The sequence below is a fragment of the Motacilla alba genome, chromosome 1 (genome assembly GCF_015832195.1).
Source record: "Motacilla alba alba isolate MOTALB_02 chromosome 1, Motacilla_alba_V1.0_pri, whole genome shotgun sequence".
In the NCBI taxonomy this organism is placed as follows: Eukaryota; Metazoa; Chordata; class Aves; order Passeriformes; family Motacillidae; genus Motacilla; species Motacilla alba.
This window is the reverse complement of record NC_052016.1, coordinates 103,674,968-103,963,325: the sequence shown is the minus strand read 5'-3', so window position 1 is coordinate 103,963,325 and position 288,358 is coordinate 103,674,968. Positions and strand designations below refer to the sequence as shown.

The following is a 288,358-nucleotide window of genomic DNA, read 5'->3' as shown; positions in this document are numbered from 1 at the left end:
GAATTTAATTCTTTTTACAATCTGAAACAAGTTACTTATGCTACTTTAACAGGTGGGTTGGGAGGTTGACGTTTCCTTAGTCAGTGCTATCCCACATTGTCTCAATGGGATACAAATGGGAAAAGGTCAAGGAAAATCCAGTTGTAGAATAGCAGGTTATGCCTAGGAGAGAGAGGAGGCTGAAAGCAAGGACACTGTTGCATTTGCTGTCACTGTATCATTTCTAGCCAGGTCAAGGAAAAAAATCTTGCTTTCTACCTTGATAAAGCGTTAGTAATAGGTCAGGAGTCAGCTGCTTCCTTTATCAGCACAGGGAGCTTAAATGTCAACGATTAAATGTTTCCATGGAGATCCCCTGAGCTTCACTAATGTGGGCACATTATTTACACCCACGCTGCTGGAGAAATGAGAATGACAGCACATCTTGTTGCACCCCAGCATATCTGAAGCAAATGCTGCAGCTGGAATCTGAAACAGCATCTCAGAGCCCCACCTCAGGGATGTGACAGACACCTGCTCATCTGATTTTGGCTCTTTTTGGAAAGAAGCAGCCAGCAGCACTTTTAATGTTGCATTCTGGAGACATTACTCCAGTGCAGAGGGATTGTCACAGATGCTCAGTAGTAAAAAATGAATCCTTGCAGGAGGCTGCAGTAGGTAGTACATCAGCTCTGTGACCTACATAGGCTGAACACACTTTAGTTGTTAATTTATTTCATCTAGGGAAAGAGCAGATAAATTCACAATCAGAGGAGTGGAGGAATATCTTGTTTATTCCAAATTGGTTCAGCCTGGTTCAAGCTGATTGTCTTGCATGGGAGTCACTCCAGAGTGACTTTCTCCATTAGTATTAATAACTGATGTGTGAAAATTACTGATGTTATTTCGATGAATATTTCATCCACCATTTAAATAAACTAATTTTCATTCCTTTTCACAAGCATGCAAGTTAGGATATGGCTGTAAGTGAATTTTGATGTCGTGTACACATTTATATAGCATGTTCCTGAATATTTATTTTCCTGCTGTGGTGATGTAGAAAGGATATTTTTAGGCAAAACCGAATGAAGTGCCACAGGACTTGCTACAGCACTTTCTGCAGCCTGAGCAACTGCATGAATATTTTGCTGCCAAAATATTTTGTCAAATCAAATATTCTGATGTATGGTAGCCTAATAGACTGCACAACTGTATATTTTAAGGCAGTACAGGCAGGTTAAATGAATGATGAGCAATTACAACCTATACAGTTTTTCATTAAAGGAAGCTTCAGAGTGAAATCTCTCCTGAGACACTGATGTCCAGATGCAGTAGGTTTTTCCGTGGATTTTCCCTTTTTCCTCAAGAGATTTAAAAACCATTGGAGACACAATTGGCAAATACGTGTGACAGAAACATCTGAAATGTCCATCAAGTCAAATCAGATATGCCATGAGCAGCTAAGATTCTCATCTCCTCCACTACCACTGTCTCTCACATAAAATGGATCAGCCCCAGGGCCACACAGCCTTCTCCCAGTCCCTGAAAGTGTTGGCTTAAACCAAATCTGTTGTTGGCTTTGCTGTGGATGCAGCAGGAACAAGATTAATAGCTTTTCCCTTCCTTCCCAGACACCCCAAGCCCTAGAGGAAACAGAAATTTCAGTTTTGGAGAGAGATGGTAGGGATTTCTAGCTGGGTGTAGGCAGGGCTAGAAGATGGAGCAGGAGCTCTTAGAGCCCTGGAAGCTGGCAGGGTTGTGTGTTTCCTGTGTGCTGGATGCTCAGCAAGGCTCCAGTGTGCTGAGAGTTTTCCCTTGGTTAGAGCAGAGTCTGAGTCTAGACCTGTGCCTTTACCAAACAGCTGGGCTGTAGCCATGCTTTTGCAATAGTATTCCTGGAAGTACCACTCTGCCTGACAGCATTTCTGGGAAGGAAGAACAGCACCAGTAACTCTGATTTAGTGTACAGCTTAAATGAAATCCTTCCTGGAAGTGTGGCTGATGCGTAGGAAGATGAAAAGATCCTCCTTGTATAAAATCTGTTAAAGCAATTTGTTTACCATTTTAGAAAGGTAAAACACTGCTACTGAAGACAGTCTTCTGAATGTGTAAGGACCACATGGAAAATGCATTAAAAAACAGAGTTGGATTGATTATTACTGATCCTGCTTCAAATGAACTGTGCTTTGAATAAATTCAAGACAGGAAAATTAAGTAGGTTCATAGTGAATTTAAGAAGAAAATTCTTCTGTTATCTTCTATTAGTGATGCTAATGAACTCACTAGCTACAAAGTGGATTTTTGATCTGGGTACCCTTTATAATGCTGAACTTGAAATAAATCCATCTTATTAAACATTAAAAAATGCAGCAATGGAATCTCTACCTATTTTTAATAGAAAACTGAGCTGACTCCTTCTTGTCAGCAGTCTTATTCTGGTTCAGGCTAGGAAAAACAAATGACCCCAGTTTCAAGGCTGTCAATGGAGGTGCCTCTCTTAACCTAGAAATTAGTGGGCCATTACCATCAAGTATAAGAGGATTGCTCTTATCCATTACCACATAAACTCCCAAGTGTCCACAGACAGGTGACTAACTGAATGAGTGAGAATCCAGAGAGTCTGTCAGACTTCAGCTTGGGTCATAGAAATCTTGTTCAGTACATTGGGGAAATCTAGAGCGTTGCTTTTTTAGTTCTTCAGAGGGCCTTGGCCCTTTTCACCTCAGCTGGCTCTGACACAGCTGATCAGGCAGCTCACACACATGTGGTGATGGGATCTGCAGAAACCCAGGGTGGTACAAAGAAACACTTAAAGTAACTGCAATCAACTCACCTTTGTATGCTGGTTGGAGCTCAGTCATGTCATATGCAAAGACCGCACATGGGCTCCATTCAGAATTAGTTAAGGTCTAATTGGGTAATTATCTAATGGCTAATAAGCAGTGATGCTTCATGTACTCCAAAGAACCTGTCAGACCTATTGCATCCCCAGAAGGAGGAGTATGGAGTGGGAGAAAACACACAAAGGACATCTCTTTCCACAGGATCCCTGCTTTGTTCCCCAACCCCTGAACTTACATGCGCATCTTTGTATTTTAGTCATGACCATCAGTGGTATGCAGGACACATTCTTCCTAACCTGTATAAAGATTAAAGACAAAACATGAGGTGCAGCAAGAAACAAATATAGAGAAATGTGGCTAATCAAGCTGAGGCATAGGGACCAAATTCCAAGGCTCTGACCACTTCCCAGGGTGCAAGGTCCATTTGCTGCTTCTTCCTGCCTTCAGGGCAGTGGTTAAACACTGTCCAAGAGAGACCTTTGGAGGACTCATTTTCCTGAAGATCACTTCACTCACTCCCAGAGAAATGGGCTACCTAGCATGCAGCACAATTTCCTCAAAAGTCATTTTTCACTAAGGTTGAGGATTGGTACTGTTATTTTGACTCTATTCCCACTTTGAAAGGACAAATCTATATAATAAGCAGTTTGAGAAGCATGTCTGATACTCAGTTTAAATCTAGACATCCAACAGAGAAAAATACTGCCATATATGCCTTGCAAAAGAACATTCCAGTCTATTTTTAAGAACATAGAAGGATATAATCTGTGTTTTTTTCTTCTACAAAGAAAAAGTAGAACACAAAGAAAGTAACTTTCACATGACTCTGGCTTTAACATCTTTTGTTTCTCCATGTTCTTCACACTGCTGCTCACTTTTTCTGCAAGTTTCATGTACACTTTTAGAAACCCATAGGAATTGTTTCAAACTTTCAGTACAATATTTTATATCATATTTTTCTTTCTATTGTACTGGTGTCAATATGGCAGGTTTTATTACTGTGCCATGTTGCATCCTGAGCTGTGAAGAACAGTCTACTTGCTTTAGATCTTTAATGTGGAAAGGAAGATGGTAATTATTGATCCTTGCCAGAAGACACATGAAAATCTGACACTTCAAATAAACTGAGAACTTTTACAAAATGAGTGCTGAATTCCAGCTAGTCTTGAGACAGGGAAAAATCATTAGTTTATCTAGTTCAGGAATGTGACTGCAGCAGTAGCTAGTATCTGGCAGAGATAGTTAGCAGAGAGAAAATATTCTTTCCTACTTTCTTGTTTTAACTGTGTCTTTTCTTCCTTACACATTAAATGTAATTTAGTTTAGATAAAGCCTTTTTTCTATATTACCTTTTTTTTTTTAATATGTGGGGCAATATTTTTTATATGGGTCTGGGAAGGAAATAGGTTGATGTTATGTTGAAAAGTTTACAGAGCAATTACAGAATTATTATAAATGCATGCACATACAGAAACAATATTGAAAGTTCTTTGCTACTGCTACAAAGCACAGTACTGAATTTTCTGTCTGTGGAAACACAGAAAAAAATAATACTACTTAATTGAATTCTGTGAGTTAAAGTAAGTATTCTCCTTGATTTGAATAAGAGTTGGTTTTTTGTTCTGCATTAAAACAAAATCTGTCCTGATTTTTTTGCCTATTTATCTCATGGGCAAACATGACATAAAACAATGATAAGTAGCATTATTTTTGGCTGCAGCCTGCTTTTCAGAGTAGGTGGAATGACACAACACAAGACCATTGATAAAGATGAAACTCCTGTTCTTTAGACTTCTCCAATTCAAGACCTTCCTGATCAAATCTTTCACTTACAGAAAAAAGAACTAGGCAGGCAATGCACCTGAGGCTTCTATCCAGTAGCACAAATACCTTGATCTTGCTTCCCTTTTCCACTTGACTACATGTTATTTCTGTGTGCTCTCACACTGAGCACCACTACTCCTGCTACTGCCTTTTGTAGCAGGCTGTGCAGGAGAGCTGTGCTGATGCTCAGAGGTGCCATGAGCTAGGACAGATCCCTAGGGCTAGCCTGGGGCTTTGGAATGGCTTAGAAATGCAAGACAGACCATAAGAGGCTGAACCAGCCAGTCTGTAACGCCCTGTGGAAATAAATTAATGTCTAGTAACAAGCTCTCTTGTTTTATTACCAGTGCTTCTGTACAGGAAGAGGCAAAGAGGGTATTTGCTTTAATTCTGTGAAAAAAATGCATCATCTCTTTGCCTAGTTTATTTTCTTTGTAATTCATCCATGCAGATGTGTGCAGATATATCCCCATTACTGGCTGGAAGGGACAGAGGCGTGTGAGGGTGATGCTGTGAATGGAGCTTGTATCTTAGAGAAGACACATGGGCCTGAATGCATGTCATATATTCATACAAGCCTTTTGATGACCCTGAATTTATTACAGATAAGTAGGACCAGGGTCCCTGAAGTGTTCTGTAGAAACACTTACTCTTTCCATTCCAGCAAGTTACTGAGTGTTGTTTATGAATATCAGGAACAGAATTCAACAGTGACTGACTGTCACAAGAAGAGCTCTTGCTGTAATGTCAGTGCTGCAATGCTCCTAGTGAACCTGATGTGGAAGGTAAGGTGTTTATGGGAGGAAATTCTCATTCCCTCTATTTTCCTCATCCAGAAATGCAAGACTTGATACACTTTGTACAACAGAAAACATTCTCCAAACAAACCTCACAGCAGCTTGGAATCACTCTTTACCATTTGTTTGTTAATGTTTTATTACAAAGGTCACACCCTTGCCTAAAGTTTACTTTGAAATGTTTTCTAGAAGGGAAGCAAAATACATCTGGCTTGAGGCAGTCAATTTTAACATGACTAACATCATAATATATTTAATAACCTTCTAATCTATGTAGCAACCTAGATATGCTCAGAAGTTTTATCACTGAAAAAAAAACCTGCAGTAAATAATTCCCTTTCTCTCTCTCACTATATCTTTCTATTTTAATAGTAATTAATATTAGGTTGTAAATTAAATTGTTGGTTTGTTTCTTTTTTTTTTTTTTTTTTTTTTTTGGTTATTCTTCTGTGCCCAAGGCATAATTATACAGGCAAAATTCTCAATCTATTCTCAATCTGTCATTCAGGAATGATTAAAGATCTCTTCTTTAGGGACTTCTGTCTTCTGTTAGGGACTTGTAAATATTGATTTTTATAAGACACATAAAGTCTTCTGCCATGACATATGAATAACCATGCAGCTTTTGTTTGTTTAATACACTGTTTGACTCCAAACACATTGTTTACCCTAAAAAACCCCCACCAAAACCCCCGTATCTTAGTCAGGTTTGCACATGCTGATTTTGACTTTTCAGCATCTCTTTTTTTTACACCCATCTGTAGTAAGGCAAAACTCTGTAACAGCAAGGCAGACAAAAATTTGGACATCCAACATTTGTACAGAGGTTAAGACCATGGCTGAAAGCACTATTTCATCAGGGATTGGCTTAGCATGTGCTTTCTTTAACTTTTTTTAACACAACCCTCCCTGCCAAGGTTTGATATTGTTGAATGCGGCCATTAGGCTGCCTGTTGTTTGTTGCAATGCTGTTGGAGTTTCATTCTTAGCAATGTGCACAGAATTGGCACAATTAACACTTGCAAACCAAAACTATGCAGTTGGGCACGCTGTGCCTGAAGTGGTTCATTTCTGGGTCTAAAATGGTCACTGTGGTTTTGCATTGGAGCTTCCTTGGGTCTCAGAAACCTAAACAGCAAACCATACAAAGAAGTTGTTTCTGCTCAGTGCAACGATTGTCAGCTCTTTGGACTCGTGCTCAAGTCTGTTAGAGTTGTTCCAACAGGAATGCATTTGACAGCAAATTTTCCCTGAAGTTATGGGAATTTATAAACTGTGTTGATTTAATCAGATATTTTCTTGTGGAAAGAAATTGAGAAAAAACCATGTATGATCAGAATGGAGATATTAATTAATTAATTTATTTCTTTATTTAGAGAAAGATAGATATTGTTCAATTTACATTTTTTTTAAAAATTGTCCCAATTAGAGTTAACAGCGTTTGGCTGAGGTAACTATAGCTCTTGCATCTCTCTCTGCTCTGTGCCTCAAAACATTTGCATGCACCTGAAAGAAAGTATTATTCCTGAATTTATTTCTCATTTTTAGGCCCATGTGCCCACTACATTGTGCTAATGTTGCTTCTGTTTTTTAAAAATCATGTTACAGCAGGAGATTAACAAGTGTACTGAATATGATATTGCAACTAAATAAAATTCCATCTTTAATTTTACTTTAATTTCCTGATTTCTTCTGAAAGGTTTGGCCCACTGTACTCCTTATAAGCAATGCTTTTGTCATGTGTCTCCATGAGTATTTCCTAAAGCAAACAGAACACTCACTGACTTGCAATATAGATATGACTTTATTTAGTACTGTTACCAGTAGTTTTCCTCACAATTTTTTGCTTCTGAGCAACATTAATGTTCAACTTTGTAGCAAGGCAATTGGATTTCTCACACAATACAACTTGTTAAAATCAGTCTTTTTGCACTGAAGTGCTGAAGTGTAATTTTCCATCTTAGTACTTTCTGTGTAGTAGCATTTAATCACTGCTTTGTTTAAACAATTTGGGCCTATGCATCTGAAAAATTGCTGCACTACTTACCCAGCTTCTGGGAACTCTGACCTCAGCAGCGTCTCTTGCTTTCTTTGATTCTTTTCTTTCCTTTTCTCTCTGAATTTACACAAACACAAGTAAGAACCAAGACCCTGAATCACCAAGTGGAGGCTCCTGCAATTAGAAGCAATCAGACTGTGCCCTGAAGGAGCTGCCAGTCTGTGCCCTCAGAGCCACCACACACCTGCTGCTCTCTGAGACAGGGACTGCAGTACTCAACAGGCTCACAATGCTGTTGAAGGCATGCTGTCATTATTTGGCTTTTTTAAAAAAATAATTTAGCTCTTGTGCCCATTCATAGACATTTTCTTGTCAGATTTCCAGTGTTATTAGGTTCATGTATTCACTGGTAGTTTAAATGAAGGCAATGGCATTTCTGAAGTTTAAGCCTATGTACTTTTGCTTGATTATGTACTTAATTTTCTTTTGTCTATGTAATTTAAATTTGTTTGGGATTTAGTTTTTGTTGGTTTGGTTTGGTTTGGCTTTTTTCCCTTTTCCACAGGGCCAGAACTCTCTGTAGTTGGTGCATTCACCAGTGTCCTGCTGTCTGTTTGGCATGCTACCTGTTGTTTGTCCTGCTACCTGTTTGTGTGCTGCTGTGTCTCTGCATCTGGTGCTTCTGAGCTTTCCAAATAATTTCATTTCTTGCCATTTATTTCTTCTATTTATTCATTTCTTGCTGCATTAATATCCTCCATGCACAGTCTCATTCTTCAGTTCCTGCTTGTTTCTCTGATAGATTACAATATGATTGTTTTAATTTGTGTTTAATATCTATCACAGTTATGTTTAGCAGTTCAGAATGCCTTATTTCAAGGCAGAAGTAATGCAGAAGATATGAATACAAATTTACCACTAGGGGTTGAGCACTGACATAGAGCAGTACCTAACCTTGCTCTTTTATCAGGATTTTACCACCATATCTGCACATCTGCCCTTTTAATATACTTTTCTGCTTCTCTGAAGTATTTCTTTTGCATATTAACTTCTTGACTTCCATTAAAAAAATAATTTATTGTGTGCTGCAGATGAAGACTAATGTGAAAAAAAATATTAATGTGACATGTTTTAGAAAGAATGAAACATTATTTTCTGTGCAATTACAAATATGAGTTAGGAACAAATAACCTGCTGGCTCTATTCATGACTTCCAGTGGCGTGAATCCACAAAAAGCTTAGCATCATGGCTATAAGTAAGGAAGACCTGATATTTTAAGGATAAAGGCCAGGAAAGTGACACAATTAGAGGCCCTTGTCTCTGTTTCTTTGAACCAATATTTACATTCTCTGTAATTATTGTTTACTTGTGACGAGTCAGAAGCCATTAAGACTAAGCAGGAGGCTTATTTCTGCTATGTACACTCATAAAATTATGTTCAATAAAATTGCTTCTGTTTTTTCAGTTATACAGGCATGAAATCAATGATCAATGATTTCTTAATCCATCAATACAGTTTTATTTTCAAAGTCACTCCTTCAGCCTAGACTTCCTATTAGTTTTCTAATGTGATTCCTTAAGAATAAAATATTATTAGCTGCACATCAATATTTATGTGGAAATATGCCTATATTCTGCCAGAGATAGGCATGAATTTTCCATTCAAACTGGTTTTGAAGTTTCCTTTAGTTCATGCCTCCTAACTTTACCTACCCAGAGAAGCTGAATTATGTAAAATTTAAAGCATCTTTGGGTTGGCATGACTAAAGCCCAAAAAATCCATTGCAGGTGGGGAGTTCATGATGAAAAGACCTGTGGCATAGTGAAATTTCTGAAGTCTGTCTGCATGCTCCAAATTACTGAAGTCATTGACTGTCATAGTATAAAAAAATTCGGAGAGTCTACCTCTGCTATTTACAGAGGACAGGCCATTTCAACTGGACAGTCAAAATTTTGTTTCTGTGAGACATATCTGCTTTCTGTGATTATAAACACACAGCTGTGATGCTACGTGTCTATGAGGAGCTCACTTGGCCACCTGATCAGTTCTTAATTTTAAATCCCTTGTAACACTTTTAAGTGAGGAGTTAGGTTCGTGAACATTTTGACTTCTGCTTTTGGCCTTTGTGAGGTGCACTGAATCCTCAAATTACATGGATTAGACACAGCCTCTAATTCTTTTTGCAAGGCAACATTGCATTTAGACCTATGAATGGCTGGGATACACTGGGTATCCCCCAGGGCAGGTGGTTTCTAAGCTCATTCCACTCAGGGCATACCAAAATGCATAGTGCCCCTGTCCAGCTTGCACAGTTGGGTTGTTCTGTACAACTCTGCTGTGATGATGAGAAGTAGCAAAGGCAGGGCCCCAGAAATAACCAAAATTTATCTGATTCCAGTTCAAGTTATGTGGTCTTGCAAACAGCCTTGCAGTAATGACGAGATTAGAAAGGGCCATGGAAGGTCTGCTTCAGATGCTACAGTCCAAAAGCCATTTGCCACTAATGTTTGGTAAAATAAAGACCTATAATAAAGCCTGAAAGCCAGACAATGTGCCTTGAGAGGAAAGTAGGAGAAGCTGACAGTTTAGTTCCTGGAGTGAAATTTTTAAAAGGAACAATTCTGAAAGACAAAATCCAAACCTGTTTCTTAGAAAGTGAGGGATGACAATATTAATATCAATAATCCAGAAAAATATCAATCATCAACATATCAAAAATATAAAAAAAATCAATATAAAATTGAAATTTAGATTAAAATTAATAGTGGCCCTACAAGTGTGACCTAGGACAAAACCAATAATCTTTTCTCTTAAAGGTATATTTTGTAATAAACTTACACCAGAGCAGGAATGGAATAACCAAACCTGCCACTTGAGATCTGAATGTCCCCAGAAACTTCTCTATTCCCTGCTTAAATCTTATTCCTAGCTGTGGAAAATACTTGTCTGCATTGAAGAATTGAAAGCCCCAGCCCGAAAGGCCAAACTGAGTGCCTAATGCACTCCTGTTAAAGTATCAAACTCCAGTCTTTACCTATGTGACAGCCTGCCTTGTTCTCCTTCTGCTATGGTTATTGTTGATTGACACTTTTCCTTTTATAAAATACCTTTCTCTTGATTACCCCAGCACACCTAAAAGCTGTTTAATTACAGACTCCTTCCTCCAAGCTGTGCCTGTTTCTTCTTCTTCCTTGTCCAACTGGACATCAAAGTTCTCTGCTTTCCTGGTGCAGGATCTCCCAAAGCAGCAGTACAATGTTTCCTGCCCTTGCTCTCACCCTCTATCCCGATTTTCTTCCCCCTTAGCTGTGGGCAAACCCTGACTCTCCTGTTGCCTGTGACAGTCCTCCAGTCATAGGAGCTCCACATGCTGTGGGTGACACAGACAGCCACAGAAGTTGTCCCTGCAGCCAAGATGCAAACCTGCTCATGTGTGCTGAGGTTGCACCTGGGAGAGGACTAGAGAGATGCACCAAGCATAAGGCACAGAAATAACAACTTTGCCTGGATTCAGTTATTGCATTTTCACTCCCTCCTGCTAGTGGGGACATTGCAGCTGGCCACCGCTCTCTGTCTGGTTGGGAATCAGAAGGATTTGGAAGTTTTCCAGGGATAGGTTTCAGTGAGTTGTCTGCCCATGATCTCTTCGTGTCCCTCCCCCTTACTCAATTGTATATGAGAACTAAGCTTAGAGGTTTAGAGAGGTGATTTTCATCTTAAATGAATGGATTAAAAAAAAAATCATTTATATTTACCAGTAAATGTGATGCAGAGATGCTGTGAACTATAAACTGTCATGTCATGCATAAAAGGAATGTTAATGTTGAACTAAAATTCTAGCTGTGCTCATAAGCCTCATAAATCACAGCCATAAATAGACCTCAGTTCGTGCCATGGGGAAAGACTCTGCATATTCATAAGGTTCTCATTTCATATCTTGCCACTAGAATAAGCCTTGAAAGGATAAGTAGTTTGCATCCAGTGAATCAGTGACAAGGTAATGGCATTAAACAAAATACTGCAGTGTGATAAACAACTGGAATCTGCAGATCATCTATATTGTCCTTGTGTATGAATTCAAAGCCATTTATTCAAATGTCACTTTGATTAATAACACTAGTTGCCCTTGATAAGATGTCATTTTCTTGAGTGTATCTGGAGGCTAAATATATTATGATATTTAGAAAACAAGAAAATTTTTTTTCTTATTTCTTACAGATTTTGTAATTATGATTCATTGCTTCAATGGCATCATAGAGGAAATGATGCATTATAAAAATAAAATCCTTTTTCTGAAGCTCTTATAACTTAAATTCCCCCAAATTATGTCTTAATAAATATCCATTTATGCATGATTTTTTAAAAATAAATGGTAAATCTTCTGATAAAATAGTTAGAACAATCACATTAATCATATTTATAAAGTGCATTTATTATTTAATTTAGGCAGAAAAGCTGATGGAACTGACATAAAAATTAAACTAACATTTCATTTCACCATGTCAGAGCATCCTCTTTTGTTGACATTTAATGAGGAAAAATCCCTTTAAAACACATTTTCTTTTAAATATCTAGGAGAAGGGAATGAAACTTTTAAAAATGGGCAAAATAATGATGGGGAAACAAATTTTAGCTCAGGTTGAAGGAGATGAAGCGGGAAACTTCATGTGTAAAAAAGAGTATGTGTATATTTTGTTTTTATTTTTCTATACAAAAACAGACAGAGCTAATATTCAAGCAGTTAAATGGGAAGAGCAAATATTGATAATCAGTTTAGCTATATAAAAATTGAAAGGGAAACAAATGTCAGTTGCCTGTAGTTCTAAAAAAATTTGCTTGGAGGCAAAACACACTTTTGAAGCCCTTTCTGGTTACACTTTTATATGCAACATAGTGATGTGGTTGAATATCTCAGGAGAACTCCTGAACATTTATTTGAATTCTGCAGTGGAATCAATTCAACCGTATCAAAGCTGAGTTGAAGTGTATTAATGAGTAAGTGTGAGGAAATTGCTGTTTTATCACTCCTTGAATTGCAATGCTCTACAGCCACACAGCGGATAAAGTTCTTCAGGAATATTGCTTACCTGCATATACTGTTTTATTGCAAAAATTGTTACAAAAAGGTATTTTCTCACTCCATTCCTTTTGTGGCATATTGTATATTATTAGCTTTATTTCCTTCTTTGATGGCAGGGTTTCCACTGATGCCTATTTCTGTGGGTTTTGAAGAGCAAACACGTAATGGATGTTTACCTTCTGATAAGGGGAGAGGAAATGAGGTCACCCACCTGCCACGTCATTTACAGGCTGGGTCTTAACCTCAGTGACTTAACCTCATGACTTGAAGTTCAGTCAGTCTGGGTGAACTCATGCACTTTTTCACTGAGGGCACAATCTGAATTGCTGAAAGCTTACGGCAGACTGAAAAACCTTTACTGCAAGCAGAAGAGTAGAAGATGGCAGAAATCCAACACGAACCCAAGATTTTTGCCTGTGGGTTCCCAGCAGAGGCAGCTAGGAAGACAAAAAATTTAATTGGGTAATTGGGCCCATTTACATTTATATAATTAAAAGTAAGATCACAATTACTATGGTGCAAGTCCTTTGAGGAATCAACATTCATTTTTACTTGATTCATTTATTCTAACTGGGCCTCCAAGAAGCCTCAGATATGAGGTTCTATTTCCAAGTACAAGGAGGGAAAAATTAGAAATCCGGACCAATAAACCCAATACGTACACGGATTACTGAAAAATATTGAAATATAGACTTTAATATTCTAAGACATGTTGAGTCTTAGAATTCATGTTGTGAGTTGTCTAATACATGTAATGGAAAATTTATTTTGTGTCTTCAAAACAAATAACTCCCTATCTCCTTCTATTAAGGTAAAGGTTCTGAATGTATTATTCTCATTGTGACTCTGAAATAAGCTTTTTTTTATAATACACTGAGATACTGCATCAGTATTCCTGCTAGCTTCAAAAAAATCACTGCATGCTATTTTTCTTTGAAAGGTAGAAATGTCTAGTACAGAAAGTGCAGCAGACATATTTAAAAGAAAAAAAACAAAAGGCAGAAAACGAGCCATACTAACTTGGGATAAACTTGCTCAAACACATCAGGAATGACCCATCATAAGACTGAGTTGGGCATTTGCAGCTGGAACAGACTCATGTAATAACTGATGGATCCTCTCTTTGCCATTTGGACCCAGGTAGGTGAGAAACTAAGGTTCAGAATTTTTGGGGTCCAGTTACAATGGTACAAATGATGGCCTGTGTTTAATCTCTTTCCCGCTGCAAGTTTGCTCCATTGATAAACTGAGATGAGGCTGGCATGCTTGACAGAAGTGCTGTGCTGGTTGGTGTCTGTGGAGCGTCTGTGCCCCTCAGCAATGAGGAGCAGGAGCAGTTCCATGAGAACAAATGCCTTTCCTGCAGCTCTGATTCAAGCTACAATAGTAAAACATTGCACCAGAATACTGGCATGAGGATAGATTATCTGAGGATTAATGTGTGATTGGAGACTAGAATTAGGGGCTCTGCCATGAGTGTGTAGAAAATGTCTAAGGGAGTTTCCTATCTTGAAGGTAGGAAGAGAGAGAATGAGAAAGAAATGGAGAGAAAAGAAATGCAAAAGACCTGGACTCTCTCTAAGCACAAAAACACCCAGAGCAAGGCAGAGTTAAGGTCAATGAAATTCTTTTACCAAATTCTGTACTGCTGTTTGACAGAATGTGTTAGAAGACTTACTCTATTCTTGGATTTAATAGGAAAGTAAATCCAGCCAACAAGCTCTTCTAAAGAAAAATAATTACATAATTCTGGTTTAAGTCTTTTTTGAGTACAGGCTACCAGTAATTCTAATTATATTTCATGGTTTCTTGCCACTTGACAGGGATTGCTCTACTTTTGAAGCTCAACCTAGACTTGAGTTGTGACTGAAATAAAAATGATTTCTTAAACTGCTGTCATTAAAAACAGACCTAAATCAGTCACGAGGAAAATAACATAATTTTAAAGTACTATCAATGAAAGCCTCAGGCATCCAGGGGAATGAGCACTTTTCCACACTTGACCTACACTCTGGTTTCACACTTCTCGCTGGCAGTACTTAAAGATCAGAGATTAACAAGGAATTTGAATAGAAATGGCTAAATTGACTCAAGTGGAGCAAGGAAGTATTCACACTTCCCTCCTCAAGCTCCATACATATCTGAAGATGATGTGGCATCCCTCTGTCTCAGCTGCTTCAGTAGTTTGGATATGCCAGCAGGTTTTTTTCAGCCCAGAAAGAAAACAGGAACTACTGACAAATTTTACATGGAAATGTTATTAACTTGTTCTGTGCTGCCTTTTTTAAGGGTTTCTGGCTTATTCAAATATACATTTCCATTTTTAAGACTGCCAGCTTCTGAGTATTGAGACACGAGCACAGACAGAAACTGTGCACTATCAGTTCCAGACAGAAAGCAGAAATCATTTGGAATGGTTAATATTTTTAATAGAAAACATGAGAAAAGAAAAATAAGTCTTATAATTCCTAGGTCATAAGAAAATGATGCTATCTTTGAAAAATGTTTCCTGATAATACCAAGTGAGTTGGTGACAATTTAACATGTGCTGCTGTCACAAATGGCCAGTTTTGACCTGGCCTGCTAATCTTCTTCAAGATTTATCAGTATTAAGAAATGTGTCTATATTGAACACACCAATATTGTAATTAGTAATGCTCCCCTCTTTGAGTTTTTCACTTGTGTAGTTTTCCATCTTAGTCTGCTCATATCTTTCACCTTACCTCAGCAGTTTGCAATTGGATGATTTCTGAGTAGATCACCATACTAAGCAACACCAAGAGAACAGCTGTTGTGAGGACAACTTGTGTTAACATTTAACTCACAGAGAGTACCTACAGCTCTGATCAAAAAAAGATCAAAAGGCACCCCCACACAATGAAAGTCAATAATCTGTCACAACCAGATAGCCCAATGTATTATAATTTCTGTCAGATCAGTCTGCTGCAAGACTGTTATAATAGAAAATAGCCCGGAGATTTGATTCACTGAGATTTTAAGATGTAGCCTTAGAATTCCCTAGGAACTCTCTTTGCATTCTCTGCATTTTCCTTGTGGCACTATTTTTTGTGTTGTTACACCAAAGTTCTTCATAGGGCTCCCAAAAAAAATGCTAGCAGTGATAAAATCTTGGTTCCAGAATGAACAAATGTATTTTTTCGTGCAAGGAAGAGTAATGCTTTACAACCAGAGGATTAAAAATGTAAAGCAACTTTATGATTAGTCTGCTGTATATGCTATTCAACAACTTCCTGAGGAGTTAAGGAATTTTTTTTTTTGTACAAATTGAAAAACAGATTGTAGAATTGCAATACAATGCTTTGGGCAATGAGGAGATCAATTAAAAGGTTAAGGCATGCATGGAAAACCAGGTCAGTAGATAGTATCAAATGAAATATGAAAATCTGTTATAAGTAAAAGAGATTCCAAGGAAGGAAAGTTCTGAATTTTCCTCTTAGTATATAAAGATCTATTAGGCATATTAAGCATTGGATGAAGCACTTTACTCCAAAAGCAATAAAAGTTTAGTATTATCTTATACTACTATTTTGATTTGGGGCCATTTTTAACATAAAAAGGTCTATACATATATCTGTCTCTGTCTCTCTTTGTACATATTCTAAATAAGAAAAATGTATGGTTTAAAAAGTACCATTAATAATTTTTTTACAAGACTTTCATGCTTTATATGGACAATGCAAGTTATCAATTGAAGAGTTACTGTACATTCTCCTGCAGGGATCAGAAATATCCATTTAATCATTATTATTCCCTAGAATGATTATTTGGGCTTTTCCCAGATGTAAGGAACCAGTCAAGAAGTTTTCCTGGACTGGAGGCAGGATGGAGGAAGGAAATACCAGAAGAGATTGTCTCTTGAGAAAGCAATATTACTGTGAGGGCTTCCAAAGGCATGCTGTTAAACTTTACCTGTATTGTTTCTGGATTGTTGTTATTATTATAAGGCATATGCTAAATCAGAGTTTAAGACACCAGCTTCTCAAAATTCCTGATATTTTCCTAATAGAATAAATAGCCCTTGTGCCTGGAAGCACCTTGAACTGGCTGATGATGACTAGTACTCACCCATCCTCTAATGGTCGTGACTTGCAATGGAAAAATCTTTAGAGGTCAGCATTCCCAAATCCAATTCCAAGCTGATTTCGGACATCACAGACCTTTTAATTCAATTTAATTGGTTGTGGTTTGGGATTTTCTTGTTGTTGATTGGTTGGTTTGTTTGTTGTGTGAGGCTTGATTTGCTCAGGCAAAGCTCTGTGAGTTTTATCAGAGTTAGGTCATTTCAGACTCATCCAGAATCTGGTAGGTTTCATGTTTGAATTGTTTTTGCTGGAAAATTTGTTTTGAATTTTTGTTTTTCTAGAAAACTAGAAACAGTTAACTTTATAATCTCAGATAAATCAGCTGTCACTTTGAAAAAGGACCTCACTAGTAGTCCAATGAGAAATGACAAAGACTCAAAATCTTGGGGCAAAATAATTTGCTGAAGAACTCCAGTTCCTTCAGAAACTAAGGGAGCTTGTGCATATCTGGTATTTCTTATCTCTTATGAATAAATCAAGAGCATCTTGAATGCTGTTTGGTCTGTTAGTAATTTGCATGGATTCGGAAAATAATACATAGTCAGCTAGCCAAAAGGAATGTCTGAGCTACTTCTGATTTTCATCTTGCAGTGCTTAATACAATCTTTCATAATATGGGCAGAAGAGAGGAATGTTTAAATTATATTGCTAAGAAATTATCTAATTTCCATGGACAGATTCCTTTTCATTTGCCCAAAGGCAAACAGAGCTGACACGTGTTCCTTATTCCAAAAGGAATTGAAGCACTAACCTTAGTGAATCCAAACAAGTTCACTGCATGCAAGGATATCTTATACGATGTTTTTTTCAAAATGAAAATTGCACCAGAAGCAAGGCAATGGCTTAGGAAGAGAAGGCTTTGTCTAATCAGAGCCTTGTGTTTGCCTGTAGGAAATAATACATTCCTTAATACATCTCCACACTATAGGATAAAGAGTTGTTTTATATGTTATAAATGTGGAGCTTTTCAGCATATTTGTACCCATTAATTTGATTTCATTTGAAGATTTGATTGCAAACTTTGCCTTATCTCTAGAGTGGAACCTTAGAAAGCCTTTTGTGGGACAACTTTCCAAAAATGCTGGACATTTTTCTACTGCAAGACTGAACCTTCTGTGCAGGAGAACTGACCTGACTATGAACTGCAGTATAGAAGCTGGTTTCCCTATCATCTTGCTCTTTTGTTGCTATAATGGGGAAGCATCTATGGAAATCAGTGAAGAAACTCACATGAAGTCACCATGGAAGATTTGTTGGTGACTTTGTGACATAAAGGTGTTAATCCAAATTTCCAGGGACGAGATGAGGGGGGAAGGCTCAAGCAAAAGGACAAAGAGTGAATGATAAGGAATATAAAGATCCCACAGAAGAGAGAGAAGTGCCAGAAGAAAAAAACATGAAGCAGGAGAAATCAAAACAGATTTCCAGGTTATTATGTTAGGAATATAAGTAAGAAGAGATTGATTAAAATGCTTATTTGCTAGTAATCTATCAAAGTGCTCCCTGCAAAAGTTTGGAAACACTGTGTTACAGATACAAAAAGTTTTAATGAGACAGCTGCTTTTCCCCTACGTTTAAATTTTTGATTTTGTAAGCAGGATTTTGTATGCAACTGCCTATTACCTAATAAAGCCACTGTTTTAGATACTGGAATTGATGATTAGCAATTTTTGAGCTTTTTGGCTAACACACGCTTTATTTATATTACACTATTGCTGAGAGAGCTGTACCCAATTTTACTAGGTGGCAAACATAAACATAACCATTCTTAAAAAAAACCCTATAATTTTTCTAGCCAGCACAGAGAGATTGTAGGACACAGAAAATTACAATATTTTACTTAGGGACGACAGACTTAATAGAAAATTGGGGGTAGGATTCATTTTTGTCTATTTACAGACATGCTTTAAATGACTAATCTGTCTTGTCTTTGTAGGTAGTGGAGAGAAGGTAGAAATTATCTGATCTATTTTTGAGTACTGTTGCAAAGTGTAATGATCAGTACTCTAGAGGAGCCCATTTCTGTGTCATCTGTAGCTGATACTGAGACAAGTAGCTCAGATGAGACTTTTATCTTTTTTTGAAAAAAAAAAATTAAAAATAAGATGTCAGAAAGCATTTGTTTACCACAATCAGTGCTTTTTAGATGACTTCTGTATGAAGCAGTTTATTTTTCTGGCCAGTGTATCTGTAGAAGACCTTGTTATTATTATTATTTGCATTCCTTGCCAATTTATGTAACGTTGTCATGGATGGTATGTGCATTGCTATATAGAATGTCATACACATGAGATACACTGAGCTCTTGAGATAGGTTATTCTGGGATCTCTCACAATTTAGTTTTCCGTATCAAATGTTATTTTTGCAGAACATGAGAAAATTTTTTAAACTTGAGAAAAAAAATCAAAACACTCCAGTAAGAGAGATTCCTTGTGTGCTGTATCTTGCTTAGTGCAAGGAGTGAACACATTCTCAAATGCAGAACTGCAGAAAAGATAAGTGAACTGAGCCACTGGCTGTGGGAGGCAGCTGAATGTCTCTAGAGAGCAATTCCCCCTGGACAAGGGTACTCATTCTAGCCAGACATGATTTATCAGTATGAATACTGGATGAGATAAAAACAATAGAGGCTGCATTAGAGGCAGCCTTTTAAGAGTTTTCATCCTTTCAACTAATTTCTCACTTGCCTCATAACCATTCCTTCGTATTTGTACTTTCCACCGACAAATTGCTGTTACCTTACTTAGTACTCTTCTTTTCCTTCTCCATCTATCCTCAGAAGTACTACTTTTAAAAAGTCAGCTGGATTTATATCATGAGGAATTTACCACAGTTAGAAGCCCAGTGCAGAAGCCATTGGAGTGTGTTACAGGAATCACAGTGTTGCTGGTTGAGCTGAGGGTAGCTTTGTTCAGCCTGTGCCATTTTTTGAGAGCTTACTGTAGTAAATAATTTTTTTTCAGGAAAAAGAGTACATGCTACCTTTCTGAAAACAGAATCACTCCTTTTCTTTTTCAAATTCTTCTCCCTAGTTAGGCTTTGCTAGAGCACTCTCTCTAATTTAAAAGCTATGGTGACACGAGTGACACAGGGTTTCTGGTTCAGCAGGGATATTTACTTATTTATTTTAAGTTTTAAGGGTTAACTTAATAATGACTCAATTTACTGTGATTATTTAGTCTGGTACAGCACAAGGTCTGTCTCCATACTTTGCATATGGCAATGCATCTCTCTCTACAAACAGCAACTGATTTCACAAGACACTTGCAGAAATATTTTCAACAGTGCACATCTAATTCAAAGGCCTTACACAAAAAGGAAGGGAGGCATGATAGATACTTCAATGAATCAAGGGATGTTCCCACATGAGAATCAATTTTCACATTATTTATGTCTCTTTTTAGCAGTGAACATTTAACAGTGTGGACCAAGCAATGAATTCTTTGGTATATGCTCCTTGTTGTGACCGCAAGGCAATATCAGAGCAAAATTTTTCCATAAAATTTTTCCTGGAAAGTACTTATCATATTTAACAGTATCCATTTAACAAGACATTAACAAGAGCTTCAGCTGTCCCCAGCTGCTTATGCTGTGTATTTTTTTCAGGGCTGACAATCTTGCAGTTGCTCTCCAAAACAACAGCAAATGCCATCAGAAATATGAGATCTCCTATAGAGATGAAAACAACATCACACCTCTGTGACCTTGACAAGGTTAGGGCAAGGTTTAACTTCAGATCATTCTTTGGCACTTCAGAATCCTGTTTTCTACTAATAATATGGTTTGTGACATCCCTGTTGTCAGCCCTGCTCACATGGTTGGGTCCTTCAAGTTTCAAATAAAAAAGTTCTCCTGAAAGAGGTGCTGCTTTCCTTTTCTGCCTTTGCATTTACTGGGGAGGCATCATACAGCTAAAGCAAACACTGCTGCTGCCAGATCACTGCAATGCTTTCTGAAACAAATGGAGGAGCAGACAACCCACTATTATTCTGAGCACCAGTGACCTGGTGTAAATGACACTGTGGTTCAAGTGATGCCTGGTACTCCCAGAAGCCCTGCAAAAGGGCAGAACATCAAGCAAGTAATAAAACAGGTGTTTATTACTGATAAGTACTTACAGACTGGTGACACTGCCACACCTGAGCCTTGTCCAGAGGTTAACCTGGAAGAAGGGGATCTTGTCCAGCAGATACCATTTATGTACTGAAAAGAAGCTGACAACTTTGTCCTCCTCTGACTGAAAGTATTTTTTTTTCTTATTGAGATCATAAGTTGAAGAGATTAATCTTGAAGTAAATCTGGGCTCTGAGATACATCAGTACTAAACTGGAGTAGCCTCAGAATGTAGAGATATTAGAAATAGAATAAAGAACAAAGTAGCTGCAGACAAAATAGTAGTAACTAGCTTTAAGAAGAGGAGGGAAAGAAGGGGATAAAATGTGGCCCATCTGTGCCTGTTTCCCACTGTGCTTCTCCTCCATCTGCAGATCCAGAGCTGGGAGGTGAAGAACAAATCATGCTTGATGAAGCTAAGTTCAAATTTGACAATCAAGAGATTCTGTTTGCTTGTCAATAAGACTGGCAGCTAATGTTGATGGAGCCTGTTTGGGCATAATTTGAAAGCTGCGAATTCTAATTTCACCAGCCCAGGTTATAGCTTTGAAACTAACACTAACTCATGCACTAACTAAATCATGTGTCACCATGGTGAGTGGGTCCTTAAGAACATACAGTCACCCACAGTTTCATTTGCTCATACAAAAAATCACAGCCAACATCCCACAGCCCCACTATATTCAGGTCTACATTAGACAAAAAATTACATGAAGTCCTGCTGGCGCCTGTAGAAATACACAGTTGTCATGACTGTGGGAGTTTTGCAGACATTTAAAGGAAATGCAAAGTAATGTCAAAATTGGCAGTAAGTTAATTGCTTGCTTAAGAAGGTTCTTTTCATTCTTGCCAATGCCTAAATACTCAATGGCAGCAAATCTCTCTGTTTCAGGGCCCTCCTAGTTTTATGTTTTTGCTCTTAGACAACCAGTGCATTGTAAATCCATGTCTTACCTGACGTGTTTACCCACCTCAGTTGTTTTTAAAAATATACTGCACGTGCAGTGTTAAATCTCTTGTTCTTGAGAAACATAGTATCTGTGCTGTTTGTGAAAGACATTTAAAATGGATAGAATTCCTCGTTTTCTGAGTTAGCATGTATCAAATGTGCTGAATCAATCTTTATTGTACTGTCACAAAACAGGAGATTTTATTTAGATCTTGAAGAGAGTGATCTTTGCTCTGGGTAAAGGTAGTCTCTAGGTAAAGACAGCTTACAAAACAAGAATGAATTTTTGTTAAATTCACCTGTGGGCATACTTAGTATGTTAATACGAGCCAGATAAAACTGGTCAGTCTGGGCTGATGTTTCTTCAGGGATTGTAGCGATTTGGCCAAACTGATTCATTTATGGCAAATTCATTTATCACCTCATGATGCTGCATGACAGACTCTCTTTCCAGGAAAAGGCAACCGCATAATTTTTGTGGTCTTTTGGTTTAGCTGCTTTTAGCAAATGATAAGGACTTTGTGTGTCATAAACTAGCAAGAGTTACCTTTAATTTGAATTAGTATGCAAAGCATGTCCCTAGGTGAATTAAGTATGTAAATACACATAATTTATAGCACACAAATATATAAATAATATATAAATATATAAATATATAAATATATAAATATTAAGCATATATATATATTTAAATTTTCACACTGGACAATTAAGCTAACAAAGACTAATATTGTATGAGTGGGTTGGTTAATAAAACAGCTATACATTTATTGCATATATGCCACAGGAAATACATATGTGCAGAATAGAAAGGGATATGAGTTCTTGCTCTGAAGGTAACTCCCCAAAGGTACACCAAACCAAGGATCTTGAGCTTGATTCTCTAAATGTTAGTGAAAAATGGCAATAACCTCTATTGTAACTTTCGATATACAGAGTTTATTGTGCTTTACCCATTCCCATGAGAATGATTTAGCCAGCTGTCTCCCGTGTACCTATTTCCCCTCATCAGCTTGGCAATGGGCTGTACAAACTAGCCCCCTTACAAAAATAATCTTCAGTATCTTCTGCAAAAATCTCCACTGTATTTTATTTCAGAGGCCCAGGAAATCAGTCTGTACCATAGATTAGTTCGAAGAAATAGCAGTTAGGAAAAGCAAACAGCTTGGAAAGTAACCATTTTTGTTACTGGAGCTCTTGAAAGACAGTAAACATGAAACTTACAGATATCAGTTTCACAGGGTCTCTTTTCAGAGGAAAACTGTGTGATAAACAGTGTTTTTTTGAAAAGGGAGAATTTTCTTGATTTGAATTATTCATTTTCACTCTTGACCATTATTCCTATGCTGGTTCCTGATAGAGCATATCATATCAAATAATAATATGGTATCATAGCAACATAAAGGAAAGCAGTCTCACAGATTCTGAAGATGCTGATATCATTGCATTTAGCTATTGCAAAACAATTATTGAGCTGGCATCTTCAAATAGCTTTATTTTCTGGTTAAAAAAGTGGTGCTACTATCTGATATGACATTGTGCCTCTAAGCTGCTTCAGGCTTCTTTTAAAGTCGCTCTGAAAGTCAATTCTTTTACTGCTAAACAACTTTGTCATGGCCTTGGCTCTTTAACTAGCTGTGCTGGAAAATATTTTTCTTTCATTTTAATGTCAACCACCAACCCAGAGCTGTCATTGCAATAACATTGAAAAAGACTGTGTACTAGCTAACATCCCCTGCTGTGCAGTCTCTTTTTTCATGGAGTGGATGGGAAAACAGCTATTTCAAAAAACAACTCACTGAGTTGCGTAACATTAACTAGGGCCATAATAAAAGGTACTTAAACAATATTTTTTTATATTTTCAAGTGTTTTAAAGCTTGTCTTCCTGACCTGAAACACTACAGTGTTAGAGCTGGTTGAGAAAATAAAAGAGAAAGTCTCAGATGTAAATAAATTTACTTCTTTCAAGAAGCTGCAAAAAATACCAGAAGTTCAAGCTGTGTAGTTAATTTTTCCTGCAGAGTACCTTCAAGCACGTTCACATTCTCAATTTTTAGTAAACTGACAGCTATGGAAATAAAATTCTGCACTCTTTTGAGAATATAGCCCTTCCTTCCAAACAGTCCTCAGAAAATGACAGTGAGGTATAGATGCCACCAAATTCACGCCCTGGAAACGGGACGTGCTTTTTACAAGGCATCTACCAGAACTCCAGGACATTTGCAAGCAATTTTGCCACTGTCATTTTGGGTTTGTTTTTTTTTGAAATGTGTGCTTTCCCTCCCATCAGAGGCTGCCTTCGCGGCTCATGCGGTGCCTCGCAGCCCCATCTAGCGGGGAAGGGCGCTCCGGGCTGGAGCGAGGGCGCGGAGCGGCCCCGGCACGGCGCGGCTGGAGCGGGCTGTGCCTGCCCGGAGCAGCTCTGGCCCGGCTTCAGCTGGGGCACACTTAATGCCTTCTCAGTACCTGCCACAGCGCTCTGTTTCGGATTCAGAACGCAAATGGTGTCGATAGCTCGCCGATGTTTTGGGTTTTTTTGCTAAATCACGTTTTTCCTAAGCGAGGGCTATTTTCTTCCTTGTCCCATGCTCTGCCAGCGAGGAGGTAGGCAAAAAAAACCCCAAAAAAACAACAACTGGGGGGAAGCATAGCTGGGAGAGATGACCTGAACTAACCAAGGGGTATTCCACACCACAGAACATCATGCCCTGCATATAAACTGGGGGAATTGCCTGAAAGTTTGGCTTATCTGGGTTTGGGAAAAGGGCTCTGCCAGAAGGTGGTGAGCAATTGCAATTGGTGTGCATCACTTGTTGGGTTTTTTCCCCTTTTTATTATCATAATTACTGTTTACCATTATGCTGTATTTTACTTAATTTTCAATTATGTCACTGGTCTTATCTCAACATACTGGTTTTACTTCAATGCTCCTCCTCATTCCACTGAAGTGGGGGGGAAAGAAAGGAGGGGTCAGGTGAGTGGCTGTGTGGTGTTTCATCTCCAGCTGGACTTAAAACCATTGCAGATTCTGATTCCAGTAGCTCATCATTAAACTGTTTCCAACACTAAAGAGAAAAAATAGGACTTGTTCTGCATTTTCTGCATGTGATTGCGTTAATTACAGGATACCAAGTTGATGAAGCATCCAGGCCATCCAAGGGATGAAGCACCTCTCCTATGAGGAAAGGCTGAGAGAACTGAGTTTGTCCAGCCTAGGAAAGAGAAGGCTTTGGAGTCACCCACTTCTGTCCTTTTAGTACCTGAAGGGAACCTATAAGAGACATAAAGAAAGATTATTTACAAGGACATGTAGTGATAGGACAAGGGGAATGGCTTCACACTGAAAGAGAGATTGTTTAAACTAGATGTTAGGAAGAAATTCTTTACTGTGAGAGTGGTGAAGCACTAGAATGGGTCGTCCAGAGAAGCTGTGGATGCCCCATCTCTGCAAGTATTCAAGGCCAGGCTGGATGTTGCTCTGACCAACCTGATCTAGTGGGAGGTGTCCCTGTCCATGGCAGGGGGGCTGGAACGACACTGTCTTTAGGACCATTCCAACCCAAAGCATTCTATGGTTATACTTTATGACACAGAATTTGTTATTTAGTGTTTGATTATCAGAAACTGCACACCTTGAACTCTGGCTACATAAAATGGGCTAAGATGTAAAGAGAAATATGATGGAGATAATGCTTAATAATTTGTTATTTTACAGTGAAAATTTTATTTAAAAGACTATATGTGTCCATGAACACTTCTTTGGAGCCAACTAATCTGATACTGTCTAGATGAGAAAATACATTGCAACATTATGAAAAGATGAAACTTGAAAGGCAAATTCAAATATTCAAAAAATCGTTTATCTGGAGATTGGGAAACACAAGTGCAGAGGTCTATCTGCAGCTACAGGGAAGAAGGTCTTACATGAGATCAAGAACAGCCTTCAAAGTGCTCCTTGACCCGATGTGTATAATAATACTCTTGAAATCTGTTTAATGCCTGAGACAATCATCCCCTGAAAAATTCTCCTCATGAGTGGACTTGCATTATTCCTTATGTTTGCACCAGTCTGAGGAGGAAAGAACAGCAGTCCTGGATTAACAGCCAATATTGAATCAAACCTAATGGCCTGCAATTTTCCAAATTTGTACAAGAACTGCTCGTCTTGTGAGCTCACCTGCTGCTTTCCTAGCCACATCTTCCCTTTAGCCTGCAGCTGTGAAACATCCCTTGACGCCATGCCCAGTGCTTAAGGACACCCACGGGGCCAGTGAGGAAGGGGCTCTGTGCAGCGAGAACTTTCCAGGGCCAGCAGCTGGCAAGGTGGGACTTGGAGCCTCTCCACTTAGTGCTGCCCCCCTCCACACTCCAGCCAGCTAAAGCAAAACCAAAACAGGGACTCCAGAAATTACACAGCCAAGCAGTTACTCTGGATGGAGAAGCAGAATGATCCCCCCCACCAAGGAATTCTGAGGCACCCAGGTGTCATGGTACACCTTGCCAGGGCTGGACACATCCCACAAGTCCACACAAAGCTCCTGGCCACTATTGGCACTGCCTGCTGGCTGTCTATTCATGCAGAGAGGTTTTACCTGCAGAATGCAGGCCAGGCAGGTGGCCTCTGGGTTCTGTCATTTTTACTTTCTTTTGGGAGGAAAAAATTTCAGAGCAGCTTCAGGACTTTTCTACAAATTACCGTAGCAAAGTAACTTCTGAGGAGATTAGAAACTGGTCATACACCTGAAGAGGTAAATAAGGAGGACATGAGTTCCATGGATTTGTATCTATGGCTAGGGAATGCTGGTGTTGGCTTTTTTGAAAACCACTTTTCAAAGAACTGAATTCAAGATAAAGCCCAGCTTGCTTTTCTCTTTCTTTCATAGGGACAGTTAATTGCACATTAATGAAAGTACTGCATACCTTAAACTCAACATTAGTTATGAGTGCAATTCCTACAGTCTTCATGGCACCAAGTTGCAAAAGGAGGTACAGTGTTTTTTCAGGTCATATTGCAAACCAAGGCTCCTGTGGGATATTCTCTGTACTTTTCAGACAAGACATTTCTTAGTAATATGGTAAACCTCTTATATTCACCTGGATCCATGTCAGAAAACCAGCCCCTTCCCCTCTGACTTCAGTGGAGACAGTACCACACTGACACTTCCACATTACCAAGAACAGTGAATAAGTGCACCAACATGGAAGCTTGATAACAATTTTACACATTCTCATCTCCAGTACTTTCCTAAATGTTTATTGACTCTTGGAAAACTTCCATTCTGTCTTTACTCTTCCCCTCTCAATGAATTTTCTCTGTAAATAAGAGGTTGCTAGACTATCCTGAGCCAGTTTCTGTGCTTAAACAAAATTATTACTTTGAATTTTGATTGTAAAGATTCTGACAGAATAAGAACTATTAACCCTAGCCATAAAGACATATGCACTGAAGGACTAGATTTAGCAAATCCAAACACTAAAAGGAAAGCATTTATACCAGATACATCAATTAAAACCCAGGTATTCTTTAGCTTGATGCTTCCTGCTGTCAGCTTAAGAGTAACAGCAAAATTATTTGTGAATTTGGGTTCTTTTAATCCAGATGAAATTAAAGACTTTTGAGGAAGCATATAAAAAAGAAATAACTTTTTTTTTCTCTTTGTGTAAAGAGACAGGTATGTGACTTCTGTATCAAGTATTGTCAAGAGTAAAACACGTTTAGAATTTAAATTACTTCTGTATTCAATATTGATAAATCTAATTTGCAGTATTTCTGTTCCTTCTTTAACCTAGAGACAGTATTAATATTCATGACATTGCTTTTGGTAGTGTGCAAGAAATTCCACAAGTCAAATTCACTCAACCCATATTATTTGGAATATAGAATATTTACCTTTTCCATAATACCTTTAATTTTGTCAACACCAAAAGCAGATCATGACTTTGTTTTAATGCTGCTAAAAATATTGTCAAGCTGTTTTGACATTCAGCAGAATGCTATTCTTGTTCCCACCCCTTAAGAAAATAACAGAAGACCTTCAACCAAGCACAAAAATAAATAGAGTTGTTCTGTCCTGGCAAGCAAATTTTTGGCATTTTGTAAATTACCTGCTTTATTTCTGTGGTGATAATGGTATACAGAGAGGATAGAAGCTGCATTCCTTGTGACTTACTGCAAGTGCTCCTGGACAAAATTAGGGGTTTTATTAGTCACATTTTTCAGCTGTTACTGAAATATTTTTCAAAATAGTTCTGTCAAAAAAGATCTAGACTATTTGCTCAATTATTAGGTAAATGGTTTGCTATGTTCCCTCTCTGCTCACTGTCACTGTGGATAGCTTAGCAAATGGTGATGCACTCTTTGGTCCAAACCTCATTGTACTGAGCCTGCTCCAGATGCCATAAATACATCCTGTTGGGATGTTTTATTTCTCTCACATCCCTGCAGGCAGCCCAGACTGGAATGGATTTATGTATTTTTATTTTGAGACTGTTTTTGCTGGAAGGCCTACCAAAAAAACCCCAGGCTTTGCATTTTGAGTGAGCTGAAGTTGCACAGTATGGACACCTTAATTTAGCTATGAGTTGATTTATGCTCAAAAATATCTGAAGTGGTCTCCCTTCAATACCCTTCAGATTCTGAGATATCTTCGCTCATTTTCTTGTCCAGTTCCAGATGAGAATAGCTTGGATAAGTATCAGCCTTAGATTTTTTGCTATGAACTTTTGATTACCTTTTTTAATGGAGAGTTAGAACTCTTCATTAGACTGAGGCTGCATGGAAAGTATTCTCAGAGCATTTACTGTAGCTAAAGGTGCTGATTCTGAACAAAATAATTATCTCTGTAAAAATCCATTTGAAAAGTGTATCCATTAAAAAACCCCAAAAACAACCAACCAAACCACACTTGATTTATTTACTGCAAGGATTTTTTAAAAATACAATATTCTCATTAAAATATTTCTATCACATCTCCTAGGAAGTACCTCTATCTTCCAGCTAAGTAGAGTGTATAGAGATCCCCCTGAATGGACTGAGATATTCAGATATATCAATCAAAAAAACAAAAAAAAAAAGCAGCAGCAAGTAGAGCACTGGTAGTACTACAGGAGGGTACAAGATAAGCACATGATTCTCTGCTTTTCTAGCATGCTTCATAACTGAGTCAGCAGAGGACATCTAAATTATCCTCAAACACTGTTAAAGCCAGTTAAATTGAGTACGGTCACGTGCATCTGCAAAACACTGCTTCAGATACTAACCAGATGAAAGTCAGCATTTGCTTCAGCTCTCATTAAAAACATATAAGCTGAAAGAAAGTACTACTGCAGAGAAGAAGAAATTTAAACAATTTCTGATTCTTCAAATCAAGGTGATCACCTTAGAAATACCTATATGTGATGTTCTTAGAGTGTATAGGAGTGTAAAAGAGACATTTAACTCTTTTATTTCTTATTCCTAGTGTCCTGGTTTTGTGGGATAGAGATTTTCTTTTCTTTCTTTCTAGTAACTGTTACAGTACAATGTTGATAACACACCAATGCTTTACTTGTTGCTAAGCAGAGCTTACCCTAAGTAAAGACATTTCAGTTTCCCATGATCTGCCAGTGGATAGGTGTACAAGAAGCCAGGAGGAAGAAGGGCCAGGACAGCTGACACAAACTGGACCAAGGGTTACTCCACACCATAGAACATCATGCCCAGTTATAAACAGGGAGGAGCTGGCTGGGAGCTGCCTTTCATGGCTCAGGGATAGGCTGGATATTGGTCAGCAGGGGCAGAGCAATTGGATTGTACATCACTTGTTTTTCTGTGTTTTATTCCTCTCTCTCTCTTTTTGTTGTCTCCTCTTTATTTATTATTATTAACATTATTATTACCACAGGGTTTTATTTAGAGGTGTGTGAGCAAGTGGCTCCGTGGTATTTAGCTCTCAGCTGGGGTTAGACCACAATGCCTGGTTACACAGTGAATATCTCAATGACTCTCCATATACGAACTCAGCCTCTAGGATTTTATTTTGCTGTGCGATAACACAGGCAGCACAGCCCGATACATATATTAAGGAAATGTGGAGAAGACTCTATTTTCTTAAGAGGAATGTTATAATGTCTCTCTCTCTTGCAGGAAAGTAACCTTGAACATCTCCAAGTGGTTCTTTGAACTACAGCAAGACGAGGAAAGAGACTGGTGTTAAAGAGGTAACACTGGTTTGACCCCAAGACATGGGTGGAAGTATGGAACAAACTTGAGATTGTCAAATAAATAGTTCTGTTCATGAGCCCATAATTTATTTTGGGATATCAGATGTTATGACATCCTCCACTTTAATTTTACTACTGTCCTTTGCAACCTTCTGAACAAACTGTCAGCCTGTCATTTGTTCCATGTATTCTCAAGTCTAATACTGTTAATGTTTTGTATGGGCAATTTTTTTACTATTTAAAAATATATAGTAGCCTTACAAATTTGGGTATTTCTTTCTAAATTTCTGCTTAAAACTGTTTCTCTGCAAGTCTGCTCAACTTATCAGGGCAAGTGAGACTGATGTATATGATAACTAATTCAAATGTTGCTTTTATATGATGTTGACAACATTGTGCCAGCTCCTATATACATACTATTTCATAATAAATATAAAGGTATTGCACACAAACAAATTAAATTACTTTGCTCCTGAATGCATCACAGCAATATCAGTTATTTGATGTGTCGTAGTTTCTAATGTGTTATAGGTGGAAACAGTCAAAAAAGCTAAAAGGTATTAAGCACTCCCTTCAGGCAGGTGTAGGACTTGAGCTGTTCTTAAAGTGGGACTTAAGACCCACAAGATAAGTTTAGAGGGAGATGCCATGCACATGGCTCTGGGGGTGGATGGCCCAGCAGAACTGGGTTTTGTGTGACTCCAGGACAAAACCCAGACTGGCTGCATTCATCACCCTGTCATCCTGTCATCCATGGTCTCCTTCAGCCTGTCTTGTCCATAGGGGAATAAGATCAAGACTCTCAGTGCAAAGGTGCCTGTTGCAAATGTGTGTTTCTGTGCAGGGTTTTGCTTTATTCCATAATGCACATGCACCATGTGTTTGTGGATAAATGGTCCGAGGGACTGATGCAGCCTTAAGGCTAGAAGACAGAGTTTATTAGCAAAGACATTTGATTACAGGTAAGCCTAAAATGAGTATCTGGTAGCCACTTCAGCAACTGCCAGCATACATGCTTTTCCCAAAGTGACTAGATTGTAAAACGTGCTTTTAAATTTTCCTTTTCCTTTAAATTCAAGTGGCCTGTGTTTACTGTGTTTTTTGCAGCCCAAAACCTGGTTTGGCTAACCTTGTGAAAGAATAACAAAACACCAGAGGTTAAAGTCATGTCAGTTTTCCACCAATGTAACTTGGGCCAGAATTTCACCCTGGAATATAAAACAATTAATCACATATCACACAGCAGCAAAAAGCTGTTAGGAAACCCAGACTGTCTGACTTGTGATCTATCCACTTGCGTGGCCACACTTCTGCATTTTGGCACCCTGAACCAGAAGAGACTCCAGACTGAAGCAGCAGTGCAGCACAGGAAGATTTTACAACAGCTCCATAAATAGATCATTAAGAAACATGTCTGTCTTAGTCAAGAAGGAGCTTAAGCCCTTGTTTTCAGTCCATAAGGTAAAATTTGGAGAATCCTGGATTAGACAGATGTCTCTGAGAATGAGAGGGTGAAAGGAAATGGGTCACAGATGCCAATGCAGAGTTTGTGAGGAGTGCAGAACACCAGGATTTCAGAGACAGATCTGCAAATGATGGAGTTCTCCCAGTCCAGCTCTTACATAATTGCAGGCATAGAGAAAGGATGAGGAAAGCCACAGAGATGGGATTAGAAGGAGCAGGAAGGAGCACCCAGGCAGACTGAATCAGCGGGGCTTGAGCCACATATTAATAGGCAGAAATGGATTTTGATGTGCAATCAGAAGCATGGCAGCAGAACACCTCGAAAGCAAGGCTAGGAAGTTGAAATGAGGAACACCTGTAGCTGGGCCAGGCTCAGGTCTCAGTGCTTTATTCTGAGCTCAAGTCATGACAAACAAGAACCCTTTCATGGCATTCAGGACTGTGATATACATCCTTACTTTGTTGCTTCATTATGCAGCTGTGTAAAGATAATTGAGAGAACTAAGCCAGATTTTTCATCAACAAGCAATAAAACATGATAAATATGTTACATGGAATGGCAAATGTTAGAATTAATAAGCTGAAATGTTGACGAATTACTGTTTATATACTTGACATGTAATAATTGCTTCATCTATCATCTGAATCTGGAAAACTTAAATAGCAGGCATTTATAATTAATTTTCTCCCCTTGCAAACTGCAATTCATTCCACACTCAAAGGAGTCAGCGTTAATTTCTTTTCTATCAGCCACAGGCCATAAGTTAATGCATTAAAAAAAGTCAGAACATTTAAAATAACAGTCTAATTAAATTATATCCTCTACTGTTGGAGAAAAACACATGATTCTTCAGGAGATAATCAGTCATCACAGTAAACACCATTTAGTTCTTCTCACAAATCTGCATCTACCCACTGGCAATCTCGGACTGTCAAGATGAAGAATTCACTTTACTGAACAGATGAAGGATATTGACTTCAGCCTCATTAGCAACTTCAAATGAGAATGACAATGGGAGTTCATTAAATAATAATATTTCTCCATATACTAAGTTTTCTTCATCATGCAGAAGAATATGCTTTTCACAGCAGATGACAAAGCCCATATTTCTGATTCATTCTTCTTGATCATCTAGATAATGCCCTTTCCTGAGGGTCTTTCCTATTTGAGGAGCAAGGGCTGCTACTGCCTAACTGAAACCAGGAAGGCAGGTGGTGCCCACCTCAGCTCAGAACTCTGGAAGTGCCTTGCTCCAGGCTGGATCCACCCAAGTCTTTAGGAAGATCTGGGGATTTCTGTGAGGACCACATCAGTTGAAGTGCCTGCGCAGAAAGTGCTCTTCACAAAGAGAAGTTGCTGTCCTATGGAGTGGAGTGGCAGAGTGCCAATAAAGACCTGTGGGCTTTTACTCATCCAGCTACTCTAGTTAAAGAATATTCAGCTAGGTATAAGAGATCCACTCAATGTATACAGCTGGGAACAACTGTCAGAGAAAGGCTGGACTAGCTACTTTTACACAACAAAATGATCTCAGGTCTCCCACAAATAGCTAGTCCTTTCCCTATGCATAGTGTGTGGTGCCTGTGAAAATAACTGACGTAGCTATGCCAAAGCTTATTTTATTACAGAATTGTTACAGCCAAAAAAAAAAAAAAATTAAGGTTTAGGGTTTTTTTTTTCAGCTGGTAGACATTCTCACACCATAAATTTCATTAAGTTCTGGCAAGAGATTGAGTACTTCATGCTAAAAAAATTCCCTCAGTATAACCTATTTACTTTTAATCATGTTTTTCCATCTAAGTACTAGCAAGAATCTTGAAATACTAAGGATAAAGATATTTTGCAAACTGAAAATAATGAACGCTTCCTTGTGTACAGCCACAACCAATTAGTTCCCAGTTCTGTGTTAAGAATGTCTTCTCAAGTATTTTTAATTTTAAGATCTTCAGGCCAAAAGAGCATGTGACTTCTCTTACGGCTCCCTACCCTAATTAGTAACTTAATTCCACATACAGAGAACTAAGTAGAATTGACAGACTATAGCTTCTCCTGCATTCTTGCAATTCTCTTTTTCACAAGATACCATGGAGGTCAGGAGCTTTAGAAAAGGGTAGAAACCCATCTCTTTCAAGATGCATTCCAGCACCTTTCTCATGCAAACTTGGCAGGTCATTAATTTCTGCAGGTTGTTCCAAAGTTCTCCTTTGGCATTTAAACTTTCAAGACAGTACTCCAATTCTTGCTGTCTACAGGAAAAGGCATAACAATCTTCAGCAAGCTGCACTGCAGATGTATGTAATCCATGAAGTCCTGGCTCTTGCTCCCACAACTGTTTTGGCATTTTTTTCCATTGAAAATCATGGGAAACAATCTGCAGCAGCCTCTCAGAGGGCTTCACTGCTCCCTCTTCCCAGCAGAGTGCCTTTTCCAGCGGGCACTTTGATCAGACTCCTTTGGTGCTCCCTTGCCCTACCCAGCAGGGCAGTGGAGAGAGGATGGCAATTCTTTGCAGCACTTAGGATGCTCATTTGGGACACAAATAATGAGCAAGTAATGAGCACTTGAGCTCATTTGGCTTACCTCAAATCAAGTTAAGACACTTAGTCTAAAGGTGAGTGACAGCAACTCCTCTTAGCAAGACTACAGGAAAAAGAGTAAACCAGGGAGAATCTAAATCCCAGACATCATTTTAGGTATGATATCTGATTTGACTTAAGCACCTTCTTTCATCCTTGGCCTAGCTCTAGGGTTAAATGAGAGACACTAAGCTAACATTTCTTTGTAGCAGAGATGCTGTCTTCCTTCCCTGCCTCACTCCCTCAGCAGACTGGCCATCAGCCTCAGCTGCAACTCTGGCCCCTGGAACTGAGCACCTAACAGGAATGTGGTGCTCAGCACTGGCACATCCTTGTCCTTTTGCCAATCATATCAGGAATCACCAAAAGTTGTGTTAAGGAATCAACATAACTTGGATTCACTAAGCCTGAACACATTTTATGCAGTAGAAGAGAAAGTCAATCCAAATCCCCTTCTCATGACAAAACCACTGGTTCCACACAAAGAGATGTTCTGATCAAGCAGTTGACTGGACATCCTTATTGCAATGTCAATGGAATATCAGGGATCTTTGCCCAGTTTCTTCAGAGGAACAAAACCAAAAAAATTGAAGCAACTGAAGCAATGGACAAGGAGTTTCTCTTGTGTTATACAGAAGATGAAACTATCAAGTAAACTTCAATTAGACTTTGTAATTCAGATACATTAGCAAGAATAATTTTTAACAAATTGCAACAGCATTATAATTACATTACAATCACACTAATTGTATCGTAGTTAATGTGCCTGTACTATAATGTGCTTTTGTTTTCTTTCCTTTAACCCAAATAATCAGGTGAACTAATTACAATGAATTACTTGAGATATATGAAAGCTGCTCTTTTTTTGGCAAAGTCTAGCCATGTTCATCATCTCAGCTAATTGCAACTTGTCCTGTTCACTGCAGAAGGTGATCTTTGGAATCTTCCAATAAGCAGCATGAAAAATGATGCAAATGATGAAAAGTAATTTTGGAAATAGAGAAACATTTTAAAGCCTTGGAAGGTAGGAGAGGCTGTTATCACAATGTGGTATAAAATCACATTCATTAATGAAGATCCAGTTCCAAGTTTTTGTTCTACTCTAGTTAGAGCAAGTACCTGAATTTACATTTCCTTATTAATTCAAAGATAATTTAAATAAATATTCTTACTGGGATTTTTTAGGTTATTAAAGATTACTGTGAAAGGTTTTCAATATTGGACCAAAAAAATTCTTACACAAATTGAGGCCTATATTTAAGGAAAAAAAAAAAATCATTGCATCAAAACAGTTCTATTTTGTCAAAAGGTAGCTTTTCCAGACTAAAAAAATCCCCAAAAAACAAACCCCAAACCAAACAAATCAACCAACCAGTATTATTGCTACATCAATGTTCCCACACTGAAGACCAACATATTTTAGACATCCTGTTTAAAACCCTCTCCTCTCCTCTCCTCTCCTCTCCTCTCCTCTCCTCTCCTCTCCTCTCCTCTCCTCTCCTCTCCTCTCCTCTCCTCTCCTCTCCTCTCCTCTCCTCTCCTCTCCTCTCCTCTCCTCTCCTCTCCTCTCCTCTCCTCTCCTCTCCTCTCCTCTCCTCTCCTCTCCCTTGTTCTGTTCTAGCTGTTTTCCTTTTATGTGATTTAATCTTGTATTTCTCCTCAGATTATCTTCTCTTGCCTTAACTTTTGAATTCATTGTAATGCTGTTTATTTCTTTTTTGTCTAACTTAATAAAATGAGGCAATTAATATCAGTCTAAAAGAAAGAATTCATTTGTCAGCTCCTAGCAGTTGCCAAGCAACAGACTACAATATCACCAGGCAGCTGATGGTTGGTTTAATTACCATCTAAATTAGTATTGTTTAGGTTTTAATTCTCCCCTATAACATGGTCTCAAAGTGAAGCCCACTGGGCTAGAGGCTTCAGGTCCCCACATGGGAAGGATAGCAAGCAACAGGATTGCTAATTGCTCCACAGAATGCAAGCACTTGTCTATCATCTGATAAAAATAAAATCTGTGCCATATGACTTTATACAGGATGCAAACTGTCATTCCAACAATTGCTTTTCCAAAGGTGCCTGGACATCTGAGCTGATGAGCCTGTGTCCATTAAAATGTGTGTCTGGTTAAATAAACAGTTAATTCATCTTATTCTTGAAGATAATATTTGAAGATATAATAAGAGCAAGTTGAAGACAAGAAAAATAAAGAGAGGAAAAGAAGTTCATGCTGTTAAATCTGAGAGCTTTATCAAACTAGGGCAATTCAACAAATATCATTGACAAAGTTTGACTTATGAGCACTAAAATAAACCCACTCTAGTCTTTATATTTTTAAATGTGATGGTTTAGATTAATCATTTTACTGGTCTTATTGAGACTTTTGAGTTCCCCAAACTGATCTTGTCTGAGTGTATCAATTAGTACATAGATTTTAATACATAATAAGGCCCATATTCTATGCAAAAATATTATGATATAATTTGTCTCAGAGCAGTGCTGTTGAGAAGGATTGACTGTTGTGCTACCAAGCAGCATAATTCTTAACATCTTTTATCAGAAAATATACTCAACTGTCTAGACAATGCCAAAATTAGGATTCTACAATGAGAGATAAAGGGTGACATTGGAGCATGCCACTGGTTACTCAGGAACTCCTACGGCACATGGGCAGGGAAGAGAGCAGATACTGGTAAGGGGAACTTGAAGAGACTTTTGTCCCTTTCATTCTTGGCCAACAGTAATCTTATGATGTTACATTTACAGATGAATGAGAAAGAGCTCTGACCATTGCTGGAAGAAGCTGGAGCAGCTGCAGGATGTATCGCAGTTGTTCACACCAATATGTGAGGCCGTAAGCTGCAGAGGCTGAGGAGAGGATAAGGACATTCAACCAAAGCCATTAAGCAGGATGATAATCCTCAGTGTGTGCATAAAGAAGGCACCTGGAAGAGTAACAGAATGTATCTGACATGATTGAAACAGATAACAGGACTGAAGAGTTTTGAAAGGACCTCTAGTCCCACCTCTGCTCAAAAGAAAGGTCAGTTAGAGCAGGAGGCTTATTCCTGAAGTTAAGATATCAAGAGCTCATCACAAATAGCCTAGCAATCTAGACAGCATTTTGCAACTCAATATTAATCTTTGTCAGTGCAGGAGTAGCTCAGTTCAGCTTAAGTCAAAAACATGCTTCATTTTTCACATGAGTGATTTGCAGAGATTCAAGTCTGCAGTTTGGGACCGTTTGGTAAATGTCTTCAATCAATCTATTACAAATATTATATTGATTAAAGAAATTCCAATTGAAAAGTCATGAAGGTTTCAGATAAATTTCATTTGCCTCCTATGTGTTGGGTTTTTTTAAATTTGATGGTGTAAAAGTACACTTGATGTTTAAAAATCTTAAAGCAGTATTATTCTGATTAATTAAGAGAGGAATGTAATAAAGGTTAAGATGATATGTAGGACAGAGAGCTTAGTGACAAGATATTATACTTACAAGAATGTCTTGTGAGACAGTCTCATCCATTTTATGGTAAAATAAATTAAGGGTCAAATTTAGTCCTCACATTGTTGAATAGCAACAAATTTGAGAGAAACCCACTCAGGCCTTGTTTGTGTGATTTCTGGTATTATTTCAAATGTCAGATCATTAGAAACTTAAAATTGTAATTGAAGTGAGCTGCTTCACTTGATCCTTAACAGTTTCAATGAAAAGTGTTGAATGAGACCAAAAAAGGGCTTTTAGGGATCTGAGTTCCCACTGAGAAACTCAGGTCAAAGAAAGTGACTTTTGTCTAGATGTATTAAGAAATACTCTTAGGTCCTAAAGCAGTGTGTTACTACTTTATACAACTGGATTTACCAGTAGCTTTCTTCCTTTTATGCATGTGCAATTTTGTCTGCACATTATTTCTGATTTAAATAACTGATTCAAGTTAAGAAACTGAAAAAAATTTGAGGAAAGAGACAAAACAATGTTCTCAAAGCAAAAGATTGTGGACTTCCCAAACAAACTGTCTTCTCTTCTTATTGTTAATCTCTGTGTACTTCCACTTATAACAATCATCTGATTTGAATATTTTTTCCCTATTTAAAGGGACCTCTATACAAATTTTGCTCAATATTGACAGAGCTAAAATCATTGCTTTCATTTACTTGCCCGGTAAGTTCCTATCACTCAGATCAAAGGTTGGAAATAGGACAGTGCTCTTCTGTATTTTAACTTTTGTGCCTCTTTGAAGGAAAGCTAATAATTAGAAATCACATAGAGGCAAGAGAAGCTCAATATCTCTAGTTACAGCGAGAATTTTGTCCAATGGAGAAAGCACAAATTTAAGCATATTGTAATGGAAGAAAATTCATTGGTAATACTGACTCTAGAAGGAAAAAACAAGCAGAGTATTGCTTCACATTTGCTGCAAGAGAACTGAAATTCCATCTCATTGAAGAGCTTGGCTACATTTTAAATAGAAATAGGACACAGATTTAGCATTTACCAAGACAGGGAAGGTTATTTCTTTCCAGAGGAATGTTTTTCTTTTATCTGATACAGGATACCCAGTCACAGTATTGAAATGTGAACAATCTGGGGCTTTAGAGACTTTTTTTTTTTTAACCCTTACGAGGTTGTGTGATCCTGATACACACTAGTACTTTACATAGGTATTAAGAAAGTAAAAATAATTTTAGTTCATTAACTGAACAAAAATACCCTCAAATACTGCGTGGTTTAATATTAACTGATTTCCTTTGCTAAAAATATAAAAGTATTTGCCTCCTCTTCCCATTTTGTACAGTGCTCTCCCAGCTGTGATGTAAAACCTTCTCCAACCATTGCCCAACTATTTTCATCCCAATGACACAGATCTTCACCACTTGTTTACCTCTTGAGCCTTAGGATCAGTACTCTGCACTCTGCTCTCTGACTATCAGCAACCTCTCTGCCAGCTGAGCATGATTCTTTTCTGAACAGCCCTTCTTGGGCACCCTTAACTTGCTTCCTATACCCCTCAATTCACCTTTCCTAATTACTATTCCAGTGTATTTTTGGAGGATCCCTCGATCCAGACAGTCATGATCTGGACAATGAGACCCTCAGAAATTTTGAGGAGAGTATAAATTAGAGGTGGTGTTGGACACAGCAGCAGGCAGGGCTACCATCCATGGGGAACCTCAGCAGACTGAGACCAGGTGAATTTCAGCATAGGCAAATGCAAGTCCTGCCCTGGGTGGGGAGAGCCAGCTCCTGCACCAGCACAGGCTGGGAACTGCCCAAGGACACCTGGTATACAAAGCTGATCACGAGTCAGCCCTAGAGCCTGGAAGCAAAGAAGGGCATGAAGGTGGTCACAGATTGGAGAGTTGCACAGTCAAGCTGTAAAATTTCAGTTCTTGCAGGTAGTCAAAATCCAACTGTGCAAGAACTTGAGCAACCTGGTGTAAGCTGGGCCAGCTTTGAGCAGGGGGTTGAGAGGATAACCTCAGAGGTTCCTTCCAAACTATTTTGTTCCATTATTCCATAGCTGTCCTGTTACTGAGGTAAAATTTACACAGCCATCCACTTAAGGATTTTACATATTAAAATTATAACTATATTGTCTGCAACCTAGAACTATTTCAGATTGAAACATTTTAGCATCACTACTGTACAGACATAAAAAATTAGAAAAGAAAAATACTGTATATTTTTTTCCTCCTTCTTCCTTATTACTATCCCTCATATTCTTATCTAGGCTACAGTGCTCAGAATCAATGTCAAATATGATCTTGAATCTTATTTGTGGAGTGAAGAACAAACTGAATTGAGAAGGGGTGCAGGGACAAAGATGACTACCTTCTGCTGACTCCTTAGTGCCCTTGCTTGGACCATGCAGTGCTGACACAAGCCATCTGTTCTTCACTCAGACACTGGTCTGCACCGAGCACTTGGGCTGCCTTAGGGTGACAATGGCTGCAGACAAGCAAAACGGGACACTTGCTGTATCCCTACATATTTTGGTCTGCCACTGTCATGGACTCTCGATTGCTCACAAACTTAGGGACAGAAATGGTAAAGAAGGGATAAATTAACGTATTTAGAGTAAGCAGGATTGTTACAAAGAAATGTGGTAAGATTTTGTCATGGCTTCACCCCAGCCAGCAGCCAAGCCCCACACAGCCACTTGCTCACTCCCCCACCACTAGGAGCAGGGAGAGAGTGGAATGCATAAAAGCTAGAAAACCCATGGGCTGAGAAAAAGATGGTTTCATATGGAGAGCAAAAGACCATCACTTCTAATGGTGCCCCTTTCCTTCTTCTTCCCCCTCCCCACTTAATATCCTGAGCATGATGTCCTATGGTCCAGAATATCCCTCCTGTCAGCTGGGGTCACCTGTCCTGGCTGTGTCCCCTCCTAATTTCCCATGCACGCCCAGTTCCCTCGCCAGTGTGGCACTAGGAAAATCAGCAAAGGCCTTGGCTCTGTGGGAACACCGCCCAGCAATAAAAAAAACCATCTCTGTATTACCAACTCTGTGCTCAGCACAGATCCAAAACAGAGCCCACACTGGCTGAGGCAAAGAAAATTAATTCTGTCCCGGCCAAAAATAGCAGACAGGTTCACCGTAGGGACGGCAAAGCCACATCACGAGGGTCAGAGAGGTTTGTTGCTATACAAGTTTATAGCCGTAAAGCATAATATGAAATCGCCAACAGTTGAAGGAGAGCAAAAGAGAGGTTTTTGTGACTGGGAAGAAGAACGCCAGGTCACCAAAGGGAAGGGAATTTTGGGTCTGAGCGCGCTCCCGCCGCAGCCGCAGCCCCTGCGAGCGCCGGGGGCGCAGCGCCACCTGCAGGCCGCGCGGGGCACGGCGGGCGGGGACACCGCACGCCCGGCCCGCGCTGCACCCCAAAAACCGGCAGCACACGCAGCCTTGAGGGGGTTTTCTCTTTTTTTTTTATTTTTTATTTTTTTGTGTTCCTTTGCTTGTAATAAATCTTGTCCTTTTAGTCAAAAAAGAGTCTTGTCTGGATATGGTTAGCTGTCAGCTGAAACTGTGCTAAAAATTCGAGATAATGCTCAGAAAGCTACAGCCCGATTAATTTTCAATCCATAAGTAAATTATCAAACGTTTTAAATGGTAAGCAGTCTATTACAGAAAATGTACATAATCGGTTTCGCTGGGAAAGGTATGATTAAATGATTGCATTTTGCAAATAATGTTAGCAAAAATCTGATTATTTGACCGCACAAGTGAAAGTGTTCCTTTAACGCAGCAGTTCTGCAAGCAGTGTACTTCAGGGAAGGTAAACAAGAAAGATTAAATCACTCTTTTTCAGTGACTCAGCTTTATTGAGCCTAGCAGTTACAGTCACAGTAGCCTTCAAAGTGTTTTATTGCTCTAAGCATACACTAAGCTAGATTCTGTTTTCCAGTTAACTACACTGGGATCATTAATGCATATCTAATTTGGACATGAATTATTCAGGTCCCATTACTCTGGGCATTATTAAAAACCTTTAGCAAGTCAGGTAAGTGGTTAAGAGAAGATAAATGTATTTGCCAGGCTGTAAATACGCCTCATTTTCAAGAGTTTAATTACATTGTCAGGGGAGGTGGAGTATTTGCTGATGACTTACATTATAAAAGCATTATAAAAATATGTGAGGACATATCTTCACTGAAATCACATTTTAGGTCAACCCTGACAATGACCTGTGCTTAAGACTCTGTCAGAGTTTGACTGTTCTATGGAACTTGTTCCACAATAAACCCCTCAAGAAACCCACTCCTCTCCTCCTTCAACTGTTTTAAGCAAAGGTGCAGAGTGTGAATTACTGAAGAGTGAATGAGGTTTGGGCACTGACCTTCAGAAAGATTAGCTGGTATATCTGGGGTTGTTTATTGGGGAGCCTATTACCAGCAGAGATATGTTATAGATAAGCTGCAAAAGCTTAAATGTATTATTTAATTTATTTCAATAGTAATAAATAATTGGATGGAGTCAGCTCAATAGAACTGAGATTTTCACAGCTTAATTCATCCAAGCAGAGATTATTTTGGCAATGCTGTTTGTGAATTATATTCATTCTAGGCAGGAAATGGCAAAAGTATCCAAATATTTCTTTACACAAGTACCTTTTCTCAGTACTGAGCACTAACAATTGTTTAGTCCTACGGTATCTACCACAAGAGGATAGCTTTCCATGCAGTGCATTACCAGGTAGCAGAAATATTGCCCATTACTGCAAATAGTTATTTATTCTCCACTGTGCATTGATGACATTTATTTATTCAACATTATTGTAGGGATCACATTTTAATGCCATAGTCCAGTACCAGTCACAGGAGAAAGGCTGGTAGAGAGCACTTAGGTTCTTGAGAGCTGCAGTGAGATTCATCTCACCTAATTTCAGCCTTTTTCTTTTGCTTACCTACATTTTATTTATTGACTGTAATGGAAGAGAAACACATCCAGAGAGAAAGTCATTAGAGACAACCAGGGCAGAAAAATCAATTCAGTCCTAGTTTTTAGATAATAGAGAAGTTTTGCCTAACACTGAAGTCTCCTACTTGGGGTCTGGTTTGCCTTTAATTACTTGCTAACATGGCTTTCCTGGGGGTTGTACTTTTTGCTTTCCCTGTTGATGAAAGATGATGTACTCCACATCTTTTGCCAAAGGAAAATTAGGGAAGAAAGTTCAATCTTTCTAGTGGATATTGCCAGGCACTATCTTATCTTTCATAACTGGCAAGACACATGTCAGTTCAGAGCTGGTTCTATTACAGCTTACACAAATAATGTCTAATTCGTTTTGCTGTTACATTAGTCTCTAGTAAAAAAAAATAAAAACAACCAAAACCATCCACCAAAAAATGTCTCAGTAATTAGTACTTGTCTGGTAGCCCTAAGGTAAGTTAAAATAAAACTGCCATTTTCATTATGACTGCCTTTTGGCAATGTAATAGGAACTTATTACTACAGATAATATATTAGATAGGCAAAGATGTATATGAAAAATGTCAAAGGTCATGAATAATCCTTTCCAGGTCCCATTTACTCTAGGAATCTCAGTCAACAGCATATCTCTGCTGTAATATGCTGGCTCATTTGCTGTGTCTACAAAGAGGAAGAATGATACCAAGACTTTCACTTATTTCCACGCCTGGCCCACACATTAAAGCAAACCTGAGCACAGAGGCCATCCCAGCAGAGGCTGCCAGAGACACACACCTCATTGCAGGTTCCCTTCTGAAAACAGGGCTGGAGAGCCTCAGTCTTTTGGGACCTTTGGAATATTAGGTTACAGTTTTCTCACAAGGTCTTTATGATGCAGTGTACATTTTATCCTAGGAAAGAACAGGGAGAAAACAGAGAAGTTCGTGCATTGTCTTGAAGATGCTGCCCAGAAAATTTTGATGACAAGTAGAAGATTTATTACAGTTCTCCCTTGCCACACTGAAGTGGATGATTTCCATCTGGCCACTCAAAGAGTTCCAGAAATGGAGTAAAGAGTCCCAAAAGGTCTGAAAGGTCAGTAAAATTTTACACTTTAAGAAAGTGCAGATCATTTCTCAATTGGTTGAGATGTGCCACAAAAAACCCCTACAGGCTCTGTTTGTGTGTTGTTAAATGGTTTCAAACTGTATTTCTTGACATTTTGTTGGCTAATAAGAAAATACACCTAAGAATAAAATGCACATATGGAACATTTATTTGTCATACCATCCCTGACAAGTAATTTTCCCTTTAGACTATAAATACAGAACAGCTGTGAAAACCTAGACAACTTATTACAAGCAAGTATATGCTGAATGAGAAAATGAAAAGCAGCTATTTTGGAAATTGAGTATTAAGGCTCTAAATAACCTCATAGAAATTTTAATGAATTTCTTTATACTAATCAGGTTTTTCTAAAAAGGAGGAATAGGGATTTTTATATTTTTTGGTGATATTGGTGTCTTCAAACAAATTTATTCATTAGACAGAAATGACAAGTGGCAGTAGTATATGTTATTATCTTAAACTGACATAAATTCAAATGTGAGATTAGGTCCTTTCTAAACACTTAAAGTAGACTTGTAAGCAGCATGGAAATTGTAACATGGCTTTCATGGGTTTGGCCATGTCAAGACACATAGCTTTAAAAACAGTGGATGAAATCTGCTGTCTGTAAAACAGGATTCATGAAGATACTTGTTCTAAAGCTTATTTGACTGTGTGACTGTTTTTCCTGAGCAAACATAGTGGAAGAAATATATCAAATATTTTATAACCAAGCATGCTCTATTAAACAAGTGCAATGCAGCACATTCTATTAAACAAGTTGCTTGGAAGCAAGATTTTAGAAGGTTTTCTTTTCAAAACAGAGATTCCATGTAAAAAATTAGATGGAAGCTTTATGTAGTCATCTTATGTCAACAGAGAGGGATATATTTCAGGCACAGAAATCAACATAGTTCCTCACACACACACTACAGAATAATTTAACACAACTGGTGGTCTTTGCTTAAGAAAAGCCAAACACTGGAGCAGCAGGGGCTCTGCAGGTCAGAAACAGCGTGGGAAAACCTGCTGGTACTGTGGATGGCATCCTCATTTCAGTGAATGGCAATTATAAGCATTCTCTGAAAGTCATCAGTAAACACACAAAACCTTTCAGATGAATTCTCACTTTAGACAATTAGCAGCAAAGATGAGAGATAAATGGTTTGGTTTAAGTAAATTATGATTTCTATTGCTAGTGTTCCAGGATATAAAACAACATATGGATACTTAAGACAGAAAATGTTCTCAAACCTTAGTTATAATGATCTGCACCAATAGATCATATTCTTATATAAATAGAATTAACTTAAAACACCACCATAAAATAATTTTAAAAAGGGCTTCAAAGTTGTATTATATTGTCAAATTGTATAAAACATCAAGTTAATATTTCATGTCCCTCAGTGTGAAAATTAATTTTAATTAGACACATTAAAAACTAGTAATTATGTCAACTTCTTCTGATTAACATGAGTTAAAACAAGATGGTGTTTAGGTTAATTGCATTAAATACCCAAATTATAACTTTTGTTATAAACAGGAATATTTCAGAAACTGATAGAAAAGCACTGAATAGTCTGTAATAAGAATTTGAATGTGCTCATTCTTCGCATACTTTTTCATCTTTTCCTTCAACATCCTGACAGAAAAAGCTTTCCTCTTTTCTCTTTTCTACCCCTACACAATTTAAAAGCATGTCTTTACAATCAAGGCAATTGCTGATCATGAAAAGAAAACAGGAGAAATAAAGGAAGATATTCCACTCCTGTTTCATTACAATAGCTAATGTCTTGCATCTTTATTCAGCAGAGATCTACAAATTCTCTCCCAATTTGGTGTTTGAACCCAGGAAGTTAGGTCTTTATCCTATTTTTAATAAGTCCAAGCTAGGTTTTATATGTCACACTCACATTGAAACGTAGTACCATATTATCTCTATCTAGTAATAAGATTTAATAGACAAACTCCTTCTTTTTGATTGTATTTTTTCCAATTCTGTGTTTAGTCTGAATTTCTAAAATAACATATATAGTTGACTCAAGCTATCCCACAGAGCTGCCTCTACTCTTGCCAAAATTTGACATTTATAGGTTTATGTAAGGTCATCTCTCTCCACAGGCTAAGAATTACATCAATGTCAATTTTTCTGCTTAACAAAGCCAGTTCTGTAAAGGGCAAGTGACTACAGGAAATTGCTTGGAAATTATTTCCAAAAAAATCTGAGAGAGCAAAGAGAAGATGAGGTTTAATAGCATTTCTCATTTATCCAGAAATTTAAAATTCTGGAGTTATGTCATCTATTAAGAATGATGAGGTGTATCAATGGTTTCAGGAAATACAGACTGGTCAAAGAAGTGAGCTAACCCTGAGGTTCAAGGGAAAACACCCATACATGAGCTAAGGGACCCTGGGTCACCACCAAGTTGGCTGTAGTGACAGCAGTCATGGGTATGTTGATGAAGGACAGTGCTGTGTACCTAGAAAGGAAAGATATTTGCCCCATTTCTGGGATTTGCAATGCATCACCCACAGGCAACTGTGAAGTTCTGACACGGCTTCATTTCTGTTCTCCTGATGCAAGGACTAATTTTTCTGGCATTTGTTTTTCCAGTACAACAACCCAATGTCCTCCCCAGTGGCCCCACTCCCCTCCCCTCCCCTCTGCATAGCAGCACTATACAATTTTTGAAGTTTTGCACTACAGCTGGTTTGCACCTTTGAAGGAATTGAAATGCAACTCATGTTTGTGTGAACACCAACACCACCCTCACCAAACCAATAAATAAACAATCCAGAAAACCCCCAAAACATAATACTTTTAGCTTCTTTCAACTGGATTTATGCCACCAGGAACACCTTCCTCCTTCTAATTTAAGATTAAATAAAAAATACTCCATATCCAGCCAAAGATCTTTCAACAACAAACTGTTACTTCTTTTTAATTGCAAAATTATGTGGGTTTTTTTAAATTTTTTAAATTTTTTTTGTAGCTGGCAGAAAATATGGTACCTTTCAGTTTTAGTCTATATAAGGTAAATTATAAGGTAAATATATATATAAGTGTGTAGTTCATTATGGTGTAGAAGATCTTGATTTGTACATGAGCTGGACTTGCAAATCCAGTTCTTCCTATTCTGTTCTCCTTGAGTATTGATGTTACCTAGCACAGAAACATATAAAATACTGCTCTGTTCTACTGTTCTCTGCCACAATCTTATGTACAAGCTCTTTTTCCTTCCATAAAATTCAATGAAAAAGCACACCACCACCCCAAAACCCCCTCTGCCAGATTTGAATGTGGCAAAAGCCCCAACAGACATGGATGTAGAGGGATTTTTTCTGCATTTTATCTTGTTTTCTGAATGTTGACTCTCACAGTAGTTCCCAACACTGACTTTAGCCCAAAGCAAACCTTCCCCTTCCACTCAAATGAAGCAGCAACCTGATACTGATATTATCAATTAAAAAATCAGATATTATTTACTGATAATATCAGATTATCAGTAAATATTGAAGATTCTCAGTAAATATTTCAGTCACCCCACATACTATATATGAAATTGACAGCATCTACATATTGCAGGAAAAAAAAATTCAAACTTCTATACTTAAAACCATTCTATTTGTTGGAAGTTTTAATGGTGAAACATTTTAAGTAGAATGTGACTGGAAGCAGAAAAAAAAATAGATCCAAATCCACCAAAACACCGCATAAAACTCTATTACAAAAAAGTGAAGCTTCACTGACAGCTATATTTAGGGTTACTCTTGCTTTAATGGTACACCACAAATTATAGTGTAGCACTAAGTCAGAGGCTTATTAAAATTCTGTATCAGATTCACATACCCCTACAAAATAATAAAATCAGGACATTTGACAAGATGTATTTTTTCACAGTATATAGAAATGTTGTAATTAATACCTTAGTCCAAATTTCTTAGCATAAATATCCAGCTCTATTGTCTGGACTACTCAAACAAACAAACAAAATTGTTAAAACCTACTTCAGCTCACACAGTGAACCTCAGAGATGCCTGGGTAAACCACAGTGTTCACACCTATACATTCATTAATGTAGACATGAAAATCAATATTAATTCCTTCTGTTCATCTGTTCATCTGCACTTACTCATGCCAGAGAGTGTCTTTGAAGCTCCCAGTCAGGAGAGGAACAGTTCTGTACCTCCATCTCAGGAGAGCTGCACTGTGCAGCTGTGTGCTACCCCTTGTCCCCAGGGAAGCTGAAGAATGTTTGCTTTGCTCATGGGGCAGTTTTGAGGACTAAAGCAGAGAATGAGGAGAAAACTCAAGTTTAATAAAAGTTAGGTGGTCTTTTAGAGTCTGTTTCCTGGCTTTGCTGAGAGTCTCCCACGTAAATCACGCGCCAGTGATGGAATGCTGACATCATTTTCTACCAAAGACAGCTCTGTTTGCTCCTCAGGTTTTTTGAAGATTGTTCTGAGTGACACCTAAAATTACCTGTGTCATTTGCCTCAAATCAGAAAATGCAAGATACTTCATGTACAGAAACAATATTTTAATTTCTCTCACAGAATAATGTCTCTGGACTCCTGGTCTTCAAACATATACTAGATTGTCATCTCAAAGAACTTGTTTTCATTCTGGGTGGCGTTTTTGGCCTTCTATTTTGTTTGAAGGCACTTCTTTTCAGCAGTAACTGTGGTTAACACGATAACATTAATGAAGTGGAAAGTACAGCTGATCCAAAATGGATATGGTCATGGGCCTACTTGGTAAATTGGATAAACTTTTTTAGAGAAGGGAAAATGGAACACAAAAAACCCAAACAAACCTTTCTGTACCTTCTGCATGCACTGCTTCTCTCCGTGGACCTTTTTGAACAGGTAAAATGTTGATTCTTCTTCGCATGCTTTTTTGTGTATTAGAAGAGCTAACTCAGTTGTTTTTTGATTTTTGGCTTCATGATAGATGAATAATGACAGAGAAATAATAAGAATGAATGCTTCAACTAATGAAAGACCCTGAATAAGACCCTGTGGATGCTTGTTTCTGGCATGACAGGACATAGTCAGTGACTTTTATAGGTTGACTTGCAGCTGAGTTTCAGCTGTGTAAAATGGTTGAACAGAGGATCAACTCTATAAGCTCCCTATCACCTCCCTTTGAAATTTAATTTCTCAGTTATTTAAAATAGAGAAAAAGCAGAGGATTTTCAAGGTATCTGAAACAAAATAGTTTCTGTTTTCAACACCTGTAACAAGAATAATCTTCATGATTAGAAAGCCATGGGTTAGAAAAGCTGAAATGGAATCAGGGGTTACTGTGCAGGTTGCCAGTATGCCACTAACATGCTGAGGACTGATATTGGAATTTAGGTACTCACCTGATGCTGTAAATGGAAGTAATAAAACAATGATTTTTTAAAATAGAGGACAAGAGAAATTTTTTCTTCTTTATCAGGGTGTTGTGAAGAGTAATTATTGTTTGAAATGGGCAAGGAAATTCATGGCAATGACAAAGCATCTATATATTTTTAAGGTACACCATGAAAAATACTTGATGGATAAATGAAGAAGAGCATGCAAGAGGCATTGGTGTTAAATTTTTGGACACTTACTTGGAATAATCTGGCTCCATTTTAAATATATAAAAATATAAAGTATGCAATATAAAGGTATTAATTTTTTTTTAACTCACATAATTTCATTTTCATTATTAAAATAGCTTATGGGATGGTGACCAATAAGAGAAAAGGGATTCACTTGGGAGACAACAGTTATGAAATGTACAGTCTTTCAGGTTTAGGATGAAAAGCAGTGAGGTTAAAAATAAACAGTTACAGAAACAATGAAGAAATTTCAACCAAAAATGAATTCTTCTGGCACAAGTTTTTTGAAAATATAGAACATACTAAACTATAATTGACAACAGTATTCATCTTGCTACAGAAGCTGACTCTGAGCGTATCCAGAGGACACCAAAGTTTCTGGTTCTAATAAAATAAGAAAGACTAATTTAACGTTGTTTCCCACAAAAATTCTCTGTGTACTTTCCAACACAATCTGTGTGAATTGAGACCTGAGGGCTTTAGAGACAAGATGTCTTGGAGTCTAATGTTCAGTTAGAAAAAAACTTCTTAAACATAGAATTTCCTAACATAGGACTACATAAAACTTAATTTCACCTTTGGGATTATGCTTCCATTAAGGTCACTGTTTCCTATTCACTCATTTATTCATTTCTTCACCACGTTATAATGAACTGTTTCTGAGGAATAATATGAATGTCTCTTTATCTGCCCTACAATGGGGAAAAAAAACCAAACAAAAACCAGAGGGAAAATAACTCTATAATGCAATCCATTTTAGGTATTTTGTTTTACTACCATCATTCTTCCATCTTATTTTAATTTCATAAGAGAAAAGAAACACAACAGCTGACTTTCTCTAATCTTGATGTCCTGGCAGTTTCAGATTAGTGGAAAACCCTGCAAACTGCTTAGTTTTACATTACCTCTAGGAGACATAATGACAACAAAGTTCTTTTGTCTTCTTGTAAGTAATACTTAGAGGGGAAAAAAATGAATACAAAATGGAGACTAAGCATGGTGTCTTAAAAAAGAGGAATCTGAGATACTCTGGTGTGACAGCAGAGGGTATTCTGAGCTAATCATTCCTTCTCTGCACCTTGTCTGGAGTATCAGGGCTCACAGCTCAGAGATGTAGGGCACTAAAGCAAAGGCCCAACAAAACAGGAAAAACCCCAGCAGCAATGGGGCCAGTGCTATAGATTATGTAGCCAGGATATGTCAATTATTATTATACATTGAGTATTATTGTTTTTCAATCAACTTCAGACAAGAACTGCAAAATATTTCATAAGGCATAAAAAGTTTTACTTAACATGGACTTCCTCCCATTTCAATTAAATTCAAATATGCCTTATCAACTCAAGTGCATTTTAGACATGCTTACCTATTAACTAGATTTTAATGATGAAATCCTGCAGATATTTTAAGAGACTTGTTTCAATTTTTTTTTCTCCTATTGAAGATCAAAAAACCACAAAACACGTTACGTGATATGTCTAATACTACATACACAGTAAAAAAGGTTAGAAAGGTGAAGACATGTCAGATATGGGCTCTTCAGCAATTTAATTTAAAGTGCTTAAATTCTGCAAGACTTGGACAGATAATAATGGAATTGGTAAGTTTGTAAGGCTGATTTGAGTAGCTGAAAGAACTGTATCAATGAGGTGCCACTGGAGAGCTTGCTGCACATACAAACCAACACCCTTCATAGAGAGAGAGAGCTGTATTTCCCGTTGCCATCAACATCTACAGGATTCTGAATTTGCTTTCTTTTCCCCTACTCATAGGGCTAAGCTAGAGTTTAACACCTTTGTATATTATTTATCTGCTATGACAGATTTTGCCTTGACAGATTATTTTGCCTAGTGCCACCTCTTCTTTCAAAACTACTTCTTTAATTTCTGTTACCTTAGTAGAGGTATTTAAGTTCTGGTGATGTATCTAACTGCTAACACTAGTTCTTCATAATTTTCACTAGAGAATATTAATGCAGTTCTGGGAAAACTTATTTAATAGCTTTAGGCATTTTAGGAATGCAGAAATAATTTCAGAATAAAATAACTTTAAAAAACGATTTGAGTGCCTGTGTAATTAATACCATTTTTCTCATCTGAGAGAAGGATTGGTCCTGGGAATGTAACTGCAGTTTATGTATTAGTAAATTCCATTTTTCCTCTGACTGAGGGGAATCCTTTCTTTTTGCAGAAATGATGAGCAGTTAAATCGAGTAAGGAGATAATAGCTATGAAGATATTTCAATATTATGTTCATATCTCTCTAGTATTCTTGTCAATAACAGCTTCTATCCTTAGGGATACTTGCAAGGTGTTATATAAAAGAGTATTAGGAACATTTTCCTAGTGTACTTTCCACAGATCTTGGATTCTTCTGAAGGCTTGGTAGGCTTGGTTACTCCTGGAATTTTAAGAAAGACTAAAATTCTCTGAAAATACCGATGCACAGGCTCAAGTGTTTCCACTAATGTCAATGAGAGATTTTGTTCCATGGCTTGAATTCCCAAGGCTGTTGGGAGGTTTATGCTTATCAACAAGCAGACAGTATTCATTATTTTAAATATGGCTGTATATGTAACCCCTCTGATAACAGGTGAATTCCTCAGTCTTCAAATCACTGTGGCAGCATCATGGATAAATTTATAGATGGAAAAAATTTATAATTTATAATTAAAGTTCAAGTTCAGAGTAAATTATTTCACACAGATGTTAATGAAGTAAGGGTATAGATTACTTCATTATGTAATCACCTTTGAGGTCTATTTTTCTATAGACAGATATTTTGATTAGAATTTTTTTCATGATGCTCATCAATATTTCTCATTTAAGCAGATTTAATCCCAAGACTCCTTTAGGTCAGCTTGCTCTGCAATTTTAGTTATTATCTTATATTTTTTCAGCTATATTACTATTTTGCCAAACTTTAACACACCATGTAGGATGTGTTAAAGAAGAATAACATTTTACTTACATTTTACTCAATCCAGATAACAGCAATTATTAAACAAAAAAATAGCATAAATTAAGAAGAAAATAGCAACAATTAAGGAAAAAATAGCTAAAATGTCTGTGAAGAAATGGGTTTCATTTTTCATATGAAAATTATTTTAATTCTACCTACAAATAACAAGTTGAAACACTGAAAGGAGTGATTCAGGACATAAAAATATAAAAAATTTAAATTTTACTTATGAATTTGATCAGATGCAACCTTGAGGTAATACAACAACAACAAGAACAACAATAAAAGTAATAATTCAGTTTGGCCTCATGCTTTAAATACTGCAGAAAAAATACTTTCAGGAAAATCCCAATCTAAAAAGTATAGCATGATCTAAGTAAAAGCTGCTATAGGAAGTGAAATTGTGAGCTCAAGTATCACTTTTATTACATATTGCTGAGGATGGCCAGGGCATCTAAATTTCAGCAATGCAGATGAAGATTAGGCTGAGGCCCTTGACACAGCCTCTGATATGGCTCAGATGATCTATTACATCTAGGGTACAGCACATAACAGGCACACTAAGCTACATTTATATTTCTGCAGAAATACATGACTGCAAAGTACCATATCTTGCTACCTTAAAGGTAAAAAGGAGAGAATGTAACAGTTTTTAGGGCATGTGTATAAAATGCAATTTTGCTTTTAAATGGCAATGATTAAAAAAAAAAAAAAACAACAAAACTTGTTCTGTTGAGTCATTAGAAGGGACCAGCACATACCTACAAATCCATGAGGGAATGGTCCTGACCTTTTACACTAACCAAGCTTTGCTGGGGGAATGAATTACTGATAGATGGCTAAATGCACCTGCTGCATCTAAATGTTTTGTGTTTTATCATTAAATCATGAAGTTGTGCTTTTCCTCTTGTCTGACATTTATTTCAAGCACATGTGATTCAAGCTTTCTAAGTCACAGATACTGGTTATGTGCTGCAGGCCCAGGTGCTCTGTACATATGGAATAAATTACATTTTGGGACAGTGGTCAGATCTTAACTGTGATGTGGTGATCATCAGATGTTGGATTTGTTTTGGTATTTTTTTTTGATCACAGAGGTCTGCAGTATTCCTTAAACCATAAAAATCCTTTTTAGAGTAGTCTTAAAGATCTGAGATATTCCCAGCAGAATTCAAGCAGATGACATCTGAAGCACTGATGATCAGAAATTATTATGGAAATGGAATCCTTACTTTCCAAAAGCAGTACCTCAGAAGAAAATCCGACAAACTGACTGCTAACGACTTCCTGAAATTCATACATCAGAAATGGCATGAATTCTAGGTATTTACATGTAATTTATCAGCAGTATTGTGTAATAATCCTGTGAACATTATTTTTAATTCTTACTTGTAATGATTTGTGAATTGATTTTATATTTTAATGGAAGAGGTTGTTTCCCTTCACAACTTTGATGTAGATTATATTTTTGTATTTTTTTAAATATGTTTTTCTTTAAAACTTTGTTGGTTCTGTTTTTCCTAACAGAAAGATATCATCAATCTCACTGAAGTCAAAATTTGTACAGAAGGGAAATAGATTTTATTAGACCCATGATGTAGCTAGAAAGAAAAAAACCCACATAGACAAGTGATTTTTTTTCCTATTTTTAATTTTATTTTTCATTTCAGCCTCTTAAGCAAATCTTGTTTTTTTTTTTGGTCTTAGCTAAAATTTATGTTTTATTTCTCAGTCACAACAAAGAAATCTAATCTTGGAACAATTATACCATCAGTCTTAATTTTATTGCTGTCAGTTCATTGAAATCTATATTAATTACTCATCTCTTTCATCTTTCTGTTCCTTTTCCCAGCTCTATAATATTTAAAAATATTTGCAATACTGGAACTTTTATAAAGAGTAAATTATTCTCACCCATTTTTCAACAAGAAAACTGTCTACTCCCACAGAATACTTTAAATTAAATCCAGTAGCAACAAAGAAAAAAAAAAGGAAAAGCAATAAAATTAAAAATAGTTCTTACTGATTGAAAAAATTATGTACTGCCTTACTGCAAATCATTCAGGGAGACTTTATGGAGGAAAATGGAAATATTTTATAAAATTAATTTCTTTATTAGCTTGTTTTATTTTTTTCCTGCAAAAGCTTCTGTGTTTTGTCTTTATTTGAAAAACTGGTCATAATTATACTGCAACTAACTTGAGTCTCTGGAACTAGTAAAATCAAAAAAGAAATATTAATTAAGATGGATTTATTTTCAGTGTAATTTACATATTTCCAAACACATTTATAATGATAAAATTCAGTCTATACATTACTACTTTTAGTTATTCATGCAAAACTCTCCAGCATTTTATGTCATCCTTACTTGTAAGCAGATTAATGCATCACCTGCACATATGTGGGCTGCAGAGAATATAATTTTGGAGAGCCTTCAACATTTGATCTGATATGATCTATATTAATATATAGAAATAATCAAACTTCATTGTAAGTGTTCTACAGCTGCATCATTCTGTGTATGTACATACATCTAAAAGTTACTGTATTTGGATGTGTATTTCTGGTTGCTCGGTTTGTCTAACTCATAAAGGTCATGACTCAAGGTGTTTGGCAGAATGACATTTGGAGGGTAAAGGAGCTGGATGTTATGGAAAGCAAAAAGAGATAAACAGAAATGCAGAAGAAAGCACTAAATGTCAAGCACTTCAAAACCATGCCACTTTACATGTCTTATGTCAAAGTATTTCCATGCAAATTCTTAACACAGTTTGGAGAAGTGGCTCTACAGTAGACAAAGAGATAAGGTATAATAAAAAATAGATATTGGGGAAGAGACTACATTTACTCTCATAACATGAGAAGACCTAAACCCCAAAATCAATGTCACCAATGATAGGGGAGAAGAAGAGAGAGAAGAGAGTTTGCCCCACATCCTGTTCCCCTGCCAGGACATTAGCACTTGGCCAATGCAGCAGGAAGTGCAGAGCAAGGTCTTCTCTGATTTTCAACTGATGTGTCACAGCCAAGGAACCAGAGAGATGAGAGGCCAGACAGTCACAGGAAAATTATTCTGTGTGATTTCAACCAGACACTCTAAACTTATGCCTCCTCACCACAAACTGTTGTAAGAGGAGAAGGATTCAAGACCTCCTTTTTTATTAGGTTTGAGCCCAAGTCATACACAGCTTTTGCTGCATGGGAAAATGCAAAGATCCCTGCACAAAAGCCCTGTAGAGCTAGAACACACATACACAGTAGAGCTAGAAGTGCTTTCCAAATGAAAGCACCTGGTCTGCTCTAAGTAGCATATTACCAAATTTAAATTCAAAATTTATTTCATAATAGTATTACTGTCTTGACTTGATATTAGCTGAATCTGAAGTGTAAAATCCTGATTTCACTGGTAGCAATATGAATTTCATTATTGCCTTTAGTGAGGCTAAATTAAATTTCAGCTGATGCATAGTGACTTGGTGAACCCACGATGATTTGCACCAGCTGGGGATTTGACCCAGATTTGCTGAGCACTGCTAGGCTTTGCACCGTGGACACTTGCCCACTGGGAATAAGGTTAACCATTAGCTTACTTTACAGGCAGAGCTACATCCATCAAAAGGCCAGAACTCCCTGTCAGGACTAGCTCTAGGTGAATTTCAGAGACTGCTGTAAAAGTACCTTAATGAAATGCAGAAGATAATGCAGTGTCCCATAAGCCACTTTACAGCAAGGGAGAATATATGACATTCATCTTGAAGAACATATGATAGATTATATTTTCCTCCATTATTGCTGTAGTTTTCTTTTTCTAACAGTTTCAGACACAAAGCTGAACATAATTTCATTTAGTTTTGAGGCCATATTTTAATAGTAACTGTATGAGATACAGTCCCAAGCCCTTTGTACAGATCATTTGATACCAAAGAGATTCAGCATTTCTTTTAAGAATCCAGCCTGACCTTTGGATAAATTTTGATCAGCACTTAGAAGTATGTTATATTTTCATCAGTCAGAACAACTGGAGTGGGATGACCAAACTTACGCTCAAAAAAAAAAGGTACTCACTCCACTAATAGAAATTGTTTCCTTGTCCAGAATGTCTCTGAAACACTAAATGCAGAACTTTCAGCTCTTTCTGCTTACCATGTTCCCCCACTGGAACCATAAAGAACCATGTGCAGCAATGTAGGAGCAGCACTTCATTTCTAACAGTCTGAATTGCCTGTGCCATTGCAGCCTTTGCCCCATTTGTCCTGTGAAGGGCCTGACAATTGTGCTTTACCTAATTTCTTCTTTATTAAAAAGTCTTTTTAAAAAGATATCTCATCCTTTGGTGTTCATGGTCTTCTGGCTCTGACTGAATTATTAAGTTGAAGGCTAAGTGTTGTAGATGGAGGCATTTAACTTTTGAGAGTTAGAGGCAAGGGAATAAAATCTTTGCAGGGGACATTAGCTTGGTAATCCATCTCCCTTATGTAGTTTCTGCTTTTGCTGTAGATATCCCTAGTAGTCCCAAAAGTCCAGCAGGGTCACTATATAAGACACCTTCCAGGCCTTCCTGCAGGCTCTATGACTGTCCAAGGCCAGCTGCACCCCTCAAAGGAGAGCCTGAGGGCAGTTTTTGCTCATGTGGTATATACAGACTGTCTGAAACTCTGCCTCTGGGCACCTCTGCTCACAGTCGGGCATCTTCCCAAAGCTCACTAACTGCAAGAGAGGCAGGATTTGTGGCACACTGTGCATTAGAACTCCTCCTTCTCTGTAATAAAGCATGAAATCCATTTAATAAATCATAGAATCTAAATATTTTTTCTTATTGGAACAAAGGACAAAAGGTACCCAAAAAAGTGAACCATTTAATTTAATTTAACTATTAAGTGTACATCATAGCTCTTAAATATCAAAAGTAATGAAGAAAAAACATACTGGGTAGCATCAGTCCATATTTATGAGTTACTTTTGGGCTCTGGTGTGCTACTGCAGGAATTGCAGTTGTGTGAACTGTAAAAGAAAATGCCAGTGATCACCATCCAAAAGACTGGCTTTACTCCAAAGCATTGTGGCAGAAACAATGTTGTTATTCTGTATTTGCAGAGTAGGAAAACTTTGCAAAATCTTAAATGTCACTGCAAATGTTGACTTCTAATGTGCATTTCAAAAACAGAACAGATAATTATGTACACAACAGGAAAAAGAGTAGGGACACTAATGTTAAAGGAAGACAGTGAAAAACATCATAAATGTAGGCAAAGGTAGGTCAGAAAGTGCTTGAGAATTTAACTGTGATATGCAGCTTCTTTGCACAATGTATGCTTGAGGAGAGATTGACAAAAGGAATAATATAAATTCCAAATATAGACAGTATGTTTAGGTTTAAAAGATTATTATGAGTAGACCTGTCAACCTGGCTGGAAAGGAATATAAAATACAGCATGAAATAGATGGAAATAGCATGTGGTGAAGTACTCTGAAAGAGACATGAAGAGACCAATTACCACTGTACCCACAACAAAATCCACAGAACAAGAATAGAACTATATTAGGCAATTCTTCCATCATTATTTTATGTTGAAGTATATAAAGCTAGATGTTGGATATAACAAGAGAATAAAGAAACATACCACATCAAAAATTTTTCAGTTTGATACGCAATTTCACTTGACATGCAGAAAGTGCTGATGGGTATGAACAATTAGACCAGAACACCTGGAGCATGCAAAGCAAAAACTTTAATTCCAGCATGGGTTTCTATCTCATGTTGCAGCTATAATATCTGTAGCATATAATGTTGTTTCCATTGGGAGATACCGAGTCCTTCCAAAAGCAAAATCCATGAGCACTCCTAAATACTACAGAAGACAGATAAAAGGTCATGGAAACTTAATAATACATGGAAATGTAATAGATGGCTGCTAGGGTGATGCTAATTGACACTTAGGTAATAAGTAAGGTAAGTAATCAACAGATTAATAGTTTTTACACATAGTTCTCAGAAAAGCTGTTCAAGGTAAAGAAGCATTGTTGTCCTTGTGCAAATAGCAATCCAAAGCACAGGCAGATATCACATCTAATTATGGCTGCACAGTAAATCTGAAACATATCTGGGAACAGAGAATAAGGTTACTAACTCCCAGGCTTGGATTCTAGCTGCATAAAAATATTACCCTTGGCTGAGATCATATTACTAAGTTACACTGTATGAAAAGAATTGGAATGGTAGCCATCAGACAACCATTATATTTGTACAACACTCAAATTTATAGGATCTGTTTAAATCTTCTTTATGGACTTGAAATAGTGAAGTTAGTGGAGTCCCAGTGGAGCCTGTGAAAGTGCTCTTAGATCAGAACATAGCAGAGAATCATGACATATATGCTTGAGGTAAAAAACAGCTTTCTAAAGTAATATAGGATGAAGGCATAATTTTTTGCAGAATGAATTCTCTCAGAGAATATTTTGGGCTGACTGGAATGATCCCAAAAAAGCAAAACTTTTTATTCTGTGATAAAAACAAAAATCCAGCCATAAAGCTTTCATTTAGAATTTCACTATTATTTGTTATATAATTTAACATTCAATGCACTTTAATATCATGCTCTTTGATACTCTTCTGTTAGGCATAAGTTAAACAGTGATGCAGCAAACCAAAAAAGGCTTTGAAACCAACAGCAAAACCTTATATGCACTCATTTCAAGCTTAAACCTCCACTTCAGTGTACAGAACTTCTCAGACTGCACCTGCAGTCTAATGGGAAAAAATCAGGCTACAGCAGGTTCAGCCAAGGCAAAGAACAGTCTGAAATTCAGCAAAGACAAATGCAGTGTTTTTCCCTGCACCTGGGGAAGAACAACACTTTGAGCCAGTACAGGCTGGGAGTGACCTGCTGGAAAGCAGCTCCGTGGAGAAGGACCTGAGGGTGCTGGTGGACAACCATCTGTCCATGAGCCAGCAGTGTGTCCTGGTGGCCAAGAAAGCCAATGGGATCCTGGGGGGCATTAGGGAGAGCACTTCCAGCAGGGAGGTGATCCTGCCCCTCTGCTCAGCCCTGGTGAGGCCACATCTGAAGTGCTGTGTCCAGTTCTGGGCTCCTCAGCACAGGAGAGATATGGAGCTCCAACGGCTGGTCTAAAGGATGGCAAGAAGGATGATTGAGGGACAGGAGCCTCTTATGATGAGAGGCTGAGGTAGCTGGGCCTATTCAGCTTTGAGAGAGAACCTCATCACTAAGTATCTGCAGGGAGGTGTCAAGGGGATGGAGCCAGGCTCTGCTTGATGGTGCCAAGCACTAGGACAAGAGGCAATGGGCAGAAGCTGAAGCACAGGGAGTTCCAGCTGAATATGAGGAAGAACTTCTTTCCTGTGTGGATGACCAAGCCCTGGAACAAGTTGCCCACAGAGGATGTGGAGTCTCCTTTACAGGAGATATTCAAGAACCATCTGGATGGAATTTTGTGCAATGTGCTTAGGATGACTCTGCTGGAGCAGGGATATTGGACCACATGACCAACAGCGGTCCCTTCCAAACTGACCCATTTTGTGATTCTGTAACAAATTCTGCAACAATTTTTTTCCTCAAGTAGGGGATGACACCAGGCTGATTTGTGTAGCTGGTATGCTGCAGGGAAGGGATGCCATCCAGAGGGATCTTGACAGGCTTGAGAGGTGGGTCTGCATGAACCTCATGAAATTCAACAAGGCCAAGTGCAAGGTCCTGCACCTGGGTCAGGACAATCACCAGCATAGACCAGTTCATGATAGGACTGAGAACATCCCTGCAGAGAACTTGGGGATTCTGTTGGTTGAGAAATTGGACAGTAGTTGTGTATTGGTTTTGCATGGCAAGGTTTGGATCATGGGGAAGCAGGGGTGACTTCTGTGAGAAGATGCCAGGAGCTTTGCCCATGTTGCAGAGACCCAAAGCCAGCTAGTTCCAAGATGGACCTGCTGCTGCCCAAGGCAAGTTCATCAGTGACAGTGGAAGCATGTCTGGGATGACATACCTAAGAAGCTGACTGAGCCTCCTGTGCCACAGCAGCCAGGAGATAGGAGTGGGAGCATGTGAGAGAAACAGCCCTGCAGGCACCATGGTCAGGGAAGAGTTGTGGAGACAGGACATGGGGCAACAGTTTTAGACTGGAACAGGGTAGGTTTAGATTGGGCATAAGGAAAAAAGTTGGTGGTAAGAAATTGGAATGAGTTTCCCAGGAAGTTGTGGGTGCCCCATTCTTGGAAAACTTCAAGGCCACAGTCAATGGGGTTTGAGCAAACTGGTGTAGTGGATGGTGCCCCAGCCCATGGTGGGGGGGTGGTCTATAACCTTTAAAAGCCCCTTCCAAACCATTCCATGGTTCTATGAAGTGCTGACTGTAACACCACCAGAAATGTAATGGAGAAGCCTGGGCCTTCTGTTTTTGGAACATATTTCAATAGATTGATGATGAGACTGAAACAGAAATTATGTCACAGATCTTGTTCATCATCTGTTTCTCAAGAAAATGTCTTACTCTACTGCCCCTGTGCTATAATTTACCTTAATCAATAAACCCATATAAATTGCACTTCCTAGCACTTCTTATTAACTATCTTGTCATAAATAACTTACAGGAAAGAAACTGTGTTACAATTTTTTTTCCCCCACTGTAAATCTGTTACCTTTCTCAACACTATCACACCGAAGTAAGGAGAGCCAGGAATGCATATATTAATTATAAAACCCAACCATGCTAATTTTGAAGGATGAATGATGAGGCAATTTCTTTCTTTGTAGTCCAATTCCTTATTTGTTTTATGGAATCTCAATATACTTCTAAGATAAAATGCCTAAAATGAACTTAGGACTTAAAACATCATTTTAGACTCTGACATTATATTGAAAGATGTGACTGAAGGCTGACTGCTTTTTTAAAACAATATAATACCATTATCATTATGGTATGGTATATGAGCAAAATTCTTTCTCACTTTAAAATTTTGTAATTTCTTTCTAAAATAAATAAAGCAATTAAGTAAAAAAAGAATTTAAACTTCCACTGTTTTGAATGCTTTTATTTCCTTCCTAAATGGATGGCTGAAATGGCATCTTGGTTAATTGACACTTCTGAATTAACATAATCAGAAATATAACCATTGGGAGAGAGGGATGGGTTTTTAATCTAATTTTTAGTAATGACTGATTTTTCTAAACTAAAATAAGTAGCATTGTTTGGTTGGCTTCTTGCAGGTGAAATCATTGATGATCTGAACTTTTAAGGTTTTAGATGGTTGGCTTAAATTTTTGAGTTCTGCATAGGAAAGTCCAGTTGTTTGAATTATATTTTGTATTTTTTTAAAATATGGAGTTGCAATAGAAAGATAGGATTGGAAAGGACTTCTTATTTGACTTTCATTTTTTACATTAAATATATAAAATGTATTTTAAAAGCAGGGAAAAATGTTTAATATTAAAGACTATCCTGTAGTGGGAATATGGTGAGTTGACTTTGGGTAACTGCCAGACACCCACCCAGCTGCTCTCTCACTCCCATTCCTTAATAGGACAGGGAAATCACCTTAAAACACTCGTGGGTGGAGGTAAAGACAAGGAGACCACTTACCAATTAGTGTCACAAGCAAAACAAACTCAATTTTGGAAAAATTAACTTAATTCCTCAACAATTAAAAGTTTTACCAGATGGTGAGATGCAAAAATAAAGCACCTTCCTCCCAGGCCCTTTTTCCCCCCAGATTCAACTTTGCTCCCTCATTTCCAACGCCTTGACCTCCTCCCTCACCAAGTTTTGCAAGGAAGGTGGGGAATGGTGATAGAGATTGTGATCAGTACATAATGGCTTCTGTCTGCTGCTTCTTCCTCTTCATACTTTACCCTTGTTCCAGAACAGCTCGTCTCTATGGGCTGCAGTCCTTCAGGATAAAACCTGCTCCAACATGGGGTCCTCCGTGGGCTGCAGTGTGAGTATAAGGAGCAGCATGGTTACACAGGCCACAAGGGAATGCACTCCAGTACCTGGAGTACATGTTTCCTTTCCTTTCTTTTTTTTTTTACTTTTTTTTCCCCTCACTCCTCATTGCTATGTGGTGTTTTGCTCTTCATTAAATGTGCTTTGCCAAGCGCACTGTCAGCTTGTCTGGTGCATCCAGCGCTGTTCCCTGGCTGGTCTGTTACAGATCCAGCTGGAAACTGCTGTGTCCAGCACAGGGCAGCCCCCGGTCTCCTCACAGAGGCCACCCCTGGAGCTCCCTTCCTGATGCCAAAACCTTGGGAACTACACCTGATATACACTAACACTGGAAGGATACTCCTACAGTTTCTATTTAAAACATGGACAAAAGCACTTTCAAAAAACCCCAAAACCAAAAACCTTGGAAGGAGGAAGTGAAAAAGTGCACTACCATGAATGCTTCAGGAAAAAAAAACAAACCACCAAACCAAACAGATAAAGGAGGATGGTATTCTTATGATCTGCAAGAATGTAAAATACTTCTGGTATGAAGAACAAAACTATCAGTTCTCCCTGCCTAGAGAGAATGGAAACTGAATTAATGGTTTTGAATTACAGCTTGGAGGATTTAAGATAGATATTAAGTAAAACTTTCTAACAATGTGGATCATGACAACACTCAAACAGATTGCCTGAAGAGCTTTTAGAGTTGCAGTCCTTGGAAATCTCTAAGGACAGGTTAGGTAAGCATCTATGAGAGTTGACAGGTGCAGTTGATTTTTCCTATGGGCAAAAGCATAGAGTAGAAGACCTCCTGAGGTGTCTTTCAGACTGTTTTCCTCTCTTTCTGTGATAGGCAGAGATTTAATCTACAAGTACACTCATGACTTCAATAAGGGTATTTATAAAAGAAAGTACTCCTCAGAAAGACATTTGCAGAGATGTTTGTTTTTTTTGAAAGTAAATAGGAATGCATAAAAGGAGTAGAGCTCCTGGCTGAAAATGTAACCCACGGTTCTTTTTCTGACAAAAAAATAGCATCTTATATAGATTTTCTCAAGACTACAGGTGACAGTTGGGTTTGAATTTTCAAGGTGTGCATAGAAAGCCACACTGCCTCCCTCACCATTATAAACAGAGCAAAATACTGAAACACATTAAATCTTCTAGATGTCTCCAACATATGACTTTTATAGAGATAAGAACTTTAGTAATGGGCACTTAACTTACACTCAGAAGATGGTATGTCTTTGCCTGGGTAACAGCTCACACTTTATCTGCATGGAAATCTCTAAGGCTAGGGACAGGTTAGGTAAGTATCTATCAGAGTTGGCAGGTACAGTTGATTCTGCCTGTGGGCTAAAGTATAGAGTTGATGACCTTCTGAAGTCTCTTTCAGGTTGTTTTGTCTCATTCTGTGATAGACAGTGATTTAGCTTGCAAGTACTCTCTTGACTTCAATAGAACTTCCTTCTTATGAGAAACTTGGAGGTCTTTCACTGAATAATCTGACCAAATACCTGCAGTTACAGACATTTGCACATCTACACCTGAGAATTCCTATGCAATCAGTGAAGTGGAACAGGCATGTTGTTCAGCTCACTTATTTTCAATGTTGCCTTTAGGATGAGATGTGTCCTGGATGTACATTTTTATTTTCAATGACCATGAAGAAAACAAGAAGTAAGTAGCTGAAAAATAGACATATGTATTTTACAGGTAAGTAAATGAATATCACTCTTCCTTGGATAGGTTTTTCACATTGTATATCATCACTTCTCTTCATACAGCTTCTGTGGAATAGAAAGAACTGCTGGCTTCTTTGTGAAGATGTGGAAATGAAGCACAGGACAGTTAAAAGAATTACTCAGGGTCACAGCACAAAACTTAGCAGAAGAGAAGCCTAAGTTTGTAAAGACTCTGACTGTTCCACAGATTTTTTTTTTTTTGTAACAAAAATGATTTTTTTAATGAAGTGTTTGTTAAAAATGTGTTTCTAAGAGAGTCATCATCACAGGGATTGGATCTCTAGAAGCCAGTGTCTGAAATGTATACTTCGTTCTGGAAATGGAGAGCTGGGCAGGGAAAGGAGGAAAGACGTAAGAGCAGATAAAATAGCTTTGCTACAGTGTAGGAAAAACATGCAATAAAGAAGCTCTGGGAGACACAGAAGTACTTTGTGACATGAAAGCCCTAGCTTCTTTTCCAGCTCCCACAATATTCTCCAAAACTATTCCTTCATACAGCCAGCTTTTATATTAAATTTATTACCTTATATTGGGGATAAATCTCACCTGGGATAATGTACCCTGCTTCTCAATACACAGAGACTTCAAAGAGCATTAGATTCACATTTAAACTGGATCAGATGGGGATTATTAGATTCAAGGTTTTCTGCAGAAGGCCTCTTTATAACATGACTCTTATGTTGTCATGTACTTCATTTTACATCCATAACTTGTATTTAAAAGTATTTATTGAAGATACAGGACAATTAGTGAGCAAAGGAATTTTAGAAATTAATATATGCCATAAAGCTCCATCTAAACCCAATGGTATTAAAATAATAAGTTCAAACATTCTAAACTAGCAATTACAAAAATCAAAATTGCAGAAATCAAAATTACCCTGAAAATTATTAGTATCCATTTCTGATGATTATCATGCTAACATATTTAGCTGTGCAATCAAATCCCACATTTTCCACAAGATTTCTCCCTCAGGTGGTGCACAAAAAACATGAAGATGAAGCTGTTATCTTCTATTGGAAAAATATATACCTCAATTTTAAAAGAGTTGAATCATTAACTCAAATCTTTACACAAATATATCACAGGAATTGCAGAAATACTGTATTCCAGGCAACTGGTTCACTTCTCAGATTCAGTCACAGCAGTGTATGCCATTGTCACATAAGGACTGAATCCTCCTGAGTTCTGTGGGGAGCAACATGCAAAGAGGAACTGTCACATTAAGTGGTTTTTTTGACTCAGATGGGGCAACTGCGAGGCATTTTAAAAACTTTTATTCTATTTTTAGTCTCATGTGAAGGGTGAGACAATACAGGTGTTGTAATTCGCACCATCGCAATCAGAAGCCAACTATTTCTCAATTACAATAAATTATAATCATTTCTTGGCTTATAAGCTTTTGCCACACTATGCTGTAAATGCCTTAAAGCCAATAATCAAAAATTACCCCTCGTGGGTCCTACTACAATGTATCTTTCATAGTTCTATTTCTCTAAAGTATCTAACCTTATTTGCAAAACCATCTTTTGAAACTTATATCTAGTTCCATTTCTCTCTCAACAATGTCTGTTCTATTCCATGGCATTTCTAAGTCAGGATTTCTTATTTCAAAGTTTGCATACAGACGCACACTATGTGAATCTTCTGTCAGGCTTTGAGAGTTCTCTACAAATCCATTTCCCACAAAGATCTAAGTAAATATCTCCAGTGTGATGCAGAAAATTGGCATGAAAACACCTCTCCAATAGTTGTTAAAGTAGACATGTTACTCATTCAAAACTCACAAACAGTTTTGGGCTACACTGGTAGATGTTTTTCATGGAAACTAAGAACCATACAGAACCATTATAGCTCGACTTCCTATGTCGTTAGGACAGTTTCCCTACAGTTTCCTTTATGTCAAAATGAAAGCATATTCCAAATTTTCTGTGACTCTTGAAACCTTTCTTCAACAGAAGACAGAATGGTACAATTATTTAGCAGTTGCACGGATTTTTCATATGACCATTTCCAAGAAGTTTTGGAGATGGAAAGACTCAGGCAACATAGAAAGAAACTGTATGTCTGAATGTAAAAATAAATGGACTACTCAAAATTGAATACTTTAAGATGAAAACCTTTCATTTCCTTAGATTGAAAACGGGAAGAAACTTTTTCTTTTGTAATCTGATCCTGTCACTCATTTTCACATTGACTAGCCTTATTTTAAAATGACTAGGGAAATTAGGAAATGAGGGGTAATTTACCCAATTCTAAAAAAAAATCTTCAGTAAAATCCATAGGTTTTTAGAATGGTTTGTCTCCTAATTTGTCATGTAGCCCTTTAACACAATGGAATCTGTCATTAAAAAGGGATCTAGCTTGCTCAAAGTCATTATATTTTATTTTAAGAAGGTGAAAAATATCACCTTTGTGATGATAAGGTGATAAAGAAGGTAGGAAAACATAATAAAAGAGCTCTCAAAAACTATAATGTTCATGAAAGGATTTTCTGCTGTTAAAATACACAGGTTGAAATGAGTTTTGTTATTTTGTCAGGAATGCCCTGGGCTAGGAAGACTGAAATGAGAAGGAAGATTTGATGTCATTTCTAATGAACACAAAACATTATTTGGGTTTTTTTTTCTATTTGTAAAAATTAGGAACAATTCTTTTTTTGCCTTACAAAGCACTGAAGAAAGCACTGTATTTTCTCATAACTTTATTTCTAACAACCATGAAATACTATCTTTTAAGAAAATCACAACCTGCTTTTCCTTTTTTCCTTCCTTTCTATAGTTACCATGACAACCATAGAATTTTGGTAGGGATAAAACATTTGACAAGCTCATTGTCTTTCTGCTTTTAAAGTCTTCATAGCAACACAGATGATCAGACAGGCCTTATTAAACAAGGCTGAGCATTACAGAAGCATGAAAACTACACAAATAACATGAGCAGGTCAGGAAAAATGGGATTTCCTGTCAAGACCATGATATAAAACAACAGAATTTGTCATTGCAGTAACAAACATTAAAATTGTGATTTACTTTGTTATGTGAGCAGTGGATAGGGAAGGATATTTTCAGCTTGGGTGAATAGACCAGATACAAATGGGTGAAGGTGTCCAAAGAAATGCTAAACATCCAGCCCAGAGAAATATGAGTCCAACTTCTCAACTAAATTAGAGAAGTTTAAAGAGTAGTACAAAACACAAACATTCTCTGAGGAGCCTCATGTTGTTTGAGATCACCAAGACATCAGAAATGTCAGACGCCAATGTATCTTTTCCTAGATATTGGAACTATTAAACAGCTTTTGATAAGACTAAGGACAGGACTTTTAAATTCTTGGCAGTCTAATTCAAATTGAAATTGTGGTACTTCAAAAAAGGGTTTCATTCTGATTTGGTACTAAAACTAAAGCTTAAAAAAACCTCCTAGAAACAGAAATGGGGAAAACATATAATTTTGAGGTGATTTTTGCTTAGCTAAAATGAAAAAAAAAACAAGCTGTAGTAATAATTTTTTTTTGTTAATTTGGTGGATTTGCAAAATTTATCCTGTGTGGGTTTTTTTATAATTATTAGTTCATGGCATATCAGCAGCAGGATATTCACCTACAGCACTGCTACTGGCATCTGACAGTATGAAAAAATATTGAGATATTTTATTTTTCTTTAAATCAATCCCTAAACTGATTCTGACATTTTTCAAACACTGGTCCTCTTTTTTTTTTTTTTTTCCCCAGTGTAAAACACAAACCCAAACAGGAGATTATTTAATGTAAATATCTAACTGTTTCATGTTTTCTTTTCAAAGTTGTCTTTACCTAGAAAATTTTAGTTAAAATTAAATCTTTCAAAAACATATATATTCTATATAAAAAGCATATTTTTAATGACATACATTTACCTGAAAGGATTCTGATCAGTTCAGCTGGCTGTAAACAACTATTTGTTTATTTAATTTGCGTATGTAGTGGCATCAACTCTGCACAAAAAGTTAAAAACATTGGAATGTATGTTGTGGGAGAGCCACAACACTCTATCACTCTTTCACTATTAAGCTCTGACTACTTCAAACTCTGAACCAAATTTTCAGAATGTTGGTGGGGGGGAAGAAAAAGAAAAAAATTATTTTTTTTCTCTTAGCCAAGAGAAACTGGAAGTTCCTATAACTAATAATTCTTGCGCCTGAAGGCCTGATGAGTACCCAATATCTTAAGTACATATACTGATACTGGACAAGCTGCCAAACTCCATCTGCTCAGTGACATTTGGAAAGACAAATCAGACGAATCAATTGTGTTGCTTGAGACACACAGTTCAAAATTAGCCTTGGAGGTAATCAGAAGGAATTCTGCTTAGTAGTAATAGGGGATAAATTTCTGGCATTTGACAGGCTCATTTACATGTCCAGATAAGCCATAACTAATTACTTTTAGCCAAATTAGGCCATCACAGCCCAAGGCTGGACAAGAATATGGCAAAAATCTTGTTGGATGGGCAGGGTCAGGGATGGGTGGCCAGTGGGCAGCACTCTGTGTGGCTGCTGGTGACAAGAGGATACAAGGTGACAAGCATGGAGCTCTGCACTGGGACCTGTCAGGTTCAACAGCTTTATCAGGGACCTGAGATGGTAATAGAGTGCACTTTCACCAAGGTTGCAAGTGACCTCGATCTCAAATTTGGGAAAACAGTAAATGTGATGAAGGGCAGCACCACTATCCAAAGGGATTCAGGCAGGATGGAGGAAGTGCCCAAGAGGAATCTCAATGAATAAAACATGCATTGCACCTGAAAAGGAAGAATCCCAGGCACCAACACATGCTGAGGACTGACAAACTGGCACAGATCACTGAAGTATTTTCTTATAATGACATCATGTTTGAAGACATTGGAGGGTGCATATCAGTACTGATATCCGTGTTTATATCGTGTTTGGTCACATCCCCCTAAGTTCTGGTATGACAGGGAGTCATACAGCTTTCACCATACTTTGTTCTTCTAAGTGGTACTAGGAACAACACCACTGAAATTTATTATCAATTGAAAAGGGGCAAAGAAAGTGACTTTTCTGGAGTCCTTCAATACACTTAGGAGTTTTTCTCATATGTGTGTCTGTCTGCACATGCAGTAGCACAATTACATACTTAATCATTTTTAGTACAATTAACATAAGACTGGGTATACAGGCAAAAAAATTGTTATGGATTTTCCTTCTATTCATTTCAAAATCAATTAACCTTGAAGAAAAGACTGAACAACAGTCTGAATTATTTTGTATTTAAAATCTTAGCCTTTGCATCACAGAGCAGGAAATTCCATAGAAAACAAATTTGAAGGATCATCTTCTTCTTAATTATTGCCATTTTTCATTTTTTCACTTTTGGTGCTATTTTAAGTTGAAGGACAGAGTACACAGACAACAACCTCTCAAGCACATCAAAAGGTTTCTTCTTAATTCAAGGGAACACAATGTTTTGTATATCTTGCCTTTCTTTTAACTCTTTTGTGTTCAAAAAATGTTACTGCAGACACTGAATATTATGACTTCATCATTATTCTCTAGGTATGTTTAAAAAGTATTAATTAATTATGGTGCAGTTCTGGTATCTGGAATGATGTTTTCTTAAATAATTTGCAAATAAATCCTAAAGTATGAATGATATTAAGATTATATATTGATGTGAGTTGAGAACTGAAACATATAATCTAATAGACTGGGTGGTTGCTTAGGACTGAGGCTAATTAAAAAGAATTATTACAATTGTTCAGAATACACACATATCCATTGATTGATTTCAAGCCCAAGAGGGTTTTCACCTTGATAGGTCTGTCTCTCCCTGGCAAAAGGAATAATGGCAAGTATGGTATCAAATGAAATTGATAAATGCATGGAAAAAATTTTCATACACATATAAAAAGTAAATCTGATTTTGTCTTTTTAGGTGATTACAAATCTGATTGACAAAGGCAATGTCAAAAGCATGTCACTTGTCTTATTATGTGACTTTCTAACTAAAATCTGGCCTTTAGCAGCAATCAGTGTAAAGCATTTGTGTTATGTAGACTAGGAAAAAAATCTTTACAATTATACTCTCTCCAAAACTAATTGGAAACAAAAAATCATAAACAAACTAATGAGTTTAGTGTTGTCTGTTCTGGACTCAGTGTTATTTATTTTGTGTATTGGTGATTAGAAACACATAATAAAATCAATTTTTACAAAGTTTCCATGTGACGTGATTATTGACTCAAGTGATAAATAATATATGCAGAATTCTGAATCACTCAGTAATCTGAATTCATTTTTAAACACCATGCATTTTAATGCTGCCATATGCAAGGCTGTGCATCTATGAACACAGAAAGTAGGTCACACTCACAGACACACATGTTTCTTGGAAAGCCTTTGTCTCTGAAAGCCTTTGGGGTCTGGTGAGTAACCAACTGAACGTGAGCTCCCAGCAAAATACAGTGACTTAGACTAATGCAGCTCTTAACTGTATAAGTTGAAGACAAATAAAGAGATCACAGATACCATATTTCATCTGTATGGTATTATTGACTCCATTACTAGAATCAAAATGTCCAATCCTTATACACTCCAACGTTGTAAAGTCTCTGAAAAAAAACCAAAAAAACAAACAGATTTACAGAATCTGCAATACATCAATACTTCACAAAGAAATTTCAGTTTGTTTCATTTATAAAAGAAGTTAATAGTGGTCTGCAGGGAAACCTCCCTTATATCCCAGATTTAGCTTCAGATACATCTTGACCTATCTTCAGGTGGATTTCAATGTGAAAGGAAGTCTTCATCTATCTAAAAGGTGGAAAAAAAAGTTCAATGTCTAAACATTAATAAATATTGCAGTCAGACTAGAAATAAGGTACACATTCTTAATTTAAGACAATAACAGAAAAAAAATTTCCCTAAAGATGTGCTGCTTTTCACATTGTTTTCTCTCCTGATATAAAGAGGGGTGCTTGTTTAAAAATATGCTTTAGTGCAATCAGAAGGAAAGTAAGGCATATATAAAACACAAGATGAAGAATTATGGATAGTTTGAAACCAGAAATCAGATCAAATGATTGAAGTGGTAAGAAGCAGCAGGGAACATGCCAGTAAGATAAACTTTTATTTGAAAACTTATTTTGCAAACTAGTTGAAGACATGGATTTGGAATGAGTGAAGCCTTGGCTTTGCCCTATTCTGTGTGACCTGAAGAAGATGAGAGTCCCTGGGAGGAAATGAGTATGTTCATTTGTAGCAGGCTGAATTGCTGCTAGTACAGTCCAGGGTAAGGAAGCAAAAAGGACCTTTGCATAGTACCCACAGATGTTTTTTTCAGCTGCCTGGTGAGATGTTCAGGTCCCAGCACGCACACACAGGGGCTCTCCCTTTCTGTCTACCAAGGGGCCTGGGGATGAACGTGGTCTCTGGGCAGTACAAAGGTGAAAGCCAATCAAGGGAATAGCGAGGAGTGGCTCAGGGACATAGGAACAGACACAGGAACAGGGCAAGGAGCCAGTGGGGTCTAACAGCTTTTTGAGGGAAGCTTTTTGTGTCTCCCAAAACCAGGGAATGCCCCTCCACCAGGGTCTCCACTTTCATTCAACTAATAGCATAGCTTGCCTCTGACCTTTCTTTATTGGCGTCTCAAGTGCAACATTTTCCTAATTACTCTCATTTAGTATTCTTTCTTTAGTGTCGTGATGAAACCTTATTCAGGATCATCACTTGAGCACCATCTTTGAGTCCAAGGGGTTGATCCTCCCATCTGGAAAATAAGTTTGTCTAAATCTGAATTCTTTGGCATAATGTCTCTAATATTCAGTACTTTATATTCATCCATGCAGCTAAACTCCTATCATTTTCCATTGTGACTCATTTTCTCTGCTCTTGATACAGTATCAAATATTTATTTGTTAACAGCAGAGCAAAAGGTGCTTTCTGAGCCTTCTGTTTGTGTCGTCTCTCTTTGTATTTCTGAATTTGCTTCTCTTCTGCACTGCATGAAAGCACAGAACATTAAGTTGTAGTTCAACACTAAAAAACTCAATCCTTCTTACAGACGTTAGCAATTATTTTTCATTTCCTAAATTTTAAAATAAGCATCTTTATGCTTTATGTTATGTTTCTTTTACCTGGAAATAATCTCACTAAAACTATCCCATCATTTTGCTTCAAACCCCTCCACAGACCTGCTCTTGTGTGTCTCAAATATGCAATATGAGACTTACCACATATTCAAAATTGCCTAATTGGTTTCCTGTTTCCTCCAAATTTTTGGATAGACATCTATTTCCTCTTGCTTTATACACAAATGATGAGATTTTTGGAACAGTGAATCCTCACTTCATCCTGCCATCCACTATGACTGATAAATGCATTAGTAATATTCTTACTACCTATTACTGATTTCCCTTGTTCCAGAGGAAGTAGAGGAAGTGGTGATGCAGAAAATTCTTATCGAATTTCTCCCAGGAGAAAGTATCATTATAAGGACTCAATCTATGAATGAAGAATATCAGCTTTACGAGACACGGAGATGGATTTCTGGAATTTACTCACAAGCTTGACCTAGGACTATGCAAAATTCTATTTCTCAGAAGGAGTTGGAGAGGGTCATTAACTTCAGGGATCACATGAGGAAGGAATGATATAGATCACCCACAAGAACCCATGGGGAAAGAAGAGTTTCTATGCAGTCCTTACCAAAGGAATGGAGTTGTATTCAAACCTTGAAAGAGTGTTCAAAGCCATCAGAAAGTATTTCTCCTCCTCCCATTCACAGGCATGAGTGTTTGTCCTCAGATGGCATAATTTCTGGCACAAATTAATTTTTTCAATGTCTGTGCTGGCTTCCATTGTTCTACTTGAAAAAAGAAATGGTTTTGTGGAAGCATCTTTCAAAACCCCTAATTTTCCATGGTAATTTCCAATTTTCCCTTGAGCAGCAGAAAACTATAGGAAACATAGGCCTATTTCAAAGCTCAGAAAGAAGAATAAGGACTGGGGTCTAGCAGAGTTCTAGTTGTTACAATTTCTTCAGTGAACTGTTGCTAGCAAGAAAACAATCAAGAAATCATAGATCACCTGGCCATCTCCCAACATTTTATTAAGTCTATAAATGCAGTTAACACAGTTAAAAATATACTTAACATTCCAACTAAATTATTGTATATCTTTTATACATATATTCTCCTTCCTTATGTATATCCCGAATTAGTGAACTAAACATGCACTGTAAGTGGGACATATAAAAATCTTGTTAATTTCTGTCCATGAATTCATTAACAAAACAAATAGACCATTGATATTCAAAAGGCCCATAGAGTTCAAACACAGCTGTACTTCTGCATTAAATAAGTACTTCTAAAAAAAAGTACCTGCAGACTTCAGTGAAGACCATGGCCAGCAATTAGTTTTTAAGGCAAACATTTAAAGTGAACATTTTTATTTAAATTTCTTTTCCATTTGGGATGTGCAATTGAAAATACATTTGTTTGTTCAATTATTGTACTGTTCAAATCACAGACTGGTTGAGGTTGAAAGGCCGTCTGGAAGTCATCTTGTCCAACTCCCCTGCCCAAGCAGGGACACTTACAGCCAGTTGACCAGGATCAGGTCCAGACACCTTTGGAGTATCTTCAAGGATGGAGATGTCACAACCTCTCTGGGCAACCTGCATCAGTGCTTGACCACCCTCACAGAAAAAAAACCAATGTGTTTCCTGATGTTCACAGGGAACCGCCTCAGTTTCAATTTGTGTCCATTGCCTCTGGCCACTGGACACCAGTGTCCCTTTGGATTTTATAGACATTTTTATTTATATACATTTTTAAATACAATAAAGTTCCCCCACACTCTTCTGTAGCCCAAACAGTCTCAGCTGTCTTTGCCCTCCCTCAAAGGAGAGATGCTCCAGTTTCTTCAGCATCTTCAGGGCCTTTACTGGACGCTCTCCATTATGTCCTTGTCTCTCTTGTGCTGTTGGGAAGGACAGGATGACCACTCTGGATCTGCTTGCAATACTTTGCCTTATGCAGACAAGAATATCTTTCACCTTTTTTTTTTTTCTTTTTTTTTTCCTGTCAGGGCATTTTTGCTGGCTCATATTCAGCTCCACCAGGACCCCCAGAACCTTTCCTATCAAGCTGCTTTCCTGATGGGTGGTCCTCAGCATTTATATCTGTGCATGGAGCTGTTCCTCCCCAGGTACAGGAGTTTCTGTTTCCCCCTTGTTGAACTTCATGAGGTTCCTGACAGCCCATTTTTCCAACCTGTTGAAGTCTCTCTGGATGGCAGAACAATTATTCACTGGTGTATCAGCCACTCCTCCCTCTTTTGTGTCATCAGCAAACTTGTTCAGGGTACACCCTGCTCCACCAGCCAGCTCATTAAAGAAGATGTTAAGAATTAAAGAAGTGTGCCTGAAAATGTATTTCTGGATTAACTGCTCCATCACCTTTCCAGGGATCAAAGTGAAACTGCTTGGCCTGCAGTTCCCTGGGTTGTCCTTCTTCCCCTTTCTGAAGATAGGAGTCACATTCACTCTTCTCCAGTCTTCAGGCATTTCTCCCAGTGAGTGATCAAAGATTGCCAGAAGTGACTTCACAATATATCTGCCTGCTCTCTCAACTCTTATGGGTGTATCCTGTCAGGTTCCATGGACTTAATCATGGCCAGTTTACTTTTATGTTCACTGACCAAATCCTCTTCTGAAAGGGCTATTATTTCTTGCTTCAACCTTCCTCCTGCTCTTTGGAAATGCCATTCCTGGAGGCTGCTCATGATAATAAGGTCTGGGGCAAAGGCAACATTCAGTTTAATCTAGTCCTCTGTCTCATTAGGCAATGGTGCCACATTTTCTTTAGTCTTACATTTGTCCTCTATGTACTTATGGAAGTGTATCTTGTTCTTGAAATCTCTGGGCAGATTCAATTCCATTTGGGCTTTAGCTTGATCCCTGGATTCTCAACGTTTCTGTATTGTTTCCTTATTCTTCCCAAGGAACTTACTGTTCCTTGCTTCCACCCTCTGTATGCTTCCATTCTGTGTCTGAGCATTGCTAGGATCTCCTTTTCATCCACAGAGTTCTCCTGGCATTTTTGCCTTCCTTTCTGTTCATGGGATGGACTGCTTTTGAGCTTGGTGCAGGTGATCCTTAAATGTTAAATGGCTTTCTTGAGTCTCTTTTCCCCCCAAGACCTTACCAGATAGGATTCTTCTGAGCAGATCTTTGAAGAGGGCAAATCTGCTCTGCTGAAGTCCTGGGTTTTGAACTCAGTTTTCCTCTCCTTCCTGTCCTCATGATTTTGAACATCTCACGATGTCTGCCACCAAAAGTGCCCTTGACCTTCACATCCAACAAGCACCTCCATGGTGGTATGAAGTCCAGCAGATCACTTGTTCTTGTTGCCTCCTCTATCTCTCAGAGGAGGAAGTTATCAACAACACACTCCAGGTGCCTGGATTGCTTATGCCTTGCTGTCTTGTCCCTCCAGCCAATGTTGGGGTGGTTGAAGCCCCTCATGAGGACCAGGGCCTAAGAACTTGGGGCTGCTTCCATCTGTTTGTACAGGGTCTCATCCACTTGCTTTTCCTAGTGGCCTATGGCAGACACCCACTGTAACATCACCCTTACCTGTCTCTCTTATGTGGTAATAAGGGTTAATCCTAACCCTTATGTGCTCATCTCCCTTCTCATCCATCCCCAGACTGCGCTCCACTCTCTCCAGCTGCCCTCTCACATAACAGGGAACTCCCCCCTCACCGTGTCCTTCATAAAAGAAATACATTCTCCCACTGCAACACTTCAGGCATGGGAGCCATCCCACCATGTCTCCCTGATCCTGAGAAGATCATGGCCCTGCAGCTGCAGACAGATCCCTGACTCACTTTCTTTACTGCCCATACTGCCTCCATCAGTGCGTAGGCACTTTGGAGAGGCACCCCTGCACGCTGAGTTCCTGAAGAGAATTTGGGGGATTATGTTGTACCCAGAGCTATGATAATTTTTGATATAACGTAGTTAAAGCTAAAGACAATTGAGTAATAAATGGCACATCAGGATGATTTAATACAATAAACTTAATCCGTGAGCTGGAATATAGTGGTTTACAGGAAAACAATAAATATTTTTAACATTAACAATATCTCTTTTATTTTTTTGCCTAAAATTAGAACCTGGTGTTGGCAGTTCCCTACAGAGTAAGAAGCAATTCTTTCAGATGAAGCTATCTTAATTCAGAATCGATGAAACCCAACTCATTAACCAGAACTTGTCCGGCACAATGCCCGGTGGCTCTCGCCTCGCAATGCCAGCATGTGGCGCTGTCTCCTGTGAAAAAACAGCCCCCGGTTTGCGAAAAACATCATTTGAACATTGTCAGACTCTTCTGAAGCACAGGCAGGAAAATAATGCGGATATTTTTAGCTCAAAAATAATACTCCGCACTCGCAAAAAAATTGTTAGCACTAATTCTACTATTTCTAATAGAAAAAGAGTATTTAATGTAATATATTGACAAAAAAAGAGTGAGCAAAACATATGAATGTATCCATGCATCTATTTATTTAGTTAAAGACCATAATTATATTTACAGGTTGGTTGAAATGTATACATAATTTATTTCCAATTTTCTTTATTCTGTAGCCAAATTATTAAGGTCTTTAAAATGAGTATATTTACAAACTTGCATATCTACCCCTTTGGCTTAGCAGACACTTAGTCCACTGTGGGTTTTAATTACCTACTAAATTCTTGAGCTACCGAGCCTGTTTCATAATCTCCACATAGGGCAACAGGACCTGTGTGACTACAGTTTTACTGGAAGTGAACAGCCAGTCTTTTGTGTGCTAACCTAGTAAGCCCTAACTGAGAAAGAATTTAGTGACTACACTGATGATCTCTGTAACCATGAACTTTCAAACAAAAGCAACTGAGTAAACTGTGTATTCACGAACTTTTTTATTCTTAAGGGCTCTGTGCCCTTTGCTACCAGACTTTTTAAAACAAAAGAAACAGGATTTTACTTTTACTTAAAGCTGGAGTTTATAATATATGACATAAAAGGCATTAGTAGTAACATGGAGGGGATGTATCAACTGAATTTTCTGACTTTTCTAGATTTGCATCTGATTTACAGAAAGTTACATATTTTTTGAGGCACTTCTCATTATCTATGGTAAAAGTTCAATGCATTCAGTGTACCTGTAAACACTATGAATCAGCAAAGCAATTTTCTTTTCATGACTCAAGGCAAAAAGTTGCAAAAGTTTTAGTCAAGGCTTAAGAAAAACTATTTAAAAGATTGTCAGCTAGAAACTGGGAAGTCCTGAGCTTAATACTGAGGCCTGAATGGGGTCACCACTATTTGTCATAACATTGCTAAAACTGTGAATTTATTTCTGTGCTGTTCTGTCGTGTGCTGTTTTTACTTTGTAAATATAGAGATGCTGGATCAGGCAAAGTAACCAGTTTTCTAGCAGTGAGATATCAGTCACAATTAGGAAAAGCATTTGTGAACCCCTTATGATCTCTGCTCACTACAAGAGGAAAGGCAACCATTCCAGCTGCAAAAATGAGGAAGCTACACAGAATTGACAGAATTGACAGAACTGACAGAATGACTAGGTTGGAAGAGACCTTCAAGATCATCAAGTCCAACCCATGCCCCTTCAGGAGGTGTAGCTGAGATGGTCTCCTTTGATTAACCAGGGCATTTCCAAAATAGCCGGCAGAGTGTGGGCAATAGTGCAAACAGCAGGGCACCTTCTGTGCCAGGATGTGGCAGGTGACCTCGCCTTTTGGCAGCTGTGCTTCCTCAAGCATCCAAGGGCACAAACTGTCATCTCCATTTGGTAACACTGGCAGGACTGACTCTGGCCTTCTGGCTTTTCTCAAGTGAAGATTTCTGACATTTCTGACAGACCACAAGCTGCAAAGTAACATCTAAACTAAAATGTGCCTTGCTTTTTGTTATATTTGTGTGTTAGCAATACTTCTGATGAGAAATCTTTTCTTAGTCTTTGCTTTAATTTTGTGGTAAGATAGTAAAACTATAGCTAGAATCTACTGGTAGAATTTGACAAGTGATTTCCTAGTTGGGATGCAGCAAACCTTTTTATACTTAGAATTTCTGATATATAAGAGCACAAAAGGTACATGCATATAGCCTGGTGAGAATAATAACATTGCGGAATATGTTTTTATTTCACATTTGTATACATAAGAACATTCATAGAGAAGTTATAGCCATGTAGAATTAGTACCAGCCAGAACGGTCGAAGATCTTGGTGACTTTTATGAGATTTTTAGATGACGTTCTTTGTGAACACTTAACTTATGCTTGAACTCGTTCCAGTAAAAAGGCCTCCTGAAGTCTTTTTAATACAGGGTTTGATAACCACACTAAACTGCTACTTATAGTAGTAACTGACCTAGTAGTAACTCCTGAAATGGCCTAAAAGTTACTTATTTCAGCTCATACAACCGTGGGATTTTCAAGTTCAGGAGGCTCAATCCACAGGCTCCGGTGAGAAATGATCCACTTGCTCTTTCTGGCAGCACATACTTGAGACGGGAGGAGTCCGAGCAGCGCGCACAGGGAGAGGCATGAGGTAGGTAACCTCTGTGCTACTTACTGCGGCACACACTCCGGCCCTGGCGCTGACGGCAAGAGGATGTTAGGCTGATATTTACTGTATGGGGGCCATTTTACACCTCAAAGGTGCTGTTTTAATCTTTGCAGCTATTACACAGAGGTATTTGGACTAATGACTTGTAGATTTTCATTTTTAAATAACTCTTCAGAGGAGCCTGTATGTGTTTCACCTTAGGACAAGCACTCACCGCTGTGTTACTCTGTAAGAAACACCGAGCTTCAAAAAGTGATCTCCCTCCGTTCTTGCTTCCCCGTCCTTTTTTTTAAATTGATTTCTAAAAGAAGAAATAGACATAACCAGGGTGTTAACACTGGCTACCAGCGGCTCTGACGCCCAGCCACCCCCACGCAGCCCGCCTGTGTGTAGGGGCAGTGCGTGCGGCTCGGTGGCCGCCCGTGCCCCGCAGGTGGCGGCGTGCGGAAGGGCCGGGCCGGGCCGGCGCTGGGCGCACCGACCTGCCCGCGGGCACGGGGCCCGCCCGCCGCCGCCGGCGCTCGGCGCAGCCAATGGCGCGGCTCTGCCCGCATCGGCCCGCCCGCTGCCGCCGGGGGAGGGCCGTGGGCCGGGGCGGGCGGGAGGGAGGACGGGGGTGAGGGGAGTTGAATGATTGAACTTTCTTGTGTAGTTTCTGCGGCGCGGAGGTGTCCGTCCGCGGCGCAGCCCGGCACCAGCCCACCGAGCGGGAGCCAGCTTACCCCGGCGCCTGCAGCCCCCCAGCCGCCCCTCTGCCCTCCTCTCCAGCAGAGCGATGGTGCGGAGGGCGCCCGGCGTGTCCCTCGCCCTGCTCCTCTGGGTGACGGCCGCCTGCGGCAGCCCCGACGGGCCGGGGGCCGCCGCCGCCGCCCGAAGGCAGGACGAGGCTTTCGCCGCCGCTAGATGCACCTCCAGGTGCCTCAGCCTCCAGATCACCCGCATCTCCGCCTTCTTCAAGCATTTCCAGGTAGGGGCACGGCACCGCGCAGAGAGCCTCTCTGCCACCGTCCGGAGAACGGGTGTCCCCCGGGGCGCGGGGTGGAAAGGACGGCCGGGGCCGGGGCTTGGCGAACTTGGGGGCCCGCGCCGCCAGGGGATGGCCGGCACCCGGAGGCGCCGGCCAGGTGGGCACGGCCCCGCGGCAGCGCCGAGCCCCGTCGGTGTCTGTGGGTGCCAGCCGGGCTCCCCGCCTGGCGGGTCGTGGGGCTCCTGGCACGCTCTGCCCTGGCTCCTCGCAGGTGCCCGGCGCTCCCGGCCGCTGCCTCCGGTGGTGTCCGGGGCGGCGGGGCGGGCGGGACACGGTGCTCCCGGGCCGGCGGTGCGCTCGTCCTGGCGAGCGACAGGCGGTGCGGCGGCGATCCCGCGGGGCTCCGCCTGCCTGCCCTGCGCGCCGGTGCGCCAGGCCGCCGCAGGTGGTTCGCTTCCCCAGCCCGGTGGGAAAGTTTGAGCCTGTTTTTTAAGAGCGATAATCACGAACGTGTAATACTTGGTTCTGACCTCCTGGAAGGTGAGGGTGGGGGTAACGCTTTTTATTTTTTTTTTCCCCCTGGGACAGAGAGTCACATCTTTGGCTAACGGGACAAATAGGGATAAAGTGGGGAGAAATGGAATTGAAGTGGCGGGAGACCTGCGGGGCTTAAAATGAAAGCTGGGAGCAGTGCGGAGCTAGTGCAAGAGCAGCGGGTGCCTGGCCGTCCTTTCCCCTCTTTTAGTTACACTCGCACCTTTCCCTTTCCCCACCTGTTCTTCACTACGCGAATATTAAACCTACACGAATTCATCCAGATGACGGAAACCCTTCCGAGCTGCGAGCCGTTCTCCCTCCCCAGAGCCGCAGCCCCTTTGGGGAAGGGCTGGGCAGCTCGGTGCGCAGGGAGCCGCCTCGGCGCTTCGGGGCGGCACGCCGGGGACGCGCCGCTCGCTCCCCCCGGGCTTGCCGGTCGGTGGGAAACCGGGAACGCCCGGACAAGCGCCTTGGGTAGAAGTTGCGTTCGGGGCAAAGGTGTTGGCACCAAGGGCAGGTCTCAGAGGTATTTAAGGATAAACCGATTTAAAAAGACAAAAAAAAAAGTGGGAATGTTAAAGGAGAGCTGAGTGTGAGCGTTGTAAGGGCAGCAGGAAGTTGGTTGGGTGCCTTCAGCCGGGTTTGGGTTGAAGAGACAGGGCTTGCGACCCGAGACGACTGGAGAAGGGGCGGCCCTGCCCTGCCCTGGCCGCTGCTCGGCGGTGCTCGGCCGGGGGCGGCGGAGCGCCCGCTGTCAGCGTGGTCCGAGCATCACGGGATGGCCTGAAAGGAGGATCCCATTAATATAGTTCATTATCCTGGAGAGCGGTTAGTATTTTTTATTGCGTTGTCAAGCGGTTGTAACTTACTTGGTTTACAGTTTCAGTGGCTAAAGAGGCAGTTTAGATCAAGCCAATTCACAGTGGAAGGCTTTTTTTTTTTTTTCTTTTTTGTGTGTTTTCTTGGCAAGATTTCTTTTTCAACGTAAAACTGCTGACAGAATGCACACTGCACACAATCGTGATTACATTTTAATTAGCTAGAGTAAAATAAGTAGGGAATTACTCAGTTAGGACTTGATAACTGGCTGGTTTTTTGTAATCGATTGAAAATCTCAGAGTTTTAACCCCAACCTGCTAAAGCACGTGGTAATTTATCTTAATTACTACGGATTAAACTCCTGTTAGACATGAAACGACTGTAATGTTTGGAAGATAAAGTGCTCTCGTTTATAAAAGTTAAGCTCTCCATTGTCTTATAATGAGGAAAAGGAGGAGAGTTTTAAAGTACATCAAGCATCCAGTGTTCTCACAGGAGACTGATAAAACAGTGTGGGCTGTAGGATGTGCAAGTTTGAGCCAGATTATTCCATGTGGGCTAAAGGGTATGATGTTCCATTCCTTTCTCTTCTCCCTCCTTCTAGCCATTCCCCTCCCCTTTTCATCTCAACTGGTAGCAATTTCTGGAGTTCTTTTCATTTCAGATGCCCACTTATCTTGTAATCTGATTCAACCTTTGAAGCAAACTCAACACCAGCTCTTCCCAATCAGAGCAGGAAGAAACTCTAGTGTCTCCCAGTTAGGCAAGAATTGAAAGACTGACCCACTCATTTCTCAGCCCTGCTTTGGATACAGCCTCTGTGGTGGGGGTTAGGGAGACAGCAGCTGGGCATGCTTTGCAAGAGATGATGTCCCCAAAACTTCACACAGACTTAATTTCACATAGTTTATGGTACTAAAATCACATTACTGACAACTTTTTAAAGAGAATCGGGTAGTATGAATAGGAAGTCTGGGTTAATTCTATACCTTCTGGCTCTTGTTTGAATGGCAGCTAATATTTTTCCAACTTTTAAATGTTCACAAGGGATTTTAATTCATTCCCCCCTCACAGAGAAGTTTCATCCACTTTTCTTTACTGTCCTTATTTTTAAAAGTTTCAAGAGAGGTATTCTTTCTAAAACACCTATTTGTTAATTTATACTTGGAAAGCAATTCTAAGCCTGTTTTAAATGTACATTGTCAGTAGATGATGTCAGTAGAAATTATTTTAACTGAAGCATAGGTCAAATAATACATATTTTTTTCCACGTAGACTATTGATGTGGGCTAGAAGAAGAAGAATCAATCACCTAAATCAAAAATCTTTGATCTTCAGATCATTTCAGAGCTTGTTGAAGGGGCATGGATGCCTGCTTATTCCTATAAAGTCTCCAGGGCTAGGGGGGTTTTTCAGTTCTGGTGCTGTTGGAAAGATCCATGTAGAGGTTATACCAAAGGATACATGAGATCGTTATGAGAGTTATGCACCACATGCTCCTAGACCCAATGAAATGTGTGTATTTTATTTCTACGGCCTATTTCCAGGCCATGATCTTTCACAGACAGCGTGATACACAAAGGCTTTTCATCCTGAGCAATCAAACAAAAAACTGTAATCAGGAGGGGTCATAGTGGATTCTTCTTTATATAAAAAACTTATTGATTACATGCTCATCCACAGTAGAGAATTATGTTTAATCTCTAAGTGAAGGGACTCCAACATATCTCTTCTATCTTACTGGAATGTGTTCAGTAGTGGGCTTTAGATTGCTCTGAAATTTTGCAGATGAGAGAAAGCATTTTTATCCCAACCATGTAACTTAGGCCCCTGGACAGCACCGAATGAAGCATTCATTGACCTGTGACCAGAAAGAGCAAGGGCACAGAGAACACATCTCTTTAGCTTTATGTTCAGAGTACTTATTTTAAGCCCTTTTGGGTGTTGACACTGGAGTTTTACTTTGACTGTTGGAAAACATTTATGAGGGAGTAATTGGAGCATTCACTGGAACCTGTCCATGCTCTTGGGTCACTGCCTTCATAAAGCAGAGTTCCTAGTGTTGCACTGCTTTTTCTGACAAAATTCTCTCTAAAACACCTGAACAGGGGAGGATGGCAAGAATGCTCTTCCAGTAAGCTGGAGCTTTACCATCAAATGGCCTGCTTAGGGGAAGGTGTAGATTTGAACCTTGAAGTCCTATATCATAATCAGTGTTGTGTGCACTTGGCTGTTATCTAAAAGAGCATGCCTGGGTGTTAGTATTGTGCCCTTATAAGATGGGAAGGGCAATTCCCCCTTTAGTCTGAAATGAGAGGAAGGACTTCCATGTCTGGCTCCATAAGAAACACCAAAACTTTGAATCCTGTGTGGAAAATGGCATACTATTTTTGTGACAGAAGTTGTACAGGGATGTCATTGTATATATTCTTTCCTCAACATTTTCTTATTAAGGCGGTTTCTGTCTCAGTGTTTTTCTCAGTTGATCTCCAGGAGAAAGGCACAAATTTTAATTTGATGTATTCAAGGTTTGTCTGTGAATCTAGTTTTATAGCAATTTAGTACAGTAAATAAAGCCCCTATGAAGATGACGTCAACTACTGCTCAAATTTTTGTTTTTTTTTTAAAGGATATGAGTATAAACAGGGACCTCATACAGACAGCTGGACAAGAGGCCTGAATGCTCAGATTAGTTTTGGTAGAGCTTTTCTGCATAACCTGCCTGTTTTAGTGGAGTGAGACTAAACTCCTTGCATTGCTATGTGTGGATGTAGCCTTTCCCATTTGTGTTATTAGTTGTGGATGAACTTGTTTTCTTTTGGGGGAGCAGACACGGTAGTGATCTTTTTAGTGTTTTGTTTTCAAGTTGAATGAAAAAACAATTTGAATTTTAAGCTCTATTGCCAGCCATCTGAGACACGTGTTAAAACTGGCATGATTAAATTTTCTTTGTGAATAAGAGCTTGAACATCACTGTAACTACTTGGGCTAAAAGTGTTATGGCGAACAAACTTTGCTTTGACCTGTGGACTTGTTGATCTTTGTCTTAGCTGGGATCTGTTATAGACCTCTCAAGCTCAAGTGTCTTCCTGCGTAATACGTGCAACTCGATAATTTACTTAAGACAGAGGACTGGTCAGTCTTGTTTATGGTCAGAAGCTGAGAGGGTGGTAGAACATGTCCTAAGAATTTGGGGTAGCTGCCAGTAAAATTGCCTTTGTTTGTGGTGTGGAGTCACTGGCGAGGTTACAGTCAAATGCTCCCAGAGTATATGCTGAGGTTGAGCAGCACCTCCTGGCAACTTGTTCTAGCATTTAACTACCCTTGCAGTGACAAAAAAGATGTTTTCCAATGTTCAGATGAAGTTTCCCATGTTTCAGATTTGGCCATCGCCTCTTGTCCGGTTACTGGGCTTCACTGAGGAGAGTCTGGCTTCATTTTCTTTACTCTCTCCCATCAGGTACTTACAAACATAGATGAGAAACCATTGAGGCTTTTCTATTCCACACTAAACATTCCCAATTCTTTTAGCCTCTTCTCATATTATAATAAAGAGATGTTACTATCCATTTTCTGGGCTCCCTTCACTCAGTCCGTCTCTTTCCATGTAATGGGGAGACCAATACTGGACCTAGCACTCCAGGTGTGGAGGAGTGACTGGAACAGAGAACAGGATTGGCTACATTTTAAGGATATAATGACTGCTAAATACCGTTACTTGCTTTTAAATTAATTTTCATGATTTAGAATTTCTTACATGAGTTCATATATGACCCTTTATCAGTGCATTAAAACCACAATGCTAATACTAAGTATTTTTTTTCCATCCTTTTAGATATTGGTACATCTCACTGTAGTTTTAAATTTTTTTGAGGGGGTGATCTTCAGTGGTAAATTGAGTCTTAGCAAATCCATTTCTTTATTCATGGGGGGAAAGTCCAGGTACATGGAGATGTATACATGTTTTGTGATCCCGCATTGTGATTGCTGCTTGAACAAGCTCACGAGAGTTTGTTTAAACTTGTTAAAATGGGCACTGGTTAGAAGCATACAGGAAACACCGTGGATGACCTTGGTCACATAGGGGTTCTGTGTTCATGTTGACTTATTTGCGGAGTGGATGAATTGTAGCTGAAAATTTTGATACAAAATAAACGTCCCTCAGGTGGTAAGCCAGTTTTGTGATATATGGAAGGAAATTAGAGAGAAGTTACCTCTTGTAAATGTGATTTAGAGTAAATCTAATAGTAATATACTATGATTTAGAACTTAGGAATTAGTACTAAGCTAGATGAGCCAAGGCTAACTCAAAATTGTTTTTGAAAGTATGGAAAAATATTGTTTTAAGCTAATAGAGCCATATGTTGCATAATGTTTAGTAGCTGTAAAAGAGAAGAGTAAGGCCTTAGAAGTTTGTTATATTGAATGACTGACAACTATATGGTGGTAGGAGGTTGTTTTTAGTGTTGTAGAAGGACTCTTGCCTTTCAGGACAACTCAAGTTTTTGAAGAAAAACAGGCAATTCTTTTAAGTAAGTAATAAAAAGTTCTCAGATTTTATATTTGCAAGAAAATAATGTGCAAGTGATTACCTCTAGATAAGCAATACCAGATTTCACCTACAAGTCAGGAAGCTAGTTGTCTCCATGCCAGCACATCTGCCTTCAAATTGCCTGTAACTCTGAAGTGACTGCACCTGCAATAATCTGCAGTGGGTCCCAGCTGGGAAAGTGGTGGCCAGGCTGAAAGTCCAGGATGTATGTGTCTCTCTGTGCTCTGCTGTAGAAAAATCGTGAAGAAACCATTTATTGTAACTGTCTCAAATAATTTTGAAACTAGAAATTGTTTTTTATTAAATCTTTTGAAAAGATGTGTGGTACTTCTCTAATGAGATGTGGTAGACACTAAGTGTCTTATTCCCAGAGTGTTTCAGTTCCGAAGGACAGGCTGCCCAGGCACTGAGTTTGGTTAGTTCTCTTGGGACATGTTCACAACCTTTTCTAAATGTGAGGATGTGTGCCATCTGCTTTTGTTGCTGTTTCAGTACTCATCTCCTTTCCAAAAATAGCCCTTGTGTTAAGTAATTCTGACTTTCATATGTCTTGCAAAGCACACTGCTCCTAATTTATTTCCACAGACAAATTGTAGCATTTGTCATTACTTTTTTTTCCCTCAAAACTCATTAAAATCATTCTTCTGTTTTAAATGTTCATATGGCATATGATCTGGATAATTATTCTGGCATTTGGCGTGCCCTGATTATCAAGATCTGCAATCGTGAACAAAAGGTGCACAGATCTAACAGAATCTTGGGTAAAACCTGTGAAAATGAAAGGTTTGTTTTGAATAACAATGGTTGCATTTAGTGAAAGCAGCTGCATTGTTCACCCTATTGTGCAATTGAGCCATAGTTAGCCTTTGCTGTTGTAACCTGGTCTGGTATGAACCTCCCTGATTTCTGATTTGAACCTCCCTAAGTGGGAGTTTTAACTTTCTCATAACCAGACCCAAATCTCTTTGCCCTCAGTGGATGCTTGCATAGCTGATATGAGTGCAGGGGTTTACATGGCCTGGTCACTGTTTTCTAGTGTCTTTGATGACTCAGACTTTGTCATTGCTTTCCTAAATTAAAATACTTGTCTGTGTCTCAAGTGTAAGTTTAAATGAAATCAAGTGACCTGTATGAAAATGTAATGTGAATGGTGAGCAGTTGTACTGAGCAATGGGAGTTGCCAAGATATTTTTCTCACATTTACTTGTGTATTCTTACATATTAAGAAAAAAAAATTCTTTATGCTTATGTTCGTAAAATTAAAATTGCTGTTAATTTGGTAAATGTGCTGGATACCAGGTGCAATAAACCCAACAGGAATTACTAATAGGTTTTAAAGTAGACGTTTTATGTATAGAAAATATTGGCAAAGAATAGTTTAAATGTCACAGTCATGTTGGTGACGGGGAGGAAATGCTGCTTTTGAAATGCATTAGAAAACTTCTAAAAGAAAAATGCTGTTAATTCGAAAATATCAATCTTTTTCCATTGGAAGATATAGCTGCTTAACAGAGCAAAAGGTTTTTCAGATGTTTATATTAAAACTATTACTAAAGCATTATTTATTGTCTGAATATGGGTTGTCTCTGTGATTAACTAGTGCTCTGAACTTAATTTAAATGTATTTGATTTCGTAAGTGTTGTATAAGAAATAAAACACCCCAAAACATTAGATTTCTGAGACAGCTTGAAAAACAGACTGGTTTTCCAGATGCTCATCGTTTGTCATTTTGTAAAGGGCATCATCTTAAGATTGAGTGCTGAATTCGTGTTTACCGATCGATATTGTTATTCACATTCTGACCTACATCTCTACTGGCCATTCTATGTGAATTTTTACTCTGTCTGACTAGCTGGATTGGAGTACATAGCCAACTTTTGTAAACAGAAAATAAAGAGGTGTAATTTAGCATCCATGTCTTTAAACATTGAAAGTAGGAATAATGGCTTAGTATCAGGAGCATCCTACTGAAGACAGACACATCTGTATTGATATTTAGTAGCTGGTGCCTAGCAAATGTAAACCTTGCACTAAAACTCCTTGCCTAGGAGTTTACACCAAGAATCTTCATTTTTTGATCTCTCCCACAGCTGAGCCTTATAAGGCTTTATACTTCAAAAACCTTTGAAGTCCATGAAAAGCCTTCTGTTGATTTCAGCTGGATCAGGTCCACGTGTGAACACTAGGTCCATGTAGTCAACAAAGTCGAGTGCTGTGAACTTGGTGTCCCAGCTCCAGTTGTATCTGTTTTTCAGTCTTGTAATGACCAAGAGGTCACAGGACACAGAGATGGAGAACTGGGGGTGTTGAGAGGTAAGTAGACCCTTTAAACTTGAAAGTAGAGTGCTGTTCTTTTCATCTCTGATTAAAAAGAATCACACATTTTTTCCATTCACTGAAAAGAATATCAGATATTTCCAGATTTGGGGAACAACCTCAGTCTAAAGTTTTAATCACATTTCTGTTGTCTTCTGTGAATAGCATTTTCAGCAGTGCATCTCTCTACACTGTCAGAGATGTGACATCAAAGTTATGTACACACATATGTAATTACATTCCTTCAAAAAAGAAGAGACTGGTCTCAAACTTGCAGAGGACAGGACTGCCCTGGAAAGCAGCTGAGATTGCTGAGGAGCACATGTCTTCAGAACCTGTAGGAGAAGCAAGAAAAGGGACAGAGTCTCAGAATGGAGATAGGTGGACTTTATCAGGCTTGTAATACTGGAAGGAGAAATTATGTGAGAGTAGAGGGCACTGTTAAATTTCCTGTGACACAATTTATTGAAATTAAGGAATTATGGAAGCAGAAAACAGATGTAGTGGGTCTATAGGAAGAGTTGTTTGTAACTGTTTCTTGTGAACATGTTTTATTTCTGTCCTTTCTCAGCTGCTTGAAATTTTACTTGGTTTAAGAAATTTAATTTTTCATTTTTGAAACATGGTAAACATGTTTTGAAAACCATTTTCTCTTCATTGAAGAGGTCAGTTATAGGAAAGGCTCTTATGAAAATTTACAACAAAGTTCTAGCTGACATTGTCTTTCATGTGAGAACTCAAACTGCTGCCCCTGTAATTCCTCGAGTGGTCACAGCTGAAACTGCAAACCTGGCCAAGGAAGTGAAGCCTGTTTTTTCTGCCTGTGAGGGCTGCAATCCAGCTGTCATGGATCCTGTAGTAAGTTAATATGAGGGAAAAAGGATTGCTTTGGAGGAAATGTCTTGTGTCCAGACAGTCAGAAATTGAGGATGATGGTGAAGATTGGGAGAGAATAATGTACTCATTTAGTCTAGTGCAAACATAGTTCAACTTTCCTTGCTATTCTTATGAGGATTTAGAAGCATAGTTCTGTTTTTCTCTTTTTAATATATTACTCTTTAGGGAAGTTATCTTCACAGTAATTTATATTAAAAAAAAAAAGAAAAGCGATCTCAGTTCATGTACATGAATGTGATTTCTCAGCTAGTGATTTAGGCCATGAGCATAGAGTAATACGTCATTTGTATTTAACTGAACGTGTTTTTTAACTGCTAATGACTGGAACATTCCAGTCAGGCCTCAGGGCATTTTTGGACCTAGAGACTACAAATTCATTTTTTTGACCTCAGTGCTGTAAGACTTTGGGTTTCCTTTGAATTTAGCACATGGCTGAACAGATATGTGAAGCAGCAAATAGTGAGGAAGGGGTGATAACAATGCATTATTATGATGATGGTGTCTCAATACAGTGACTATTTGTCATTCTCTTCTCCAGAATTTGTATCCCTCTATATAAACTATTTCAACTGTGTGCCTTTTTTTCCTTTTTTTGATTAGGTGATGGTTGTAGCTCCTTTGACAACAATAAAATCATGTTAATGTGTAACTACAACTAGACAATAATGAATCACACCATTATCTGCCCCCATTTTAATTAGTTACAAAGAGTGTATAATATGTTGACATTGAATTTGTACCTAACAATTTTGGGAAGGGAACTGGAACTGAAAGAGCTTGAGGCTTTCTTCTGTTTTGAAATTTCCTTCTATGCAACTGTGAACTGAGATCAAGAATTAGCCAAACATTGGTCAGTCTGGATATGCAGTAGGTGGAAGAAGCATTTGGGCTTAGACAAACTGACACAAAGAGGTAAAAATAATCCAATTAATGAAGAGTGTGTCACTTCATATAGTACTTAGTAGCAGCTATGGGACATGTTTGTCAGGATAGATAAGGAAAGAAGATGTAGATTTTTACAGCTAGGAGCTTATTGCTGGATTTTTTCTTTGGGTTAAAAAGTTGAATACACAATGTGAAAGACAGTAGCTTTCTGGTAGGTTTCATGGGTTTTCTGTCCAGTGCATCCTCACTGACCAAGTGAAGTAGAAATGCACACATACTGCATATGCAGCATATTAGTTAATCTTGTAAATTATTTAGATTATTCATAGATTCACACCCATGTGCTTGAGCACTGGACAGCATCAAAGCCAGAATTTTCAGTGGCAATTGATGTGGAACAGCAAACAATAAATATTGCAGGTCTTCTTCCTGTGTACGGAACTGTCCTTATGTAGAAAAAAAAGAGCAGCAGCGTGAACTAGATTTGAAAGTTAAGTTTAACCTCAGCTGTTCTCCAAATTGTAGAAAAGTGACCATTTACAGTTTCCTAAAGGATATGCTGGCTGCCTTTCTTTTGGAACAGAAAACACAACTTGGTTAGTTTTAAAAACTGAAGAGCTTTACAAATTAATGTAGGGTTGCTCATGTTGTTTACTTTAACTGGAGAGCTTTCAGATTTCTGACTGATACTCATTGATTCTTCCATTTATATAATTAATAGCTTAAGACAAAGATTCTTCTGGAGTTTTTGTTTCTGGCCTGAGGCTGATATGTCTACACTGGATAGTAATGCATCCGGTGGTTTCAATGGAAACAAGCTTGGGCCAGTGAAAACATAATAGAATTGTCTGTTTAAAGTTTATAGATAAAAACAAGAAAGTTCTCAGTATGCTGTTTAAAGATGAATAACTTGAATTTATTAAATACCATCTTATTGTATCATGACATCTTTCTTTTCAATTCAATGGTAGTAAATAACAATGTCATTAGGACAAAGTAAAACTGAATTGCCAGTTATATGCTAGATGTAAAGAACCTTTAAATATTTGTGGAAGAGATTCCTTCAGATGACAAGGGAAGGTAGAAGCAATTTAATGTAACCAGAGCTAAGTGCCTCTAAAGACAGTAAACAAATATTTTTTTTAAAACATGAGATACTGCCCAGTTTCTGATTGTTACTCCATGTATCCAGGTGCCTTCAGGGATTCCGAAGTATCCCTTTAAGTTTCATCAACAGGCATGGTGTGTTCTCTTAATAATAGGAGCAGATGTCAAATTTTTATGCCTCTAAGATGCTTAGTCATACCTAGGAGATCCATCTGGTATAGATCGAGTCTCAGTTAACTTGTTCTCACCCATGAACTTCCCGCTGAGAAAGTAAATCGAGCAGAGCTTCTCAGTCCAATGAAGAAGAAACTTGAATATTATCAATCTACTTGTAGTCCCAGAACCCCCTTCGCTGTTTTTCTTTCCTAGCTGCTTTACACAGGTGAGAAGGCTAGTAAAATGGAAGAAAACTTTATAATTGGGACAGAGTTCCTGGAGAATACCACCAGTATCAGTGACTTTCCAAAAAGGGAACAACTGGAACATTTGTCAGTTCTGCAGAAAAAGGTGATTTAAGAGAAAGAAACATAATCTTAATATAAAATGCCTGCTGATAGTACAAGTTATTGACAAGCAGTATTAACTGCCCACATTTTATGACCTTAAGGATATATATTACAGTGGTTTTCTTTTGTGGCTGTTGATTTAGATTAAAGATATAAAAGCAAATGCTGGGCTTCACAACTGGTGTGATCCCTGCAGTGGAATTCTGTGAAATTCCATATCCAGTTGTTTACATCAACTGAAGGCTTTAAAATGCTGTGCCTTGGGTAGGGACTTAGGCTGTGCTTTGACATCTCTCATGTTACAAGCCTTTCAATAACTTCAATGCAAATTAACCTGATTTAATTTTTAGCTCTTTCACCTGGTGCCAGGAAGGTCTGAAACATGATGGACCTGTCAGCAAATGCTTGTTCTGCATAATAGCTACATCTCTGGTAACCATATGTGTTAATGACAAATGCTCCAGTTCTGCCTTCAAGGGAGATTAATTTTCCTTTTATGGTATGTCTTCATTAGTTAGTTATAAGACTGTATTCTAAAAACCTGACATATGAAGTGCTTTTATGTTTGTGGGAAATTTTATGGCAATGTGATGAAGCAACATAAATCTTCCACTGAAGATTGTCAGTGAAGAAAGATCAAGTTAATACCTCTGTACCTTGAATTGTATGAGTAGTTTTAGTGTATTGTTTTCAATATAATTTAATGTTGATGTCTTCTCTCTCTCATCTGTCCTTTCACAGTCTTAGGTTTCTTGCAAGTTGGTCCAGAACATTGGACTGCAGCAATTGTCCCATGGAATATAAATTTCTTGTAGCATACAGTTCTTAAACTGGAAAAAAACCCTAAGAAAACAGGAAGAATCTATTGCAACTTGTATTAAAAGGCTGTTTCTCTCAGGAATATTCTGTCAGTGTTACAGGGCCAAAGGGTCTCAGCTAGGATCAGCTTAGCAGATGTGTTCAAATTCAAGTGGAAAGGGAAAGAGCACACCCTTCAGTGTGCTCCTTCACTTGAGGCCTGTTTTTCATCCATTGTCACCACAGTGTCATTGCAACTTCTGCTGTTGTGGGATCTATTACCATTCCTTTAAATAGGAAAGGAATAAGAATGTGGTCTGCACATGAACACCAACGGGGTTTGCAGGTCTGGGAGCTGAGGAAAGACAGCAGCACTGGCTGGTCTGGAGAAGGGCATCATGACTTGCTCCGCTTGCGTGACACTGTTGGGAGAAGGACATTCAGTAAGTGATGTGATGTGTGGTATCTGAGCAGATGCTGCTGGCATCTCCTGTTTATGACAGGCCTAATTTGGCAGCCCTGTGTGCCTTTTGGCCTGCTGCAGAAGTGAGAGCTGGGTTGGGAAGGGACAGGCCAAGCACCAAAAAAATAGGAGCAATGGAGAGAAGAGTGTTAACCTGCCTGATAAGATTTTTGTTGAGTTGTGCTTTTGAGATGAAACAAATAAATGATGGCCTTATTAAACTGCACCCATTACATGTTTTCTGTCTCTCTGCAACATCTACAGTGAAAGGCAGATGTATGGAAAGATTAATAATTAAAATATATCAGGGAAATAATATATTTTTTCTGAAATGCTGCTTTAACTATTGTCATTAAAGACTTTTTTTGGGTGTGTGTGGTTTCTAACAATATTGTGTTGGGTTTGGTTCAGATTGCAGACAGGCTATTCTGCTTAAGTCCAAGGGTAATTTTTGTTTGAAAAAATCTCTTAATTCCTGAATGGCCACAACCCTTTTGCAAATGTTTCTAGGAAATCCCAGGTCTGGTGAGGTGCACTTCACTCACTGAGACAGGTCTTCTGTGGAAAATGGAACAAAACTCCCCAAAGACTGTTTACACAGCCCTTAGACCTCCAAGGACTGTGTTAAGTTTTAAACTTTTTACTTTTGAGAGCTTTGCTATGTACTTTAATAATTCCTCCAAAACATGATTTTTGCTTAAAAAATGTTACAAATATTAATAGGTTTCTTGAGCTACCTATGAATAATTATGGTCAAATTTTAGACTGCGTATTTCATCTGTAGGATTGTTATTTGTGCTAAGTTTTACTGCTAAGATTATACTTTACTACATGCTTTAAAAGTATTAAAATATAGTGAAACACAGTATTCATATTGGCAATTATGTTTATTGATCTTATTGCCTTCAAAGAGGAAAAATTTTATAGTAATACATCAAGACAATAGGAATAAGGAGATACTTGCCACAAATATTTTATGTTGAGAAAGGTGCTGCATGGAATTCATGTTTTCACTTGTTTTCCTTTAAAAGGGAAATAAAAATATATGTATCCATCAGCTTGTGGCTGCTACTGTGGCTTCAAATATTTAGTATCTTGTAAATTAGTAACACATGCCAAAGAGAAAAATTTCAGGAATGCATTTCCCATCATGTGAATTTCATGCAATTATATTGGAAATAAATAGTGTGTTAAGCCCAAGAATGTGAGTGTATAATTTGATGGTACCTGACTGAGTCATAGTAACATGGCCACTGAAGAGCTGCTAAGTTTGAAGGACAGGTGTGTGTATCCATACTCTTGCCAAAGTTACAAGTGTAGTATATAATTATGTCCCTCTCATACGTGCCAGAACAGAATAAGAGAAAATGCAATGAAACTTCACTTCAGTATGTGGTACAGTACAATGCATTTAGCAGTTTTGGAATCAGAAATTACTCCATGACAATGCAACACGCATGGACTACTCCGTGTTTGTGTAGTTTATGGTTAGCCTATTTATAGTGGACATTTTAGTCGATATGAAAATGCATGGTTGTTGTTCTTTTTGTGTGTGTGTGTGATTAGTTTCTTAAGGATGTGAGACAACAGAACCTTAGTCATTTTGCATGTCCAGAAAGGAACGCTGCCCTGACTGACCCTGAAACTGTGGCTTTTGAGGAAAATTTAGTCTAATAGGAAGCACTCTTGTGTGTTTGGGAGATGTTAGAAGTGTCTGAGATGCAACTACACATTAGTGTTTTAATGTGGATCAGAGTTTGTTTTGGGGAGTGAGTCTCTTAAGTATCATGATCACCTTTTCTTTCACATTCTGGACCAGTCTGAGAGTTCACGCACTGGATTTCTTCTGGATTAACATAACTGGCAGAGATAATCCACAGGGATGTAATGTGCTTCAGCATCTAATAGGCATCTGTGGGACCAGACTAGAATTAGTTGAAGGGAAGGGGAAAGTTAAAATATGTTTAGTGCATACATCAAGCCCATCAGGACCAGGTGTTTTGCTCAATAGATGGGTTTCTGTGGTCCACATGACTTCTAAGGGAGTTTGTAGCTGATTCTGGAATGCTCTGTTGGTAGGCAGTGGGGGCAAATGCAGCCTATGATAATTATACCACGTCACATGCTCTTGGGAATCACCCAACTAACCAGTAATCCTATAATCATACAGAATAGTAATGTGGACTGTAGTTTTCAGTTATAAAATCAAATCAGCATTCAAAGAAGCATGCAAACATTTCTGAAGCATTGAATCCTACAGTATATTGAGAACCAGTTGTATTTTTTTTCAAATACAAAGTAGGTTGTATATGTCTACATTTATATTGCATTTTACCTAAGCAAGCATTACGTTTTTAGAATGTATTTTGTTCTTTTTGATGTTAATTTCCCAAGGCTACGCTTTGTCTCATCCTTGAGCCAGCACATACTTTTATTATCTCATTATTTCATATGTATAGGAAACCAACTTTATGACACAACAGAAGAGGTGCATTAGCATTTTGAAAGGGTGGGGATTTTGAAATAGAGCTTATGAACAAGTAGTTGACAAGATATCTTTTGCTTCCCATATTAATGCTGTTAGACTAGTTTCTGTTCACTTCAACTGGATTACTTAACACCAAAAAATGTGTTCAAAATTTGGCCCAAATATAGTTTGAGATTCAATATATAACTTTAATATCTTCAAGCTAGTGTCAGTGTGTTTAATTCCTCCCGTTGCACAGAGAAGTGAAGTTTATTTCATCTGGATTCTTTTACAGATTGGTAAAGACTTCTGCTAAACAGACTTCTGCTAGACTTCTGCTAAGACCTCAGTTGAGATCAGTCTTAGAAGTGGTAAGAGTGAAGTCTGTGAAACCACAAGAAGGCAGTCATAACTCACAAGTGTGTGGAGACACAAGGATTCCTGTGCTCATTTGTTTTTACAGCTTGTGTTTATCTAGTAGTTTTTCTGTGCGTTTGAGAAGACAGTGCTCTGAAAAGAGGAAAAGTGGCCCATACTTAGAGATGCAAATTTAATCCAGGCAATGCATAGTCTATTTTCAAAAGTACTGATCTTTTGCTGTTTCATTGGTAATGGCTTTTGGAGTTTGATGATTTTCTAGGAACCTACTAATGATGACGGCCAGAGAGCAAATAGTGTTGTGTATCGTGATATAGGTGATGGTTGGTGATTTTCTTAATTTCTTTTTAAATTACTCTGCTCTAATTTTTTTTTTTTCTGTTTTTGGTGTATGTGAACTTGTGTCTTTTAATGCGGTCTGTAACAGCAATAAAGGTTGACTTTGTATAAACTGTTTTGGAAATATCAACACAAAATTTTAGGTCAATATGGTTCTATTTATAGCTATCCATCTACAGGAAGACCCACCATATTTTGTGATAGGAGCTAGCACATTACAGATCATGTCAATGTAAACATAAATCCAAAAGAAAACCTGACTAAAACTTCCTAAAAAATTATTTGTGATATCCATTTTCTGGTGTCAAATCCAGATGTTTAAAATTAGGTGGCAGAGTGAGTCACACTGTGACCCATGATAATTTAATTTTGGTTTATAATTGCCAATTCAGAGAATGAATTTTTAGGATGATCAGTTTTATAAGTATTTCTTGCATTCAGTCATCTCTTTAACTTAATTACTTTGGATTAACCAGTAACCAGCATGGACTTTTCTATGGTTTAAACATCTGTGGTATAAAAATGACTTCCTCTAAGGGCATTTTACATTTGATTTAGTTGTGAGGAATCATAGTGGTTAGTTAGGGAAACAGAAAAACTTCAAGTGTTTGTTCCAAAATGTGTTCTTGCCCTCAGCTTCTTTTTTCGGGATATTGTTGCTCAGTATTTTTTTTTTTTTGAAGTTTTCTTTAAGAGTTGTATGTCATTATAAGATGGCAGAAAAAATATATATTCTTAGTTAAGCTTAATGCTGAATTTCTACATGTGTTTATATAACAGAGTCCTAAAGTTATCTGATAGTAATATATTAATCAGTGTGACTAATATGGTGCTAAGTGCTGTTTGAGCTCCTACCTTTTCTCACATTAGCGTTCTATGAAGTATTTTTTTGTTACTGTTTTTGTTTTGTTCTGGTAGGTTTTATATGCTTTTTTGTTTTCTCTTGTTTGGATGATCTTTATTTGGTTTTGGATTTGAAATTTTGCTTTGTGATTTTGCTTTGTGATTTTGCTTTGTGATTTTGCTGACTAGAATAAAGTCTAAGGACCTTACTTATGCATCAGGAGTAAATGAAGATGCTATTTTAGACCTTAAAGCACAGCCTTGTGCTGTCAGTCTCAGCCTGGGCTGGCTCCCAGGGCATAGAGAGCAGGGGCTGGGGGTGGCCTCATTGCAGGCTATGGCCTCTCCAAGGGCTGAGCAGAGCTGGGTGCTGGTAGCAGGGTCATCAACAGCCTCAGGCATGGCAAAAGATGAGCCAGGGTCAGGGAATGCCAGGGACACCTGTGGGATGAATGGGCTCATGGTGTGCTGGGAGAGCTGGCTCCGGGGTTGTAATCAATGGGGCCACATCTGGCTGGTGTCTGGTCATCACTGGTGCTCCTCAGGGTTCAGCAGGTGAATGCACCATTAGTGCAAGCTTGCTGATGATACCAAATTGGGAGGTGCTGGTGATTCTTCTGAGGAATGAGAAGCCTTGCATAGGGATTTAGATAGATTAGAGCACTGGGCAATGGTTAATAGGATGAAATTTGAAAAGTAAACGATGTTGAATTCTGCATAATGCTGGGCACAGGTATAAACTGGCAGAGGAGGAGTTGGAGAGCAGCCCTGCAGAAAAAGATCTGGGGTGACTGGTCAGCATCAGGCTGAATAGGAATCAGCAGGGTTCCAAAGCAGCCGAGAGGGAAAATGACATCCTGGAGTGCATCAAACATAGCACCACCAGCTGCTCAAAATGGTGATTATCCCACTGTATTCAGCATTGGTGCAGCCTCACCGGGAGTGCTGTGTGCAGTTCTGGGCCCCACAATTTAATAAGGATGTGAAAGTCCTTGAATGCTCCCAGAGGAGGGTAGCAAAGCCAGTGACAGGGCTGGAAGATGTCCTGAGAAGTGTGGCTGAGGACTTTGGGTGTGACTGTTCTAGAGAGGAGGAGGCTGAAGGGTGACCTCATTGCTCTCTGCCTGAAAAGGGGAAGTGGAGAGGAAGGTGCTGATCTCTTCTTCCTGGGGTCTACTGACAGGACAGATGGGAATGGCTCAAAGCTACACAGTAACGTTCGATTTATTATTTGTTGATGCTTACTTTTTTCAGTTTTATTCTTTATTTAGAAGCATTATAAGGCAACAGAAATCCCTTACTAAGGAATTATTTCTGTAAAATGCAATGTACAAGGAAATCAGAAACTATATAAAGAACAAAATGTACTCATTTCAGTTATTTATATTTTCTTCCTTTCTTTCCTGAACAGAAGCCAAGGAACCAGAATATTACTGCTATTTTGTTGTATTTTGTGGCAGTTTTCCATCTCATACTGTTCTTCTGTCCAGGGCTTCTCCAGTGGCCGGTCTTCACACTTGACATACACTGGACAAGCATGTAGTAGGAACACTGCTAAAAATATGTTTGCATAAGTTGCCCTTGGAAGAGCCAGTCTTGTTTCTGAGGCAGACCTCACTAATGAACTTCATAACTTTCTCCTTCACCACCTGCAGCTCCATGTTTCTCCTGTTCATTTCTACAGAGTGGTTTGGTTTCACTGGCCAGGTTTTAGTCTTCACTCTAGCCTGTTGCCAAGTCATCTCAAAGTGCATAAGGTGTTAAATTTGTTGTAACTTGGTGAAAGACTTCTGGGGTGGGTGTTCATAGTGTTGTATAACAGGGTGTCCTCTTTTCATTTTCCTGCATTATTTTTAAAGAAAAAGATGTTCCAGTTATTTACATACAAAAGCATAACTAATACCACAGCACAGGAGAGGTGGTACTGTGGTTCCCCTGCCCATACATTTACTACGAATTTGTGTTTAATCCTGATAGAAGGGCTTTGAGAAATAAATTTATCTTTGGCATTCCCTATCTGTTGGTTTTGATATCTCTCCCCACTACGTGTACAGACTTACCTGAAATTCATTCCTAAGTGCACACTTCTGCAGTTGGGAGCTGGGATGCCTAGTTTGAATTTCTTGATTCCATTTTGCACCTTAGTTCCACATTTCAGAGCTGGGCCTGGGGACACACAGCACTGACATACATAAGTACCTGTATTAATTTGTGCCACAGTGAACATGCAGGAAATGCATGTTAAACACAAGTTATACTTTCTGTTACTTTTAACTTCATGCTGTTCATATTTTTGAAAGGGTACAGGAAATGTCTATTCGGAGCATCTTTTTAAATTAATGATTGCAGCAGTTATTGATTTGTCTACTCAAATGTTCTGTTTTACTTCAGTGGGCACTGTTATTTGAAAAGTTTATTTCTATGCTTTTTTGTCATTTTGAAACAAGCAGTGAGGTTGTCAGGAGAGGCTACTTCTGAGAGACAGTGGTTTCACACAAATGTGGATTGAAGATTGGGCAGGGGAGAAGAGACTTCCAAAACTGATAATAGATATGCAGCTACTGTCATAGCATATGAAGTGGCTAGTTAATTTTCATAGCTCATGTCTGGCATTTCAAAAGAATGGTTGTATCTCCTAGCATAATTATGGACAGAGATGCAAATTAAGTAATTTTATACTGTTGTTTTTTGTTTTTTTTTTTTTTTTTTTTATGTTGCTCCAATTAAAGACCAGTTTGTACTTGCTTGTGAATGTTATTAACTTTCTCCCCCCCATGGGGCCTACTGTAGGTAGAAGAAGATTGATTTTTCTTGCTTCTCTACATGTATTTTTTTTTCTTACAGGAGATGCTGCACAGCATTCCTTTTATCAAGGCACAGAATATAGATGTTTATCTTAACTGTTTAGGGCAAAGGGCATTTGTAGTTTAACAAAGGAAATCAAGTGTGCACAAATACTTGCTGGAATGAATCTTGTAATATGGTCTTGTAATCCTACGAGTCTTATAATATTTGTCTGTTATTTTGTTTTAGTTTTTTTTCCCCCCTCCTGTTTTTGCTTTTGTAAGCTCTTTTGCTTGTACGTGTTTAACAGCCCTGGTCTTTGAAGGTTTGATTCTTGAAGTTTGTCTACCATTTCCTTCCTGGCAGATTGAAAGTGTGTGGGGCTCAGGTGGTGACCCGAGTTCCTCTAATCCATCTCCTACGTGCTGTTGGAGACTGCTTTAGTTTCCTCTGCCTGGCACCTTTCACATGATGTGTCAGGCCTGGGAAGATGGGATGCTTGGATTTTGCTTTGTTGAGTGCAGTTTGCTCTCTTCAGTATGCAGATTAGGATGCTTCAAGGTTGCCCTGAAGATACACTGTGCAAGGCTTTTAAGGGGGTGTAAAACTGGTATTTAACCCTTCCTTGAAGCCATTTTTGCACTGCAGATTGAAGCCACCACTAAAGACTTAGTCAGAAGTCTCACTGGCTTCTGACTAAGTCAAGAAGAAGTTAAGTCAAGTCAGAATTGGGTTTGAAGAAAAACAGACATGAGGGAGCTGAGAATGGAATGTTGGGGCAGGTGAAAGGCTACAGATAAAACACAAATTGCTGATTATTTGAAATTAGGGTTTCAGCCAGGTACACTGGCATAAGCAATAATCACAGCTGAATGTTTGTGATTAACCATGTGTTAAGATGCAGAGGTGGGGAGACCCTTCATTTAGAGTTTGTCCTTGCTCTGATACGTTGCTGTTCCAAGGAAGCCTGTAGAATTTGTTTTTTCTTATACAGCGAAAGATTGATCATTCACATCATGATAGTTTGTATGAAGTTGCTAAACAATATTTTTACATTTTGATAAACTTCCTTTTTAACTCAAGTACTAATAGGTTTCAGTAAAGAAATGAAAACAGTCGTAGGTGTTGAAATTATCAAGTAGGGGAACCACACATCTGAGCATTTATGGCTTTATTGTTTCAAGTAACAGATCTAATTTAAAAGCAGAGGCGCTTTTTCTAGTTCAGTGGAAAGTAGCAGCATAGCTGAAACAAAGTAGTGAGCTGCTACTGATCTGTTATTGCAATCAGCTACTTCTGTCACATTTTATGTGAAGAAGAAAGGGGCATAAATTGAAACTAGCACATAAAATATTGTTTTAACATTGCTGCTGGCTAGATTTGTAAATGGAAAAAATAAATCCTAATACAGCATTGAGAGTAATACTAAAAAATTCCCACTAGCTTATGTTATTTACAGCTATTCTAAAGTTTTATTTCTTTTATTTATGTCTCTTTCCAAAAGGGTTGGACCTGAGATGGTGCTCATAGTTAGCTAATCTTATGCTAGCAAATCTCTGTTTTACCTAAACTTTACCATAATGATAGATAAAAATGGTATTATAAAATTAAGTAGTATTGCATGGTAATCTGCTGAAAGATGAAATAAATTTTCATAAAATATTGAAATTAAATGGTATTAACTGATTGTTTTAAAATGCTCCTGAATAACTGCAAATAATGGGAAAGAAGTGAAAAAAGAGTAGATATGTCTTTATTATCCCCATAGCTTCCTTGGTAATGCAGGAGTAGAAATTGTTAGCATTTCAGCTCTTATGAAAAAAAGACATATATGAATTTTCTGAAGTTCAGATTAAGAGTTGTGGTAAATGCCAAACCATTCTGTGATTCTGACTATGGAGATTGTTGAAGTCCCAAAATGATGGAAATTGGGAGGGATCTTTAAAGATCATCTAATTCATCCTTCCTAATCTGGCATCTTCCATGAGATCATGTTGGTCATTGAATAGTTCCAGTAATGGAGCATCCACCACTTCTCTGGGCAACCTGTTCCAGTATCTCATCACCCTTTCTAGGGAAGAAACTTTTTATGATCCAATCTAAATCTGCCCTCTCTGTTTTCATCTGTTACCCTTTGTTCTGTCCCTACAGGCCTTGGTCTCTCTGCCTTTCTTGCAAGTCCCCTTTATATAATGAAAGGCTGCAATAAGGTCTCTCTGAAGCATTCTCTTCTCCAGGCTGAACAATCCCAAGTGCCTCAGCCTTTATTGAAAGGTTCTCTGGTCCTCTGATGATTTTTGTGGCCCTTACCTGGACCTGCTCCTACAGGTCCTTGACTTTCTTGTCTTGAAGATCCCAGAACTGCATGCAGTTCTCCATGTGTGGCTTGTGAGAGCAGATTAAAGGACGACGATCCCTTCCCTTGACCTGCTGGCCACATCTTGGAAACTTTTGTGAACATATGACTACACACTTGTATGAAGACGTGCACAAACATGATCTTTTTAAACATTCACAAAGAGAGATCCAGCTTCAAAGCATAGGCTTCATAGTTGTGGTAGCAAATCTCTGTATTCAAGCTTACAAATGTTGCTGAGATCAGAGCACAATGCTGCAGTTTTGAAAAACTATTGAAGTTGTCTATATTACAATTATTCTAATGTATGTATTTCTCCTTCTGAATTGTATATTGACAGAATAATTTTTGTTTTTTCTGTGTGAGTTTTATGCATAAAAAGTTTTGTATTGCTGTAGTTGAGAGCCAGCTGGCAGCTAAGTTGACATGTGCTCACTCAGTTGATCCGTGGGTGGTACTGGGGAGAGTATCAGAGCAGTAAAGGTAGAAAAACCTCATGGGTTGTGATAAAAACAGTTTAATAGGTAAAGCAAAGGCCATGCACAGAAGCAAAGCAAGAAATTATTTCACTATTTCCCAGATGTTCAGCCATTCCCTTCGTCATGCATAGTGGTGATTTGGGAAGACAAAGACCATCACTCCAAATATCTATCCCTTCCCTCTCCTCCCCTTGGCATTATATGTTGAGTAAGATACCATGTTGTACGGAATATTCCTTGGGTCAGTTGGGATCATCTGTCCCTGCTGTGTCCCCTCCCAACTCCTTGTGCACCCCCAGCCCTTCCTGGTGGGATGGGGTGAGGAGCAGAAAAGGCCTTGATCCTGTATGTAAGCACTTGTAAGCACTGCTCAGCAGTAACAAAAACATCCCTGTGTTATCAACACTGCTTCCAGCGCAAATGCAAAGCATAGACCATACTAACTACTGTGAAGAAAATTATGCCAGATGAAACCAACATATGTAACATAGATGTATCATTCCCTTATTTGCATCACTCTTTAATAAAAAAAAAGAAAAAAATTGAAAGAGGAGAAAAAGATATAGAGCTGCTGTATTAGTACTTCGTGTTCTGGCCTACCTGAATTCCTCCTGCTTGGAAACTGGTTTCCAGATCTATAGTTGGTGCCAAGAGTTATGATATACTGCAGTCACATTCCCTGTGGGAATACCTTGCCTAATTCCTGTGAAAGGGTGTCCTTTTATTCCCTCATAGGCTGACAATTGTAGCCTAATTCTGAACAATAGAGTGACCAGAATCTTCAGCTATTCTGTTTCCAGAGTATGGATTTATAAATGATGGAAGAAGTACATACATATAATGTCCCTACCCTGGGCTTTGGATGTGTTGCATGGTTTGTACCCCATTTCTCATGTTCAGTCATTTAGGTCTTCTTGATGTTGTTTCAATCTTCCACTATACAGAAAGTAAATCATTATTTTGTTTCATCTTCTAACACCACAAACATATACTTCTGAGCTCTGAGTTTTTTCCAAAATTGACCCTTCAGAAACATCTCTAGGACAACAGCAAGTTGCTGTTTGGCCCTGTGCCAGTTTCATACTTCTCTTTCTCTTCTTATCTGGTTTTCCTTTAGCTTAAATTATTTAATTGCATGTTATACTGTATTGGTTATTTTATTGCAGTCAGGATAAATCAGAGCTATACTGTTTCCTTGTCTTGGAAATGCACTTTACTATCAAAAATATAAAATAAAACTGGCGCAGGTGTCTTTTGGGAAACTCATGTTGCATTTAATTGAATTTTCCATTTATGTAAAGGTTGTTCATTATCTTTGCTTGACAATTTATTTTAAGTGTTGTGCAATATTGAAATGCAACTAATGGACTTTTTGTGAATTACTACTAATTATATCAAAATTTCTTAAATGCAAGTGTTGCCTTTTGTCTACTACATAGCAGTTCTAGACAACAAGTGTTTTCAAAGATGGACTGAAAGATGACTTTGGTCAGTTTTCCACCAAATTTGCCTACTGAAATGCTTTCCTAACTTTTTAATGTTCATTTACACTTGTGTGAACCTTTAACTCTACAAAAGGGACTAGGAGTCCCTTTTGGTACTTACGTTGTGGCACAACATCATTGTCTAAGCAGAACTGGATGGTGTACTCCATTTAAATATGTTAAGGTGAATATGTGTAGTCTGAAAGAAATATTACAATTCATGTACATTTCCTTTGTCTTTCAGAACAATGGGTCACTTGCTTGGTGCCAGAATCATAAACAGTGTTCAAAGGTAAGTCCTGTTTTTTCCTCTCTCATTCATGTTACCTATCTGCTTTCAGTCTCTTGTCTGTAGATTAAGTGCTTTTCTTCTTAGCCTGTTTTCAGATGTGTCTGTTTATATTTTATTTGGAAACATCAACCTGTAATAAAACAGCAAAAATTAAAATCAAGTGATTTACTCTTTCAGGACAAAGGAACCATGTTGGAGGATACATATCAAACGTAGTTAAACCAACGTAATTCTGTCATTTTAAGAAAGTTTACACTGGCTAGAAATTGGTGTCTCATTTGTGATTTTTTTAGTATTTTTGGTCAGAAGAGAGTAAAACTGTCAATAACTTAAAAATCTTGCTCCAACAGCACCAGGGTATTTCAACATTCAACATTTCATTCGATTTGGGTATTTAATTTTTATCTTGAATTTGAGTTTCTTGGAAAGTATTCTTGACACAAATCCCAGTGGCTCTGCTGATGTCCCTTTCCCATTCTAGCATTTAAACCCTGAAAGCCCAAAGGGGTAAATGGGCTAATTGTAAACTCATTCTCCTGTGCAAGGGTCTTTCTATGGTGCCTGGGTGGAAGCAACAACAATTTGGGAGCTTTAGTGGGTTTAGCTCAAGTGGAATTGTACATTTGTTGCTGACTGTTCATAAATCTCATGGAAGCTGCATTCATTGGAAATTTGCCTAAATATCCTAAAAATATGTTTCTACGATAATTTAGGCCTTTTTATTCATGAAGGTTGTACTGAAAATTATTTACTGGAATTAATTACTGGAGTTAAATCTAAGTAGCATTGTTCTGTATTGTTTCAATAATGAAATTGATGTTAAATGCTATTGGTAACCCTTGATTTTAACACATGTTGATTTCTTGTGTACATTTAAAAAATGAGATTACACATTGGCTGATCTAGCTTCTGTTGACATAAAAGGGATTGGAATTGGGCTGATTTTTTGACTGTTCTGTTGCAGGTGAATAAAACAAAGTTGATTGCTTTTATCAGTATTAAAATCCAGGTATAAGAGTGTCAATATAAGAAAATAATGAAATGGAACCTTCCCTGTTAGCTGTGTCCCACTGCTAAGGATTTCACTTCTGCAGTGAAATCTTGTAATTCTTAAAATTCTTCTTGAAAACCCCAAACAGATGTGCAAAATACATATTTCATAATAACTGAATTGCCTTTGCAGGAAAGCATGAGGGCCTTGTTCCATAGTGATCCATCACTTGTTCCATTGTGATCCTGATACAGTTTTTTAAAAATTTAGTTGCAAAGCCTACTGTGGTAAGTAATCTGAAAGGTTTTCCAATGGTTTGTGTCTGCCCAACAAATAAGGAATCATACAAGAGAAGTAGTCCAGGTTTTAAAGCAGGGCAGAGGTTATAAGAATATCTCTCTGAATCACTCCCAGGTTTATTGAATAAGGTGTATATAAGCTGACATGAATTTTACCTTAAAATTGAATCAGTATCTTGAAACCAGTATAAGAATGCTACAAATTAATATTATATTGTGTTACAAAACAATGGTAGTTTAAGTTTTAAATTACTTAAAAATTGCTTTGCAGTCATGTCCCCCTATGTTTTTCATTCTTTCTTAGGAAGGTAATATATTTTCCTTAAGAAAGCAGCTTTACCATATTTAGAAAATAAATAAATGTAAACTTGGCCAAATTGTTAGCAGAGCTAAACTTAAGCATAATGTTATCTTTTCAGCATGGCTTTGATTTTCTGTGTTTTGCAATGCAAAGTTAAACAATTGCTTTAGCTAACTAAGTTTTTCAAAGTGATGCAGGGAATTCAGCTAGCCTTTTAAAAATGCAAATTCCTTTTACTTCTTCTCAGCACCTTGGTGGAGGAGGTTTGTATGAGTGTGACAGATACTGGAAGATTCCACAAGGAATGCTGTGCTCAACCTTACTACAACTAACATGGAAAGCCTTGTTGGAGATACAAAGGTTGGGGGCAGCCTTGGCTGCAGTGACCATGAGATTGTGAAATTCAGTATTAGGCAGGAAGGAGGCAGGGCAACAAGTAACCATGGACTTCAGGAGAGCAAGAAGGGGTCTTTAGGGGTCTTCTTGGAAAAATCCTGTGGGAACAGATCCTGTGGGGAAGAGAGCTCCAGGAGCTAGTTGATGTTAAGGATCACTTCTGCAAGGCTCAAGAATGATGCATCCTGGTGAGCAAGAAATTTGACAAAGTGGGCAAGAGACCTGTGTGGATGAATAAAGAACTTGTGTCGTTTCTCCAGTGTAGGTAGGAAACACACAGGAGATGGAAGCAGGGTCAGGCCACTTGGAATGAATACAGAGAGGTTGTCAGAGTAAGTAGCAATGAGGCAAGGAAGGCCACACATCTGGATTTAATTGATTAATAGGGACTGTGGTAACAGAGGACAGCGGGAAGGCAGAGTAGCTGAATGCCTTCCTTGCATCAGTCTTCATTGAAAAGACCAGCCTTCAGGAATCTCTGACACAGGAGATCTGGGTAAAGGAATGTTTGTTGTAAGGTTTCCCTTGGTTAGGCTCTGATGGGAATGCACCCACAAATCCTGAGAGACCTGGTGAACACCATGAGTAGGCCAAACATAATCACCTTTGAAAGGTTGTGGCAATCAGGGGAAGTGCCTGGGAAGTGGAAGAAAACAAATGTCATCCCGGCCTTCAGAAGAGTCAAGAAGAAAGGCCTAGGGAGCTTACCAACCAGTCAGCCTCTTCTCAATCCCTGGAAAAGTAGTGGAGTGCCTCACTCTGAAGTCCATCTACACATGGATGATAAATAGATTATCAGGAGTAGTCCTTGACCAACCTGATGGCCTTCTACAATGAAACAACTTACCTGGGTGGATGGGGAAATGCAGTGGATATTTTCTACCTCAATTTCAGCCAGGCTTTTGTCACTTTCTTGTAATATTGTCAGAAACAAACTCAGGAAGGAAGGACTGGGTGGATTGAGAACTGACTGACTGGCAAATTGCAGAGGGATGTAATGAGGCACAGGGCCTGCCTGGGGCTTGTCACTTGTCGTATCCCCCAGGGTTCAATACTGGGCTCAGTATTGTTTTTCTTTTCATCAGTGGCTTGGATGAAGGGCAGATGCTTCCTCAGCAGGTTCACTGAGGGCACAAAGCTGTGAGGAGTGGCCGATAGCCCATGGTGCTGTGCAGCCCTTCAGAAGGACCTCGACAGGGTGCAGAGATGGGCAGGGAAGAACTGCCTGAAATTCAGCAAAGGCAGGGTCCTGCACCTGGGGAAGAACAACCCTCTGTGCCAGTTGCCCCTCTGGCTGGGGGCAGACCTGCCTCATTGCCAGCAGGGAGGTGATCCTGGCCCTCTGCTCAGCCCTGGTGAGGCCACATCTGGAGTGCTGTGTCCAGTCAGGCCCTACCCATAGGAAGGTCTGCTGCCTTCCTGGGGGCCTGGGTAGGGATGCCACCTGGAAACTTCCTGATTTGGTATGGTCCTGAGACTACTATTCATTGCTGATTTTCCACATAGGGGATAATGAAGTGGCAACACAAAGTCCAAGGATGATCAAAAAGGACTTCAGGGCCTTGGAATGTTTGGCAAGGGAATCTGAGGCACAAGTTACTATTTCCTCCATACTTCCAGTTGAAGGCAGCAACATTGGAAGAAATAGATGGGCTGAGTCTATTACTGCATGGTTCTGTGGCTGGTATCACCACCAAAATGTTGGGGTTTTTCGCCATGGAATGGTCTTTGCAGCACCAGGCATGCTTGTACCAGTAAGGACTCACCTTTCTCAGGGAGGAGAGTTGCTGCTTGGGAACCAGAGGGGCCTATTGATAGGGCTTTAAACTAGTTGTGATAGGGGAGGGGAACAGTATCAGGTTTGTGCCTGGTGACCTGTTAAATCAGAAGTAAAGGTTAGAGGGACAGTGTGCAAGAGGACCCTTTGCCAGTGACTCTGAAATGTGCTGTGCTCTGAATGTAATAGAAACTAACAGGGAAACACCAGAGAATTATCTCAAAGGAATTAAGGGCTGTTCCTTTAGGAAGACAACTGGCTGACAGGCCAGCTGAGGTGCCTTTACACCAGTGTGGGCAGCAGACAGGAGGAGTTGGAAGCCACTGTGCTACTAGAAAGCCATGGCCCTGTTGCCATTTTGGGACAAGGTGAATGGATTCAAACTGTGTTTGTGTAGAGGCATTTCACATACTCTCTTCAGCCCTCCACGTTCCCAGGAGCCACATAAATGTTTCCACTAGCATTGATACACTCATTAGGATTGATACTACATGGTATGGAATTGTTTGTGTACTGAGGTTCCATTCATATTTGGTCTAGGCAATGAAAGTTAAAATATAGCATTTCTTCTACTTCAGCAGTAGGTTGCTGGCAGTCTGTCAGATTTGCTGAGTAATGCAAAGGTGGACTCATAAACAACAGCATGAGGAAGTTGAACTGCAATGTGGAGAGACTGAAAAAAAAGTGGACTGGATTTAGTTGGGCTCAGTATTTCTTAACACAGTTGTTGGACCAGCACCTGGATCTCATCGGCTCTACTCATTCATAGACACCACAGGGGTAAAAAGCTTATCTGGGGAGAGAACCAGACAAACAGACACTCCCTTCTTTTTTCCCCATACATGACTACATAAAACCCCAGTTCCTGTTGCCAACAGCTGACTCAGCAGAGGAATTAAAAATAGAACCTCTGCAGGAGTTATTGTCTGGTTGGTAAAAGACAGTTAAAGCTGGAAACTGATGGATCTAGTTTTCTTATGCATCTGGCCTAAAGTCTTCCATCAGAGTCAAGTGTTTGGCAAAGTAGTTCAAAAAATATATTCATGCCTGTCATCTTCAGACTGTCTTTAACTAATATTTTCACATGAGCTAGGCCTGCAGGTAGGCAAATATAACCTATTTTGGGCTTATTCCTCCTTTTTCCATCCAACTAATCATATTTGTTATGATATATCAAACTCCGAGTTACCTAACTGATTATTTTAAAGCATTATGAGGTACAGGATGAAGTAGCATCTGTAATGTATAGTTCTCATCTAAAATAATTCAACTTATTTCCAACACAGGTAGTCAGTCAGCTTTGCTGCTGGAATCTTCCATTTGATCATTTTTGTGGCCCACATCTGGACCAGCTCTAACAGGGGCACATATTTCCTGTGCTGAGGACCCTGGGCTGGAAGCAGCACTCCAGGTGGGGTCCCACTGGAGCAGAGTAGAGCGACAGAATCGCCTCACTCAGTCAGTCGATGACACTGCAGTTGATGCCGCCCAGGGTGCAGTTAGTGCAAGTGCACACTGTGGGATCATATACAGCTTTTCTCCCATCACTACCCTTAAGTCCTTCTCCACAGGGAAGCTCTCAATCCCCTCATCCCCCAACCTGTATTGATATGAAGAATGGTCTCACCTAGGTCAGCACTTTGCACTGGATCTTGTTGATCTTCATAAAATTCCCATGGGCTCACTTTTTTAGCTTGTCCAATGCCCTCTGGATGGCATCAAGCATGTCAGTCATGCCACACAGCTTGGTGTTATCTGCAGAGGGTCTTGCTATGCCACAGATGACAATAGTAAGCCGTACTGATGCCCAGGGGTCTGGTGACCTCTAGGGAGCACCTCCCTCTGGATGAGAACAACCAACTAGTTTCTCTTCTACCAGAGTCCAACTATCAAATCCATCTCTCTAATTTAGAGAGAGAGATGTTTTGAGAGACTCTGTCAAAGGCCTGGTTAAACCAAGCCATGCTGTGTATCTCAAATCACCTCCCTATCCTGCATGCACCTTAGCATAGCTTCTAGAAGGATCTGTTCCATGATTTCCCAGGCACAAGGATGAGGCTGACAGGTTAGTAGTTCCCAGAGTCCTTCTTTCTTCCTTTTTCAAAAATGGATGCAGTGTTTCCCTTTTTCCAACCACCTGGATCTTCACCTGTATGCTATGACTTTTCAAATATTGTGGCAACTACATCAGCCAATTCCCTCACATGACTGGGATACATCTCATTAGGTCCCATAGACCATGCATGTTCCAGTTCCTCAGGTGGTTATGGGCCTGATCTTTGGTTACAGGTGGAATGACTTTGCTCCTCCAGTCCTCTCTTGCAGCCCATCCACTTGGGAGGTGTGGGGAAAAAAAGGTTGCCTCTGAAGTCTGAGAAAAAAAATGTTGAATACCTCAGCCTTCTCCCTAACCCTATTTGACCATGTCCTTATATTCTGGCCAGGATAGGTGTCCATACTTCCACTGCCTGTGCATTTCCTTCTTGCCCTTTACTTTCACCAGAAGGTCTCCACTCATCTATGTAGGTTTCTTGCTATCCTTTCTTGATTTTTTACGCTTGGGGATTGAGAGTTCTTTTGCTGTATGGAACACGTCCATAAAGATCTGCCAACTTTTTCTGGTCCTTTGTCCTTTAGAGTAGTTTCCCGGGGAGTCCTGTTGACTAACATCTTGAAGAGCTGGAAGTTTGCTTTCCTAATATTTAGGGTCCTGACCTTATTCTTTTCCTGATCTTATTCTTTGCCTGATCCATATCCCTCAGGACTGTAAACTTCACTAGTCCATGAACATTGTATCCCAGGCTGCCTCCAACCTTCATATCACTGATTAACTAACTTGGTTAAAGCATTACAATAACCATTAAATTTGCTGATCAATCTTTCCCTAACTGCTATATGTGGATTTAAGAACTACTTGAGAGATGAAATACTATAATAATCTGCAAGGCTGACTGAAGTACTTCAAGGGTAACAACTTTGCACTGGAGGTTTGCTCTTTTTGTAAATAACAATAAAGTGTTCTATGTTGTGTTTTGAATTCCTTCACTGACTTGACCTTTGCTCTTGGATTTAACTTTTACATCGTTACATAATTCCTGGGTTGGGGTTTTTTTTTGCCTCTCCTTAACTTACCCTCAAGAATTTTTTGTGATATTTTGTCTCTTTCTCTCCACTAGTGTCACTGCTCTGTGTGCCTACCTATCTATCTGTTTCTTAAAAATCTATCAAACAATCAGTGAGGTTGTTGGAAAACCCTTTCACATCTTTTAATGGAGGGTCAACTAGAGCAGATTGTCCAGAACCACATCCAGTTGGAATTTGAGTATCTCCATACGTGAAGACCACAATGTCTCTTGGCAGTTTATTTCGGTTTTTGACTACCTGCACAGTAGAAGAGGTTCTGAATTTCTTGTTTTTTGATTTGTGCTTATGGCCTCTTGTTTAGTTCATAGGCATGACAGAGAAGAGCCTGGCTGCTTCCTTTTCATTGCATCTCAATGGATATTTATAAACATAAGTAAGATCCCTTTGAACCTTTTCTCTCGGCTCATCAGTCCCAGATATCTGCCCTTCTCTGTATGTAGCAGATGTCCCAATTCTTGGCCTAATGTATTCTTCTTCTTTTCTACTTTTACTTTCTAAGCCCCGAATGACTTATTCTTGCTGCCATTTGCAAAACTCATATCCTTAAAGTCCCATTGCCTTCCAGCAGCCATTCTTGCTAAATTTGATGTAAATGCACAGCCTTTACTGTTCCTGCTCCATTTTTCCTGTTTGTTTTTACAATGTGAGCTCCACAGTTCCAAGCTTGTTCTTCTCAAGTACTTGGAAGTGCTGAGCATGTAACAGGTGCTTCCCTATAAAAACAACAGAGCTGACTGCTGCTGAGAGTAACCTGAATGGGCAGAGTCCTGCATTGATGCTGGCTTCCTGAAAAATGTATTTTAGACCTAAGGTGGGGGGTAAGGGGGATGAAATGACTGGGAAAGGCATTTCAAGATTTTGTGAGGTAGACATAATTTATTTTTTTTTACAGCTCCTTACACAAGGTCTTTTTTTGTAGGCAGCTGAAAGTCAAGAGACCAGCAGGCATAATTTAGAGCTGCATGTGCTGTGGCATTTACAAGGACTGGAGATAAATGGGGATCATCATAACACACTGTGAATTGCAGTACAACTTTCTTGTTCCCAGTGGCCAAGGCAGTGGTCCCTGATTGATTGATTGATTCTGCGAGAAGGCTGAAAGGCTATTTCATGAGTTTTCAGAACTGAGAGGAAAATGTGAAAATAAAGATAAACAATTTACGGATTCTGCAGCCAAATAAACATACTGTTTGACTATCTCAAAAAGGCAGTTTACTTTCTATTTAGAATAATATACGTTCCTGAATTCCAAATTCCAGCAATTGTTTCAGACTTCCAGCTGAGCTCTTTCCAGAGATAATGCAGGTGGAAAGATGAGTTAATGGTTTAAACAATTAGAGATTTGATGTAGTGTTCCATCTGTCAAAGCCCACTGAAATGAAAGCTCACAGTTTTAATTTGTGCCTCCAGCATCTAACTCAGTCTGAAATGGTGTCAGCGATTTGCCCTGCCCACACTAGTGTTATTCTTATGTTAAGCGTTCTGTGCACACATGCTGAGAGACTTCTATCAAACATATTAGTGTGCATTTGAGAGATCATTAGCCTGAAGTACTTGAAACATTCTAGGTTTCTTAGCCAGGAAACTCACATCTCTGCTGGAAAGTGTGTTGAGCCACTGTTATTTACACAATAAAGCTGGAGCAGGATAGGGATCGCTTTGTAAAGTTTAGAGGGAATAGTGGTACTGTGATTTAAGTAGCACCCATAAAAGGGTGAGATAATGAATGTTTTTGTTTTTTGTCTAAAAAGATGGAATGAATAAATATTTCTTTCTTGATCTGCTAGACAGATTGTTTTCTCTTTCATCTAGTAAAAGCTAAGGTAAAACCATTTAATAGAATTGGAGTTCATAAGAATTGATCAGATTATTGTTCTGCTAAATAGATAAAGTTATGAGCATATAAGAAATAAGGCAGATGTGATATTTATTATTTGCATTCTTATGTATTGTTTTTTTTTTTTTTTATATTCAGCTATAAAAAGGTAGAGGATAACTGAGAGCACCATAGTGGTTAGATGATTAAAGCTGTACTAGCTAATAAATAGGGTGACTGAAGCTTCTGGATATTTGTATTTGGGGTAATAGAAGAAAGCTTTGTGATTCAGTGTTTGTGTTTATATGAAAGCATGAGTGTATGAGTGTGTTGTGATTACAGGAATCCCTTTGTTCCTAAGGGCCTTGAGAACTGGCAAATAAACAGAATTGAAATGCAAACAATATTTGTTGTACTCTGTAATACTCTGATGTATCGCTCTATATTTGTAAATATCAAGTTTTATTTTTTTGGGTTTTGAAAAAACAGTTGTGTTAGAACATGAAATAAGGTAACATGAAGTAAGTTCATATTCTTTACAGTTGTTATATTGGATCACGTCAGTTGTCCTTCCAGTCTAACACATGTGTTGCCAGCTGGATGCTCAATAGATAAGTAAACCTGTAGGTCTGGCGTAACCTAGTGCTAGAAAAAATAAACTTTCTTAAACCCCATTACTTGTTTTTGTGTGATACTGTGCAATCTAAAGGATACATCCTTTTCAGAACTAGTTTTGGCTTCTCAGCTCTTGCTGCTTGCTGTTTTGTGCACCTTAAATTTTTTTGCCTTGGAAGAACAGACCTCAGGACTTTATGGAAGGTGTTTTTCTTGGCCTTCACCCTGAATGAGGATGCCGATAACTTTCTGTCTCTAGTACAAATGATTAGAATCCAGTTACTTTTTTTTTTCCCCTTGTTAAAAGATTATTGTGACTGCCAGAGCCCTTATGAGGGATAGGGAGGAAAGGATCAGATTGGTTTTATGTCCCACATTCTGTTAATGAGGAATGCTGAGGTTCTCATTGATCTTCAGCATGGCTTTACAGAAAAGTTTGGTTCTTTGGAGCTTGTTCTTTTGGCAGTTGTATCTGTTCTAAGGAGATAATCAACTCTGATCGCTGTGCTGTTTGAAATTTGAACTCCTGAATACTGAGCAAACGGAGCCAATGCCGAGCATAACCAGCTGAAGATTAAGTAACCCTCTTTCACAGAGAAAGGACACAGAATTGTCATTAGTGACTGAACTGTGCCAACACTGGCTTTGAGGGTAATGGCATAGCAATCTCAAGTCTGTTCTCAGAAAAGCCAGTGCTGGCTTTAGACTTTAAATCTGCATACGCTATGGTAAATAGAGACATGCACTGCAGCTAAAGGGAGAAATATGTGCATGGGAGTGCACACATATGAACACAACAGATATTATTGAAGCTGGCATGCTGAAGCACTAAATGCTTCTTTAAGTTAGCTTTATCTGCTTCAGTGAACGCTCTTCAAAATCCAAGGACATTCAGACTGCAGAATCCTTTATTTAGAGGTATTTGAGCACAAAAATAATCCCTTCCTAGAAACTTTTGAAATACCAATGCAGCTATTCAGTCTAATCAACTGTAAATTTTTGTCATCTAAAAAGCAGTTGATTAAGTAACATCTGGCAGAAGGATGATTATCATTGGAGCAACACTGGTCAGACAGTAAAGACTGACGCTACTACTGAGATTAAGGAGAATTAGCAGTAAATCTTCTTGAAAACAAGTAACAGCTTTGTATTCCAAAGTCTTCAGTTTTACCAGGTCTCTCACCACTCAGTTTGCTCAAAGCTTGTACATATTTTTTTCACATCTTTCAATAACTTTGCATGCTATATACTGAGGGGAATATGTGACACGAAAGTGTATTTGAAATTTTGATTTCCCACATACATTCTTAGTTTCCAAAGCTCGACTGCCTGAATTACTATTAGGAAATTTTAATAACTTAAATATGTCAGAGTATCTGTACAAAATTTAAAAATTTGCAGTTGAGATGAGAATCTTAATTTTATCTTATTACATTGCATTTCATTAACTAATTAATTGGCAGTGCAAAACAGGCTCTAATAGTCTGTTCAAATGTATGGTCCTTTTCTCCTCTTGTGGGAGACAATTGCAGAGTTAGGTCAAATACAGCTCTAGTTAAGTGACAAAGACAAAATGTACTTGCATTGATCTTTAATGTAGTAATAAAATACATCCAAGGCACTGGAAAGGGACATATGTCTGTATCTTAACCGTGACTTCAAAAAGAGTTTTGCTTGACTAGTGCCAGGGCATTATTCAGAAAGCACTGAAGTAAGGAATACTGACTTTCAACAAGCTTTATACCCATCTATAAGTTAAGATTGTGCTTTTTCAAGTGACCTCCCTTGGAGTTTCTGCATTACTCTAACATTGAAGGAGATGTGCTTAGGTAGATGGAGTTACTGAGGGGGAGGCAACTGTCTTTGAGGCAGACAGGCAGGGATGCAAGTGCCCTTTTCTCCACACATTCATTGAAGTGTAAGGAAAGCATTAAGCTGGAAGTGAGAGCTAAGACTCTTTTCTACTTTTGAGTGCCTGCAAAGAATTGGAAAGCTGTCTGAGCACAGAGGCATGGTCTGTCCTTAAACATAAATTGCAGGTTTTATTTTGTAACACTAACTGTGATATTTAATCAGTTGCTAAAGAGTTAATTGCCATTTAGCACTGACTGTATATTAGAATAACTCTCTGTGCACAACAGACAAAAATGCTTCTGAAAGGGTGCAGTGTTAAAGAGTGGGTTTTGTGCTATGAATTTTAAGTAGATCTCCTTATTGAGTTTCCTTAAAAAGTTCTGCTTAAAGTCAATTCAGGGTATAGTCTCAGGTGAACGGGTCAGAAGGGTAATTAGTTTTGACAGTTCTTCCATAATAATCACATCTACTATATGGATTACAAGCATACATTCTGATCTCAGTCATATCAAATATTTTTGGCTATTTCTATGGCCTGTGGAATTTAAGCACACATTGGAAGCATGTAACTGTACAGACAGAAGTCCCAATATGGAGATAGTGACAGGAAAATATTTGGGCCTTTTTTCTGATACCATAAACTTTCTGAAGTCTGCAATGGTTCTAAAGGCAACTTCCTGAAGTCTAATTTACAATTGGTTTGCATCCTCATTTTAAACAGGTGAACTGTTCCTTGGTGTGTGAAGTGAAAGGGAAATTCATAGCCATATTTATTGAATGTTGACATATGCATTTAATCCATGTGGAAGATGTGAAGCAGTATTTTGGATTCATGTTCAATGTAGGGAGTTGCCTGTGCAGGAATGCCAGCAGGATCCACTACACTGAAATGAAAGACATGGATAACTATTCAGCCTTGTTTTGACGCGTGTGTATATGCGTACAAAATGGATTTCTTGTTTCAGGTAGGTATTTTCAGCTTATGCATTTAGAAATTAAAGGATTGCCGTAATTAAATCTGTAAAGGATTTTTTTTCCTGTGGAGTATGAACCATAAGATTGAGTTATGAACAAGGACCTTTTCCCCAATATATCTAATATTCTGTTTGCTTTAAGTTGTAAAACCTATGGGTTCCAAAGAATGTCAGAGTTTGCAGTCCCTGACTTTGAATAAAGAATACAGCTGACTATGTTTATTTTTCCCATAGACATGATACTGTTATATCTAAAATCCCTTAAATTTCAAAATCCACAATAAATCAGGGTATGAGCAGGAAAAGAAAACTGAGTTACAGCGCTTGGGATTTGAACTGCACCCTCCAAAAACAGTAGAAATTTGCCAGAGCTAGGAATGAAAAATTAAATTTTAAAGTGGTTTCATAGTAGGAATGAAATATTTTCATTTTTTGGTTTATGTGAAACATTTAGCTGCATTGTTACTCACTGAACTTTTGAGCACCCTCAAGAGGGAAATACACTTAATTTTGTTTTACATAAATATGTTAACCCTAGTAAACAACAAAATATTGGTTAAACAGCAGTTACCACTTTATATATTTTTTTCAACTTTTGTCCACTTTAATCAGGCTTTAATGTTACATGGATTCTCATGTGTGCTTTTCCTAAATCTGCAATTCTTTCAGTTTGGCCTGAGAACACAAGGCAGAGCACCAAACACATCCCTGGCCTGGTCCGTGCAGTTTGCTGGGAGGAGAACTCACCCAGTTTGCTTGCAGAAATGCTCATGGGAGGTATGGTCAGACCCAGCAGGCAGAGCTCAGTCTGGCTACACTTGTTAACTTTTGTTTGGTTCTGGGCCATATTGTTGAGTGATATCTGAGGATATCATTATTCACTCACCAGGAGGCAGGTCTAAAGCTCGTAAAGGGCCAGCAGCAAGGAAGCAAATTACAGTTTTTTGGGTGAGATTTTTGAAATGTTAGGATTTATATCTGTAAAGAAGTGCTGAGGAAATAGAGCTGATGAGTAACTATTTAAATCAATGAAGACACTACCAAACCTGGCTCAGCAAATGTTTGTTAAAGAAACATTGTTTTTTCAGAGAAACTCTCCAACAGCATTCCACTGCTGATCTATTCTGCTCATATATTATTCAGTGTTCTATTTTCCTTTCCTGTTTATTGTTGAAGGTATCTGCATGACAGAAGTGTTATGTTTCTTTAGAGTTCAGCTTCTCCTGCTGGACAATTTCCTCGTCTAAAGTCATGTTTCAATTTGTGTCAAATACAACTCCTATGATAATTGCAACCTGTGTTTTTGGTGGGGCCATGATACAGAAAAGAATCCCCTTTTAATTACTTATTTTCTTCAAAAGATGAATTAAATCTTTCTGTATCATAACTGAGTATTTAAAAACTCATCTATAGTTAAATAACTCATTTGAATAACAAATGAATGATTTTTAAAAAAAATTAAATTTAGTTGGTAGCTTTCTTGCCTTACTTTTTCCTTTCAATTTCTACCCCTCCCATTAAATAACTGAAATCAGGAAAACTAAATTGGTGTAGATGTATTGTGGAGATACATTTTTTGGTAAATAATAATTAGCGGTGAAAAAAATCACAACATGCACTTCTTTCAAGTAATATCCAACTGTAGGGGAAATCATCAGATTTTCATGTTTTCTCAGTTTAATAAGTGTTTGAAAGTATTGCAGACTGAGGACTTTAATTTCTTAAATGGCAAGTAAGTAGGTCATCATCTTCTTCAGGGAAAGGCTTATTTGTCCTCATTATTCCTGAGGTCCAACATTATGCAAATTTACTTCATAATACACTTGAAAGTAGTTATTGTAAGGAAGTGGGTGTATCTATAGGCAGTACTTTAAAGATTTTTATCCTGACAACAACTACAGCAAAATAGATTTGCAAACACTATTCATATCCATGAATGTTTTTAATCACTAATAGGGGAAGATTGAATTAATTAGAAATTCAGCTTTTCTTCCCCCCTTTTTACTGGTTCTATGGTAAAAAGATTCTCAAATGTAATACTGATTTAAAAGGGTTAGTGACTTGTAAGTGCACTTAATGGCTATTTAAACTTCTACTTTTGGCAGATTAAATAAAAATGTTAAAAGACATTCATGGTACTGTGTGAAAAAAAAAAAAAAAAGGGCACAGCAGGGTGATGAAAGAGCAATGAACAGGCAGCATGGTGTAGGCAGATCACATACTTGTATCTTTACCAACAAATGTCAGGGACCATTCCTGCCCTGCCAACAGGATCCTAGTGGAGGCTTTTTGCACCTCTGCCATCTGCCTACCACACCTTCCTCTTCTTAGAAAAAGGAGTTGTGGTTTTAATTGTTTAGCTCTTATTAAAAAAATTTAAAAAGAAGTTTCTCACCATGGAATTGAGGGAAGAAAGAAAGAAAGTGCCATACTGTAACAATTTGAAGGTTTTTTACCCCCACAGTTGTCAGTTTTCTGGGTAGGTCAGTGCAATTCAAACTATTGCGTGTGTGGCAAGTGTATTTTGTGTTTGCACAGAAACTCTTAACTGATCAGTTAGACTGGGGTGACATTTTATGTGCATTGTAGTTTGGTTTATTTTTATTTTTTTTTCCAGGGGAAAGGCTGAAAAACCTCAGTATAGTTGTATTTTTTATTTTAGTTTTATCAAATAGTGAGTTTAGGCAAAAACTCTTGAGTATGTTTTATTATGCTGTCACGGAAAGCTAGTGCATTTTTTCTTTATTGCTAACATTTGTTGGGTGATGACAGGTTATCAAACAGTACAGAGCTGTTTAACACCTTGGAAGAAGACAATAAAGAAACTGGTGACACTTGCTTAACAAGAAGCACAGTGTGTTTTGGGAAATCTGTCAGTGAGAAGACAGGCCTGTAAAGATGTCAGGCTTATTTTGACCTTTCTGCCACTTGTTTGTATTCTACTGTTTCAGCTTTGCAAGTGACTCCACATTTGGTACTTGAATTGAAAGTAGGCATCCACATTTGGTACTTGAATTGAAGGTAGGAATCACGTAACAAGGATAGGACATGAATAAGTTTCAGAAATTTATAGAAATGAAAAAGATGAATACTCAGAAAATGATTATGCATTTCTTTTTCATGGCTTCATAACACTATTAAAGGAAATAATTTTTTAAAAATTTTAAATGAATTATATATGTAGTTATTTTTGGGTAGTCTGTCAAAGTGGTAGATGTTGCATTAAGTCCAACTACTACTGAAGCATGGTACTGTGTGCCTACAGTAATCTGAGCTCTCTGTAATGATGTATGACATTCACTTTGCATGCTCAGTGCTATATTTTATCCAGCGTTTGGATAGCATGATATTCTGACCTTGTCTGATTGGTGATCTCATTTTCTGTGAATGTTGCAAGAACAGTAAACAAAGCCTGGAAGAATTGTCAAGCTGACAAGTTGTGTTGCTATGTATCTTTTCAAGACAAAGCCACAGAAATTTATGTGTCTTGACACCTTTGTCTCTTGTATTAAGAAAGCTTTAACAAACTTCTCCTTGATTCTGTAGTCCACTATCTAAAAATGCCACATCTTATAAAGATAACAGGTAGACAGGCTTTTAAGGAGAGACCTCAGAGAGATGGAATAAGTTAGGAAAAAGCCAGCAGCAACTAAATTGTGGAAGGAATTCCAAGATAACATGAGTGCCTCATCAGAAGAGTGTATGAAACATTTAAATGACAGTTCTGTATTAAAATTTATACACGGCTACATGTGTGTAAATATGTTTTACAAATATGTTGAGTAGGAGAATAGTTTTTTGCATGACTCTCACAGCCATTTACAAATGTCAGTGATTGCAGGAATGCAAAAATGGTCTTGTTTTATTGTGTTTTCCTTTCACCTTCCTCTCTCACTCCCTCAAGAAACCTATAAAAGAGAAATGTTCTACTCTGTTGAAACCATATGGGGGTTTTGCATCTGGAAAATTTGAACCTAAATCTGTACATAACTTATTTTCAGTTGAATACTGACCTTGTTTAATTTGCATTATTTAAACCCTATATTTGAAAGAGAAATGATTGGATCTAGAATTACATCTGCATAATGTAGTTGTACTTTAATTGCTTAGACTGGCTTTAGTAACTATTTTTGCTTTTAATGGGAAGTTGCTATTGACTATGCACATCTTCAGCACGTATTTATAAACAATGAGAACTTCAAAAGTGAGGGAAGTCTATGGCTAAGTGGCAGTCTGAATAGAAAGTGGGATTACAGCATACTTCTATTGGGATTTGGGTGTAAGGTCTCTAATTTATTTATAACAAAGTTAAATCATCTTCTAGCTGAGCAGTTAAATACTGAGGACATCTCTTTTTGGAGTCGTCTTATGCTTCAGCCAATTGACAGAAGATAAGCTTCTGTACCCATCCCTCCCAGCACTTTCAAAGCGCAGTGGAGCTTATTATAAGTGAATGACTCATACACAGGGTGGAACAAATGCACCATTGGTAGCCTACAGAGATAATAACACTGACCTCCGGTCATTTTACAAGGGAACTCTCTCGTGTAGGTCGACTTCCCACTGCTTTAAACCCAACCTAAATAGACTATTCACAGGCAACTGGATTGACAGATTAGAGATTTATATGCACAAGTGTAGGCATTAGCAGCATGGTCTCTGCACATCGGGACATGAGAAGTAGTTGAAATATCTGACCACAAAAAGCAGAGGGACATTTTTCTGTAAAGAAGTAGGTTTCTAAACTTTCTTCAGACTTGTGAAATATGGGTGGTAGGGCAGTCGTAAAAGTCCAAGCTTGCAGTGTCTGTTTATGCAGGACTTCCAATAATGTGAAATTGTTTGGAAATAAGGGTTATGATAGGGCTGCTACTTCATAGGGAACATTGGAGTGGGTGAAAAGACATGATTTTAGGTTCTAAGTCAAAATATGTTCTATTTGTTTTCTCCTCTTCAGTACATATATATACACAAAGTGAATAAGCAGAATTAATTTTGTAAAAGTATGAAGTTTAACATTTGTCAAATTATACCAGTTTTAGGAGGAGCTTGTGGTACTGAGTTTAAGCATGAGAATACAAGCATGAAGTTTTTACTAACTCATACTTTTACACAAGGTACGATATAAGTGTGTCAAATGTCTTCATCTTTCAACTGTGTTAATGTTAATGAAATACAATTTGGCAGTAGAACTCATCCACCCAGTGTGTACTAGAAATTTAATTTGTGCCTTTCTGCAGAAGGAGATGTGTTCTATTGCCTGATCTTAACAAAAGGTTATATTGAAAGGAATGATTTCAAAGCAGATGACAAATTACTGAAAAGACATTTTTATTGTACAATAGCGTGCTCCCACAAAGAAAAACAAGGAGTGAGTGGGACACAACGCTGCTCCCCTCCAACATTCTCTAACACTAATTTAAGGAAAAACACATTAAGAGACAACTTTCAGTGGATTTATTCTTTTCATTTCTTTAGAAGAGTCTTAACAGGTTCTTTTTTTTTGCTTGGGCAAAAAGACATTAGAGACATTAGGACACGCAGTTGGATCTCCCAAAAAAAGGTTGTTTTTTAAAATTATTATTCCTGGTTATGTTCTATCTGCGGAATATGTGGCAATTGCATTAATGATACTTGATTTATAGAGACAGAAATTATAAAAATATGTTGGAAATCTGTTTGAAAGAAAATTGTGAAACAACTGAGAATTTTAGTTCAAGTGTAGACAAACCAGCATGACCCCCTTAGTCAGCCTCTATGTGGAACATCAGAATTTTCAGATATCCCTAGATTTGGTAAAGAAATGATAGGGAAAACTATCATATTGTGATACGTTTTCAAGATGCTAATTATCTAAATCTTTTCTGATACCATAGTTCCTGAATTTTACTGAAAGCACTGAAACTTTCCCTGCTTTTTTCACAAGTTTCTATGCTCCGAACTTGTTCATTTGATGCCTGAGATTAGTAATGCAGTATGCAGATTGTCAATGCAGTATATATGTATTGAGATACTTTATTTGAAAATAAGTAATTTTTATTCTCACTGAAGCAAGTGAATTGACATTGGGATTGACATTCAATTACCTGGCCCAGGAGGCTTTTGTTGAGACCTGAATCCAGAGGCCTTTACTTGGTCACACCTCCCAGTGAGCAAATCCAGCACAGCAATTTCCTGCATTTTTCCTTACTTTGTAGTCAGGCAAAATTTTGGTGAAACTCAAGAAACTGAAGTCATACAAAGTCTTCCTACAGCTATTACATCCTTCAAATTGAAGATTTTGCACATGGGCTTCAAACTTGCAATTTTTCTATTTGGAAGTTGCAGGCTACAGCTGGGATAATACATACATATTCATTCTTTGTGACTGGTTTATGGTGGATGTTTTTTACCAAATAGCAGGTTTTATACAGAATTCATATTTCAAGTCTGGTTGTCTTGTCCCATATCTGAGATTTTAACAAATAACGTAGAGTTGAAACTGGTGTCTGGGAGAGATAGAATATTTTCCCTTTTATTTCTGCTGTGTTACCTATGTGAACCAGCATCTACCTAAGCAGAAATGCACAATTCTCAAAGATGCTAATCTGTCCTGCTTTCTAATTTCCACTTGCTTAAATTCTAATTATAAAGGGCTGTGTGTTTGGAGACTCTTTTGATTCTTCAAGTATGTGGATTAGTCTTAACCTTTGTCATGACTTTGCTAGCATTTACAAGCATGTGCCTTTGATCATTAGAGTTGCTGTGAAAAGGAAGAAAAGAAGCACAAACATTTGGCATTTTCTGCTTGCAGATGTCCTACATGTCATCTCAACTCACCTTTCAGCTTCCATTCTCTAGTGTCACTTCCCTGAAAAAATTTAACTGCCTTTCCCTGAGTCCAATATTTCATTCAGATAAATAGAGGCACCCTCTTCTCCCCAGAAGGGAAGAATTTTTGTTAAAAAACTGTGATTTTTAGTTGGTTCTAAGTGCAGATTTAATTTTTTTCTGTCTGTATCCGTTCTTATTTTTGCTGCTTCACAAAATGTTGCTTTTATACTGGGGGGATGATAGCCTATGGCACACTGAGAAAATTGTTTCAGACTTTTGCCTCTTGTTGAGCTTCTGAAATGCCTAAAACAAACTGCTCATCTTGGTAAATGCATTAGCTCCTGTGAAATTTTTGTCTGCGTGTTTCTTTAACATTACAAAATATTTTAAAACTCTATTTTTTTTTTGCTTGCAACCCAGTTGGTGAGTCATCCTGATTTTCATGTTTGTTTTAGAGTATATGTTTTTATAAAGTATGGCCAGTCAAGCATAGGTTCAAAATGGCCATATTTCCTCTTGAATGTAATAAGGCTTCCAAAATAATGACAACCATCAGGATGTTCTGAGAGAAAACTTTTAAAAAAAGAGACTATGCAGTAAGAGGTTGCACTGAAAAGCTAGAAATCTGTTAAATTTGTAATCATCCATCCTAGATTTCTCCACTGGGGCCCCAATTTAGAGATACTTGTACATGCTTTCTCTACTGTGATTTTCAGATAAAAATCCAGTCCCCAAGGAAGTCAGTGTAATTCTCACTGAAAGTGTCAGTGTGGTAAGAGCACTGAAGTTCATTGAACTTGCAGTACCATCTTTGCAGATAGTGTAATTCTGAAGCTAAACATGATGCTCTACTTGGAGTAGTTCTTACTGCTTCAGGACTTGCTTTTCTTTGTTGGTGCAGAAATACTTACAGTGGATTACAGCGTGAGCTCCCAGAAACTACAGAGTGCTGTTTGCAAGAATGTCTAGATGAATTGTCTATGCATGTATAAACTCTATCTTACTGAAGAATTATATCTGTCTAAAATACTAGGATGACATCAAAATTGTTGTTGCTACTTATAGAATAGATTAAATGTCTGTAGGTAACTGATATATCCAGTTAGGCAGAATTTCAAGAAAAAAATTACTAAACGCCTAATGTTTCTTTATTCATCTTTTTGTCCAGTATCTAATTCATGTCTAAAAGCACATCCTCAGGTAGTGCCTGTTCCAGGCATACCCACACTGAAGCATTTCCACATCATGGCCTTGGCCAACTCTTAAAACACAGCAGTTTGGTGGCTTTTTATGACAGTATCATTTAATTTATCTCTACTGTTACTTTTGTTCTGGTGCTTCTGTTCTGTGGTGAAACAGACTCTGTGAAGGCTGAGCATATCTGTAATTGTAGTTACTTTTTATGTATAGTGCTGTAGTCTTGTGTTGAATAATTTTTATTTGCATGGGAAACAAGGGAATTATTTCTTATGGAGCTTTTGTGCACGTAGCAATACAGGATCCTAATTTAATCAAAGAATGATCCTTCCCTATAGCATAAAAGCATATACAAGAGCAACACTCTTTTCTTTCTATGTGGAAGAACTAGTGGACTTTGAGCAGAGGGAGTTGGACTTGATGCTCTCCAGAGATCATTTCCAGCTTTAACTATTCCATGAAGTAGCTACAGGTATCATCTTGAAGTGCTATACAAATTAGAAAACAGACCCTCTGATTGTTTATAATATGTGCTTATTTGGACAACACATTTCTTACCAGCCAAATTAAGGGATTTAATATGAAAAATTGAAGAGAGGAGATATGAAACGTGAAACACAAAAGGAAGAGTAGGCAGATACTCTCTTCATAATCCAACATAAAAATGTCTGTTTCCTTTGAAATGCAGATTTTGTTTAAAAAAAAAAAAGAGGAAAAATAAGAGAAGCTGCATTTAATTCATATTCAGGTTGATGTGAATATTTTAAAGGAATGGATAAAACACCTTGGAGGAGGGGGATGTGCTAATTTTAGGTTTTCACAGGCTGGTTTTTTGAGCTGCAAGAAAGTATAATTTAATTCTTAGCAGTCTACATTTACACTAAGGAGTATTGCAGGTAGGACTGATAGTTATTGGTCGCTTTATAATTGCAGGTGACTTTATTCACAAGGGGACACTGCTGCACTTTTGGAATTCATAGTTGTAAGAGGAATACAGAAAAAATATGTATTACTCTAATCTGAATTGTGATATGACTATATTGTTGTTACAAAGAGTTATACAAGTGTTAATTTGCGCACTAGCTACCCTGCTAAATGATGTCCTTGTTTTTTTCATTTACATTCACACTTACTTATGAGAGGCTGCCTTAAGTCTGTGGATTAGAAGTAAATCAATCACTTTCTCCTCTCCTTTGCAATTTGTAATTTACCTTCAACCTGTTCTCTTACTGTTCTTCTAGTTCAGTTGGCTGGGCTTTCTCACAGTGAGTATTCACTTAGCAATTGTTCAGAGTTCAGGTTAGTGCAGTGCTAACCAGGTAAATTCTCCTTCTAGAACAATGCATACCTTTCCTTCAAGCTGGACTGCAGATTCTGGTGCACTATGCTTTCTGGGATTCTTACAGTACCACTGAAGAGGTTATTGTCCCTCAGCTGATTATCTTTTTTTCCCACTCTGCACTATTCCCTTGATTACTGCTTCTTCACTCTGCTGCTGCAATGAGCACATCCTAACCTGTTTCAGTCAAAAGAAGTTAATCTGGACAAATTTACAGTCTTGATAAGCAGCCTCATTTTGATTGGAACAAGTCAAAAGACCCACCTGCCCGAGGAAATCTCAGGCTACAATATTCTGTTCTTCAGAGAGCACTACAGAAGCGAGTGGTGGGATATGGGGATCACCACAGCAAAATCTGAATGTAGTGCTTTAGGCTTGGGGATGTCTGTGCTGTCACTGAGGGATAGAAAATTATTTTAAATTGTGAGTTGCTTATAGGGGACTGTAACTCTGGTAGGAGTAAGGTTCTTTTGATTTACCTGCAGTTAAGAAATGCACATTGTTATTGCTGATAAACTTTATGTTGTCTTGGCAATTTCTGTGCTCTCTGTATTCTATAACTTCCCTGGATCTGTAAAATGGAATAATATATACCTCCCATTCTTTGTAGAATGAAGTGTGTCAGTGAACATAGGAAGCTTATACTCTCCATTGTCTTTGTTAGCCGTCTGCACCAGCTCAAGTCTGGTATGAATTTATGTAAATCAGCAATGAGAGACAGGAAAGAAAGAAATATGAGTACACAACACATTAACAGAATAGCATCCAAGGGCAGCTCTGGTGGAAGGAAGGCTTAATTTCTTGTCATATGTTAGTCCTAGTTTTATATTGCTTTTTTTGGTTTTTTTCCCAAGTAAGAATAAGACTGGAAAGTTATTTTTAGGCTACACATGCAGGCATGTAGGGTGCTGGTCACTAGTGTCTTCTTGGATAATTAATACCACTGAATTCTATAATCATTTTTCATGGCAGCTGTCTAGTACAAGGAAGAAATAAAGAGTAGAAAATAACACAACAATGAAAAAGACTCATTATACTCTCTACCAAGAAAGTAATGAACCTTTTTCACAGTTTCTTCTAATTATATCAGTGTTTACATTTTATTGTGCTAAGTAGGTGAAGGATTACTCTATGATATAAATGTTTTTCTCAAAGTGGAAGCTTTACTGGCATATTTATGAACTATTCCATGTGTTATAATGTAAGATATGTTCCTTTTTGACTAGATTTGCATTTTGGATTAATTCTGGCTTTTTTCCCTTCTTTTGGGTGTTAACTGACTCCATGATAAACTGATAGGAGTGAAAAAAATCTGCCGTAGTTTTTCTATTTCCAGCACTATAGCTAGATAGATAAAGAGCTTGATTCTTCTTACATATCATCAACTGTTCTAATAGATTGTTTTAAATTAATGTCCTCTTAATAATATTTGATAAGTTAATTTCAATATAAAATATATACTTGTCTGTCATGAACATTGACTGTGTTGATTGTAGTTGACTCTTTCCTGGCTAACAATAGACAGTGAACTTCTTGCACTTTATGGGTGTAATGTCTTTGGGTAACAGTTGGCATAATGGAATAAGAAAATGACTAGTAGATTGGTGGCCTACATAGTATTTTTCCTGCTTTTGCCTCTATGTAAATCCTTGCCATCCTGACTGAAGCTGTCACATGCTGCTGTGTAAATCATCTCAGTATTTTTAGTTATGGTGGTTGAAGTTGATAATGGAGATGTGAAATGTTATGAAAATATAGTGTTTATTTCCTATATTGTGACCCAGAATACAAAAATTACAGTAATAAGGGTCATAGGAAATCAAATGCTTTACTTCTCTTCCCTGTGAAACTAAAACTTCTGCTCTATTTTATGTTGCTCTCCTTTGTTTTTTTAGCTTCAGTAAAAAACTGTCTTTCATTTTCATATTTAAATCAGCTGTAGGAGACTAAGGAGCTACAGAGTGAGTCTGAGACAAATCTAATTTAGAGTTCAGATTGAATAATTTAATACTGAAGCATCCTGTATGTCAGATGAGTGTGGGAAACAATCATAGCTAACTTTTTTAAATATGCAAGGTGGGGGGGATGAAGGAAGCTTTGGGTAAGCCCATAATGATCATTCTTCTAATTTTCTTTGAAAGCAAAACAGATCTGGCCTGGCTGGTTATTATTTTAGCTGTCAATTGTTCTAATGTGTCTTACAATTACGATGAGGAAAGAATTGACATCAGAAACCATCTGTAGCAGCTCTTCTGCTTTTGGAGTTAGCATAGAAGGGTGGTTACATAATGAAATAATCTACAAAGTTGTCTGCCAAGTCTTTGATCTGTGGATCTTGCTTTTTCCTAGATGGCATGTCTCCTAAAATCATGACAATATGCAAAACATATTGTATGACTCAGAAAATAAGAAGTGAAGTTAATATATTGTTGTTTCAGTCTTAGAGTATTTATACTAAAATTGATTTTAAAATGTCTTTACATGATTTTCCTTGTTTTTTTCACTCAACAGACAGAATTAATGCAACAGCAGTTTGCCTGCCTAATAAAAATATGCAATACGACAAATTCAAAATAAAAATACAGATTAAACTTGTGTGCCTTGTGATGTGCAGAAGGAGCTGTAGCTGTGACAAAGTGACACCTTCAAGCTTTCAGGGAGGAATTCTTGCTATGTCCTAAATCACAGATTAGGACATTGCATTAATTTGTTCTCCTGGCTGAGATAATAATTGAATCTGTTTCAATGTGATCGGGAAATTATTTGAAGCACTTCTACCCTTCAGAGGGAAATATTTCATCTGGGAAAGGCAGAGAACAGCAGAGTCTTCTGGAATGTTGTTCCCTGTGTGCAGTCAGCAGCTCTCTTCCCTGAGAATCCAGAGTCTCTTTGCAGACACACAGAGGCAGGTCTGTGTCTAGGCACACATTTCCTTCTTGCAGGAAGCTTCTATTGCTGTGTAATGTCAGATTCCCTTCATCCTGTAAATCTTGTTAGCAAGCACTTCCAGCCAGCCAGATACAGTTGGAGAAGCTGATGGGTGTGCAGGAATGTTGGGTGAGGGCATCGAGCTAGAGGGGCAGGCTTGAGGGGAAAGAGGGAGGGAGAGAGGATTTATGGTGAAGGGCAGACTGGTGGGCATCTCTTCTGTCACAGTAACTTGACAGGTCTATCGGTTCACTCTTCTTGAGTGCAAATCAAGAGAAGTCCTCTATTGCCCAAATCATAAACAGACTTCGTAGGGGAAATCACATTTTAAATTCTTTAAGGGCTATTTTAGGATCTTCTTCAGCACCTTTGTAGAAGTATGGTGCAGTGCAGAAGTACTAATACCACATATTGCTTCCATCATATAATCTCTACATATTTTAGACTTTCAAAAACAGCCAAACATGGGAAAATATAAACTGTTGTGTATGTGCTTTTCTATTTTTGTAAAAGGAAAGTCCTGTTAAGTTTTTAAAAATCTCATTGCATGCTATACACCATAAATCCTCATAAAAATGTAATTGCATGTAATTTATGCACATTCAGTACTAGACACAACTTACCTACATAATTAATCAGTGTATCAACCTAAATTTTTTCTGCATCTGTTGTTGGAATCAACATATTGCAGAAGCTGTACTCAAAATCTGTATATGTGTACAGGCAAACGTTTTGAAGAGGAGTCTGGTGTGTTTCAAATTTACATAAGATTATTTTTCTCAACTTCTTTTCCTGTTTATTAAACTATAATGACATTACATCATTTGGAGTCAGAGTAAGGAACTGTTGTAAATATAGATTAAGATTTCGTCAGATATTATCAATAAACCTAAAGTCTAAATTGAATGTCTGGGAATAATTCCAACTTGTATCAAATCGTACAACCATTTTACAATATTTCACAGAAAAGTAACAGGTAACAAGAAAATGTAAACTCATAAGTTAAATTTTCAACAGGTCTTGGAATTTTTAAGTGCCAAACATGTTTTGTATGCTCAGAATCTATTGACCAAAATCCTTTTTGAATTACAAATTATTTTCAGCCTGAAAGCCTGTTGTTAGGGAAATGCAGCCTGTGAATGCTAATTTGGATCTACTTCAGCAATTAAGAACTGTAGTTTGAACTGGACACATTTTCTGTGAACAGTTCTTTATTATAAATGTGTGAATACAACACCTAGAAGTTATGCTAATCAAGTTACTATCAGGTTTAACAGACAATGTTAATAATTAAACAAGATTTTTTGGAAAGTGATAAAAAGGTCTAGAAACCAGTACAGTTGAAAAGTTGTTGTAGAAATTTGTGTATTCGGCATTGTTAAGAAGCTACAGCAGACAAAGTTCACTGTTAAATCCTGTGCAATAATTTAGGTAGTTGTTGAAAGGTATAGACAAGAACTATGAGGACACAAAATTGATAAAATCACCACTTTTTAGACATTTAAAAAATAAAATATAAACATTTTCATAGAATATTTATTGCTTTAAAATTACTGAAGTTTAGTAAACAAAGTTTTACATGTTTCATATTTTGACATTATGCTAAAAATGTGCTCCTCTTTGGAAAAAATGATCTACTAATCCTTCACTGATAAAATGTAAAACAAATTGCACTAGAAAGAAATGGTAGGACAGAATTGCAACTTTTCTTTAAAGGGCAAGCTGTTTCACACCTTGAGCAAACAAATGCATAAAGAGAGTTGAACAATGTAAAACTTTTACTTTAGAAGGTGCTGATGAAAAAATGCTAACTTGGATAAGTATTTACAAAAAATTAATTCATTCAAACAACAGAGATGATAAATGAGTGGGGGAAAAAAGACCTCTTGTGATTAATAGTCTCAGTTTTCAACTATCTATTATCATGATGTATATGATAAGATCAGAACTTATCTTTCAAGACTCAATTAAAGCAATTATAGCTGTATTGAAAGCCTGCTGAAGTAAATGCAGATATCATTGGTATCAGTTGACTTTGATTCTAAGCCTTATTGACTACTTGTGATTATTTTTTTCAGTTTTAAAAATCTTATTTTTATGATAGAGTTTTCAGAATTCAATTCCTTGCCCTTCCTCTGTTTTTCATTTTGACAGTGGTATATCTTAATTTCTTCAATTTTAAGCTTTTCGGTGTTTGGTAAAGATCTGGTCATTTATATTTTTTCTCTCTACAAAATTGTCAGTTTTAGGAAAAATATTTTTGTCTTTCCTTTAGACTGGATTCTTCATGTTGCTGAGAAGCACTTGATAAGCTTCTGAGTTTTTTAAAAGAGAATTTCTGAAAACAGTTGCATATGCCTAAAACTCTTGTGAAGATGCAGAGCAAAGCGAGTGTGTAGTTGGCATGGAGGGTGAGATATTGTAGAGTGGTAAAAGGCAAGGACAGCTCACAGCTCGGCTGAGATTTGGAAATTCTTGCTGTAGATGATGGAGGCCAGAACTGAAACCTGGTGAATTCTCCAATTCCCATTACTTCTTGCTTTCAGAGGGGACATGTGAGATTAGAATAAAAAGCTTGACTTTGCTTCTTAATACAGGTGTTAGTTTGAAAATAGAGTAAGAAGTTGAGATATATGCAATATATTATTGAAACACTATTGTCCAGCCTTAAAGTGTATAAGCTTTTTGCCTGAATTAGTAGCAAATTAAACAGTGTTAAAATGATTTAATGAATAAATTTTAATTTCCGTGTGAAAATTTGTGTATTAGACCAGTCATAAGCAGCATGGTGACATTAGTGTCTTCTTTGTGAGTACATTTTCTAACTCTCAGATTGCTGATAATTATGTGTCTGTATTTGAGAACTTGAGCAAAAATAGGGCAAATCTTGCTTTATTATTTTAAAATACAATATTCATTTCTTTCAGGATTATGGCAGCAGTTGACATCTTCTAAATGCAGGAGAAAAAAGCATTAGTGCTTAATTTTTATTTATTTAATGGCCACTTTAAAATCCCAAAATATTTTTTTTGTTTAGTAAAAGGATGAGGAAAAAAGAAAATTTCCAAGACACAATTCATTTTAGAGTTGGCTGTCCATAAGGCTGTTTTCTGTATCAGTTGATGTGTGAAGGGAAAGTCTTCCCTGTCCTCAGCTCCAGGTCCCATCCCAGTGCTTTATGTTGACCTGGCAGTGGGCAAGGTGTTCAGCTCACACATCTGGCTGGAAGCTGCTCGGGCACAGGAGATGAGCAGGTGGAGGCTTCTCAGTGCTGCCAGCCTAAAAGTGTGTTTACTTTTTAAACTGAAGTACTAAAGAGTAAGCACAGTGGGCAGCCCAGACAGAGCAGGAGGACAGAAGCAGAGCTTCTGCCCACAGTTGGTTTGGTTTCTGCTGTTCTTGGAGCCACAGCTGCTCGTCTCTGCCAGCTGCTTGCTCACTCTGGTTATGAAGGACAGTGGGAGTGAAGTCTCCTCTCACTTTCAATACTTGACAACTGAGGGTGAGAATGCCATTTCTGGACTTCATTTTGACTAATACTTTTGTATGCATCTCACTTAACCTTCAGTGTTTGCTTTGTAAAGACACCATCTCTCATTCCCAAGCTGAATTCAATGAGTTGGAAAACACTGTTGTTCTGTATTCCTATCACTTGATTTGTGCTTGGTTGGAACGGCTCTACAAGAAGCAAGGCCCTGGAAGGTAAAGCCCACTACAGGTCTTGTGCTGTGCATGATCTGCATAAAGCTGAATAAAGCTTTTGTAAGACGTTAGCATAATTTGGAGGGGGTGGTGGTGATGATGGTGGTGGAGTGTGTGGAACTAAACAAAAAACACTGAAAAGCTTTAGCATATTCACACTCTCAAGCATATTTATATATAGGGAGATGATGGTAAGTACTCTGGACTGATGATGAGTTCCTTGTGTAGACTTGGAAAGTAAATGCCACTGTTTAGTCTGCTATTGCTTTCCTATGTTTTTGAAGACATGTTTCAAACATGAAATGTCCCTGTCTTCTATACTATGTATTCTGTTGTATTAGTAAAAGTGATCCTTTTAAAGCTACATTTCTTCTTATTTTTTAAAAGAATTCTTGCTATAAGGTAGTTGTCATTTAGAAAAAAAAGCAGTAAAATGCTGTGATGGGGGAAATAGCTTTTGGACACCCATATAGGAAATGTAATGATTGATTGTCCTTCTTGGGAATAACTGGAGCAGTTTGAGTTATTAATATGGCACACAACAAACTTCAGAGTATTTTTTTTCTTCTGAGATATTACATGGAAGTTTGCAGAGTAAAAGAAATTTAGTTCTACTATTACAGTGGGAAAGAGCAAAATGTGCCAAAAGTATCCGTGAAAGAAATAAAATAAAGCTCTTAAAAGAAAGCCTTAGATTATAGTATTTGCAGTGCAAGTCAGTTACTTGAGAACAGTTAGTGCTAATAAATTAACTTAAAATGCATTACAGATGAGGCTGGTATGTTTTTTCTCTTCAAGTTCTTGGATTGGATTTGTGCCTGAAGAGATATGGTGACATTTTTCCAGAACTGAGCTATAGTGGTTTTTGGCTAGAAGTGTTCTACTTTAAAAAGTACTTGAATGGCCTTAACACCGTACCTTTGTCATACTGTTGTCAGGTCCAGGAGAGGAGACAAATACAGCATTTTATCAGCAGCTGGTTTGGCAGTACAGAGCTTTTCAATGCTTCTCTATCAAAATACTTACAGGGATGTAATTACAATGGCGTAAAAAGGCTTTTACTGGCACAGACTGTTCCAACTTAACTGTAATAGGCTCTGTCTTTAAGGGCACATTTTATGGTATTGTAAGATTCATCTAGATTAGAATGACTTTGTATGTATCATGTGTCTTAGTAACAAAAATAAAGCCTGAGACATACTCAAGAAGTTAAGTTTTTCTAACACAGATGAAGTCCATCTCTGCCTACAGTGATGCTCCCTTGCTGGAAAAGCACTTATGTTGAAAATATCTTCATGTATTTGTTAGTCTTTGTTGGTCACCTTCAGGCCTGGAAAGGGCTGCAGTAGTTACACTGAGCAAGAAAATGCATGAAAGGAATGGGAAAGATGTAAGTAAATCTACTGTAATGGCCACAATTTACAGTAATAGAATCTTTTAGCTACTTTTTAATGTCTGAAGGAAAATTATATTCTTAGAAGGAAACTAAAAAAGACATTATTTGAAGTGTCTTTAAAATTCAGGTATAGATTAGTCTAAGAGGTTAAAATTAAAAAGAGACATGTATTTGGACAATGAGCTGTGACAGCTGTTACTGCTCTTGCCTTTTGTAAGAATATGACTAGAAAGATTGTTTATGTAAGTGGCTTGGCCTAAATGTTGTTTTGGAATTTGTGCCAAATACATAAATTATTCTTAAGATACTTTGAGCCAAAATCTGCCTCCTTGATTGCCTAGACAGCTTCTACTAATTTTAATGAAGATTGCATGTTTTAATTGAAGCACAAAATTAGGTCTCTGATACTGAGGTTGTTTCTGTATGAATGTGTAAGCAATTTTAGGATACTTGAAGAGCACATTTGTTAGATGCATGCAGATTTTATGGTGTTCCATTAGGCAATTGTAAAATGCAGAACAGAGGGATTATATTTCTTCAGTCAGGCATTATTCAGATGTTTTTAGTTGTCAAATCCTGAAATATTCTTCATTCTCATGTATCTAAAACCTCTAGTCGAAACTTTTTGAGCTGTTCCCTAAAAGAGTTGTTTTTTCCTGATTTGATTTGTAACAATTGGCATTTACAATAAAGACTGTATATCTATTTTATGTTACAAGTAATTCTGTAAACATTTTCAGTGTACTAGTAGTTTTGTCTGTAGGCTATAACAATTTCTCATGGTGGTAGGAAACTTTTATCTAACTGCCTTGTGGAGGTTAGTGAAAATAGAGAATTAGTTTTTATTATACGTTATCAATTGATGCATTTATTCAGGCAAATATAAGGTGGGTACTCTAAGGTGCTTATATATTAACCTCCAGCAATTTGCCCAAAGTACTTTGGAAAAAATAAAAAAGACAGGGAAAATTTGCTTGAATAAACAAAAAACTAGTGTCTTGTTGGTTCCGTATATCGACCTAAACATATTTAAAATGTTACAGCAATGTAAAATTATATAAATTAAAATATGGTTGAGGGAATATGAGTAAAATCATGTGACTGGAGGTGAAAGAGATTATATTTTATGTCTTGTACAGAAGTCTCTTGAGAAGTTTTCTATCTACTTTTCTGAGTGTTCTTGTATTTAAGAAACAGAATTTAGCTACAAGATTATAAGTTTCTGCCTGAAATAGTTGTTACAGAAGTATTCTGTTTTAGGAATATTCTGGAATATTACAGTTACTGGGTAAGAAGTGGTTACTCAACACTATAATTCCACCATGCCAATCAAATTAACAATACTTTGACCAGTGATAGGATTTGAGAATGAGAGACACCTGAATCTTGAATTCTGTACAGTTATTATGTGATGGAGATATCTGGACTGTTGTCAGCAAGGATCAAATTAGTAACCTCCAGAGAGATAATTGTCCTGCCCTGTAGGAAACCCCTGGGTGTCATGCACTGAGTGGTTCTTCACATGCCTTTGACTGTTTTGATGAGATCCCCATCAGCCAATGACAAGTTCAGTCCCTGTCTCACCTGTCTCATGCAGCTTAGATATCTGAGACTGAATCCTGCAGAAGGGCCATATTGGTTTTTTCACACATGAACACCTGGTTCCATTGGAGCCTCTTTAGAGTTCTGGAGGCCTCCATGTGGGGCTGGCAGGTGTGAGATACCTAAAAAAGTTTGGCTTTCAGGAGTAGCAGCTGGGAGCTAGTTGCCATTATACTGGGTATAGGTATCTGTGAGTGGGCAATGGTCCTTGGAACTTTCTTTCCTGATGTTTGGTTTCAAAAGGAGAATTTAACAAATAAAAGAAAATCCCTAGAAGATTTCATTAAAAGAGCTATAGAGAAAATAAAGCTATTAGAAAATAAAAAGCATAGTAATATCCTGAGTGAAAAGCAGCAGTATTTGATTACACAATAATTTACGCTCAAGGATGTACTGCAGTCCTTACAAATGACTTGACACAGAAAGGTTTGCAGGACTGTTTTTTCGCCTTCCCACCCCCTTTTCTATTTCCCTCATCAATTGTGCCATTATTTTCTTTCTTCCAATTGCAGGGAGTCCTCCAACCTGCCATTTTATTTTTCCGGCCTGACCTAACCCTGTTTTTTATGGAGATGTGTGGTAAAAAAAAAATCATCCAGTTAGACCTGCTGCAAATCCAGAGCTCTCAAGTAAAGATTTTTCAGGATTGTCAAATTTTGCAGTTTACAATGACAGTAACTACAGGCCAGCTCACAGCCACGTGCTTTCTATCCTACATTGAGCATTCTGATACTCTTACCTAGACATGCCTTACTGTGAGATTTAGGATACCTCTGAGCAATCAGAGGGAGTCAGTGCCTGAGATTGGTGGCACCTGCAATCTGTGCTGATTTAATCTGGAATTATGACTTCTGGTTCAGACCCTTTGGCTGTAGTTCATTAACTAGTGTGCCTTTCCTTGCATATATTTGCATAAAAAGGCAAGCTATCCACTTCGTCTGCCAGCATAGTGCTGTGCAATGTGCTGCTTTCAAGACAGTTGTTCTCTGGGGGCTTAATGCCCACTTGCTTCCATAATCTTACTCTCTGATTCCTCTGAGAACTTGCTCATGAGTCCTGTTAAGATGAATGACAGAAAACTAGGTGAAGCATTACGTACCCTAAATGCCCACTTAACATTTTTTTGCTGTGCTACAGCAGACCTTTATCACAATTATATTCCATTTCAAAGAGTCATAGAATCATTTAGGTCGGAAAGATCATCAAGTTCAAGTGTTAAAGATCTTTTCATCATCTTTACATCTGCATGTTTTGATAGCTCACTATAGGATGTCTATAGGTGTGTTACTCTCAGTCTTTGCCTTCATGTATTGCAGTTCATGACAGGAAAGATCAGTGTGTTTGAATAATATTTGAAATCAGTGGATAATTAACTAAAATACACAGCTTCCAAGTTAAAGTTAAAAAAACCCCATACCTATTGAGTCACAATTCTAGAGCACTTTTAGAAATGATGTGTGATACGTATCAGCTAAATTTCAAGTTTAAGAAAAGCTTTGGAAGAATTTTGTTTGCCCACTTATCAATCCAAGTTTATACAGTGATGAAGTGCACTGATGCCCGTTTGAGCTGCAGAGGTGAACTATAAAATTCATGTGCACTGAGAGTGTACTCCTGTGGAGTACAGGCAGTCTGTGACAGTCTGTGACAGTCTGGACAGCCAAATTGTCTTCCCTTCTACCTTGGAAGTAGAAATGCCCAGACTATTGACAGGGAAAATTTACCCAGCTCGATTCTTCCAGCACAAGGCTGAAGTTTGATTTAACAGTTTATGTTCTATGACAGTTTAATCAGAACTATTTATTTATTAACTCAGCTGCCAGTTTGTCCTGCTTACCTCTCAGCACCATAATGTTAACCTTCATTACTCAGCCTTGGAGGGAAAATCGGATGTTAGTTGGTTTTTAGACTGTGGTTTTATGGCTGGCTTAAGCTGTTTTAAATTCAGACTCTCAGTTAAAGAGGTGTTTACAGACTCCTCTCCCATTCCTTTCCCCAACCCAGACATCTGATTTTTATGAGACTACTGAGTGAGTTGAATGGGGAAGTTTGCTTACCTGAAAATTGGTCAATTTTTCATCTAGAATGCCTCTTCTAGCACATTTACGTCAAAAGAAATAGGCTAGTAGGAGCTAGTCCCAGTTCAGGACTGCCCCTGTTTGATGGCAGTATGGATTTAGATTTGCTTATGCTCATCATATTACCATAACCTAAAAGCCCATAACAATTAGAGATAAAGAAATTTAGTATGGATCTGTAGCCTTCCTTGCTCATGTGTAGCATTCATTGAAAAATAATAGGAGAGAAGGCATTTTTTTAATAACTTGAAAAGAATTTGAAACAAAATAGCTATTTTAGATTTAATTTTCCCCCTCAACTAATATGTGAAACTATCTAACCTTTAAAGTATTTCCAAGCAGTGTTTATTTTATGAATTATCATGTAAACTAAAATAATTCTAGTAATTTCAATGTTTCATTAGACTGTGTTAAGATACATGAAGAGATTATTGTGAAAGGATTCAGATTGTCTTGTCACAAAAGATTCAATGAATACAATAGGGTTTCTAAACATGGAACAGAAGAACATTTAGTGTATAGAGGGAATATATCTGAAGGAAGCCAAGATAAATGTAGAAAACTTGTGAGAATTTCCTTTAACTTTTTGCCTTTTTCTTCCAGTTGTACTTGGGATTAATGGAATTATAGCTTCTACTTTTATAGAATTAGGCAATATGTCTATTACATAAATAGAATGCAATTCTAAAAGTACCTGTAGGAGTACCATATTTGTTCATTACTGCTGATCATCTTCACTGGTTTACTCTGAAATTTAAAAATATCCAAATTTGTTGCCCTTAGATTTTTTTTTTCCTTCCTCTCAGATATTTGTGTCATCAGTCTAGGTCAATATATTTTCATTAAAACAACAAGCATAACTTCTGAGTACAATGAACATTATCTAGAGTTACTATTATTAGAATGATTGGTCTATCAATGAGGTGGACAGGAGATATATTTAAAACTATTTAGGCCGGGCAGTAGCATGTGAATTGCACACTTCAGAGTAGGGGATTAATATTTTTTTTTCTAGACAACCTCCTTTTTAATTTTTCTGTTCCTTTTCCTCCCCCCTTTGCCATAATTGCGTGAAAAGGCACGCACAGATGCCTGCTGCCAGCGTGTGATGCTTAACCTGACGGTCAGAGCAGCCCCACAAAGGAAGGCTTTTCAGGTCCCCCAGTGAAACAACCACTGCATTTTATTGTGGCGTGAAATTAGAAGTGAAAAGCCCTATGGCTCTTGCTGTTTAGTAATGCGGAATATGTCGTTTCTGATGGTGATGGTAGTGCTGGGAGGGAAATGGAAAGCCAGGGGAGAGAAACAAAGTAACGATTTAGACAAAGAGGGCCTCCCTTTTTTTTTGTCGTGTCTGATTGTTCGGTGGTCTATAAAACCATAGAACTGTGGTGGATACAAGCAAAAAGAACATTTAGTTGCGGCTCTCTCATTCAGAAATGTATGTGTGAATATGCAGGGTGATGTATAAGGCAAGTCATCTGTTATCAGAAGAGTTCACTAGTTTAACTCATTTATAAAATGGCAACAAAAAATTGACTTTTCTTGGAGAGAACAGCACTGCTCTGACAGACACTTTAAGTTGCACAGCAAGATGGTGTTTATAACAAGACTGTGTGTGGCTTTCTGAAGCTGCCTTGTAACAGATTGGAAGGGGAAAGTGCCAGCTTGAAGAGGCTTTCCCTTGTCTGTTTAAAATTGAAAGAATGATGTTTTCTCTATGGAAATTCTTTACATATATAAAATGTCAAAATATTTATGCTCACTTTTACTTGAAAAGTATTATGTAATCACTAAAGCAAATGGTCAACTATTAGAAAATGAAAAGGCAGTTTATGAGAAAGAAATTTTAGTACATAAGATGGGGTTATTTTTTATAGAATCATTTATGTTGGAATAGATCTTTAAGGTCATCAAGTGCAACTGTAAAGTTATCTGTGAGCTGAGCACTATCACTACTGCTAGAAACAGTGAAAGTCCATCCACAATTCTAATGTTTGGAATGGAAAAGCTGTTGCATTTTGCAGCCTTGTGCTCTTAGCAGTATATATTACTCTTATTTTTGTTCTATTTGAATGGAAGAGGTGGCAGGGAACCGTGGCCTGGAAACAGTAGGGACATACAGGTGAAAATTTTTCAATTGTGTTGTTTACTGTGTAAGTTCCAGATGTAATCTTGGAGAAGCTTTAAAAGCAGAAAGGAAAAGGTTGACTGATCTATGACAGATTGGTGGAACAGATGCAAACATGGCAAATCAGTTTATTGGTAAACTGCACTGCAGGACTTCAGCCTGAAGAAAGTTCGAACAGAGAAGCAAAACTGCTAATATTGTTTAAGTCAAGGAGCTCATTTCATTGTTCATTAATGCAGTAGGTACACTGCCAAAGTCTGTACCTAAGCAATAGCACAGAAAGAAGCAGGAAGGCACTGAGCAATTAAAGCTATTACCACTAGGATTCTGTTACAGAGAGCTTCTTAATGTTTTTAAAACATATCACTCTTAGTTGGAGTTAAAATAATTTATGCACTTTGCTGCAGTATATATTTTGTGTGTGCACTTGTGCTCCAGGCTGGACTTGCTGCTTCATAGCATTTTGCCAATACTGTGCCTTATGTCTTGATAGGTGAAAACTCAGAATGGGGAGATTTAGAATGAGGGCTAGGAAGGGGTTTGAAAAAAACTCAAATAAATTGGCTCTTTATGCAGCACATAGAAGCAAGGTAACAGAAGGACAGGGAAATGATCTTTGAGACAACAGTTTCAATAGGGGTAATTAGAACAATAGTTTTAAGTCCATAGTAGGTTGGTAGATGACTCAAGGATGTGAAAAAAGAGAGTGTAAGAGTATCTCTGTAGCAAAGAAGTGGTGGTAGAACAACTATGGCACTGAGAAAGAGCCAAAATATTTATACCTATTCTAAGCATTTCAAAAGAACTCGAGGAAGATCAGAAATGCTGCTAGGGCATAGCCCTCCATGGTGAAGGGTTGACATTTAAGTCTCCTAGAGAAGAACTCATTGCTTATACCAGAGGAAACAACTTCAACAGGAGAGAGAAAGCTCCATCTAATACTCAATGTTTAGGAGATTCATCTTGAATGTGGGAGATTTGAGTTCAATTCCATGTTTCAAAATCAGACAAAATAAGAGCTCAAATTGTTCTTTGGTAAATGTTAAACTTCAGGCTATGAGGCAGAAAAAGAAGAAAGTACATGGTTTCATATGCTGGTACAAAACCTTGTAAACAAATTTTGACAAGAACTGGTCAAGAATGAACTAATGTTTGGGAGCCAGCTTTCTGTTGACATCGATGGCCATGATTTTGACTTGGTAACAAAGAATAGAAACATAGAAAAGAGTCTTAGGATTATTCTGTCTTTTCAAACAAACACTTCTGCTGGCAAGAATTTGACATGCCAGACAACTAAGCTATACAGATAGATACCAAGCTGTCAGAGTTGAAAGTATTTTTCATTCTAAAGGGATTATGGTTGAAAGTGCTGCATTTCAGCTGAAGTGTGTTGGTATGACTTCCCTCTTTTTTTTTTCTATTTTTTTTTAATAGTAACTTACTTCTCAAATATTTAATGTCAAACAGTTCCTTTTTCAGCACTTTCAGTGATTCTTGCCTTCAGTATGTGTACAACTTTTCTGGCACCTTTTACTTTCTGTTTAATTTTGGGAATTAACAACAAAGGCTACATGGACTTCCAGAATATTTGACCTGAAGTTCTTGGCAATGGTCTTGGTCTTTCTGGTGCCATAATTTTAGGAACAAAGCCTGTAATGCTACTTTGTATATTTAAAGGTCTGACAGACTTAACTGATACACTGTGACTAGCCCTATCTCTGTTCCAGGAAATACTGGTACTGTTCCTAGTCAGATCCTATAGGTCATAAGGCTTCCTTTATTTGCTTAGGGTGTTGAAGGTATTCAGTAACTCAAATTGCTAACAGTTAATATTGTGGGACTGGCACCCTGATGTTGTGTACTAAAATGAACTGGGCAATTAAGAAAAATAAATGTTCCAAGCTCATGTTTTTGTTAGATAACCAACAACTGGCTCTTCTGAATATTTCCTTTACTCTAAGTCCTAATTTGATACTAGTATAAGTTTGCATAACTGTGGAGAGTGGTAATGCCTGTCTCTGTGTGTTCTTTCAGTCCCTCCACACCCAAGTAAAATAAATACACAGCAAATGCAGCTATTTGCTATAGCAGTTTGAACTATGCTGCTCAACTTTGTACCCAGTTGAATTTCTCAGAAGTGTTCCATTCTGCTCTGAAATAATAATTTGAATGACCAGGCCACTCTCCAAAGTGCTGGTAAGAGACAGGGGACAGTTGCATCTAAAACTGCTCTAGGTTGCTTCACTAGCTGTGTTTCTAAGCCTTGTATGAGGCTGAGTGAGCAGAGCTGTACTCAAGGTTTTGACCACATCGCTGCTAAAGTAGCAAAATAGAGCTTCAAAGAAATGTGTCAGTGCACTGTCTTTCTCTTATTTATCTGGATATTATTTTGAACATTTTTTTCCTATGTTCTTCAGAATTTTGCAATTGGAAAATACTTATAGGTATGTTCTGCATGGCTTGGTGAGGTGAAGGTTGTAGTGGACAGCTATGAGACACTGACAGTCCCATTTGCAGAAACCCTTTCCTGTTTATTGAGAGCACACTACTTGGATGTGAGAACAGAAGTTCAACTTTGTAATGCTGGTTTAGAAATGCAATTTTAAAAAGTATTTCTTATCTAAAGTAAGTGGTATGTTTTAAGTTCTGTATTTCACCTGCAGGTTGTATATGTCATCCTCCTTAGATAAGAATTATTAAAAATAAATCTCAGTTGCATATATAATATGTTTTGTGTCTCTGTTCTACAGTTTTGTTATTGTTTTCATAAGGGATGTAGCAGAATCTGCCAGGAAAAACCCTCTTGACTAAGGTCAGTGCTGAATAACTTATACTCCCTCTTCTGTTTTGGTGTTAGAACTCAAGACAAAATGCTGTATTCCTACAACCTAACCCTTGGCACTTTTAATGCCAAGTTGCTTTGCATGAGGTCCCATGTGAATTAACCAGGGAAGTCTCTTGGGGTGTTCATCTCAGATTAATCCCAACCTGCAGGTGCACTCTTGTGTGGTGTGTTACAATATAATGTGATGGTGGCCATGTGGCTGCTGTTCCTTGTCCCTATCAGTTTGTGATTGCTACTCTAGGACGCTGAAGGTTTGTGCTTCATTGTTTTACCTTACAGTTGTTAAGGATTCAGAATAGTTAAGGTAGCTGTATCTGCACCTCCAACAGGGACATCATTCCCTTCCTTTCTGTGCCAGCCATTTTGTTGTTTCCTTGTTCTGAGCAGTACACTTCTAAAAAGTACAACACAATCATTATTAGCCTAAAACATAAGATTAGACTGTCTGAATGTTGGTTACAAATGAAGGACTTTTCTTTTTATTTATATATGTATATAAACATTTATTAATTAGAATAAAGTACTTGCAGATGATAAATTCCACGTTAGCAACCTGTTCCTTATCATCTATCCTACCACAATCCACATCAGGATCTCATTGATACAGAACAACAAAAAACACATTTCAATAAATCTAAAACCCCCTAACTATTTAAAACCTAAGACCTGGCTTTCATTCAAAACCAGCTCTACAATTAGCAATACTTTTAGACAGTATCAGCTGGATTCCCAGAGTACATGATAATGTCACAGAATAACCCCATCTGTAACTAATTTAATTAAGACTTGATCCTTGAATACAAAATCACTCCTTTTCACCAAATTGTGATGCTCACTGACCTACGGGAGAGAAAACAGGCAGCACAGACAGGGAACCATTCTCTGTCATTTAACCCTTTTGTTTATTGAGCTACAAGGGAAATATATTACTAGTGTAATTCTCATGAGAACCTTTTTAACATGAACAGAGGAGTAACTCCAGGTAGCCACATGAAACTACTATTTTATACAAAAAGATTATGTTTCACAGTTGTTTCTATTAGGCTTTCAAAGTTTCGAAGATTCGTAGACCTCTCCCAGTCTACATGGTGTGACTGAAGTTTAGGAGCTGGTTATGGTTTAAACCGAGCTGACAACTAAGCCCCACACAGCCTCTCAGTCAATCTCCCCCATGATGGGATGGGGGTAGAGATTCAGAAGAGTAAAAGTGATAAAACTTGTGGTTTGAGATAAACAGAGTTTTATAGGTAAAGTTGTAGAAGTTGTGCATCTGAACAAAGCAAAACAATTCATTCACTGCTTCCCAGGGACAGGCAGGTAGATGTTCAGCCATCTTCAGGAAAGCCAGGCTCCATCACATATAACAGTGACTTGGGAGGACAAGGGCCATCCTTCTGAATGCCCTGCCCTTCCTTCCTCCCCCATCGTTATGTGCTCAGCACGATGCCACATGGCATAGGATAGATATCCCTTGGGTCGGTTGGGATCATCTGTCCCTGCTGTGTCCCCTCCCAATTCCTGCACTGCCAGCCCTCCCTGGTGGGATGGGGTGAGGAGCAGAAAAGGCCTTGATGCTGTGCATAAGCACTTGTAAGCACTGCTCAGCAGTATCAGAAACATCCCCATGTTATCAACACTGCTTCCAGCGCAAATCCAAAGCATATCCTGTACTAGTACTGTGAAGAAAATTAACTCTGTCCCAGCTTAAACCAGCACAGAGCTAAAATGTCACACTGACTTCTAGAAAGCTGATGACTAGTGCTCTGATGATTCATTCTGCTAATGAGGGAGGAGAGGGAAAAGAGAGAAGCAAGAGACTGACTCGGCATAAAATGGATCTCATTAAATGCTCAGAGGCTTCTTGAGCAGCATACATCAACCTACAAGCTAATATGACACCTACTGATTCTGCAGTTGAACCCTTCTCTTTGGGTTCATGCGTTTTTTTCAGCCTGAGTAACTGACTGATTTTTTAGGTCAACTTTACTTCTAATAGTTTATTTTAAACAAGATAGATGTTTTCAGGGGGTGTGTGACCTGTTGGGGTGTATGAGCCCCTGAAATTGTTGAAATAGCTGAAGTGCTGTAATGCCTCATCTTTGGCACTTGGTCATGAGGAAAGGTGCCCACAAGCTGAGTGCAATACCATCTGATATACCATGAGCCACTCACACAGAGCAGTGCTCGTGTGAATCAGTTGAGCTGCCCAGCGTGGGTTTCGGAGAGTGTTGGAAATGAGCCACTGGGGCAATGAGATTCACCTACCTGTCTGTGGACGACTCTTCACTCTTGAAATTCTCACTGCATATAGTTGAGCTGAGCTTTTAATTTTATTACATACAGTCACTTCTGTGTTTCTTGGGGAAGAGATTTAAACTGAAGATTAAAAAAAAATAGAACAGGGATCTTTACTGAAGTGTGTTTAACTTCACCTTCAGAACCAAACACTTCTTTCATTTTAATATACAGAATGCAAGTAATTTGCTGTTCATCTTATACCCATCTAAAAGTTTAGGATGACATGAGTTAACTCAGGAGAGACAAATGTATAAATTGACTTTTATGAAATGAATTGACAAAAAAATGGTGTACATTCCTCAAATGGGTAGCCAGAGTCCTAATATTGTTCACAAAGCTACCATGCTATTCATTGATTTGAACTGGGTATATGTCCATTTACCATTCTTCAGACATCTCAGAGTCTGATTTTTGAGAAACAGAAAGATGTTTAAAAACATCTTAAAGATGTTTAAAAAGCATCCTTACAATGTTAAAGAAGTGTAAAATACCCAAATATAAAAATAGTTGATAAAAATTAGTTCATTAAAAATTTCTCTCTTGCTGCCTGTTTCTGTTTTACGTTGTGTTTGCTGTCCCTGTACTGAGATTTCCAGATTCAAAATCACTTTTCTCGTGGTTCCATTGGCTGCAATCGTATATTTAAATGTACCCATCACAAAATATTTCTCTCTAGGACTAATGAACACTATATTTTCCTTTGAATCTGGGTAAATTCCTGACTCTTTTCTTTACGTAGTGTCTGATAGTGACCAAACGCATTTTTCAGGTACTTGTTCTCATACCTGGCCAGTTATTAGGAGATCGTGCAGTGAAAGCTGTTTTGTTTTTTTTTTTCTCCCAACCATCTAAGTTCCATATAATTAAGTTCCATAGGACAGCAAAGCACTTGTACATATTGTAAACATAAGCCATTAATTTCTGACCTTGCTGTTGGGAGCAGTGGGAATGGTGAATGATAATGAAAAGGATAATTATATTCCAGCTGTAATACTTAGATTCCATTGTTTTTATGACAGATTGCATATGTCTTGGTTTCCACTCTGATGAAGTAAAAAGCCTTTTTAGACAAAAATATTGTGGATAGTCTCTTCTACTCTGACTGAAATAATCTTTTTTTGCTGTGTAAATAGTTAAAAATATGTAATTTACAGCCGTTTAATTTAAATATGATATTTTAATAAATATACAGTAACTGAATAAATTTGTATTTCAGTACTTAAATGATGTTTTGCAATTCATTAGATTCTGAAAAGTATTCTGTTGGTGTAGTTCTCTTCCACTCAGATCAAAGGCATCATTTCCTGGGCAAAAGTGTTAGCAGACTTATTTTGAAAACCCCTTTAGTAACCAATGTAAATGGCATGCATCATATGCTAATCTCCTTGTTGCTTTATTTATAGATTAAAAATTAGAATGGAAAAGAATTCTCTAACATGGTCCTTAGATACACATTTTTTAAGATGAAATAAAACCAATCCAAAATATTTTAAAGCAATCACAACCCTTTTTCCTTGAATGAAACAGTATTTTGCTCTTGTTTCTAATTTTATGCAGTCTAAATATCAGCAGGTCTGTAGTATTATATTATACATAGCTTTGTACCTGTGAGAATGTGTGCATGTACACTCACCCTCCCACCCCCCCCCTAAATTTTGAGGGATGACAAATACTGGGGTGTTTTCTATTAGCAATTGTTTTGGCTTTTGATACAATTGCTTAGTACAGAATAATCACTCTGCAGGGGTCTGGATGAGGAAAAGAAGCCTCCAAGTTCCAGACTTAAGCGCTGGGTTTGATGAAACAAGCTCTTTAGGAGGATTTGAGTTATCAAGGCTGCTGTGATTGACATCCAGGATCCTCTGATGAGTGCCACTGTCCCATAACCTTCAGTGCTGTGTCCCACATTTCATCCTGCCTCAGCAGTGCAGAGCCACGTGTGGTGCCAGGGCAGGGTGACTGGTGTGGTGGCTCCAAGGGACCAGTGGCACCTGCAAATTCGGCTGCTGGGGTGCTCCCTGTGCCGCTGCCCTGCTGCCTGCTGGAGGTCTGCCATCTTCATGCCTAAGCTTAGCTTCTGTAGGCAGGTGGCTGTGTCTGCAAGTTATTTTTTACTAGATAAAGTACAGCTGCCAGCTGCTGCTCTGCCCAGTTTCCTCCTTATCCTGAATCAGATCACCAGGCAGTGGGAGGGATCTCAGCTCATTTACATTCTAAGTCAAGGACTCAAAGGTCAGACCTGGATCCAAGCTTTCAATGTTTCTACTTCCCACTTCAGGGAAACCTCATAACAGGTTAGCCAAGAGGATAAATGCACAGTGTTTGTGAGGTGTCCTCATCTTTGCTATTGCAAGGTTAATAACTATCTCTTTAGCAAGGCAGTTCCAGATCTTGGCAACTTTTTTGTCTGCTAGCAGTTACTCTTCACCCAACGTGGTGCCATGGTACAGCTCCAATGTCTTCACCCAACAAGGTGCCATGGTACAGCTCCACTATCTTCACCCAACGTGGTGCCATGGTACAGCTCCACTATCTTTGCCCAACGTGGTGCCATGGTACAGCTCCACTATCTTTGCCCAACGTGGTGCCATGGTACAGCTCCACTATCTTTGCCCAACGTGGTGCCATGGTACAGCTCCACTATCTTTGCCCAACGTGGTGCCATGGTACAGCTCCACTATCTTCGCCCAACGTGGTGCCATGGTACAGCTCCATTATCTTCACCCAAAGTGGTGCCATGGTACAGCTCCACTATCTGTGCCCAACGTGGTGCCATGGTACAGCTCCACTATCTTCATCCAACGTGGTGCCATGGTACAGCTCCACTATCTTTGCCCAACGTGGTGCCATGGTACAGCTCCACTATCTTCGCCCAACGTGGTGCCATGGTACAGCTCCAATGTCTTCACCCAACGTGGTGCCATGGTACAGCTCCACTATCTTCACCCAGTGTGGTGCCATGGTACAGCTCCACTGTCTTCATCCAACGTGGTGCCATGGTACAGCTCCACTATCTTCATCCAACGTGGTGCCATGGTACAGCTCCACTAAAGGCAGGCAGTTGGCTTCTGCCCCTGCCCATGGTGCCAGGCTAGCCCAGTGCTCTGGGGACTCCTCATATAGCAGGAGTAGGGAGATTATTTTTGTTTGTGTAAGTGTTTAGGTAAGTGTGTAGCCTAACCAGAGTCTGTAAGAGTCTACGCAGGCCTTATGACAGCCTCCATCATCTCTTTTCCTTGACATTTTCCAGAGCAGTTGGACTGCAGGGTACTGCTAAGCCCTGGTTCATCTCGTCCATCTTCCCTTGAAGGTGCCCATTGTCTCTGCCTGCCCTGAGGCAGGAGCTGCTGGGTCCCAGTGACAGCCTGGGCTGTCCTGAGTGACTTTTGAAACAGAGTGACAGCCAGAGGAGGTGTCAGGTGCTGGAGCCTCACTTGCACTGGAGATACAGACTGTTACAAACACCTTGAACAAACCTGGCAGTCTTGGGCATCACTGGCAAAGTCACAGAATGGTCAATGTGTCTCTCATTTTCTGTTTAAACCACTTATACCTCAGTAATTTTTGGACTCAATTGATTGAACAGGAGAGCTGTTAAATCACATGATAGTGGAATTGAGCTCAAATATGCAGTACCTATACCACAGGAGGAACAACACTGTGGAATTAATTGAATTTACTGACTTCAGTGACATTTTATAATGTATCCTTCTAATTAATCTGTATACAGCATGTGAATTTTAAAGAGCTAGAGACTGAATCTAAAATATCTGTATATATATATATATATATATATATATATATATATATATATATAAAGAAAATGCTGAAGTGGTATCTTCTTTTCTGAAATATGTAGCCTCTCTGACTAATGGTTTTATTACATTTTTAGGCTTTGTTGCTAGTGAGAAAAATGCTAAATTTTAAAACACTATTGTTTTTATTGGTGATACAAGTGTACCACTGAGGTGCAGCCTATATGTATTCCTGTTTGATTTTGAATAGCATAAATGTATATTGATCCAATTTAATACAGTGCATAAAAGGAAACTACATAAATACTGCATTGCATGTCAAAGGCCTTTTGTTTTGGTGCAATAAGTATCTTTCCACTCTTTCCAGGAGGAGTAGGTATCATTAGCTCCCAACAATGCTAGTATTTTTCAACGTTTTACGTTTAACAAAGGAAGAAAAAAGGTTTCTGGATGTGAATCTAAATTTATGTTTCAGCTGTTGTAAATGCTTTTAACAGTATGATTTTTCTTTATGCTGCGTGAAGCTTAGCTCTGTATCTCAGCTCTCTGTATAACCATTGCAACAGAGGTTGAAGGTGAAATAATGATAATATGGTACTTGAAACAAAGTGATTTTGCTAACAGACCAGTGAACATTATCTATTTATACAGAAATAGTGTTTTAACCTCTGCTGAGTTTACTCCATAGCCTGATGAAATAGTTTCTCGCTTGGGAAGGCAATGTGCCTGTCTAAACTCTAGGCTGGCCAGTGAGGAAACGATTTCACTTTCTGTAGTTTAGAGTAGTGCTTTTGACATTGTCTCTGTCACCCAGGAACATGGTGTTAGATGGTATTAAGACCTACATCCAGTAAGTTGGAAAGTAGAATGGCATAATAAACAAGTGAGTTAATTGCCTTGTACTGTAAGAAATACAGAAAATATTTCTTGTGATCTAACCAGGACTTCTCATGACCTTGTTCTGACACCATGACTCAATGACACAATTTTATCCCCAGGAGAAGTGCATTATTAACTTCCTGTGGGCCGAAAAACTGGAGAACAAATTAGATTATTTGTGGTTGTTTATTTCATTCTCTTTCTGACACTTCTCTGCCTCCTGATTTCTCCTAGTGCCTGGAGCCCTGCAAAGAGTCCTGGGACCTGAAGAAAAACCATTGCCAAAGCTTCTGTGAGGTAGGTCAGCCCAAGGGCACGCTTTCTCACTTTGTTCTAGCAGTCTCTTTAATTTAAATTATTGGCTTCAAGGAGACAGCTGAAAACCATTGCATTTTTGCATCATTTGCCTTCATTTGAAAGGATATACATTTAACAATGTAGACATATTAATTTCGAATTAAAAAAGGGTTTTTTTTCTGACCAAATGATTTATCTCGACTTGTAAAGACTCGATCCAGTGACACTTACATAGCATCTCTCAGAAGGTACTCTGACATCCCTCCTCTAAGATGCTGTTTCAGCCACTTGCCCCTCTGTCTTTTCTGACCATGTGTAAGAAAAACAATCTTTGTTTAAAAGATAAAATGTTATTGTGTGAAAAATCCTTTTGCAGGATAGCTAGAACAGATGACTTTTCTGTATGAGAAAGTCAGTCTGATTTATAAAAGAGTATAAAAGTTCCCCAGGAGTAACTGGATGGAAGTCAGAAGACTAATATGTAATTATTCAAGAACAAATGTTTTTGAAAACTATTTTTAAAACATCTATCAGAATAAACTGTGAAGAAGCAAACCTGAATCAGTCAAACTAGAACAAAGAAGGAGATTTTTTTATTGGATTTGAAACATGGCTCTGAGTTGGTGGAAGTGATCTGTTGCAGTTCTTAAGTGGTTTTTAGTTCAAAATGGGAGTATCTGCTCAATAGAAAGTTGCCTTATTATAAAAAAGGTTCAAATATATTCAAGTCTATGAAAGTGAGTTCTTAGAAAGATTTTAATATTTTCCTATAAAAAAATAGAAGCGACCTTGCTTGATATACTGATCTTTCTGATTTAACTAGTTCTCTTTACTGTGGACCCTTTTTTTCTGGTATAAGGGAATGTTCTACATTTAAATTATTTTAATTATTATTTTATTTTTAATAACTATTTTAATTTTAATTTTTATTTTTTATTTTATTTAAATTATTTTAATTTTAATAATCATAATGAAGATGATTAGGAAAAGCTGTTATTTCAACTAAAAAGATGTTAGATGCAGCAATATGTTAATAGGGATTACTGAATTATTGATCTATGTAGTTACAACAGAAGACAAAATAAACGTTTCTCATGAAAACCAAGCCTTGCAAGAGTTTTTAATCTCAGATTATTTGCTATTTTCGCATATAGAAAATTTTAGAGTACTGTAAAAAAGCAGATTTAGTGGATCTAATTTGTGTTGTTCTTGTATATCGCTCTTCACTCAGACTGTATGTTTCCAGATATGGGTGAAAATTCGTATAAAATTGGTTTAAAAGGAAAACATTTGTAGAACACTGTTCTATTGTAGTTAAAAACAGTAAGCATCCTTCTTTGATTAGTGTTTTGTGGTTAAAGCTAAATTTAGAACTTCAAAGGCCCATAATGAGGAGCAGCACATTTAGCAGCTAACTGAAAAATGAGCTGTGAAATAGGGTGAGGAGGAGAAGCCTTGAGGATGTATTGTGCCTCAGGGAGCTATAACATTTTTAATTAAGTAGCTGCAAATTTGTGATGTTTTAGGATTTGAAATTAGCTTCAAACACAAAAGCCCGGGACCACTTTCCTTTATCTCAGACTCATGCATACTCCATGGACATTGATTGAGTGAAAGGAGGCTGTTTTCCTGTGAGAGTGTTTTCAATCTTTTTGCATTTTGTAAAAAATCTGGAAGCAACAATTTTGCTTTGTGTTTCTCCAAGTTCCTGCTTCAGGCGTTACTTCTTGTCTACCAAATGGGTGCACTACTGGATGTTAAAGGGAACCCTATGCATGAGGGACAATTCATCTGATTCCTTGTTTTTGGTTCTTTGGTTTTTTTCCCTATAAATTTAGTTTTCTACTCATTTAGCTTTTTAACTGGTTAGCCATGGCATCAGGTGCATTCCAATGGGGGGAACAGCAGGAATGCGTGTCCAAGAGTCACCGAGGTCAGTAGGAGACATGGAAGCTGCTCGTTTTTGCAGCATTTAGGCTGGTTAAAGCCCGTAACACCCAAATCCATGCTTGGATGGCTGGTTAAAGCCCGTAACACCCAAATCCATGCCTGAAAGCTTGGCTCAAAATTCTGTTCTGTATGAAAAATGGGAGTGGTAATCTAGGGATACACTCTTGTGCCACAGCAACTTTGGAGAATAGTCGGTGAAACACCTGGGCCTCTGTAATAGCCAAGGCTTCCTCATTTCACCAAAAATATGAGAAGAGTAAAAATAAGAACTTAAAACATTTGAATATGGAAGAAGTTTCAGAAGTTACGTGGCTAGTTGGGTATGGAGTGGGTTGTAACTCCTGTGTAGGCTTAGGGATCTGTAAATCAGATCTGTCAGGGTGGAAGGTTTTTGGTTGCTCTAGTATGGCAGGGCCAGCTGCAGACAATGCCAGTTACATGCTGCAGTCATTCTGAGGAAATCGCTTTAGCTGGTTCTGCACCAAACTAAACAAAGAGGAGATGTAATTTCCATGTCACACAATATCCTCCCAGGGTTGTAGAAGCTATTTTAAATACTGTTTTAAGTGGACCTTGCAAATCTTGAGTATTACATGTGCTGTAAAATGTCTATGCATTGAAGCATCTTCTTAAATACCTAGGACTAGATTTCTCAAGTAAGTAGCATTCACTTAGATCTTTAATCAATATATTTAAAGCTTATTTTAATTTTTATTTTCTGCTGGTCATTTAATCATAAATGCAATTCCAGTTCCATGAAGAATTGTACAATTACTAATACGCTGGCAAGAACATAAAGATGCTGCAAAATCTTCTCTTAGCCAACTTAGTTCAAACAGTATAATGAAACAAGATTTCTCTTATTTATCTAGAATGGCATTACATCAGATATTGTGGGGAAAGTGTTGTAAAGTACAGAGGAAAGAATGTGGGGTAGTCCAAAAACAGCAGACTGTCTGACCATTGCTTCCCCTTTGTTTTGGGAGTGTTTTTAATCTGTCATTGAGCAACTTTATAGCCAGTCAATGTGAGGAAAACAAGGGAAAGCTGGCAGATATGAACAACATTGTTCCAATAAATATGGTGGTCTTACTTGAGGGAATTCATAATTCTGTACTTTGGATGCTTTTTCAGAAGTGGCTTTAATATATAAATATGCAGGGATAGTCTTGCAAAAGCTGGAAATCTGAATAATCCTTTAGGAGGTCTTGGAAAATTTATAACATTTTTTCTTTGATGGGGTTTGGTTGTTGGTTTTTTTTTTTGGTGTTTTTTTTTTTTTGATTGTTCCTGTTGAAAACATACCCTTCTTCTGTTTTCCTTTTAGCCTCTTTTCCCCAAGAAGAATTATGAATGCCTAACTAGCTGTGAATTCCTTAAGTACATCCTGTCTGTGAAGCAAGGGGACTGCCCAGCACCTGAGAAGGCCAGTGGTTTTGCAGCTGCCTGCGTTGAAAGCTGTGAAGCTGATATTGAATGTTCTGGAGTGAAGAAATGCTGTTCCAATGGATGTGGTCACACGTGCCAAATTCCAAAAAATCTGTATAAAGGTAGAGATTATTAATTTGTACTCATACTGGGCTAACAGCTTCAGGCCATAGTGAAGTCTCCTAGTTAACCAGGACTTCCGTTGCTGGGAAGAAAAAGGAGAGGTACCTGTAGAGATGTGGCTGCACTGTGAAAGGGTGGAAAACCAGAGAGAAATGTTGCTTAAATTTCTGATTTTTTTTTCCCCCTTGTGAAGCCCATGTCTGGAAATCTGTGGAATGTAAATTTGTGGCTATTATGAGTCATATCAAGCAGAACAAACTTTGCCAATTTAGGTGAAATCTCACTTAATTTGATGCGGATGAGAGAGAATGCAGCAGGAAAATATTTAATGATAGTTTAGGTCCTATTAATCAGAAATAACATTTATGTCTACAAGCCAAGCAAATGGGACTACCAAGTAGGAACTGTGAAATCATCTGGTAAAAGAAAAATCAATACAGAACAACACAGTGAAAGATTATAATATCTCCTTACAGATATATATTAATTCATTATTTGAATCTAAGGCAATCTTATTCAAAAAATTTTAATTGATTTGAATCCCGAGATTCTGTGAATAAACCTTTTCTTTGACATCCTTCAAAAAGAACATATAAGCTAAGAAATTCTGTGCATAGACAAATTCCAGAGTTTAATTTACTGGAATTTAAAAAAGCTTTATACACTTAAATAGTTGAAAAATGTTCTCCTAATGCAGGAAAATAAGCATTTGTGAAGAGAATATTCTTTTACCACGTGGTTGGTGTTTTTGTAAAAGAATCAATTCTTCTTATGTCACTGATAAAAAATAAATATTATTCAGTTATTCACTTATTAATCAGATCACATGGGCTCTCTGTGGGAGCCTAATCAGCAGAACCCTGATCTAAACTCCATGCTTAGGTTTGAATCCATGCTTATTTCCAAATGTGAATGGAAACATAGGTGAAGAAGAAGGTGAACTTATTTTTAAGTTCATTATTTTAACTAAAATGTTAATAAAACTTTTTCAGTGTGTTCAGAAGGGAAACTATCGTGTTTGCAGGATGCTTTAGAGCAGCCCCTTTAAAACTATAGGGAATTAGTACACACCAGCACATAGCACCTTTCAAAATGAAAGTTATTAAAATGGATCACTTGTTTGTTTCTTTTGTCTTATTGAGACAAATGACCAGAGTGGTAAACAGGCATTCATGTTGTGTGTATAATGATTTACATCTTCAGCTCCATGCCACAACTGCAAAGCGTTCCAGTAAATAGAACAACTGGAAAAGGTAAAAACAAACATGCAAATAAAACAAGATTAAATGCTCCTGGAGCTGACACAGCATATGACAGGATATGATACACTCTGTAACCACACATGGAAGGTCTCCTCTGTTTGGCCTGATTAAATGGGAGCAGAACTAACCTTCCCTAACATCTTATCACCCATCTGCAGGAGGTGTTGGCTTGTAAGAGCATATATGTCTTGCAGAGGAAGGGCAAGCTCAATACCCTACTGCCTTCTCAGCTGATGAATTCAGCTAATTAGCCTCTTCAACCTGTCTTTCTGCAACAAAAGACAAATAGAAGTGGAGCAGTCTTGCTATTCATTTCCTCCAGGGGTAAATGACCTTCCTGTCACTAAGGAAGAGCAAACTCTGCAAGCATGACTAAGATCTAGTGAATAAGTTCAGTACTTATTCTTATCATTTTGACAGCACTCACAGCTTGAAAATGAACTCAGATTGAATCTAAGAGTCTGCAGAAGTTTCTATAGTTTTACTGTTGATCAAGTGCAGGAGATTAGTTGCAACAGTAGATGTAAAATTCCTGTCTGATTTGCTGGATTACCAAACTGAATTTGCCCTCTAGTACTGAGTGCTAAAGTCCAATCCTAAAAAAAATGTTAATGTAAGTACACTGCCAACAAAGACATATTACAAAAGTTTTTGGATTAATGTAACAAGTACATTTGCATCTCTGTTGGGAGTATTACTAATTGGTTATGTAGTCTTCACATATTTATATCCCTTTAGTGGAGATATCAAATATTGTCTCCTACTTTTCTATCACTGGCCTCATCCCCCTTCTTTACACTGTCTCTCAACTAGTGAAGGACTTGAGAAAGTGTCTCTACAAATCTGTGTAAAAAAAGGTAAATTGCGAAGGGAAGATTGGGACATTCAAAGAGTCTGATGGTGTGGCAAGATTGTAGTTGGATAACTGGGGTCAGACGGTCACCACAGACTCTTCATGCTTAAAGAAAAATAGTTTTGTATTGTAAACATAGTGTACAGTTTTAAAAGTGCTCACCTCTGAGTGCTTGCAGAACTGTGTTTACAATTGTGTTGATGATATGGATGTACCCTTTACAAGGCACTCCAATGGAAATATTTTGAATTCTGGGAGAACCAATGTTTAAGATACAGGTTTTCATGACAGACCAATGTGCAGCTACTTTTCATGGCACTGAGATACATGTGCTGTTTGAAAGACACCTTTAGAACCATTTTTGCTGGACTCTGCTATTGCACTCATACAGTGATCAGTGATTTGAATTCTTTGGTTAAGCACTGCAGACTTTGGACTAATGCAGACTTTGGAGCACTGCAGACTGAGGGCTAATTTGTTCCAGCACAAAAAAAGGGGATGACCATTTACATAATGAAAGGCACATTGAAGAGTAATTGGATCTTCACATCTGGATATTAAACTGATGGTGCTGGTTCCACAGGAGTATTTTAAAGTGCACTTGTGCCGTGCTCTCATTGTTTGCGCTGCCGTGCTCCATCTGCCCGCGGTTACGTAACACCGAGATATTTGCAATCAAGTGAATCCAACTGCCCCTAATGCAAAGCAGATGGAAGTTTTCTGAACATGCAAATTGTAGGATTATTGTGTATCATAACTAAAGAAGGATTTGCAAATGTGGAAATCCGAAGTCCTGTTCATTATGTTAGGCTAAGACATTAGGCTATTGAAGGATTTCCAGGGTCTAAACTGCTGTGATAACCACATCTAGGTACAGTAATTTTTTTTTTCAGGTGGATTTTAGGTTTCTTGAAGATCTACAAGACCATTTTCATTTACTTTTAGGTACTTGTATACTCAGATTTATAAGAACACCCCTTAAAATGTAAAAGTGGTTTGTGCACCTGAGGAAATTTTGGTACTAAGTCATCTGTGGCAGCCTGAGTAGGAAACAATTTCTCTAACCAACACATACAGCTGGCCTTATGTGGACAGTCATTGAAACAACAAAATAACTAAAGTGCATAGAATAATTTGCTAAGAAGGTTTATATGTCAAAACAGAGATCTTATTTGTGACATATGCTCAAGTGACAAAATGCTGCACACTCAAATATAAATATTCCTAATGTCCGTCGAGAGAAATGTATCTAACACTTGATTTGTTGATTTAATCAAAAGATGTCCAATTTGAAAAGTTGTTTTTTCCTTCAAGCTACTGCAGATGTTTTCAAAAAGGTGATATTACTGGCACTATAACAACATAAATAACCATCTTTTGGTGTCACTGTGTAATAAGAAATTACAGTAATATTTTAGAAATGTATCTTTTTCTCTGAAATGCAACAATTTGGCAATATGCGTAACATATCTATTCCAAGATGTCTTGGAATTACCTGTCCTAGTTCTTTAGGGAAGAGTGGAGAGTGACACGTCCTGCAGTACAGCTGCAGCATGTGAGTCAATAAGAACATGCAGCCACGGAGAAGCAAACAGCTTTCTTAAGTACATCAGACTAATGTAAGATAGATGAAATAATCACACTTCACTGGTCTGCACTGCTAAGAGCTTAGACACAGTCTGTGTCCAGTGGCTTGACTCTGGAGAAGAGCTGTTGGGCAACTGGAGAGTCTCCAGAGGCAACTGCAAGAATGAACACGGGTCTGGAACACCAATTTTAAAGGGAAATGGAGTGCACTGTGGTTATTAGACTGAAGAAGAAAACATTCAGAAGCATGATAAGAGTCTTGTGGTACATGAAAACCTTCTCCATAGATAAAAGAAAGCATCTGTTCCCTGTGATCCATGAACATCTTGGACCAGTATTGAGTTTATGATGCAGCTGAGGAGACTAAACAAGGCAGTGAGAAAACTTTCTTGTAGCAAGGATAGAGAAGTAGTGAAATAGACTACTATGTGATGCTATGGAAACTTTGCTTCTGGATGTATTTAAGGATAAATTGGGTGAAAAACAGAACAACAGGTATAACTGATTCTGCTTGGGGTCAAAGGGATCTTTCTCCCAGTTGTATTGGGCAAATGATCTCTGTAAAGTCAGTGTTAGCTTACAAACTTTCACGGCCTTCAGTTTTTTGATGAAACAAAAAAATAATTTTGAAGACTTTTTTAAAAACAAATTTTAATATTAACAGAGATGGGTTAGCTAGGAACAGTTCTGAAACTTCCATGCTCATAATTTCTCCTTTTTGGCATTTTCTCTGACAAACAATCTCTTTTTTTCAATTATTTTTATACATCTTCATCTACAAATGGCTTAATCATATCTTGTAAATTACTCATATATTTTTATCTGTGCATTCCTACTACAGGTGTTCCACTGAAACCCCGGAAAGAATTAAAATTCATAGAACATCAGTCTGGAGACCTTGAGGTGAAGTGGTCTTCAAAATTCAATATTTCCATTGAGCCTGTGATCTATGTTGTTCAGAGGAGATGGAATCAAGGGATCCATCCAAGTGAGGATGATGCTACAAACTGGCAAACTGTGGCACAGGTCAGTGCTTTGTAAGCAATATGGATCTAGTCTCAGTATGTCACAAATCTCTTGAAAAATGCAGAATTAGAGACCAAAATCCATTCAAGGAAGCACATTAGGGACATAGTCCTTCTGGGTTTAGTGGGACTCATTGCACAGTTTCCAAGGTATGGCTTAATTCTTGTCAAAAGTTAAAAAAATCCAGCTGGTGAAAAGGCTATTTATTTAAAACAAACAAACAAACTAACAACCCTCCCCCCCCCAAAAAAAAATAGAACAAAAAAAACCAGAGTTGCAAAACATTGCTAAAATCTTTATTCTTTGTAAAGTTGTTTTTCTCAGGTGTGACCCTCCCAATTCAGAAAAGTCTATGATGTTATGCTCTTATCACTCAGTGCAATCCAGACTAAAAATGTAAGATTCATGAGCAAATGTTTCTTAATGAGAAGCAGCCAACAGAGCATAAATTTTCACTTAGTTCCTTCCCAGTTTCAATCTGTTTTTTACCATGCTGACAGTCCACCTGGATGGCAGAGTTCCAATCGTTTATCTTACTGCTTCACCCTTATCCCTGCTGACAAGAAAAATAAAATGCTGATTTTGAAAAGATCTGCAAAATATCATTATAGCTAGGAAAAAAAAAAGGAAAGAGAGAATAAGTAGAACCATCCACAAAATAGAGTAAGGGATTTAAATTCTGTGACAATTTGTGTTCATTCTCAGTTCAGATTGTGTTGGAAAATGATATCTTATGAAAACATGAAGCTTGTGAGACTGAATACTCAGAAGTGAATTTCTTAGCTTCAGCGTGGTGCTAGAGGGAGCTGTCACCATGTTGTAGTCTTGCTCAGAAAAGGCCCCCTGCAGCAGACCTTGGCAGGAAACCTTACTTGTGCAAGCCCATGAGAGCATGTCCAAAACTGATCAAGTCACAGTGGCTTATGATCTCCCAGTTGAGGTGCAGGTCTTGAACCTGCATTCTCCATTCCAGGAAACAAGCTCCTGCTTTTGTTGCAAGAAAAATACCAAGTAGCAAAAAATGTGCCAGATCTGAATTGTTCCTCACTGTTACCAAACCATGTGTATGTGGCAGACTGTAGAAGCTCAGCTGTTGTGGCTGGTGAATCCGGGCTGCAAAGGGAGCACAGTGCTCTGCTGTTTCTCATCCCAGGAACAGACTTCATGCACATTTCTGGGAACATGCGCTATAGATGCTCCGCAGTAGCTGAACATACATGAACCCTTGCCCTGCAGTGGTTGTGCAGGAGAGTGTTTCAGAAACGTGTTCCTGTGCTAGAGCAATAAGAAGCCTGACAGCTGCCTTTCCTGGGGTCTGGTGAATGCAGGCAGAAGGGGCTGAGTTAATCACTGTGGCAGGAGAAGCCTCCTCCGACTGACATCTTTCTGACAACTTCACTGTCCCTTCTGCATCACAGGAGACACAAATTTGATTGTGTGGTGGATCCCACTGGGAATCTCAGTTCAAAGCACACTTCAGGATGCCTGACTGGCTTTGTGAACTGTGTATACCTTATGGGTCATGCAAGCAGGGCACCCTTGAGGGGGGCTAGTAAACAGAATTTCTGTCTTTAGACAGTAATGTACCTCCATGGTGTTTGTAGTTTTAGACATCCCACGAGGCAATCAAATTCATTTGGCCGAATACGATAGAATTTATTCTGCAATATCAGCAGCAAGGATGGACATCCAGTTTGACTTAAGTGATTGTGTGCACAGCCTCCAGGCTTTCCTTGTCTGTGTAACTGAGATGTTTTTCTTGTGTGATTCTAAAACATTGAGGTATGAGCCCTTAATTATAGGCAAAGGCTGAGAAAAGCTCTGCTGTTTAGCTAAAAATTCCCAGAGCATCTCAGTCCAGGGGAGATGATGCTGGCTCTTGCAAGCATTTTTTTTTTAATCTGCAACTTAAGGTAGAGACTGTGTGAAGAGCAGTCAAAGATCAAAAAGGCTTTGGGTGAGGGTCTGAATTTCTCTATGCTTATACCCATATACAGCATAAACAAAGTTATTGTTTGCAACTTCCTATAAAAAATTTCATAATATTTCATCAGTTACTCATCTAATTTTTTTGTCTATCCAAGAACAAATGGGGTTATAATTTTCAATGACTTTAAGGGGTTTAAATTAAAAAAAACAAAAAAAACCAAAAAACTTGCTGTATTCTATTGCCCTTAGAGGAGCTAATTTGCAAGTAATTTCTCATGTTTGACACAAATTTTTACTTTGTATTGAAACAGTAATTTTGAAAAAGTTTGCTTATTATTATGCCATGATTGTTGTGCCATCTTTATTTTTTCTTTTTAAGGAAGAAGGCTCAATCTATTAGTATACTATTTTGCTCTCCAATTATGTTAGGAAAGCAAACACATTGAAAACAAGTTTAGTTATTTTTCACTTCTGGAGGAAGGGATTTTTAATGTCGTTTTTTTACTGTGTATTTTGGGGAAAATTTGATATGATTAACCATTTGACTAATTACCATTAGTTAATATAAAAACTATGGTAACTAAGATGCTAGTTGGCCAAGCTGGTTGTGATGTAGAGCGTCCTAAGTGTTATGTGAAGTTTCCTACAGTACTGTAACTTAAGATTTAGCCAGCTGAGCAGAACCTGCTGCATTATCCCATGGAAATACTGTATGTCTTGTGAACAGACTTACCATTCCATTTGGTACTAATTCTCTCTAAAAATAGTAGCATTACTGTTTACATTGGAAATTCAGTTATTTAATCATATTACTATAATGTAATAAAGTTAATTAAAATATGCCAGACCAGTTATTTTCAGACAGAACATGTCTGTGCTGTGTGAATGGATTTCATGTATATACACACACACATACACACATATATATACATATGGGCAGACAGTGATGAAGTACATTTATTAATCTAGTCTGTTACTAAAATAAATAAGGGCCAGTATTTACTGATAGCTTGACTGTGACAGATCTTAGTGCCTCACCCTGCAATTGTCTAAACTCTGTGGACAGCGACTCTGTTTCAAAAATAAAGCTTCTGAAACACCTAAAGTTCTGGTTCTGAGGATCACAAGGAAGTTCTCAGCCCATGACATTGAGAAATACCTGCTGGAGCTTACCACCAGCTTACCAGTCCTGTACACTAAAGGTTTCTTTCTCCATGTCCCAGGAGGGGCTTGCTTTGGTAAGCAGTCTTAGAGAGTGCCTACCTTGTGTGGAATTGATTCACATGAAATAGGGCGGGTCTGCTGTCCTTTGTTAGAGTAGTGGATACAACACTCAGAATTTCTTTTGTATCAGAGGAAACATAAACTCAGCTTTTCTGATACCCTTCAGAAAAGGTTGGTATCCCTTCACTTTTTGAAATGCAAATTCTTTTATCACTGTGTTGTTTCCAAAGGTGTAGAGCTGTGAACTCAGCAGGGGAAGGCTGTACTCTCCTATTTCTATTAAACCTTTGTGCTGCAGAGAGGAGTCCAGGATTCATAGTGGGGAAAAATAGGGAATGAGCACAGTGAAACAGTCCATTGATTACTGTAATCCTTGGATATAGAGGAGAGGCCTCTGTACAAGTCTTTGCTGTGAAGAGTTCTTTGCACCAATTTTTAACATATATACATAACATATATACACTCTTTGGACTGTTGACACAAGAATCCCACCTGAATGGTCAAACTGCTATGCTGCTGGGTCAGATATTCTCTTTCTTCTCCCTCCCAGTCATAGTAAATCCCACCTTTCCCTTACAAGAAATTCTAACTTTCAGCCTTTCTTCCTCCAAGGAACAGTTTTGCATGTAAATATATAACATGTTATAGTTCTAAATAGCATGCAGCATCCAGGGTGCTAGGGAAGATCTTCCCCTTGCCTCTCATACAAAGGATGGAATTGAAGATAGGTCTTCATGCTCTGGGATGCTCTTAATCATTAGTCAATTGTAGGAGCAGCAGAGGGTGATTTCTGTAGCCGTGTTGAAGACAATAACAGATAATCCCCTTTTGAAGGACAGGATGAGGAGACTGCTTACAGGAAAGGGCTCAGGATTTAAACAGTTAAGAGCTGCTGGAAGAGGAGTAGAATTGTCAATGCTTCCTAAATGGAGCAGCTCTGGGCAAGTCTCAGCCCAATTCTCACAGAAAGCCCAACCTCTTTCTGCTTTCCAGCCACTGGAGGTAGCCTGTTGTCCCTTGGACCTAAGATGAGCTCTTGAGAAGAGAGGTATTACGGTATAATGTGTATTGTCCAGCTTGTGTCATTAAGATTACATGCTGCTCTTATATGAAGTTGTATCCTAATGTAATTAATAGGGATTTTCCCTTGTCTTCATTGAACTTTGCATAATACTGAAGGTGGACATGTTGGCCAGTTATTTTGTCTGAGGACTAATTTATTATTTTATTCCAAACAAAACACCTGTTAGGATTTGAAGCTACCTTCCAAACATTCGTCTTATAAGTAAACAATGCCAAATAAACAGTAATTGTGATTCGGTAATGATTTGTGTGGTGATCTTTTGTTTTTGTCTTTTATTTATGATTCTTAAAAATTCTATAAAATGGTTGGTTTTTTTCTTTCTTATTCAGACAGAATTTTAGGTATGTGAGGAAATTTAACCATTTGGTATCTTACATTTAGTACCACTCAGCATAGCTTTCAGTAGGTTTAAATTAATGTGAAAGATATTAAAAGGACTCTGAATATTATATTATGATCGTAGCTCCAAACATATTTAAGTAGTGAGAACTAACTAAACTAAAGCAATTAAACAAAAAAATAGATATAGCATTAAGGTAGTGTAATATATCTCAGGAGTATTTAGGTATTTCTAGAAATTTAGTAATTCTATGTAAAAGATACTTAGAGGTGCCAAAGTGGTTTATATCATGGTAGTTTGAGGTAGACCTGCATGCCATTGAGTTTAGCAGGAGCTTGGACAACAAAATGAATTATGAAAGTATTAGGCCCAAGGCATGTTCATCAGTTAAAATAATTTTGGCATTATGGATTGACAGTTTATTTGATTTTACATTATTTTGTGGTTGCCATGGGAAACTAACACAATTGAAATACTTCCTTTTAATCAACAGAATATAAGCTGGACCCAGTGACAAATAACACTCCTTTGACGAGATTGAGATTAAGTTTATTCAGATTATGCTTGCCTTGTAACAAAGTTCAGCAAACATGTTTTTAAAAGCCCAGAAGACTGTAACTAGTTATATACAATTAAATCTTGCTCCTGAACCTGTTTTCATTTGCAGCAATAGGGGAGCTGGCTGTTGGAAAAAAATGCGATATTTGAGTGCTCCATAAAATAAAAATAATTGCAAAAGTTGATTCAGGTAGGTTTTTTCTTCCCTGGGGCAAACCTTGGATAATTCCCTCTACAAGTAACATAAGGGTTAAAAAAGGAAAGGAGATGAGGTAGACTGTCAGGACTGTTACCCTTGCTTAAGTTGCAAAGAGAGTGGTCTGAATGGAGAAGGACTCTGAGTAGCAGCAATATGATGGGCTCAGAGTCTACAACACTTAGCAGTCTGAGAGCAGCCAATAATATGGTTTAGGAAGTGTCTCCTTTCCTTACATGCACAAACAAATGAGATATTTGTTTCCCTAAATTTTGTTTGTCACCAAATGAAGAGACTAAGTGGAGGATAGCACCTACAATTTTTGTTTATCAGGGCTCTAAAAGGCCATTGCTGAAGAGTTGAAGCAAATTCCTCAGTTTCTGGTTATCTGAGTTATGTCAGCAGCTTCTGGTTTCTTAGACAGATTTGAAAGGGAGCAAAAAGCAGAAATTATGTTGTGCCTTTTTCTGGGAACTACTTGGTATCATTACAAGTAATGTTGAATCCTATACAGGGAGGTTGGCTTCTTGAAGTTGTATAAAACAGAGCTTGTAAAAATAAATTGGTGTAACTACATTTTTAATGAGCTTGCATGTTTGGTCAGTAATGGTAATCAGTGATGGTTGTAGAATATATTTACACATATATGTGACATCTGGTTCAGGTTCGTGTGTTACTTTGATTAAAGAATTAAATCAAAATGTAGTAAACATGACATACTAAAGTAAATTGAAAACTGCATAATTGAGAGGTAATTGTAAAAGTAAAATTTCCATGTGGATGTGTTTTTGATGAGTTCTACAAAAATGCCACATCTTCTGTAGCTGGAAGTGATTCATTGGTTACCGGGAGGCTGTGTTCAGTTCTGGTGTTTGTACCTTAGGGAAAAAAAGAAAGAATGCAAAAGATAGCTCTTCAAAATGGGGTAAAAAAAAGTGGAAGAAAACAGGGCTCAGAATAAGAATGTGTAAAGCACTTCCTACTGAAAGGGTTCAGAGTGTATCTATGCTTATGCCATATTTCAGTGGTTCTCCCCTCAGGACTTAGAAATTGAACTCATGACACTGGCAATCTCAGTAGGTGTTGTTGGAGAAAAGGTCAGCTCCTATGACCTGAGAAAAGTCTTCAGGGAAGAGTTAAGGCTGTAAGTGTCTTTTTGACCTAAGTGCCAAAGATGTGAAGAAGGCTTACATTCATTATCTGAGAGTTTTGTGTTTCCTATGAACTAGGAAAAGTGGGTTCTCACAGCACTGGATTTCATTAAGCTATTTTGGACCCCTAATTCTCTGAGAATTGAGAATAGAGGAAATCAGTCCTGTCACCTGGGGCAACAAGTTGCCTGAAATATCACCTGAACAGTGAGACCCTAAACACTGGTGAAGGTTGTGATAACTGCAGAACTAATGGTGTGAATTTAACAGCACTTCACCTATTTTCTAAAGGCTACTTTTTCCAGAAGAGACCCTCAATGCACTGTAAAATTGGATGGTTTTATCATTTTGTTCACAGCTGTAAATGCCTTGCAGTGCAGAGGGATGGCTGGAGTCAGGTGAGGTGGTTGCATGCAGCCTGTGATGCTGGTGCGTGCTCAGCCAGACTGATGGGTGTTGCACAGCAGTTGACAGGTAACCAAGTCAGAACAACCAGTGTAAGTGTGGCATTTTCCCCCCCAGACTACGGACGAGCGCGTTCGGCTGCCGGACATCCGGGCGAGCAGGTGGTACCAGTTCCGCGTGGCTGCTGTGAACGTGCACGGCACGAGGGGCTTCACAGCGCCCAGCAAGCACTTCCGATCCTCCAGAGGTGAGTTTTCCTCATGCTGTCTGGTTCTCACCTTCCTCTCACTCCCACCTGGAGCGCAGCCTGATCTGCCTGCTTTTGTGGCAGAAGTTTTTGAACAGGTGGGCTTTTGAGTAGCTTTGCCACTGACTTTAGAAATGATGTGAGATTTGTTTGAAGTCAGCAAAGAAATTAAAAATTGAAGTGTCATTATTCTTTCATCAGTAAGGGTCCCCATGAATAAAACTCCTTTGAAACATTTTCCACATGATTATTATCAAACTACATGATCCTGACTATGAAATAGGGAAGAACTTGGGTTTCAGTGTGTTAATCTGAGAGGTTTATATTTTTTTTTTTTTTTAGTTATGAGAAATATGTTACTGTCATGTGTTTAGTAGAGTATTGGAATATTTTATGGCCTGTATCTAAATAATTGTAGCAGCATTGTTTTGATGGAACTTTGGACCCTATTATAATTTCCTCTTGATAGCGCTAATTGTAAGTGCTTAAGAATAAAAAAGAGCATAAATGCAAAGCAGCATGTTTCTGTTCATTACAAAGTCATGCCTGATGATCCACAAAGTATTGTAGGAATTTTGGTTGATGGTTCTGGTTTTGCAACCGTTTGGGCAATAAAATAACTTTGGAAATTATTTCTGTACCAGTAAATGCTACATGGGGGATGGAGAATTCTCCCATCCTGTGAAAGTCCTGGCATTCTCCTTGGTGTGCTTTTGACCAACATGAAGAAGAATTTTCCCAGAAGACTCTTAGGCATAGTATAGGGGTTAGCACAGGCCAGAAACTATTCTCATTAGACAGATGATCTGGATGTGGTCACCCTCTCTAAAAGGCAGTCAATAATGTGGGCATATCCAGACCATGCTAGTCGACTTTAGTGCCAAAGAATGAGATGCAGCACTCTTCACTCTGCTAATAGAAGCAGTTTCTAATAGAAAGAATTGTTGTTATTTTAGTAGTGACAGAATCTTTACATTGGTATAACTTTGCATACTTTGAGGAATGTATTTCCTCCTCTTTCTGCAGACAGAATTACCTTGCAGTACAAGCAGTTGTCATCTTTGGGTTCCCGTGCTGGGTTTTAGCTTACTGTTTGGTCATATTCAGTCCTAGAAAAAAAATTTTTCATAGGGGCATTTATAGAGGCATGCAAACACTTTTGCTGGAATGGAAGGTTTACTCTCTTACTGAATAACTATATGTTAGCCTTAATAATTTTTTTGGTGCTCTAGCCATATTTGTGGTAGGAAGATTAGCTGTCCCATTACTTCTGTGACCACAAACATTTTCATGCACAGAATAAATATTATTTTAAGAACTATGATGCTTAAGCAGCATACACTTTCAGAAACATAAAATAATGCCGCTCTTTTGGTCTGTGTTGATTTTACTGTAAGAACTCTTCAGCAGCAGTACCTTTCTCTTCTTGAACAGCACTTCAGCAGATGCAGCAGTTTGTTGCTGAATCTGACACCAACTTTCTTTTAAATTGAGATCATTGACAGTTGTTTTATTGAATTTGTAAATATTTTCCAACTATCCTGCTTGAAACCACTATTACTACAATTACAGAAAGGTATGTTATAGTAGTACTGAGGTTTTGGCTTGAACATGACATTTTCAGACAGGATTTGTATAACTTTCAAAAAAATTGGTCCCCTGCTGAGTGTGCTAGCCATGCTCAAAATATCATCCCTGGTAATGAATATAAGAATGTCCATGTCATCCTGAAGGTCTCTTTAGCCCAGAATCTGACCCCAGCCAGAGGTGGGTTTCTGGATAACAGTGTAAGATCAGGTTAAGCATATAGGGGTATTTCTTTAGAGTAGTCTCCCAGCTGGCAGTAATTTGTGTTTCAGGAACTTGTGGTTTTGAAATCATTACATGAATACCAGAGTCCTCTTGTGGTCTCTGCAGCTACCCCTGAAGCACTTGCTCTCCTTGAGAACTGCTCACGGCTGTCTAGTGGAGATGAAGAGCACTTTTAGGGCTTTGTGACAAGGGCAGTGGCAGTCAGTAGTACCTCTGCATGCTCTTACCTAATAAACCAAAATTTTGATAATGGCAGCAAGTATGTAGCCAGCATTCTTCAAAAGGCTTCTGGAACTCTCAAAATAACTGTTTTCAAATCTGAGCTCCAGCCCTTGGCAGAGGACTGTGAATTGACAGACAAGCAGCAGGGAGTTCAGTGAGCTATCAGCTTCACAGCCCAAATCAGCCTATGCTGGCAGCTCATTTGGCCATTCTGGGGGCTGTGGAACTGCCAGCAGCTCTTATAAAGATGTCGAGATTGCCAGATGAAATGTGTAGTCACTCTAGGTGACTCACATGAAGATGCTGCTGGGTGCTGACTGCTGGGAAGGATGCTGGGGTGCTCCTGTTGGTGTCTTTGAGCTTCCATATCCCCAAGGTGGGCTGTCAGAGTGGTAACAGTTACAGTGTCACACTAACATTTAATTACTGCTGGAGAGCTCAGTGGGAAATGACAGCCCCTGCCTGTCAGAGGGCTGTAGAGAGGCAAAAAACTGTTGCTCAGATGTGCCTAGTTTTTTGAGTGCCAGCATCTACTGGTCCCTGCTGAGCTCCTACAGGCACATTTAACCTCCAGTTTGGAAAAGAAAAGTGGATTTTGGCATATCACCTTTGGAAGTTTGCTGCCTTTCTGTGCTGTGTTTGTGTGAAGCGTGGACAGAATTTCACATCAGTGTTTCACTTCACCCTGTTGTGCCAAGACCAAGAGAAGATTATTATCTTGGTCAAACTTAGCAGAAGGTTTCTTCAAAAATAAACCCTTTGATCAAGAAACATGACAGTAATTCCTGAGACAGTTTCTCACGCAAGATACTGAACTTTTACCAATTGCTCATAAGTAATAATGAGTAGAAAATTATTTGGGTTTGTTTTTTCCTTTAAAGGGGGACAAATATGATATTTAATCTGAATCTAGGAAGAAGTGTGGCACCACAAAGTCTCTGTCACTAAATATTTTAAGATGTTAAGAGGAATATTCAAAAACGTGCTGTAATTACTCAGAGAGAGAATTTTTGTCTGGTTACCACAATACTATTTTATACTGCTTTGTCTTTTTGAAAATGCAAAAAACATGCTCTCTAAGTAGACACAGCAAAATAAGCTTTTGTTTTATTCAAAATGATGTTAAGTCTTCTGAGGTAATTATTTATCACTAAATAAAACTCCTCATTTTCCAAAGTAATTTAATTTCTCAGTCATGAAAAAGACAAAACCAGGAAAACAAGAATATTTCATCGAGCATTTCAACTTGCCATTCTTCATCTAGTTGTGTTTTGAAGACTGATCTACTGCAGCTTTGGATGCTTTTATGCCATAAACATTTGAGGTGAAGATTTACTAGCTGTTCTACATTGCCTCATGTGTTCATCCCGGATGAACGTTAATTTGTTGGCAGTAATTTGTAAATAGTAAATAAAGTGACATGGCTGAGAATTTTTGAAATATTCCAAGCTTAGGCAGAGCTCCTTTTTTAATGCTGGTTTTTTTGGTTTGTTTTTTTTTTTTTTATAAAGGAAACAAAGGGTTTACATGTACTTTTCTGACATGACCCTTTACAGGGAATAAAGTGAAGCTTTGTTTTGCCAAAATGCAATTCCAAAATTACAAGAAACACAGGTTGTAGATCAGTTTGTGGTGGAGTGGCTGGAAAATTAGGTGAATATTGCACCTAGAAAGTGGATTCTTTCATATAACTGGGACTGTGCATATGGACTTTTACATTGATACTGTCAAGTAAAATTAATCCAAATTTTCTGCTATTTTGGCAGTGGTTTCCACTTCTCTTTTCAGCATTTTTTAATTTTGTGTGCTTTCCTTTTATCTTTAATTGAGTGGCAACAATTTCCAATCACAGCAATAAATAAAGGTAACTGAATACCTGACAGAACATTTTTGGTCCACAAAGATGCAAATATCCTTCTATTCATATTTAGGCTGGCTCTCTCCAAGCTGTTTCCTTTCTTCTGGAAGCAGGAGAGGACTGTTCCTACAATCCATAAATTAGTCTCCTTGGATGAAAAATACCTGTGTTTTTCTTCCAGTAAGCAGGCCCTGGATAACTTATCCTAACTGGTCAGAAGCTGCTTGGCACTAGTAATACAATTTTTAATGTGTTGCGTTTGGTTCAGAGTTCTTAGGCTATTTTTTTTCCCTAGCATTTTATAATTTGTGATGGGAATGAACTCTCAATACCAGAGACTTCAGTTAACTCTAGGACTCAGCGTTAGGCATTTCTATGTCATATATTATCTCACTGGTCTGTAGGTAGGAACTGTGCCATTTTCAGAGACAAGAAGATCAACACAATGAGCCCAAACCATCTGACCCTTCCACCTCTGCTAAAGGTTTTTATCTTCACCATGAAGGCAATTGCTGGCATACACTGGATAGATTGTCAAGCAAAAGGAAGCAGACAACATTGTTTTCACAGCACATAAGTACCAGGCTGGATGTGATTTCATGCATACATTACTGAGTGTTAGAAAAACCAGAACAGACACCCACTCATGGCAATAAAATTCTTTCTGTTGCTCCTTTGAGACCAATGATTTTTTTATGCTGCTGCACAGCTGGTTTATGTGTGCCATTTCCATTGGGCAGAGCCAGTCCTCCTGCTTACACTGTCGAACTGTTTAATGGTTGGAAACTTGTCTGTAGAGCACCTTCAGCATACTTTCAGAGTTGGAAGGTCTCATGTTTGAAAGATAGCAATGGGAGATCTATTTTAAGTCGGGGAAGATGCTCCATAAAAAAATGGTTTATATTATTGTCACACTTGCTCTCACTTTTACAGCTCAGAATGAGAATTCTGATTCCAATGCCATTATTCCCCTGTCTGACACCTATCCCAAATAATTTACTGTTTTCACTACAGTTGCCACGTTGAAAGACAAAGTGGATGAACTGAAACAGCGATTCGTGTGTATACCTAGTCCAGACTGTTTTTTAAGGTTTTGCAAAGGTGTTTGCAAATATTATTGATTTAAAGAACTTTGGAAAATATAAACTATTACTATGTTCACAAATATGAGGGTGGGAAGATGTTAATTTTGTAATGGTGGTGATGTGAGTGTTTTCTTTCTTTCCTTTATTTGCAGCAAGAAATACTCCCTTTTGGGGACTGGAGGCAGAATTTTGCTTGTGATGGCTGAGTAGCCAGAAAGACAGGAATTTAGGTCCTTTGGGTATACTCAAGCCAAACACAATCCAGACAAATGGAGTACTTATCCCATGTGCTGGAACAGCAGCTTCAGCCTTGACCTAATGAAGCTATCATTTCTAGCAGTGAGAAGCGATTTACTTGTCAGGCTGCTGAGACCAGAATTTTTTAGGAGTTGAGGACAGCTGTCTGTGCCAAATTCTGGGATATATAGAATGACTTGTAGCTTATTTGCCTTGTTGTACAAACTGCAAAGGAAAAGCTGCAACTAGCATTGCTCTTTCTGCAAACCAAAGAATTTGATTTAACACTCAGATAAATTCATGTATATAAAGTATCAGTACTTTGCATTCCAAAAACTGGCAGCAGTTTCCATTCCAGTAATTTTACATCTGTGTATCTGAATTATACATATGGGCAGTCAGTCAAAAGGATCACAGGTATATGAAGGCTAACAGTAGAATGGCTATTAGCTTTATAGTCAGCAGAATGTCACTTTAGCTTTATAGTTAGGTTAACAAACACATTATGTAGTCAGCTTTATGATTCAGTACCAGTTATTAGACCTTGAAGTATTTTAGCACGAGTTGTGTAGTGCTTTTAATGTCGACATGGACATAAGCATGACAGACCACCTTGTAGAAGCATAACTTTTCCATTCAATGATGCAGAAAAAAACAACTAATCTGGTATGTGGTAACTGGCTGGCATGCATTGTAGAGGAGCATGCTCATAAACATGTCACAGTTTTGTTTTTTTTTTTTTGTTTGTTTTTCTGGGTTCTTTGCTTTGCTGGTGAAACTAATTTTTTTCAAATGAAGAAATAATTAATATCCTTGGGTTCTTAACTTACAAAATGATCATTCTGTCACTTGTAATAGTGATGAGAGTCACAGAAATATATCAAAATAGATGAATAAATTATATAGTATTATTGAAATACTTAATATGGAATGGATCCTAATCTGAGATAAAATGCTCACTGAGTGTCTTAATATTTCAGGTAATACAACCCAAATCCACAAAATATTTTACTGATGCACCATACAAAAAGACAGGATTTTTTTTTCAGTTGAATACATACAAAACTGTAATAAGTTTTGTTTATCTTTGATATTTTATATCTTTATAGCTAATTATTTTCTTGATCTGTCTACTAGTTTTAATAAAGCTCTCATAGAAAATGTGTTACTTTCAGTGTCTCACCTTTTCATGTCTGTTAGCTGCACATCTCCTCCTTTCTGTCTTCTCCCACCACCACTGTTCTTGTTCAAAGGCATTTTTATGGATGACATTTGAGAGGCTTGCAAAAGTCTTTGAAGAAAGAGGGCACTCAGGAAAATATCTGCTATTGCTGTATTATTTCACATGTGTATTCCTTCTAAGAGGACATTCTTTCTATCCTTAACTGTAATTACCCAATGATTTTTAATGCAATGTTTGTATTCTCACACAGCAAAGTAGAAACATTCATAGATTTTTCTTTCAAATGTGGATCAGTATTTTGTCTGCTGCCTGGACTCTGTCTAGTGAGCACAGAAGAAATGCTACTGATAATGTTCAACAATCTGTGCAATTATAGAAAGTACAGATATGCTGGTGCTGTAGAATTTAGAAGAAATTATCTATTGGTTTCAGTACACACGTAGTTCTTTCTAACTGCTTTCTTTTGCTGCAATGGATATATAAACATTTGAAAAGAAAAAAAAAAATCTAAATTTGGTCATTAGTTTTTAGACCTACAAAAAATTGGTGAAGAGAGCTTCAAAATATTTTTAATCGTGTAATACACTTTGTCCAAAGGAGCTATTTCATTTAACTTTTTAATCTTTTTAAAAATGACCCTCTGTCTCTTGTAGATGCAGAATGAGGACAAACATGCTTTATAGGTTGAATTATTTTTGCTTATATCTGACCATTTGGGAAGATATATTCTCTGAAACACTTTTATTTTATCCCATATGTTTTGTATACATAATACATGATGCATAGCTCTTCTGGGAGATAACCTGAATAATTCACCTACAGTAATATGATCATGTTGCACTTCAGGTTATAAATGTTTTATATCCCTAATATAATGTCATATAACATATAAAAGCCCCTAACATTTTAAATCAGTGGAGATGAATGCTTAATAAATGTCTTATATGTGTGAATCATGATTCTGTTTATATTTAGTTTACCTAAATTACATTTTATACCTACCTTTTAAGTAATAGAGGTAAATGAAAAATTGTATGAGAGAATAGTACAAACTATTTAGCTAAATTTTTCTTTAATTCTGGAATAAGTAGCCTAGTATACTTTAAGATGGAGTGGTTGGCAGCTTCACAGGTAAGGAAATAAGCGTAATAGCAGTGCTTCTCCAAAGCCAGAAAAAATAAACACAACTGACTTGCTAGTGGATTAAAAAACACATGTGAGAAGTGAGGCATTATCACTATTTGGAAATTATGTTAAATTTCCAGAATTCTTAAGTATGCTTTGTAACTTTTGTAGCCAAAAGTTAGGTTGAATTGTATGTGTGAGGAAACAGGGACATCCATTACTATTTAACTAAATGGAATGTGTGAGGAAACAGGAGTATCCATTGTTATTTCAGCAAAAGTCCTGTTTAATAACAGGAATAAGTAATTTTTTTTCACATCTGCTGATCTTTAAAGGGAAATGCTGTCTTTATTTATTCTGAATGTGTCTTTTTTATAAACTAAATGATAGAATTTGTCAATGAGACCATTTGTCATAGGGATTATCTGATGAATTAAGTATGCCTGGAATGTTTATTTAACAGCTCATTTACCAATTTAAAATAAAGCAGGTGAACCATACAGTAAATGAATGAATGATGTCCCCTCCTCACACCTCCAGGTTTTTTTCTGTCAAATAAATGAGGGCCCATATGGCTGTTCATTCATAACATGTCTTAATTGCTGTTAATTTCCTTTACTCTTCTGATATGCTTTCATTTTATTTTTTTAGTCTCACTGCTTACTTCTATGTAATTTTTTTTGCAGTTTCCTTGTACTTTGTCATCAATTTTTGGCTGTCAGAGACATTTAAAAAAGGGTAGAAATTAAAAAGTCGAATTAAAAAGTAGGAGTTGGTAAACAGCAACTGGACTTTCAGAAGTTTTGTTGCAAAATCTTCATTGATTCATATTACTTGGGACCAGGATATTATATAGTGAATCCACAAGGAGAACCTTACATTTAATATTGGAAAAGATCTAATATTTAATCTTATTCAAATTCTGACTGTTGTGTGTCCTTGACTCTAGAGTCAGCACACAGACAACTGAAGGAATACTATCTCAGTTGATATTGATCAGGAATTGAACCAGAATAGTGAAATAAATCAAAGGGGTAGCTAATTGCTTTTTGACATTCTAAAAAAAACCTATAGATTTCTACCATGGTGTAATGTATCATTATGCTTTAATTACATTTAGTCTAAGGAAGTGTTTATGTCCCATGGTGGTAGATATCAATATTAGAATTTTGAAGAAAGATTCAATATGTCAAAAAATATTTTCATTTTCTGAGAATTATCTGGCAATGAAAAAATATTCAGTGTTTTAGCCATACAGTTCTGTGGTGACTCTACAAGGCCAGTTGGGGAACCTGAATGCTTTACACTCACTGTGTATTTAAAGTAGTGAGTGACAGAAGGAAAACTGATAGTCTGGTACATTTTGACAAAGCTTCATGATGTTTGTGGACTATCAACAGCACAGAATAATGACAAACTAGATGCTAACCCATAATTTTTGTTTCAGTCGAGTTTGAATTTCTAGAATTTACAAGCCATATCAATTACAGGATGTCTTTGCCTGGATTTTCATCAATGTATTTAGAGTGTATAGCTGGCTCAAGAATGCCTCATAAATATGTGAGGTGAAGATAATCTTTACCTTAATGAACATAATTTTTCCCTTAGAATATTTTCATTTTTTCTAAATTCTAGATCCATCTGCTCCGCCAGCTCCATCTAATATCAGGATTGCCAATATCAGTGCAAACAATGATGGGAGTGTAAATGCAATGATTACTTGGGATCTTCCAGAAGAGCCTGACATCCCAGTGCACCACTACAAAGTCTTCTGGAGCTGGACATACAGCAAATATGTAATTCCAGCAAAAAAAAAGAGAAGGAAGATTACTGATGGGGTAAGAAAGAAAACAGTAACTGGGACAGAAATATGGTTTATGTTTACACAAAATAGAGTGTAAGTATAAAATGTGTGGTAAGTTCCAGTGGTTTCAGCCACTGGTAAAGTAGTGGTCCTAATTTTTAGTATCATGAAGCCCATAGGAAATTTTGATCTCTCAATCATTTTCTTACATTGAACTCAGGGAGAGAAGTAAACTTCTGCCTTAAAAAACAAGTAAATATGATAAGATTTTTCAGGAAAGATGAATGAAAAGCTAAATTCTGTTAGTCCTCTAAATTTAGGCTTATTCAGTTAGTGCTTCTTAAAGTGTTTATTTTATTTGAAAGCCTGACATTGTCTGTCACATTGTTCTTTCCCTATGCAAGTAAAATTTGTGACATTGTCACAGAGTAATCTTTAAACAGTCAGTGTAGGTCTGAGGGAAAAACATACACAAAACTCTTGAAATAAACTGCTGTACCAAAGATATGGCAATATTCCTTAGCAGCAAGTTCTTATGAGTTTCTTGAGTAATATGTTAAATATTGCTTTACTGGAAAACCTTTTTGTTATGATATTGTTGAGGATATTGCACATTATTTTAGAGCAATTAATTGAAATATATAGAAATAACAGAAATCAGTTAGACACAACTTGATTCTTGGTGCTTTGGATAGTGAGAATTTGGTCCCATGTGTATGTTAACACTGTTTTGGCTCTGACTGCCCATGGCACTGTGTTGAATGACAGTCAGAGGGACACAATTCCCCCTGTGTCCCTCATCAAATCCTGACAGAAATAAAGGCAGTGAAGGCTCTGTGATGAAATCATGCAAGTCAATTTGCACAGAAATGAAGGTTAGTTATTTCTTGTTCTTTCCAAAAAATAATTGTGCCAGGATAGGATTAGGGTTCGACTGTGCTCCATAGAAAAGTTTGTGTTCCTCTAGAAACCTTACATTGGGTAAAGACCTTCAGGAAAGAGGCTTCAGCCTAAAGATAACAGGGACCTTTCTCTCTGCAAGCTGGTTGGTACATCAGAAACCCCAGAGAATTTTAAAATTGAGTTGGGTCTTTAATACCTTTCCATAGGGTATTTCCTTCATACAATGATACTGAAATAGGTCCATTAGAACATTAGGGTAATGGAAACAAAGTTCTGATCTTGAGTACAGGGAAATACAAGGTGTATTTTATGGAAAAGGCAGGTTCTTACAATATCTCTCATATTACTCCTGACTCGTACTTCTGCAGCATGAGATGAAACTGCACAGCACTGCCAGTGAGATTCAGGACACTCCAGATGCTATTGCTAATCAATGGTCATTTGAATATTGTAGCAGCTCTTAGCCTAAAGAATGGCAAATGCACGAACATTTAAAAAACAAAAAAAAAAGAAGAGGTGGAAAAGTCTTAACTTCTAAAGATCATTGAAGATTATTTTTGTCCAGTTTGTACCTTTAGATGTAGGTCAACCCAAATAATTTGGTGCCGATTTCCCTATGAATTCATTCCAGGTAGACATTGAATTATTTTGATTACAATATTGACACTGTTAATCGAAAGTCATAGTCAATATGTCAGCACTAAACAAGTATAGATAATTAATACTAAATACTTTTTGGCAATCCCCTTTTTAACATCCCAAGTGTTACATATGGGGTGGTTACCTTGGTATATAGTTATCTTTTTTACTCTATAGGGACTGTCAAACTTGAAAGGCACAAGGAATTCTAATGAAAACATGGAGTAATATTTTCCACCTGGCATATGGACTAGAAGGATATTTTTATAATTGAACCTAGCAAAATGAAATATAAGACTGGGAAGGCTGGACTCTTCTTTACAATATCACGTGCCTTGCCTTATGGGTTTTTGACTGGAGAGTGATAAACCTAATCTGTTGTTTGCCCATTTTATACACTTCCGTGACATTGGAAATTGTATTTTTTCTGTCCTATTTTCCATTATACACAGGAGAAGTGTTCTTTCCTATTTTTGGTATTTTTGGTTGGTGTTTGTTTTTTTAATTTTTATTTTTGAGAGTTGAAACAAACAAAATGTATTGAAAGATGTATTAAATGTTGGACTTCAGCTATCTTCAGACTGACTGTCTTTAGAAAAAAGTTTTCAATTGCTTTACTAATGCAGAAATTGTGGAAAAAGGTGCTTAAATTCATTTTGCTAAAATGATTTTGGCATAAGAGAAAAACCTTGTTATATAGAAGAAAACCTCTTAGGTTTTGCCTAAACAATAGGTTTGGAATTGCCAAGAAACTGCCAGAATTATGCAAACATCAAGTAGGCTAGTATTTTCTAAATGACACAGGAGAACAGAGTCCAATTAAAGAAATCTTTTACAGAAAGGAAATTTTGCTCTGAAATTTATAAATGAGTTTTCTAACTTCAAAATGTAGTGTGCCTAAGCTAACAAGCCTGCTTTTAATAAAGGCATGTGTTTCAGCAATATTATAACTGCTTTGTATATTTATTCTATTATAGGCCCAAAATTATGTGGTCCTGGAGGGTCTCCAACCCAACAGCAACTACAATGTAGAGCTGCAGGCAGTAACACGTTGGGGTCAGATACGCCTAAAAAGTCCTAAGGTTTCTCTCCATTTTAGCACAACTCAGGATATCAGGAATAATAGTGAGTAATCAAGCACCTGAATGCTTTCTCTCTCCTTTTTCTGGAATTTGAATGTTTTATATAATGATTTCTTAAATTTTAAAAGATAATTTTCTTTTAGTGGGCTGTTCCACAGCACAGTGATCATCTCCTGGTCAGGTTCAGTAACCTTTGCTTGTTAAATTTCTTATTTAAAAATTGGTGATAGTTTTTGCCTAATTCTTTGACTCAGACTCCATTCACCTAAAATAAACAGTTGCAAAGAAAATGGAAGCCTTTGCATAACTGTAGTGTTAATATTTTTTTGGATTCAGTACAGGTATAGATACTGACTGTGTTTCTGAATGGATGGAATAAAACCATTTTTGTGTGTCTTGACTGGACGGTATTAACCTGCAATGTTTTCCAAAATCCTGGCTATTTTTAGTAGCCCATTAAGTCAGATACTTGGAACACAAAAGCTTGTGTCTACTATGAGTTGCTGTATAACACATTGAGTCTTCTTTTAGGGAATCTAAAACATTCCATGTCTGTCAACCATGCATTCTCAAAATACTGCACACATAGGACCCACATTCAAATTAAAATCTCAGAGTGTTCAGATGATAGGTTATATAGTGTAAAGGTCTTTAGAACCTCACAGGCTAAATAATATAATTGCAAACTGTATCTGAATCTGGCAGAAAACCATTATTCTTTGCCTTGTTTAAATGCTATTTATACAATTACAGTACAATACTGAGTTACTGCCACAATTGCTGATAGGTCTCTGATTAACTAATGCAGCAGAGTTCTGAAAATAAGATGTTAAAGAATGTGATTTTAATTATTCTGCCATGACTCCATTTCATTTTGTATTCATTTACATTCTTTCTTTAAAGTACACTAACAGTTTAAACTTGTAGCCATTTTCATAAGAGATCTGTAATTACTTTTAACCTCACTAATCAACTGCTGTTGTTGCCATATTCTGTTAGGGTATTCATAAAATATTGCAATGTGATTGTTAGCTATCACAGACCTTCTTGTCTGTGGTTGGCATTAATGTACCAAGAAGAAGAAATAAGCTGAAGTATCCTTTTTCCCATATTAAACTAATCTTTACTGCTCTTTTGGGCCATCTTGAGAGGCAGCAGAAGGTCAAGTTTTCATCTCTTCCATGCACTGAGTCTTTGCTTCAAATCCATACCAGAATATCAGCTTGAATCTCCACTGTCTCTATATTAGGCAAGGTTGAGGTAAATCCTCAGTGAAGCCCAATGTAAGTGAATATAAGAGTTCTGCCTTTTCCTTATTGGCCCTCCCAGATTGTACCTGTGCTTTTTTTCATCCCCTAGAAAAGGAGCTTAGTTTGCAGGACTGTGCATGGTATCAAAATCTTCTTGCATTTATCACATTAAGTTCTCCTTCTTTTTCTATATGTACACAGGAGATGTAATAGAGGAAAAAAATAACTTTGAGAACTGGGTGTTTAATTGCATACACTGAGCCACTGAGCTCTGCTAGAGGAGTATCGTTGGTGTTTGAGAGATTTCAATTTTGCTGATTCTTCTCCTAAGAATTATTTGTAGGTTTTTTTTTTCTCTTTTTTCTTCCCCTGCAAAGTTCACTAGATAAACAAGCAAAAATTTTTTTCCACACTATCCCTCTACCCAATTTTCTTTTCATTTTGATAAATTTTCTGTGAAGTTCTGGCTCTTGGTGCTAAACTTTAAGGTTTTTAGTTTTCAGTCCAGTCATCTGGACTGTCATGTCACCACGACATCACAGCTTTAAGTGAGAACTCAACTCACAGCTGAGTTTATGTTAAATCAAAGAATCCTGATGCTGGGGTTTTATCTGTCTGGGGTTGTTCTGTGTCCTGCTAAGTGGGAGAAAATTCTAGATGCCATTGTATACAACTAGCCAAAAAGAAAATGGGCAAACTTTTTGAGTTCTTTGTCTCATTTTATTATTAGTGTAGCTTTATAAATGTTTCCAACTTGGGAGCAGGGATAATTAATCAACTGACCTTTGTCATCCTTTATTGGTACTCCTGACATTAGGTCAGACCACCACAATCTTTAAACATGATATTAAATAAAGACTTTCCATATAACAAAAGCCTTCTAAACTGAAGGTGAGTTATTAGATATGAGCATGTCATTTTTTGTACCGTTTCATATTTCCTGTGAGAAATCCTTTCACTGGTAGGTCTGTATTAGCTCTCCCTGGCCTCGCTAACATTCTGACTCTCTTGGTCTATATCACCTCTGGGTTTATGTTGGGAGAAAATCTTTCTTTCAGTTTTCCTTCTTCAAAACGTTGGGTTTTTCAGGATCAGATGCAGGTCACATCTGAGTTATTACTTATAAATTCCCCACCAAATGGAGTTCATTTGTGCTATAGCTCACATGTGACTCCACTGCTTCATCGTTTTCTGTCCACTGCAGTGGAACCTCTTTCCTTTCGTTGTCACAACTAAATTTAAATTCCTTCCACAATTTTGCTTGGATACCCTGCCCTCTCCATGGTTTTTTTCTTCAGAAAATGGGCCATCAGCAGTTTTTGTGAAAATCTGCTACCTACTTATGTCTAATTAGTACAGACTTTCTAATGCCTTGTGCTTTATTTTGCTTTAATAGGGTGACCTTTTCGTACTAAAGGGTTCATTAATTGTTGTATTATATTTTAAACTAGAGTAAAACTGCATTGAGAACAATATCTTTTTGATCTTGTTTACTTCAAGAATTTTGACTGTTCAAATTATGAACATCCATTTATTTAATGAGCAGTATTTTCTTTTTAACTGCAAATCAGTACCTGTACCAATTAAAACACATATTTGTTTTAGAGTATTTCAGTAATAAGTTTATAGAAAAATTTGAGCATCCCTTCTCTTAAAGCCATGAGGTAAAGGAGTCAAGATTCTTTGAACCTAAATCACTCACTTTAATTGATAGAGCACTCTATCAATGAGAGATGTATTTAGGCCTTTTTGGACATTTTTTTTAAATGGCTCGATTATATTTTACATAGAAAAGCAAGTAAAAACTACTCCTGGAGGAGATGCAAACTCATTTTCTATATCTCACTCAGGTACAGAGCCAGTCCTGCTTGATGTAATTTTGAGAATCAAAAGCTCAGAAGAAGACGGAGAAGTATGAAAAAGACACAAAAAAAATTGCCTGAATTATTATCTAGGACATGACATCTTTGGCTTGTCTTTATTTTGGGACTTCCATGGACTTTGGGAAATAATTCCAGAAGCAACATGACAATTTTGCTGAAGTCCCACTGTCAGATACTCAGCTCTGTGTGGAATTCAGCTCTGTTTTTTAGGTGTCTGGTCCTATTGTCAGAACAGAGATAGCCCATACCCCTCTGAAGTAATTTAGTCCTACACATTTCTGTGAGCTTTGACCTCAGCCCTCTGGCATTACATTTCCCCACACTCAGAAAGGCATTGCCTCACTATATTTGTGTGTTTCACTTCTGGGAAATGTAGCAAGAGTCTTTCTTGATCTTTATATAGAAATATTCTAAATTGATGTCCTGGTTTTCGTGGAAGTGGAGCAGACAGAGAAAAGCAAAGCAGAGATTTAATAAAATTAAAATAATTTAAATTGAGGAATACCTAATAGATTTTAGTTTGTACTTCTCTCTATAACTTTTTAATTTTCATTTGGGTAGTAGTAACTTTATGGTTACCTTAAGAAAGAATTTAGTTAAGTTTGGTAGTTTAATTTAAAACAAATAAACAAAATGAAAAATCATATCAGATTCAGCAAAGGGCTGAGAAAATAAAACTTGGCCATAAAGCAAGTCAGTTTTCATTGAAGCTGCATATTAGGCAAAATGTTCAAGTTTATATATTACTCCTGACAATTATTGAAACCTGAATCTTTCCCTCTTTCTCTCAGGTATGTAGTTAATAATTTGCCACTTCCTTATTATTGGACTCTTTAGATTTAATATAGGTGTAATATTGAATTAAATACAGCTCTTTTTCGTGGTTATAATCTGATCTTCCTAATTAGATCAGATACATTTGCAAGTGTGCAATGAGAAGTGCAGTTTGAATGAACATTTCTTTCAACTGAAAATATCTATAAGTACTGTCAACCCTGCTAAATGATGATAAATTTTTACCAAACAAAATGCTTGATGAAGGACATCCAATTGCAATTGCTTGTGGGAAGCAAGGCATACAGCACCAAGGGAATTGCTGAAAGAAAATTCTGCTCTTGCAATGTTTTCCTAAGCCTTCACCATTCACTGTTGGGAACAGGAAAGTGGGCAAGACAGATCTTTAATCTGACCACAGTGTTCATATATAGCATACCAGAGGACTATATTTACTTTGATGTAGTAACCACATGTGGCACTCTGTGGGTTACATTCAACACTGTCCTTGGATTTTGTGCATGTTCAAACACTGCAGAAATATAAAGACTGTGAAGTATTAGAGGGAACTACTGGTAGATACTGTGCCTGTTCAAAAAATCATTGTGTTAACATTTCTTGTTCTTGGGGATATAAATGCAGTCCATTTCCTTATTACTCTTCAGAAAATTTACAGAGCATTTCCCTGTGAAAACATATTTATTTTTTTGGTTACTTTCTAAATTTGATTGAATTTCAAATGAGTGATTTATCAACCATTATGGACAGTTAATTCTTTATATTTATTTCATTTAGGTAAGAAATGGAAATAAGATCATTTGGAATAAAGATACTATTGTACTATTTTCTGAATTACACTGAATTTAGCACAGCCATTTTACCTCACTGTAGTTAACTAAATAGTTTCCTGATTGTTCTGTGTGTTGCAGAGGAACGGACATCTGCTGGGAAACCACAGAACGGACTGGTAGATCCTTACCCAGCCTTTCAAAGAAGGAAAACCACTCGTTTTCTTAAAATTGGAACTCCCTTCTATCAGGACAATCAACTTCAGGTCAAAGTTTACTGGAAGAAGACAGGTTTGTCAAATTTTGCTTTACTATTTTCTCTAAGGGCGACTCTTCCCATCCATCTCAGAGTTGTAGAACATTAACACAATATTATAAGTAATTAATAGTTGAATTCTACACCCATCTTTTCATCCCTTCATCTTCACATTGGGGGGAAACATTGTCTCTCCTCTTTGTGTTATTTCTGTGTCCTACAAGAGGAAATTTCATGAGTCAGCTATCCAAAAATTATAGTCAGTCATGTTGGGACACTGAATCTTCACAGAGTTGAGACAATTTGTATTTTGGTAGGAATTACCTCTGTAAAGTTTTAAATAGCAGAATTTGGCATTACCCACAAAGGTTCTGAGGAACATGTGAATGTTTAGCTTTATGCCAAACTTTATCAGTCGCCTTGATTTAGAAGAGAATGGATATTTGGTCACAACCAGAAAACATTTTGAAGTTAGTTTTCTTCTAGGCTGCATCCTTCTGGTTTTCAGATAAGTTTTAACAACAATTTTAGTTGTTAAAATTGGTTTAGTCCTCCAGTCAAAAGGAACATGACATAAATTTAAAGTGTCTATTCATATTCAGAAATCAAAAAAGGGATTTTCCTTTCTTGTTGTCTAAGAGCATGGAGGTTGCTCCAATTTAACCATAACAGGTTAATATGCTGTTATTTCAAAGTGTGCTCACACTGTTCATTTTTTAACTTGGATCAATCTACATGTGTATCAATACCACTAAATTAAATCTATTCAATTCTTGTGCTTGAAATCAGGGGCTACAAAGTGGATAGTCATGTTTTCATCTTGAATTTTTCAAAGAATTTCAGAAATATTTAAGTACTTTTGGGTTTAGATGTGTGTGACAACACCTTGAAAGAGGACAGGCTATATAAATGTTCAATTATGCCATGTAACATGGGAATATGTCACACTGGATATTGTGGATTGTGAGAGGTGTCCTTTGCTTCTTATCCTTTGCCTGCCTTTTTAAATGATTACCTTCCAGGCCCTGCTATGCCAATTACTTTCAAATCCATCCTTATTTCTCCCTAAAGCCTGCAAGCTTTGGTTCAGCTGAGTACGTGAACATTTTGAATATTTGTCCCTGTCTTGGCTATGCAAGCCATAGCTTTTTTTTTTCTTCCTTTTTTTTTCTTCCTTTCCTCATTATATTTCAATTTTGGGTTGCTTCATGGAAAGCTGGAACAATTTAAAGTTTAAATAAAAGTTGAGGCCATTTTAATCGGGAATGTTCAGTTTACAAAAAAAAAATGTGTTTTTTGTTATCCAAAGTGAGATTTATATATTCTGAGCTTTGTCAGGACTGATCGCCCTAAACTTTAGCCTCTGCAAGTGAGATGTCAGCTCATTGTCCAAGCTTCTTTTATTGTTAGAACAGAAAAGCAGGTGACTTCTGTAGCACTTCATCCCCCACAGCAGCAGAATTGCTCTCTGGAGATGCCTCTCTTCTTTACTGAGAACAGAGGGGAGCCTAGACAGCTCATTTATAGAAAGCTTAGAGATGCCTAATGTCTCTCTGTGAGCTGAGGTTCTATTCTTGGCAGTCTGTGTTGAAAAAAATGAGGGACAGGATTCAAAGATGAGGAGACAATGATGGCTCCCACAGGCGTCAGACAGGGTTGTGCAACTCACAGTCTGCAGATTCAGCCCAGTGGAACAATCAATCCTGCTGCAGCTGTTCTCCTGCCAGCCTGCTGCCAGAAGAAAGAACATGTGTCCTGTGACCAAAATGCCAGCACCCCTACTGACATTCACCTTGTGAATAGTTTGCCAAAGTTAATTATACTTAATGGAGGGAAAATCCTGAGCAGAACAGCAATATTCTTGTTCCAACACGGAATCTTGAACTAGGTGTCCACTATTTACAGTGGTATTATAAAATAGTTATTGAACTTAGAGGCACTGCACCATAGAAACCTAAATGTTTCCATCTAAATCTGGAGCAGAATCTCACTGTCTGCTACATACCTGGAGGTAATATTTGTATTAAAGGCTATAAATGTCTAAAAAAGGAATAAGGCAGTCAGCATCCTTATTGTGACTCATAGTTTGGAAATAAGAGGATTTCAAAGTGGTGTAATTTTCAGAATTGGAGAATGTCAAAGACAGCTATCTCACAGACCTGTCAAAAATGACATGGATTTTCATACTGTCACTTTGTGCCAGGGGTGTACTAGCTGAGTTGCTGAGTTTCTGAGTGCACAGCTGACTCATCCTGTGTGGAGCTGTGTGCATCCAGTGACATAAGGGGGCACCCAGAATCCCATTTTGGCCCTGGGCAAGTTCTGTGAGGCACTCTGGGGTGTTTAGGTACATGCCCCAGCCATGCAGTGGAAGATGCCTTCCTTCTTCCTGCAGAACAAGCAGTGATAGCAAAGGTGTGTGAAGAGAGGCAGAGTATGGCAGTTCATCACTCTTACCTTCCTTTTTTTTTTCTTTTTTGAAAAGAAAATATCAGTATTCTGAGTGACAGCGCATGCAGTAACTCAGCAGGAACCATTGCCTTGTGTGGAGCTGAAATACAGGAGCCAGCAGCTTTTATAAGCTCTTGCAAGGGTTTGGAGATTATGTAGTGCATGGATGAGGTACTGTAAATTTGCTAGTAACAATTTACTGCAGAGCAGATCTGTGTGACTGTGCAAGGAACACAGCAGGAAAATCACATTGTCTTCATGAAAAACAGCAGTTACTGAGACAGCTGTGCTGGGAACTGAACCCACACATCTTTCACCTTTATGAACTGCCCTAGATTGTGTTTAGGGAGTTGTAGGAGGTAGTAGAGTGCAGCAACTATAATAGGAAATACTGAGAGAGACCTTACCTGAGCCTGTTCACTGGCATGGCATCTATTTTTATTGCAGGTAGGTAATTAGAGTTCGAATAGTTCCTGACAAAAAAATTGACCTGTTTGTCTCCTACATAGTGGGTGAACACAGAAGTCTCGGTTGTTTGCACTAATGTTTTCATTTTTATGTAGTTTGCTACTAAAAATCAACACTTTTTTTTGGTGGAGAAACACAGACATTCTGTAGTCCTAAATTAGAATGTATAACTTTACAACAGAAAAAATAAGAGGCCAGCATGAAACCGTGTGAAATAAGTAGGTTAATAAGTGTAAGAGTTACCATGATAAAAATAATTCAAGAAATAAATGTCTCAAGCTTAAATGTGTTGGGCATTTGTAAAATGATGAAATGTCAGTTGGTTGTGGTATTATTTGCTTTGTCTTCTATGGTTTTCAAGTATTTTTGGACTTCTAGGTTTAGACTTCATGACATGAACAGGAGATGGTTGCAGAGAAAAGAAAAAAAATCTTATTTAGATTTTGGATGGGTTTTTTTTAATATGAAGATTTAAACCAGTATGTTATCACAGAATTACAGAATGGCTGGGTTTGGAAGGGACCTCTGGAGATGATCTAGTCCAACCTCTCTGCTAAAGCAGGTTCACTTGGAGTAGATTGCACAGGATCACGTCCAGGCAGGTTTCAAGTATCTCCAGAGAAAGAGACTCCACAACCCTTTTGGGCATCCTGTTACAGTATTTTGTCACCGTCACTTAGATGAACTTTTCTCTGTTTCAGTTTTTGCACATTGTCCCTTGCCTGCCACTGGACACAGCTGAAAAGACTGTGGCCCCATCTTCTTGATACCCATCCTTAAGACATTTGTAAGCATTGGTAAGATCCCCTCTCAGTCTCTCTTCTCTAGGCTGAATGGGTCCAGCTACCTCAGCCTTTCTTCATAAAAGGCTCCAGTTCCTTAATCATCTTTGTTGGCCTCCATTGGACCAGCTCCAGGAGCTCCATATCTCTCCTGTGCTGAGGAGCCCAGAACTGGACACAGCACTCCAGATGTGGCCTCACCAGGGCTGAGCAGAGGGGCAGGATCACCTCCCTGCTGGCAGTGCTCTCCCTAATGCCCCCCAGGATCCCATTGGCCTTCTTGGCCCCCAGGACACACTGCTGGCTCATGGACAGATGGTTGTCCACCAGCACACCCAGGTCCTTCTCCACAGAGCTGCCTTCCAACATATCAGCTCCCAGCCTGCACAGCCCTGGCAGAGAGGGTTGCTGTTCCCCAGGCATAGAACCTGCCTTTGCTGAAATCTGCAGAACTTTGTTCAACCCTACAGTTGCCCTTGTTATGTTAAAATAATTTCTTTTAGCTTTAATGAAAACTTCGATAGCTGCTATAACAGCAGTCTTTCTCTTAGTGAGAACAGAGTTATTACTTTTCTATATTAATAACTGCTCAGTTTTTTATTGTATTTCCTAATTCAGTAGTCGTACCATTCTGTGCAGACCAGAGGTTTTTAAATTTTTTTAAAAATTTCCTCCTAAACTAAGATGGCTCTCTAGAAGAGTTTTTTTACTGTGTCCCAACACTGTGGCCTCACAGGATACCACAGATTACAGAAACAGAAGGAAAGACCTGTGTAGATTGCTTATATCATTTAAAGAAACACAAACATGCTCCTAAGGTTGCTTTAGATTATTTCTTTATTTTCGTTGGTCCCATTTTAGCTGAGAAGCTATTTTGCTTTTGAATTTGAATTATTTTACTCAGTCTAAGGAACTAAATAAAGGTCAGAGTCATAGAAGAATTTAAATGGGCAGAGGGACTTCTGGAGGTCAGCTGGTCCAACCATCTGCTCAAAGTTGAACTAACTGTGAAGTTTAAACAAGTTATTCAGTTGTGTCTGTAAGGCCCTCTAACATATATTGTCGCTGTTTTTTCAATTTATCCTCCATCAATACAAGCCTGCAGAGGCCATCTAAGTTTATTGCAATGTGCCTTAGGATTTACAGAAGGTTTGGGGATGTCTCTTGGCTATTCAAAGGTAGTTCCTCAGTTCCTCCATGACTGAAGATGTACTCCTCAGTGAACTTTGCAGTTGAGCCTCTGGGAAGGCAGTGAAAAGAACACAGTGATGACATCAGGGCTGAAGCTCTTGGTTTTATATCATCCTTCTGAACAGAATTCGTCAGACCTCTGTCCTGTGCAACAACTGCACCAGAGGGGGTGTTGCAAACTATTATTAAACTAAACTATTGCTGAGTTTGTTATACAGCAAAGGAGTGACTGCATATCAGTACTCAGAAACTGAACACAGTGTTTGAATGAAAGTCTGAGTAAGGGGATGGATTTCCATAGATATGCATCATAATGTGCCACAATTTGGTAAGCAGGAAAGACTTATCTGGGCCTGTTCTGCAAGTGTCATTTCTTAAGTCCATTTAACTTTAGTAAGCATAAGGCGTGAATGGAATGTAGAATCTGGACTTTACATTAAAATAGAGCTCTTTCTGAAATAATCTTTCAGTTTACATGCTTTGCTATGATGACAATAATCACTTCAGGATGTATGCTAGCGAAAATACCTCCACACTTCAAGCAGTACAAGGTACTTAGCAAATGCACATGATGTTGCTAGACAGAGTCATCCAAAAGCATGTTGCATATGAATACAATAGCTTCTTTCTGAAGGAAAAAAATGTCTTTTCCTTGCTGCCTTTCACTTAGGCCTGGGATTAGAGAAACAGTACATTCCTTAAGCAGCATGAATTCCCCTTTTGTAAATGAAAAGTAGAATGTGTTCCATGGCCAGATATTTTGGCCATCTTGATGTGTGAAATTAGAAATCGCCAAGTAGTGGAATCAAATTAAACAAATCACTTTTAACTCCCTGGAGCTGAGGTCATGGAGTACCATCTGTTACCAAAAATGGATGCACTCTGAAACCCCTATTTAAAGGGATTAGATACTGGGGATGATTTAGAACCTCAGAATATTGTGCAGTAATCAAGACTGAAAGTGTGAAAATAAAAAATGCTGAAGTTTTCTCCATTTTTCTGTGGTTGGGCAACTCGAGAGCTGAGTATTGGACTTAGCTGAAAATCCTCCAAGCTGCTGCAAATCTGTGTATGAAAATAAAATTTTGCCCAGACAGAAGGAAAAAAAATCCCACCTTTTATGAACTCTCTGCATCAATTTTCATCACTTGTTGAAATAATTATAATGCACTAAAATACCAGAATGTAATTTCTTTCCAAAGCGCTTGTCACAACAATATTTTCTAAGTCATTACTCTGCCTTCACTACCATTTTCTCAGTGCCTGCTATTTGAGTGTAATAAAACTCTCCTTGCTCAGGTAAAGCTTTAGCTTCCTTTTCTTTGAATTAAGTCTATGTGCATTTACTTCCCCTTGTTTAAATTAAACATTTTAAGTACTTCTAGATATTCAAAATCAATATATCTGCCTCTTGGTTTTGCTTAAAAAGACAAATATTTAAAATGCATTAAGTCTTGGCTTCAGGCTTCTTTCTTTGTGTTTCTGTAAATGCTAAAGCAGAAGAAAAAAGAATACTTAAGGCAGGAAGAGGCAGAAAATCTACCTTTGTCTGATAAATCAGCCAAACAAGAATAATGAATTAAATTACAGAGAAGCATAAAATGCAAGGCATGGCAAAGCAAATAGAGAACTGACACAAATGCTTTTAAACCCAGATCTTAGGAAAACAAAATTAACTTTCACTTAGTTCAGGGACATTAATGAAGTGACTGTGTGTGCTGACTCTTTGTTTGTAATAAGGTATTTCATGTGGCAGGTTTTGAAGTGAAAGCTTTCTCATTGATAACACATGTCAAATGGTCCTTTCTCATGGCAGTAGAGCCATTGAAGGTAAAGAAATCCTACAGTGGCAGTTGGAGTTTCCAGCTCCTACTGTAAAGAATTCTGCAGTACTTGCTTAACACTAAAGCATTATTTAGTTTGGTACTAGCTGTTGCATCGGGCAGATTAGTGTTTGAGCAGCTGGCCATATTCTATTATTAATATTCAAGCAGTAAAATACTTGTACTTTAAGATATCACTATGGTCCAGATGGTTCTTTCAACAAAATGACCTGACTGTTAATTATGGTGAAGTATAAACTAATCTATTGCCCTCAGACTCCAGGAGAATACAGGCACTTTGTCTCAGCAGTGGTTGATTGTGTGGGTATGCATAATGTATGTTAGTTCTTAGGGATTTAATTAGTAAAGCTGGCTCTAAGAACTGGACCCTTCAACTAGATCACCTCTTTAGAAATGCACTGGTAGATATTCCAGAATTTGCTTTTCCGTATGTGCTACTCCTGAGTCAGATGCCTGTATCTTATGGGCTTCCACAGCATTGAGCCTGGGGAGATAGGTAGTGCTGTAAGCTTTAATTATTATGGGAAATTATTATGGAGTTAAAAGAATATCCTGTCAGAAGTATCTGTGTGGTCCCTACCCCTCCCTAACTTTGTCTTTATCCTTTACTTTGTCTTAATGTAGTTTCAGGAAAAAATCTCTTTGCCTTTTTTAAAAGGATGTGAAGGGTAGCATCTGACCATCTCCAGTTCTGCTTGCTTTACTTTATGAAGTGCATATAGGACCCTGGTTTCTGTCCAAATGTGAAATACTTACAATACTTAAAATGTTACTGGTGGGAATAATGAAAAACATCAACCACAAATAATAGAATTTGGTAGAGAAGATGGTTTTCAACTTCTCAAATAGTCTGCATTTGATTACTGGGGCCAGTTAAAAAGTTTTAAAATTACATTTACAATGATGCCAACCTCAGTGGCATCTCCCCTGAAAATGGAACAGCGTTGGAAAGTCTTTTCAAAGGCACAGTTCAGTGCATTTCTTCATGATTGCACAGGCAGAACAGAAAACCATTACTTGTTGCCTTGCACTTGCTTCCAAACCTCCATACCTTTCAGGGTAGGTGGTTAAAGCTCTTGGTATGACAGATTTAGAGGCAAGTTTGTCCAACTACTAGTCTCAAGAATGTAATTGGAATTGATTCAAAGTCTGCCAGGAAATCAAATAATCACAAGTCAAATCAGAACTACCCACTGTGTTCCCAGAGCACAGACAGCACAGAACACTGATTTTACTTAACAGGCACCTGCTGATGTTTGCTGAAAGCTGTACTGGGCTGGTTTGTACATTTGTACACTTTGTACATTTATTGTTTAATTTAAAATTTATGTAGTGATGGCTGCACACAAGTCCTCAGTATGACCTGAATCATACTCCAGAACATCTTTAGTCATCGTGAAAGTGCTTTAAATTTGACTTAATTTATGCATTTAAAAGAAGACTTTTTATTCTTAAATTTAGTAACTGCTGATGGAAATTTAAGCCTGATTTCTTTTGAACTTACACTAAAAGTTTAAATAGAAATGTAATTTCAAATTACCTGGTCCATGAGTTCAATCCAAAGATAGACCATAATTAGCTGGAATGCATACCTGCAGTTGGATTGCAGATACACTTTCAATATTCCATTGCAAAATCATTTATCAAGACTTAATCCACTTGAAAGCACTGAAGAAATTAATTGGCCAACTAATTAATAAACTCTTATAGATATATATGTGTATATATATATGCATACATATATAGTATCGCTAAACTTGGCAATGGCAATGTCTGATGTAAGGCAGTCTTGATAACTGAGGGGTAAAATGGTAAGCTTTTTACCATCCAAATATGGAATCACAGAATATTCTGGGTTAGAAGGATTCCAGAAGGATTATTGAGTCCAACTCTTGAGTGGATGCCCTCATGGGGGTCAAACCCACAACCTTGGCACTGTTAGCACCATGCTCTGACCAGCTGAGCTCTTCCTTTCCTTTCCCCAAACTGTATCACTAGGTCAGATTAAGTCAAGGCTCTGTCTCACAGGCTTACACTCTCATACCTGAAGCAATCCTACCATTCCTACTGTGAGTAAAAGGTACTGAGGTTCAGCAGTTTACAGGATGCTTCTCATGAGCTATGGGCTAATGTCTGCTCATGAGTGCTCTCTTAGTCTGCCTAAGTTCTGGATAAAGCATTGATCTTATGATCCAGGGGAGGTTAACCTGTCAGCAGGGAGTCATCATGCTTATGGTGAAGGTGGTTTAAACTAATGAGTGTCCTCTTGTAAACTGGGTCAATTTTCCTCCATGTGCATCTTTTAAATCTGTATTTTTAATTAGCTGGTTTATAAGGTGGCCATAAAACCAGCTGCATAAACACTACAAACAGGGGAAGGAAACTGGACTATTTGAAGGAATAGCTAGAGTTGGAGGGAAAGAGACCAAATAAAGGGTTTCTGAATCTGAAATTATAATCTGATTTTTAAGATGACCCATATATGCAGCTGATGATGATAATGAGTTGTTAGTATGAGTTTCTTTTGCTCCTGTGACCATAAACTGGATGCAGAAATACCCATAGTAGTCTAGACCAAAGATCCTACCAAACAGGTGTTTTGTCCTCAGCAGTGGCCAAAAGCAAATCCAAAGGAACATAGGAATAGGGTAAAAGTGTAACCGTATTTCTGCATATTATTGTCCCAGCTTCAGACAACTGCTAGTTAGTCAAAATTCCTTAGCCCAGTGTGGTTTCACTGTATTTATTCACTTCTCATGCATTTATCTTCACAATATTATCCAGTGTCCTATGAGGGTCACCAAGTTTCAGGGTGTCTGAAACATCCTGAGCGATGGAGTTCCAGAGTTTTAAGTGCTCGTTCTATGTAGAACCACTTTTCTTTTTGTCTTGAAGCCAATTCTTCCACATTTATATGAATCCTAAGTCTTGCTCTGTTTACCTTGTCTGTATGCACATGATTTTATAGCTATTTAATCTGGTTTTGCTCTGTTCTATTTCTTGTAGACAGGTCAATCTGATTTAGAAACTGCAGATTAATGCTGTAAATTTTTTGAATACCAGTTCAGCAAAGCAACATCCTGGTATGTTGTTCTGTAATGCATATCAGGAAAGTGCAGTTTTGGAACTCCATGGATCACTGCATGCAAACCTACCCATGTATGGCTTTTGCATGAGGTCTGAGAGAGAAGGAAGTAGCTGCCTCTCTTCCCACTGTGGAATTAGGGGCAAGATGAGTCTGTACGTTGACTCTGGAATTGGGAGAGATTCCAAGATTACTTACCCTCAATATAGTGAATTTACCCTCATGGTCTGCTTGTCTAAATTATTGTCCACATTTTTCAAAGTTACACAGAAGGCTAAAGTTAATGGTAGAGTACCTGGTGACATTTTCAGTGTATGTATAACCTTGGTGAGCCTTGGACTTGTTTGTTTGGGTTTTTTCTTTTCCATTAAATTCAGGTCTGGGATGCTTAGCTAGCTTTGAAAATCTAGCTGAGAGGGAATAATGTAGAAAGTCTCTATTCAGGCTACAAGCAGCTATTGTGAGACTTGGAGCTTACAAGAGGCAAATTTCCTTGTAATGGAAAACCAGAATGAGATACTGTTGAACTCACTTTGTATAGGATGTTGTGTGTGGGAAAATAAGTAAGGGTAAGAGGTAATCCGGCTTAGAGATGATCCCAGGCTTAAATCCTTCAATATAAACATCTTCAAACCTTGAGGCTTCCTAGGTCTAGATATGGACAAAAATACTGTGTCTCAGGCCTGTCTTTAAATTACACAGTAATTGTTAATATCATTTTTGGAAAGGCTGACTGTTCTATTATACAAAGAATGTGTTCTATAGAAAGAAAGTTTGTTTTAAATGGCATAACATGCGAAACAAAATCTTTGTAATTTAATCGAAACTGCTTATTTTCCATGTAAGAGCAGGGAACAGTATAGTTTGTCTTGCTAAGAATTGTTTGTTGAGTGAAGTTTAAATGTCAGCTGAAGGTTTTGGTGTTATTTTTGAACATACTGCTTGAATAGGTGATTATTGAAAAGCTTTTTTTCTCAAGAGGTGTCACAAGTACTGTGAATTTCATAACCAAACAAAACTTCGGATTTTTTTTTTTTACACCATCGGGTGAATCAATGCAGAGGAAGCAAAAGACACAGAGCTGTTATGATTTAATTTTTTTCAAGAGAACTTGCCTAAATCGCCTGTGACAAAACAAGTGGTTTTTACAAGAAAAAGGGGAGTGCAGAGAGACTTGCAATGCATTAGCACATCAATGCAGCATTTTAACATTAGTTGGAGGTAAATTGTTTGCCTCATTTTGCATTTGCTAAACTACCATGAGTAAAATAGTACTTCATATTATATTATTTCTTCTTGTCCTATCATTAGATTCAGATTGCAAATGTTGGACACCATGAGTCAGAATAATACAATGGTTCATCAACTAGTATATGAAGAAATGAATAAGTGTTATGATCTAGTACTGACTGAGATCATATTTTGCTTCTCTGCAGTACACTGAAGTGTCCCTTCCTAAACTGGTCTTCCATCATGCTGTTATGTAAATGTAAAAAATTCAATGTGAATCACTTCACACTAATCATGTCTTCAAAACTGAAGGAACTAGTAGTAGTAAATAACACTGTTCATTTGTTCACTTGGATTTTGTCCATATTTCAGCCTTCCCTGCATATTTTTCAGGACCTCTCCAGCAACTGAATTTCATCGGAAAAATCATTGATGGAAAACTTCATATATTAGATATCTGTGTAGACATGTAAAACAATATTTGTCCAATAAATAGATGAACATGAGCCTGAGAGAGCAGCAGACACTTCATCACATTCTATCTCAAATATTTCCTTTCTAGTTTGTGGTGTGGGAATGCAGGCAAATGCTGCTGCAGGGCAGACACTGCTGCTCATCCTTCTGCGGGAGTGGTGGGTTGAAATAAGTGCTGGGTTGTAATAGATGCCCATCTGCAAAGAGGGTTATGTACTGGGAGGAGAAAGAGCAGGAACATTTCTTCACTGAGCCTTTTACTTGTACAAATCTTTGAGCACTTCAGAGTTGATAATATCTTTTGCTTTATGCAAGGCATCATTAATTTCACTATTTACCATTGCTGCAGCTTTGCCATGCAATACAGTGAGGTAAAGATTTTTTCCCAGATGGTATGCTGATGCAGGATTTATATACCTCTGAAAAATCATACTATGAGTTTACAGTAGAATCAATTAATCAAGCTTATAGATACTGAGACATGTACTTCATGTGCCCTGAGCAGATTCTGCCCTGTGTCGTGATATTAAAAACAAAATATTTTCCCCTTGCTCTAGCCTATTTTTAGAGCAGTAATGCTGCAGGATACATGATCCGGAAAGGAAATTACTTAATTTTTTTTATATTTCCTTCTTCCTATTAGTCTAAGACCATCAAAGACATGTTCAAGACCTTCTTTTAACTATAGTTTTGATGGTCATTAGTGTCTTGATCATGCTAGGTTCTAAAGTTTCTGGCCTGATGCTTTAGCTACCCTTAACCATTGAAGTTAACACAACTGTTCATATGCCTAAGTGCTTTGCTGGATATTGGCCCGTGTGCTCAGAAGCTGGTAAGAACAATCCCGCCAGTATGCAAAGAAAAACAAAAAACACGTGGCCAGTCACAAAAAATCATTGTGGTTTGCTAGATGAAATATAAAATAACAAAATATAATGAAGTTTTAGCTGCACGCAGAACAAATTTCTTCAATAATTTTCTTACGGAATAGTTTCAGAGATATTTCATCCTCTTTATGGCATTCTGTTTGAAGAAATTTTAGCTTTGAATGAAGACAACAGGTTTACATATGGCTCATTATCTTCCAAGCTTTGATAACAACTCCTTTTGACATACAGTTAGCATATTAATTATGTGTATATATTTTGGAGGGAGTCAGTTTGTTGGGGTATTGTGACAAAAAATACAGAACATTGTTTCTTTTTTTACTGAAATACTTATTTCAAAGCTGCTAGTTATTTGTATTAAATTACTAATTTTATGCTAGCAGGTAAAGGTTTTAATATGTCTTATTTTATAATATTTGCTTTTATTCCGTATTTTATTCTAATAGGAAAATCTATCAGACACTGCATGTTAATTACTTTCAATCCTGTCATGATGCAGCAATTGACTCGATGTTACCATGTTTATTGATGCCAGACATTTTTATTGTAATTAAACAATTTGAGCTGCTGTTGCTGCACAGTTCTGCTGTGAACCCTTGTTTTCCAGCAAATCCCATTTGATTTTCCTTCTAAATAAGTTTTTGTTATTTGGTTGCCTGCATAATAGTGCTATCACAGCTGGTATTAATTGGCATTTTTGTACCAAGTAGTAGAGATCCACATCAGAATAACATGCAAGCGCTGAAATACTTTTACAACACACACTGTTATCATTTTCACCACTTGACAGGGGTGGGACAGAGATAAGGAGCCATGAAGTACTTTGCCTAAAGACCTCAAGCAAACCAGTGGCAGAACTCGCCCCAGCTCCCGAAACAGTCTGCTGCAATTTTCTTGCTGTGGATGACAGGATACAAAGAAATAAATACCTCTGTTTACCTGGCTTCCTGGGGTAGCTCCATATTGATGGTGGGCTGCGTGAGCAAACTTCACTGCTGATATGCCCCTGCCATGCCAGTTTCTCAGCTACAAAGCTTCAGTTCCTTATGAGAGTCAATTTGGCACCCTCCTGGAACAGTAACTGCAATATAAAGGAGAAAAAAGTATTTGAGGCAGAGAAAGTAGCAGTCTGCAGTAGCATGGTAAAATAAAGAAGCCGCACTAGATGAAATTATTCATACGGCTGGCAGCAATGTATTTGTATGAAACAGAAACACAGAAGAGGTTGAAAAAGATGAAAAAAAGGAAAGAAAAAAACCTTTAAAATGTAGTTTACTTTAAATAATTTGTAGAACCATTTAAACCAGAAGCTCCATTTAGGAAAAATTGCAGAATTACCTGAAATTTTGTTGGATTATTTTTCTGAATGATACTCAGAGCTTTAAATTCTATGGGGAGGTGATTTAGTATTCCTAGTAACTATTGTGCAGCCATGGCTTAGGCTATGTTGAGGTCTATCAATTTAAGATGCTTAAATTGTGCATATGAACCTGAAACTTTCCAAGTGGCAAACACATGTAGTTGGCATTGGCATTAGTAGAATTTTGAGCTGTTTTTACAGCTTGAAGATATAGAATAAATGCACATTTTCCATCCAGAAAAATCAAAAGTTTATTTATTTGTTTTTCTTAAAATTGAACTAAAGCGTTTAAATTGGGGAGGGGGAGCAAGCGCAAAAATCTGATGAAGATCATCTTTCTAAACACTATTGATAGAGAGCTTAGTGGAGATACTCATGTGAAAATAAAGGCAGTTTGGGGTAAATTTAAAAAAAGCCCGTGCTTTAAAGCATTCCCTGATCCATACATTTCTAATTAGAGATGCAAGATTTCTGTCCAACCAAGTTAGCTGCATGCCCTTGTTGAGCAAAAGAGCTAAGAGTCCATGGGATTTTAGGAACGTGATCATGTGGTGTCTGTACAGCCATTTTTCTTAAGTCTAGAAAGTCAATTTATACTAAGGAAAATCTACTATAAAAATCACAGTCAGAATAGTTAACATCAATCATTAGTTTAGTTGAAAGGATTAGTTATGTGCATTTGTCATACAAACCTTTACCTTGGGAATCTGGAGAGAGTTTCCATGTCAGTATCATTAAGAGATTTTTAAAGTAATTGTCCTGGATTGCCTTTTTTTTTTTTCCCCTCTTTATATAAATTTAAAATAAAGTAATTATTTGAATAAGCTGTCTGCTGTTTGGACTTAAGTGTCTATTTTATTGACTAATTTCACAATCTTAGAGCTGCTGAAATGAGTGCTAGTACTTCTTATGTCCTTCAGGTTCACTGTTTCTATACAAATATTTTGAATTCTGGGAAATATGAGTGCTTGCTGTTTGTGCAAGCATCAATATTTCTAATATCAAATGGTAGATATTCTAACCATGAGAACAATTAAGTTAAAAAGCTCTATAAAGACTCATAGTTGAAAATTTAGAATCAAGAAAACTCCAGATATTTAGAAGGAGAATGATACTTTGACATCTGAAATACCAGGGAAGCAGAATGAAGTAATCTGGCAATTTCTTGACAGTGGTTTGTACTTATTATAGCAGGAATGGCTGAGTTGTCTGATAAAACTCTTTAAAATCAGTCCCATTAGGTAATGAACATTCTGTTCATATTAACTACTCAAATGACTTTTTGGAAAAAGATGTGGCTGTGGGCTCAGTGTATGAACCTTAGCTGTGATTGATCCACAGCCCTTGGCTCTGGTGGCAGTGGCTGACATTCAGCTGGATGCAGCTTGAGCTCATCCATTACCTGTCCCTCAGTTTGCACTGGACAGCTAAACCCAAAGATCTAAGTAAAATTTATAGCAGTGATCTCACTAGGATAGTGTGCATTGCTGAAAGGAGGGCTGGGAGAAGCTTTTCTTTTGCGTGTGTGGTAAACACAAAATCAGCTGTATAATGATTTTATAAAGTTTATAAAACTTTAGTCATGATCTTTATGAGCAACTTTGTAAGACAAAGGCATATTTTCATCATTTTCTCAGCTTCTTGTTGATAGATAAGAAGACTTTTTAGATAATTTCATGCATTTTGTCTTTTGCTTTTAAAAATATTAAAGATAATTTCTTAAACAGTCTTGTCATTTCATGTGCATACTTCATGCATGCATATACATTTTGACTTTTTCGGGCTTCTAGCTTTATTTAATCACAAAATGTCCCACCTTTCCCTATTTTTAAAAAGTTTCTGTCTCAAGTATGGGCTAGTTCCTTATTGTATTTCATACTTTATTCCGTTATATTGCATTGTATTGGTCAGACTTAAGACACTGATAGGACAGATTTTTCAAAAGGAGAAAACTGGCGGGGGTTTGTTGTGAATTGTTTTTACATTTCTCTTTTTTAACACATGGCATTTAACCTGTGTATCTTCCATTTTTTTTAGATAACAGCAATCATAAATATAGAGGTGAGAACTGAAGAGGTTTTAGTCTTGCTGGCTGTCCTGATGCCTTCAGTTTATAACAGTTGATGTACTTGTACATGTGATACAAAAACCTTTTTCAGATAACCTTTACATACTCACAGAAAAGAAAAGAAATCCCCTTATTTCAGTATATGCTGTTATCAGACTACCAGAATGCTATTAAATTTAGGACTCATTAGCTCTAATAAAATTAGGAAAATAATTAAAAAAACCTTCATCCTACATATACAGTACAAGCTGATAGGTTTTTAAAATGTATTTCTAATTTTGTATATTCTTCTTTAACCTATTTCTATTTTCTTCAAGTAGAGAAGTTATCAGAAACCACAGGTGTTTACAAATGGGTTACTAAGGGTTTGCTAATGCAGAAAAGAAGTAGGAAGGAAGGAAGAGAAGGACTGCCTGGGAGTAGAAACTCACATAATTAATGGATGTCGACCTGCCTGAAAATACAAAGAGGATTCCAATGTGCCAGTAGCTGGAAATAAATATTTTTTCCCATCCCAGGCAATGTACAGGGCTGGGTTGTACGGGGCTTTGAGCAACCTGGTCTAGTGGGAGGTCTCCCTGCCCATGGCAGGGGGGTTGGAACTGAATCATCCCTAAAGTCTCTTCCAACCCAAACCCTTTGATGATTCTGTGATTCTACCTTGAATTACATTTCTGAGCAGGGGCCTAGTGAACCTCTACACCAATATATCTGAATGCTGAGCTCTTGTAAGGTCTTGATGCTTGGGATTTGTCTTTTCCCAGTTGCCCATGTAGTGGTATTTTGTGACCTGCCTTAGGGATGTATTTTATCCAGTCCCTGACTGCTGGACAATTACAAGGTTTAATTGGCTTGGATAAATGTTTGGCTAAAGGAGAGTGATTTATTTATAGATTTCAAATAAAAAGTATTAAAAGAGAAAATACACATTTTGTAGCTTTGCAAAGAGCAGTCCACCCATGAAGATAGTTTAAAATAATCAGAGAATGATAGAACGGTTTGGGTCAGAAGAGTTCTTGAAGATCATTGAGCAGGTGATATTCAATAGTGGAGTCAACTGGAAGAGATGAAATCACATGAAACCTACTTACAAATGCACTGTGAATTTTTGTCTTCATCCGATAGGCACATCAAGTGGGAAAACTTGAAGAGATATGCAAAAGCACATCCATTTCTCTATTTTTAATGAGAGGGAACAATCACAAAGCAGGAGATGTACTTTTTAATAGACTTCTTCTCGAAAGAAATATTGTTTCCAAAGAAATTGCAAAAATAATTAGCATGTATGTTGTTATGAAGAACAGCTACTGCAAAAATCTATTTCAAGGGGCCATTTCAGCTAGTTTCCTACACTAGTAATTTTCTCTTTAGTTTACAATCCTTTTCTTCTGAATCCAAACTGCTCATAGCAGTCTAATACCAGATCAGCCCTTAAGGCATCAGAGATATTTGTTTTCCCTCCTGAAACCCACAGTCAGGCACATTAGTGACTCTGTCATGCCATGCTAATTAATAACAACAGACATAATTTTGCATCCCCTATATAGAGAATGAAATCCAGGAAAATATCAGGAACTACTTGCACTACCTGATGTTTTCCTTCTTTAGTAAATTCTTTTTTGCTCTTTGTTTTGCTTCCTTATTCAGGCATTATTAGACAAAAAGCTAGAAGAGCTGGAAATAAGTTGAAAGCTTGTACTATTGGAACTGCAGCAAGTTTTGTCATTGATTTAAATGGGAGTAAACTTAAGCCTTCAGTATTACTCATAAGAGTCAAGACTAGAATTTTATTTGGACAGATACTGAACAGGTTTTATGGCATATCCTGAAAGAAGAAAGCTTGGGGATTTACAGGCATTTTCACATATCTTTGGGCACAAGCAGTGCCAGGCAGCAGTATTGCAATGCTCTAACAATATAAACAGTCAGGCAGTCGACACCAAGTCTGTCTCATTATTTGCAGGATGATTAGAAGTAGCAGTGTTGAGATTATTGTTTTTAATGCTCAGTTTAAATTCTTTTTTTTTTTTTTAATGTAAGCAATAGATGGTAACATATCTGAAAATGAAATTTCACTATTTATCTCCTTTAGCTGATACAAGGTTTAAATTTCATTGGTGTATCATATTTTCTCCATTATATTAAGGATTGCTTAGTGAGGAATTGCCAACTCTACAATACTTAAAATTCCTTCTGTTTTTATCCAGAGAAGCCAGAGGAGTTGCAATGGCAAAAACGTACTTTTATGTTTTTTAATGAAAACATACTTATATGTCTTTTCCTCTCTTTTTATATAATTTAGATATCAGCATGAATCAATTCCAAGTCCACTGGTTACTGGAGTCCTGTGCACACAATGACACCAAAGGACTTAAGAAAGTAACAGAGCTGACTTATGTAAGTTTCCATTCAGCCCTCTGCTTGACTCTGAGTAGTTTCTAGGCAGCAAGAGAAATTATGGTTCTGTAACATAGCACAGCATGTGTTTCATAGATCAGTAAGGATGCTTTCTTTTTTATGTTCGTCTTTGGCAAAAGATAAAAATTATGTATTTGGACTGGTTTGGGGTTTTTTAGATTTCCTAAATCCACTCTAGGTTAAAATATTTTATTTGTTTTTGTTGTTATTCAGAAAATGAGGCCAGACAAACTTCTTTACTAAGTACTTCTATATCTCTACAGGATGTAGAACACGGAGATTTATCTGCAATTAATAATGTAAGACTTTAGCACAGTGCAAATACTGAACAGTAATAATAGTAATTAGTTGTAATAGTAATTAATAAGCCAGGTTTTCTTTTAGACATGCAGATGAGTTTCAGGTGATTATTCTCCCCGAGGAGAATAATAGATAAGAAAAGAAGGACTGTAGGTGACAAATACTAGATATTAAATCTGGAAGTCGGACAGATATCAGATGGGGAGAAAAGCTCTATGTAAGTACATGGCAGCTCAAATATGTATTGCAGTGGCAGTACTTCCTACTCAATTTGTTGGCAATCTAGTGTCATCTGGCTCTATAACACATTATTTGAGCAACAGAGTAATGTGCTTGGTGCATCAGAATTGATTTAGTGTATTGTGCAGAATGGACAAAATCACAGTTTGCCTTTCCTTCTTACCCTGATCTGTACTACCCCATCAATTCAGGGGTGTTAATGTCATGTAAAAGAGTAAATCAAAAGACATAATTTCTCACACAGGATGTTGTTGACTTGTAAGATTTACTGCTTCATGGGGTCAGCAAAGCACATATTAGAGGTGGATTTAAAAAATGATTTTGACATAATTTATGGAGATAGGAGAAACAACATTTAAGAAGTTAATTTCCACTAGAGGTCAGGAAAGACTGTTTGGACATCTGTCCAAATGCATTGTGGGATTAATGAATTTATTTCCCTTTTTTCCTTATTTCCAGTCATTTTATGGTAATTCATTCAGTCTGTCATGATAAATAAAAATAGTCCTGTCACAATTTTCAGGAGACATCAAACTGTTGGACCTCTCTCCTGGCAGGTGGAAGACAGGGAGTTCAGTCTCAGCCCAATTTGTATGTCCCATGAAAATGACCTTCCAAGTGAAGGTTAGACTAATTTGCAATTAGAAAAAAGATGGAATTATGCAGAACATGGGAAATAAAGGGAATTAAAGATCTAAAAGTTAGCAAAAGACTTTTGACCTTAGCCAGTAACATATTATATGAGATTTTTTCAGGATAAAAGCCAACCAACCAAACATTTTTTTTTCCATATATGATTTGTGTTAAAGCTTTCAGACTGTAATTCGCAAAAGTACTTCAGACAATGGTAATAATTTAGAAGGACACTTACACTTTGTGTAAAGTTTTCTTCTCCACTCATTGTCCTTAAATAGAGACTTCTGCTTTGTATTTAGCTGTGGAGTTATTCTTCCTGGTAAGAATATAGAAGTACTTAATGTACTCAAGTGGAAAAATATGCATCCATAATGCTATGCTGACTTTAAATGTGCTTTTAAAAAGTTAAATATAGATGAAGCCTGTCATTTACAGCAGCTTAACTCAGCTTCCTTACATTTATTTAATTCGATTAGCATTTATATCCTCACATTGCTCCCCCCACTGCCATCATTCACAGAGACTGTTCTAAATGTTAGAAGTCAGTTGCTTTGATGCCGTGTGTCGAAGGAACTGTGTAGAATTGAAGGACATATTCAAATACCATGCTAATATATTTTACTACTGAAAATAATCATGACATTGACAATACTGCTTTCTTCTCTGAGTTAAAACCACATTGGCATGTGTTAAGCATCCAGGAAAATACTTTTGTGGAGAGAACTTTTCATCTTTTGCCAGAGTTATTTTTCAATTTGTTCATGTTTTTTTTTTCCTCTGGGCTCTATTTGCAGCATGTGATCTTTTCTTTTTTCTTATTGTAGGAAAACTACATTATTCTGAAGGACCTGTCGTTTTCATGCAAATACAAAGTAACTGTTCTGCCTGCAAAATCTAAAGGTCGTTTTAAGGCTGAGAGTACTTTCTTTGTTACCCCACCTTGCTCTGCATTTAAAGAAAAAAAACACAAGCACATTAATTGTCCTGCTGAAGGAGGTAAGGCATGATCTGGAGAACTACCAAATAGTTCCAAAAGCATTTATAATCACTAAAAGAGAGTCTTAAAAAGCAGTTTTAGGATAGAAAAGGAGAGATTTAAAACAAATAAAAATATCACTAATGCCTAGGTGAAAATCAACAGAAATACACAACAGTATCGATTTTGGCTGGTACATGATTACTGTTTTGTCAATTAAGAGTAATCATAGTGGACATACAATCATATTTTTAATGGCATGGTTGGGGTTTTTTGTAAGGAAGAATGGTTTCCCATTGTGTTTATTATAATGATGGAGGGTAACTGTAGATATGATTATGGTCGTGTGAGCCATCTTTTTAATGTTTTGCTGCAGATGCAAGTTGCTTTTTCAGTTGGATTTTGTTTAGGTTAATTCTGCTCTCACATAAGAAATACAGGCCCTTTTATCTTTTCCAGCGTTGTCACAATGTATAACTAGAGGGTTATGGAAGTTGCAGGATTTTGCAGATATTAGTTGGAGAGGACCTCTGTGGTCAGCTGGTCCTGGCTCAGCTCAGCCATGGCTTTGCACTGCCAAGTGTGGATACCTCTCTCTCTGGTTGGAGGGAAGCCCTCTCACCTTGAGTCCCTCCTGTTCCCAAGTGTACCCCATGCTTCATAAGTCACCCAGAACCCTGCTGGCCTTCACTGCCATTTCCTTAAAGCCTGTCCTGAGAGTTTGCAGCATTACAGCCTTCCTGGGCAACTGTAACTCAGGTATAACTTTCCCCTAATCAGAATGCCCCTATTAACTTGTTCTACAGTTTCTGTGTATGAATTTTACTCTTTGGCTGAAGTATGGAGTTCTGTGCTACCCTGTGCATTTTCTTGTGGTCCCAAAACTTCCAGTCTGAGTTCAGGTATTTTGAAATATGAGGAGCAGGAGAATGGCTCCCTGTGAATGAGGTACTTAGGTCTTTACATGCCATAGCTTTCTTTTCTGTACCTGCAGCTGAGAGCATTTTATCTGAAGTTTGAGTTTGGTCCAAAATGTCAATGGAATATATCAAACACAGGTTTTTGGTTAACACTGAAAATGTGGTGGTGGAAAGCTGACTGCATCATATGTAACAATAGAAATAAAGCTCTGCCTGACCTTAGTTTGTGAAATTAAATTAATATTATTGAAGATTATCTCTAAAAGTACAGCTTATCTTTTTTTTTTTTGCTTTCCAAATTTATAGTGCCAGTTCTACCCAAAGTGTTGGCCAAACCGGAGAATCTGTCTGCATCTTTCATTGTTCAGGAAGGTAACATCACTGGTCATTTTTCCTGGAAGATATCTAAGGCAGACCTTCACCAGCCCATGACAGGGTTTCAAGTCACTTGGGCAGAAGTGACCACAGAGAGCCGGCAGAACAGTTTACCCAACAGCATCATTTCCCAGTCACAGATACTGCCAGCAGTAAGTTATTTGTTGCTTTCTTTTGCCAGTGACTCCCTAAGTTTGTGTGTCTGTGCCTCATTTGTAATGTTTAGTGGTGATACAGATGTCAGACACTGATTCTGCAGGTAAGTTGGAGCAGGAAGTACTTAATTTTATCTCCTTGATGGAGATACAAAGCATATCTACTATTCTTGATGATACATCAAACATTTTAAACTGTAGAGCCTGGAGACACCTTTAATTATCTATTACTGTGTGTATCTGTCTATTTATAGCACCTGGATAACTTTCAGAAGGCATTGATTTGAGTTGAAACAATATCTTCTGTCTCTCAGAAACAACCAAAATTTAGGGTATTTATACCCAGGACCATTCCCTCTGACTGAAAATGTAGTATTTACACAACCAGGGTTGAAATGCACAGGGCCTGAGTGCTGGAGGAGCACCTGAATGAGCAGAGTGAGTGTACAAGTGCAATGTATGCTCTCGTCTCTCTGCCCTACCCATGCAGGATTTTATATGAGATGGAACAGTTGCAGCCAGCTCTGTTAAAGGCAATCCCATCTCAGAATATGTGCTGATTTGCCAGGAAAACATGTTTCCCCCCACTTTTTCTCTCTCCTTTCCCCTTTACTCTCTGCTCTGGCAGTAGCAGCAAATTATTCCCCAGGAATAACCAAAGTTATTCCCACAACGTGCTTGGGCTTCCCCACATGGGGCGGGTACAGTGCCAACCAGAGTCACCTGTGCTGTGCATTCCTGGCCAGACCAGCCTGGCTGGTGGCAGGAACACCCTGTTACCCACACTGTCCAGCATCACTTCTCCAGCTGTCCCCTTCCTGGGCCTGGGCCTTTACAGCTTGGAATGAGATGAATGATTTGTTCCAACTGAATGCAGATGGTGCTTTGATTTATAGCTTTGATTTTGTTTTAGATGAATGACTTCTGATTCCGTAGTATCTGTGAGTCTTCAGCCAGATGTATTCCCATGTGAAAGTTTCTATGAAATTACTTTGAAATTATTTAGCACATGACTAAGTGAGCACAAAAGGTATGGAGCATTGAAAAGTGAATCCATCATGCTGTAAATGATGCCTTAAGAGCAGAAAGCAAGTTCTTATGGTGTAACTGGGAGAAATCTGAAATTAGTGTGTTCACTCTTTTTTTCCCACGAGCTGCAGAAGTGGCTCTAGGCCAGCCACTGCTTAAATTACTGATTAGTACAATCCACATGCAAATCCAAAATAAAAACAAGTGTATGTAATGAACATGTTTGTTAAAAAGAATGGTTAGGAAAATATATTTTGATTTTTTTTTCAGTGATGAACACACCACTAAAGTGATCAGCACACTTTCCATAAAAGTCTGTAACAACTTGGACCTTGTACACGTGAAACCATAGTATTATGGTTAAAAATCTGTCTGTTCAAAGGGAATGGCGGGCAAAAAATTCAAAACATGCTTACTCAACAAAATGATGCGTACCTTAAATTCTTTTAATGGAATTCTATGAAAATAATTTGTGGCTGCTGACAGTGATAGAACCTGTTTAAACCACTGATGTGTGTGAGCAGAGCACACATAAAGAATATAAAACACATAAAAACTATGTTTTATTCTTCAATGGTCTGAGAATTGAAGTGATGCATTTATTTTTAGGATCATTACATACTCACCGTGCCCAACCTGAGGCCCTCCATGCTGTACCGCTTGGAAGTTCAGGTGCTGACAACTGGTGGGGAAGGGCCAGCCACGATTAAATCCTTCCGAACGCCCGACCTTCCTCCGTTTGCACCCCACAGTAAGCACTGCACTGTTCTGACATGTGCTCGTGACACGTCACAAAATTGCAATCTTCCACATGATAAGAGTGGAAGCCTTTCTCAAGCCTTAAAGTTTTTACTGATTCCAGTAGCATTCCATAAACTTAAGATATGTGAAAATACTGGCTTTGTTTTACCCTGATGACTGTTCATCAGCAAATCCAGTCTTTCTCTCACTCAGTTTCTGTGGTCTAACATTTGCCATTTGTTGCAGCCACAGATCTTTGGCTTAGGCCTATAGCACTTGGGATTCAAAGCTGGTCTGTTCTCCAGGGGCAGCTTGGAGGATTACATGGCTTTTAAGATTAGATTTTTCTGGGTTCACTCAGTCCAGCATAGCTAGAGCTTAAACATATTTCTAAAGCAAGGCAAACCTCTTAATGGCCATTTCCAGCACTTTGTGTGTTTCTGAAAAATACAGTTCAGTGTTGCAAAGCCAAGTAAAAAATACAATTAGTTCAAAATCTGTCTGCTTGAATATTATTGTCCTGTTAAAGGCCCACTGAAGTTTCCTGGAGTGAACATACACATACCTGCCAGTGCAGACTCAGCACTTGTAAGCTGAAGGATTGAAAGCTGAAGGTCTTACAAAGCCTTTTCAGTATGGATAAATATTGACATTATGTATCCAGGGTTTGATAAGTGCATAATTTTTTGTTCTTTTATTTAGGACCTCATCTGAAGCAGCATCATCCACATCACTACAAGCCATCCCCAGAGAAATATTAGACTGTTTCAGATGATTATACAAATAACTGAGGGAAAAAAACTGAGCTCCCAAATGAGGGCTGGGTAACAGCACATCTGTTGGAGTGGTGAACCCAGTATTCCAATGGAGGTTACCATCCTGTATGATCTGTATGTACTTCTCTGTAGTTTAGACATAAAGAATTATATTTGCACCATGACCAGGATGAATCATACAGCAAGTATCATTTCAGTACCAGCACTATTCAACAAACTGAAGACCACATCCAACTCAACACCTGTGAGAAAATATTCATTATATTGTTCATTATAATGTTTTCATATTCTGTGTTTAAGTAGGTTAAAATGGTGCAATGTATACAGCTTTTTCTCTTATTGAATTCAATGTTACAATTTGCAAGGTCCTGTGATGTATACATACTTTTGAAAGATGTTCTCATTAATGGATTTAAATTATCTATTTTACTTAAAGCCCTGCCTGTCACCAATTTAAGGTCTAGTGTGTTTTGCTATTAAGGAATATCTCAATTTGTCTGAAAAAAGCACATGAGTAAAATAAATACGAGTAGCAGAAACCCTGAAATACCCAGTTTTTACTCACTGTAGTGTCACCAGGGAGGAGGATGAGGATACATATATCTTACCCATCTGGTCTAAAGTGGTAATGTTCTATCATGTAGATCTTCTATTAATATAGTTAATAGTTAAAGGATATACAGGGTAGAAATACCATTGTAGAGAAACAAATGGCAATTAATAGAATTGTTTAAAAGTTATGGCAATGAATGCAATTAATTGATAGGTCCTAGAAGAATAACTTCTAAAATCTTACAATTTTTTGACAGATAATATTTCAAGGTATAATATTATCTTGAATACAAACACCAATTTTCTAGTTAAAAGTCTGAATAGTTAACATTACAGTTTTAGAAACTGAAATTTTGAGGCACATTTTTTATTATTATGGTAGCTGTATAGCTACTTTTTTGCTTTGAATTTTGATGCACATATTTTTTTTCCCTGTGGATCTTTACAACAGAAGGATGGATGTATTGGCTCTACTTTGCTGTTCTGCTTACAGAAAGAATTATGTGACAATATTCTGGCATCTGGAAAACATTGGCTTATAGTTTATTTGAATTCATTTTTCAAATTTCGACAGAAGGGTGCCCTTTTTACCCATAAGGGAATTCATATTGCCTTATTGTGCAATATAAACTGTCTAGAATAATTTGTCACACAGAGACACATGTCTCAATAGTAAACAGAAACTGCTTGGATTTATTATTGAGAGGGTGGAAAGTATCTGCCAATAAACATCCATGCAAATACCTGTAATCAGCTCTTAATGTTCAAGATGTTCAAAATGCTCCTGAATTCTTTGGCACCATTTCCATTGCTCCTTGAATCATCACATCAGACTAATGTACCTCAAAACTTAACTCCAACTGGACAAAGTGGCCACTTTTTCTACCAGCAGATGATACAGACTCATCTGTGCTTCGTGTTTTCCTGAGATATTCAATAAGAGGAGCTCAGAGATCAGTGGTACATGTGTTTCCCTTGTCTTGATGACAAACTGTTTTGTGAAAAAGCAAATGTGAAGAAATACCTCTCTGAAACTGAGGATCAGAGCTTCATTTATCATAGTAGAATGTTCACAAAATATTCAGTTTGTCTATACTGACGTTTACAGCATTTATACCACAGGGGGGAAGGAAACTGCATTAATTTCTGATCACTTGCTTATTACAATTTTTTTACAATTTTACCTTCAGTTTTAAAGGGCTCTTTTGCATTCTTTTTCTATTTTGCTTGCTGTCCTTTTAGATATTCACATAGTGACCAAGAATTTTCCCAGACTTTTTCTATTGCTACATGGTTTGCAAAGGCCTTTAACAATAGCTTAAAATATACTAAAGGCTATGGTGCTTTGAATTCTTTTCTCTATTTTCCAAAATACATTAGCAAGTTAGCAGATGAACTCTTACTCCAAAAATCTGCAGCATAAAGGTTTATTTTCAGTTTTTTCAGAATGCCAAAGTCTGAGATATTTTTGTCAGTATAAGAATATTTCATGTGTATGTTTTTACAAAAAAACCAAAATTTGCATTGGACTGGTGTGCAGCACTGTTTTCACATTTGGATTGCACAGGGCATAGACGAGTCTAGAAGTGATCTTTGTGGTGTTTGCTGGATCAGCAGTATCAGGGAAAGTAATTATCTCAGTCTTCTCTGAAGAATTCTGTCCAAACCTTTCAATCACAGTCTGTTCTACTTGTGCTGGATCAAATTGACAGCAACTTGATTAATGGTAATGCAATTACATTTCATTCCTAGTGACACTGTAAAGCAGAGATGTTGGTCTTTGGTACAATGATGCCAATTCATTGGAGATAAGCAGGACTTTAGGAGCCCTGAGTCCTCATGAAATCATCATTCTGGGAAGAATCCAAATGGCTACTGTTTGCTGATGCCATTCTCTCTGAGGCATTCTTCTGTTCAAAGTAACAGCATTTGAAGAACACTGAGAGGTTTTCCCTTCTGAACTAGATTGATCAAAATCAAAAGTTGAAAGTAGAAATCCAGTGATCAAGTGTATTACATTGAGTTCACTAAGATGTAAATTATTTTTTTCCTTCTACAAATGATCTTATCAACTCACCTTTCAAGTCACCCCCCAAATCAAAAATGAAAAATACAAAGTCAACAAAGCTCATGCATGGATGTTAAATTCCTAGCTGAGAGGGTTTTTCTGATTTTTTTTAAAATTAGCAGTACAGATTTAAAGTTTTTAGTGCCTAATTCTAAAGCTTTGTTTGCTGAATCACACAGGGTATTGTCCTAATTTACTAGACTAAGCCACATTAAACACTTAATTCAGCAATAGAGTTGCAATTTGCTACTTAATTCCCTAGTTAAAGATTTATTTTCTCTAATGATGTTGTGTAATTCAGAGTTAATATTGGGAGGATATTAGAGATATTGGGATGTTTTAAGATACTCTGCACCTTTACACTAATGTATTATTTACTGTGTACTATTCTGATGGGTTTTTCAGTTGAATTCAGGATGCATTTTGTTTATCTTTATTTCTTAAAGGAGAATTATAAGACTATGCTATTTTTGCTAACAGCTTTGTGATTTTTTTTTTGTTTGTTGGTGATTTTTGTGTAAGAAGAAACTGGTTTGTTCTCATTATATCTTTTTTTTTTTGACCATTTTTGAGTTGTTCATAGATCAGGAGAAAATAAGACAGAACTTGTGCTGTATCATCCATGTGTACCAGTTTGAATATTCATTAAGAATATAGCACACAGACAATAAGTAAGAAGTCTGATTCTTTAAATGCTGAACATCCTCAACTTAGTGGCTTCAGAAGGAGCTGAGGGTCTGGTGTGACAATGCTGACATTGACACTGATATTTGGCGTGGTCACACACAAAATCATTTCTAATATGAGTGGGAATTTGGCAATTCTGCTAATTGGTAGTTGCAGAACTGTATAGAAACCTTAATACTGAGTCAATTTATTTCACAGTACTTTCATCTCCATGCTCCCAGCTGGAGTCAGGGAGAGTTTCCAATGAACAGGTCCTGATTCAGGAAGGCTGGCACAAAGGAAGTCAGTGGCATGGAAGTAAACCTGTGCAGTTAAGAACGAGCTTTAGTGATGCTTCAAATCAAGCACCAAGCATGGATGTCAGAGTTTGTTTGAATAATGTCTTAAATCAGGGCCTTGTAAAACAAAGTGGGGGAACCAGACAGTTCTAAATTCTGTGTAAAACACCATAAAAAATTTATTTTTGTGTATATGTAAATGTCATAGTGATATTGACTTATTTATTAATTCATTTTCTTATACTATGTGCCAAGTATGTTCCTACCCTTTTGATCAGTACTTGTGAACATCAATTACTAAAAATAATGTTATGCAAAACTTGTGCATTTTAACCAGGAATATGCTACTAATAATCTGTTGCATGTAGTTTTCAATGATTAAGAAAACCCTTTATTTAAAAAAATGTAAATGGATACCTGCAGATGTTGATGATTATATGTGGGTTTGCATGCCGAAACTAATTGTTCAGTTGTGGGCATGAAATGTAACGACTGTATTACCTCTACTGATATATTAGTAAGGTACAATTTACGAAGTAATTAACAGAGCTCTATATGTAAATTTTTTCCTTTTTACTTAATTATGTTGTAGTAAAGGTAACAAACACTTCACTGTTACCCAAATTGGCTGTAGAAATTATGTTCCTATAACAGTCATTTAAATTCAATATTTATTTATGTATGTAATACAAAAAGATTGGTCTTACGTGTTTGTCCTGTTATTTAGAGAAAAAATATACACTTGTAAAAACTTTTTGTAAAAAAATATAAATGTAAATAGAGTCTGATTTCTTTTACTCACTATTTTCATGTTTAGAATTTGTAAATACTGTTTATGTAATAAACTATCCTACATCAAAATATTGCTATATTATCTCCTCCATACAGAATTTAGAATTTTGCTTTTCTTGAGTTGAAGAGATAATGAAATGGTATGACACTGATCTAAGAAAAATCAGTGTCATACCAAGTACCTCTGCTTCATCTAAATTTCATTGTGTCTGAAGTCATACCATTTTATCCTCTCTTTTCTACAGCATTTATTTTTCTTTAGATAGTCATCAAAATAATGTAAAAATAAAATTAAATATTGTTTGAGTCATTTACATGTAAACCAATACTAGAAGTAAAAAGTCAAGCATAAGAGCTTGCCCTTTCTGTAGTCTAGCTGGAAAGTTCACAGTGAAGATGTGTTGATCCTTTTGTTATGCTAACTTAAATTAATTAAGTTGCTGATCTTTGCCAGTGGCTTGATCCTGCAAGCCAAGATTTTCACGACTGAAACTCATGGTGAGTCTGTGTATGCACTAGATTTGGAGTGTTTTCTGTTCTGAAGTGTAGTATCCCATGGTTTAAGTTCTGTATTTTTAACAAATGTTAATGTCTGTCTTAGTACAAATATTTAACTGTTTCAAATTCTCATAGATGCACTGTTATTCTCAGGTGCAATATCCTTAGTTTGGAGATGCACCTTTGAGTAACTCTTTACTTACCTAATAAGCATTTCTTTTTTGTTAACTTGAGCAAAACCTCCAAAATTTCCTGGTATTTCTCTCATTAGAATAACTGCTTACATTTCTAGTTTTGATTTTCTTCTTACATAAATGAATAATATTTAGAAACACCCCTATTTTTAAATTTCTCTGCAAGTGGGACTATTGCTATAATTTTTTGCTGTTGTGGCTCAGTAAACCCAGATAAGAATGTTGTAACACCTGAGTGGGTGAATGGGTAAGTTCAATAATAAATGGTTGAGTTGTTCTATACATTGTAATTCAGAATAGCAATTCATTTTTTTCTTTCCATGTCTTCAAAGAAATGTTTTATTCTACATTGGATTAAAGGACACAGTGACTGGATTAAATAAATCATATGAAATAAAGCAAATTTGCTATATATTGAACAATAATCATTTAATCATTTTGAAGAATTAATCATTTTGGAGGTGGAACAAACTGGTTTTTGTGCACCTAAAACCAGAATACACTCAGAAGATTCCATTTCATTAAAAAATTGAATACAATGGAAGCTTGTACAAAAGCAATCCTCCATATTTCTATTTTCTGATTACAGGTGTTGTATTGCCATTGTCTGAATCTATGCCAGCCTCCTTGAGGAAGGCCTTGGGCCAAAACAGTGGCTGCAGCCCCTCCGTGGCAGCGCAGCTCCTGGAGGGTAAAGCAAGCACCAGGGAGAGCAGTGAGAATGTGGGCTTTGAAACAGAGCCAACGTGCAAGGAGTGAATTGCTGTGTCCCCTTTGCTCTGGGCTTAATTTCCTTCTTGCTCCTGCTCAAGGTGCTGGCAGGAGTGTAGATGAATATTTAATACACACCTTGCTATAAGCATTTACTGAGAGTGCTGCGAGGCACAGAAACTAAAGAATTTATGAATGCTTTCTGTTCCCAGTTCCTTACCTGTGCTGGTGATTTATTCATGTTACTTAATAATGAGCTGCATTCAGCAAGTCTGTTTCTTCTCAATGGGAAAACAACTTTAGAGCAGCGGACTGTCATTTTTCAGGAGAGTTAGGCAAATATGCTGCACACAAATATCCCTTTATATTTGTGTGCAAATGTATTTGTACAGCAAATAGAGCTTGCTTGTCTTTTGCACAAGCTGTTCAGCATTATTATGTGTGCAATAGGTTCAAAATTTTCAATCTTTCACAGTAACTCTGAGTTGGCTGATTAGTAATGATTACTCAATATTTTTGTAATAATTTTATATTTTATTTAGAAAGTGTTGCCTGATTTAAATGGTTCAGGCTGCACAGTTGTGAGTAGATGCAGAGTGGTACGCTGGAATTTCCATGCTGTCATTTTTTGTAAGTGAAAGGTAGAGGAGGCACCGGGAACAGAAGCACATAGGTGGCACAAAAAGATTCTGCTCACCTGATGCATTAATTTCTTTGCCAACATCCAATTTCTAGTATTAATTCCAGTATTGTAGTCATTTACAAACATTCAAATTACTATTTTAGATATCTTTTCTGAGACATGCTGCAATACTTGCTTGAAATAGAAATGTTTCAGATTTTCAGTGAATGCGCCTGCAAGATCTGCTAGACTGAAACCATAAAACAGGAATTTGCAAGAAAAAAAAATAATCTGGTGAGTGCTAGTTGTCATCTCAGAGCAGTTACTGACAACTGTTATTTTTGCTTGGTGTTTATTGAATCATACTGTAGACAAAGCTGATCCATACACATTTTTCCCGTGCTTTGAGGGAAATACCTCTTGTCACAAAGGACAGCATTTAATTGGTGAAAGTGCTTCATGAATGGCTGAGTCACCAGAGGCTTACAGAAGATTTACACTAGTGAATGAACTCTGTATTTTTTTATTTGTCTGAAGATGGTGTTAATTTCTGTTGTCTTTTACCCTGAACTTGAAGGGGGTTATAGTTTTGCTTTATAGTGGATCTGTGTGCGTTACTTTTGTTGTGAAAGCCTTGCCTCTGTTGCTATTCTTAGTCCTACATGACACACTGAAAGCATATTTTTCTTCACTGCCTAATGCTGTAAAGATTTGGGTTTATGATAAAAAAGAAATCCATAAAGATAGAATATAGAAATCCAATAGAAATCAAATAGAAAAGAAATCTATAAAGTTAATATATAAAAATATATTTAGAGCAGATTTCAGTAAAAGGTTCCTTGTCAGCAATGTAATCTTTGTTTTTTGATGTAAAGAATATTTGCAGTTGTATCTCATTTGAATTATTATATAGTTTTCTTTGTAGAATAGGAAACCTGTCTTTCTACACATCAGCCATGCTGGCCCCAAGAAATTGTGGTGAGCACACAAAATTAAATATTAAATGCATAGATATAACTCATATTTTCATTGATAAATGCCATTAAGAGTAATTTATGTTCAGGTTAACTAAATATGTCACACTGAGTAAAATGGATCCTAGTTCATCTGCAAAACTTTGATAAAATCCTAAGGTGATCCCATATTTATTTTGTAACATTTGTTGGTACCTTTGTAAAACATGTGAAACAACAATTTTTGTTTCTGAATTTTATATACAGTTGTTGGGAAACTATGAGTCAAACAACATAATCAGTGTTTTCATTAGCTCCAGACCTTATCTAGGAGACTTGTTCTTTTATCTCAGCTAACCTCAAAGTCTCTAGAACATCTCTGTCACAGATGGGTTGCTCAGAGCCTTGTCCTTTCATGTTTTGGAAATAATGAAAAACGGGGATTCTGCATCTTCTGATTAATTACTTGGGAAAAAACAGTAAGGCAAATGGTGCCATCTTAAATGTCAAGGAAATTGTAGGGAAAAACCCACATGGCATAAAACAATTGTTTTATAGGCCTATCAAATTACAAAGAAATTTAAAAATATTATTTTGAAGCAAAAGCTTATACATTCTTTTTTTTCAGTCTGTTTGTGATTAAACCCTTCACACACTGTCCCTGGGAATGCAAAGCTAAAAGAAAATGAAACCTGCAACTTCTCAATATATTTTTATTTTGTCAGACATTAGTTATCTCTCAAATCTTGAGAAATGAGAACTTGATCAGCCATATTTCTAGAGAATTTACTGGTTGCTCAATTTGCAAAACTGTGTTAATTAGGATTCCTGTCGTTTTTGACCACATCAACATTCAGTGAGTTTTTCTCTATTAAACTGACGATGCCAATGGCCCTTTTGTGTTGCCCCTTTTACATGCCTAATGTTGGTTTGAGGAACTGCAGCTGCCAAAATTGTTTGTACTCCTTGGTCAGGAAGCACATTTCTCTTAGCAGGGTATGAGCTTCTGAGGAGACTGCCAAGGGCTCAGGACAGCTCAGCTGAGAGGAGTGGGTCAGGTTGCTGTGGCAGAATGTGCTGGGCACCCAGCTGGCTCTGCCTGTGTCACAGGTGTCCCAAGCTTGGGGATGTTAGGAAGACAGGGGGTGGCTGTCTGAGAGCAGAAAAAAAGGAGTGCTTTCAGTGAAAATGCTGTGGAAAGGCCACTTGTCCTGCTGCAGAGCTATATAGAGAGAGAAGGGAAGAAAGATTCAGCACAGAGGTGCCCACTAACCCAGGCTGGGAGAGGTGCAATCACTGCATGAGTACAGCCTTGACAAAAGGAGCAAAGAGGTTGTAAAGCCATCCTGGTCACGGGGAGATGCCCCTGCTGTTGAAGCAGAGTGTGTCCACAGCAAGGGCAGAGAGGAACCCCCCACACCCCCCACACTGTCCTTCTGAGGAGACTCAGTGAGAGGGAGGGTGGACGCGATGCAAGAAGACTGGCACAAATCCCATCACGCTGGAATCCGTGCAGACCTTCTGCCGTGGAAGTTTGGTTTGTGGAGGTTCCATTGAAATACCTGTTTGCCATTAGCCCAGACATCTGCACATGCAGACCTGCAACTCTGGGACCTCAGTGCAGAGTGTCACCATGGCTGGGGTACTAAATGGGAGTAAAGTCAAAGGATGACAGCTGTGAATTTTGGTCTCCCTGCACATCTCTTTGCTGTGCATTTGGACTGCTGAAGGTACAGCCAAGCTGCCCACAAATGCAATAATTGTGTCACTGACGTGGGACAACACTCTGTAAAGAACAAAGAAAGCTGCTTCTTGTCTATGTCAAGCTGCTCTCATTATTCTAGTAAACTCTCCCATGGTATACATATGGAATAAGCATATGGAATACTTAACTACCGTGGAATACCATGGAATACTTCGTATCTTTAAAATGAGCAGATCCATACCTTGAGAAAAGATAATTTCTGAAGTCACTCTGGGAAGAAACCTCTACTTAAATGACTTAAAGGGGAACAAGAAATACTTTATTGAGGTAAAAAGTGAAAAATTATGATTCAAAGAACCTCATTGTTATTTAACATATTACTCAGACATCAGGAAATTATGGAAATATATAAAGAATGAATTGACAAAGTCTGTCAGAAACTTGGAGAGGACATTTCTGCAAATTCTATACTGTCAGTCTGTGAAATATGTTTCTAATGTGTCATGGGAATCAGAAAAACACCTGTACAATGTTTGGAAGCCTTTAGTTGCAGCACTTCAGTGAGGCTGGACATTTTGGATTACTGCAGCTATTTACCAACATTGTATTACTGTTAACACATTTTTATGCTGTTAAGAAATGTATATATGGTTTAGTTAAGTGATGACTAACATCAATTCTGAGAGGTCCACTATGCTGTCAGTTTAGTAATGACTGCTGCTCTGGTGTTTCCATGTTCTTTAGTCAGAGGAGCAGAAAGAATGGCAAAAATGCATAAGCAAAAAGGCATGGGAAAAGGTCCCTTGTTTCATGATTTTAGGCCATTATTTCCAGATTTAGGCCAAGCTTCTTCCAATTGCTTTTAATCTCCTCAATGACTGTGATTTAGTTAAGGGTTTCAGTGTCTGGAATCCTATTAGTGCTGAGTTTGTTGAAGGCACCGGCCTTCCCTGTGTCACTGGGTAGACTTTGCACTGAACAAGGCAACTCCTGTGTCCCCAGGGCTACTGAGCACTGTCTGTAACCACTCCATCTGGTTCCAGGGATCATCTCTTGCGAAGTCTCTTTACAAATCACAGTCACCTCTGCCCTTAAATCCATTTTAAATTTAATAGTAGCACTGCCAGATTTGAAACCAACAAACACAACCTGCTTATCGTTGTTGACTTTGAAAATAGGTCCTTGTTTTCAAGGACCTTCTGGTCCTTGAAAGTGGTCCTTCACAGAACCACTTACCCTTTATTTGGTGATTTTTCTAATTCTTTCTTTTTGAGATACAATCCTTCTGACTTTTCCTTTGCATATCCTGGATGCTGACATCTTCTGTTGTCTGAGCGTCTGTCCTCTCTGCTGTGTTCTGCTTTGCCCTTAAGAGCCATAAATCTGCCATGGGAAGCCCACTCTTCTAAAAAGCATTTTTATGTGTTCCTTGTTTCTTTAGGGAGCTTGCTTTTCTATTTGTTGACTGCTGTTTCCCTATTTTTTCATTGGATATCTTGAGCTTCGCCTGGATTGGACAATCATGCTTCTCCATTACTTGTTTAAGACAAAATACAATTAGTATCTGCAAGATGTTTTTTAAAATTCCAATTACAAAATATGCTGTCATGTATACCTCAGTCTCAACATTTTCAATTTCTTGTTTATACATCAACAATTTTTTTAAGCTGGAATTAAAGAAAGAAACATCTTCACAGCAGCTAATCAGTATGTCACAAAAAGATTGATTTGATATTATACTGTTTCCCTTAGAATGTTTCTGAAGGATGATGATGTCTATGGACTGAACTCCATGTGTATAGTTCATTTCACTGTAAACTTGGACTTTTTAAAAGAGTCTATTTCAGGAAATATTTCAGGAATTCAACCAGAGGTTTTGCTAAAGCAAAAGATTTTAACTAAAGACTTTTATCTTCTCTTCAACTTCTTACCCCTAAGGATAGATGAGTTTGAATCCTTTAAGTCTAGAGTACTTTTAATTGTCATTGGTAAAATAATCACTGGAATTGCCAAATTCATATATGCTTTGAACAGTACTAGACTTTTCTAAAGGGAGAAAACATGGGGTTTCATTTTATTCAATTTTTTTTTCTTCAGTTTAATTTAGCTTCTGGTTTATTGACAATCAATATTATGGTTTTGAGGGGTTTTTTTCCCTGTAAATAGAAAAGTTATAATTTTAAAAGAGTGAGAGAAATGGAGAGAGAGAGGCTGGAAGTGAGGAATGTGAAATTCTCATGAGGGTAAGAATTTAAAGGATTAGGTTGAATGAAGAGAACTAAGAAAAACGTTTTTGTTATGAGATTATAAGATTTGCCAATGGCAGTGGTGATGAGACTGACAATGTAACCCATCTGTTGATGTGTCTTGACATTGTAGGAGATATGTTCACTCTGGGGAACCCAAATCCTTGGTGATACCAAAATATTGCCAAGACTCCTCTAACCCTCTGGACACTCCATGCTTGTGTTCCATGTGGGTGTTTATAACACTACTGGGAATGGGTTTACACAGATTAGAAGCTACTGTAAGGATCTGGAATGGAGAGGTGAAGGGGTCAAGAGCTCAGGTGGCTTTTTTGTTAATTCTGCTGATCAAAGGTCAAGCCTTAGGGACAGATGTGACATGGAGATGAATATGTCTGCGAACAGATGGTGCTGCCAGCAGAATGTCAGCTGCCTTGACCGTGGAATAATGTTCCATAAACCCTATGATACAAAGAAGACCTGCACCTCTCTCACACTAATGTACTGATTTATTGAGACAGGTTCACAAAACTCACCAGATTGGTAAGAGCTATTCTGCCCTTAAAAAATTCTAAATATTGGCAAAAAAAGAAGTTTTTACCTTAAGGTCAGAGAAGGGACAAAAAAGAGAATGATGGTTTGGTTAACAAATATATATTGAGTGTAGGGATTAACTAGGAGGAACCAGAGCTTTATTACATGGGCAACATTTTGCTGTAAATGACATTTGGTTGATTAAAAACTTCTTGGGTGTTTGACGTGTGTCACAGCATTAATAATTGAAGGATGTAGTTTGCTCAGAAAAGGCAAGAGAAGACTCATGCAGAAGCAAGATGATGAATATTTAATGGACTCAAATTAAAGTATTTGGCAAATATTTTATATTAGTGGAGAAAATAAAGCACTAGGGAACCTGGCCTGAAGAGATTCTATGTGGTTTCCAGGGCTTAAGAGACACTGAAATAAACTAGTAATTTTTATTAATTCCATTTTGTTTTCAGGAATGTGAATGTTAAAAGGAATGCTAGAAAGTCTCAGGCAGCATCAAATATATGAGGACTAGCCTCCTACTTCATTCCTGGAAGACTTGGGGAAGACTTCAGGAAAGGTAGATATCTGGGTAGATGTAGCATAAGTGAAATGGACAGTGAGAAAGCCCCAAGAAGTACAATCAGATATTTGAGCTCATTTCATTTGCCAGTCTGTTACTATTTCCCTAACAGTCATGTAGTGGTTACTTTGTGTTGACGCTCCAAAAGGACTAAAATGCTCTTCTATTGCATTAATCATCTCTATTTTTTGTTTAACCTTATAGCAGTGGCTTTCATTTTACATTCAGATTTGGTTTTCAGTGTAAAGCAGCAAAGCTATCAGTTGTACACACTTCATGTGATTGCCTCACATGCGCTTTCTGTGTCCTGTCCATCACACATTGCTCTTCATTCAATCATTGTGCTGCATGTCTCAAAGTTTAGGAATCTGTCTCACTGCTCAAACTTAGTGTCCTTGAAGAGCATTCCCAGACCTGTTCTGGTTCCCAGCTGAAGCCTGAGTGTTGCCATTACCTATTGCATCTGGTGCTCCCAGGCAGTGGAGCACCATTTCCTAGTCAAGTATTCAAGCAAAGCACCGTGTCTACTTCAGTTAGAACGAAAAGTGAAAGCAGGTTAATACCCTGCCTGAAAGAAGCTTTCCCAGTTCTTCTTCTCATAAATGCCTGCAAATCTTTTCTGCAACATTTTAGTGCATCCTTCAAGAAACTGCAAAGTTATTCTCATTGATTCCCGAAGGACTTGAAGGGAAAATGGCAGGATGGAAAGCACAATTTGAAGTGATTACAATTATTTAATGCAAAATCATGATAGATAACTTTATATTGAAATTAACATGGGCAGGACTGGAATGCAATGTCAAACAAATTCCAAAAATTGAAATTTTTAGGATGAACATCAAATGCAGAGGGAAAAATTATAACTCATATTTCTAAACTAGGTAACAGCAGAATTAGCCCTTCTTTAAGGATTAAAATCAATGTTTCTCTTCAATTTTTCAATATTTATTACTATTTGAAACAAAGAAGCTCTTACTGCTAAATCAAAAATTACTGACTTCCAACATGAATTTTTATTCTATTTAGAACCTGAATTCCTAGCTCGGGATACACTATTATGCTTCTCAGAAAGTAGGTAAAGCAATGTATATAATTCTAACAATACTGTTACTAGTGCAAGATTGCTTCTGGTTGTTTTTATAAAGGGCCTTATTTTTAAGAGGACTGATGTTAAAATAGAAAGGGGTCATAGGATCACATTACTTTTCAGAGCAGTTCCTTTGACCTTAGTGAATACAGAGTACTTATGTAAAACTGCTTCATAGTATGAAAACAAGATCTTGAGAAGAGCCTGTCCTAGGTATGGCAGCTTTTTTTTAAATTGAATTTTGTCTTCATCATGATTGCACTGGTGTAACAGATGTGCAAGAGTACAAGACTTAAAAGCTTCTTTGGTGTTTTTCATTACATAGAAAGATAATTTTTACATATATAGATGTCTAGGCATGTTTCTTATGTCCATGAGAATCCTATTAATAAATTAAAACATCGTAGTCTTAGTCAACTCTCATTTTTACCATAATTTTGCAGGAATGTTATCTAAGCTGGTCATGGTATGTTTTCACTGGTTTTGAAGCAAAGTTATGACTGAGAGATGAAAGATACCAGATGTATTTTAGAAACTGTTTATCACCTTAGAATGTAAAGCTGACTTTGCAGGAGGTCATACATTATCATTTGCTTTTAAAATGTAAAAAACGTTTTAAAATTTCTTGTAAATTAAGTTAAGTTTTGGGAAAAAAGACTGCTTTCCATTTGTATCTTTTAATAGAAAAATACAGTGGAAGAGGAAAAAGGATTGGTTAAATAGACAAAAACCATGTAGAAAGTCAAAGATTTGGTAATGTGTATATATATATATGCGCTGTATGTTTGCAGTTATTCATCACCTAGAAATATTGCCACTTGAGGAAAGGTCAGTACTGACTAGGAGTTTCCACTATTACTGGATAATTCTCCATGCTTCACCACTTTTGTGCAACTTATTTCTGTCAGTTCTGTGAATGACCTTTGCCTTAATACAAAGGAATTTTGTATGGAAAAAGCAGTGAGCACCTGGCTGGCTGTGCAGTGCTGTGTCCTTTAGGGTACACTGCAGAAATGGATGTAGGCAAAAGACTGCAGTCCAGCACAGTCCCACTGCAGAGGATTAAACCAGAAGTGCTGCCAGACGCTGGCCCTGTCAGCAAGCAAAGCTAACCTCTTTCTGAGGGCTAGAGACAGAGGAATTTGGGCTTCATTCAAAGCATCACTGTTGCTGTATAAACTTCGGCCAATAAATCACTGAATTTTGCTGTTTCCTGATTTTTGCCCTACTGAAATATAGATAACAGCAATTTCTTGGTTATTATTTAGGTAATAAATTTGTCTGACTAGAGATTTATTTTTACCTAAAATCTTATAATGCATCAATAAATATATTTGTCAGCTTTTAGGTGTTTCTTAAGTAGAAAATAAGTGAAGGCAGGGAATTTCAAAAGAAAAGTATTCACTCTGTGCTCTCAAATTTTTTACTTTATCGTATTTTTTTTTAAATCCAAATTTAATTAGTTTAATAAGGTAATTAAAGCTTGCTTCTAGGATAAGCAATCTATATTACAAGATAAATGATTCTCTTCTGGTCATCTTCTCTCTTCTGCTTGCTGATTTCCCTCCCAGGTTTCTTTACCAATTCTACTATTATGGGTACAGTACAGTGGGTGTCCTCCCCATTTGCATATGTTCAGGAGGAGAAAGAAGTATGTGTTCTCACAAAATTATACATGTATGAAGCAAATGTACAATCCCAAGCTATTTTCTCTGAACAAGCAACAGTTAGCAAATCAATACAGAGAGAACATAACATGTTGGAGGATCTTGTATTGATTAGAGCTGTTTTAGAAACACAAAAGTAAAAACCAAAAGGAGTATTGTTTATTCAGAAATTCAATAGACACATGGCTAGTCAGCAAAATTTTGCTCTGAGCCCTGATTTAACTTTTGCATCATGTCACAGATATTTTCAACTCTTTCAGTTCCTCTGCTTAATGTGGAAGTCCAATATTTGGGATGCCAGGGATTTTATTAATCTCCTCACAGCTACTACAGCTTCTCGGAGTCTGTGTAGACATATTTTTTCCTTCAATAGTGCTCATAATATTCACTGTCACCTACAGTAATGTTATTAAGACAGAACTGTGTTTTCTATCTGAATTTCTCACAGACTGGGTCCAGCCAAAGAGGAATGCAAGCATACCCGGGTTAAACATGTAAAACTATGGCTGAACTGAGTGCTAAACGTAGAAAAGGAAACATCCTTCCTGCCATGACCTGATTGGGAAAGATTTGTATTCTCATTAGAAATCAGAAAGGCAAGAGAAATATTAATCTACATATGGGGAACAATGTTTTTTATGATAGTTATCCCTCAAGGTCAAGAGCAAGTTAACAAGTTCATCTTTCCTTCCATAGGTCAAGAGCACAGATGTTGAAATCCTTAAAATTGAGCTTACAATGAGAAAATACAGTGCTATTTCCTTTTAGCCAGTAGCATCAAAGATGCAATCAATAAATTCACCCTGTTGCAGCGTCCCTATGCTAAGAAACTGTCTTGAGGAAAATAATATTACTTCAGTCTTATATAAGTCAAAGCTCCTTGAACTGGAGTTCTTTGAAGATAAAACTCTACCTTCTCAGCTAGTGTAAATCAACAGAGCTATTTTGACTCTAAGGTGCAACCAATTAAAGTGTATTTTTGCATGACTCCATTATCCTCTTGCTCAATAGTGACTTTAATAATGTTTTATTTAGTCTCTACTGGTTTATGCTATCTGGTCACACCATAAAGAGTGACGCAGTTCTTTTCCTCCCAGGTATTACTTTCCTTGGTAAAAGTCTTCAGCCACAAATTAATTTTATTGTAAAGTTGTTTCATAGGAACTGATTCTCACAAATCCTTGCTAGGATTGTGCTCCTACATTGCTGTTACATTATTTCACTCTTAACAGGATTATTTTGCAGTTGGCTCTGGCTTGCTGAATTACATTACCTTAATTGGTAAGTATTCTTAGTTTTTCTCTTTCCATGCTGAAAGCATTGGCATACTACCACATTCCTCACAAACCAAACTTTTGCACAGCAGGCAGTTTCTCAGAATATATTTTTAAATCTTTCCTAAGACTGGAATCAACATAATGAGAAGGAACATGAAGGAGGTTAATAAAGGTTTATTAAATGAGAACCTTTGACTACATCATGTTCCTTCATTTCAGTCCTCTCAGTGTCCCAGAATGGCTCAGCTTCATTACAGCAAACAAACAACTTAGGTTACAGGACAAAAAAAGAGTGAAATTTGATGACAGATGGTTAAAATGAAAAAAAATTATTCAGAATTTCCCAAATTTTCTTTATAGTCAATGGATACATGATGGAAAAGACTTAACATCTTATCTATGTTTTTACAGGTCTGAATTATTTCCACATTACAGATTCTTAGCATAAACTGTTCCCTGGGTAGGACCGAAGTAGGTTACACCAGAATTTTCATTTTAAAAAAATAGGTTAAACTTTTCAGGAAAAGAGAAATTATGGAAAATATACAATATTGGACTTAAAGATATATATATTTATTCATTATATATATATATATATATAAAATATATATAGTAAAAGTGTGATCAGATAGAGTTTTAATTTTTAAAATGAATTTGTACATATTTAGCATTACCATATTACTAATAATAGAAAATGCTCTCAGTATTGAAGACTGCATATTCAAAAATATTTTATAATCTAATATTTCTAGTATGTGGTGTTGAAGTTATCACATATTTAGCCATCTTATATTCTAATACATCTGCCAAATATACAATAGAAATAATTTCCAATAATAAAATTATTATAAACAGCACTCATGCTTGCCAAGATATGATATAATTCTCCTTGCACAGAGAATTAATTAATTCCCAACTTGAGTGTTACCAACACAAATTCAAAGGCAATTAGATGATTTCAGGGTCCAACAGTGATATTTCAAATTTTTATGTATGTAATCATTACTAAAATCTGCTGTGATTATAACATTTTACTTAGCTTGTCATTTCATTGGCTTCATTTATTTAATTGATGTGAGGGGCATGCAAATGGTAATAGCATTCCCTGTAATCTCAGCATTATGCAGTTACCCCAAAGCTGCAACAGATTAACTTCTGACTCAGATACTGATAACATGATAGCTGATAACATGAAAGCCTAATTCAAAGCAAAGTAAGGAACTGTGAAAATCTTCTGTGGTTGTTACACTTAAATATGTATCTCTGTGTAAGTTAATAAATAGATATGCAAAAGTTGGTTAGTACCAACAACAGTTGATTCAACATTTCTACACAAGATTAATTTACCTCTCCCACCTCGCAAAATGCAGACTAAGAGGAAGTAATCAGGTAATTTCTCCTTTTTTCTTTGACAGTAAATAAACTTATGAACAAACAAAAAAAAATAACTTTCAATCTACTACTCAGGTGTGAACAGAGAGTTTTTTAGGTGAGATGTAACTGTAGCAGGCAGATGGCCACAGCAAACACACAGAAACAATTGGAAAAATGGGTTGAAGAAAGGGCAATAAATAGAGAGTTGGCACTGTTAACTGTGCAAACAAGGTGAAGGGGATGGTCATGGGGTACATTCAAGGAATTAGAGTAGAACTGAGTAAACAAAACTAAAAGCAAAGAAAGTATCAACTTCCAGTAGTTAGGAATTAAATAGAAGAAGCAACTCTGAAATAACTTACTGAAAAGACGGGTAAGGTAGCATGAGCAGGGACATGCATTTTGGATAATCTGAAATGAAGTGGTGACGATGGTATATGTGCTTCTCCCATAACACATCATATATTTTAAAATGAATGTCAAGGCTAGGTGAGAGGCAAATTAAGCATCTTTATTGCCCTGGCCTCAAGGTAGGTGATCTAATGACATGAGAAGAGTCAATATTGTCATTACAGAGCAGAATAGCAAAGATGCACCCAAAGAATGGATTTTTTTGTTCTTATCTTTAAAGAAACCTTGCTTGTTCAAAACACTGGCAATGTAAAAGTAAAATACTGCTTTTCACTTACTGTCACATATTCAAAAAGATTTGCAAAAGAGAAGAAGAAAACTGCAACAAAAAGCTCTGACTTCTGTAGGTTTCACATTGCTGGGAAAGGAGTATTCTGATTTTATCATGAAATGAGAACAGCAGGTGTGTAACTATGATCATGTTTTATTTGTAACAAACAAAGGGTGGTGAAAGATGGGAGGAGAACAGCACCAAAAGCAGGGCAGAGGAGGTGAGGGTTTCAAAGAGCAGTGGATTAACAGGATATTGAGAAGGGAGAGCACTAAACACAAGCATAAAGGCAGATAATCTAAACCCTACCATATAAAAAACTCTGCTTTGCAGATCTTTGATTATGAAACAAACCAAGCAATGAGTACATCTTTTAAAAAATAATTAATTACTCCATTAGTAAACAGACATGCATGGGTGGTGTGAGGCAAATGTGCAACTCTAACAGTGATAATTCCTCTGTTGCTACAGCTATCTTCTGGGAGGAACCTCCCAAAAGGCTTTTTTTCCATCCAACCACCTACTAAAAAAAACAGGACCTCAGTGGTATTCCAATGCTGGCTTCACCGGAATGCAGAGAAAACTGTGAGCTATTCCTACACAGAGCTTCACTTTGCGCATCTATATAGTGCATAGCACCAGCTTTTTGTGTGTGTATGTGTGGGGATTCAGAAGCTTTGCAATCATGAGAAACCAAAGATCTCAGAATACAGTTAGACCTCCCAAGAATTTATAGAATATTATCATTAACCCGAAACATTAACTTCCGTCATTTCTTAGAGGCATCTCTTTCTTCCCCAGCATGTGTTTACATTACCCCACTGAGTTGCTTCTTCTTTGTTGTTGTAACTTTCTGTGGTTAACAATACTACCAAGAGTATTGTCCTGTGTGTGTGCTTAAAAACTCTGGCCTAAGCTTTTATATCACCACAAATGAACAAGCTTTTCCTTTTTGCCAGAAGCACAAGCAGAGATTTCATCCTTTGAGAATTCGTGTATATGTGAAACAGAGCAGCCTTTAGCAAAGGCAAAGATGGCCTTGGAACTCAACAAACTCCAGTGATAATTCAATGCCTATGAAATGACCAATAAATTTGCTTTTGCTGTGGTCTTTCCATTCAAGTTGAAGGAAGAGTATCTGTTGGGTGTCTATCTTTTGTAGGGATATAAATAATTAAGTAGGTTAAACTCATTGATTCATTACACTGCATACACCAATGTAGCAGGCGCAGGCCCTGCAAACCTGCCTTGGCGTTCAGAGGCCTAGGACAGGCAAGATGCTGAGTCATGATGACTGGATGTTAGGAGCCCCTCTCCCGCTCTCGGACCCTTGCTTATCTCACTGTAAGGCTATAGGTCACTTTCCTTTAACCCTTACCATTGGACAATTCTCAATCCTCCCTTGCCCTATATAAACCCCTGTTTCTGCCCGGCTCATTGGAGCTGCTGTCCCTGAGACCCTTTGAGACACTTCGTGGAAGAGCTACAAAGAAGACCAATAAAGATATCTTCTTGGAATCTCATACAGTGCTCTCCTCTCTTTCCTGGTCTTCTGAATGCCTGCTGCATGCCCCAGCTGAGCCTAGCAAGCTCAAGAGCTGAAATCACTCATGAGCTGAGAATCACTGAAGCTGAATATCACTAAGGGCTTGCTAAGGCACAGGCTGGAGGCACTGCTAGAGCTTGGGCTGATTAGCCCCCCTCAGAGCTATGCTATCCGGCTTTGATATGGCTTTTGATCTGGCTTTTAGCTCCTGGGTACACCCCGTAGCCCAGCCAGCGGCATTACACCAAGCTTTGGGAAAACCCAGTGAACAAAACTTCTCCAACCACAGATGACTCCAGGTACCTCAGACTTCACTTATAAATTGCAGTATTAGCACAAATAGTAAATACCACATCAGTATTCCATGCATTTTGAAGTGACTGCGTGTTGATTCCATTCCAGCTGGAGGGACTGCTGCCCCAACAAATATTGCACAGCAGCTCTGTTTATATGTTGGATAAGGAGGTTTCGCAGCTCTGCTAGTGTTTTGGAAGAGGGTTTTTTCTGAAAAGCTGATTTCGTGCTGCATGATTCTCCATAGCTGACACCCACATCATCTGAGAACCCAAATGCTAAAGGTTTTTTATGCTAAAGGTAACCTAGGAGAGCATTTTTCCTTATTTACTTTCTTTCCCTTTTTGCTTACTTCTTGGTCTTTAACAGCCACCTCCCTGCCAGAACCATAGTTTGGCATGGTTAGGATGTATTCCTGGATGTATTCTATGAATGATGTGTAAGAAACATATGAAAATAAGGCTGTCTGCATCTGTGATTTTCCTTTGCTCTTAAAGAAATTAAGATTGTTACCCAGAATGTTCAAATAGCTGTTTATAGATAGCTTATTTTTCCTTGCTGTGTTTTTTTTATTGTCTTAATTCCTTTATATTTGTCACTGCAGCTCCCACATTAACAAACGCCATCAACAAATATGCCCTTCTTTTTGTTGCCCTTTCTCACACAGAGCTGAGGAGCCAACAGAGACATTGACAGTCCACGACTGCTAATGGAGGCCATATGAGTCACTACAGGTGTGTCTGGTTCAAAATAGAAGTTTTATAATTATCAAAAACATCACTATGGTCTAGAGCCATAGAAATGCTAAAATATTTTTCTTTTTTAAATCAACTCATCCCCACTCAGTTTTCTCCTTCCATTTCCATAACTCCTTCACCCATCTCAGAACAGTTTGGAGAATTAGTACCATCAGCACTGCTGAGCATAATAGCAGAAGATAGTTAGCTGAGCAAACTATCTTCTACCAGTGAGGGCATGGCTCTCCTGAAAGAGAAAGAGTAATTTGAAGCGCTTTTTTAGTAGAAAAATGGGGACCACAAAATTTTTCTATGTCTTATCTAAGATAGTTCTGTGGATGATTTAAAGGATTCTTACTTCTTCTGAAGTGATTCTATTATCTATAGTGTAAAGTAAGCATAAAGCAATACTTTTTTTTAATTAATAAAAACATGAATGGAACAAGCCTAGAGATATATACATTTGCTTTTGGCTTTGAATTGAAGATGTTGTGTCTGCCAAACTCACCTCCACAATGTTAAATGACACAAAAAAGTTAGGGCTTTGATGTAAATGCTTTGAACTACTATAGAAAGTAAGCTTCCAGGCATGTGACAATACCCCCCTCCCACACACACACACACTTTGTGCATTCTGTAAGATTTTGGTGGATTAGAGACTGACTGAATTTCTTAAAAAATACAAATCACTGAATATTAAATAAGAAGCTTACCTTCAGTAGACAAATTAACTGTAGAAATGAAAAAGATCCCCTTCCAGTTAAAGTTGTTGTCAAGTGTTTATTCAGCAAAATCTAAGCAAAAGCTGTGTGCTAAATGCTAAAGGTGTGCTCATTGGTCAAGTCAAACTAGTGAGGCTGGAAGTCTATTTTGCTATCATGAAAGTGGTATTCAGGTGGTTGCAAAAAACCACGCAGATGTTTGCAGGACTTCAGATGCTATCTTTGAGCAGTATCACAACCCCCGTTCACGATACTCATCAAATGAAAAAGAGTATTTTAACTACAATAAATCATTCTGGAATTACAAACATAGTATTGAATGTAGTAACATTTCAGGATATTTCCATAACATAAGGAGTTAAACATGCTCAAATGACATTACTATGCATTATAACTACTTTTAGAGGTTACTGTAAGGATATTTACAACTGGAGTGTGAGCACAGACATTGATTACATAATAGATTAATGCATTAATCATGTAAGGAAACATTTATGTAACTTGCTGCTGCTATTTCAAAATAAATATATAACATAGCTATTTCTGGCAATTAATAATGTGATGGTTTTTCATAGCTACTGCACTTTGTGAACTGGATATTTTCCAGAGCAGTTAAATCCAGATTCTGTTATAAATTATTGCTTTGCATAGCCCAAGGGAGGGACAAAAGGAAAATAAAACAAAAGAAGAAAGCAGTAATCAATTATTTTTCTCCCCTGAATCCTTGAAGCAGCCTCTAAATTGCAGCACCCTGAGGTGGAATCCAGCGGGTTTATGATGCCAAGGAAGATTTTTGGAATGATTTGAGACCAAGGCCCATTTTCTCTCTGAATATTTCCCAGGTTATTCGTAAAGAGTGCTCTGTACTGGGAGGACGGGCTAACACTCAGGTTTTGCATACTTAGCTGAGAGGCTAATGAAGGTGTCTAGTTCCACTTCACAAACTGGTAAAATAGGGCCATATAGAGGTTAGGATTTAATGATTTGAATGACATTGAAGGAGCTTAAGATTTTTTTTACAAAATCTCAGTATTTCTGCATTGCAGTATTTCAGAAAAAAAATTAAGAAGTCCACCTGAATTTCACTGAAAGGTGTGGCCTCTGGATTCACAGAGCAACATACCAATATAGCAGGATTATTCAGCACAAGAATTTGCTGCACTGTACTTTGTAATTACTAAAGTTGTGTGTCTTGCTTGTTGGTATCTCAGTAAAAAAGCTAGACAGCATTAAATGAGCACACCTGGTAGATGGGAGTTAAGTTTTTAAGGTCTGGTATAGAAAAACCAAGTTAATTTAAAAATAAATCAATTTGATTACTTTAGTTTCTCAAATGTCTACCTTTTTGCCCTCTTTTTTCCTACAAAATTATTTATAAATCCAAAGAATAGACATGTGGAGTTTTGGAATACTTTTGGAAAAAATGAATTGATCACATTACAATACAATTCATTAACACCAACCAAATCATATTACATTATAGTAAATGCAAAGCAATGCTTTTTTCCCCTTTCTTTTTGAAAAGGCAGCCAAGGTTTTGGAGATACTGAGATTTTAATTAATATTAATTCATGATAGAGTAAACACTTTAGTCTATATAAGAGTCGAACACTTTTCCAAAACTGCCTCAGTCTTATCAGGTAGATAAATATCTGTTTGAAGAATGTTTTGGTCCATCAGTTGTTACAGTACCACCAGATGCAGTATCTTCTATCTTGTTTTACATCTGAAAGACATTTTTTCACTTCTTTTTTGACTGAAAAAACCTGAAAACGTGGGTGTGTTATCCTTTCTTCAACTCTTTCCCCCAGTTAAATAGCTGTTCAGCTCATGAATGCCATTAGATTGATGTAAAATCTCAAATTACTGAGGCATTGTTTCACACTGAAATATGTGATGGATTGTTATTTCCCATTTCTAGAACAGTACATTTTATTAGGGCCATGCACATCATTTGCTACAGATAAAAAAACCTTTAACTATTAACTATATTACTCTTCCTAAGCCCTTGTAGCTCTGATGTTATCAGTGCTGTAATGAGAGCAGAAAATCTGTGGTTTCTGACAACACAAATGCAGCAGAGCCTTGCGTTGGTACTGCTCTTGGAGCAAAACACTTAATATAAACTTATAATCTTAATAAACACTTAATATAGCCTTATAACTTAATATCTTCTGCAACTAGTCTTGTACTTGGGAGACTTAGTACCCCTCACAGCTCAGTGAATCAATGGAACTGGAACAGAGATGTTCCTATAGCACACTCAACATTCTGTCACTTCTGCCTTTCAGGATATTCTAGCTCTGAATAGGATCTATAGGATATTCTAGCTTCTTCTGTAAAGAAAACGTATTTACATGCAAAAATTAAGACCAAGATGAATGGAACATATATGGGTGTTATAATAAAGAAGAATTTTTATGAGCAGCAGTGCAACAAAAGCAGTGGAGTACTGTTTCTCTGGCTTTGAAAAAAGGGGCAATCCCCTGTGTGATTGAATGTGGATAAAGTCAGTGTTAGTGTAAAGAATTGGACAAGGAGAAATATATCCTTGTGACATGCTCTTAGAAGAAAAAAAGCAAAAGCTTTGAAATGGAAATTTGCTTCCTAAAATAATTCTAAAAGTAAAAATAATGTCTAAAAGTACATGGAAGTGTTGTTTCTGTCTCAGTTAAAATATAAGTATATGCACCATGTGCTGGGACAAATATGAACCTTTTCATGGCTATAATTAATTAGGTGCTTTCAGTCTTTTATTCTGTCATCAAATTTGTGCTTTCTGTCACTAAAGCCAACACCTAAGCTAGAAGCTGGGACATTAGGTGAAAGAAGAGGTTGTGTTTCTAAAGGTCACATACTTAATGACATACATACTGTTTTTATTTTAGGTGATTGGCAAAAAATATGGACTAATGGTTCATATACTTTAATGAGACTTCTGATAACAATTTTGTTTGAAAATTGTGATGATTTGAAAATAGAAATCTTTTATTAGCTTCTCAAACTGATAGAATAATGTTTTTTCTCATAATATAAGGTTTAAAAAAAGAAAGAAAATACTATCTGTACACATCTTTTTCAATGATAAAGCTCAGTATTCATAATGCCACCAGCTATGCTTACAACATTTATTTTCTCCGTATGCCTGTTTGAACTATGCTGAACAAATACCAGAAGGTTAAAAATTACTGCCATTAATGGAGAAAAATTCACGGAGCAAATGGTATTTTTTAAAGATGTAGTTAACCAAGGTCAAAAGGTCAAAAGAGGTCAATAATCGTGCTGCATTAGTGTTTGCAATAAAACATTGGCAAGGATTGTTATAAGCCACTTTGTTTCTCTTCACATGTTTTGGGAAAGAGATTATTTTTTTACTTCAGTGCAGCTAGTAAAGCACAGCTCAAACTGGGAACACAATTTCTCTCTCACTCCATCAAATCCTCTACCTAGAAAAAGTAAGGATTGTTTGGAGAACTTCCATACTTTATTCTACAAGGGAACAAGCCTGGCCATGGAAAAGCAGATATCCAGCCCATAAAAAAGAAAATTTTATTGTTCAAATACTGCCTTGCAATCATGGAGACCCAGCTGTATGTCTGCTCTGTGATGTAATCCTTTGCCTTGTTTCTCTTACTGGCAATTTTATTCTGGTTTTGATAAACATTTTTATTATAGATACATAGAAATTCAAACTTTCAGAGGCAAAGATTTTAGTTTATTTTAACTGGTATTTTCAGGTGCAAAAATGTTAGATGTAGAACCCTTTTAGGCAAAATATATTACCTTAATTCCCATTGACTGTGACCTCCTGATGTACAGGATAAAAATGCAGAAAATCAGAAGGGGATGGATATGAAGGTGTCTTGTGAGGCTTTTTAATGGTTCTGCTTTAAGTTTTTTTTTCTACACTAGGTGTTTGCATATAGATAAGAAACTGAATGGGAGCTAATCCAAGCAGAAGCTTTTTGTTGCACTGGAAAATCAAGTCTTTCAATCCAATTTATTGTGTTATAAAAACTCAAGGCATTAAGTCTGCTCTAGGTGAAGAATACTCTTTTCCTCCTACAAACATTGCTGTACTCTTTCGTGAGGCCACGTCTTTTAAGGGATGCTAATGTCATGGAGGCAACTTCAGTGACTTTAGTAAAACTGATGAAAAACTACATTCTCTTTTTCAAGGAGGTAGTAGTTTACATATGAGCCCTTACTATGGCCACTGGCCTGCGCTGCTCAGAGGGGCAGACCTGCTCCAAAACTTAGTGGAGCTTTGAATTTTAGATTTCTTATGGGTACCTACACACAACCATTGCTCTTCTCTTCCGGAGGTACCATCTTTTCACCTGCTGTGAATTTTCTCCTCTCACCTTTCATTTTCCTCGTCTTAGGCTATAAATCCTTTGCTGTTATCAAAGCTTTTGCTACGCCTTGGAACCAGGGTTCTCCTTCATGTATCTTCTCCTGTGAAACAAAGAAGCCCATTTCTGTCTGCTGTCTCACACCACAAGTGAGCTTGCTTCTGGACCAGGAACTTACTCGTGGGGAAAGATGAGCTCGAGATTTCTTTACCCTGAGCAGAGGCAGGGACATCTGAAGAGGCTGAAATCTACCATGCAGAGGTCATAACTGGGAGAAAGCCATCATACAAAAGGGATCTGCTTATAGCAATTCAGTGGCTTAACCCCAGCTGGCAGCTAAGTGCCACACAAAAGTGAATTCATTTCCCCATCCCCAACACTGAAGGGATAAGGAGGAGAATCACAGGAGAAAAGAAAAAGGAACTCGTGGGTCAAAATAAAAACAGGTGAATAGTTGAAACAAAGTAAAAGCAGATAATAATGATAGTACTAATGCTGCTGCTACTACTACAACTACTTGGAATAATTGTAATAAAAAAGAGAGGGAGATAGGGAGATAACCTCCAAGACAGACAAGTGGTGCACAATACAATTGTTACACCACCCTGTGCCAAATGTCCAGCCCATCCTCAAGCAGCGATTGGCAGCTCCCATCCAACTGCTCCACTTTATGTACTGGCATGATGTTCTATGGTTTGGAATATCCTTTTGGCCAGTCTGCGTCAGCTGTCCTGACCCTGCCTCCTCCTGCCTTCTTGTGCACCTGCTCACTGTCTGTGCATAGGAAACTGGAAAGTCCCAAACTTCATGTAAGCACAGCTCAGCAACAGCTAAAACATCACTGTGTTACTAACATACTCTCATACTGAATCCAAAACACAGCACTGTACCAGCTACTAGGAATAAAATGAGCTCTATCCCAGCCAAAATCAAGACAGCAGCCTGTGTGTATGAAAATACAGGCTGTTGAATTTTGTTGCAGTTATAAATAGCCTTGATATTTCATAACTTAATATTGAAAATTGGATACAAAAATAACTTTTGGTCTAAACTGTAGTTGCTAATAGAGGTACAATTTACTGATCAAGTAGTAGTAAAAAAGTAATAAAAGTCAGTAGTAAAAGCCAGCAGTGAATATCATGCCCCTGAATGTTTGGTGACTACATTTCTGTGTTTACCCAGCTACTGTGCCTTGAAAGGCTATGAGAATGAAGAAGAGGCAAAACTTTTGAAACATTTCCATTTTTCCAGTTCTCATATTTGTTTCCCCCCCCTACATTTTCACATAGGCAAATTAAAATTTTTTAACCAATGAATACTAATAAAGAAAGAAGTAAAACAAATCTGAGCCCTAATTCAGTGAAATTACCTTTGTAGTCTTGCTCAGAAAGCTTATAAATGTCAGAATTATGAACATAAATGTTCTCTCAAGTAAAATCAAGATGCTGATGGATTTTGAAAAGGTAGACAAATGAGCCACAAATAACTACTTATGATGTTAGATTGAATAAATTTATAATTTGTACATGAATAATATGCATTTGTTTAAAGTTTATTGTCTGTAAATAATTTTAAAGGCTACACATATATTTTCATCAGGTAATGTTCTCATCAGTCATTGACTTCCATGCTCATTGGAGGAGGGTCTGTAGCTAGTCTTTTAATTAAATGGTAGTGTGCTTACCCCTAGCTTTGAAGCCTTGAAGGGAGGTTCATCTGACTGATTACAGTATTTTGGCCATCATGCTAATTTATTGCCTGAAAACTGAAATTTACATACTTAAAAATATTTCAAGCATCAGTATTTACCATGTTACAGGTAATAGGCTGTAGTAGTACAGTGTTAGGATCACTACAACTACTTCAGTGTCTAAATGCTAATAGAGACACGATTAATCCCCCCTGACCCATCTAAACCAGAAATTACCTAATACCACTCACATGGTGTGGGGTCAATTGAAAGAGGTCTTGACATTCGTGACCTGTCAGTTTTACCTCATCAGCTTGACCCAGGTCAGAGATTCTCCCTGACAATTTTTGTTTATGAATAAAGCCTTACTTTATCTAGAAACAGCAGGAGTATATATACATCTATATCTATGTCTGTGTGTACACATGCATACCATAAGGGGTATATATATATATATATATATATATATATATACACACAAAAACAGCTAAAACAGCTAAATATAAATATTAAATGTTTGTGCCACTGATTTTTAAATTTTATTTTTCTCTTTAAATAATATAGGAATAATGTAAATTGAAAAGTGAAGACTGTCTTACTTTTGTATTTAGCAAAAATATGATACCAAAGCAGATTTTCTAGATGAAACTAGAGCAAATTTATTGTTACTTATGTTATCACAAATATTTCTGAGAAAAGAATTTGTCTGATGTAAGGTTTTTAAGTGCTAATATATATTAAACTAAGTCCTCTTTAATGTTAAACAGTTCTTAGTGACTGATGCACCTGCTAGAAGGGTGCAAGATTGAGATACTTCTTGAATTTTATGCTGTGTTGTAAATGGAGGGAAATATGTATTCCATTATATCTCCCAAACTTACTAAACTCTATTTCCCTCTGAATATCAGAAAATACTTTTTCACAGTGAGAGTGACCAAGCACTGGCTCAGGTTGTCTGGGGAGATAGTGAAATCTCCATTCTTGGAGATATTTAAAAGCTGTCTGCGCACAGTCTGTATGAACAGCTCTAGATGGTCCTACTTGAGCAGGGGGCTTTGCCCAGATGACCTCCAGAGGTCCCTTCCAGCCCCAACCATTCTGTGATCCTGTGATGGGTAAGTAGAGTTAAGAAAACCATCTTAAGCTCTCTGGCAGGATCTGCTCAGAATTGCTTTGTAATTAAGATGCATATGCTGGCTTCATGGCTATGAAAGACATCCAGGTAAGAAGCTCCAGTACCAGGTGCCTTACCAGCCACATCACTTAATTGTTGGTTTATTTCTTACCCTAGGTAGGATCACTCCAACTAGCAAGGCCTGGGACAAAGCCCAGAGTTTGGATAAGTTTCCCTTGACAGGGCTCCCCAGAGGCAAGAGAAAGCAGGAATGAGGGTGTTCTGTTAAACCACACCGTTTAGGTCCCCCTGCTGGCTCACCCTGGCACCCCTCCACATAGTAACTGCAGCAGTGTCACTCATCCCCAGCCTCATTTTACAGTAAAAACCCTCTAGTGAGATACAGCACAATCCTCTCTTTGTTCTGCGAGTGTAGGACAAAAACCACATGGCAGTAATGATGACGCAGGAAGCAGGGAGAGCAAGTGCTGTGATGGAGTCCCAGCAGCATGGCAGAGTCAGCCTCCCTGTGGTCGGGCCCCGGGAAAGGTGGGGGAGCCCAGGTGAGAGGTGGTATCCTCCAGTCCCAGCAGCAGCCAGTTACAACCATCCCGTGGATCAAACACTCCTAGTCCATGTGGGGCTTATCTTATCACAGACATCCAGTTTTCTGTTAGCTTATCTACATCTAATTTGGTATTATTCACACTTTAAAGCTGCAGCTGTCGATATAACATTTATAATACTTCTAAAATGAATCATAATGCACACAGTTCTTAGTGCATTGTCAGTGAAGATTTGCTAGCAGGTTACCCTGCCTTCAGAGAAAAAGAGCAGATACAGCAAACTGACCTGGCAGAGGCCCTCTGCATACTTAACCCTCAGTTCTTTATGTATCACATGCACTGTAATCTTGTTTTCTCTGACATTTCTCAGATGGACTAATCCTTTCATCTGGTGTGATCAAATCTGAACCCTCATTGATTTTATGCTAAGGCAAGCCGTGGACTCCTTAGACTGTAACTTCTGTTCCCTGCCTGTAGATGGTCAGTTGTGGTTTCTGTCTATTTCCTCAATGTAAAAGTACATTTTATTGGTTAATTCACCTACTAAATCTGACTCAAAATGCTGATTTGCATCTGCTTCAACCTATTGGCCTATGTGTAATTATTCTGAATGTATATTAAAGTAAATCACATTTCTGAAGGGATGTACTTTCTTACATCAAAGGGCTAAAAGGCAGACTGTGCTGCCAGTCCTGTCACTGGAGGATGTATCTCCATACATACTTTGTGAACCAGACAGGAGAAAAAGAGACTGCTGTCGATAATGTAGTGTGTTATGCCTGTCTGTCACTGACAAATGGAAAGTATCTTCCAGTTCCAACAAGAGCTGAGATTCTTCACAGGCAGAATAACTTAAAGAGCAAAAGACATTTTGTAGTACACAGGAACATATAACAGTTGACAAGGCACTAACGAAATATTTATAATCAGGTACAACTGATATAGCCTTCAGTATTCTTTTTTCTTTTGTATACAGCAATGTTCCCCAGCTCCCTCTGTTAATTGAGATGAAAAAGCTTTAGAAGTAGGCAGAAAAAATAGCCGATTTTCTAAAATGCTTATTGGAGATTTTAGGGAAGCAAGTCCTTGTCAACAATATTTATGGAAAAAAATTGTTATGGAATTGGTTTTGTTGGACTTCCCACAATTTACAACACTTAATCCCATTAGTAATCCCAGGAAAGTAGTTTGTGCTTCTTAGATATCCTGTTTTTACCTTTTAACAGGTATAATTTGGCTGCATATTACATTGAATTTGTTGAAATGGGATATTTTGTTACTGATATCTGCTCAATATCTCTAGCAGCTCTGAAAATTTGTCATAGAAAACTCTTTGTTTGTCTTCCATTTGTCTTTTGTTTCTCTCTGCAGCTTTCTCTTTTCAGTTCACCTCAGTCCTCTCTTTTTCTCATGTTTTATCTCCCCGGTATTTTTGAATCATGATGCATTAGATATAGAAGTAATCTGAAACTGCCAGCCACTGAAATGAAATATCTTATGAATATCAGGATATGATTCTCTCTTGTTATTGTAGATTTATATATATACTCCCCACCTAGTCAATGAGATGCATGTGTCTCTGGTGTTTGGGTACTTTTTGAACATGTAGTAAATATTATCCCTGGCACGTGTGTTACTGATTGTTTCCAGAAGGAACAGAACATAAGGCAGCATCATTATGTCTGTTAGATGCAGGCTACACTCTCAACAGTGGTCTTGTTTCTATAAATTAGTTAAATGGTTTCCAGAGAATGATGTGCTGAACTATTTGGGACACATTTCTTTTAAGAAAATGATGAAAGGATTTCCAAGTAGTTCCAAATGGTGCAAATTTGCCCTGTTTAACATTCAGGCATACTAGTCACCTGGAAAGTATCTATAAAAGATTGAGGCTGTGACAGAGTAATTTACTTTTATTTAATCTTTACTTTGATTCTAAGCACTGCATTTGTACCTAATAAGACATTACCATATTAATAAGGATTTAATATAAAGTCATGAATAGAATAATTTTGTTTATGGCTTAAATCTGTATGAAGTGTTTCTTTACACATATTTTCATTTTAAGGAACTGCTCACCTTATGTTCAGAGATAAAAGTTTTGCCTCATTCTGGCAGAGAATACAGGATATGTTTTTGTAAAATGGTAAATCTCAGACTTCATCTGAATAAGAAAGAAAGTTCTCTAATGAATGGGCTTTTTTGTGTGTTGATGGCATAAAGAAGCTAACATAAAGCATTTGCTTACTCCAAATTGCTTTACTATCCACCAGTTCATAAAAGGTATAAGAACAAAGTGATAGAAATATTACAAAATCATCAAGGTTCACAGGATTGCCTGCAGCAACATATCAAAGAGAGAAAAAACATAGCCTTTGTTTTCATCTTTAATTTTGTATCCTGAAAATAATTTCTTTGCAAGATAATTCCAGAATGATTGTTTCTTGTCCCAAAGGAAAATGGTTTTTATTGCATTTGCAATATCTGATTGGGTGACACTTTATTTCAAATTATTATTATAGTCTCTATTGGAATGTGAAGAATAAAACAAGGAGAAAATTCTTTAGACAGCAAGATTTGAGCAGCATTTAACTCTGTCCACATAGAAAGAGATTTTTTTTTGCGTTGATAGGAATCTATATGTTTTCCTGTAAAAGAAAATATTAGTGTTCCAAAAGCAAACTTTTTGTTTTAACATGACCAGATGGAATGAGGCAATGACAAACATCTTTTTCTAATATTTATTCTCTAGTTTCTGATGATCTCAAATTTCTTATTATCCTTAAATTAGGGATTTCCGAGTATTTCCTAGATACACAAAGCATATAGAGCAATGTCTCTCTTGTGAATTAGCACATCACATCTAAAGTCAGAAATGGTTTTATGCAAGTTTATTAATTTTTAATATCCATTTTTCAATATGTATTTGTGTTTAGACAGCTGCATAAAATGTTAACCTAAAAAACCATAGAAAACAGAAGGAAAAATTTGCTGATTCTGAGTGGGATTTGCTTGCATTGTTCTCATGAACTGCTTCACAAATATTAATGGTTATTGTACTGATAAAGTCTGTACCTGGTAACTCACACCTTTGCCTTTAACAGGCTTGCTGATTGCCAAGTATTTCATATATATCTAAACTAAGATGTGAAAAAACTAAAAATTCCATGTTCAGTAAGAAGAAAGTCAACAGTTCATTCAAATTCCAAAGAGAAAACAAAATACTGGGGAATCAGGAAATGGATTGAGGCACATCTCCAGGAATCAACACATTCTTCTGAAACTCCTTTTCAAGAGAAGATTGCCAACTATCTTGGAGCTACATCTTGAACCTGATTTGGGATTATTTTGTTCTGTTCTTTTGCAAAGAAAAAGATTTATTTTTTCCCAATTCACAGGTGAACTGGCTGCTGTTCAAAGTCGTATTTTCAGGTAAAAGCTCAGCATAAAGCAAAGCCAGCGATTTGCATTACCAGAGCTATGCTGCTTTTGTTGCCATTGCAAACAACATGGACTTTCATTATAAACCTGCTTCATACTGCAAACTTTTTCTTCCCCAACTACTAATCCCACAGCCTTTCATTAAAATCCTCCTTTAAAAGTGCAACTCTGAAATAATAATGATCAGCAATGCCAGAGACTGACTTAATCTCTAAACAGTGCCAGCAGCTTTTAGAACAGCTCAATGTGCTAATTACTTCATACACTTTTCACAATATGGTCTTTCATTTCTGTATTTTGTACAGTGAAATACTTTTAGTTTCCAATGGCTATTTCTTCCTGCTTTATGTAGTATAATTTTAAAAGAACTGAAGAACTTGCAAGCCGAGAAAGGTGAACTGAATGAAGCTAATCCTATGAAAGGGTTTTGTTTCATTTTATCATGACAATAACAGTTAATGAAACACAGTCTTTCCTGTTAGTAGAAGTCTCTTTTAACCAGTAAATTTTCTAAAGGAGTAAAGAGAGAATTTAACATGCTGAACTTTTATAAACAAATATATATTTTTAAAATAAAACCAAAGGTAGCATCACTTCCCTTACTGGTGTGGCAGGGCAGAAGGGTAACTTGGTTAGTAACTGAGGATGAGGAAGCTTATATGAAACTTGCATGTACATCCAGAACCAGCTTGGACAGCCAACATAGTTATTCCACCTTAGTTTTTGTTCAAGGAGACAATTAATCTCCTGGCTGCCTGGAGAAGAAGAAGAGCTTTACTACTTTATCGTGTCAGCGTTTGCTCAAAAAAGTTCTTATGTCTCTGGTCATATAAGTCCTAGAAGCTAGACTACTATTGCTCAATTCTTAAAATTATTAGATTAAGGGCCCTTCAAAAACTTCTCCTTGGTTCTATATGAGCCTTAACTAACTGAAGAAGAGATTCTGTTTTCCCCATTTCCTTACAGTACAACCTGAAATAGAGTGGATAAATGGCAACCTGACAGAGGTATTTTCTCCATCTGGCTTACTATACTTCACATAGTCAGATAATTTATTGCACTGAGAGAGAAATAATATTGCTATTAACATTTCTGAGTCAGTGATTTCCATACTGAGGTTAGAGTATACTGAGATCAGCCATCTTGGCCATTTGTCCCATGTAATCTGAAAATGAATCCCAGAACTGACATTTCATTTTAACATAGGAAGGCTGGATCACTCAGAATTTCACTGGATAGATGAGTTTGGATTGTCTAGTCTTTGGGATTGTACAGGTTTCCTGCTCAAGCAGAGTTCATTACAGCAGGTTGCTTTGTGTTGTGTCCACTCAGGTTTGAATATCTCCAAGGTCAGGGACTCCACTAATACCCTGGATAGCTGTTAGAGTGCTGAATCACCCTCACAGTAAAAAAGTTTACTGATGTTCACAGATTCATGTCCTTTGTCTTCTCAGCGGCTACTACTGAGAAATATCTGTCTCACTCTTCTTTTTTTCCCCATTGCATATTTACACTCATGGGTAACATCCTCCCTGAACATTCTCTTCTCCAGGCTGAATAATTCCAACTCTTAGCCTCTCCTTATATATGGGATGTTCCATTCATTTAATCTCCTTTGTGGTTTTTGCTGCACTCACTCCACTATATCTACATCTAGTTTTTTATGGGAAGCCCAAAAATGATCCCAGCTCTCCAGATAAGTCTCAACAGTGCTGAGCAAAGAAGAAGGATCACTTTCTTGGACCTGCTGGCCATGTTTTGCCTAATGCAGTCTAGGCTGTTACTGGCTTTCATTGCCACAAGAGCACACTTCAGATTCACGGTCAACATGTTGTCCACCTGGATTGAAAGGTCTTCCTTTGTCAGGATACTTTCAAGCCATTTTGTAATCAGGTTTTATTCCTCCTCAGGCAGAGGACTTTGCTTTTCCCTTTGCTGAACTTCATGCATTCTTCTCTGCTCCTTTCTCCGTCCTTTTGAGGCTCCTCTGATTGATGGCACAGCCATCTGGGTATGAAGCACTCCTTCCAACTTTGAATAATCTGCAAACTTGCTGAGGGCACACACTGTCCCATTATTCAGATCATTAACGGAGATGTTGAACACTACAGGAGCCAGCAGTGGTCCCTGAGGTAGAGTCCTAATGACAGGATTAGGATTTTTCAGTCCTAGAAAATGGACAACTCTGCCATTCAAAAGAAGAAAAAAAAATCCTTTAGGGGATATGACATGGATATGGATAAATTCAGTCATACTCTTTTGAAGTACTTGATGTTTATTTAGATAATTTGTAGTGCATACATGTCCTGCAGACCATCTTTATTATTTACTCTTGTAAATGACTGTGAGTCTAGAGATTCACTTGAGAAAGACAGTCTTTCTGTTATTTTTCTTAGAGATATTTATCAGATATAATTTTCACCAGACCCAATGCTGGGGTGTGTAAGAGCATCATTAACAGAGACCTATCCTGAAATGGAATTAAATGGGAACCTGTAAATTTGTTCATTCTCAGACATTTCTGTCCCTAGATGCTCACATCTTTTCCATCAGAGTAAAGGAGTTCCTACTTAGGTTAGAATCATTCTTACAACAGAACAACAGGAATAAAAATGTAGGGACACTTACAAGAAACCATAACAGTTTGGTGAATTAACAACTGAGCTGGAAAGGAACTTTTGCAGTTTATGTAAATAATAGATTTTTTAAAATGGATTTTTCTTCTTCCATGATATGAAAGAGTTTTTCGGTATGCAAACTTATTCAAATTATATAGAGTGGGATATCTCTAGAACCTGCAAGCACAAATAATGCTTTTGTCACACCACAAAATTGCAATGCATTAGAATGGATTTGTATTTTGAGCCTCCTACCTGAGCTATGCCACCCCTGTGCCTTAGATTACTTGGAATGAATTTCAAGAGTTAAGAGAAAGGAAACATCAGTTTCTTCAGCAGATTGACTTGTCTGGAACGGTCAGGTTATCAGCATTACAGGTGTTACCATAGAGGATGACTGGATAAATCCCAGTTTTTAAGAGATTCAGATAAAATATTTTATCTAAGAAAATAAGGCTGGGCATTCAATTTATACTCTGCAACATTACAGTTTGCAGTACATAAAGAGCCTGACCTCCAAACACTAAGGCTTACAAAGGGCAATCTTGCCACGTTTAAAATCCTGGGGACCTTAGAGGCTTATCAGTCTTAGTATGTTGAAAGGCATGGACTATGTCATGCACTTTTGCAGTAGAAGAAAGCAAAGAAAAAATGGTGCCTAAATAGGAAAGATAAGCCTAGCAATGATCAGATAAGTGGGAAGAGCTAATGACTCAATTAGGGTGCTCTAGATAACTGAGTAAGATTTATAATTTAGCAAAGGCTCAGAAGAAAATTTTTGCACATTATGCAGTGGAAGAATAATTATGCTGTGTTTATAACAAAGGCATGTTGGACCTTATCCTGAGCAGTCTCCTTTGCTTACCAGAACTGCTTCTTGATTTCAGTGTGACTTCAGGTCCTTAGCAAGTGAGAACTGCTAACTTCAGAAGGAGATGTGCTGCTCAGAATATGGTGTGATTGCTACATTCACTGAGCTCATCTCTGCCAAGATTGTCACAAGGCACAGACAGGTGGAAAAGGGCTGTGGGACAGGTGCCATTTACTTAATTTTGCACACACAATGGTAAATAGGTACGGAGCGTAGCTCCATAGTCACTAGTACTCAGGGAGAGGTGACCCACAAGCATATCAAAGCAGCTTTGTGTGCTCCCACAGAAGAACACTTTCCCAAGTAGACTATGCTTCTGAAATGTCAAAATATGTGCCACTGCATACTGTTTACCTTTCAGGAACCATCCTCCTCCCCAACAAACCAACACTTCCCCTGGCAAAAACCCCCTGAAGATGCTATTCACAATGGATTTCCTAGGAAGCTTGACAGACAACACAGATCTGTGGGATTCTATGGAAGCTTACATATCACATCCTTAGCAAAGGATGTGCCTTAGATTGTACAAACTTTTCAGAAGAAACAGTTTTATCCTAGGATCTCAAATCACTGTATAAGCAGATAGAAGTATTACTGTCACAAGTGGACAGAGGTTTTCTTTCCAAGAGTTTACAGCAGGCTTTTTCTCCACTGGGTATTCCAAATGGGAGCAAGTCCGTAGGTAAAAAGGCAAATGAAGCTACTAAGCACAGAAAGCATTAGCATGTAACAGGCATGGGTACTGGTGTTTTTAACAGTCTACATCAAAATGAAATACAGGGTTTGATCATACTGAGTCTGCAAAAGGTCAGCATTTTGGTGTTATAAATCATACTGTTTGAGTACTCTTAGTTTTGGCTTCCTTAAGAATCCTTGCAGAGTGATTGCAATCACAGGGCTGTGAGGAGGCCAGTTCATTAAATTGCTGACTTGGCTGCTTGCAGATGTTTCAGGCAGGTGTTCTGTGCAGACCAGCGAGTGTGCTTTCTTCTGAAGCGTGTTGCACTGCAGGTCAGAGGTGACACCTAAATGGCAAGGTCTCAACTGCATGGCAAGTCTCAGAGGTGTTTGTTAAGGGAGAAAAAGAATTCAGTCTCCTTAAAATTTATGTACTGCAAAAGATAACTGCACCTGCAGACTGTTGCTCTTATTGGAAACACGTGGTGGCTGTTGGAAGAAATATCAAATACTACTCTGTAGTTCCTGTTGAGAATATGCAGGAACTCCAAATGATCAGTATTAGACCAGAGATACCTAAATGATTCATGATTCCGACAGTACACAGTTCTGGTACAAAGTGTATATTTTTGTCATATGCTTAGGGATTTGTGCAAATCCACATGTGTTTAAAAATTGACTGTGGCCAGTGTTGTATTACCATCCAACAGTTGCCTGATATAATGTATGCCAGCAGGCATTCCCAATGACCCAGCTGGTTCATAATTAGAAAAGGTTAGTCCAGTCTTTCCTGGCCACCTGTATGTTGGCTTTGTAACTTTCCAAATGGAAACAGCAAAGATAGATTCTTCTAGGTGCTCGAAATCCTGTAAAATGGACCACCCATGTTAGAGAATCTTCTGCTTTAGAACACCATTGTAGGTTTACTGGGTAAAAAAAATGTTTTGTTCTTGCTAGAAATAGCCTCCATCAAACAAGTTTTGGTCAGTTCACGCTATATTAGTCGGGTATAAGCATTAGAATCATAGAATGATTGGTGTTGCAAGGAACATCACAGGTCTTCCAGTGAACCTCCATAGACAGTCATAGCCAGAAATCCATTTTAAGCACTAGTAATGAGATAACTTTTTTCAGCTGGCAATTAATAGGGCCAATGAAGCTGGCTGGCATATTTGGCAAGAAAAAGAACTAAGAGTATGTTTAATTGGAATGATGTTTTTCAGAACACTTAATATTTGCTGCAGTTGCATTCTGTTCTTACAAATTGTGTCTTACTGCCAACCATGAAGCCCTGATGGAGAAACAGCACTGGACAGCATTTCATTCAGTTCTTTATTAAATATTTTTATACCTATCAGACAGTGTACTGTTGAAGGTTATCAAGACTTCTGCACTCATATTTACTAAAGGACAACAAGGATCCCTATGAGGCTTGTCATTATCTGCAATGTGGTAATTGACGGAGGAAAAAATCCTGCACAAATATTATCTCTAAGTAGAGTATGAGGGCAGTGTGGTGCAGAACTAGATTCAGAGCTGACAGCGTGGTGAGTGAGGAGCCATCTAGACTAATCTAGCAGCAAGCATTAAGAATAGGAGAGGTTTTTTAACACTATTTCTTTTCATAACTTGTCTTTTGAGTTTATAACAATGAACCTTCTCCAACAAGGATGGCTTTTAAAAATTAAACAATATTGGGGGATTTTATACATAACATTTTTTTAGACAAGAATTGAGGAGTTTAGTTTTGTTTACTGTATTTATATTTGTAGCACTCATCTAGGATTTAGGAAACTAAATTTAAGTTCCTTTTCTATCTGAAAAAGTCACTCCCACCTTTCTCATTATCATTCTCATTTGTGTTATATCTTAAAATAATTTGCTTTATGGATTTGAGTAATTTCAATAGCTATGAATAATAACAGGTTTAGCCAGTCTTACATTTTTCCTCTAGTGAATATCTCTCTCCACCGTGTTAACAGTTAACAGTGGTGAATGTTCACAGTTTCCATTCTGACAAGTCACTTTTTCTGTTGAAATTCTGTTTTATTAAAGCAATTACAGACACCTGTTTTCTCAAATCCTCCATTGCATATAAGCCTGATATGGGATATGAGCAGAGTAGAAAGTCAGTTTTTTAGATTTATGGTCTGATAAGAGTCAGAATGGATAAACAGGACAAGATACAGACAAAATGGAGGGTTCTGCCACTTAGGTGAGAATGCTAACACACACTTGACCATATTTGCATCCCTTGCATAAAAGAACAAGGCATTAACTTATCCTGTTAAAAAGCAAAGCAGGAAAATTCTGTTCACAATTTCAAAATTAGACATGGGACACATTTGCAGGTGTAAATTCTTCAGTTAGCTTGCTAGGTCCTGCTTATTACTATTATTATTATTATGCTAATGCTTTACTGTGGATCATATAAAGTCTGTTTTAGGGAACACCTTTTTATGTTGCCCATTTTGTGTGTTTTGCTCGGATTGCTCAATCATTTGGTCTCACATTAGGACTCGCATACAGAAGTCCAAGTATAAATCTGTCATCACTTGCTCTATGAATCTGAATGTTTTACAGATTTTTTTTTAAGTCTCATCTGTTTTAATTTGAACTTGAATATGCAGCATTTCAAGCATCAAGAAGCTTTCTGCTTTTCTAATTTCCCACTGTATAGAAGAATCATTTGGGGGTTTTAGTACATTACATTAACACTATGCTGTTTCTTCCTGTTTAGAAGAAAATGCAGTCATAGGGTATAGCAATAAAATATATCCCCAGTGTTATTTTGTTTTATTAATTCTGCAGATGGATTTCTTCAGCTGAGAAGATGTGATGTTAAAGTGAGGCTTTTTTCCTGCTAAGTAAATGCAACCCCTCCCAAAATCTAATCAAGCAAACAAACAAAAAAACAAAAAAAACCCCCCCCCCAAAAAAAAAAAAACCAGGCCACTCTCCCCCAAACCTACCCATAAAAAAGGAAATTTTTATTGAGTAAAATATTTTAAGTATAATCACTTGATACAGTATAGGTGACTTCTTACACATTGTCCGGTGAATCGGGTCCTTGACTGTTCCAAAAATGAGAGTGTGATTGATATCTTTCAGGTTTTTTTCCTCAGGCCAGAACTGCTTCTTTATAAATTGCTTGAGATCTATGAAATACAGTTCTTTCTCAGTGTTGCAAATAACAGCAAGATGTATATAGAGCACCCTGTTCTGCAGATTAATTCTGATGTGTGTAAAGCCCCATTTACATGAAATTCGCCTTCTAAGTCAGCAGCTCACTTTCCATCTCCTTGTCTCTGTAATAATTCTTATTTACCTCTCTTTAGCTTGGTCCCTGCCAGTTTTTAAATATTCATCAGTTATAATACTCATTGTCTGACCATTATTACTGGCTGAGCTTCCAAGCAACAAATGAATCCCTAATTCACTTGGAGCATGATCTATTTTCCTTTTAAACCATTGGTAGCTTAGGGAAGCTCTGGATGAGAACAATATTCTAAAGATGCAACAGTTTCAGGTTTCTTTCTTAACACTCCTCTTAGACTCTCTCCACATTAGGTAGCTTTCAGAAGTATGAGCAAGTCATCTGGACCAAAGTAAATGAACACAAAGACCACCAGATGATTTCTGCTTGAAGCTCTATGCTGTTGTGTTTCTGCAGCTGAAGGACAGAATTCAGGTTTCATACATTAGAATCTATTCGTTTGGGTCACAGAATAGTCCAATGGTCTGTCATGAAGTGCAAAGGTTCTTGCTCTGAATGCAGTTCAGAACAGCCTGTGTTTGATTTACTGGTACGAGGTTCTATAAAGGTCATAAGGATGGACACGGGACCTTTAAGGAACCATGAGCCACAGATAGTCGCTTGTTCTAAAAAACCAAGTAAGTGTATGGAAATAAACACTGCGTTTGAAAGATAAATAAAATCATAATTAAGGCTTATCCATACAATGTATCACAATATAACAAATCATATGGTTATTTACCAGATAACCTCCTAATGTAACTAACTGCCTTACTCTTTAAGTCTACACAATGTTATAAGACAAGCAGCTGCTATTGACATTAATATTTTATACCAAATCTCAATAGGATTTCCAACATACCCAACTTCCCTGCAGAAGCCGTTAGGGAAAACAGCTTGTCATTAATTTCAACAACATGCCAACCTGTGATAAAAGAAAGTGAGCCCCCAACCCCAATAAGCTCACTTGTTATGAATGAGTGTGTGTGTAACACTTGCTGAGACACATGATTTAAAAGAACTGACTCATGGATGTGCCAGACAACCAGGAATTGCAGTGTAGGAGGTCTTTTGGAAACCTTTCAGCAAATGTTATTGTAATAATGTTGTGATGCCTGGGGGCCTTGGAAAAAGTTTAACATATCTTTGCGGAGTGAAAACAATGATAGGATGAATGAAGAATAACAGAATCTAAAGAAAGAAATTTTTTCCTTGTTTGTTTCATAACTCAGGAAGAGTTTGATAGCATCTTTCTGCAGAAAGCTTTAGGTTAGAGGTCAAATGTCCAAAAAGCTAACCAAGGGAAAAAAGAGCTCTCAAAGGGCCTAAAGAAGTTTTGCTCATATGCTTAGGACCACAGAAAGCCCCTGTCTGTATGAACTGCACACAGCCATTTTGGTATTTTTGCTCACAAATAAAACATACAACTTTACTCCCTCTGAAATATGAAACTGCAGAAACTGAAAATCTGTACATGTGGCAAATGCATTTATATTTAAATGCATTGCTATATTTATGTTATGTATCTGCTTAGCTAAAATGAGCTCGGGAAGTCATAATCTGCTTTCCTAGGTTATCAACGTTTCTTCATAAAGTAAAACATTTTCATCTGCTCCATTCTCATTCTATCCTCACCCCCTGATTATTCTTGTTTTGTGGTGGCTTGACAACTATATCAGGAAGATAAAAGACAGCTAGAGGGGGATGGCTAAGGGAACTTTGACCTTCTCCCCTCCCCAATAGGAATTATAATAATGTATAAGAGGAATTAAGAAACACGTTCAGTTTATTATAGTGGTTGTGTGAACATGGGTGAAAAATACTTGTTAAAAATTAATGTGTAAAAACAACAATTTACAAACCTGAAGATATTTTATGTGAATAACCTGAGCTCTGGATTTCCAGGCATATTTTCTGACCCATAGAAGCTGCATGTCATTGGCCCCACACCATGTGCTTAGGTGCAATTCTCTCTTTTAAGAGTATCACAGAAGGAGTTTAACTAACCCCAGCAATGGCCTTGCTTTCTGCTGTCATCAGAATCTTTCTTTGTCATCTTGATTGCTTTGAAAAAACAATGATACTGCATTTGGCTCAGCAGAGGCACTCCTGAAAAAATTCAGTGTTCTTTCTGCAAGATGACATTTGTCTTACAGAGCTGAGATGGAGCCATCATTTCATTTCATCTTGATTGAGAGTAGAAACATTTTGAAGGAACATTTTGGACTTGCTCACGTCTTATATTTGCTTCTTTGGTAGGGTTCCAAGACTAGTATATGGCTTGATCTTGACTGAATACCAGACATTTCATGATCTATTACTTTGAGGTAGTATATGTAGGATTACTTTTTGTGTGATGAGTTTAGGTGGCTTGATTAATCAGTATCCCTTTATGTTGCTAAGAAACTTTTGTTTTCCTTCAGAAGTTTGGCTTTCTCACTGTATCTGACCTTAAACTTCTCTGATAATCTTCCTTCCAGAAGGAATTGTAGTTCCTATCTGATCAGCTGGGCTGAATTAAATTGCTGTGCCTTTTCAGTTTGAGACACTAGGGTAGATAAGCTGTGTTTATGTCCTTTTGACTTAGTGCCTTGAAAAAATAAAATATTTCTGTGGAAGTTACTGTCCAGATCATTGCATATCATATTCCTAGATCCCTGCAGCATACCAAATTGTATCTAATGACAGAAACTGAAAGTGGTGCTTCTGCTTGTCTGTTCAGTTAAGCAAGACAAAACACACATTCAGTGATATGACTGACATTTCACATTTTATGTCCTGATATATAAACTTTCATTTGGATAGTTCATGAAAAATTCCTGAAGTATGAATGCACAATGCTATTTTTGCTAGATTCTTGGCATGCAAAATTCATAGCAATGAGAATATTTAGCTTTTGATTCATTTAGCTGCATTTTTTGGGGTAATATTTGTCTCCCAAGACTATTACTATATTTATACTATATAATAGTTTTCTTGACAATTGTTGATAGAAATATTTAAAGTCAATATTACATCATTCATGACTGGTATACTTTTGGTAAAATACAAGTTATCTTATGTAAGTGAATAAATTAAGGAAAAATAATGTCATCACCCACATACAATACCCATATAACTCCTCTCCTTGTGTTAATCTGTTTTATTTAACCTGCCATAATTACATACATCGTTTTCCAGCAATTGTTCAAGAATAATCTCTCATGATTTTTCATAGCTACTGTTACCATTATGTCATTTTGAATGGCAAGAATTTATATCAGCCTTCTTTCACTCACTTTGATGTGAGTGCAAGATAAACATTTTATTCTGCTTACAACCCAATCAGTAAAATGAAGTAAGAGCTGAGTTCTTTTACTGAGATATTTTCCATTTATTTAAGAGACAATCTTGCAGTTCAAGTCCTTTTTAGTAAGGTGGTAGGTATAAAAAATCCTTGTTTTCTTTTTTTCTTTTGCACAAACAATAACTTTGGTTTTTTTTTTTGGACATGTGTCAGCTATTCCTCAGTACACTGACTGCCCTTAAAACTATTTTTCAAATACAATGAGTTGAAGAAGATATTTGCTCGCTGTGCACAGTCAAAAATAATTTGTATCCAAAACTACAGCAAAACTTTTTCACAAATTTCATAACTACACAGCTTAGAGCACAACTGGATGTGGAGAGTGGCTTTATTTTCTGTGTAAGACACAAATTGAGTGTATATGGGAATTCCTAAGAGTCTGAGGTGGGTAGTATGTGATTGTTGGAAATATCTTTAAGGAAATTATGTTGCATCTCATCACAAAGACATCCAAGGAAGTTTATATTGTTTTGGAATTTTTTTCCTTCTTATTGTTTAGCCATGTTTTATGTGTTTCATATAAAGAATGTGAAAATTTACTGTAATTTTATTTGTCATTAACCATTAGATAAGACTTATCTGGGACTGTAGAATGTACCACACAAAATATTCACCAGACTAAAATATTTGTCTGGTTTTGTGATCTGATTTCTGCTTTTGGAAGTCAGTCAAGAAAAAGAAAGGAAGAATGGAAACAACTTCTGAACTTGGTGATAGCATAAAGATTCTAATTTTATGATTTGGTTAAATTAGAGGACTTAGGACTTAAAACTCAAATTGGTCCTTTTCAAAGAACTTTTTTCTTCCAGGTTTTCAGGAGTTCTATCAAACCTGAGGCAGAGGAATGATAGCCTATTTTAGCTGTAGAAAGACAGAGAGACTGAGAAATCCATGAATAGACCTAAAAAGATTGCATAACCTTTACAATAGAAGAAAGAGCATGAAGACAAAAAGTAGGGGAAGGAATGATCTTTAGCAGGACACCTTGCAAAGGGAGCTTAATTTACTGAGATATTTCCCAACTGTGGAAGCTGAAGTTCCATCTATATTGCTAAATAAAAGCCCAAGGATTGATCTTTTGCTGAAAGGCTGACTGCTGCCAGCTGGCTGTGGTCCACAATGCTGAGGGCTAGCCACCTCTGTAAGAAATTTGTCTTGGAGAGAGCAAGCTGGAGTATTCCAAAAAAGAAAAGGAGCCAGGAAGTGCTGTGAACAATTAGGCATTAAAGGTCATGTGGTCCAGTGCTGACCTCAGCCTTTGGCCCTTTTTTAAATACAGTGCAGAGGTACCCAGAGAGAACTTTAGCCTGGTATTCACTGGAAGCCATCTGATTCTCCAGATGAGAGAAGGACATTTCAAACAGAGAACAGTATCAATAGTGCATGACTAGTTCCAGTTTAAGAATCCATATCCAACTTGTATCAATTAGACTAAAAATTTAACTCATGTATTCTGTTTTAACCTAATATCAGAAATGTTTCTTATGTTCTTCCTGATTTAAAATGTTCTGGTTTGGTTTTTTTTTTACTGTTTTCAATGTTATAACAAAGATTATATTGAAAACCTTGAACTGGCTTCATGCTTAGTTATATATTTGATTTTGAATTCTTCTGCTGAATGTAATGAGAATATTAAGAAATATTAAGAGCTTCACTGGACTGGGGCCAAGATTAACATTGCTGGATAGACTAAGCTATATTTTACATAAGCTTTAACTGAATGTTCATAGTCTTTCTCTGTAATGTTGAAAATGAAAATCAGCCCCAGCTAAGCAGACTACAGACATTACACAGTGTACCACAGCAGGAAGGGTAAGTTGAAGGTTGTCAGTTTTCTTAATGCTGAACGAAAACAAAAGGCTGTTTCTAAATGTTTGAAATAATAGGACCGTCGGGCATCTCAAATCCAGTTTAATCCTCTTTGGCAGCTTAATACATTTCTAAAGCCCCATAATCAAAGGGTGGGGAAGAAAATGATCAGTTTTAACAGACAGACTAGAATTTGGATCTCTGTATGAAACCTACGTGTTTCATACAAAATTTAGCAGATGCATTTTTCTTATACATATTCTTATATATGAGAAAGTACACAATTTCTTTAAGACTAGTGATTCAGTAGTTTTTCTTTCTTCTTCCATACTTTTTTATTTCTCTCCGAAGAATCTTTTTACCAGTGTTCTCCTTCTGGTGAAACAATATTTCCAGCATTTCCCCTGAAGAGTTGTACTTTATAGGACTAACAGTGTCAAGCTGATTGTAGGCATGTATTGCAAAGCTAGGCCTTTCAAAGCCAAGATTTTATTTCCTAGTCTTGAAAATAATAAGTTTGATAAATTTTTATTAATGGTCACAATTTTTATTATTGAGTCCTGGTGACTTGTAAACTCTCAGGAACTGGGGGACATTGCATTAGGTGCTATAATACCTCTCATAACCTTATTGCAGTCTAAATAAATAGTGAAAGAAAAATCAAAAAAACACTGAAAGGTTAGTTTTGTGGCATACAACACCATTCTGGGGGTATATTTTCAGGAAGGGAAATTTTAGGATGCGATTGTCCTAGTGCTTAAAGAAAGTAAAAGGAGAAAAAGATAATGCAAATTAATGAAGAAGTTGTAGGGCAAAAATTGGTCAGAAAGGGACTCTTGGAGTGAATTCAAACCAAAGGTACTCTGAGAAGAGAGATGAGGGAGAATGGGACTAAAATGCTTCAAGACGGAGCTGAGTGGTTCCTACCAGACCCCAGCCTTTAGGTCTCTGTTTTAGCTGACTGCATGCTCCTTCTCCTAGATTAAAGTGGGAAAGAAATACTTTAACTACTCAGCTTTAGAATCTCCTCTGTGTGAAATCTTGTTTACTACGGTCTGTATATTAGAAGATAAATAATTGAGGTTAGTACTCCTTAATGATAATTACCTTTTTTTTTTTTTTTTTAAACATCAACCCTGCCAGTGTTGAAAAACATGCTTGTAACCAATATGTGGACTTGGTTCATTTGCAGAGTTGCAGATTAAGGATGACATATATTCACTGACACAGCTTCTGTTGTAGTTTACTTTCCCAGTGATCCATGTGAGTAAGGTCTCTGTAAGCATGAAGTGATGGAATCATTAATAACTTTTGTAATCTTTGTAAATGATTCATGGGTAAGGACAATTTATCTTGTATTTTGATTTGGTCAGAGTCTAGCAAGTGATGGCAATACATTTAATATAAGAAATATAAGTCCCACTTAAATGTTTTTTGTGTTTTTAATCATGTTATGTCATGGGAACATAACAATAACATCTGCATGAAAGAATGTTTACTTCAAGACACAATTGCAAGATATTATCTGTCTTCTTCCTGATATTTGTTTAAGTCTTCAAAGAATTTGGCAATGATTGTTTGTTTTTTTATATCTTTACAATCTAAATCAATATTTTTACCATCAAAGATAGTATATAAATAATCATTTTGTGCAAATTCATTTTGAAGAATCTGATAGTAGGAAAATACACATAGACACATACATATAATTGTGTTGCATAAAATGTATAAATTAATGGCCATTTTAACTTCTAGTGGGAAATACTTCTTTGGTGAGTTAGTTACTTTTGAAAATGGGTCATATTTTGCTGAGGTATTTCAGGACTTCTGAAAATTCTGCTCAGTAAAAAGACAACCCTAAGATACCAATCTAATGGAAATGACAATTTTAGAAGAATAAAAGTGTACATATAAATTTCATGCATGACCAAGGTCCTGTCTGTGCAGGTCTCTTTTCTAGAGTTAGAAATGTTGTGAATTGGCCATTATGGAGGGCTGTTCAGATCCCTTTCAGTTGCATTTTGAACTTGATGGCTTTTTATACTTTTTCACACGCATTTACCAGATGTAATTCATGTGCTGATTGCATGTGTCTGTTAAGTTAATACACAATTTTTTATTGTTTATCTTATGTAACATAATATTGCTCATTTCATCTTTCAATAATGGTCTATTTGGGACTCAAATTACTTGAGTTACTCTCATAAAAAGAATTTAAAGTTCATCCATCTGATGTATAGTAGCAGTTTAAAAAATCATGGAGTTTTTGGATGAAATTATCCTTACCTGTGTGCACAGACTAATGTGGATTTTGAAACAGAACATGAATCACAAAATCACAGAATAATTTATGTTGTAAGAGACTTCTTGACACAATTTAAATTGACTCCCCTCTTGAGGCGGATCAGGTTGATAAGGGCTTTTTCAAATCTTGAAATCTCCAAGGAGAGAGATCCCATAGCTTCTCTAAGCAACCTAAGCCAGTGTTTGACCATTGTTGCCATAAAGAAATTTCCGTTTATCTAATCAGAATCTCCCTGCAGTAAGATGTGTCTGTTTCTCTTGAACACTAAATATGTTGGGCGCAGTACTTGTGTGCTGAGGACAGATGTGTACAGCTGATGTGGAATAGACCACATTTGTTACACTCAACCACTTTGTCTTGCAAAAGGAGGAGGTTGCACTCAAACTTTGTTGTTGACAGGTCCTAGCCCATGCCAACTCTTGTCTAGTCCTTGGAATGGTCTGGGAGTAAAATGTGAAGGCCGAAAATATACACAGGATGTACCAGAGATTTTGCTTGTTTAAGAGTATGGATCAAGTTCTAGAGCCTGGAACTGCTGAAATTAAATAATTTTTCCCTCGATACAATCTTCATTTTCCATGTCACATCATCAGTACGTCTTGGTGGAACACATTAGAGTTTGTAAGTACAGTTTGTAAGTACAGTTTGGCTTTTCACTGAGGAAACTCGATCTGTGGGGTAAACTAATCCATTTTCATCATAGAACCATCATAGAAGCATAGAATAATTTGAGCTGGGAGAAACCTTTAAAGATCATCCAGTTGGATCACTCCACAATGAGTGTAGACATTTTCCACTAGATCACAAAGCCTCATCCAACTTGACCCTGACTGTTTCCAGGGGTGGGGTATCTACCACCTCCCTGGGCAACCTTCTCTAGTTTCCTCATTGTAAAAAAATTTTTTCAAATTTCTTGTCTAAATCAACTCTTTGGTTTAAATCTATTAGCCCTTGTCCTATTGCAATAAACCTTGCTAAAAATTTTGTCCCCATCTTATCCATAAATCCTGTTTAAGTACTGAAAAGCTGCAATAAGGTCTCCCCAGAGCCTCCTCTTCTCCAGTCTGAACAACCTCAGATCAGCCCTTCCTCATAGAAGAAGGGGTCCAATCCTTTGATCATTTTTGTGTTCCTCCTCTGAACTCACTCCACCAGGTCCCTGGTTTCTCTATGTTGGGAGTTCCTGAGCTCGATGCATGATTCCAGGTGGGAGCCCATGGGAGTATGGCAGAGGGGGAACATCACCTCCCTCAACCCACTGTCTGTGTTTCTTTTGAAGCAGCCTGGGACATGATTGGCTTTCTGGGCTGCAAGTACATATCTGCTGTCTTTCAAGCTTGCTCTTCTCAGCTGCTCCTGACTTTCCCCTGTATTTTGACCAGGTTTTTTTCAGTTTTCACAGAGACAGTTGTTGCAGCTGGGCTATGTTTTAAGTGTTTGCACAGCTTTACCTATATCCTCTGTCAGACACTGTTACATGTAGATGTAAAATGTTTACAAAAACTATCCCTGCATAATGCTCTCTTCATGACCAGATGTGTGCACCAGGTAAGGAGTTTGGACAAAATTTCATGTCTGCCTCTTAGCACTTATCAAAATGTTTATTGTAGTGTAACTCTTTGAGTATTGCCAAACATTAGTAGCTAAGAGTGGTCCAATCAACCAGATATGAATTGTTCTTTTTCAGAAAACAGCCTAAATGGTGCAACAAATTTTCCCATGGTGGGTAATATGCCAGTTTTAGCTGAAGCCTCGTTCTAAAGACAGAGGAGTCATCAGAAAAAATGAGTGATTTAGATGTGTATTGTAATTTTAATTTCTTAAATTCTAGTCTAGTCAGTTCTTTAGGTCTCAACTAAATGACTAGGTCATTCAAAGTCATTACAATCTGTAGCTTTTCGGTGACTGTTGCTCTTCTGGGTTTCCTTTCTGTTGTTACTGAAATGAACTAATAAAAACTATCTGTTTCCTATTAAGTTTATAACAATGAGAAAAGTACCAGCTCATGCTTTCCTTAAAAATTTTGTGGGGCACATACTTGAAGCAGAGCTCCTTTCTCAGAATAGAACTCATCTCAATTTTGTCTACCTGAAAGACAGATCTTCAGATTTCCTCTCTCAATTTTCCCTTTAGGCCCCATTGGTAGATGATTCCAACAGCCTACAGTGTATATATATCTGAATAGTTTAAAACATCTTATGCTTCATTATTCATGGCACTTAAGTTTTAATTTTTTATTACACTGTTCCATGTGTTATCCATGCATCTCCCCAAGGAAAAGTCTATACCATTCGAACATGTATCAAACTTTTCCAGATCTATCTCTTGCAGAGGCTCTCTATTGCCTTTCTGCCCAATGATTGGCCTCAAGTCTGAGGGCTGAACACTCAGAGTGTGTGTAAACCCTTGAAACTTAATGGCCATTTTGTTACAACGGGATTTCTTTATTCCAGCCTGATGGAATGCATTTTAATATTGTACTGGTGCATTAATATTAATTGCTGCAATATGTACAGTAAGTATGCTTAAAATGTTAGTTCATCTTCTAGGGTAATCTGTCTTTTTTGAAATCTGACTAATATAATTTAGTATGCCAATTGGTAGTAATTTTAACCCATAATGAACTTTATATCTTTACATGCTCTGTATACATATGGGATGATAAAACAATAGATATGTATATATAAACATTACTCCCCAAAACCACTGTTTGGATTTGTTGGTGAGCTTTTGGGTTCATCAGACATTAGACTGAAAACAAGCAGTTCTTCACATGTGCTCCTTTTGCTAACATGCTTTGCTCTCCAAGTGTGCCCATTTTACCTACAGATTTTATTTTCTTAAAAGCACCTTTGATCCTCAGTTTAACTTCCTCAACCAGAATCTGAAGTAGTTCACCAGCAAGAAGTCTGGGCCAAAAATTTCACCTATCAGTACATGTGCATGTGTATACATAAATATATGTAAAGATATCTCATACATATGCATATATTTGTATATATTTGTCTGTCTGTCTATCATCTATCTATCTATCCATCTATCTATCTATCTATCTATCTATCTATCTATCTATCTATCTATCATCTATCTATCAATATCCAAATATGTGCATCAAAGAAAGGCTTTTGTTACTTAAAGTAGACCTTTGGTTTTCATTTCTGTGTGCTCACTCACACCCATCTCACTTCAGCAAAATTAATTTCATCAGGTTTTTTTGATTTATACTGAAACAAACATAACAGAATTCTCTTAAATCTATTATTTTGTCAGCAGAATCAGTTTACAATAACTGAGACATGAGGAAAGTATATGCCTCTGTTATTTCATGATGTATTGACGTTACTCCTGTTAGCATACAATGAACCATATTAACTGCTTTCTCATATGGATTTGGATAATCCAATATGGAAAGTAAATGTGTTTATGTTATAACAAAAAAATAAGCAAGTGGCTATTTTTGCTTAGGATGTAAGTTCTGCAAGCAGGGTTGAATACGAATACCAACCTAAGCTTTGCACTGGAACTGTGTGGATGTCTTTATGGAAGAGATGGGTCTGTCTGGGAAGACGAAGCCAGAAAGCACAGAGGGTGTTGAAGTTTTATGTGGTTTATTGCTTCTTTATTGTATAAATTGTGCTGGGACCAAAAAAGAAAGCACCACTATATATATTTTGCTCTCTGTAATGTGTTTAGAGCTGTCACTGCTCTGCAGAAGTCCTGGGTAATACCTGTGCCCATTGTTGTTTTAGGGGAGGCTCAGTTTTCAACAGCCATACCAGTTTCTCCTACAGCGACAGGAGTCCTTATTCTGAGTCCTCTCAGAACATTTGGACTACAGGTATAACTAAGATGAGAATGTATGCCTGTGGTTTATGTTGGTGATGAATGATGGCTTGGGAATAACTTTTCATATTAACTAGAGACAAATATGATTCATATACGCTTCTACTTAATATGATGTGATTAGGTTGTTGTCCTGCTAGAAAGGAAACCCAAGAAGAGCAAGAGCACTTGGGACTTTGCATGACCTTATGGTTTTTTGAATGAGTTTATCCTTTCCCAAATATAATGTGATATTCCATATAACAAACATTAAGACAAAATCTAAAACAGTACATCATATTTATCTTATCTTTAGATATATTTATATCCATATACATTTGCTATAAAGCTGGCTGGGAATCACCACATGGACATCTGCTTGAAGAGGATATTTTCTGTCTACTGAAAGACCAAGTTGCAGATTGAATTGTATATCTTCATTGTCCATTGTATATTTCCATTGGTCTATTAAAAATTCTTATTAACATCATTTTATTTATAATTTTGGTTGCTTTCATTATAGTTCTGTCACAGGCTTTTTCATTATCCTTAGCTAAATTTATATGTGATGGTAAACTTGCTCTTTTTTTAATTATTATTCTGGCAAGAATACTTTATTTGTTCTGCAATTTTCATTGTTTCATTCTAGTAGAAATCCTTAAACCATTCTTTTTAATGCACTTTAGAGTTTGATGGAAATTTGTAACAAAATTTATTTGAATTTTTTAAATGCATCATTTTCAATTTATGGATGCACTACTTATTTCATTATGTCCACAAGTATACAAAGCCATGTGTAAAAGTAGTTTGTTATAAAAGACTCAAATATTTCCAGGCTGGGAAAAAAAACCAAACAACCCTCAATACAACCTCCTCTGCTTTATTGCTATCTGAAACAAAAACAAAAACAACAACAAAAACCTCAAAAAACCATAACCAAACAACAACAACCCCCCCAAAAAAACCAAAATAAATCAACCAACCGAAACCCCCCCCCCCCCCCAAAAAAAACCCCAAAAACCCAAGAACAAATATATTGAGATTTAATCATTTATATAGTAAGAAGATTTACTGGAAAACTAAATTCAAGAAGTATGATACATTTCTTTGCACGCTAATTTAATTTGCCAGGACACCTCAGGGCTTGTGGGACCCTCCATGGGAGGCACCAAGGCAGGGCATATCAGCCAGGACTCATCTCAGCCCAGCCAGGACCAGGGCAGCCAGGGGCTGGAACAGTACATGTGTAGCATCATTTTGCTTCTGTTTTCTGAAAATGAAAAAAATGAAAAAATTATTGACTATGTCACTAGAAATAGAACTTCATTAATAATCAGAGTATGTATAAACATGCAAATGTATGAATGAACATGAAGGTAAATTTAATGTATCTGTTGTAAAATGAGAATGAAATTTCCTCTGCATTGGTGATTGTGAAGCACGCCCTAACTGAGGTGCTGTTCAGCCATCATTATTTGCAGGTTCTGCAAGACAAATATACAGGAATGTCTAAACATTGTGGGTTTTGTGCTTTTATGTTTTTCTTACCCAGTAACAGAAAACCTTCAATTTTTGTTGTTACATCAAAATACACACGATTGGTATATTCATCAAAACTGTTAACCAAGAATCACCTTTGACAGATTCTGCTAAGGAAAGATTTGACATGAGAAGGAAATCCTGAACTGAAAGAATGGTTATAAATTAAATGACCTGAAGCCTCGTGGTCAGAGAGTGAATGTCAGGCCACTTTGATAGAGTCAGAGATACATGGAGAGCTCTGTGTAATGTTTTGCAGGACCCTAGAAAGCAGATGTCTCCACATTCCAGTGAAGGAGGGATCTCTGCTCAAATGCCTCGAATAGAAGATGGAATAAATGCATCACATCATAAAATGGCTAGAAGATGTAGGAACAGCATTAAATGGCAGAACTGCAGAAACTTTGATAAATAGCAGATTTTAAGACAAAGTAATGTTTTTCCCTTTATTTTTACCTTTTTCATGTATAAAAATTAAGAATCTGACTGCTTGCTGTGCATGTGATTAATTGAAACCAAAGCCACTTGATATATTTTAAAGGGATTATTAAGAACCTAGGAAAAACTACTACCTTTTAGAATAGTACTGTTCTAATTAATTTGAAAATTTGTTGTTGTTTATATCATGATGCCCCTGACATGTAGGTCACATCATATTTGTCTGTAGCTGTAATTTCTAGAGAATTAAAATCCAGTGATTCTAGCATTTGCACCAGGCTCCTATTTAGCTTATAGAATCTTTTCTATTAGTATTCCCATGAATACCTGAAGGGAAAAAAGCAAGAAAGATGTTTATAATATTAAATTTTGAAATCCTGAATGGCTAAAGGATATTGATTGACAATCTTTCTTGCAATCTATTAGAATTTAGGCCCTTCTTTAAAAGCAAGCACACAAACCAGCCTAATATAGGTTTATATTTTTTGTTACAGTGTGGTGTAATTTGAAAAGTCTTAGAGACCTCAATTGCTTACACATAGGATTTTGTGCATTTAAAGACAGTATTTTAAGAGCATATAATATAAATACATGTCTAATCTGTCTAATCCTCTCCATATAAAGACGTATAGTTCTTCAAATACATACATGTTAACAATCTAACAATTATCCTAGAATGTTGAACTCTCCATGGGATTGAAATGAAGAATTCAGTCAAGTGTAAAGTGAAAAATAGCTTTGCTCTATTTCTTTTGGTTGTTCCTGTCAAAAAAAAAAAAATTTTACAAGGTTAATTGTCATAGTTGCTTTAAAATAGTAAGACACGCACAAAAAAACAAGGAATGTACATGACATGGAAGCTACGTCATGAGAGTAGGTTTCATTTGACCAGGTAAAAGTGTAGTTCACCTCCACATCTGAGCTTGTTTCCTAGAATGTCTCCACAGTCAGTAAAAAAGGAGCACATAACATGTTTAGATGCACACAAGTTTATGAGGCCAGATGTGATTCACCCAAGTACACTGAGGGAGCTGATGGAAGCGCTCACAGAGCTGCTTTCCATCATTTGTCATCAGTCCTGGCAAACTGGTAAGGTTCCAGTTGACTGTTTGTAAATGTGATGCCCACCTACAAGAATAGCCAGAAGGAGGATTCAGGGGACCACAGGTCTCTCAGACCTTTCTTTTTAGAACTCATTCCACTTGAGCTGCTCAAAGATCACAAGAATAGAGAAAGATTCACGGAGGCAACTCAGATGCTTGAACAGAAAATATCTAAAAGTTACTCACCTGGCCCTTAGCAAAGTGTCCAGTGGAAACTTAGTCTAGGGCCTAATCACCACAGATAAAGACAGAATTTTTCCTCAGATAGGCAGTTTCCAAAAAGATAGCTCATGAGTAGGGAGCCATTACTATTTATAGGGAACATTAAACCCAAATGTGTTTGTTTTTCTGCCCATTCTGAGACACCAGAAGAAAAAAATCTCTAAAGGACAAAATAAATGCAAACCCACTCTTTCATGACTAGACATTGAGTTAAACAAGAAGATTTGTGTTTTCAGCTCTGTGTTGCCAAGTTTGCCTTTGTTTATGTTTTGTGACTGGAATGAAAAAGTGGAAAAATCTGTCAGTTTAGGACAGAGAGTTCCCAGCAGAGAACTAACCTGCTACTGCCAATCATGTTGGCACTGTGCTCTTGTCTAGTGGTTTACCAGGTTGACTTCTGGCTCCTTTCAGATATTTTACATGCAGGTAATAAAAACATTCTCCGGGGAAATGAGCCACATATGTTTAAAATTCCTTAGTCTGTTTGCAGTCCAGGATCTTGAAGTGGTTTTTTTTCTGGATGATTTTCCTGCCCTCCACCAAAATCTTTTGTATTCTCACTTTTTCTGCACCATAAGCAGAAATGCAATAATGTTTTTCGATGTTTGTTTTTTGAACTCAAAATAATCTAAGCGACCTGGTTTACACTGTGGCCTGATAAGAGATTGTACTAAGGGTGATGGATGTAGCATTAACGTGAGAATGAACACTAAAGTAGGGAGGGGGAAATAGACTTCTTTAGCTAACTCATCTACCAGAGAGAACACATTGTGTAACTGCATCCCTTGTTAGAGAAAATGAAGATTTACTAAGCCAAGGATTTGAAATATTTGGCTAATAATTGAATTGATTAACTGTCTAAAATAATTAGCTGTTGATAGATATATAGGAGGATCATTTTGCAAGAGATATAGTGCCTAGAATGTTAGAATTCCCTACCAGATGTGGTTTTTGATGCTATGGGATCTATTTTGACAGAGCTAACGCATTGTTTATGGTCAATCAAATTATTACAACATGTAAATAGGAAATATCTTGTTTGGTTTGATTACCCAATTCAATGGTATAATAATGGCTATTATCAGAACTTGTGTATTTATTGCTGTACAATGCAAAGCCCTGAAACAAGAGCAGACCATGCAAACTCCTTGAAGTGAATTATGCTCAAGGTTAAACAACCTTATTAAAATTTATGAAGTAGGCACCTGTGAGTTGCTCTAAAAGGGTTATACATATAATGGAGGTAAATGCACTCTGTTGTTTTCACCCATGTTGACAGATGTTCTTATATGTACTCACATGATAAGAAAGAATGAACAAAATGAAAGCCATACTTCTTAGTAGCTGCTTGCAAGTGAGCAGCAAACTTCAGGGATTCATGGAACCCCAGGAAAACCCATTTTATAAAATTGATGACAAGATCAGAGGTTTCTCAAAGCAACTTACTGACTTGCACAATAAATATGAAGCAGTAAACATGCCAGGATCCCACTGCACTTTACAGGTAGAGCAGTTACTACATCTTGATAGGAGAGTACTTTTTCAAAGTAATCTGTGCACTGACTATGACGCGCGGTCACGTGTGCTTTATCTCCACAAAGTTATTTTTATCTTTTTAACATTTCTATTACACTTGAAAACTACTGATTTGGGAGGAAATCTGTTGCTGATTAGACTGATTCACAAAGTCCTACAGTGACTCTTTAATGTGATAGTTGACATGCACGCTTTTCCTAGGCATAAATGGCAGTCCCGGGATTTAATCTACTGGTTCCTTTTGTCCCTATTACTAGTGCACTGAGGAGGAAGTGTCCTTACATTTATTCCAAATTCACATCTGTTTCTCCAGTTGGATAAACTTCTAAGGTTTAAATGTGATGGTGCAGCTGCTGCCCTTTTGCACATGTTGTCTCCTTCTTTGGGAACTGAGAATTAATTTTCTCCTTTTACAGAACAAAGATACAAATACTTTTCTTTGGGGGCTAGTTTTCATCAGGCTCTTCTCACACTCAGCTTCATAGAAGGGCAATTCTCAGAACACTTTTCCATTTCTGTGGAAGGTTCTGTCACTGCTCCCTTGTTTAATTTCCAACAGAGAGAAGTCATCATAGAAGTTTAAAGCCAAAGACATCCCTTCCCATAATTGTGGGTAAGCAAATTCCATTAGAAGGTGGAAGAACAGAAAATAGTTTTCCTGGACGCAGAAAACTGTATATTTATGATACACAAATGAACCCAAAGTTTATTTTGCAGAGCATAGTGCATTAAAATACTACTGCAAGCTTTCATGGTCACACAGAGAAATACATTTATAGATGCCATTTTGTGTCTCAAGCCATCTTGTGTACATGTCTGATCCTTTAGCTTTCTTCACTTTCAAATACATGGTGACATGTGTGTGGGAGGCTTGGGGAGGCATTTTTCACAGTGAGACACTGGCAAACTGAAAACATGAGGGAAAGTTAATTACACTGATTTTTTCATTGAAATATTTTAAAACAACAAAATAATATAAATGATGATTTCATGTTCTTTCAGCTTACTCATAACATGCAGTAATACTTTTTTTATGAAAATTCATTCTGCAGTATTAAGGTGAGTTTTTTTACTGCCCTTAATGCTGTTTTATAACATTCCTTTGTGTTTTAGTGTGTATGCCAGGATACTGTTGGAATTAAGAATGGATGATTTCAGTACCCTGAGAGGACTAATGAAGATTAGTATAAGTAGCTCGATGAGGCATGAAAATTTTGGGGAGAAGATGACAAATCAAGTTTAAATTTTGCCTCCACAGAAGAATTAGGGTGTGGTCACAGTATCTAACAAGGGCTATAGAATCCTTTTTTAAGGGAAATAGAAAAACCTTTTTCTTTACATGCCTGTGATTTGTTCTAGTCCTGCTGACACAGGCTATTAAAAACCTTGTTTTTGTTTTAGAGACTTTTTAAAGAGCACTTTGGTGCTTTATAGTGTTTGTAGAATGTTCTTTATAGTTAAAATTACATGCTGAGATGGCAGGCTGCTGAGCTAATATATTGTTACACTGATTAAATTGATTAAAAGCTTCATTTTTGACAGGCAAATTGTAGAGGCTTAGATTTCTTTATCACACATTTCAGTAATTCAGCTCATGTCTTGTCCTATCTAATAATCACTTCTTTGCCTCCCTGTTTAGGAATCATCTCAGCAGCGGGTACATTTTCAAACAGCATATTAGCTTCACATCTGAATTACATGAGTCACAGTGCATTGGCATTACAAAAGCCTTATTCAAGGTAATGGCTTATTCAGTGAAACACTTGAAATATATTCCATTTTGGTTTTTTCCCTTGCTATACTGTGAACAAAGAAAGGGACCCTTTATTTTTAGATTAGAAAATAATTTTTTATTATTTTGCTCTTACCATAGCTGTGGCTTGACAGCAGAGGTCATAGTGCAAAAACATTTTATGTCCTACTCAGAACAACATATGCTTACTTAAAAATGTGTGAGAGAATAGAGCAAAAACCTTACAAGAAATTACTGAAAATATAACAGGCAGATAAAGAAGAGGATTCAGAAACTTAAATCAGCTGCAGAGGAGATGTTTTGCAATAAATATGGAAATAAGGTGAGGGTATTTTAAAAAAATTAGTAAACATAAATTGCTCTAAATAAATGTAGAGGATTACAGAATTTTCTTCTGATGTCTGTGCAAAGTGTTCACAGCTTGCAAACAGGAGACTCAGAAGGCAGTCCAAAAATGTGAGCTGGGGTGTTCAGTGACAGCTACAAACTGTACTTCTGCACAGCACATTCTCAATTTGATTCAAGCATTAAACATTTTTCAGGGTAAAAGCAGACTTATTTAGCTAAAGATCAGTGCCCATCAGTGGCTCTATTAAAAGAGGAATACACCGCTTGCTTGCTTTACAGCATGCAAAGTAAGAAGATGGAGCTGGTGTACATGGTTCAGACTGAAGCTCCATTAACTCAGTACCCTGAATTGCTGACTCTGTTCAACAAATCACACAACCCAGATTCTGGTTATTACAAGATTAAAAACTTCTGAAGTGGAGGTGACCTTCTGTTTACTTGATTTGGATGCCACTGATGAAGCTTATCTTTGGATTTTACTCTTTGAAACTATTCACTGTGTCAGCCATATGGTATCCTGTGACACTGAATCCAGCGACTGAGTTATGTTTCATTTTAAACCTGTAATTTCATTTGGAGACCTGTTTTTCTTTTATTTTGATGAATGACAATTCATCATTTCACTTCTCAATTTCATCCTACTTTCCATCATGTCAAAGAGCTCTGGCTGTCTCCATGCATTATGTTGGTAAAGCATCCCCAACACAGATAGTAATGTTTCCAAAACTGCTCTAAAACCACTGGCAGCTGACAGAGCAATTAATGCAGACATAAAGACAGTTTAAATGCTGGTATCTTTCCCTCTGCAAACAGAAATCTAAAAGGCAAAATACAAAGAAAAAAATAGCTTGGGTTCGGCTTAGAAAGAGATGAAGAGAGCATTGGAAACATGTAGAACTCTCAGCCACATGAAAATCTGGGAGACTGTATTCTCCAGAATCTAGAAGTTGATATTGTTTGGTCTTAATATCTATAAATGCCTCTGGAAAAATGGAGAGGGAGAAGGGATGGGAGGACCTGCTGTACAACACAGATCACTGGGATCTGCCTGACACTAGTAGAATAAACAGTGTCCACAGAAATTGTGGGAAGGGACTAAGAACTACAAAGGCTTCTTTCTTTCTTTTTTTATTAAATTGATTTTAATAATATAGGAAAATTAAAAATGTCTGTAAATTTATTATGGGAATCCTATGTAATAAGCATGCATTAAATATGGTACACATAAGGGATAAAATAATGAAAGTTTAGATTCCACACAGGGCAGAAATGGGAATGTGTAGAGATGATGATGGTCATCCTGGCAGCATTTTGACTAGCACCAGCAACATGTTTCTCACTCCCAGAGATACAGCATCTAAAATCATTCATACACAGTGTGGGGAATTATTTATAGGAAGTTATATTACTTTTCTACCCCCTCCCTAATCTGTACATATGTGTTAACAGGCACAACAGGTATTTTTGATCCCATCTACAAAAGATATTCTCCACCATCCATAGATTTGGAACTTAAATCAACCCAGGTCTCAGCCCAACAGTAATTACACATCTTTCTTTCCTGTATCCCTATGAAAGAACTTGCTTAGTAGCTTCTAAAGCAAGTTAAGAGGTAATTTTGTAATTACTTCATCCAACAGGTATTCAGAAGGTCTCTTTCTGCTAAGTCTGTGCCAGGATAATGGTGTCAAATCATAGAGTCATAGAATGTTTGCAGGTTTAGAAGGGATCTTATAGATTATCTGGTCCCAGCCTTCCCTGCCAAGGGCAGGGACACTTCCCACTATCCTAGTTTACTCAAAGATTGCTTATCCAATCTGCCTTGAACACTGCCAGGACTAGGACATTCACAGCCTCCCTGGACAACCTGTTCCCCTGCCTCGGCATCCTCACAGTAAAAAATTTCTTCCTAATATCTAACCTGAATTTCCCCTCTTTCAATTTGTACCTATTAGTACTCGTCCTATGACTACAGTTCCTGATAAGGAGAAGCCTCTCTGGCTTTCCACTTGGCCCCCTCCAGATACTAGAAAGTGATTTGAGGTCTCCACACAACCTTCTCTTTCCCAGGCTGAACAGACTCAACTTTCTCAGCCTGTCTTTGTAGAGGAGGTGCTCCAGTCCTCTTAGCAACTTCATGGCCCTCCTCTGGACTTGCCCCAACACTTCCATGTCCTTCCTGTGTTGGGGGCACCAGAGCTGAATGCAGAACTCCAAGTGTGATCTCATCAGAGCAGAGTAGAGGAGGACCCCTCCTCTGACCTGCAGGCCACGCTGCTTTGGGTGCAGCTCAGGCTCTCTGGGCTGTGAGGGAACATTGCCAGCTCGTGTTGAGGTTTTCATCTACCATTATCCCCAAGTTCTTCTCCACAGGGCTGCTCTCAATCACCTCTGCTCAGCCTGTAGATGTGCCTAGGATTGCCATGACATATATATCTCCTTGACTGAAGGACATTTGTGTGTTTTAAGAGATAATTTCACCTGCTGTATAAGCCTTATCAGCAGCTAGGAAAACCCGTAAAACATTATCTATAGTTAAAAGTACAGCCCCACAGGAACCTATGAGAAAAACACAGGGTACAAACAAAATATATGTTCAATAGGCTTATTCTCCCTCCATCAGCCACTATAAATACTACACATTGAAGTTTTTCATTTAATGAGGTAGACATTTTACTGATTACCCATGCTGAATTATGCCATACACTGGGGATTTGTAAACCCTATTGACTCTGCTTGCTTACCTTCCCATAACCCAGAGATTTTTTTTCACCAAAAGTCTCCTTGTGAATAAGCCACCATGCTTGAGATGATATTTTAATTTTTATATTTTGTGCTATTGCACATTTGTAAAATGACATTTATTATTTCATTAAGAAGACTGAAAGCAGAGCCGGGAGAGCTTTAAGGAACAGTTATTACAAATTCCATTCTTCTTTAGCCAATTAACCCTCTTCTGCCTTTTTCCATATTTTGCATTGCCATCTGCCATTTTAATTTTAAGGGCAAAATTTACAGAAAATGCAAGGACTACATAATCAGGGCTACAAGGTTTGTTGTTATATTCCTCATCAGAATCTGGCCAATTTTAAGAGCAGAGGCACATATTCAATCATAAAATTATTCCAGACTGGGGTGTTTTTTTGAGTTTCATCCAATCTAATTTTTGTTAAATTGGAAACTTCACCATGTTTGTTTGCATATTCAGGCTAAGTTCCTTTTGATTGCTTTGAGGAATCTCCATAGCCTAATTTTAGGCACCTAACTTTGTTTCTCCCTTTATTTCCTCTAAACATGGTGATTCAGGGCAGGAACATATTTGGAATAGCCTATGTATTTTCAGTGTCTCTGTACAGATACTGGCAAGACTATCCTCCTGATTGAGACCCATTAATCAGTTTCATAATGGCAGATGATGTAAATATTCCTTTCCACAAAGGACTGGCTTTCTACTAAAGCACACAGGTACTTTGGGATTTGGGGACCTACTGAGGATGTCACTGCTGTACAATAATGTGTTTTGGATTTAGGCATGGGATAAATACATATGTATTTGGTTGATTGCACACCGTTTCTCTTCCAGTGATGTGCACTTTATTGCTACCACCTAAAATTTTTAAATCTGGACTCAAATGAGAATTTTTTTGTAAATTTTATCCTTGTGTCTCATTTTTTACAGTCTGGGTCCTTGCAATTTTTAACTGTTAGCCAATACAGAAGAACTACTGCTTTGTCTTGGGACCTTGATGATTGTTAATACTTACAGAATGATGAATATATTTTAACAAGTGTATATCCAGCTGGCTCTGGACACCTTGGGAAATAACACAGATGCATGGAAAAAATGAATGTAAAGACAAAACAGAGCAGTAAACTGTGCATGACATTCTTCTGAAATGGTTTTTTTTTTTTCTGAGGTCAAGGAATTGGAAGTAATTTTTGGAGCTGTATATGACAGAGGCAGGAAGATTCAAATGAAGAAGATAACATTCTTAGAATTCTTTGGAACTGAAGTGACATATTCTAACAAGAATATGCTAAGGCGTCATTATTAACAAGCCAAATGATGTGGATGTCAACTAATCTCTTCAAAATCACTGGATAATATTGAAACCACCCCTAAAGAGATGTGTTTCTTATTACAAAAGGGGATGACACTCCTGGATCAGACAGGCTGCAAACCTACAAAAAAAAAATTCACTATCCCAGATTATTTTGGATCACTGCTGGAATCCATGTATTTCCTTTTTACCTATCCATTACCCATCAGACCTCAAAGACTTAAGAAAATTGCTGTTCTATATTTATCAGATTTGAGACGGAACACTTTTGAAGAGTGTTCTTCCAGAACATTATGGAAGATTCCAGGGTTCCATTCAGACTAGATATTAGAAATTATTTTTTTCATTAGTAAGAAATTTTTACCATAAGGGTGATGGAACACTGTAAATGCTTCATCCCTGGAAGCATTCAAGGTCAGACTGGATGGGGCTCTGACCAACGTTATCTCACTGAAGGTGTTCCCACTCATTACAGGGAAATTGGACTAGATAACTTTTTAGATCCCTCCCAGCTCAAACTATTTTATGAGTTTATAATTATTTGCAGTAAGAAACTGAATTACACTAGTAGAAGCACTACGAATGTTAATTTGTATTGTGATTATTACTCCCATTCTGAAGGATGCAGTCAGTTTTCTAATTCTTAACTGAAGATCCTAAAGCATAATAAGCTCAATTTATTTATCCTATAGCTACCTCTGAAAACTTTTGATGGATTTTCCTATCTTCATCTACCTACATTTAGGGCAAAAGTCCAGACCTGAGAATGCATTCTAGGCCTTGGATTGCTTGTGAATGCTAAGAAACTGGAGAAAGATCTAGAAAAGTGGTTTCAGAGACAGTGCTAAATAATTGGAAAAAGATATGACCTCCCATTAAAATTCAATAGTACTTTCTCATCTGAAGCTGTGCGGTACACTCTTGTGGGTAGTAGGGATAGAGATTTCTTCAGAAAACCAGGCCAGAACAGAAAAAAAATCTGGAAGGCACAGTGAGTCACTGAAAGGTCTTTTCATTAATTTAAACAAAATTTTCTTTGCTCAGTTCTTCACAAAAACACAGTTTGCTTTTATAGAGGACTTGTAAAGTAAAAAGCCAGGACATCTGAAAAAATTCTACAAAGAAATGGCTTCAAACATAAAAAAATTGAAATAAATTGGAATGTGTTTTCGGTTTAATTTTCAGTTTAATGTAGTCTATCCCAAGAAATGCTGCAAATATTACTCAGTTAATTCCAAATGTAATGAGTTTACCCATATATTTTCTGCAGTCTTAACACTTTTGAAACAGAATCACATAATTATCAAGGTAGGAAGATACCTTCAAGATCATCTAGTTCAACCATCAACCCAGCATCACCATAATCACCCCTAAACCGTATCCCCAAGTGCCACATCCAGATGCCTCTTGAAAACTTCTGGAGAAGATCACTCTACCACCTCCCTGGGTAAATTATTCCAATGCCTAACCACTCTTCCAGTGAAAGCTGTTTTTCTAAATCCAAATCTGAACCTTCCATGGCACAACTTAAGGCCATTTCCTCTCGTTCTTTCCTTTGAGACATAGCAGAAGAGACCAACCCCTACTCCACTACAACATCCTTTCAGGTAACTGTAGAGAGCAGTGAGGTCTCCCCTCCTCTTCTCCCGACAAAATTACCCAGTTTCCTCAGTTGATCCTCAGGGGACATTCTTTCTAGATCCTTCAACAGCTTCATTGCCCTTCTATGAACATGCTCCATCACTTCAATGTGCTTTTTCAAGTGAGGGGCTCAGAAATGGACACAACTCTCAAGATGTGGCTTCACCAATGCCGAGTACCGTGAGGCAATCAATTCCCTAGTCCTTCTGACTGTAGTATTCTTGATACAGGCCAAGATGCCACTGGGCTTCTTGGCCACCTGGGCACATGCTGGCTCCTATCCTGCCAGCTATTAAACAGTACCCCCAAGTCCCTTTCAGCTGAGCAGCTCTCGAGCCACCGTTCTCAAAGCCTGAAATGTCACATGAGGTTGTTGTAAATCAGAAAAAGGACTTGTTACTTTGCTTTGTTGGTCCTCATGCTGCTCTACTCTTACTATTGATCCAGCCTGTGCAGATCCCTCTGCCAGAACCTTCCTGCCCTCTGGCAGATCATTACTTCCACCTAATCTGGTTATCTGCAGACTTACTGAGGATGCACTCAAACTCCTTGTCCAAATAATTGATAAAAATATTAAACAGGACTGACCCCATTACTGAGCCCTGGGGTACAGCTCCAGTGACTGAACTAGAACTGGATTTACTTCCATCTATCACCATTCTCTTGGCCCAGCCACCCAGCCAGTTTTTTCACCCTGTGAAGAGCTCACCTGTCCAAGCCCTGAGCAGCCATTTTCTCCAGGACAATGCTGTGGGAGATGGTGCCAAATGCTTTACTGAAGTCTAGGTAGACAGTGTGCACAGCTTTTTTCTCATCCACAGAGAGGGTCATTTTGTGACAGGAAAGAGATCAGGTTGATCAAGCAGTCCCTGCCTTTCATAACACAGTGTTGTCTGGACCTGATTCCCTGGCTGTCCTGCGAAGGTATATGACAGCACTTAGGATGATCTGCTCCGTTAGCTTTCTCTACAAGGACATTATTTGCTTTTTAATACTTAAAATATTAGGTTTAACAGGTACAGAGCTGACAAGGTGGTCATGAAACAGACCACAATTATGTTTTTATGTAGGCAAAGTGCATAGATTGGGAACTTCATGGCAGTGAATGCAATGGTGACAGTTCATCAGCAATTCAGAATAACTAACTAAAACATCATAAAAAGTTTTTCAGGATGCATATGGTCGACTTGCTCTGATTGGCTATAAGGACAGCCATACACAGAAGACTGCAATATGCAAAAGAGCATGCTAATGGAAAAAATCATGACTGCAAGTAGAGTTTAACTTTCATGAGGAGAAAATAGAAAGCTTCATTCTATTTTCTGTTTATAGAGAACACATTCTATATATATATATATATATATATATATATATATATATATATATATATCTGTATATTCTCCACACAGGAGAATAACAACCACTGTTTCCTAAGATTTATTAAGGATAAAACTGACACGAGATGCTGAATGAAAATTTTCATAATTGGCTAAGGTATTCTTCAGTGAATGCTTGAATTTCTCTCAGAACGATGCTAGAAAGGTGAGTTGTATTTTTTCCCATAATACTGGCAAAAAAAATTGAATTACTTGATCTCATACATGTCAATGTTTATCACAGAATGTGTAAGAGTGTAAGGGTGAAAAATAATAGCAAAAATAATCAAAAGGTAGTGAATGTAAACCTTACTGAAACTATTAAGGCAAAGGAAGCAGTATGTATGAAAATATATACGAGGTATTCATTCTCATATTCAAGGATTTCAGCAGGCATAATTAGTGTAACCAGATTAAGCTGTATCTCTGAGTAAAATGTTAATTTTACAAGAGATCATAAGCACTACTGAAGGATGGAGTCTTGACAAAAGGCTAGGTATGAATAATTTATTTGAGGAATGTTCTATACTGAAATTTTGCATGTGTGTGCACATATGTGTACACGAACTCACGTTTATGTGGTTCAGAAATATACATGGGAAATGGAGTTCAAGTCTATGTCCTAATCCAACTTCTATAAATACCATTGAATTTACAGAATTCTGTACATTTTTTTGTTATTATTACTTTAAATACAACATTTGAAAGAGTATCGTATAGACACACTTGTTCAGACTAGAGAAGATTGTTAAATATCAATTCCGCTAAGGTTTAGCTTCAAACTCAAGTTTATATACTCAATTTTAATTATGTTTTTTCTTACTATTGCCATAATTTTGCTTGCTTCCTTACTTGCAGTTTACAAAATGTGCTGGAATGAAAAAAAATAATTGCCTTTTCCTTATAGTACTCATAATTCAGCAAAGTTATTTGTAGCAATTGTACATATAATGAGTTTTATGAATTAATGATAAAATATATTGGAATATATTAACTTTAGTATCATTTTCAAAACAAAGCTGAAGGTTGTGAAAATTGAACTATAATGTTATTGGAAGTATAAATGGGCACTTATGATATACAAATTTGAAATACACTAAGGGGAGGCTTTTTTTTTTTTCCTGTATGGTGCCATTTTATTAAAATTTTGCCATTTATTGTACTAGATTATAATTTGCATTCAAGAAAATGGGATCACACAGCTTCTGGTGACTTCTGAGTTGACCACCCCTCTTTTGAGGAGAATGAAGCTCTCTGCTGTGTCATCAAGACAGGGCCAAGACATTGTCAGTAAAACAATCTGCTAACAATTACCCTTGAGCTGTCGATAGCAGCAAGATGGCACCTGGCACTTGAAGATGCAAAGAAGCAGGAACCAGAACTTCTCTGACTTACCTATAGAGATACAGAGCAAATACAGAGAGAGCTGTTTGGAGTCAGGTTGTGTAACAGACTAGTAAAGGGATTTAAGCTCATTGAAGTGTGGCAGATGTCTGGAATAAACTTTCTAGATCATGTCTTAGAGAAAAAAGACCTGGGATAGGAATTTCCCAAAATACAAAAGTCCCATGACCGAGAATAAGAAAATACTTAAATTAATTGGATTTTTCTCAGATCTTGAAGAGAGGAAGGCTACATCTTTTCTGCAAAATGAGACAGGCCATTAATCATTCTTTGAATATGGGTCTAAGTGGCAAACCATGATTTACAGCCACATACCTAAAATCTCTTCCAAAACATTGTAGAAACATTGGAATTGCCTATCTAAATCAAACCACACATACACAGGCATTGTCTGGGGCACAGTTAGCTGCCAGACAGGTCAGAAATGCCTCAGAAGATAAATTCAAAGGCAGGGTATAATGTGTATTACCATTCTTCTAGAGAAAGCTGATAGCATAAAGTTTGTTGGTGTCTGGCTTTAAAGAAGTAAAACCTCTACAGAGATAGCTCATGAGAAAAATCTCTCACTTTGCATCATTCCTTCTTTAAATGAGGAACAAATCTTTTAAGTCTGAAGAACATTCAACTTTGCTTTTATCTTAGTCTGATCATGCAAACAGAGGATAGTGACAACAGAAGTAAATCCAGACTCAACGTGGGTTCAGATTTCCTACATTCTTTTCTTTGTTAAGTTTATGCCATTTTTCTTTTTTGTAGATTACCCTTATGCATTATGTCATATTTCAGTCATAAAAATCTCTTCCAGTTAAACATCAAAGGGTACTCTATGTTAAAGAATGCGTATTTAATGGATCATATATTTAAATCCAGCTGCAGTTATTGAGAAGCTCATCATTCAAAATAACAGCATAATCTTCTGCTTTGGTTTGTGGGCTGGTCTCTTGTCTGCTTTGACGCTGAGATGTTGATTCACAGCCCCAAGACAGACTGTGATGCTGCACCCTACAAAGGAGGAGTGGCTGTTGGTTAGTTCTCCCTGCAGCAGGATGACTGAGGGTGAGACAAGGACTATAATACAGCTTAAGGTGGATACATTTATGGGTGACTGAAAGAAACTGAACTCAAGAGTCATTTGTGCTTCTAGACCAAGACAATAATTAGTCATTATCTACAAGAAAAAGACAAAACTCTAATTGCAGTTGTTATGATGGAAATCCAAGTGTGGTTTTAGAACAATTATTTTCATCCAGACCATTTAGCAATTCAGAACAGCTTGGAGCAATGCTGTTTTAATACCTGGGTTCAGTAAAAATAGCAGATGCTGTAAGGAAATGTTGTCTCAGTTGAACAATGCTTTTATTTAGCTGTTTCTTGCAGTTTCTCATATAAACTTCAAGTCAGATGTGAACTCTTTGGGTACATTCCTACTCTTGCCAGTTGGGAAGAAACAAGCAAGATCTTCTTCTAGCAGCCAGAATGATTATTAATAGAGTGTCACTCAGTTGCTATGCTCCCACTGCCAAAAGGTGGGAGGGGAGGCTTTCATGGATCAGACAGTGAGACACCACTTGGAAGAAAAGAAAGAAAAGAAAGGCAGAAATGAACTGCATGGATAAAAGGGAAAGAGAAATTGCTAAATTCCTTCAGAAAATTTTGGCTCAATTTTTTTGGAAATGGGAACTCAGGGGACATGGAATCATCCCTTCTAAGATGCTGGGAAGCTCATAAAGGTCTCAGGGGAAAAAAATGTTACAATGCTGAGAAATGTCACTAACAATATATCTGTCTGTTTTCCCTCTCTCACTCCTACTTTCTTCCCATTTCCAATGATTTAAAGTGGGCTGTGATTAGCCTGGTGACCCTGGTAGGTGATTTCCCTAAAGAGAAAATAAGCTGCGATATTTAAGTGTAGTGTTTGATATAAGTGTGAGCCAAGCCTCACCTTTTATGGCTGGAAAAGAAGGAAACACAAGAGACTTATGATGTCACTATAACAGTTATGCTAATAGCCAGATTGGCTGGTGTCAGCGTGCCTGACAGGCCTCAGCATTTTTCTGGTGTAAAGGAAGAAATCACAAGAGACACTCTTTTTCCATGTCTTAACCAGGTGTTTGTTATTTGACCTCAGTAGTGGATAGAATTGTGTATCCTCTTTATTTCCTCTTTTGCATCTATTGGGTGTTCAATCTCTCTCCACAGAACTGTATTTTTAAAGTTTTATTCTGGTGACCATTAAAAGCTGGAAGAAAGCAAAAACAATTTTGCTGAACACTAGCTGTACTGGACAAGTTTTAGTTTTGTGGACCACAAAAAATAATTGCCAATAGTCCTCAGTATACTTGTGAAATACAAAAAATGAAGAGAAGTATTTAGAAATGTAGGGCTTGCCATACTAAGTCTGGCTTTAGATCCATATTGTCTAGTATTTTTTCGCTGGGAGTGGCCAGATGTTAATTAAAGTAGTGTTTTTACATAAAATTTGAACGTGTGATTCCCTGCTCTGTTGCCAATATAACATCAATTTTGGCAGAGGAAATACATGGCATCTGTTATTAGGCAACCGAAAGAAGCTTTCTGGAGGAAATGAAAATAATATGTCTTTGGCTTTGTTTGTGTAAAATAATTCAGGGCTAATTGTTAGCAGATACTACACTGAAATACTGGGTTACATCTTAAGCTGATGCAAATCTTACAGCTCCATAGCAATCAGCAGGGCTGTTCTGAGAGACATATGCTCATGGTGTGATTCACAGTGAGAAAGACCGATTGCCATAACAGAAATTCCAGTTGGGAGTTAACTTTTCTTCACTCTTTTCCTCTTTGAAGTCTATTTTAATGTCCTTTTCACTCTCAATTCAAAAAGTTATACTTCATTTGAATTTATATAGCAAGTTAAACAGAAGCTTAATCTCAGTCTGATTCTCTACTGTTCAGTACCCTTTGTAGCCACTTCAGAATAAATGTGAAAGGTTTCCACTCGTATTTAATGGCATTTGGTATTCATTTCATCCAAGTCTAAATGACAAAAAGGATAGGGGGCAACATATGATAGAAGTATAAAGCCCCAGTAGAACTAAAGCAAAGCAGTGTCTGTTTCTGTTCGTGCTTCTTTGATGGCAGCAGATTCATGGCAAAAAATAGTTATTTGATTTGTGAAAACCAGGAGCACAGTGTGTTCTGTGCTAGGTCAGAATGCTCTCTTTATAGGATTGTTTACAACAGACGACCAAAAGAGGCATAAAACTGTATCAGCCTTATAAAATGTCAATGCTAATTACATGTAAATTAGTACACACTTCCATACATATTATGCATCTAAAAGTCAGACTGCTTTCAAAATCCAGAAAAACAGAGTTGTTAACAGGATAACTTCAAGTGTTTTAAAAGATATAAAAATACTTTCAGCTACATTTATGTAATATCTGACTTTAAATATGTTTTCTAGCAAGGCCATACAGAAAAAGAACATCAAATTATGAAATACAAGCATTCAGATAAATGCGATTATAAAGTTAACTTGATTTCTTGGCATCTTAAGCAGATTATTGTTTTTTATTAAGGATGAGAATTTCTAGTAAAACAAGCCATTTATTTGTTTTCAGCTTTCAAACTACAGTTTTTTTATTGTTATTTGTTTTGTGTACCAGATATATCGTATACTCCACCACATGCTAACACTATGAATTGGTTACTTCAAACCTGTTAAGCTATGCATACTTTGGCAAAGGAAGAGAGAACACTCCTACTAAAAGACTCAGCTAATATGGAGAATGTTTTTCATAAATTCCAAAGAAAAGTTAATTAACAAAGCATCTGGGAGTAAATAGGAATGAAAAAGTATGCTGTGCTAGCATAAAGACACCAGACTGAATAAAGGCAATCATATGTGCGCTCCAGAGGAGAAATAAAAGCACTATTTTTTCAATCAGACAGCACCTCTGAGTCTGATACAGTAACTCTGGTAATAATATCTTCATGACTTATAGTCAAATGCAAAATGGTTTTAAGCTTTTTAATTGAAAAGTATGATCTAGAGAAACTTTCCTCAGTAGCTCTCTGACACTGGAAGCCCTCTTGCAAGTGAGTTCTCCTGTGCCTGCAGCTCTCTATGCACATTAGCAGGGCTGCCTGGTCTCAAAAGCTGGTTTTCCTTGCACTCACTTAAATCTGGCTAGATCTAAATTAATACCTCTAGATCAAACTCAATTTGGTCACTTGAAATAACATCATCAATACATGTGACATTATGCACAATTAAAAGTTCACAGAACAAAAAGGTTCTTGGCAAATTACAAAAGAGAGGGAAATGTATCCCATTGAACAGCCAGTACTGGAGAGCTGCTGCTAGGTGCTCAGCATGCAGGATGGGATATGGTGCCCCACCCAGTTTGGGCGCTCTTACCTGAGCTGGGGCTTCCAGAAGCCACGGTTTGGTAGTAGTGTTCATCTCAGGTCCACCAAGACTGCCACCAAGACTGTGGGGCTTGGGTTGGTGGAGGGTTTGTGTGGTGTTGGGTTCTGTTTCTTTTTTCTTTTACAGTGGTTATCTCTTTAAACTAATTCAGGTAGGTGGGAGATCTGAATATCCTTAGACTGAAACAGAAACTGAACCTAGATTATTTACTTTCTGGACAAAAGGTTCAAACTAGTATATAACATTTTAAGGGAAAGTGACAATAATTAATATAGTTTTAGTATATATTTTTTTTTACAATTCCTTAAACATCTTTCCTCAGGAGTAGCTGAAACACTTGGGCACAGCTTCTCTTGTGACTAGAAGCCCAATTACACTTGATTAATTTCCAGCAAGTCCTCAACTACCTCTGAAGGCTAAAGAATGAAGATCCCTGGTCCTGTTAAAAGTCAGTACAACATAACTTCCTAAATATGCATCAGTTCAGTAAAAGGGATTGCTGTCCCACATCAGAGATACCAAAGGCCTCCCCATGCTCAGTCCTTACGAATGACAAGTGTATTACAGCACAAAGATTCACCTGGAAACAGGCAGAATTTGGGATATTGTATTACAGCAATTAGTGAAAAGATTTGGTGAGTCATGTGGTACTCATTTATGGTGTTGTTACTTATGTGGATATGGAAAGGAACCCACATAAATATTAAATGTATACCACTAATGAAACCCACAGAAACTCCAAAAAGCTTGTGTTTTACCTGACTCCATTATGAGTAATTAGAGTAGTTACTAGAACTGTAATTGAAATCAGGCCTTACTCGTACAGAGCAATATGCAAACATAATGGGGGATTATTCTGACCTTGAAAAAAATCATAGAAAACATCAAATTTCAACATTCTAGCTATATATTATAGTAGCTTAAACAAACTTCTTGGGCTAAACTTGAAATTTCAAGAAAGATAGAAAAGGGTATTTTAGCATATTTAAAATTATTCTATCCTATGACAACTGGGTTATAATTAACATCTTAGCTGGGGAACAATTAATATAGGTTGTATTTCATCATATTCATGTGTTGAGTGCAAAAGTTAATGTTAATATTCTCTGCACATTCATACAAGGTAAGAATGCATTCATTTGCAGCTGTGCTTGTGAACTAAGTCAGATCTCCTCTCCAAGTTTGAAATTGTCTTTGAGGTAGTACACTAAGAAAGTATTTTGGGTACAGTGGTTAACAACCCATTTGATTTAATCTGTAGCATCTTTGTGCAAATCTTTGCAGTCAAAAGTTTAACATTCCAAGTCATCAGGAGCTATTAGGGGAACTTCAAGTTCAAAACATCACTACAGGACAAGCTCATCCAACATTGAAGCAAAAAACCCAGGTCAGACTAATTTTTATGTTGAAAGATAGAATATTTTGCAGTTTTAAACCAGCTTTGAAAATGTCTCACAATGTCCCCTAATTGTTGATATAGGGAAGATTTTTTAGTGTGAGAAAAAAAAATCCTGTGCTTTTTTTTTCTTTTTTTTTTTTCCTTACCACCTAATTCAACTATGAGCATTATAAAGAAATAAATTTGCAACTTCATGCTCAAAGACAGAAAATACATGAATGTTTAAACCGCATATTGAGGGTGTGTGAAAACAGCAAATTTTGGAAAAGTAGAGCAGATGCCCACTTTGGAAACTGCTGTGAAAGTTGCTCAGTCAGTATCTTAGCAACAGGTGGGTCTAGCTGGGAAGGTGCCTGGGAAGGTGCGTGGGAAGGTGGAAGCAGAAGTGATTTCTGCCCAGAGAAATTGCTGTGAGAGGAGGTATCACACCAAGAGTCTGGAGACCCCTGTGCCCTTGGGTGCAGTACCACGCTGGGGCAGCAGCCCCACACAGCCCAGCGTGAGTGAGAAAGGTCATTCCATCTGACCAGCAAGGCTCTCTGCTGCTCATCCAGCCCTTACCCACCCATTAGATGCAAGAGGCTGCATCTAAACCACTGGTAAACTGGGAACAGAAGCAGGTGCATGTGCAACTCACATCCCTGTCAGGTTTTGCAGAGGTGTGGGATGGGGGAGCCCTGAGGTGTACATCTGGCAGTCAGGGGCATTTGTAGCCTGTGCATGTAAAGATTGAGAACAGGACAGAGCAAGGATTGCTGCAAAATTTCAAATACACCCCCCTCCCTAGGATTTCTGCTTACCCCTCTGCAGCATCTGTCTCTTTGTCTGATTTGTCTCCTTGGTTCTGTACTGCTGATTGCACAGCAGAGCAGAGCTCATAGGAGAATAAATCACCCAGCAGAAGTGGATTTTTCAGTTTAGGTTGAGCACCAGTTGACTGCCCCCTAATTTTAAGCTTGAAATGAACTAGTTTGAGTATATATGTATTTGTAACCACCTGGGAGGGTAATTTGGGAAGGTAAAAGTGTATCACAATTGTGTAATTCTGTCTCAATTTTACTCAATTTAGGTAAATTGATAAAAATAGATAAATTTAGATAAAAAAATTGCTGACCTAACTCTTCTGAATTTCATAAGTATTAAAAATGCTGACTGGTGCACAAAAATAGTTTTAAAGCTCTAATTACAGATAAGAATTTCACCTCATTTAAAGATCAAAATTTAAACATCTGATTAGTCCTAAATTAAATTTTGCTGAATACAGCTGGCTTGCTGGATAGGTATCCTAATGACCTAACTGAGATTTTAGGTGACTAATTCCTTCAGGTGTTGCAGCATAACAAAGTGCTGCCAGAGCAGAGCTTGGCTTCTGTCAGAAGTGAGAGGGAAGAGCAGTACCACGGGTACCAATGCAGCACCATTTCAAGAAGAGCAGCAGAAACACAGCCTAGGAGTGCTCTGGGTAGGAATGGCAAGGAGCAGCAGATGCAGACAAAATCATTTGCTCTTGCCACACTGAAGAGTAGTCAAGCAACTTTCCAGAGCACAGACATGGTAGCCAAGTTGGCAAAACAAACTGAGAGTAAAATAGCCAGTAAAATAGCCTCGGAAGTCAAAGAACTCATCAGAAATTGAAGTCCAGCTTGTTTGTGAGACATTATTTCAGTCCAAGGTCTCCTGAAGGAAAGGCAATCTCACGTGGAATTTCTGGACACAGGAGTCAATGATGAGATGGCTACTGATAGCATCAGGCTCTGTCTTAGAAACTAGGCATAGTATTTACTCAAAATAAAAATAAAAGCTGGTAAGAAGCTTACACACCTTAACTGTGATAGTTAAAAGGCCTAAAATAATGCTAGAAAAATAAACAACCAAATAATTCCACAATTTCCGAATCATTGCCTCTAAAGTACCACTTTTTCATCTTTGAAGTCATCTTTTTCTACATATACTAAGATGCTGACTAACAAGAAGAGATTCAAAACAGATATATCCGTGGGAAGTCAGTTTTAAAAGCTAGTTTATAAATCATGGTGGAATTTGTATGCAACAGTGACAACTCCATCAGAGTTAAGTCTTTATTTAGGATTGTAAATTGAGGCAGAAAGAAACCTCAAATGCACAACAAAGTCCAATCAAACAATATTGCTAAAGAGTGTCTAGTACAAACTCAAAATGTCAGGGTAAGTGGTTGAACTGCACAGATACTCTTTATTTCTTATTAGTTTTTTTTCCTTCTGTGAGATTAATATGCTGCTAGAATTTACTACTTTTCAAGACCCTGGTGGATTACTGGTATGCTTTGTTAAGCCTTATTTGTATTGTGTTTTCTCATAAAGCTTAGGTAAAACAGAAAAAAGAAAACTACAGACTTCTTGAACTATGACCTTAATAGTGACTGGCTACAACAATTATAACTACTATTTTATTATCTCTGTTCTCATTTTGTATCTGCACAGTTCCAGGCTTACAGTACTGTCAGGAATTTGAGGAAGAAATTAGAGCTTTTTGACATGTCGTTCTACAATATATGTACTTCTTAATCTGGGATTTGGGTTATTTTTCAGGCAAAGAAATACTGGAAAAAAAAATTGATCCTCTGTAGAACAGAAAGGAATATTCAGGGAGAATTGGGACAGTTATAGTGGGACAGAGAAATTGAGATATTAAGAAAAAAATGAAGGTAAAATAAAAGGACATAGAGGGCATCTATAAAAGAAGTTTGAATACCATTTCAACGTGGTAGCAGAGGGAGTTTGTTATCACTAATGCCCAGAGCCTCAGCAGCACAGTAACTGTGACACAGGAGATCTCGATGAACTTTCCTTCACATAGCTGTCCTGGAATACTGGGGGTTTATTTTCCATGCATTCCAAGACAAGCATTGTGAATAACAATGGCAGTTTAAAAGCCCATCTGATTTAAAAAAAAACCCCAAACAGTATTATTGTATACTAACCTGTTCAAAGAAGGTATATATTGTTACTACTCTGTGCTCACATATCATTCCTCATGGTTATGAACAAGGTTTTTCTTGGAAATACAACCTTCTGCCACACTTACACCAAATTTATTCGAAACAGAAGAAATAACAGGTATCCTAGAATAGGTGCATACAAAACTTTGATGGTGATTTTCCTCCAATATAAACTATTCACAAATCAATGCATAAAATGGGATCTCATTAAATGAGCGCTCAGTTTACATAATGACCTATAATAAAAGCCTGATAAATAACTTTTGGACACTTAAATATCTGCTGGGTTTTCCTTGCAAACACTGAATTTGACCTCTTTGAGGAGTGAAAATATATTTTTGAGGTAGAACTTTCACAAGTGTATGAGAAAGACTGTGCTTAAAATTGTCAAGTAAATTACATTTTTCTGTGTCCATTATTTTTAATCTTTATGCATAAATTTTCATATTTTTCAGAGGTTTATTTGAATTAGAACTTGCTAAATTTCTTCATAATCTTTTATTATTTAATGGTATTTCTATGTATTAATAATCCAGTAAAAGTTTCCTTCCAGATTTCAACTGGAACATAGGAGGATATATGTTAGGATAAATTTCCCAGGTTTTCTTTTCATATATTTAATTTGATAACTCCTCATCCAACTATGTTTTACTAAAGAATTCTGTGAACAGTTTAACTTCTATTATGTTTTTCCAAAAATAGGAAAACAGTTTTGAACCTATACAAACATTGTTTACAGCATTTAAATGGCAACAATTGACACATTTGTCGTCATTATTTCTGTTCATGAGTCTAAGGATTATAACTTCCATTAGCATAACACCAATTTAGCAAGTTACAGCTAGAGCCTAAAGCTTGCAAGAGGAGAATGTGCCACAGTTTAACCTAAGGTTGTCATGGAATGTGTGATATTCAGTGACTTGCTAATAGCCGCTAATTCTTTTTTTCCCTTAAACGCTTAACAATTTACAATTTTATTTAAAAAAATTGGCTTTTCTAACCTTGATTTTGACATAATACACAATGATAGTTTCATAGCACATTTGAAAGCAGTTATTGATTTTTAAGGTCCCTGGCAGAAGCTTGTTCCAGATTTCCAATACTGTTAATGAGAGAGAATATTGTGAATATTTGTAGTGTTGTACAGTATATTTTTACAGTGTTGTTTTAACGTTTAGGAGAAAGATTTTTTTTCTCTACATACCTTATTTATCTCTATAAAGAATGACCCACCTTTGTCCATTTTTGGAAGTCATTTCTGTGTCTTAACTTTTTCATCAGGGCATCCTGAAGAAATAAAACTCTCAGATTCTTTATGAACACCAAAATATTGTATCATACAATTCCATTAAGAATAAATTTAACAAAACATGATTTGATTCAACAGCTAAATTTTAATGAAAAATGTGATGTAATATTTTTATATACCTTTTTTTATAAAGTTAAAGCATCAATCTTGCCATCCCAATGGCAAGATTGCTACACAGCAGCAATGTATATACCAAGGTTTATCTCCTCACCTAAGCTGAGAACAGACTAAAGTGTTTACAAATGCATTGATCAAAATACTTCTTTGCAAATACCTTTCAACCTATAGCTATTTGAGAACTCTTCACCATGATAGTTAGTGTCAATATTTCATATACTCAGCCGGTTCTGAAGCTTATTCTTGAAGTTTGGTGATCTGGGGTGTCTTCAGTGAGGATGGCTTGAAAAGCCATCTGTGACAGTGTTGGTGACACACAGATCAGTATGTGAGTGTGAATTCTCGCATCCTAAAGTGATGTCTATGTTGTCAGCAGTGTGATCACCATAGGAGGAATGGTGTACATTCTGGTTATACTAACCCGGAGAAGAGGAACAGGGAAGGCAATCTCTCACTTTTAGGATTTATTTTTGTGATTCTAAGAAACAGTGGAAACAGTGCATCTAAATCTACATTCCCACAAATGTCATTATTTTTTCTGCCTACAAATACTCTTGAGGAAGAAGAAAAAATAAACAAGTAGCTGTTGTATGTATAACAGGAATGAACTCACAGCAAATCTGTGAGAGTCCTGTGAGCATTTCGAAGAAAACGACTGCCTTTTTTCCCTGAATGTAATCTTATCCTGAGAACTTTAATTCAATTTAAATACAAGTTACTGCTTTAAAATTGGTTGAACTGCTCCATATTTTTCAGGAAAGAAAAACTTCCCTCAGATAAGCTGAAACTGAATGACACATTCTAAGTCTTCATCTCAAGAACTTGAAATAGGAGCAAAAAATGATTAACCATTGTATGGTAAATAGACAGCAGTGAGATGCCTTTTTTAAAAAGGAGTGTTTCAAAACATTATAGCATTATATATAGTGACCATAATATCATATTTTTATGGCATCTTCTAATTTGCCCATCTAGAACGCAAGGGTAGCTTTATCTATTTCAAGTTCTTTGAACATTAAAATCAAGTATTTGTTATTATCTAGATATCTTTAATTATATATTTCAGGTTACTGCTACCAGTAAAATTTTCTGAAAATATTGTTATAATACTGTGCTGGAATAGAGAGAGGGTTTCATATTCCTCTTACTGATTATTTTTCTCACAACTGCTCTTTCAATGATAAGATTTGAGATATTATTCTTGTACTTGAATACTTATTGCACAAAATGACTAGATCTAGCAGAAACTTCTGAAGTTGATTATTAGAAACTGAGCCATCTGATGTTGCTTGTCACTTCTTGAAGTTGAAACTTGGCTAAGCTGCAGAATTTACTGTCTCTGGGACATTGATTTGAAACATCCCTTGAGATTTTTGCTGCTTTCTGAAGACAGTTTTCCACATTTATCACCGGTTACATGGACTGGAGAGAAAATTAGCATAGATTCTCTGCTCTTTCCTCCTTGAATTGCAAAAGTGATTAATGGCCATGTTGTCCCAGAGCTTTGTAAGTCCTTGCTTCAGCCTAGACTTCTTAACTTCCTACATTTCCCACCACGTAATTAATTTCTCAGGAAAGGAAACTCTAAAAGATGGTACTGGCTCCCTCTTAAGGTCAGGTAGTGTGGATTTTGCAGGGTAAATGCTGAGGACTGAGGCTCAATGTCCATGCAGTTTAAAGACAGTCAGGGAATTTTCAAGAGAGGTGAGGCTGTTAATAGACTTCCTAGTATTTCCATGTTCAATTGTCATATTAGGAACAAAAAAAACCTGGTGGTTTATCTCCCTTCAACATGTTTCTACTAATTGGTCTGGGAGGAGGATCAAAAACCCATACTGGAAACACCATGACCTGCTGAGCTCAACACAGCAGTAAAGACCTGCAGATCCTTTGTGGAAAACACTTCTACTCTTGGAACAACACCAAATCCTCTGATCCTCCTTCTTGTAATTGTTTCCATCAACACCAGTGTTCTTTAAGCTCTAAGTGATAAATCAGGGTTACATTTTTATCTTGTAGAATCATTAATGCTTGCAATAGGTATCTTCCTTACAAAAAAGATTGCTGGATTAATCAATATATCATAGAATCATAGATTCATAGAATGATTTGGGTTGGAAGGGGACCTTAAAGATCATCTCATTCCAACTCTCCTGCCCCGAGCAGGGACACCTTCCACTTGACCAGGTTGCTCAGAGCCCCATCCCACCTGGCTTTGAACACCTCCAGGGATGGAGCATCCACAGATTCTCTGGGCAACCTGTTCTAGTGCCTCACCACTCTCAGAGTGAAAATTTCTTTTCCTAATACCTAATCTAAACCACCCTCTTTCCTTTTAAGCCCATGTTCCCCTGTCTTGTCACTACACACCGCTGTAAATAGTCTTGCCCCAGCTTCCCTGTAAGTTCCGTTCAGGTACTGGAAGGCCACAATTATATCACCCTGAAACTTTCTCTTTTCCAGGGTGACACTTCAGATTCAATATTTCCTCACAGGAGAGGTGCTCCATCCCTTTGATGAACTTTGTGGCCCCCCCTGAACTTGCTCCAACAGGTCCATGTCCTTTCTGTGTTGGGAACCCCAGAGCTGGATGCAGCACTCCAGGTGGGATCTCACAGGAGTGGAGCAGAGGGGCAGAATCCCCTCCCTCACCCTGCAGGCCACGCTGCTTTGGATGCAGCCCGTGGTACAATTGGCTTTCTGAGATGTAAGGGAGTACTGCCAGCTCATATTCAGCCTCTCATGCACCAGCACCCCCATCTCCCTCTTGGCAGAACTGCTCTTGGACCCTTCATCCTGCAGCTGGTGTTGACACCTGGGGCTGCCCCAACCCAGGTGCAGCACCTTGCACGTGGTCTTGTTAAACTGCATGAGGTTCCTGTGCACCCACCTCTCCAGCCTGTAGAATACACCCAACCATGGAAATTCTTCTTGCATTTTGACAGGAGAAAAGATGTTTCTGCTATCGTTTCTTCCTAGCCCTAATGATTGAAAAATTATTTTCAGTGACAAGAAGAGATTTTTTTTCTCCATTAATTGTAGTAATAATTCACTTTATTTAACTATTTTTGTAGTTACCTGAATTTTCCATTTTTCTCAAGTGACATTTCTATTCTGGGTCCTTAAATATATGCCATAGTTACAGGCTACCATATAGCTCTTCAGGGACTGAATTAATTTACTCAAGTGGCACTGCACTATCCAGGGTCTTTCTCATTTTAACTCTATCCCACAAACATTGACGTTATGTCAGCATTTTCACAGTTAGCTAAATTGCCAGCTATTTATAGTTGAGTAGCAAAATTTCTCAGAAGGTTTGGAACTGAATGGAAGAGCTTCAGGGTAGGGTTTACTCTGAGAAATGCAAATGAAATAATGTAGCAGCTTAAGATATTTTGAGGGAATGTACAGTGTAGGAATATGTGTGTAACTGGAAGTTGCAGCCATTTGCTGTTGAAGTTTTGGGCCTGGAATGGGATGTATGTAGTTTTGAAGTTTATAGTTGTTTATAAATTAAAATTAAAGCTCAATTTTTTTTTATTTTACTTTGATTTTTAACTGGTATAGCTTAAAAATGTTGTGCATTTTAGTTTGGCATTTAAATATTCTTTGCACAAATACAGCGTTGAGTTTGAATGGCCTAAGTGAATGAAATGGCACTGACAGATATTTAGACAATTTATGAAAGGATTTTTCTAAAGTATATTATAAATTCTAGGCAAAGGAGACATTCAACATCCATAAGAGAATGTTTTAATCAGCAGAAATTATGAGGTCCGGAGGAAGGTCCCCAAGGCAGTGGGACTGGAGCACTTCCCCTGTGAGGAGGGGCTTGGAGAGCTTGGCTGGGTCATCCAGGAGAAGGGATGGCTTCAGGGGCAGCTGATAGCCCCTGCTTATCTAGGAGGGGTCATCGAGGAGGTGGAGCCATGTCCCTCACAGTGGTGTGGGGTGGGAGGGCAAGAGAAAACAAATACAGATTGTAAGAGGTTCATACAGGGAATAGAAATAATTTTTTCTTCAGTGTTTCCATGGGGAGTGAGGCAGTGGAGAAGGTCACCCTGAGAGGCTGTACTGTCTCTGTTCTTAGAGAGTCTCAACCCTTGGCTGGTGCAAGACCTGAACAGCCAGGTCTGTCTCCAGGGCCGTAGTTTTAGAATTGCATTAAATAAGGCTCTGTGGCCCAGCTATGGGCCCCTGAAATGAGAATCAGAATTTTATGGGAATATTTCTTTCTTTCGGGTTATATTACTTTTCCCTGGTTATCTGTTTAATGATAATAATGCTTTATGCTTTTTGTGGTCAGGGAATAATATCTAATGTAAATACTGTAAGTAATGTAATACACAGAGGATCCCAGTTAGAGAGCTAGAGAGCTGAACTTGTTATCATTTGATGAGACCATCTAGTTACTGCTAGAGGGTATATCAGGAAAAGCAAACAAAGAGCAGAGTGGTTCAATTCTTCCAGGATTTGAGATCTGCTATCTGGCCCTAGGAAAAATACCTGTCAATCCTTGCAGCATGCCATGACACCCAGCTCTTCACATTTTTTTCTATTTTCTTTATTCTGCCGGGGCTGGTACACAGGCAATGGGAAGGGGATTTCCCAAACACAAGCAATGATCTATAGGTCCTGATCCCTAATCCCAGGGTCACATCCATGAAAATAGCAGCAATCTTCCCTCAGATTTCAACAGACTTTGGATCAAGTTTAGGATAAATTGGAGATATATTCCTTATCTCCTTTGATGCTAAAACCAATGGAAAAGCCCCAACATACTCTCATATGAGACAGCAGTCTTGCTAAGTCTTTTCTTTCACTTTTCTTGTAGTTTCAACTGTGATGTTTGAAACATCTTTAGGCAAAACATTCTTTGACATGTCAGAATTACATTCTTGGTTAATGTTACATTTTCCAAATATTTCTGATGTGACACTGCTATCAAGTTATTATGGTAAACCACTTCCCTTAAGAAATCTGTCCTGGCTGGCCTATGACTTACATTGTTGTTCAAGGACAGCTTTTTAAGTGAACTTGAACTCTGATCAAAACTGTGGTCTTCATATTCTTCTGGACAGCTAGATCTGCTGCTACCTACACATTTTAATATGCCCTTGCCTGTGAAATCTAATGAGGTTAGCTATAACCACTAGTGCCTGTGTCTTCCCAGCCTCCCAAGAAGAAAGGTCCCTTATTGTTTTGCATAGCAGCATTGCAAAGTAACCACTACTTAATTTATCTTTTCAAATAATACTTATTTTTATTGCCCATGAAGTGAAACTCTCATGGACAATACAAAAAAAAGAAATTACTCATTTTGGTTGATATCACCCAGAA

At 37.5% G+C, this 288,358-nt stretch overlaps 1 protein-coding gene across 1 annotated transcript; it reads left to right on the top strand.

Moving 5' to 3' along the window:
- The first annotated feature begins 78,956 nt into the window (after positions 1-78,956).
- Positions 78,957-209,987, top strand: ANOS1 (anosmin 1). Its single transcript, XM_038130968.1, has 14 exons — positions 78,957-79,307; positions 103,563-103,610; positions 148,975-149,037; positions 152,315-152,537; positions 157,082-157,266; positions 164,271-164,400; positions 173,558-173,760; positions 176,246-176,393; positions 181,187-181,336; positions 199,444-199,538; positions 201,560-201,731; positions 202,938-203,158; positions 204,800-204,941; positions 205,634-209,987. The coding sequence occupies exons 1-14, from the start codon at positions 79,116-79,118 to the stop codon at positions 205,690-205,692; spliced, it is 2,031 nt and encodes a 676-aa protein (XP_037986896.1). The 5' UTR covers positions 78,957-79,115; the 3' UTR covers positions 205,693-209,987.
- Positions 209,988-288,358: the final 78,371 nt, after the last annotated feature.

Bases quoted from the DNA above. Each gene is read 5' to 3' on its own strand.
- ANOS1 (XM_038130968.1), top strand. From the start codon at position 79,116: ATGGTGCGGAGGGCGCCCGGCGTGTCCCTCGCCCTGCTCCTCTGGGTG. The intron at 199,539-201,559 runs GTAAGTTTCCAT...TTCTTATTGTAG, and splicing joins AAGTAACAGAGCTGACTTAT to GAAAACTACATTATTCTGAA. The intron at 201,732-202,937 runs GTAAGGCATGAT...CCAAATTTATAG, and splicing joins TAATTGTCCTGCTGAAGGAG to TGCCAGTTCTACCCAAAGTG.